Source organism: Euleptes europaea, chromosome 8, assembly GCF_029931775.1.
Source record: "Euleptes europaea isolate rEulEur1 chromosome 8, rEulEur1.hap1, whole genome shotgun sequence".
NCBI classification, from domain to species: Eukaryota; Metazoa; Chordata; class Lepidosauria; order Squamata; family Sphaerodactylidae; genus Euleptes; species Euleptes europaea.
The window spans coordinates 97,291,904-97,526,272 of record NC_079319.1 but is presented as its reverse complement, the minus strand read 5'-3'; the positions used below and the strand labels follow the sequence as shown (position 1 = coordinate 97,526,272).

General features: G+C 44.9%; 1 protein-coding gene across 1 annotated transcript; it reads left to right on the top strand.

Annotated features, from left to right (window-relative positions):
* The first annotated feature begins 23,758 nt into the window (after nt 1-23,758).
* PIGN (phosphatidylinositol glycan anchor biosynthesis class N) lies at nt 23,759-196,349 on the top strand. Its single transcript, XM_056854987.1, has 28 exons — nt 23,759-24,002; nt 42,253-42,374; nt 43,671-43,769; nt 53,436-53,542; nt 54,567-54,691; nt 58,398-58,528; nt 59,943-60,059; nt 62,863-62,903; nt 63,938-63,997; nt 69,424-69,516; nt 72,206-72,261; nt 105,762-105,840; nt 111,245-111,421; nt 133,376-133,509; nt 134,696-134,795; nt 134,902-134,994; nt 136,535-136,626; nt 138,981-139,092; nt 146,409-146,517; nt 147,991-148,093; nt 148,814-148,916; nt 151,155-151,241; nt 156,769-156,824; nt 158,552-158,627; nt 161,759-161,832; nt 171,560-171,602; nt 178,080-178,132; nt 196,232-196,349. Exons 1-28 carry the CDS (start codon nt 23,776-23,778, stop codon nt 196,347-196,349), a joined length of 2,787 nt encoding a protein of 928 aa, XP_056710965.1. The 5' UTR covers nt 23,759-23,775.
* Nucleotides 196,350-234,369: the final 38,020 nt, after the last annotated feature.

Here is a 234,369-nt window from a genome sequence, read left to right as displayed (position 1 = left end):
GAGACATGTGATTGGCGCTGCGGCGCCATAGAAGTGGGACGGATAGAGTCGACCACGCGCTGTTCGTTGCTTCCGGGTTGGTTTGGAGGGCTCATTCTGGGTTGTGCTTGGGGGGTGGGGGTGTTGCTTTCAAAGGGGGGGGCGGCGAGAGGGAAGAGCGCGCGGGGTTCCCCCCTCCCCCCGTATTGCTGTGAATAGACCTCCGCGCACCCGCATAAGAGTGAGTTTCTCGAGGGAAGGCCATGAATCTGGCCGTTTATATATAAATAATTAACCTTTGCTTTGGGTGGGATCTATTCATACTTAATGGCTGCGGCTCCATAACAGCCTTTGACAGAAAGCGACCACGTGGAGGTATAACTACCGTTGCAGCATTTATTTATATTTTTATTAAGTATATTTCTGTCCCATTCCTCCTTCAAGCAGCTTAGGGGGATGTACCGCATATCCCTAACTCCGTTTTATTTTCCCCACAACCCTGTGAGGTAGTTTAGGCTGAGAGTGACTAGCTCACGATCACCCAGCATGTGCCATGGCGGAGTGGGGGTTTGGATTTGGGTATTTCAGGGGACGTACTAAAACTAGGAACAGCGCTTGCCCATAGACCATGCGCGTCTTGCCAGTAGGGGAAGCGGGCGACCATGCTTGCCAGTAGGGGACAGTGAGAGCAAATTTGTGGTTACCTTGTCTTTTACCTCAGGTAAATCATCCAGTTGTGGTAGAGTTTCATCATAGTGAAATTCAAATCTAGAGTCCTCAAAATAAGAAAGCCATTTGAGCCATCGATTAGATAATGCCTTACACTCTGGAGGAGTCGCCTTCTGTAACCTTTGAGGTGAACGCAGAGGAGGGTAGACATGTATTTGTTGTCCTTGTGCCACATCTAAAGCTTGAAGCGCTTTATGCATTGTAGGAAGAAGCTTTTCTGTAGGAGAGAATTTGTTTTCTGTAGGTGAGAAAACCAAGTTTCCAAACATTACTGGGGTAGTTGAACTTGTATTATAAAAGCGCATGTATCCAGCAGTAGGAGTCATCGATTTTTACTATCAGAGCATCAAGTATGTTTTGATGCTCCTGAGTTCATGGAATGAATTTTTCTCAGATGTGGAAATTAGTCCATATAAAGGTGCTATGCATTCAGCAAAATCTGGGACAAAATTGCGTGCAAAATTTAATAGACACAGGATACTCAAAAGTTGCTTTAAAGTCTTTGGAGGACAAAATTTTATCTTTAAACCTTTGAGTTAAAGCTCTGCCAGTATGAGTCAGTTCAAATCCTGGAAAAGTAACAGTTGATTTGGCAATTTCAGATTTTTTCAAAGAAATAACATACCCTTTTTTGTGGATCCTTTTGATCACTTCCTCCAGGATTTCCAGATGTTGTTCTTCCGTAGAGTTTGAAAAAACCACACAAACACACACATTAGGAATTCCACATAAAGTTTCAATCACATCACCAGAAAATAGAGCTGCAGAATTGACAATTGACAAATCCCTTTGGAATTGTTGTAAATTGGTACTGCTTTCCTTCCCAGGTAAAAGCTGTTATCCAATAACTTTCAAGTGAGATGGGACACACCCAGTACCCATTTGAAAGTTCCAGTTTGGTCTTGAACTTGTGCCTCACCAAGTTATGCAATATTCCAGCAGAATGACAGATTTGAGCTGCTACAATTGGAGTCACTTTATTGACTTCTCTATAGTCGACAACCATTCTCCATCTGCCATCTGGTTTAGGAACTGGATATATTGAATTCATTGGACTGCTTCTTGGAATCAACACACCTTGTGTCAATAAGTCATTTATAACTCTTTGATTGTCCATTCGGGCTCTGATTCACATGGTATTGTTTTTGAGCCCTTGGCATTTTTGTGCCAGTAGCAATATGAAATTGCAGCTCTTTTACATTTCCTGTTTGATTCTCCAATTTATGAAATGCATTGTCATTCTTTTGAAAAATTCTCTTTATCTGCAAACATCCTTTTTCAGATAACTGAGAATCTTGAATTACCTTAGCTTGAAATTCTTCTGTTGGCAATTTTATGGTAAGGTTAACATTAGAGTCTTTTCCTCATGGAACATGTTTAATAGAAACTATAGCTTCATAAAAAATCACTTCAGTTTGCACCTTACGTCCATCTAAATATAATGTTGAAAAATATAAATCATATTCCTTACCTTCATTTATGGTGGTGACTTTGGTCTTCTCCACTGGAACTTCCTTCAGAGTCCTCCAGCTGTTGGGTAAGCAAGTGATGCTTGCTTGTGTGTCTGGAATCACTCTCATCTGGTGGTTGCTGTACAGGCCAAGAATCTCCATGTTGAATATGTTGCACTTTATGTCCTTGCTGCGGCGGCCTCACAATCCGCTCCTTAGCAGGTTCTTCAACAGCAGCAGATATGTATCTATAAGGTGTTGTGGTCCCCCTTTCTGGATGTCTGTACCAATCAGGACATTTTACACAGGGTCTTAGGCTGTGACCTTGCCCTCCTTCAGGTGCACTTTTATCACTGCTTGAAGCAGTTTTCCATCCTTTTTTGGAAGAACATTTAGGAGAGGTAGTATGGGGTTGTTGTTTAGTAAGATATTTCTGACCTTGCTGTTCTGATGCAGATGCTCCTCTTTCCTCAATGGGTGGAGTCCTCTGCTGGAACCTCTTCATGGATCTTCTTGCTTGCTTCGCTCCCGATGGGCCAGGATGTTCAGGTTTCCTGGTTGTCTCGCGGTGAGCAGGCCTTCCTGTAGAGTCTAAACCAGTGGTTCCCAAAGTGAGGAGTACCACCCCCCTGGGGGCAATGGGATCACCTAGGGTGGCACTAAGAGGCAAGAGGGCAGCAGGGGGGTGCTAGAGGTGGGCCCCTTCAACTGTGTTGTTAACTAACTTACAATAGATCAAGCTATGGCACCACGCTGGCAAATTTGGTGGAAACTCAGAATTTTTTTCCAGACTTTGAAGAACTGGTACCACTGGATCAAGTTCATCAGCTTTGTCGAATAAATTTCAACTAAAAAGTTTTAATTTGATTTTGAATAGATGTGCAATTAATTGTTACTCTTTTGAAATTTTCTTGTTATTATCTTTAGTGCGTCATGCAAACCCCTATTTTGAATAATGCTTTTTGTAGGATACGGTAGGGGGCACTGGGGTTGAGTTTGTGAAACCAAGGGGATGGTGGCCCCAAAACTTGGGAACCACTGGTCTAAACCCAGACTTTCATAAACAGTGGTTATTATGCGCGGAAATTGTTGCTGTATAGCTCTATCATCTGGAAGAACTGACAAGGCAGTTTCAATTGAAGCAATGACAGCAAGGCCAGTACAAGTTGGTTTTAAAAGTCCCCATACTAATGAGAAATCATCCTTCAGCATCATGCCTACTTCAAAAGCTGTTATCAACCCTTCACTTTGTCAAATCCGTTAGAGTTTTAGACAGTTCAACTGGAACCACTCCATGTGCTTTCTTATATAAGTGTCCAATCACTTGAGGCCATGTATTTGCCTCCTCGGCCCTGATTGACAGAGAAGGGTGTTCTGCTATCAGAGCATTTACTACACAAACTCTAATCTCTGAAGAGTTTATTGGCATTATTCCATCTATGGCTTGAGTTCTCGTAGAAAGCCATACAGAAACCTTTGCATCTGGAGGTGTATCTCCAACCACAGATGGAAGTTGACTTACTGGAATGGTTGCTATGCCTGCAGCCATGAAAACTGGTGACCCGAGCCCTTGAGCACGATGTTGAATCATTCTGTTTATTACCCGACTTTAAAAGTTTAATTCAGCCACTCTGAGCAGCTGTCAATGCATTTATTTCATCTCTAATTATAGGTAAAAATCCAGCTGCATGGGGTGGTCAGCCTGCCAAGCCTCATGAAATGGCAACAAGTCAAATTTGCCATAAATTCTACATGACCTTACCCCACAATACTTTCAGCTTGAAAATAAGTCAAAGAAATTACAGCATCTTCTGGATCCATTAGCCCATTTTTCAAAGTTATGGTTGGCTGAGCCAAAGCCTGTTGCACGTTGTCTTGTAGGGCTAATTCTCCCCTCATATATTGATCTCCCAAGCCATAAGGGCCACTTGTGACTCTAAAAACTAACTGCTGTCCATGGACTAGCTGTACTCCAGCACAATTTGCCAGGTAGTTTAATGCAGCAAATTGCTAATTAAGAGCCATTTTCCTACACAATGCAATACGTTTCCTCGAGGATAATTAATTTGCCATGTATTGAAAACAATGAAAAATCAACTCACATTCGTATCCCAGTGTTGCCTCCAATTGAAGCAGATCAATTGCTGTGATAAGTAGTTAAGTTTCTAGATCTTGTATTTCACTAAAAAATACTTTCTTACTTAGCCACCTCAAGCAATGACACAACTTTGAATTTTCAAAAAAATCCTTTTTATTGTAAAAGGTTCAATACTAATAAAAAAGTAAAAAAAACTCATAGTATATATAAAAAGTAGATTACATGAAAAAACTAACAGATTCTAATAAAATATAGATCTGAAATACAGTAAAAATTACAATGAAAAAAATGCAGTAAAGTTACATATCCTTCAATTTGTCATGCCAGGGATAATTCTCAGACAGACAGCATGCAAGCCTGCCTGGCCAAGAATATCCAACCTCTCACAATCTCAAGCTCCTTTATATACCTTTTCAGATGTCATTTGCTATGAGAACCAGCAAGAAACTGTTATGAAATTCTTGTCAAATTCCCAGACATCAAAATGCATAAAAAGACAAAACATCTCTTTAACGAACATCTTTCCCAAACTTTGATCTTATATCATACAAACAGATGTCATAGGAATAACCCAAACATATTTCCTTTCTCAAAATAAATTTCCATCCTCACACTTTCATCTTCAAGGCTTATTTACTGCAAAAGACAAATAAACTTGTTATTCACACTTGAAAGTATGAGAAACCACAAAAACATAAACTTGTTTTTCACTGTCTGGCATTATCACTAACCTTGACAAGCTATGCAATGTCTGACCTTGTTTTCTGGTTTTTGTGGTTTAACAGCCTGTCTCAAACAACTTGTTTTTCACAAATGTCTGTCTTCATGCAGGCTCATATTTGAAATCTTAACTTGGATTTTAGATCAATGCTGTAGGTTGTCAATCCACACTTTTAACCATAAGTGTATTGAAAACCATAAAACCATGCTTGCCAGTAGGGAACAGGGAGACCACGCTTGCCAGTACAGCAAGCGTGGTCTCCCTGTTTCCTATTGGCTAGCGTGGTTTCCACTATTCCAAATGGGTAAGCATGCATTCTCTATGGGCAGTCATGTATTGTCTATGGGCAAGTGGTGTTCTTAGTTTTAGTACGTCCCTTTTTAAGGCCTAACAGAAGCCTAATCAGTACGAAACTACAGACCTTCAGCTATGGTTTAAATTTGAGGGAAATGTAACCCATCAAGTTCCTAACAGGCTATTAAAGCTAGTAGCGTCTCTAAAATGGCTAAACAACAAACCTTCCAAGAGCGTGTGCTAGACTCAATAAATACACCAAAACCTTATGCAGACTAGAGAACCCAAGAAGGCACTAAACTGCCACAAAAAACCTCTCTCTCTAAAGACAACAATGAGAATGGTGACAACAACAACAAAGCAGGTCCTCCCCGCCAATCAAATCACCTCCCTCCTTTCAGGTGAAAGCCAGCAATGAGGCAGAGAAACCCCCAAAATTTCAACAGTGGAACTGTGAACCAGCTAGCAGTGGAGAAATGGAAGCAGGGCCTCCCCCCCAAAAAATAATAAAATAACCCCCTTCTCTCAGGTGGAAGCCAGCCATGAGAGTGAGAAATCCCCAAAATTTAAACAGTGGAACTGTGAACGAGCCAGCATTGGAGAAATGGAAGCAGGTCCTTCCCCCCCCTACAGTAATAAAATAACCCCCTCCAAACAACAACCCCACCACTAACAGGCCAAGGTCTGTTAGCTTCTAGCAAAATTCAGAAAATAAGCCCCAAATACTACAACTTGTTTAAAAGGAAAAGAATGATATCTCAAACCCTTTGATGCTTTCTTCTCCAGGCAGCAGGCATCCAATTCAAGCAGCAGGTTGTAATTCAGCAGATCAGAATGAGGCACCAGGTCACAGAGAGAATCAGGCAGCTAAGCCAAGTTTGCCACCACTCTCTCAAATCTCTGTAAGAAATGGCCTGGCTTGGGAACCAGTCCTGCTTTTATAGTCTTTGGCCAAGGTAGATTGCGCCAGCTGACCACATGGGAAGCTCCAGTGAGCCAATGGAGAGAGCAGGCATCTTGGGATGGCCAATAGGAAAGCTCACTGGAGCTTCCCATGTGGCCAATGACATTGCTGTAAAGCCAGCTGGTGCAATTTACCTGGATTGCAACAGAGGGCAATTTAGAGAGGAGGAGGAGGGCCTGGAATTCTTAGTGGCCAATAGGAACCCAAGTAAGGAAAAACAGTGTTCTTTCACCAATTACAGAAGGTGTTTATTGGCTGGGATTATTTTCAATCTTTTCTGTGCTTATCCAAAGACTATAAAAGCAGGTCTGGTTTCCAAACCAGGCTGTTCAAGAGAGTTTGGTGGCATAGCTTGGCTTTAGCACCTGCTGCCTGATTCTTTTTCTGCAATCTTAGTGCCTCATGTGCTGGATTATAGCCTGCTGTTTGGTTGGATGCCTGCCTGCTTGCTGCCTGGACGTGAAGACATCGAAGGGTTTGAGATATCATTCTTTTCCTTTTAAACATGTTGTACTGGGGCTTATTTTCTAAATTTTGCTGTAAGCTAGCAGGCCTTGGCCGGTTAGTTGGTAGCGGTGGTGGAAAAAGCTGTTGCTAGTTTGAGGGGGTGATTTGATTATTTTGGGTGGGAGGCCCTGCTTTCATTTCTCCACTTCTTGCTATTTCAAAGTTGCATTGTTTGAATTTTGGGGTTTCCTCTGCTTCAGATCTTGCTGGCTTTCACCTGAAAGGACGGGGTGATTTGTGGGGGGCACTGCTTTGTTGTTGAATTTAGAGAGGGTTTTTTTGGTAGGTTGGTGTGAACTTTGAAATGTTTTCCTATGGGGGTGACCCTCTTCAGACCCCATAAAATTGGACTCCCTGACCCAATCTTCACCAAACTTTGGGATTCATGCAAGGAGAGTTCCTTCAAGCTACTCTGAAAATTTGGGAACTCTACCTCCAAAAGCAGCCCACAGCAGCTTCAAACAAAATCATCATGAAACCTCACTTGCCATTAGGGAACAGTGAGACCGTGCTTGCTGTATTGGTCTCACTGTTCTCCGTTGGCAAGGGTGCTCTCACTGTTCCCCGTTGGCAAGCATGCATTCTCTATGGGCAGTTATGTATTGTCCATGGGCAAGCGCTGTTTCTAGTTTTAGTATGTCTCATGTTTCTGATTCTAGTTTGTCTTGCTGATTTCTGTGCTGACTCTCCATAGCTGGAATTCAGCAAATTAAGGACGTAAGAAGAGTCCTGCTGGATCAGACCAGTGAAGGTCCATCTAGTCCAGCGTCTGGTCTGTCACGGCGGCCAACCAGTTCCTCTGGAGTGCCAACAACAGGGCATAAAGGTCTTCCCCGATGTTGCCTCCTGGCACTGGGATTCAGAGGCTTACTGCCTCTGAATGTGGAGGTTCCCTTTAGTCAATATGGCTAGCAGCCACTGATAGACCTCCATGAATCTGTCTAATCCCCTTATAAAGCTGTCTATTCCTGTGGGCATCACTACTTCCTCTGGCTACGGATACCACATTTTAATCTCTGTGTAAAGAAATAGTTCCTTTCCTGAACATGCTTTCACTGATGATATCCATAGCTTAAAAAAAAATCCAGGCTAGATAGGATTGTGTTGTCAGAAAGTATGTTTTAAAAACACACAAATATTCAGGCAGAGCTTGATGAAGTCAGAACTGATTATGAGCCAGTAGTTACTGTTTGGTCTCTTCTCCGGAAGCTGATTTAAAAGTACTTGTTCTGTGATGACATATTTCAGCAATTAAATGTGAGAACGTTTTTTAAGTTTTTATTAGGTATATCTTGTTAAGTGACCCTCGGTCCCATTTCGGTGGAGATCGTTGTGATACCCAAACACAGTAAAGAGACAATAACCAACTATGTTTCAGGGATATTCTAAACCCCTGCCTCTCCTTCTGAGCCCATAACATGGGTCTAACATGCACAGCTTTCACAAAAATGTTGGGACTGAAACCCCAGAAACCTTCCTGTAGTAACTGAGTGTTCTGGTGGAGGGGTGAAACAGTGTGATGTGGAATCGGTTGGCAACTATTCCTGATGGATTTTTCTCCCAAGGCTGATAATAAAAAGTAGATAGATTTTCCTTGCGCTTCTTCAGAGCATGTTTAAATGAGGGATTACTTCTAATTAAACAGCAAATATTGAGAAATTGGGCGACGGACAGATTGGCCTGTCTTCTTGCCCTCTTTAAGAGTGGGTCAGTTTTTGCACTCTTTTGATGCTTGTTACAGAATAAATGCTTCATTATCTGTTCCCTACGATGATATTTTATGTAACCTGTAAAGTAAGTAAGAGCTATAAACTGGTCCCGCCTAGGATGTTCAGCGGTGGGGTTAAATTAAAAAGACAGCCATTTGCAGCACCCCCTGGTGGCACTCAGTGTGTATTAAAGTATTCAATGTTAAAGTGCTTTGCCTTTATCAAGAAAAGAAGCAAGATTGATTCATTCACCTGGCTCTAGCAGCAATTTTATTGGCTATTAGTCTGGAAGAATCAAAACTAAATTATATAATCTTCCAAAGTTTTATTTTTCCCCCCTCTGTGGCTTTCCCTCGGTTCTGTGGCTGTTTTTACCAGATCTCAACAGTCTTTGTTTTGATTTATTGGCTTTATAGGCCGCCCTTTCCTGGCCAAGCCAGACTCAGAGTGGCTAACAACCTTATTAAGACAATTTAAAACCAATCCATAGATAGCCAGTAATAAATTATATTGCTATAAACAGCATTAAAACCGGGCATTTTTAGCTATAGCAGCAAATAGTAGATCAATAGAACAATAACGTAAGCAGCATTAAAGCTTATACCATTAGGGGGAACAGCAGAGGCGAAGAAAGGAGAAGTGAAGGCCAGCCAGATGGAAAACTGTTGCTGTCCTCAACCATATGCCTGACGGAACAGCTCAGTTTTACAGGTCCTGCGGAATTGCTTTAAGTATCCCTTTTAACTCTCCCGCTTCCTCATAATTTTTCTTTTACCTTAGTTACTGATGGGAGAAATTCTTTTGTCCCCCCCTTGTAGTTCGTTGTGCATGGTTTTCTTTGCCTGCTTCACTAACCAAAAAGCAACCCAGCGAGATCTGGATAGAAAAGACCTTGCATACAGAGAAGCACTCTTACACAGTCACTCTTAAACAGCATCCAAACCATATGAACAGTAAACAAACAATTTTATGGAACTTCCAAAAAGAATATGAAGCAAAGGAGAAAGCAATATTTAACTGAATATATATGACAGCACTTAACAAACATATACACACTGACAGACAAACAGTTAGAGGCCTCTGGGTCACTTCCAAAGAGAGACAGCAACAACTGGGTAGCCTGATCTCTTTCCCTAGAATGACAAAGAACAGGGGCTTGAGGGACCTTTTTTATAGGTTAAAGCGTGAAAGGGTGAAAACGCACGGTCACTTTATCCTTCTTTAATCCCTGTTTTAGCCAGGATCGAACGCGCATTAGGCGAAACGCATGCCTTCGATCCAGGCTGAAACAGGGATTAAAGGAGGATAAAGCGACCGTGCGTTTTCTCCCAAAGAGTTTTACAACAGCCTTCCTCTCAAGCTCTCCCGGAGATAAGTATGCCATATCTTGCTTTGAAGTTTCTGTTCCCAGTATGTTATTTGGTCAACAGAGTCTCTGACAATTTGTTTGTTTGTGACAATTTCCCCCAATTTAGCAGATGGATTGTCGACGGTCCAGATGTCTGTTCCCTTCCTGAAAGTGATTCCAGGCACCCTAGTGTGCTGTAGGGTAACTAGCACCTGGCCTGCTATTTCCTCCAAGATCAGAGGCCTTAATTTGAGGCTGGGGTCAGCTAAAAAGTTAGGTCTTCATATGATTTCTAAACTGCAGATTAGTAATAAATTGGTTTTTCTTAACCCAAATCCATTTAATATAATAATGTTCAATACTAAAAATTCCCGCCACAGTTACATGTTTGACTCTGAATTTGTGCCACCAGGCCTAGGGCTGTTGAATTTAAAAAAATTCGGTATAGTTCGGATTCGGCCGAATTCAGCCCGTTTAGATCCGGAATATGCCGAAGTCCGAACTCCCCCACTTCGGATCCGTTCAATTCGGCGGGAATTCAAAGTTCGGAAAAAAAATTCGGCCGAATAAAGCCATTAAAAACACAACCGCGCCTTTCCGCGGCTCTGGGGGGGGGCATTTTTGGGGTTAGAGGTCCCAAACTTCCAGCAGAGCTTCAAAGGAAGTTTATTGAAAGACTCCCCAAGTTTTGTAAAGATTGGGTCAGGGGGGGGCTGAGATATGGGCCCTGAAAGGGGTCCCCCCCACCCTTAATGTGCATCTCTCAGCAGAGCTTGCTGCCCACGCACAAAGCTCCCAGTCCCGACAACAGTTTGCAAAGCAACACAACCTTGTAAAACAACACCTTTGCAACAGGGAAAACCAGAAGACACAACTGAAACCTCCCCCCTCAAACCAGGGAGCGAGAGACTCGAGGGGGAACACACACCCCAGGCAGAAGCGACGAAAGCCCCCTTTGGCTTCCCCCCCCACCCACAGAAACTGCTCCCTCCCCACACACACACACAGACTCTGCTTTCCCCCCACACACACACACATACACAGGAGAAAAATTATAGATTAAAGCCCCCAAAGGGGTCTTACTGTGGCTGTCTTCTGTTCCATCAGGACGGGCTGGGGAGGACTTGTAATCCAAGATGATTCCAAATAGGAACGGGACGTTTTGCTCTGGAGAAGATGCACACACAGGATCGGCTGATCCATTCATCGGGAAAGGGGAAAGCCCATATCTCGGGACCCCCTGACCCAATGTTCACAAAACTTGGGGGATATCTTAAGAACACTGGTCTGAAACTCCGCTCAAAGTTTGGGATCTGCACCCCCAAAAATGCGCCCCCTGCAGCCACGGAAAGAGAAAAGGGGGGAGGCGATATTTCTGCCCCCACTGAACCCATCTTTACAAAACTTGGGTGGTATCTTAAGAATAATTGTATAAAGCTATTCTGAAAGTTTGGGGGCTATATCCCCAAAAAAGCGCCCCCTGCAGCCACATAAATGGAAAAGGGGGAGGGGAAAGGGGGAGAGCCCATATCTCGAGACCCCCTGACCCAATGTTTACAAAACTTGGGGAGTATCTTAAGAAGTTTAATTTGAAGCTATGCTAAAAGTTTGGGGTCTGTACCCCCAAAAATGCGCCCCCTGCAGCCATGGAAAGAAAAAGGGGGGGAGACCATATCTCGGGACCCCCTGACCCAATGTTTACAAAACTTGGGTGGTCTCTTAAGAAGGCTTGTTTGAATATCCCCTCAAAGTTTTGTCTGTACCCCAAAAAATGCGCCCCCTGCAGCCACAGAAAGGAGCGAATGTGCACAAGCACCCCCGCACACACACACAAGGATTTCGCTCTCTCTCTCTCTCTCCCTGGCCGGGCCGCACATCAGCTGATTCCTCCAGTACTCAATCCTGACTGATTGGCCAGAAGAAGACCCAGCTTTGCCACCGATTGGCCGGGGGAGGAGAATGCTGCTTACTGACGGTTATGCTGCTTACTGACGGCCGAATTTGCCGGATTTATTCGCGAACTCCCGAACTCGCTGAATTCGCCCCCCCCGGTTGCTCGCCAGTTTTGAGTTCGGTTCCTCCCGAACTAAAAACCACCGAATTGGGAAATTCGGCTGATTTTCAGTTCGGGCCGAACCGAATCAACAGCCCTAACCAGGCCATTCTGTTCCACTGGTGGTACACTATCGTAGAATCCTGAGCAGTTACCCCCGAAGACAGTCCGCTGTGAATGCTGCCAAGGTCTGTCATTGGGGCTTACCCCCTGGAAAGTGCTCTTAGGATGGCACTGAACGTCAGTGTAGCGTCTGTGCTGGTTGATCACTGCTAAAGCAAGGACAAAAATGAGCAGAGTTCAGGACAAAGCAAGAGAAGGGCAGGTGTGGTCAGAGTATGCACTCTCTGCGGGGTTGCTTCCAGTGGCCGTGTAATCTCTGTAAAAGAGTGGTGATATGTTCATTGGAGTCATGAAGAACCTCAGATTCCTGCTTCAGCCCTACTGGAAGTTAAGATCATGACTAACACAAGAGCCAGACACGGTGCCGCAGCAGGGAGAGCACAAGCCTTCCCGAGGGAAGACAACTTGTATGTCAAGACACTCAACATGGGCTGATCCACTCTATTTACCCTCTAGAATTAGGAACGCACAAATTGGCCGCTTGGTGAAGTGGGAGTGGCTCTCTACCCGAAGGCAACGTGCGATGCCAAAAACAGAGTCAAGGCTAACAACAAATAGAGGAAGGTCAGATGAACCATGCTGCTGTCCTTAGAACGCCTTACAGGAATTCAGCGCCAGGATTCCAGACACACACGGCTTGACCGCCCTGCTGCCTCTGGGGCTGCAACGAAAGGGGGCCCTGCACAGGTAAGCGAGACTTCCTGGAGAAGGGAGCATCCTAGAACCCCCAACTGGCTGTGTGGCATGACACGGCCTTGAGTCTAATAAGCAAGTTCAGGCCTTGTGTAGTCTTCAGAAATAGTTTCCCTCTCATTTCTGACACAGATTTCAATGGACACAGATACCACTCTACATTTTGTTTATTCATTTCTACTCTGCTTTCCCCCAATAGAGACCCAGAGTGGCTTACATCATTCCCTACTTGTCCATTTTATCCTCACAACAGTCCTGTGAGGTAGGTTAGGCTGGGAGCATGTGACTAGCCCAAGGTCTCTCAGCAGGCTTCCATGGCAAAGTCGGGTTTTGAACTGGGGTCTCTCAGTTCCTAGTCTGACGCTCTAATCACTGCACCACACTGTGGCTCCCCATATCCATAGACAATAATAGCCAATGGCAGTTTTCAGTTGAATAGTGGGAGGCTTAGGATTTGGCTAAAGGTTTCTCCTCTACATGAGGGGAATCTTGTACAGTCATGCTTTGCACTCCTAGAAAGGAAGCCGCAGAAAAGTTCTGCCAGGACTTCAAGCTTCTGTCCCACCATCAACCTGAGCACAGATCAGAGCATGCAACTATCCTTTTTGGCAGGGTTTTATAGTAAGGTAGATGATGATGTAGGTAATCCTGTTAGTAGTTGTCTTTATCGACAAATAAGCAGCCACAGAGCATGATGTCCTAGTAATTCTGCTGGGCCTAGTTTCATCTACACCTTTTGTAAAGAAAGCAAATACTGTGTTTGGCATTACTTGGCCTTATCCTAGTGACTGACTCGCAGGCCTTGCTGTGTGAGAGCCCTGTTTCTTAGGGTTGCTGCAGGGTTTGGACTGAGTAATCTACTGAGTCATTACGTGCTGGAACTTGGGAGCTTCCTCCCCAGGGAGATCCCTCTGTTATCTTCAACCAGTGGGTGGAGACTTTTTGGTTTTGTGTGGTGTACTCCCAGTTACTGTTATAGGGTTGCCAGGTCCCTCTTCGCCACTGGAGGGAGGTTTTTGGGGTGGAGCATGAGGGGGGCGGGGTTTGGGGAGGGACTTCAGTGCCATAGAGTCCAATTGCCAAAGCGGCCATTTTCTCCAGGGGAACTGATCTCTATCGGCTGGAGATCAGTTGTAATAGCAGCACATCTCCAGCTACTACCTGGAGGTTGGCAACCCTAGTTATTCACCCTCTTCCCTGGTTGTGTGTTTTTATTGAACTGTTTAGCTATTTTATATATGCCTTATTTTAAATACTGTTTTAACTTTCTAACTGTTTTAATGTTTTGGCATTGGAAAGGCATCGTAGAAATGTTTAAAATACATAAAATCTTGGAAATTTAACAAAACATTTCAAAAGAATGGTCCCTCAGAAGGCCCAGATTGCTTCACGACATAGAAGCCAGGACAGGTGATACTTTTGTCCCTTGGAATTTTTTTTGTATAGAAATCACTGATTCAAAGAGTTAGCTTGATAAGTGGGGTGATATGAAATGGAATATTTAATTCTCTGGGAGCTTTATGCCTCAGGTTTCCTTCTGCATTGCTGAACCACATTTACAATTTAAAGCAGATGACATTTGTTATAATGCAGAAAACACTAAATGAAAATGTTGCCTGTTCATTAATTTTAAACAAATGATACAAGTTACTGAAGCAAATTTAAATATGGAATCCTATTTTGTAGGTTTTATTGCATTGCAGCGCGTTTTATGCAAATTTATTCATGCTCATTTGCCGTGTCGAGGGGTCTGGGGAAGGGAGCACATTGTTGCATGCAGCATTGGTGTAGTTTTTTTAGTGTAGAGTTTTAATGTAACTGAGATTTGTATACACCGCTTAAGGAAGGCTAAATTGGAATAAAATGGTTATGTTTCAGAGTCACAAATCTAACTTCCATTTGGCATGCCTTATGAATACAACCTCAAAGTTAGCTTCCAAGCTTGTTCTGAAAGCTGGATAATATGGCAGTTTTTGCATATTAATATTTTAACATAGAATTGTCAAGTGCCATTCCTCTCCCATTTCCCTTTTTGAAGGACAAAATGTACCTTATCTCCTTGACAGTTTAAATTAAATCATAATGTAATAAAATGCTTTACCCGTCACTTAGAAATATAGTGGCTAATCCTGCCCCCTTGGGGAATGTGCGTGAGGCGGCCCTGGTGCTTTATTGAAGATGTGCTTTCAGTCAGAGTTCCCTCAGCTGTGCTCGACAGGTGCAGGGGGCCTGGTGGATCCCCGGTCCTTCTGAAAGAGATGACGAATACATTTTTAGTGTCTTGACTCCTTAAATCTGCTCTGGTACCGGCTTAGCATATTTCATCTGAATAATGCCTTGTATATATTTCTCCATATATTGAAAACATAAATAGGAATAGAAAGCAAATGGCTGCATATTTCATAAAGATTTATATTGTGTTCATTTGCTTTTTAGCTTAGGCAAGCTCAGCATCCCCAATATTGGGAGCTTGAAAGAACTGCCGCATTAGGCTAGATGGCTTTGTGGGGGAACTAGGTCTGCATTTGCCTCATGTTGGCATTTCCATTAATCTTGGAGCACCTGATGCAGCAGAACAGAGCAGGTTCTGTAGCATGCAAAAATCTCCATAGGTGATAGATTGGCTAGCAGTGTAAGCAGAAGAAACAGAAGGCAGAGGTATTCTTGTCAGCCTGTAATGGAGCTGCCTGAAGACAGGATGTCCAGGCAAAAAGCCTCCTGGTCTTCCAGCACATTTTATGTATCAATACCATACAAATTGTGAAGAACCCCCTTAACAACATATAGTGGCAACAAAGGAGTCTACAAAACCAACAGTGAAAAGCAGAGATTTTGGAATCACTTGACCAAAGTCAAAATGAATATAAAAATCAGTGAATTAGGGAACATTTGTTCATTCCTAACATGATGGGAGAAGCAAACAGATGCATTGCATACAATGCATTGCAAGAAGAAGAAAATGCTTTTGTGTGTGTGTAAAGAACTGTCAAGTCGCAGCAGACTTAGGGCAACCCAGTAGAGTTTTCAACAAGGCAAGAGACGTTCACAGGTGATTAGCCATTGCCTGCCTCAGCGTAGCAACCCTGGACTTCCTTGGTGGTCTCCCATCCAAGTACTAACCAGGGCTGACCTTGCTTAAGCTTCTGAGATCTGATGAGATCAGGCTAGCCTAGGCCCGTGTTGGCGAACCTATGGCACGCGTGCCCGACCTGGCACGCGTAGCCCTCTCTGCCGGCACGCGGGTAAGTGGCTCGGGACGGGACCGGAAGTCCAGACGGGCGAGGCAGCGACAGATGGAAGAGGTGGAGAGAGAGCCAGCCCGCTTCCCGAGGGGCGGGGCGAGGAACCGGCAAGCCGACAGAAGACGGAGCGCAGAGACGCGGCGGCGCGCTGCCGCACCCCAGCTGTAGCCCCGCCGCCCGGTCGCGCCTGCGCCAGTCAGAGGACTTGGCTGGGGGCGTGGGGAGGAGGGCAGGATGTTTCAGCCCTCCCTCTAGTCTTGCCCCCAAGACCTTATTAGGGCTGAAACATCCTGCCCTCCTCCCCACGCCCCCAGCCAAGTCCTCTGACTGGCGCAGGCGCGACCGGGCGGCGGGGCTACAGCTGGGGTGCGGCAGCGTGCCGCCGCGTCTCTGCGCTCCGTCTTCTGTCGGCTTGCCGGTTCCTCGCCCCGTCCCTCGGGAAGCGGGCTGGCTCTCTCTCCACCTCTTCCATCCGTCGCTGCCTCGCCCGTCTGGACTTTCGGTCCCGTCCCGAGCCACTTACCCGCGTGCCGGCAGAGGAGGCTCCACCCCCACCAAAAGTCGACCACGAAGCCTCTCCTCACCGCCCCATTTCTGGTTTATTCCCCCCACACACACACAAGAGAGGTGGTGTGTAAGGTAAAGTGCCACCCTCCCCCTCCCCCTCCCCCTCCCCTCACAGCGCGGCCGGGTTTTGAATGCGTGCTCGAGGGCCGGCAGCGCCAAGGCGGGCGGCGAGGAGGAGGTCGGGGCTCAGGGGGGTGGGGAAAGCAATGTTTGATTCAAAACTCTGCATGGGGGGTTATTGGCCATTTATGAATGGGAGGTTTTGCATTGGATTTGCCATTCAGATGCACATTTTCCCCATCCAGATCCTCAGAACTCAACAATAAGCCCCCCTGCAGAGTTTTTTTTTCAGACGGAACCCTCTGAATATAGAGCAGGTTTTGCTTCATATATTTGCCTTAGGGTTGCCAGGTGTCTCTCCCCCAATCATTTACCTCTTTTCCTGATGGTTCAGTTACAAATATAAAGTTTCACTTTGAAGAAGAGTTGGTTTTTATATGCTGACTTTCTCTACCACTTAAGGAAGAATCAAACCGGCTTTCAATCACCTTCCCCTCCCCACAACAGATACCCTGGCCATTTATGCATGGTCAGTTTTGATGTTCGCTAAAAGCTCTTTTTTAAAATGCGAATTTAAAACTGCCTATTCACTGTCTCGAAGCAAAAGGAGAAATTCCACCCCTCCCACTCGCCTGCTCCTTTGTTCCTGTTTGCATAGCCATTAGCATGTGCATAGCTAACCCGCCGCTGTTATTTTGCATGGTTCCTTCAGGGGGATTCTTCAGGTTAAATTGCCGTGTTGGCACTATGCGATATATAAGAGGGTTTTGGGTTGCAGTTTGGGCACTCAGTCTCTAAAAGGTTCGCCATCACTGGCCTAGGCCATCCAGGTCAGGAATCGCCCTCTGATTAAACCAGAGATTGTAGCAAGTTGTTATAAGGTTATTGTTTCAGATTAATCAGACAACATTGGAGAAATACTTTTTCATCTTCTGTCTTCGGTGCAGCCCCACATGTGGGACTGCGCCTGCGCGAAGCCTTCCGCCGGAAAAAATTCAATAGCCTTAGTCCTCAACCGGGGGATGCCCCTCCCTCACAGGCGGGGCCGGCCTTCGCGCCGTGCAGCCCGCATGCTTCTGGACGGGGCATCCCCTTCCCTCCTCAGTTCCTTTTTTGCCGCCGCCTGGATTGGAGCTCCTTGCCTTACCTCTCCGAGTTCGTAAGTTCTGTGGGCCGCGTCCCCGGCCCTTCTTCTCTTCCCCTAAAAAAAAAAAAAAGAAAGAAAAGAAAGAAGAAAGAAACTTAAAAATAAAATAAGTAACTAAAGGACGTTAACAAATAAAGCTGAACTACGTGATGGCCTCTAAGGCCCCCTTTAAGATCTGTAAGAAGTGCCCGGCCAAGATACCGCACTCAGATCAACATGAACTCTGCTTAACTTGCTTAGGCGAAGGGCACAACGTGTCTAAATGCTCCATATGCCAAGGCTTCTCTACCCGGTCTCGCAATGCTCGCGCGCACCGGCTGAGTGCCGAATTGTGGAAAAAGGCCCTCTCGGCCCCCTCCCCTTCGACGGGTTCTAGGACCCCGGGAGATACGCAGTCGACCAGATCGGTACCGATCCCTGGTACCAGTTCGACACCGAGACCCTCGGATCCGATCTCCTCGGATCCGTCCCGGGGCCATAAGAAACACAAGCGCAAGACGAAACATCTTGAGAAGCAATCTAGCTCCAGCCATCCAGTGCATAAGAGGCCTGCGGAGACACCAAGACCTCTGGCACCGGACGTCTCCATCTCGGTACCGCCCTCGGTACCACCCTCGGTACCGCCATCGGCACCGCCCTCGGTACCACCCTCGGTACCGAGGACGCCCTCGCCTCACCTGGACTCTCCGTTCCACTCCTACTCTGAAGCAGACCTGGATCCTCTCGAGGACCCTCTTTTGATTACGGATCCGAACCCGCTAGACCCAGCTTCCATGGTACCGACCCCCTCGGTACCACAACAGATTTTCCAACCAGCCCCCTCCACTTCTGGGCCCACAATTTCCCCCGAGTTGGTCAAGGACTGGATTGAATTCTGCCGCTTTAGACAGCTCTCCATCAGGGGCGAACCGGTGGTCCTTCACACACCTCAACTGCCCTCCCCATTTACCCCTCTGACTCAGCGCACTCCTAGACCGGAGTCCGAACTAGAGGAAACAGGGTCAAAGGATGAAAGCTCTGAAGATGTATCAGAACCCTCACCAGATGAACTGGTGGGGGACACAGATGCTATTTCACCATCTGAAGACCTCAAGCTCCGGATGGAGCAAATGATAAGGATGGCTGAAGCATTGGACATTAATATTTCCACAACGGACAATAGGCCCAAGGACAAGATCCTTAGTCGTCTCTACCCCGATACACCGGGCATTGCTGCCTTCCCCATACTGGAGGGCCTCTCAGAGATAGCTACATCTCTCTGGAAGAAACCTGCTTCCTTACCAGCTTCTTCTAAGAAGGTGGAAAACCTGTATAGGACAAAATCTGAGTCGGCTGAATTCCTCACAATTCACCCTCCGCCCTCCTCCATAGTGACCACGGAGATGCAATCTCGACAGCGCCAGGGACCACATTCAACCCCTGCCGACAAAGAGAGTAAACGACTGGATCAGCTGGGCAGACGGACATACACCTCCTCTGCTCTGAGTTTCCGTATATCCAACTATCAAACCATCATGGGGGGGTACCAGCTTTTCTTGTGGGAAAAGGCTGCCCCTCATATCGACCTGCTTCCAGAGGAGTCTAAGAATGCCGTGCGTCTTATCCAAGCAGAGGCCACTCGCTTATCGAGACAGCAGATCAACGCAGGCAAACATGCAGCAGATAGTGCAGCTAGAACGATGGCTTCAGCAATCACTCTACGCCGCCACTCCTGGCTTCGCTCTACTGCCCTTCCGTTGGACACGAGATCGCTCATCGAGGATCTCCCATTTGAAGGCGATACCCTATTTGCTTCGTCAACCACAGATTTCCTCACGAATCTCAAGAAGGACCGCCAGACCGCCCGTTCTCTAGGGGTGGCTCCTCCTTTTCACCAACAACAAAGGGACAAACCTCAATACCGTCAGCAATCTTTCGGCCCCTCCTTCAACAGATACCAGAGATTTCAAAAATTTCACCCGTATCCTCAACAGGATAAATTCCAACATCAGCAACCCAGGCCAAAACACGTTTTCAAGCAACGCTCTAACCCTAACCCCCAAAACAAGGATCAGAGACAATCCTCACAAAAGTTCTGACTATTTCCGCAACCCTCAGAGGAGGGGCTACCGTTCCTGAATAGGTTGGCTAAGTTTTCTGGGGCCTGGCAGGCTATCTGTTCTGATGCCTGGGTTCTCAAGGTTATTTCCCAGGGTTACCACCTGGAGTTTAAATCCATTCCTACTTGTTTCCCTGCCAGTTCTGCAGCAGATAACCCACTCCCAGAATTTGCACCCCAACTAGGTGAACTTCTCCTAAAGGGTGCTGTTGAAAAGGTTAACCTCCCATGTTTGGGATTCTTTTCTCGTATCTTTATGGTTGATAAGAAGGATGGGGGCTCTAGACCCATTATTGATCTCAGATTTTTGAATAAATATTTACGAGTTTCCAAGTTCAGAACGGTTTCCCTACCCTCTGTGATGGAACTTATTTCACCTCATACATGGTTCGCAGTTTTGGACCTGAAGGACGCTTACTTCCATATTTCCATCCACCCTGAACATCGACACTTCTTAATGTTTCGCTATGGGTCTGAATTTTTTCAATATTCTGTCCTCCCTTTCGGCCTTGCCACGGCCCCCAGAGTCTTTACGAAATGCATGGCAGTAGTTATGTCCTTCCTCAGAGACCAGGGATGCACGATTTATCCCTACCTTGACGATTGGCTGCTCACGGCTTCTAGCCCTGAGTCTCTCTCCGTCAATTTGCAGCTGGTTCTCTCTACCTGTTCAAAGTTGGGACTGATGGTCAACTTGAAAAAGTCTAAACTAAGCCCTTCTCCCAGAGCTCAGTTTATTGGTGCTGTGTTAGATTCCACAGCAGGTCGGGCATTCCTCCCCACTGAGAGGGTGTCCTCCATTAAGAGGCTAGTTCATCTTTTTATGAGATATAGACACCAACCAGTAGTCTCTATACAGAGATTATTAGGCCTAATGGCATTGACCACTGCAGTGACCCCTCTAGCCAGGCTTAAAATGAGGGAACTGCAAAATTGGTTCATTAGGTCCTACGACTGCTCTCGCCACTCCAAGTGGTATAGACTGTCTATCCCTAGGCCTATTCTGCGATCACTACAATGGTGGCTCTCTGAGCCTAATCTTCTTAAAGGGATCCCTCTGGGGTTTTGGACTCCAAGTTTTACAGTCACCACAGATGCCTCTATGGAGGGTTGGGGTGGTCATTGCGGGAGTCACTATGTCCAAGATAGATGGTCTCCTAGTGAGTTGTCGATGCACATTAATTTTCTAGAACTGAGAGCCGTGCGTTATGTTCTTACCTCATTCTCAGATATCCTCCAGAAGTCGAACACTTTTACAATCGGACAACTCCTGCACAGTGTTTTATGTAAACAAACAAGGGGGCACAAGTTCCATTCCTCTCTCCAGGGAAGCCCAGAGGATCTGGGCAATAGCTGGGAGACACAACATAGACCTGCGTGCCATGCATATAGCGGGGATCCACAATACCTGGGCAGACTCCCTGAGCAGGGTTTTTACCACAAACCACGAATGGGAACTACAGGATCAGTTTATCCTCCCCATTTTCCAAGAATGGGGCACTCCTCAGATAGACCTGTTTGCGACCAGGGGCAACAAGAAAGCGGTAGAATTCTGCTCTCTGGCGGGGAGCGACCCCTTGTCCCTGGGAGACGCTTTCCAGCTCATTTGGTCGAACCGCCTGTTTTACGCCTTCCCCCCATTCCCCCTGCTTGCTCGGGTTCTGGGGAAAATAGCTGCAGACAACACCGACTGCATTCTCATAGCACCCCGATGGCCGAGACAGATATGGTTCACCCTTCTTACACACCTGGCGGAGGGGAATTACAAACCACTTCCAGACCACCCGAACCTACTTCGCTGGGGGGAACTGGCCCACCACGATGTACAGAGACTACACCTCATGGCGTGGAGAATCCTTCCCTCTCATTAGTGGGTTGTTCACAGTCGGTTCAGGAGGTCCTTTTGCAAGCTAGAAGGCCCTCTACTCGTTATTCGTATGACAGGAAGTGGGATAGATTTCTAGCCTGGGCGAATCTAGAAAGTTTTTCTCCCTTTACCTGTCCTGTTCCTAAGATCTTGGATTATTTGTTGGAATTAACCAAGAGGGGACTGGCAGTCTCATCCATAAGGGTACATTTGGCTGCGATTTCAGCCTTCCACGATAAGGTGGAGGGTTATACAGTTTTCTCCCATCCCCTTGCAAAACGCTTTCTGAAGGGTCTTAATAATTTATTTCCTCCTACTCCTATACTAACGCCCCAATGGTCACTCTCCCTGGTCCTAGCCAAACTGATGCTAGCACCCTTTGAGCCTTTAGCTCAGGTACACCTGTCGTTTTTGTCAGCTAAGATAGCTTTCCTGGTGGCTGTGACATCAACTAGGAGAGTGGGGGAGCTGGCAGCCCTTCGTATTGATAGCCCCTTTCTCAGGGTTTATAATGAAAGGGTGGTCCTCCACCCTAGTTTTAGATTTAAACCCAAGGTGATCTCTTCTTTTCACCTAGCTCAAGAGTTAGTTCTACCAGTGTTTTTCCCCAATCCTTCCTCTCAGGCAGAGAGGACACTACATACCCTTCATGTAAAAAGAGCTCTCCTGTATTACATTGACCGTACCAAACAGTTTAGAAGGTCCCAATCCTGGTTTGTATGCTATCAGGGTCCCAAGAAAGGTAAAGCCGCCTCGGCCCAATCTATAGCGAGGTGGGTGGTCACGGCGGTTAGAATAGCCTATAAACAGGCGAAGGTGACATGCCCCTTGGGCATTAGGGCGCATTCCACCAGGGCGCAGGGCTCTTCTGCTGCTCTCCATAGAAAGGTTCATGTTGGCGACATCTGTAGAGCGGCGACGTGGTCTTCAGAAGACACCTTTGTGAAGCACTACGCTCTGGACCTGCAGGCCAGGAAGGATGCAGCAGTGGGTAGAGCAGTTCTGCAGACCCTTTTCTCCTGAGTCGACCCCACCACCTACTGGGTAAGCTTGCTAATATCCCACATGTGGGGCTGCACCGAAGACAGAAGATGAAAACAGAGTTGCACTTACCTGTAACTGCTGTTCATTGATGTCTTCGGTGCAGACACACATCCCTCCCTTCCGACCCCGCTGTCGACCTAGAAACAAAAGAAACAAATTATTAGTAGAAGGATTAAGTTATAGCTGGTACGTGTATGCCAGTCTTGGTCGGCGGCGGAGAAGGAACTGAGGAGGGAAGGGGATGCCCCGCCCAGAAGCATGCGGGCTGCACGGCGCGAAGGCCGGCCCCGCCTGTGAGGGAGGGGCATCCCCCAGTTGAGGACTAAGGCTATTGAATTTTTTCCGGCGGCAGGCCTGCGCGCAGGCGCAGTCCCACATGTGTGTCTGCACCGAAGACATCAATGAACAGCAGTTACAGGTAAGTGCAACTCTGTTTAATAGAAGTCTGTCTTTCATCTGACTCCAACAGCTCTAAGAAGACAGTAACAAGCACAGAAGTGGAATTTATTGAACAGAAACTTGTGTGCTCCAACACCATTTAAGCGTTTGTTTAATTTTATTTCCATTTCTACTATGCTGTTTCAAAAAGCATGTACATTGGATAACAAATGCAACCCCTTGGGGGGGTCATCAGGGGAACATCTCCTGTTTTAATTTCAAAAAATAAAAGTTTAGTTACATAAATTCTAGAACTTCACAACAGTCTTGAAGCATCTTGAGGACAAAAGCACTTAGAAGGCAATATGTGCAGGTCTACTCAGAAGTAAGTCTCACATTATTCATTGCAGCTTGCTTTCAGGAAAGCCTTAAGATTAATAGCCTTATTGTGGCATATGGTTTTGTGAGCATTATAAAGTTTTATTTGCATTATTACTCAATGGGCAGATATATATCTTTAAAAGGTATACTCTAGTTCATGAGGCATTTTTTCATTGTGTAAGATACACATAATTCTTCTCATATTTTTGTTTCTATGCTATGGATTGTATCCATTTGTAATACTGTTAATGCTTTGACTGACCACCTACAATTGTTTTGATCTCCTTAGTGTCAGATACTTCTCGGATGACAGCCCATCACCATGAATATGCCAATCTTTATAGCTGCTGGCCTCCTGGTACATTGTGTGTTCCTGATCTCTATTTTTGACATTTACTTCACTTCTCCTTTGATTCATGGCATGACTCCTCATCAGACTCCGCTGCCATCACCTGCAAAGCGCTTAGTCCTTTTTGTTGCAGATGGCCTGCGTGCAGATTCCCTCTACGAGCTGGATAACGAAGGCACTTCTATGGCTCCTTACCTAAGGTGTGTTTGTTTTTCTCTCCCCCCCCCCCAAATTTTCCTAATGCCAGAGGTATAAACATGTATCATTGTTTCATGAAGCTGGGGGGATTTGCTCTAGAAAGACCAAATTTTGTAATGAGAGAAAAGCTGAGTTCTGAAGTGAGGGTAAGATGGATCAGATTATGGAGGTTTTTCCAAATGAGCTCATCTGTATATCTCATAGCCTTGTATCTCCCCATCCCCACCACTGCGGATCAAAATATTTGCACAGTAGAGCCACCTAGGACTCTGGCAACACTTTCTTCAACCCCATGGGAAGCCCCATACTTGTTGAAAAATCTGGAAGCTAAAATAAAAGGGGGTAGAGGATATTCCTCCCCCTCTCAAAAATTAATGTCAGGTGCAGATTTTCTTTGATCCCCAAGATCTTGTGAAAAGACTTTTGAGATCTCTGGTGCTATTTTGGGTTGCCAAGGCAACCTTTGATAATGCAATTACTGCTGCCATTTTGTGTACAGTGTGCTGGGGAATCTGGAGGAGGCTTATTTCCCTCTGACCCTAGAAGCTAAAATGACTAAACTGAGGCTATCGTTCTTTGGTTACATTATGGCAGGGGTCGGCAAACCGCGGCTCGCGAGCCGCATGCAGCCCTTTGGACCATTGAGTGCGGCTCTCCGAACTTGGTTCGGAGCCCCTGCTCTCGCGTCCGCTTGCGCCGGCAGCCAGGCTGCGGAGCCGGCGCTCCAGAGAGAGCGAGCGCGAGAGAGCAGGCAAGCGGGCATGCTGTCTCTCCCCCCCCCCCGCCGTGGAGAATGGCCGGGTCCCCCTTTCCCTTGCCCTCAATGGTTGGGAGGCTAAAGCCTCCCCTCCCCTCTAGTCGCTCGATTGCTGGGCAGGCGGCTCGGCGGTTCAGGCCCTCCCCGCCTGCCTATCAGCTGTTGGGCGGGGCGGGCTTCCTTTGGCTGCGCATCTCCGGCAGCGGTGCTGGGCCACGGCGCTCCGTCTTCTGTGGCACCGACTCCGTTTGTAACGGTCTCTGACATAATTATGGTATTCTGTGAACATGTGCAGAATTAATTCCATATAGACGTGGTGAGGGGGTTTGTGAGTGTCAGGGAAGTAATTGGTAATATCGAAAATCAAGATAAAGCTTAAGAAAAACACCAAAACATTCATTACACCAAAATACAATCTAAGCAATATTCCGGAAGAGTTTAAAGACCATGTAAGGAACAGATTTGCATTACTAAGTTCAAGTGAATGTAAACCTGAAGAACTATGGGTGGAAACTATCCTCTTACTTTCCTTTTATCCCTTAGAAGCTCCTTGATCAATTGATCTTGAGCAGCATATATCTAGTGTTGGAGGGATATAAGGACTGAAACAAATCTTGCCACTGACAATGTAGCCTTGGGGTCCCTGTCGCTTAGTAAAAAAGGCATTATGTCAGTCACAGAGGCATTGATTTGTATATTAAAAGAGGGGAAATATAGTGCGATCGAAGTTCCTCGTAAAAGCGGCATTCCAAAAGGGCATGGGCTAATGTGTCAATAGAGCCAGAAGAGCAAGGGCAGATCCTGTCTGAGTATGGTATATTCAGAATTCTGCCCTGCATTACCATAGAAGGGTTAGCATTCAATCTAGCCAAGCAAAAAGCTCTACAGAGACGAGGAGTTGTCAGATAATATGTATAGGCAGGCAGACCATGTGGAGGGGGTATTCCGAAGAACTGGGATGAACAGACGCGACGAGCACGAAAAGTAGTGCTGTTATAATCGAGCTCTTTAATGCGCTTTTTAATTTTGGCAAAAGCTTCAGTTTTCCCAAGATCTGATAACATATCCTGCGAGAAGCCCAGCAACGCCAGTTTCTCATCTAAGATTTTTTGCCATGAGGATTTGAAAGGGTCATGCTTCAGAGAAGCTAGGAACCCCTCAGTGCTAAAGCACAGTTTAAGGTGGAGTTTAAAGGTGGCCAACCACGCCCTAGCTTCAAGTGACGTTTGGCCAAACTCGGAACGAAGAGTAACGCCAGCAACACATCGAGGGGCATTTAGGTGTTTTCGTAGGAACTGAAGCAGTGGACAATCTATAGATTCATTGATGACTGTAATCCAGATGGCAACACCAAAGAGGATAATTGGGGTAATTTTCAGGTTAAAAACCTGAATAGCCCCTGGAATATATTTGCCACCTTTGGTGTGAAAAAAATTGACAATAGCACCAACCCCAGGTTTAATTTTGTTGGACACTGCTTTTTGATGGGCATTCCAATTTAGGTTATGGGAAAACAGAATGCCAAGGTAAACAAACTCCTTGACTTGGTCAACCTCAAAGCCATCTAATACCCAGCGAAAAAGAGGCATTTTTCTCCTCTTAGTGAAGATCATGATCTTAGATTTATGATGGTTTATTTTAAGACCTTCCCTAGAGCAGTACTCAGAAAAAGTTTGCAAAGATCTTTTCAAACCAATTCTTGTGCGGGGCAGGAGAACTGCATCGTCAGCATAGAGCAGAATTGGGGTGGGATGACTTGCAAGCTTTGGGGGGTGGCAAAACTCTGAGAAATTGGTTGCCATATCATTCAGGTATAGATTAAACAAGAGAGGAGCAAGGAGGCAACCTTGTCTAACTCCCTTGGCCAGTTCAAAAGGCTCGGTTAGTTCTCCTTGGTTGCCACAGCGAACCTGAGCTGTGAGGTCAGTATGAAATTGCTGAATAAGCCATAGTAACCTCCTATCCATAGTAGAATGTGATAGTTTCAACCATAGCCTCTCCCTCGGGATGGTATCAAAAGCTCCCTTAAGATCCATAAAACCCGCATAAAGGGTGCCATTTCGGGGGGGGGGAATATTTCTTGGCTAGATGGGAGAGCACTAAACAGTGGTCCTTGACAAACCAACCCCTTCTGAAGCCAGTCTGTTCCCAGCCAAGGATGTCATTACTCTCAACCCAGTCCAACAGCCTCTTTAATAAGTAGGAGGAATACAATTTGCCTAAGCAAGACAAAAGGCATGGGTGGAGACTAGAGACATTATCAAAGAAGAATGTGCAAAGACTATTCCTGTAGCCAAAAGAAAAGAAAAACCTCGATGGATGTCTGAGGAAACTCTTAAAATTGCCAGAGATAGACGAGAAGCAAAAGTAGAAGGTGACAGAAATAGAATCAAAAGTCTAAATGCAACGTTCCAGCGACTTGCACGTAGAGACAGAGACCTATTATAATAACCAGTGTAAAGAAATAGAAGAGAACAACAAAAAAGGAAGAACAAGAGATCTGTTCCACAAGATCCAAGAAATCAAAGGGAAATTTCAAGCACCGTTAGGCATGCTGAAAGATCAGCATGGAAATACATTAACTGAACAGGACAAAATAAAGAAAAGGTGGGAACAATACACTGAAGAACTATACAGAAGAGATGAAAGGATAAAAGATTCTTTCCAAGAAGAATCTTTTGAAGAACCTACAGTTTTAGAAAGTGAAGTGAAAGCTGCATTGAGAGCAATCGGGAGAAACAAATCACCAGGAGCAGATGGGATATCAATAGAGCTATTCCAAGCCACAGAAACGGAGTCCATCAAAATCTTGACAAGAATATGCCAACAGATATGGAAAACAAAACAATGGCCCACAGACTGGAAACGATCCATTTACATTCCAATTCCCAAGAAAGGAGACATCAAAGATTGCAACAACTATCGGACCATTGCATTAATTTCTCATGCAAGTAAAGTGATGCTCAAAATCTTACAGCAAAGGCTGTTACCATATATGGAACGAGAAATGCCTGATGTTCAACTGGTTTCAGAAAAGGAAGAGGCACTAGAGATCATATTGCAAATATACGCTGGTTACTGGCGCGTACGAGAGAATTTCAGAAGAAAATCAGCTTGTGTTTCATAGATTACAGCAAAGCTTTTGACTGTGTGGATCATGAAAAGCTATGGCTGGTTTTAAAGGAAATGAGTGTGCCTCTACGTCTGATCGTTTTGATGCGCAACCTGTACTCTGGACAAGAGGCCACAGTTAGAACAGAATATGGAGAAACGGAATGGTTTCCAATTGGCAAAGGTGTCAGACAAGGATGTATTTTATCTCCCTATCTCTTCAATCTATATGCAGAACATATAATTAGGAAAGATGGATTAGATTTAGATGAAGGTGGAGTGAAAATTGGAGGGAGGAACATTAATAATTTGAGATATGCTGATGAGACTACACTATTGGCAGAAAATAGTGAAGATTTGAAACAACTACTGCTGAAAGTTAAAAGAGAAAGTGCCAAAGCAGGACTACAGCTGAACATCAAGAAAACAAAAGTAATGACTACAGGAGAATTACACAACTTTAAGGTTGACAATGAGGAAATTGAAATTGTTCAAGACTTTCTATTCCTTGGCTCCACCGTCAACCAAAAGGGAGACTGCAGCCGAGAAATTAGAAGGAGATTGAGACTGGGAAGGGCAGCCATGAAGGAGCTAGAAAAGATTTTGAAGTGTAAGGATGTGACTCTGGCCACCAAGACTAGATTAATTCATGCCATCATATTCCCTATTACTATGTATGGGTGTGAAAGCTGGACAATGAAGAAAGCTGATAGGAAGAAAATAGATTCCTTTGAAATGTGGTGTTGGAGGAGAGTGTTACAGATTCCGTGGTCTGCCAAAAAAACAAATCAGTGGGTTATAGATCAAATCAAGCCTGAACTGACCCTAGAAGCTAAAATGACTAAACTGAGGCTGTCGTATTTTGGTCACGTCATGAGACGACAAGAGTCGCTGGAAAAGACCGTCATGATAGGAAAAGTTGAGGGCAGCAGGGAAAGAGGAAGACCCAACAAGAGATGGATTGACTCAATAAAGGAAGCCACAGCCTTCAGTTTGCAAGATCTGAGCAAGGCTGTCAAAGATAGGACATTTTGGAGGACTTTCATTCATAGGGTCGCCATGAGTCGGAAGCGACTTGATGGCACTTAACACACACACAGAGCTAGTACACATCATGCAAACTGAGCCACTGCAGAAGTTTGTGTAATGAAAAGCCTGTGTAATGCAAATGTCCTTGGAACAGGCTGCAGAATTCTCTCAAGGTCAGCTCTTTCAAGAGCTATGTCACTCTGATCTTGTCCTTGAAGGGGGAAGAGCAGAGCACCTTTCATTATCAGTAAGATGTAACTAAAATCACCTTTCTGACTCAGCTTCCAACTGTCAGAATCTCAAAGGCAGAACACTTTTACCCTTCTCAAGGTCTCAAGATATCTTAATGTACTGAGAGTGCATTAATAGTTTAAACTGTGTTTTTTATAACTTAAAGGCATTAAAGGTTCCTGCAGTCCTATCAAGTAATATGCTTTCTTGCCTTCTGTGATCTGCTCAAGGCTGTGTGTTACTAACAGATGGTCACAAAGTGACAATGTAAGCAATAATTGTGTTTTATGAGTTATATAGTTAAATATTGTGCTACAGATTTCTAAGTAGTGTCATTTAATGCGTATTGTCCTAACGAAGAGGATGGTATAAAAATTAAGTATATAATGTGATCATGAAAGTCAGAAATGAGTGTTTATACTTTAAGCAAAATAGACTGAAAGGAAAGGAAGCCCATATATGGTCATGGAGAGCTGAGCAGCTGCTACTAAGACATTGCTGCACTGCTCAGAATATCTGACAGAGGGAATAAAAGGTATTCCTCTTGATAGATACAATGTTGTTTGAAAGTGGGGATAAAAGATCTCTTCACTCTTAATGAGTCTGAAACAGTATAAATACAGCCACAGTACAGCTAGAGAATCAGAACCTTCCAAAAGGCTCTCAGAAACGGCTGAATGGTATGTATGGCTTAAATACTTTACTCTAGACTTTGTGAATTAGATACTTTGAACTGAATCAGAATAATTTGACTGTTATATTTTAGAAGTTGGATTTTGAAACTGTATAGTATGTAAGACTTGCTTGCTTTTACTGCATACATTGTACATACATACATTGTGTTTTTATAGAAGTGTTAAAGACTTGATAATCTGCATTTACACAAATTTTACTAGAAGTATATCAATAAAAAGACTTGCTTTTTAAAAGTAAGTAAAGTTGTTGAGTCCTGCTTAATCAATGAACGGCTGAATAAGATATCTTCACTTCTCAGTAAGTGAAACATTCTAAGAGCCTGTCATCTGAACAGCACGACCCGCTTCAAGTTCCCCCGTCATCTTCTGGGCCTGCAGGTCCCTGTAGGGAAGAGGCACACTTTGGAGCCAGCAGGGGCTTGTCTGGTAAGTGGAGGGTGGTGGGAAAGCCCCGGGGCGCAGGGTGGGGCCCCAGACCCGGGACACACGTAATGCTACAACTCGGGGTCGTCTGCTGAAGCTGGAGGGTGGGAGATTCAAAACTGATAAAAGGAAGTATTTCTTCACACACACAACACGTGGTTAAATGGTGGGACTCCCTGCCCCAGGAGGTGGTGATGGCTGCCAACTTGGAGGGCTTTAAGAGGGGAGTGGACCTGTTCATGGAGGAGAGGGCTATCCATGGCTACTAATCAAAATGAATACTATTCATGATGCATGCCTATTCTCTCCAGGATCAAAGGAGCAGGCCTATTATATCAGGTGCTATGGAACGCAGGCAGGACAATGATGCTGCACTGGTCTTGCTGGTGGGCTTCCTGGAGGCATCTAGTTGGCCACTGTGGGAACAGACTGCTGGATTTGAAGGGCCTTAGTCTGATCCAGCACGGCCTTTCTTATGTTCTCATGTGTTTACTGCGTCTGTGAATCTAGAGAAAAGTTTGCTCACATTGTTCACATTAAGTGTTTGTCAGTGATTGTCATGATTTAGTTTTATGGATACCTTACTTTTTTCCCTCCTCAGAGGCCATGTCTACCCACTGGCTTTCTTGGCGGTAGACCTGGACTCCGAGGAGGGGAAAAAGTCCCCCTTCAGAGGCCAGGTCTACCAATTGGCCTCCATGGGTCTCCGGAGGCCAGGTCTACTGCCAAGAAAGCCAATGGGTAGACCTGGCCTCCCATGGGAGTCAGCCGGAGGCCAGGTCTACCAATAGGCTTTTATGGCGGTAGACCAGGCCTCCAGACGAGGACTCCGGACAGGGAGGGGGAAATGACAGGGACTTACAATTTATTAGTGATCTTATTTATTGATAAAAATTAAGTATATCAAGTTTTATTCAGTGTACCTATAGTTTAATTAATACTTAAAACTTTAATTAAAGTTTTATTAAGTTAATAAACAGTGTACCTACCTATATAGTTTAAGTTGTAAGAAATTTGGCTCTCAAAAGAAATCTCAATCGTTGTACTGTTATTTGGCTCTTTTGACTAATGAGTTTGCCGACCCCTGCATTATGAAAAGAGTCACTGGAAAAAACAATCATGCAAGGAAAAGTGTCAGATAGGGCTTCTGACAGCTCCGGTCCCAAACAATATGGTTTCCCTGCAAACAAGATGGGGTTCTCCATGCACTCCTCCCCCCCGTTTTGCACACGAACTCTGGCCAGGGATTTACACTTGTATTGGGACCCGCCCGTGTAAATCTCCCATCTGATATTGGGTCCCGCGCACAAAGCCGGGAGCTCGGCCGTCTCCTCCACTGATTGCAGGCAGGAAACGACTACATTGTCTCTTTGTTCCTATAACCCTATTGTATCAGTCCTATATATGTATCCTCTCCACCCCAGTCATGTATTCCAGCCTTGTTTGCCTCCTTACTGAAATCATTGACTTTCGGAATAAATCTTTGAATCATTGCTCTGCCTGGATTCAAGTTCTATTGCCTGAAACGCCGTGTATTTGCTGAAGCCTGACATTAGGCTGGAATCCATCTTTTTATTTTCTACTAGTTCTTGAGAAAGATGTTCCCCAGTTCAGCCCGATCCACCGAACTGATCCGGCGGTACGAACGCCTCTGCGTGTCGGAACAGCAGGGAGCAGTCCTGCCACGGGAGGGAGCAGCCCCGAGAGGAGCAGACCCAAGCCAGGAAGAAGTAACCCCGGGAAGGAGCCCCACAGAGGTTGCAGAGGGGGCACCGCGGATCGCCGGACAGTACGTCCACCAATCAACCACGGGGCCAAACTTAGATTACCTATATCGAGGCCCGCTGGAGGACCTATACTCCAGGGAGGAGGAACCGCTCTGAGGCCGAGCTGCAGCCACCTCTACCCCATACCCCCGAGAAGAGGAACACCATCTTCTGCAGGAGCAGAACCACGACCTGACTCGACAGAACCGGGAGCTTCAGGACCAGCTGGAGATCCTAAGAAGGGAGATGACGGCGCTAGCAGGGACGGTGCGAGGACTCCGATCGTCCATCGGCACTGCGACTACCCTCCCCGTTAATTCCCCACGCACAGTCGCCCAGGACCTGCAGATTTCTTTTGATGGGACCTTCGCCCAGTTACCCCACTTTCTACTGCAACTTTCTGGTTTCATGAATGATCAGGGTGAAACTTTTCCTTCCGAAGAAGCCCGGGTGTGGTACGCCATCAGGCTTCTAAAGAAGGAGGCAGTAGAGTGGGCGGTGGCAGCGACAGAGGTTAACCCTGGGCTTTTGTGCTCCCTCGATGATTTCCTGGAAGCCCTGCACCGCTGGTTTGAGGACCCTCACTGGGCAGAGAGGGCCAAGATTGCTATGCGCAGATTAAGGCAGGGGTCCCGGTCTGTGCTAGAATATACCCAGGAGTTCCAGTCCCTGGCGTGCAAGGTGCGAGAGTGGAGCGAAGCCACCAAGGTCCAACACTTCCGCGAGGGACTGCGCTGGGAAGTGTTGGAGGGCTGCCTGACTCTGGGAGACCCTGACACTGTGGAGGGCTGGATCCAGCTGGCAGGGCAAGTAGAACCCCACAAGCTAACCCTGCAGTTCGCCAAGGATCGCCCGGGGAAGGAACCCCCCTCCAGAGGCCCGACCAAGGGGAACACTATGACGGAGGTGCTCCGAGGCGAAGGGAATCGAGGCCGTTTCCTGGACGAGAGAGCGCGCCGCTTCAGAGAAGGTTCCTGTCTACGTTGCGGTAGGATGGGACACTTTGCCGCCAAGTGCACCAGTGGATCGCCGAGGCAGGCGACAGACAAGAAAACTCTGACCAGCTACCAAGTTCCGGATCTGAAGAGGACGGAGGGAACACCCACCCGGCGCGGGACGGCGGCGTTAAGTGCGGACCTGGAACCTGTCCTGTGTGAACATTGCTGTTGTTCCAGAGATGTCTCACCGCCAAAAAACGAAGAAAGCTTCCTGTGAGTGAACCGGCACAGGAGGCTACTTTGCAAGAAAATGAGCCGGTTCCGACCTGGGTGAGTGACCAGGGGGAGACTCTCCTGGTGCCCGTGGTGTTAAGGAATCCCCAGGGAGGGGATCCAGTTGCAGTAGTGGGCATTTTGGACTCTGGTTGCTCCAGAACTTTAATTGACCAAGACGTATTTAACCGATTACAATTGGGGGCAGTGGAGTTGAACCAACCCTTGTGCTTCCGTCAAATGGACGGGAGGGATCTTCAGGAGGGCCCCCTTGGGGTGGAGGAATCTGGGATCCCGGAAGGAAAGACTTATGTTCCCCAGAAGCTGCGCCGGGAAGCGCTAGAATGGAGCCACAGCTCCAAGATGGGGGGTCACTTTGGTTTCGTGAAAACCCTACACCTGGTACGGCGGCGCTTTTGGTGGCCAGGGATGCGCCAGGACATTGATGGTTTCGTAAGGTCCTGCCCAACGTGTGCCACCAATAAACGTCTCATGGGAAAGCCCCCTGGACTACTGAGACCCCGGAGGCTCCCTGGCGGGTGATTGGTATGGACTTTGTAACCAATCTCCCTCCTAGCCAGGGTAAAACAGTACTTTGGGTCATCATGGATCTGTTTTCTAAGCAGATCCACCTTATTCCATGCGAGGGGTTGCCCTCAGCCCACAAGTTGGCCCGCCTATTTGTTCAACAGATCTTCTGCCTGCACGGTTTTCCTCGGAAGATCGTGAGCAACAGAGGCTCGGTGTTCCTGTCTAAATTCTGGCAGGCTTTTTTGGGAATTGTTGGGGTACAACAAGGTTTATCGTCAGCCTATCACCCCCAGACGGATGGGCAGATGGAAAGGGTGAATGCTGTGGTTGAATGCTATTTGCGCTGCTTCACCAATTATCACCAGGATAATTGGGTCGACCTGTTACCCCTGGTGAAGTATGCCTATAACAACTCTGTACACTCTGCTACGGGGCAGAGTCCCTTTAAGACTGTTTATGGGATGGAATTAGACCCTTTGGGGGCGGTCCCCCTCTCTCCGGGAGGCGACCCCCCGGAGGTGGCGGCATGGTCTAACACCGTCAGAAATACTTGGCCGGGACTTGTTAAACAGTTAGACCAGGCTAAGGAACGATACAAGGCGCAGGCTGATAAACACAGGGCGCCTCAGTGGGATCTAGTGGTCGGGGAAAAGATGTACCTTTCCACCAAGAACTTAAAGTCCCTGCGTCAGTGTAGAAAACTATGCCAAAAGTACGTGGGTCCGTTTACCATATCCCGAGTAATCAATGAGGTCACTGCCAAACTGGACCTCCCCAAGACTCTGCAAGGGGTACACCCCGTGTTCCATGTGAGCCTTTTGAAGCCCTTTTCTCCCGCTCCCGGGTGGCACCCCGAACCCCAGGCGGCGACGCCCATCATGGTGTAGGGGGAACAGCATTTTGAAATTTCCAAGGTCCTGGACTCCAGGCTGCCGAGAAATCAGCTGGAGTACCTGGTGCACTGGAAACACTTGAACTCAAGTCACGATGAGTGGGTCGCAGCAGAACACGTGAACGCCCCCTCTGTGATCACCGAGTTCCATCAGTGTTGTCCCGACAAGCCTGGGAACCCAGGGAGGGGTTTTTTGGAGAGGCGGGATGTCAGATAGGGCTTCTGACAGCTCCGGTCCCAAACAAGATGGTTTCCCCGCAAACAAGATGGGGTTCTCCATGCACTCCTCCCCCCCCGTTTTGCACACGAACTCTGGCCAGGGATTTACACTTGTATTGGGACCCGCCCGTGTAAATCTCCCATCTGATATTGGGTCCCGCGCACAAAGCCGGGAGCTCGGCCGTCTCCTCCACTGATTGCTCTGAATGGTTTCTGTTTCAGTTTTACTTAAGTCGTTACCGGCAGGAAACGACTACATTGTCTCTTTGTTCCTATAACCCTATTGTATCAGTCCTATATATGTATCCTCTCCACCCCAGTCATGTATTCCAGCCTTGTTTGCCTCCTTACTGAAATCATTGACTTTCGGAATAAATCTTTGAATCGTTGCTCTGCCTGGATTCGAGTTCTATTGCCTGAAACGCCGTGTGTTTGCTGAAGCCTGACAAAAAGTTGAAGGCAGCAGGAAAAGAGGACCCAACAAGAGATGGATGGACTCTATAATGGGTGTTGCAGCCCTCAATTTCCAAGACCCGAGCAAGGCTGTTGAAGATGGGACATTTTGGAGGACCGTCGATTCATAGGGTTGCCATGAGTTGGAAGTGACTTGACGGCACTTAACACACACACACACACACACACACACACACAGTCATTGGTTATGTAACCTGGCATCTGATGCTTTCCAAAGACACTAAACCTCTCTGGAGATTCCCTGCAATACTGAAGCGAGCTGGAGGATTCACACTATGGTCTAGATTGGGGGTGGTGGGGGTAGAGTAAGTGGGTATGAGTAAGTAGGGAAGAGACAAGCGGACAGGGGGAGGGGCAAGTTGAGTCAAAGGGCTAAAGCAAACCAGAGCCAATTTATATGATGGTGGGTGGAATTTTCTCTTCCTCTGCAAATCCTTATGGGTCCCCCTTCTCCTTTATAGTAGTGAACCTAGCAGATTTTAAAATATATTTTTTGTGACTTAGTTCCAGCATATTTTATGAAGTTAAGGAAGGAAGACAGAGTCCTCTTTCTGAAAAATTGTACTGTTTCTTAAAACTAAAATTCAGTAAGAAGAAGAGTTGGTTTTTATATACCGACTTTCTCTACCACTTAAGGGAGACTCAAACTGGCTTACAATCACCTTCCCTTCCCCACAACAGACACCCTGTGAGGTAGGTGAGGCTGAGAGAGCTCTAAGAGAGCTGTTACTGGCCCAAGGTCACCCAGCTGGCTTCATGTGCAGGAGCAGGGAAACAAATCCAGTTCACCAGATTAGCCTCCTCTGCTCATGTGGAGGAGTGGGGAATCAAACCCTGTTCTCCAGATCAGAGTCCACCGCTCCAAAGCTGGGACTGCAATCCTAAGAAACCTTTCCTGGGAGTAAGCCCCAAAGAATAAAAAGGGGTTCTAAGTACACCTACTTAGGGTTGTCCCCGAATACATTGAATAGAGCTTTACTCTTGCAAAAGCTATAGCTCTTTCCCACTCTAAGCGAAGGGCATCTTGCAGCTTGGGTTTTCCCTCCCTTTGCCCGGGAACGCAGGACCAAATCTTCACTTCCTGTCTCTCTGGCGGGAAAGCCTACCACTTCCAGTTTCCCTCCTGCCTTTGACGGGGAGAGCTGTTTACTAGCAGAGCTCTGCTGTTCTTACCCTATTCCTAAAAACTAAACCGCTCTTTCTCTGTCTTTGTCCTGTCCTTGTATTCTGTTTACTTCTATTACACACAAAAAAATCCCTCCCTCCCTTCCCCTTCGATCTCTGCAAAGAACGACTCCCCCCCCCAAAAAAAGGCGGGCGCCACTCAATAAGTCCCCAGAGAGGACAATCTCTTGTCGGAGAGGGACTACGATCCCTCCCTACGCCCTACAGGAGCCGCACAGCCCTTAGAGACAACAGGTGGCTCGGGCGGAGTAGCGGAGATTGTGGAACCGGCCAAGCCCGTTCCCACCAAAAACGTGGCGGGGAAGAAGACGGGAGGAAAACGAAAGATCAAAACCTCCAGCTCTGGAAAGAGTTCTAAGTGGCACCGGGGTCCAAAGCACAGCTCAGGTACCCTGCCTGCCACCTCCACCGGTCTTCCCTCCACTACACAGCGAGTGGAAGTACCGGCCCCCAACGACTCACTGCAAGTCCGGAAGACGTCGGACGGAAAAGTACCAACGCCCGGGACTTCTACTGTTGGGGGGAATCTTTTCTCCTTCGATGAAATGGAGGCTATGATGCAGTTTGTCCTAAATAGAAGGCAGGCACAGCTTAATACAGCCCATGCCCCTACTGGCCAATATGCAGAGCAGCCTTCTCGCTCTCCCTCTGTCTCTGAGCAGTGAACCTTGCTGCAGCCACCAGGGGGCATCCAAGTCATGGCCCACTAAGGCTGCCTTGAAGGAGAACTCTTGCCCCCAAACAGAGGCTTACCTCTCCTCCTACTCTTCCTCCGACGAGGACGACAGGAAGGAGGGAGAATATAATTCCGACACTGAAGGTCCTGACAGGGAAGGGGAAGATCAACAGAGGCTTTTCTCCCCAGAGGACTACCAATCCCTTTTGTCCAAGGCTCTCATTACCTATCCGAAGAGCCAGGCACCACAGAGGAACCCAAGACCAAACAGTGGCCCACTGGGGCTAAAGGGTGCTTCCCTCGAACTTCTACCCAGGCCAAAAAAGTTCCTATGCCAGAATACTTTATCCCATTCAGTTTTGATAAGTTTGACAAACTTACCCAAAATAGGCAATTCCCATTTGCCATAAAAAAGCGATACGACATGTCCCCAGCAGCCATGAATCTCCTTAGTCTACCTGTAGTGGATGCTCCTATAGCATCCTTATAATCTTCTGACATCCTATCTGAGGATGGGGCGGGCACTATTAAGGATAGGTTTGACCGCAAAATGGAGTTTCTCTCCAGAAAAGTGCATGAGTCCTCAGCCCTGGCCATCCAGGCTACTACCACAGCTTCCATTGTGGCTAGAGCTTCTATTGCCTGGGCAAAAAAGATAGCTCAACTCCAGGGGGCTGATAGGAGAATAGTTGACGGGGTAGACAGACTATTAAGAGCCTCAGCCTTCATGGCGGATGCATCCCTGGATGCCCTGTCTTTTTCTGCTTGCTCCATGTCTTCTAACGTGGCAATTCGTAGGGCTCTTTGGCTGAAAGCCTGGAAGGTAGAAGGAAATTCCAAGTCCATGCTATTATCAATCCCTCTCCAGGCAGGTAAGCTTTTTGGTGACCGCCTGGATAAAATGCTGGCGGAAACAAAGGATAAAAAGCGCACCATGCCCGATCCTCCAAAAAAGGAGTCTAGGCCCTTTTCTAGGCCCTTTCGGTCCTCCCACACCCTTACTCGCTATAGGCAAGAGCAAAGGCGTCCATCCTGGTCTAGCAACCGTCAGCCCTTTCGTCGCCAAGGGCGATACGGTCGCCCTTTTCAGCAACAACAGCAATTTAGAGGCGACAAGGGTGATAGATTCCAGAAGTCCCAAAAACAGTGACTCCAAGCCACTGCCAGTGGGTGGAAGACTGCAGCTTTTCAGCTCACAATGGACTACAGCCGAGCACATTCAGGGAGTCTTAAATATTCAGGCTGACTGGCTCAGTCGTCGCTCCCTAGATGAAGGGGAATGGCCCCTCTGCTCTCAGGCCTTTCAGATAGTCAACACCAAAGCAGGCCCCCTACAGGTCGACCTGTTCGCATCAGGGATGAATCACCACCTTCCCAGATTCTTCTCCAGATTTCACCATCGCTGAGCGGAGAAGATAAACGCTCTTCTGGCCCCTTGGTCTCGGGGAATTCTCTACGCTTTTCCTCCTCCTTCCCATCCTACCAAGGGCGATCAGGAAGATCCGATCCAAAGAGCCAAGGTGATCCTGATTGCTCCAGATTGGCCTCGGCGGCCCTGGTACGCAGCTCTTCAGCAGATGTCGGTCCAGAGACCCTGGCGTCTCCCTCTTCTTCCCAACCTGCTGCAACAGGGTCCCATCATTCACCCCAACCCGGCTTGGTTCCAGCTAGCCGTCTGGACATTGAACGGTTCCGGCTAAGCCACCTGGGTCTCAACAAGGATTTCATTAGCACCATCATCGCATCTAGACGTCCCTCTACAAGAAGGATTTATGAGTACACTTAGAAAACCTTCACCAGGTGGTGCTGTAGGAAGTCAAAAGACCCCCTAAACATTGACATGGAAAGATGTATGACAGATTTCTTGGGGCTAGCCACCCCTCCCCCCCGAGTATTTTCCCTATGCCACACATTTTCTTTCCTACTCCATCTTGGAACAGCACATATCTTGGAGTCCAGTTGTAAAGCTGAAGCTCCAGGTAGAGACCTTGTTTAATATTGACTGGGTCAGGAGAACCCTAGGAAGAAGGGCCTAGAACCGGTGAACTCTTATTCCTTTTCTGGCAAGTGCATAAGGCCTAGTTAAAGACTCACCCTTGGAATCATAAAGGTTTAACGCATGGCCAATTTGTCTCGCCTTTGTGCCTTAAAAGTAGCGAATTCCCATGGTCTAAACGCATGACCGTCCGAGGACAGCGCATCGGACCCACCTTAGGTGCAATTTAAGCAAAAACAAACAATGGGTTAAGCAATCCCTGGTTTCTAGCGATCTTTTCTGTGCTAAACCGCTACTTTTTTTATTTTGCTACATTACCGGAATGCCGGCGTGCGTGTAATCACACGACTAGCCCGCTACTAATCTCCTTTTGTTCAAGCTCCCAGCCCCGACAAACAGCTGAGCTGCGGGTGAGCAAGGGCGGGGCACGTGCAAGCCGCGCTTCTGGCTAGGAAGGGAAGTGACACGACGGGGAAGGAGAGCTCCTTTTATGGACTTCCGGGGGGAGGGCAGAGGGTGGAAGGGGCGGAGCTTCTCTGGCCTAAAGAGTATAAAAGGCCAGAGGAGAGCTGTAGCCAGGGAGGAAGCAGGCTGTGACCCAGGCTGGCTGAGCATAGAGCCACCCGGGTAGCCTCCGAGGGACTGGTCTGAGGCTGAAGAGGCGCCTCAAGCCCCGACCCTCTCCAGGCCAGACAGACGTACCCCCTGACCAGCCCTGTAGGGGGGGGGGTGCTTCACACCGTCACAATGGTATACCGGAACGCTGGTGACCCAAGAAAAAATTGGGGGAGAATCAGCCTTTGATTGGATAACCCCTTAGCCAATCCTTGGGCAATGACCCGGCGGTCACTCCACTACTATCCCACATTATATAGGTGGCTCAAACGCACGGGGAGCCTCCCAGCAGCTACTTGCTTCGGACTTATAGTGGGATGGACTAGCGTCATGCGTTTGACTATCCTGTCTCAGAATAAAATATTGTGAGATAAGGGAGGAACGAACCAAGAACATTCTGCCCATGCGTTAATCCCCATAGAGTTGGAAGGGACCACCAGGGTCATCTAGTCCAACCCCCTGCACAATGCAGGACAGTCACAACTACCTCCCCCCCCCAACCCCAGTGACCAGAAGATGGCCAAGATGCCCTCCCTCTCATCATCTGCATAAGGTCACAGGATCAGCATTGCTGACAAATGGCCATCTAATCTCTTCTTAAAAACCTCCAGGGGAGGAGAGCTTACCACCTCCCAAGGAAGCCTGTTCCACTGAGGAACTGCTGTAACTGTTAGAAAAATTTCCTAATGTCAAGACGGAAACTATTTTGATTTAATTTCAACCCGTTCTGGTCCAACCTCCTTGTGAGATTCTCCAGCTCCTCTCTGTAATCCCAAAAAGTCACATGTTCAGACTGACAGTCCCAAGCAGGTTAACGTTTATTCAGGATCCTCAGGTACAGCATAAGCAATCCACAGGTTCAAAGCTGCTAATGGCATTTCAGTCTACAGGCCTAAACTATAAGCATAAAGCAATCCCAGGTGCAGTACTAGGCAGGCCTGGGAACAGGGAGATAACAGCACCAGCTAGGAGGAAAGGAGCGAGCAAGCCATAACACCGGAGTTGCCAGTATGAGAGTCAAAGAGGCTGCATCGAGGGAAACACTTGCAGTGTGAACAACAGTTCTGACTGATGTCTAGAGCCAGGGATCCAGCAACGGGCCTGACTGATGTCAAGAGCCAAGGCATGAGGACGGTTCCTGACACTCCTGGGGCAACAGAAAACAACTCGGCACCATCCTCTATATGACAGCCCCTCAAGTACGTGAAGATGGTTATCCTATCCCCTCTCAGTCTTCTCCTCTTCAGGCTAAACATAACCAGCTCCTTCAACCTTTCCTCATAGGACTTGGTGTCCAGACCCCTCACCATCTTTGTTGACCGCCTCTGGACACATTCCAGCTTGGCTACATCTTTCTTAAATTGCGGTGCCCAAAACTGAACTCTAGCTGAGGTCTAACCAGAGCAGAGTAAAGCGATACCATCACTTTGCGTGATCTGGACACTATACTTCTGTTGATGCAGCCCAAGACTGCATTTGCCTTTTTAGTTACAGCATCACACTGCTAACTCATGTTCAGTCTACTAAGACCCCAAGATCCTTTTCGCACACACTACTGCTCAGACGTCTCCCCAACCTATAATTATGCATTTGATTTTTCCTACCTAAATGCAGAACTTTACATGTGTCTTTGTTGAAGTGCATTTTATTAGTTTTAGCCCACTTCTCCATCCTGTCAAGATCATCCTGTATCTTGGCTCTGTCTTCTACCGTATTTGCTACCCCTCCCAATCCGGTAGTTGTTTCCTGCCCCCTATTAGATTAAGCTTGCCTATTAATTTAACCACTTTATTTACTTCACTATGGTTTCCAGCAAGAAATTGAAAAGGTTTGAGGAATCTCTTAACCTTGTTAACTGAGGTAAAGTGAAAGGCATGAGAGAGTCTGCTTTTCAAAAATGAATAAAAACAGTTTATTTAGAAAAAAACTCCATAACTGAGGTAAAAGTTAACCACCTCACTAGGAATTGTGGGAGGTGTCAAACAGTGAATGTCCAAGGAAAAGCTACACTCATGCAGGTTTACAGTATATAAACACAACATTCTGCTGCAACTAAATTACACATCAGATCCAGTAAACCCACCGGAATACGTAACACCTTTGTGCACTCATTTTCCTGGCTAATTAAATTAAACCAAAGATCTGATATCTCCTCTGATCTTTAATCCTAATTCCTTTCTGTCTTGGACCCTGGTACCTAACTTCTGACTAACAACCTCCCTCTGTCAGATCTTAACTTTTTCCAGTACAGGGTGATGCAGAGTGTGGCTTTGAATGCCCCCCACCCGGCATCTCTCCTGTACACTTCAACCTTTCACAGGTGGAATACAATTTTTAAAATAAATATAGCAGCGGAGTCCATAGGTAAGAGTCGTCGTAACCTGCCTATGCTTATCACCTTTGTAAACTGTGCACATATTATCCTGGTATTTTATTTTCAGGAACGTCATAACATCCAAAGGCAGCTGGGGAGTATCTCATACTCATGTCCCCACGGAATCTAGACCCGGGCATGTCGCCCTCATAGCTGGATTTTATGAAGATGTCAGTGCTGTTGCTAAAGGTATGCCAATAGTCCAATGATCCCCATGAGCTTTTATTGACTGAGTGTAAAAATGTCTATCTTCTAACTGTTAAACAATATAATCCGCTAGGTGCCCCACTCACACGAAGGCTCGAGGGTTTTATGGAAGACTTGTTCATTGTCGCTGCTGCTTTAAACTATGCTGAGTTTGTTCAAATGTTCTTGCCCCATGCTAGAAAGTGCTAACTCTAAATAGTGTTTGAAAAGTTGTGAATGCTTAGTGGTAGGCAGTCCATAATTAGACTTGCAGAAGTGGGGGACACTGAAGGACTTGCAGGGGGCCTCTCATTTTCCCTTGTACCCCCTTCTGCACACTATTTTCTCTTTCACTCCTCCTGGCAACCCCCACATTCTCACCTTTGCCTGCTTCCATCTCTTCTTCCTGCCCACCCACCAGCCTGCCTTTTATCTGCCCCACCCCCATCTTCAGGTATATTATTTCATATATGCCCCACCTTTTTCCACAATGAGGACCCAAAACAGCTTACATCATTCTCCTCTCGTCTGGAGAAGCTGGGCCTGGGGGAGTCATACAAGTTGCATGGTAGCAAGTTGCCTGGCAGTTGCTGCCAGGCCTGGCCCTGATAAATCCTCCCTGAAAGGCTAAAACAGCCCTGGAAACGGTCCTGCCCCCTCTCCCTTACCTATTACTAACAGAAACCAAAGCTTGAAGGCTGGCAATACTGTTGTGGTGGCCTGTAAACCCCTGTAGTAGCCAGTTGAGAGGGCATTCATTTCTTAAAGCTACAGGTGCTGCTTCTGTAATTTAGAGGAGTTTAACCCCACCCCCCCTTTTTAGATGTCAGATTTTGCTACAAACCTCGGGCTTTTTTCAGGTTTGTGGAACTGACTTGTTCATGGCTCCAGTCTCTGGACTGAATTATACACAGATTTGTCCATGTTGAGAATTAGATATATAGACTGATAGAGGACTCATGGGGTGACAATGCATTACAACATATACTACGCAGACTATGTTACAGGGTGGTTTGCCATTGCCGTCCCCAGTCATTTACACTTTACCCCCAGCGAGCTGGGTACTCATTTTACTGACCTTGAATGGATGGAAGGCTGAGTCAACCTTGAGAGTACCTGAAACTACCTGAGTCTACGTGAAACCGACTTCTGTCGGGATCGAACTCAGATCGTGAGCAGAGCTTAAAATAATGAAGCATAATTACATGCAATTGATAATGGTTATTTGGGAAGTAGTCTTATTCTGAACCTAGGCTGCATTGTGCAAAATACAGTAACAATTTACCTCTTGACTAACAGGATGGAAAGAAAACCCAGTGGAATTTGATTCGCTTTTCAATGAAAGTAAATACACTTGGAGTTGGGGCAGTCCTGATATTCTCCCTATGTTTGCTAAAGGTAAGCCTATCTTATTCATCATGGCTGCAGAATTTCAAGGCATCATCACAAAAATACAGCATACAAAAGAAGCTCTCCTTGTGTTCCTCAAGAACTGTTCTATTCTGGTGTATATAAATATTAATTTAGGCCTGATTGACACAATATGCTAATGATGTTCTTGGCTGGTGACACGGTGTCTGGAGTGAGTACTTGCCGCGAATGTTGATCATTGCTGACACTGAATCTGCACTGTGTGTTGTATAGGATTTTGTTTTTGTTTTTAAAGCTTTCCTGTTGTAATATGTTCCTCTCCCCATTTTCTGGGATCCCTGGAGATTTCTTACCCTATAAAATCTTTGCTAGCTTTCTACAGGAAGTTGTATTGTAGAGGCATACTACTTTCAGGGAGAATGGCAGACACACAGATGGCTAGATAGTCTCTGTGCTTCCGCAGTTTGGAATCAGAACTCAGTAATGGAAGATATCAAAAGTCTGGCTCTCTGAGAGCTTAATGCAAACATTCTAATTGCTTGGACCAAAAAGATGATGTCAAATCATAATGGAATTGTTCCGGTGGATTCATGAGGTGGCAAGATAACAACTCAAATGACAAATGGGCAAATGCACATAGTAATTCTTGTAAACAAACTAATCACCTACATTAGATTGAGAAAACACTTTAGCTGGTTGTAATGCTGTGTTGGATGAGAAATATTTTCCTGCTGCAGAGCTGGTGTTTCTTCAAGCATGGGTTCTTCTTGACCTTCCAATAAATATTGTGAGCATTCATTTGAATGCTTCCCACCCCTGCTGCTGAGGCCATAGTGATAAGCTTTTAAAAAAGAAAAATGCCGAGCCTTGCTCCCCACCCGTCTGATGTTTAAGACCACTAGGGAAAACATATAGACATCGTTATGATTCCCTGCGCAACACACAGCAGCTATGAAGACAGACAATAGAGAGCAAAAATGGGACTGGGAGACGGGATGAACTGTACAACCCCATACTGTGTTTTTACTGTACCAGTAAAATAGTGATGGCGATTCAAGGGTCTTTCAGGGCTGCATCTGGCTTGACCCTAATTGATTTGTGATTTTTTTTTGAGGTGAGTCCAGTATTGTCATGTTTCTGTCCTCTTTCTGTCCTCCTTTTCTGAAACAATCAGGAATGTTCTTTGTTGTACAGAACCACATATTTGAGCTAATTATGAAAACCTCAAAGAAATCCTGCCCTATTGTCGAAGGCTTTCACGGTCAGAGTTCATTGGTTCTTGTAGGTTATCCAGGCTGTGTAAATACCAAGACCACGGTTACACAGCCCGGATAACCTACAAGAACAAATCCTGCCCTTTCTCGCTCTGGGAGAGGAAGCCATCTTAAGAGTGGTTGTTTCCTCTTCCTCTTGTTCCGGGAGGCAGGACCTAAAATTTGAACTGCCTATCTCTGGAGGGAACGCCCCCCGCCCTTTTCAGTCTTGTTCCTGCCTCGCTCCGGGAGAGCAGTGTAATCACAGCTCTCTTCCTCGAGCTATACAAGAACTTATTTTCCTTATTGCTATCTGATTCCTTTCTATCCTATTAAAAAAAAAAGAAGCCTTTTTTCCCCTTTGTCTATTTTCTGTCTTTAATCTGTCTTCTGAGGCAGGGCAGGATAATAGTTTATTCCTTCCCGCCAAAACAAGATGGTGACCGATCGTCCCGATAACTATATTTCTGAGGGGGATTTGGACCCGGGTCTACTCCAGGCTATGCCAGACGCTCGGGATCTGCCTTCAAACAATCACTCCGGTGACTTAAAAGGCAAATCAAAGAAAACAACCAGTAAGCGTAAGAGAGGCCCCTCTCGTCAGGGAAGCGCAAAACGCCTCTTGTCTGCCGCTCGCACCCGCTTATCGGCTGCGGATAAAACCGCTAAAGGCAAACCCACAACCTCCGGAACCGGGAACGGCCGGGGAAATGCAGCGGTTTCGACCGATACCCCCTCTACGAGCGCGCAATCCACTGATCAGGCCGTAGGCGTCTCGCCTCCACAAATTCCCGGTCGGAGCACGTCTGAAACTGGTAACGTACTCCCCCCTCCCCTCCCTTCCCTCCCAATCGCCTGCGAGTGAAATTGCTCTCCTGAGAGCAGAGCTCGCGTCTTTAATCAAGGATGCATTCACAGAGGGCCTAAGAGCCGCACAGCTCTCTTCCCCGACTCCTTCGCTTACCGGCGTGCAAGCGCCCAGTCGAGACCCTCGCAGTCTCCGGGAAAATGATCAAGCAGGCGGCGGGCAGCAGAGTGGCCCACATTCTTCTCAGGGGGGAGGCGGTTGGCCTACTAAAGTAGCCTTAAAGGCTACATCATAATCTCAACCCCAGTTATCGGGGCAGGAGCCATCACCTTTCTCTTCTGATAATGAAGTTTCAGATAGAGAGGAGGGTGAGTTCTCCTCTGAAGGAGAGGACCCTCTGCCCCAACCAACTAAGCAAACTAGGCTTTTTGAGGCTGAAGATTTTCAACCCTTTTTAATAAAAGTCCTGGCTGCATTAGATCTACCCCATCTCAGGAGAAAAAGAAAGGGGCAAGAGTTTTTTCATTCTTATACTATCACCGATAAGGTGGTACCTGTACCTGATTATTTTTTGTCTCTACTTAAAGGGGAATGGGATAAGCCCATGGGGGGAAAACAGTTCCCTCAGACTACCAAAAAACTATATAACATAAACAGTAGTACTGCTGATTTGTTAAAGATCCCCCTAGTGGAAAGTCCCATCACTGCACTACATACCTCTGACACTGTCACAGAGGAAGGTTTAGTGTCTATAAAAGATCCTGCAGACAGAAAAACGGAACTGGCTTGTAAAAAAGCCCACGAAGCCTCAGCATTAGCCATTAATTCCTCCATGACATCCGCCTTAGTGTCCAGGGCAGCTATAGTCTGGACTAGAAAGTTAGCCAAACTGATTCCAGAGGAGGATAGAAGTGCTATGGAAGGAGTATCTAGAATTCTTAAGGCAGTCTCCTTCCTGGCTGATTCTACACTAGATACCATGTGTTTTTCAGCTCGGGCCCTAGCCACTGCAACAGCTGCTAGGCGGGCTGTATGGCTACATCCATGGCAAACTGAACATAGGTCTAAAGCAGTGTTAATGGGTTATCCCTACGAAGGAAAGAAATTGTTCGGGGAAAAGCTGGAAGAAATTTTGGTGGAGTCGAAAGATAAAAAGAAATACTTGCCCAGAAGCCTTCGTAAGGAATCAAAAGGGTTCTCTAACCCTACTTCCTTTCATCCCTACCACCCATACTCACGTTACAGACCGGAGCAGAGGAGAGGTCAATGGAATTACGGAAGGGGATCCTTTCGTAGGGGAGGAATTTTTTCCCTAAAAATTCCTCCAGACCCCAGAATTTTCAAAGTGACAGAGGTGACAAGTCCTTTCGTCAACCAAGACAGTGACGCCACACTACAACCATTGGGGGGCAGACTCAGCCTCTTTCACAACCAATGGTCGACTGCACACACAGACCATTGGGTGTTACAGACTGTCACTCACGGCTATCGAATTCAGTTCTACAAAAGACCACGAGATCGTCTAGTAGTGTCCCCTGTGCCTCGTCAACCAGACAAAAGGCTCAGAACCTTAGCGGCCATCCAACATCTGTTGGAAATCAAGGCCATAGAACATGTGGTCCCCTCGGAACAATCATCGGGCATATATTCAGTATTCTTTACTGTGCCAAAAAGAGATGAAGGATGGCGGGCCATCCTCGATCTGAAATACTTGAACAAGCATGTTACATACCGACGCTTCAGGATGGAGACTCTACACTCCATAGCAGAGGCCTTAAGACCAGGAGACTTCTTAACCTCCGTGGACTTTACCGAGGCCTATCTGCACATAGCCATTCACCCAGAGCACCGACGCTTCCTCAGGTTTCTACAAAACGGACATCACTTTCAGTTCAGGGCCCTCCCCTTCGGCCTAGGTTCAGCCCCACGAGTCTTCACCAAGGTCCTGGCCATCTTGAGGAACACAAGGAGAGCTGCCAAGGTATTACACCAGATACATCCAAGTGGGAGCAGAACAGACAGACGCACTCACGGCGCCCTGGCCATCGGGGCTTCTATATGCCTTCCCTCCCTTCCCTCCCTTCCCACTCCTTCTCAGAGTCCTCAGACAAATCAATCTCCTTCAAGTCATTCTGGTAGCATCTTACTGGCTGCGTCGCCCGTGGTTTCCCACTCTGATAGAGATGTCCATTGCAAAACCATGGACACTTCCACTTCGACCAGATCTCCTGTTCCAGGGTCCGATCCTTCACCCAGATCCAGGCTGGTACAGACTGACCGCCTGGGTATTGAGAGGAGTCGCCTACTGAAGTTGGGTTATGACATAGAGGTAGCAGAAACTATCCTTGTTGCCCGAAGACCCTCTACTAAGCGGATATATAACACCACGTGGAAAGCTTTTGTGAGATGGTGTCGAAGAAAACAGCTTAATCCAATCAAACCCACCATCTCCAACATCCTGACCTTCTTACAGGATGGACGGCGACAGAGTCTATCTCCAGCAACCCTACATCGTCAACTAGCGGCGATTGCTACTATTGTCCCAAAAGTATCAGGTTATCCACTAACTAAACATCTCCATATTAAAGCCTTTCTAAGAGGACTTACCTTAATCTCTCCTCCGGTCAAACACAGGTTTCCCACTTGGAGCCTGCATACAGTTCTAACAGCCCTTACTCAACATCCATTTGAACCCTTAAGGAGCATCTCATTGAATCTGTTGAGAATGAAGACTCTATTTTTAACAGCTGTGACATCAGCTAGGAGGGTTTCTGAGCTAGGAGCCCTATCTGTTAGGCCAGGTCTCTGCACATTTCACAAGGTAGTCCTTGCTCCCGACCCTTCCTTTATACTGAAGGTCAACTCCCGTTTTCATAGGGATCAGGATATCGTACTACCTTCTTTCTGTCCAAAACCTAAAACCCCAAGGGAGAAAACATGGCATACCTTAGATCTTAGAAGGGCCCTTCATACCTACATTGATCGTACAAAACACCTCAGAGTGTCAGACGCTCTCTTTATCAATCTGACAGCCCCAAACAAGGGCAAGCCCATGTCCCGTGCATCCATCAGCCGTACAATTACTAACTGCATCACTCAGGCTTACAAAGCAGCAAAAAGTACAGTTCCTTCATGTTTGACAGCACACTCTGTCAGGAGTGCGACCACATCAGCGGCCTTTGATCGCAGAGCTCCTATCAAGGAGATTTGCAAAGCTGCGACATGGTCCTCAATTTCCACTTTTGTGAGGCATTATAAACTTAATCTTTACGCCTCAGCTGACGCCTCCTTCGGAAGGCGTGTTCTTCAGAGCATTCTCCATGACGTCTGAACCCACCCGGGCAGGGACAGCTCTTTTAAGTCCCACTCTTAAGATGGCCTCCTCTCCCAGAGCGAGAAAGAGCCTTGGCTACTCACCGTGAAGGCTTCTTCTGCTCTGGGATACGGAGGCCATCTTGCCCGCCCAGACGTCTAAGTAATTCAGGAGGATGACACACATTTTGTTTTCCCACAATGACCTTTCACAATACAAAGTTTTTTAGGTTGGGTTACAAACAGTTCTTTATTAATGTTATTACAGTTAAGATTACAAGTTAAAACTTATCTTCAGCATTTATTGTTAGATCTCTTCTTTTTGCTATGCCTTTACCTTCTTTCTCTGTATAATGGTGACACTCCTTGCTCGGAAAGTCTTTGACTGAGAAGGGCGGGGGGCGTTCCCTCCAGAGATAGGCAGTTAAAATTTTAGGTCCTGCCTCCCGGAACAAGAGGAAGAGGAAACACCCACTCTTAAGATGGCCTCCGTATCCCAGAGCAGAAGAAGCCTTCACGGTGAGTAGCCATGGCTCTGTTTCTTCCCAGAATGATAGAAGCTATGCCACAGGGACACTAAGGAGTTGGTAAGAGACGACAGTGACGAATGAGAAAACCTTGGGCTGTGTAAATGATGCAGAAGAACCCCCAGGGAGAAGAAAATAGACTGCTGTCTGAAATCCATGAACCAGAATAATATGATAAACTTCAGGGCCTCCTCCCACCCCCAACCCGTATATCATATTGGAAGTGACAGAAGGACTTTAAAAAATGGCAGTGGCTGTATTGGACTTGAATCTTGCAATTTTTCCTGAATTGGGAACTTCCCTTTATCCTCCATTATATGCTCATCTTGTCTTTTGAAAACACTTACAGTGCAGTATTGAAAAGAATTACAGCCCTCTAAGCCCACTGACTTCGATGTATTTAGAAGGGTTTAAATCTGTTTAGGATTAACAGTTAGGTTCAGAATAGTCTCGTCCAGGTTACACTTTTTCTTGCTTGGAAAGTGGAAAACTCAAGAGAATAAGGAGTTGCCTCCTACCTCTCTGCTCAGCTAACAGATGCATGTTCCTTTGATGTAAGACGCCTTCTTTTGACTTTTGTGTTGGAAGAAGGATCTTTGCACTGAGGAAGGAGTCTCTGATAACTGAGCAGAGCATTTCTTGTCTTGCTTAAGAAACGTTTAGATGTACTCTCAGCACCTTTCTTCTTCAGCTTCTCTCTGTCTCTACCTGTGGCTCTTTAAATTAGCGAAGTGAGAAGCATGTTAGCAAAACTTGGCTTACAGAGAGGTTAGAATACGCCCTTCTAGAATTGGAGCCATTGTTATATGGCATACATCTACACAGTAGGTAAGGTTGGTTTATTCTGCGTTGCAAAACAAAATTGTTTTATAGAACTACATATGGGCTTTGTACCTTATAATATTGTATTTTTAGCTGAAGAGGTGCTGACACACGTAATGATTGGGTCTGGGACGAGTGTCATTGCCTTCTACTGTGGACCACGTCACTGATTAAGAACACATCTGTTAACTATGTTTTGGATTCCCCCTATCTGGTTCTGCAAAATATTTATGCAACTGTGTGGTATTCAGACCTTATCAGACACCTTGGACTATTGCCCTGTTTAAGTTGCTGACAGTATTTGGTATCTTTTAATTAGGGGTTGTATTTATCCATATAATTGGTTGTAATTACACAGTGGTGTGGTTCTTCTATTGATTATATGGTTATTGTGGTACTTTGTGTCACACATATCTGCCTATGATGTGGAATTAGTCACTTTAGGTGATTATAAAAAATTATGATACTATACCTCATTGTTATCTTGGCCTCAGTGCTGGGTTGTATTGTTAGTTGGACTGTGTTAGCACTGGTTGCTTTATTTGCTTTTGTTTTTTCTGTATACGGTTTCCAGGTCCCTCTTCACCATTAGCAGGAGGTTTTTGGGGCGGAGCCTGAGGAGGGCAGGGTTTGAGGAGGGGAGGGACTTCAATGCCATAGAGTCCAATTGCTATTTTCTCCAGGTAAACTGATCTCTATCGGCTGGAGATCAGTTGTATCAGCGGGAGATCTCTAGCTACTACCTGGAGGTTGGCAACCCTAGTTCTGTAGTATATTTAGTTTGGGTACAGTGCCTCCTTGTTCTTGCATTGGGCGGGTGTACTGACTGTAAATATGGCAAAGGAAGGTTTTGTGCTATCGGTCTCATTCTCAAGAGTCACCCCCAAACACCATAGGCTTATTAGGCAAACCACAGCCCAGCTTCTTATACAGAGGCCAGTGTTGTGTCTTTCTATAAAATGTTAAAGGCAGCTTAATTTACCTGTCCGAATTAGGGGATAAAATGGGATTGACGTATGTGAGCATTCTGGGTTGAGCTGTCTGTGGGTGCTTTTCTCTTTGGCTCATACTGAAGTATCTCCCTCTCTGTAAATAAATCTCTGAATTGGTGGTGATGAAACTATTCCCTCAGTGCTATGCAAAATTAGTTCCTCTTTCTGTCTGGAAATTTGGTTAATTGCAGTTGCACTAGCAACTAAAAGCAAGCAGAGTTCTATTTGTGTAAAGTTAAGGGGCATGTGTCCCTTCTAGAAATCCACACCAAGAAGTAATATCCAAAGGTTTAGAGCTGTTACGGATGCCATGTTACATTCAAATGCTCTCTGTGTGGAATTTTATCCCTGTGTCAAGTGAATTGTTTATCAATATTTAGCTATATTTTTAAATACACTGATGTCCTTCTTCATCCAACAGTCTCATTTTATCCTTTCTAACTCCAAGAAGTAAGCTAAGCTGCCCTGAATGTCGAATGGAAAGATGGGACCAAAGTGTTTCAAATGATGGACTGAAAGAGGATAACTGAACCAAGGTCATCTGGTGAACATTAAGGCCAAAATACAGTTTTGAACCCAGCAATCTCTCTGGTCCCAATTTTGCACTATACTGAACCTGGCCCTCAGGACCAAAGATGGACCGTTGTCTGTCCTTTCCCCTCCTTAACAAAGGCGTGTGTCAAACCTGTTTTAGATTATCCATATTTGCACCTTGAAAAATCACTCTTGAATTCTGAAACGAGTGTCTGGTGATGTTTCCACTGAGTGTCCCACTATTGGCCAGTTGAACTCTCATTTTTGTATTGTGGTATGTTAGCTGCCTGAGAAAACTGATGGCCTTAAAAAAACAATTATGTATTGGGTGCTATCAATAAAATAGTAGATTCTGTGCAGTGACAATGTATATATTTTCTCTGGGACGTTATGCAGAACCAGTGGAAATGGGCTCTCCAGGTATCTATGCCATCAGTCAGTCAGGCGTTGAACGCCGTTGTACATGAAGCATTTGTGTTTGGCTGTTCTGAAGATGTCAGAAAGGGAGTCTGCCCATGTGTCTCATGGTTCTAAAGGAAAAACCAGCAGCAGTTCATTTTCAAAGGAAATCTGTAATCCAGTTTTTCTTACGTTCCTTTTTTCAAGAATTTTCCAGATTACTTAGTTCATGTGGGCAGGATATGGCAAGTGTATGCTTTTAAACATTAAAATCCTGCTTATGACCTGTTTGGTGGGAAAGCAGAGGGTGCAGCTGAGTCCCCAGCTGGATTTATTCCCTCTCTCCTACTCTCTCCTGAGCTGTCAAGTTTAGCTTTTTTAAAAGGGGCTTTGCACTCCCTGAACTATCGTGGGAAATGAGAAGGAGGTACTTTGTTTTCATTTATAACACTTCCCTGTTCAGGGTGCAATGAAATGGCTATACCTGAAAATAGTATGGTTGCAATGCAGACTGAAGCACATTTTTCTGGGAGTAAGGCTCATGAGGTTTACTTCCAAGTAGACCTGCTTAAGATTGCTCCCTCAAGTCCTGAAGCAGCCCTCATAGTGCCAGGATGGTGTTGTGTGACTGGGCAGACCTGGGTTCAAACCTCCATTTGCATCAGGTGAACTTTGGCTAGTCACTACCTTTCAGCCTGACCTTTTTACCGGATTGTTGTTCTTGTAAAGGGAGGAGGGGAGAGGAAGATACATGCCTGCTATCATGAGGAAAGACAGGGTGAATATCAAATAAGATAGAAAAGATATTAGGGAAAATACATGCCATAATCCAAATAGTTTAGGTAGTCAATCCTGAAATATTAGTGCACATTTTTATTATTAATGATTACATAAAGGAAAGATTCCACTCTCTTCTATTTTTCTACTGGCTACTTTTTTGGTAATAACTTGTTTGTTTTTTAAATTGTTATACCTCAGTACAGAAGCTAATCCTGCCTTTTAAAAAAACAAGTTTATGGTCCTTCATCTGTAGTACTTTTTTGCAGGTGCCAGCGGGGATCATGTTTATACCCATTGCTATGAAGCTGGCAGTGAAGACTTCGGAGCAGAAGATGCCACCATACTAGACACTTGGGTTTTTGACCATGTTAAGGTGAATAAAGAGCTATGCTGTTCCCCTAGTATTATATAATTAGAACATGGCAAATACTGTAACTTGTTTTTCTTTGGGAGCAATATATCAGATTTTGAAGAAAAGGCACTTTTCGGTGCCACTTGGTAATTGTATTCATGTTCTCCTAGTTCTGTTGGGCTCTAGGTTCAGAGTCTTCTTCCGTATAGTGTGGGAGGTGTACAAATGTGACATTAATGGCAATGGGGCTCTATGCGCCAGGGGCATGAGCAAATTCATTGCCTCTCTCCTGCCTCCTCAGGATTGCCTCAGTGTTCCCAAATGCTATCTCCTTTTGCCAAATGAGTTAATAGGAGAAATTTCCTGGCCTCTAATCAAGAAATACCCTGACCTGGATAGCCTAGGCTAGCCCAATTTTATCAGATCTCGGAAGCTAAGCAGGGTAAACCCTGCTTAGTATTTGGATGGGGGACCCCCAAGGAAGTCCAGGATCATGATGCAAAGGCAGGCAATGGCAAACCACCTCTGTTTGTCTGCCCGGACCTGGATGGCCCAGAGTACCCTGATCTCGTCAGATCTTGGAAGCTAAGCAGGGTCGGCCCTGGCTAGTACTTGGAGGGGAGACCACCGAAGCAAGTTCAGGGTTGCTACACAGAAGCAGGCAATGGCAAGCCACCTCTGAATGTCTCTTGCCTTGAAAACCCTACAGGGTCACCCTAGGTCAGCTGTGACTTGACGGCACTTTACACCCCCAATCAGGAAATGGTTAAGATTGGAGGTATGGTTTGCCCCACTGTGTTAACACTGAGATGGTCCCTGATCCAGACCTTGACAAGGTCTGGTGCCCAGACTTCAGTGACATCTTGATAGTAGCACTTTTAGCTTCTCCTATAAAAGTGAATAGAAGCACTCATTTACAAAGAATTTAAAGTAATTGTCTCTTCTGTGTGCATGCTTGGTGACTTGATACCAAATAAAAGCGTAATTTGACATCTGTGTAGCAAATAGCATTCAGATTAACTTTTAAACATTTTTCCCCACGTAGGATTTTTTCAACTCTGCTAGAAACAATGAAACACTCCTTTCTAAACTGCATGAGCAGAAAATTGTTTTCTTCCTCCATTTATTGGGGATAGACACAAATGGACATGCCCACCGACCTCATTCGTGGTACGTTGTGCTAATTTTTATCATTTGAAATGTAATACAATTTGGGTGCAATCCAGCCCCAGCTAAACAGTTTTAAGTTCCACTCATATCCATCTGAGAGATTTAAGGGTATGCTTAATTCTCCCATTCAGATCGTTGAACTTCAAAATGTGTTATTGTGATTGGATCAACTCCTTTTTGTTTTCAAATTTGATTTAATAGTTTTGTTTCAGCCATATTAACCCCTTTTGACAAATGCGTGCATGTCATGCATCTATGCTGTAATGAGATTTGAAATTCTGACTCTTTCTGGAACATTGGTTAACTTTCTCAACTTGTGTTTAACTATATCATAGTGCTTCAGAATGTAATTTTCAGTGTTGGCTTCAAACCTTTAATGGTATCCAAATAAAAAGCTGGGGGGGATGTATGCTGGGGAAAATCAGTGGGTTCCAAAAGTATCTTGTGATCCAACGTAGTGGGGATGGAAGGTGGAACTGTTGCCAGGGAGTCCTGCTAAGTGAGGGCAGCTCATTCCTTAACTGTCGAGGATCTTATTGGATTGCAGCCACATATGCTGGTTTAGTAGACCCAAGGAGAGGCCAGCGTGGTGTGGTGGTTAAGGTGTTGGACTAGGACCTGGGAAACCCAGGTTCAAATCCCCACTCTGCCAGGGAAACTTGCTGGGTGACCTTGGGCCAGTCGCACTCTCTCACCCTCAACCTTGGCTAGTATTTGGATGGGAGACCTCCAAGGAATACCAGGGTTGTGATGTGGAGGCATGCAAGGGCAAACCACCTCTGAATGTCTCATGCTTTGAAAACCCCACCAGGGGTCGCCACAAGTCAGTTGTGACTTGACGGCAAAAAACAAAAAAGTAGACCTAAGAACTCCAGTGGGTCATGTAGTGTTGGTATTTTAAGATTTTTGTCATGTTAATAAAATACTTAATGCAATGTGCAGAATTTTTAGGATCAGTTAAAAAGGATTCCCAGTACTAGAGTAACAGAGCAAACAAAAACTCCACCCAAGTTACTGTTTCAGGAGACCTGCCAAAGGAACCAACTTTTTTTTTAAATATTTTTTTTATTTTCTATTATAATTTCATACATTTCATTAACCTTGTTTACAGATTTTTCTACCAAAATAAAAAGCAATAAAACTCTACCTCAATTTTCTTCTAATTTCCCCTCTCCCCTCCTCTGTTACTACCAAACCTGTTATCCTCTTTGCAATATTTATCTAATTCATTTATAACGTCTTTATATTCATTCTTATTTCTTATTTTCTTTTCCCCTTTAACAATATAATAGTATTATTCTTAACTGTTGAATTAGATTAATTCATAACCTTTAACAACATTCATATTAAGTTCCCTATCACAATACATCATCCATGCCTCCCACTCCTTCACAAAATCTTCATTTTCATTTTGATTTACCAACGCTGTTAATTTTGCCATTTCTGCTAATTCAAACATTTTATTTATCCAGTCAACTTTGTCCGGTATCTTGGACATTTTCCATTTGGCTGCATAGACCAGTCTTGCAGCAATAGTGGCATATAGTAAAAAAGTTCTTTGTGTTAAAATATGTCCTGGTATGATACTTAGTAACATCATCTCCGATGTTTTAGGGATGTTTTGTTGTAAAATTAACCGTAGTTCATTATAAATTATATCCCAAAAGTTTTTAGCTTTATCATAGAGCCACCAAATATGATGAAAAGAACCAACTTTCTCCTGACATTTCCAACAGTTTGGTGACATTGTACTATACATTTTCGCTAGTTTTTTCGGTGTTAAAAACCATCTGTATATCATCTTGTAAATATTCTCCTTAAGTAGTTGTGAACGAACATTTTTCATGTCCCTTGACCATAATCTTTCCCACCATGATAGGGGAATATTGTATCCAATTGTTTGTGCCCAAGTTATCATTGTTGGTTTAATTCTTTCTTGTTCCGTATATATTAACAGCAAAAGTTTATACATTTTTGAAATTAAATGATCCATATTGTCCAGTAAAGTTTGTTGAAAAGTTTATTTTTCTTTGAGAAATCCCTTTTTAAAATCTTGTATATATACAGATTTTATTTGTTGATATTGAAACCAAGTTAGTTGGTCTTTGATATCTTCAAAATCTTTTAGGGCACATTTTTTATCCTCCCATTTCAGAAGGTCTTGATATGTTAAGAACTGAGATGGTCTTAATGGTCATAATGTTAACATTTCTTGTGAGGAGATCCAGAGCGGTGTCTTAGTTTCTAACAGATGTTTATATCTTAGCCAGATTTTTTTTATCAAAGATGATTTAATAATATGATGTTGAAATGCCATTTGACTTTTTAATTTATCATACCACAAATATCCATGCCACCCAAATCTATTTTCAAAGCCTTCTAAGTCCAATAAACGTCTATTTTTCAATAAAATCCAGTCTTTGAGCCATACCAAAGTAGAAGCTTCCGCATACAGTTTAAAATTTGGAAGGGCGAAACCACCTCTCTCTTTTGTATCAACTAGGTATTTATATGCAATTCTGGGGTTTTTTCCTTGCCAGACAAAATTCAACAAGTCCTTCTTCCATAAATCAAAATATTTCATTTGGGTAATTATAGGTAAATTCTGAAACAAAAACAACATCCTTGGTAATACATTCATTTGAATTACTGAAATACGTCCCAGTAGGGAAATGTTTTTATTAGACCACAATATCATATCTTTTTTAACTACCTCCCAATGTTTAAGATAGTTATTTGTTAATAGGTTTTTGTTTTTATTTGTAATCCAAATTCCCAGATACTTTACTTTATTTGTTTTCTCCCATCTAGAAATAGTCATGAATTCCTCCTGTTCTTCTTTAGGGAGATTCTTAAATAGTATCTGGGTCTTGTCTTGATTAATCTTGAATTCTGAAACTTCGCTATATTGTTTCAATATTTCCATCAAATTATTTATGGAGTGATTTGGGTCATCCAGAATAAGCAATAAATCGTCTGCAAAAGCAACCAATTTATGCTCTTGCTTATTTATTTTTAAACCGCGGATTGCCTCCATTTCACATATTTTACTGCAGAGAGTTTCCAAGGTCAAAATAAATAACAAAGGAGAAAGTGGACAGCCTTGTCTACCAAACGAACCAACTTTTAACAAGCTACTTGAAAGTGGACAGTGAAATGGCCTGATAGATCTTTCTGGGGACACGGCAGCCCATAATTATGGTGCCACAGTGGAGAAGGCGCTAAAAAGGTCTCACTTGCTGAAAAGGACTTAGGACCTGGGAGGTTCAGATGGAGGAAGGACTGTGGTCATCCGTATTACAAACTTAAATATGTCACAGCTGCTTTCAAGGAGCTACAGAGTCAAAGTCTGAAGTTGATGAGTTCCCTAAAATCTGTTTTTCAGAAACATAATTTCTGGTTGTGTGAGTGCGAGCTCATGAAGGCAAAGTGGAAAGGAGAGGTTTGGTGGAAGAAACTTAATAGTCATGTTTTAAAAATGTTATCTGTCCGTATGAGAACTGTCTCTCATTCACATAAGAAATTGTCTTTGAAAATAAATTGAATGATGGCATAAATCCAGGGAGACTGTTGAAATGCAAATGAGAATAAAAAACCAAACTCTCTGTTTGTTTCTGTTAGTCACAGAGAAAATCCATCTCTGGTCCAAATGTGCTTCTGTTATAATTCCATCAGAACATGAAACTTTTATTCCTTTTCTCTATAGGGAGTACAAGAGTAACATCAGGAAGGTTGATGAAGGTGTAAAAGAAATAGTGTCGCTAGTTGAGGATTTTTATGGGAATGATGGCAACACAGTTTTTATCTTGACCTCGGACCACGGAATGACAGATTGGGGTGAGACTTTAAAGAATACTTTTGCTTGAACACCTTGCACGAGCAGCCTTAATAGCGGCAGCAGTGTAAATAGCCCAGACTAGCCCGAGCTTGTCACAGCTCGGAAGCCAAGCGGGGTCGGCCATGGTCAGTACTTGGATGGGAGACCCTCCAGGGAAGGCCAGGGTTGCTACTGCAGAGGAAGGCAATGGCCAGCCACTTTTGTTCATTGCTTGCCTTGAAAACCCTACGGGTGGGTATAAGTTGGTTGTGACTTGATGGCACTTAATTATTATATTAATTATCAGAAGCTAAGCAGGGCTGGCTCTCGTTAGTATTTGGATGGGAGACCACCAAGGGATACTGTGGCACTACTCAGAGGTAGGCAATGGCAAACCACCTCTGAACGTCTCTTGCCTTGAAAGCCCTACGGGGTGGCCATGGGTCGGGTGTGAGTTGATGGCAAAAAATAAAAAAAAAATAAAAAAATGAGGTGTAGGCTGTTTGGAGGCAGCAGGATACCTTGGGCTATCAGGAGGCTGCCAGGTGACTGAGGCTAGTAAAGATGAAGGGGAAGAGGGTGGCATGCAAGGTTATTAATGTGCCAGGGTAGATATTTGGGCAAAGGTGATATGGTTGGGAAGAGTCCATTGAGATTTTGTAAGGAAACCAAGTGCTTCACATTTCCCTTCCAACTGCTTTACACAGGGCTGACTTAACCACTGGGCTTAGCTTTGGGATTCTTCAGCAGGGAGCTATGAGCAAGTATAAATGTGTCAAGTTGTGTGTGTGTTAAGGGCCAATAAGTCGCTTCTGAGCCAGCGTGGTGTAGTGGTTAAGAGTGGTGGTTTGGAGCAGTGACGTTTAATCTGGAGAACCAGGTTTGATTCCCCACTCCTCCACCTGAGCAGCAGACTCTAATCTGGTGAACCAGGTTGATTTCCCCACTCCTCCACATGAAGCCAGCTGGGTGACTTTGGGCTAGTCACAGCTCTCTTAGAGCTCTCTGAGCCCCACCTACCTCACAGGGTGTCTGTTGTGGGAAGGGGAAGGGAAGGTGATTGTAAGCCGGTTTGATTCTTCCTTAAGTGGTTGAGAAAGTCGGCGTATAAAAACTAACTCTTCTTCTACTACTACTACTTATGGCAACCCTATGTGTCAGTGACCTCCAAAACATCATATCATTAACAGCCTTGTTCAGGTCTTGCAAACAGGTCCAAGGCTTCCTTGACTGAATCAGTCCATCTCATGCTGGGTCTTCCTCTTCTCCTGCTCCTTTCAACTTTTCCTAGCATTGTCTTTTCCAGTGACTCTTGTCAAGTTGCCATTTTGTATTTATAATTCCAGAAAGGCAGGACTTGGGGTGTGGTGACAGAAGGCCAGCAGCTTATTCTGAAATAACTCTCGGGTTTTTCCCTCCCACCCGTGGGCTTAGGGTCTCATGGGGCTGGCCACCCCTCAGAGACTTTGACACCGTTAGTTGCATGGGGTGCAGGAATCAAATCATCGCAGCAAGTCTCTTCCCAACAATTTGAAGACGAATATTTAAAAGGTGAGTGCGATCGCGTGTGTGTATTAGGGGTGATCTTCATCAAGTCTTTATTGCATTAGCAAAAAAAAAAGCCATAGCAGTAATACAGAATAAGGTGGAAATTCCGCCAAAATAAAATCAATAACACTAGAAATGGTAACATAATTTAACATGTTAAAGAATTAAACATTTCCCATAAAATATTAAAAGGCAAATACAAATTAATCATTAAAATGTAATAGGAAGGAAAGATCATACAATCCAGAGACAAATAAAATATGACATGTGACCCAGAGTAGAGCAATTATGTCCCATCATCTTTTTATGCTTCATGATGGTGGCAGCAAATCTTGCCATTTGGAAAGTAACGAATTTGTCTCTGACTTTCAATATGACTAATTTCTCCTGATCTGACCTTCCTGGGAAACGAGACACTATGGTCTGCAAAAATCGATTACACTCATCCTCAGATCTTGGACATTGGAATGTGATGTGGGACAGATCCTCAATAGACTTTTGATCACAGGAGCAGACTCTTTTCCCATATGGGATCTCACTGAAATGGCCTTCCAAGACTGCGAGTGGTAAAATGTCTAAGCGTGTCCTGGTGAAGGCCTTCCTGTGATGTTGTTGTGCCTCTTTAATGTTCAAGTAATGTTGCCCCAAGTAACTCAGTATGTCTTGTTAAGTCAAGACTTACCAACAGGCTGGTTAGTCGCTCCTGAGAGATTTGAATGTGAATCCAAGGCCTTACTGTCAGTCAGCAAATTGGCAGGATCAAATGAAGGCCTGGCTGAAACACGATACTGGCTGAGGGAAAGCACCTTCCTTTGCACTCACCTAGGTATTGCATAACTTTTTCTTGTGTGGGCAGAGGTGTGTATTTTAAAGAAGATGCTGTACAACTGCAAGGTCCCACAGTGTCGCCACGTGTGATCAAGGCCATGTGTACCTATTCAGGTGTCAGTGTGAATGCAATCCGCTCTCCAATCAGAGCCCAAATTCACACAAGGGTAACCTGAGTGTGGAGAAGAAAACCGTTCTCCTGTTGCCTCTCACCCCTGTGTTCGAGGAGCACACTACTGGCTTGGCTTCTACTCGCAGGTAAGGGTATGCCTCCAGTCTGGGCAGTGAAACACAGAAACAGCAAGTGATCTGCTGACCCGATGTCACAGCTCCATCGCAAACCTTGGGAGGAATACTGAGAATCCAGGTAGAGAGCAGTAATAAGGGGTATCATACAAGCTGCTGGCTTGGAGAGTATTGTACACATGAGGTTGTTTATTATGTGATATTTTGTTTTTGACAATTGTGTGATGTCTAGGAACTTTTCATGGTTGTTTGCACTTTACTAGCCAGTCAGGTGTTTGATATGTTTAAGCTTTTCTAAAGGATTGATGGATTTATCTTTTTGAATTGGTTTGTTTGCACATTACATTGCCTATTTATTTACATTGGCCATTGTGCAGGTTATTTGTTTTTGGTCTTGGAGAATAAGGCAGATTCAGGCAGTTCTAATCATATCCAAGAATGCCCACAAAAAGAACCAAATATTACACACCCCACCTACACACTGTGCAACATGTTTCACTCAAGAAAAGGAGGCAACAGCCAGCCAATAATCCAAAAGGTAATTCTAGGGGAAGAGCAGGGGGGTGGGGTGGGGGCGAAGCTTCACAATAGTTCCAAAGTGGGCAGAGGTGTAGAAGGTAGAAAGCTGCAGTGGTAATTGCCAGGTAGCTCATTGGGAAGATAGAAGGGAGGTGGAAATGGGAGTCCAAGTCTCACTCCTTCCACAGGGTGAAGGCTGCCTTTTTTTGGGGGGGGGGGAGTATCTCTTTGGCAACCATATCCTCGGTTAGAAAAGGGGTGGGTAGGATTGCCAACCTCCAGGTGGTAGCTGGAGATCTCCAGCTATTACAACTGCTCTCCAGGCGACAGAGATCAGTTCACCTTGAGGAAATGGCTGGCTTGGAAGGTGGACTCTATGGCATTATACCCCCATTGAAGTCCCTCCCCAAACCCCTCCCTCCTCAGGCTCCACTCCCAAAATCTCCAGGTATTTTCCCAACCCGGAGCTGGCAACCTCTAGGGGTGGGGCACCTGGATTAGAAATTTGGATTGGATCCCGTGAGCCCTTCTTCCAAGTTTTTCTTTAACATGGAGAGACATTCTTCATCAGAGGAAGCATTTCCCCATCAGAAAAGGCCATTCTCCTTTGGAGGAAGTCTTTTTCTGCTGAAGGAAGATTTAGCAGAAGGGAGTGTGAGATCCAGCCTTAGGAGTTCCACTCCAGAGAGCTGTAGAAACAGACAGAAAAAAGGTTCATTGTGGGATGTTGGTGGTTGTCCAGGGGCCTAGTCTGCAGCAGGTCCCCTTCTCCCAATTCCATATGGACCAGGGTGGCCTCTGTGTGGAGCCATAGCTCAGTGGGACTGCGCGGGACTCGCATGCGAGGCCCGAGGACGAGATCCTTCTAAATGTTTAATTGTTGGCTTAAGGCTTAATGTATCTGAAGTCGTTTTCCGTAGTTTTACTGGGAAGCTTGTGCCTTCAATGTATAATTTTGCCTTTATCGTTGTGCTTTTTTTTTTTTTTTTTTTAAGCTGAAACTAGTCTGTTTGGGGAATATTTTGGGAGTTTTCCTTAGATTTGTATAGTAAAACTGCATCGTGAATTTCTTTTAGTAGGAAAAAAGATCATTATGTGCTTCATGAGGCACTGGCAAGTCATTAAGTATCATGTGAATTATTTCCCTCAAATTGGCTTATATCAGTTCCTTGTGCCTCAAATTGTCTTTTCTTTTCTCTGATCCTGTTTATAGAGTGGAAGCTGGAGACCTGGAAGCGGCAGGATGTCAACCAGGTACCTAGTTTATGGAGCTCATTGCTTATTAAAATGTCTCTTTAGTTTAAGCCACTCCTTTAATTTAAGACATATACCGTAGGTCTCCAATTATTGCTTGATAAAATTATGGAACTCCCTGTCCAAGATGTGGCGATGGCTGCCAACTTGGAAGGCTTGAAGAGGGGAGTGGACATGTTCATGGAGGAGAGGGCCATCCATGGCTACTAGTCAAAATGGATACCAGTCATGATTCACACCTATTCTCTCCAGGATCCGAGGAGCATGCCTGTTATATTAGGTGCTTTGGAACACAGGCAGGAGAATGCGGCTGCAGTTGTCTTGTTTGGGGGCTTCCTAGAGGCACCTGGCTAGCCACTGTGTGAACAGACTTCTGGATTTGATGGGCCTTGGTCTGATCCAGCATGGCTTTTCTTATGTTCTTATGTAAGCTTGCAAAACACAACAACTAGAATCACCTTTCTGGTTTGCTAGGCCAGGTCAATATAGATCGATATAAAACTCCACATCTCCTAACCATGGTTGATACCATGCAGTAGCACTGCACTCCCTCCCTTCCCATGATTCCCACTCATGACCAGATTCTCCTCCCCCCAATCATTAAGCTCTAACTGAGTTCTGTGTTGAGTCCAGAACTTGTATCCAAGGTTTGAAGTGGGTTAACAAACCCATGTAACGGGTTTTGCATTACCATAGCACCATGGTTAGGAAGATGGCCCATCTGCTTACGGTCAAGGTGACCTTAACTCTGGTGTGCCATCCGCCCACCTGCAGAGTCTCTGTTCTCAAACTTGTCTGTGCATTTCCTACCAACAGTGCTTCTTTCTGCTGCCTTGACCTGCATGTTGAATCCTCTAAAAGTGGTACAATGTATGAAATGCCAGCAGCTCCCCAAGTATGAAAATAACGATTTTATAAATAGCCTCCTAATTTTGTTGGTAAACTGTAAAGTGCCACAGCTGCCTGTATTCTGAAAATATTTGTCAACTTTTTATTTCTGTTTCACGTTTGACCATAAACGTTTTTGTTTGTAGGCTGACATTGCACCGCTGATGGCTTCTCTCATTGGAGTCCCTTTCCCCCTGAACTCAGTGGTAAGGCATGCAGTGAGGTTTTTTCTGTCTTGGCTATAAATGAGTAAAAGAGTTCATTATAACACTGGAATTGATCTGGGGGAGGGGGTCATATAACTTACAAAAGTATATATTTTGTACTAACTTAACTGCCCTGCCAAATTTTTTTTTGGGGGGGGGCAGAAAGTTGTTATTCCATCCTTCCTCCAAGGAGTACATGATTCTCTTACCATCGAAATCACCCAGTGAGGCATGTTAGCCTGAGAGGGAGTGATTAGGGCCGGCTCACACTGTGGGCTTCTTGACTGAGCAGACTCTGAGCCACAACACTCTCTTGTGCCCTGCCCCACTTCACTGTGTTGACATTTCTTTTGTGCTGCTGAAAGAAAGAAGCTAGAAAGGTGGCTGAGCTAGGACTGTTAAGCACACCCAAACTGTCATGGTGCAGGCAAGGAGCGAGGGCTGGGAGCATAGTCTGGGGAACAGTCCAAGGTCATTCACAGTTCAGGCAAAGTCCAAGATCTCAATACCGGCAAGAGAAGTCCGAGGCTTTAGTCAAAGCCAGTCCAAGAAGTCAGGATACCAGGAATCCAGAGGATAGCAGGGAAACAAGGCCGGTACACAAGGAGGTTGGTGACAAGTTGCTTGCACAACAGCCAAGCCTAACTGATGGCTTAAATCCCTTCCCCTGCTGCTGTAGCAGAGCCAGCTGAGGCTAATTGGGCTGAGTTCCCAGGTGGTGCTTCAGCCCTGCTCTTCCTCATCACTGCTACTGAGGAGGTTCCTCTGTAAAGCCTTCAGTCTAGCACTTTGCCATCTCTGCTGCATTGCCAGATGGACCTGTTTTCTTCTCTGCTCCAGTGGCCTTGGCGAGGCCTCTGGAGACACTGCATGTTGCAAGGGGTCAGGTCCAACTGGAGTTCTTGAGCTGGCAGGCTGCAGGCATGGTGAGTCATCTCCTGACTTTGGCTGCTCCTCTATTCTGGCAGGCTGTAGGCCCTGTGGTTGTTCCTGTGGGACTTCTGCCTGAGGATGTCCCCCTGTTCTGGCTTCTATGTCCCCTTCGTCAGAGGAGGTCTCTGCAGGCTGACTCATGACACAAACACACACACACAGCCCACCAACAAAATGCCCATTGGACAGCTGGTGGTGGGGAAGAAGAAGAGTTGGGTTTTTATATGCCGACTTTCTCTGCCACTTAAGGAAGAATCAAACTGGTTTACAATCCCCTTCCCCTCCCCACAACAGAACCTCTGAGGTAGGTGGGGCTGAGAGAGCTCTAAGAGAAGCTGTGAGTATACCCAAGGCCACCCGGCTGGCTTCATGTGTAGGAGGGGGGAAACAAAACCAGTTCACCAGATTAGCCTCCGCCACTCGTGTGGAGGAGCAGGGAATCAAACCCGGTTCTCCAGATCAGAGTCCACCGCTCCAAACCACCACTCTTAACCACTACACCACACTGGGAATTGATGCTGGAGAGAGAGGCTCCAGGGATCCCTGGAGGGGCAGCGTGGGCCTGCATTTTCTGAGCCTCCCTCAGTTTGCTTTAAACAGGATCCAAACTGCCTCAGTCCAATGTCGGCTAGTATTGCCAACCTCCAATTACCGTTCATCTCCAGACCATAGAGATCTGTTTCCCTGAAGAAAATGGCTGCTTTAAATGATGGACTCTGTGGCATTATGCCATGGGTGTCAAATAAAAGGCCTGGGGGATGGATCCAGCCCCTTGAGGGCTCTTATCTGGCCCACGAGACAGCCACCCCCCACCCACTCCTGATCCTGGCTGGAAAGCCCGCTTTGGGCTTGGCAACTGTGGCAGCTTCTCCCCCCCCCTCCCCCGATCTGGGTCGACGAGTCCCCTGTGGGCTTGCCAGCCGCCTCCTCCAGTCCCAAGGTGTCAATTATCAAAAATTGTTAAATAAAAGAAAATACTGTAAGAGTGTTATTGTTTTAAGCATGTTTGTATTTTAAGTAAAAAAAAAATTTTTTTAAAAATAATTAATTGGCTTTGCCTATGTCTTCTATAAAGTTTGTATCTCCGGTACATGGCATTAAATTTTATGGTACACGTGGCCCGACCAAGTGATGTTTATGTCATATCCGACCCTCGTAACAAATGAGGTCGACACCCTGCATTGGGCCCCGCTGAGGTCCCTCCCCTCCCCAAACTCTACTCTCACCAGGCTCTGCCCCCAAATCTCCAGCAGTATCCCAACCCAGAGCCGGCAACCCTCATTTCACCTCCATTGCCTGGCACCATGGGGAAAAAGTCAGTTACTTTCTTTAATGATACTGCCAGTTTAGCCTGCAGGCCTTGAGCAATGTCACACTAGATGCCAAAAAAATAAATAATTTAAATAACTAACCAGTTACTGCACTTGAGGCCCTTTGAATTTAATTACATGTGCAAAATAATTTGGCTACAGCCAATGTAACTCCTAAATGCACAACTGCCAAGAATTTCTTAACCTTATCTGGTATTGATCAATCAATCAATAAACCTTTAATGGCATTTCCTATATTACAAAGAGGAAAAAAAGTATAAATACAACTATCAGCTAAAAAAAGCTAAAACAAACATAAAATCATAACACAGAGTTTCCCAAATTTTTCATTGTTAACACATCAACTAAGAAATTGGCCACAGCCACAGTGATCTCTACTGTTGTATCGTTCAATAAAATTTGACATTTTATTTTATTAGGAAGATAATATTTAGAATGTATCCAAGTATTTAACCATTTCTTCCTAGTGGACGCATATACTGAGCAATCTAGCAATATGTGCTCGATTGAGTCCAAAGAGTTAGAGCCACATTCACATTTCCGTTCATGTTTAGAAATATTTTGAAACCTTCCATATAACAACTTCGATGGGAAGGCATTTACTCGCGCAAGAGAAAAAACTCTGCGATGGCTAGGACTATCAAGATTGTATAGATAATGGGGGATACATCCTGCAACATTCTTAAGTTTTAGTATAGCTGATGAACAGACAGGGGGTTGAGACGGCTGTATTTTTTGAAGTTCAATATCTAAAAGCCTCTGTTTAATCATCTTAAAAATATAAACTTCCGAGGAGAAAGTTAACTCCTCCAGGGAAATGCCAATGGATCTTATTTTAGATTGAACTTTATGATCCCAAGAGGTATTATAAATTTCCTTTAATTAAAAAAACAGAAGCGAACAATCATCAGTATTAAAATACAGTTTAAGCCAGTAACGAATAATTAACACCCATGCCTTAGTTTCAATTAAATTTAATCCTAATTCAGAACACAATGCATAATAAGAAACACAGTTTGGGAAGCCCATAATTTGTCTAAAGGATGCTTGAATTGCCTCTACTTCACGATTAAAAGCGTTAAACCATATAGGAACCCCATAAAGAACCTGAGGTAAAATTTTAGAGTTAAAAACTTTAACAGTGGTAGGAACAAATTGATTTCCTTTGGGGAAAAAAGAAGGCTTTTAATTGATTGGAAGACAATTTTCCCAAATTAATAGACCCTCTCCTATGAGTTGCCCATTGAAGGTTAAAATTAAATGTAACACCCAAATATTTATAACACTTGTTGGATCTTATTCTTACCAATATGCCATCTATAGGAGACCCACTTTCTATTAAAAACCATAACATTGGACTTGGAATAATTAATTTTGACCTCATTAAGGTTGCAGTATTTCTCAAAGGCCATCAAATAACGCTGAAGACCAACTTTGGTAAAAGACAGAATTGCCGTATCATCTGCGTATAGAAGGCAAGGCACTGCTCTGCCACTTAATCTGGGAGGGTGGCCGTCCACAGACTCCAACGCTCCAGGCAGATCAGAAAGAAATAAATTAAAAAGAAGGGGGGCAAGAACACACCCTTGTTTTACACCCTTGTTGGATGGGATTTTGTCAGTGAGAGAACCATATGAAGAAAATTTGACCCAGCACGACGTACCAATGTGAAGTTTCCTCAAAAGGATTAAAAGGCGCTGATCTATTCTTAGATTGCTCAATTTAGCCCAAAGTTTGTCCCTTATAACTGAATCAAATGCACTTTTTAAATCAATAAAGGCAACGTAAAGTTTCTTCGTGCCACTTTTCATATACTTCTCAGCCAGGGTTAGTAAAGTTAAACAATGGTCCAAGGGTGATTTATTTTTAGAGAATCCAATCTGTTCAGGTCCAATAACATTGTTGTCCTTTACCCAGCTGCGCAAGCGCTGTTCTAGATGTTTCGCTTATAGTTTGCCAGTTACAGATAAGAGACTAATAGGGCGATAGTATCTGGTATTGACAGCGGCTCATTATCCCAGAAAAGAGGAGTAACCCACAAATTCCTGATACTGCAAAAGGTACTGCGTTCCAGTAAACAATGCCTCAAAGTTTCTGTTTCTCCAGAAGCACAAAGTCTGAGTATGCAGTCCTTTCCATTCGACCTTGCATTACTTGAGAAGGGATAGAGCTTAACCTTGCAAATGCTCTCCTGTATTGAGAAACAGTTTAAAAAAATCAAATTATTATATGGGCACCTTTTGGGTAAGACAATCCTAAGTATAAAGGGAGGCATACCCTATGGCTTTACTTCATTCAGTTACATAGAGAGAGGGAAAGAGAACTTGCAGGGATGTAACCTGCTTCCTAATCCTGGCTCCTGAAATACAATTTATTTATCCTTGATCAGGGTTCTCAGTTTTTGCACCTAATAAAAAGGGGGTGCATATATGTGAAAGGACCTCTAATAGTCTGTTCCCATTATGGCTGCTAGCTCACTTCTGCAAATCCCTTGCATGAATGGCACAGGCTGTGAAATGGTGGGAATGCAAACTGGCTCAATTGCAGTGAGCCATTTCTCCACTTCAGGCACTTAGAACTACAACCTTATTCACACTTATGACTCTGATCTTATTTTTCCTAAGGTGATAGTCTTTCTTGTCCTGTTCTGGAAAATGCTTCAGGCAAAACTCTCAGAGTGTGGTTGGAAGTCAGTACCTCCAATGTTGGAAGTCAGTGCCAATGTTGGAAGTCAGTACCTCCAGCTATCTTCACTTGCCTGAGCAGTGATTAGTGGAAATGAGACAGAAGCCAAAATGAGAACCATTGCTAAGAAGAAATGGGAACATGGGCTTAGAACCAGACTAGATGTTTTCATGGGCGCAAGGATCCTGCCCACGAAGCATGATTGCCCTACCTCTCCCTCCCCCTTGGCAGCCCAGAAGGCACTCTGAAATCCTGTTCTTTGCGGAGAAGGGAGGCGGGAAAATTGTGCTCCATGGGTGGATCCAATCCAGAGGTTATTGCAAAGAAAAAATGCATTTACACACTCCCCCTAAATAACTATACAGAACAACAGATTTTGCTGTCTAATAGAAACTACTACTGTGTGGTTGTTCTCCCCCCCCCCCCCCCCCCAGGCTTGGATTGCTTGCATAAACATGACTATTGTTATATTTTCAGGGAATTCTGCCTCTGGGATACCTGAACAATACGGCTCGCTTTAAGGCAGAAAGCATATTTACGAATGCTGCTCAGATCCTTGAACAGTTTAAGGTAAACTATCACACATTCTCATAAATACTTCCAGGGAGGAATAGTGGGGAGCACAAAAATTTACAAATTTAAGTAATTTATGGGACAATTTTAAGAATACTTTCCTGGGAGTAAGCCCCATTGAGTAGACCTAAGCAGGATTCTGAGTAGTCCTGCTTGGGATTGATTTTTTTTTCAGAGAGCAAGACTAGGCTGGTCTACTTTGAAGTAAATCCTGTTTCTTTCCATGGGGCTTACTTACAGTTCTTGGAATTGAAGCCTTTGAACGGTAAAACTGTTGTGTACTTTCTGTGATGCTGAATTTATAAATAAATGTCTCTGTATAGTATTAACAAAAACTGGCTTGAATTCTTGTATCTGTCTGATATTTTTGTTGACTTTGAGAATGCATGTAAATTCTTCATAGCAATTGTGGTATTTGTTCTGGGGTAGGGAAATTTAAATTTGAAGGGTCAAACTTTGGCTAGCCAATGTGAATCAATGCCAGTGAAAGCAGTACTTTCTTTAATAGAAGGGTAGAATTAGTCCTGGAATTTAATTCTGTTCTCTTAACTGTGCTGTAAAAGCCTGTTGCTGGCTGCCTTCAGAGTGCTTTGCTGGCATGCACTCTTGTTGACGAGAGTGGGGCTTGAGTCATACCCAGCTGCTGAACTGGGGCTTTCATTTCCTCACAGCTTAGACTGGAAAATTCCTGTTACGATCAGTACCTGCCAAATAAAATCATTCTTGGAAGTTGAACCTCAGATCATTCCATGGCTTGGGAACAGATTCAGAAGTCCTGTGGCCTACATAATAGGCAGGGGACCTATTCTGACAGCCTGTCTTGGAGAGGCATCGATTCAAATAATTTCCAGTATTCTCTGGCAATTCTGTGCTGCTGTTCTGTCTCTTTTATTGATAGACAGGTAGGAAAGGACGTCTGCTCCTGGCTATTGATGCATTTGGTCCTGGACATCCTCTCCTGAGACTGCAAATCCTGGTCTCCCTAGGGTATAATTGGGCATTACGGGTGGTGAAAGTGACCAGGAGAATACGAGAATGTAGGTGGGAGAAAATCTGGGCTGATTTGGACTGAATGCACTGGGAGAGCCACTTGAAGGTCTGTGCTGTTGTTGGGACTCACAAAACATTCTTTCCTTTCAAGATGTCCTCTAGCACAACTTTAGCCAACGAGTTAATGAACTGATTTAACCCCATAGTGGCTAGGATCAATCTTATTGACTTAGGCACTGCTGTTTCTACCATTCACAAGGAGAGAGATCCAGTAACACTGCTTGTCCAGTTTTGGTGCATGGCTTCCAGTCACCTGAAGATATGAATAGAATCCCTCATCCTAGCCAAGAAAAACTGATGCTGCTGGTGTAAAAAATTGCAAATATTTGCACGTTTCACAGGAACGATGCCTGGCAACCGAAAGAAAGTTTGTATTTGCCCTATGCAGAAAAAAAAATAGTGTAGGGCAAAGCAGACTTGAGCGATTACTGGTTAGCTCTTCACCTTGTATTCTTGGGCCAGGTAACTGAATGAATTATACCAGAGAACAGTCGATTCAGGATGGAGGAAAGGAGTATTCCTTTACTCAACGGGCGATTAAAATGTGGAGTTCACTGCCAGAGGTTGTAGTGATGGCCCAAAGCACAGATGGATTCAAAGGGGGGGTTAGATAAATTCGTGGAGGATAAGGTCCATCAGTGGCTACCAGCTGTGGTGACAACAGGGACTCTCCACATTCAGAAGCAGAAAAACTCTGAATATCAGTGCCAGGAGGCCACATTGAGGGACGGCCTTGTTCTCTGCGCTTTGTTGGCCCTCTAGAATAATTGGCTGGCTGCTCTGTGAGACAGGATGTTGGCCTAGATCAGTGTTGTTCTGGCTAATGCCATAAAATTAAATTCATTCAGGATCTAGATCAGTGGTTCCCAAACTTTTTGGGCCACTGCCCCTTTGGTTCCACAAACTCAACCCCAAAGTATTTCTCGTCTCTCTTTGAACAGCCAGTCCAGGAAATGTTTTAACTCGATGCAGGAGTCGGCCAGGCTTAGCATGTTATGGGGCCAGCTCTGGGATCAGCATGGGTAATTTTCTTCCTCTCTCTGGTTCTATGGTGTTCTGCTTCAGAGTCCAAAGACGCTCTATGAGGATATTCCTTAAAAATACGTTGGTGGGTTTCCCCCACCACTGGAAGTTTCTGGGAGGCAGGAAACCCCAGCTTTCGTAAAAGAGCATTGTATGGTTCCAGTTTTAGTATATGTAATGCCAAAGCAAGCACAGCACTGTTGGGATGTCCAATATAAGACATATACGGGGGGAGGGGGGTACAGAGGTAGACATCTTTCTAGTTAGGGTTAGGGTTGATCTTTTTAAAGTCAGGAAGTAAGTTGAAGGAGCAAATTGTAGGCATGCTGACTTCTCTCAGCCCCCTAACTCTATCTCCTCTTTTGGAAGTAAATTCCTTTCCCAACCCTCAGTAACCACAGTTGTGACTGAAAGAGACTTGAAGAAGGGTATTGAAGTGGCAGTTGTAGGATGCTGGCATTTGCTTCTAATTTTTTTTGTCTTGAGTTTTAATTTATTTTGTTTGCTACAAATATTGCTGTCCCACCATTTCAGTAGGCATACATGTACAGTCTGATTAATACATATAAAACATTTTAAATAGTTTTTGTTGTTCTTCTCTGGTTATGTCCAGGTTAAGATGGCTCAGAAAAAGAAAACCACATTACCATTTCTGTTCTCACCATTCAAGTAAGTGCATTTACCATATCTGCATTTTATTCTGTAGGTTTAGAAAACATCTGTCTTTCTTGTCTTCTTTCATATGCTGTTGACAAATAATCAATAAATAAAGTGATGGTTGTGACAGACAGCTGCATTATAAGGAGTTGTCCCAGTCATAAAACCCTTTGATTGACAGGGAGTGCGAATGGAATTCTGAGAATGGCAGTTGGAGAGTTCTGACAGTTGGGAACTGACAGTTGACTGGGAAAGAAATTAACAGACAGAGTTTGGAGACAGCAGTGTGAGCTGCAAGCTGTCTGGTGAAGGATTCTCCTCTGGAGTGAAAAGGAACAAATTTGGGTTTTGGATCAGGAAGGAAAATCAGTTCTCTAGGAAAATATTTCTAAGGTTGATAGAGTGATCCCTAAGAGTTTAATGGGAAGTAGCTCTGGTGAAAGGAGTTATCCCAGACCAGTTTAAAGGAGAAACTGGGGAAGTGTATTAATGTTCCTAAATTCTTCAGCTAAAGAACCACTGTGTAAAAGAAGCTTAAGTTTAAGAAACAAACCAGTGATTGCTAAGAGAAATCACTCTCAGTAGAAAATAAGTTTAAACACTTGTATGTGAACCATCTTGATTCATTTGGAATTCTGTTGCAAACCACATTCCTGTTATGAAGCTTTGCTAACCTGACTTTTAAATCCTCCAAAAAGAGACAAAACCTTTTTTTAAGTTCTTCAAAACCCTCTTTAATGCCATGTATTTCTGACCTTTTATAGAAAAGAAGGGATCCGTCATAAGTGGCAACAGTGTCCGAATAAATTATAAGTCTCAGGAGAGATAGTGCCGGTTGGTGTGTGTGTGAGTTAATAAAATTTTAAACGAGGAGTGAAGGCTGGTGTGTGTGAGTTAATAAAATTTAAAAAAAATTTAAATGAGGAGTTCTGTCATAACTGTTCTTATTAAACCGTAAAATGAGACCAGAGCAAGCAAATAAATGAAGGTTGGAAGGCTGGTTGGATCCAGCAGTGATGTCCACTGTTGGAAGGAATTTTCATCAGTGGAACAGGACTTTCTCACCTCCCCAGGCCCTCTGCAACCCAAAATGCTGCCCTGGGGGAGACCAGGGAAGGCCATGGACCATATGAAAGGAGAGATGGAGGTTGGCAGTGGAAGGGGGGGGGGTGGTCTGTCAAAATTGCTCCTCCTTTCCGATAGTGGAAATCTACTGCTGGATCCAATCCAGCACGTGGCGGATTGAGAGACCCTATTCCAAGCACTTAATGATCGAGGCCAGATGCAAGTATGTCAGAATTCCCTTGTCCCACATGAAGGCTTTGGGTGAAGGTCAAGAGCAAAGCCGCACAAAACTGGGGAGTGAATCCTCACTGCCCAGGGGAACAAGCCACCACCAGCCCCTCTAAGCTAACCCTCAGCTGAAAGTCTGAGGGACAAAGTCTCCAGCCCTACCAGGTGTTTGGGGGAAAAATTCAAAAAGAAAAAAAAAGGGAGGGGAAAATTTAGGAAAAAATAAAAAAGAATGATGTACAATACATTAATTTTTGAATGTGTTGTACATCATTCTTTTTTATCTTTTCCTAAATTTTCCTCTCCCCTTTTCTTTTTCTTTTTGAATTATTTTTTTCAAAAAAAAAATGAAACAAAGAAATCAGTCATGCAAGGTAGGACACTTGCAAGTTGACTTCCACAAACAATTATTTTGGTAGCTGTAGCCAAAGTAGGCCAAGGTACTGGGTTTAGAGTGATGCCCCAAAACCCAAATAACCCCACAGGAGTGTAATAGGATATATTAAAAGAAATGTGCAAAAGTATACAAATCTAGAAGCAGTGCAAAGCAGGAAAGAAAATAATAAAGCTAAATAGCTATCCTAGAATACTTATTCAGGCTTTAGTCCTCTGACCCAGATGTTACCTGGTCAGACTGAAGGTACACAGTCCAGATAGGACTCCAGGCTGTTCCTAAATTTGCACTCTGGGAAACAGCAGTTTGTTCATAAGATGCTGATCTCTGTTTTCCCAGTGTTGGTCAAGAAGGTTGCGGACTATTATCACAATAGAAATAGTAACAGAGGTATTTAGGCTTAGCAGAATATTCATAATGCACTCCTTAGAAGAGTTACACATTTGTCAGTCTGTGAGCTTAGCAGGGTGTAACTGTGCTTCAGACCGCACTATCAGTGTTCAAAATTAGTCACAGAGTTCATCTCTGAAGTTGCCAGCAGCTTCGTTGGTCCAAAGCAAAATCCCCCCCACCAAAGAAGCCATCTAAAGTTTTATTAAGACCAACCAAAATAACACAAAACAGGGTGCAACCTTTCTAACTCCCTAGAATTCTAAATCAGGACAGAAATTTGTTGGGGGGGGGGGTCTGCCATAATCCTAAAGCCATCTCATGAATTGCCAAGAGGTGAAAAATTGAACGGGTGACTTCTGGTTCACCAATGTAGTCATTGGGCTTTTCCTCATTGTCATTTTCTTTGCATGTTAAGTTCCTGTTTCTTCATTGGGTTGTTATAGTTTCTCATACATTTTGCTTCCTCTGGTGGTTGATTTGATATCACACAGGTTTATGTCCGGCTTATCTCACAGCTGATTTAAACTGCAGGTTTTTGTGCCAGACATAACCATGTGTGATATTGAATTGACCACTAGAGGGAGCAAATAATGTGCAGAACTCTATGGAGGAGTTTCACAGGGCTTGGGGCAATTTATTTTTATTTCCCTCTGTCCCGCTGCAAACCACTTAGGAGGTGGTGCAGCTACACTGTCCCCAGACACACCTTAACTACCCCCCCCTTTTGTGGATTGCTCTAAAAGTTGATTTTGGCACTGTACTTTTGTGAGTCAGAACTTGTTCAGATGCAAGTTTGGTTTTAGAAGCATTTGGGAAGATCTCTTCCTGCTTCCCTTTTAAGCTCCTTCCCATCCCGGGTGTCTCCCATCGCATTTCCAAACCTAAGGCAGCTATTTCTGGTTCCTGCTGGAGTCTTCCAGTTCCATTGCAATGTTGGCTTAGAGGAGATGCTGCAGATTCTGCTGTTTCTTTCATTTCTTCCCCCTGGCCTTTAATTGACCCTGACTCTAATTAAAGCATATTTACATGCAAAGTAGGTAAAGGTGCAGGCATTTCTCTTTCCAGCCTCTGAAATGCCAGCCATTTTTTACTGCTGTGTTATCCCAAGGGTCTTATGTGGTGCATATAGGATGCTGATTTATGGAAACTTTGGAACAACATTTCAGTGCGCATGCCTCTTTATGTTTAAAGCAGGCCCAGCCTTTTGTTGCTATGTCAAGGTTTTCAGTTTTATTCCCTCTCTTCTGCTTGTCCATTCTAAATGTTAATATTAGGGTTGCCATGTCCCTCTTTGCCCCCGGTGGGAGGTTTTTGGGGCAGAGCCTGAGGAGGGCGGGGGTTGGGGAGGGACTTCAATGCCATAGAGTCCAATTGCCAAAGCGGCCATTTTCTCCAGGGGAACTGATCTCTATCGGCTGGAGATCAGTTGTAATAGCAGATCTCCAGCCACCACCTGGAGGTTGGCAACCCTACATAATATGCATATGCTTTCATATATAACAGGTGTTTGGCTCTCTAAAGACTGACCAATAAGCCCAAGTCCCACCTTGGAGACCCTATTTGGGTAGAAAGGCAACATAACAGTGTTTTAAATAGCTACATAAAAAATAAATATGCTTGGGCTGACTGACATCCACTATGTCAGATATCTAGGGTTGCCAGCTCCGGGTTAGGAAATATCTGGAAATTTTGGGGGTGGGGCTTAGAGAGAGGAGGTGTGATGCCATAGAGTCCATCCTTCAAAGCAACCACTTCATCAAGGCAGCTGATCCAGGGTGGGGAGTCCGGCCCATCCTGTGTACTCCATAAAGTATAAATCTGCCATTACACTCAGGATATGAATCAATCAGAGAGCCAGAGTGGTATAGTGAATTAAGAGTGGCAGATTGGGTTCGATTCCCCACTCCTCCACATGAAGCCTGCTGGGTGATCTTGGGCCAGTCACAGTTCTCGGCTCAGAGGGACAAACGGCATCTTTATGATAGGTGTTTCCTTTTCCTCTTAGCTCAGGAGGCAGGAATTAATATTTAAATTTTTTCATGGCTTCCTAGGGTAAACGCCCCCTATAGCCAGTTCTATTTCCTGCCTTGATCAGGAGAGCAGCCTTTCGCAGCTCTCAGCTACTAAGGGTAGAATACCGAGCCTTACTTCTAATCTTTACTAACTTATATCTAACTTCTTATTCCTACTATTCTCTCTACTATTTTTTCTAATAGCCTTTCCTGGGGTAGTAGGAGATAAATTTATTTAAAAAGGGATCCCTTCCCGCCAAACAAAATGGCGGATCGGCAGAACGACAATTACATTGCCTCGGCCAATTTGGACCCTAGCCTGTTATCGGCTATGCCTCGTGCATCCGAGGCCATCCAACCTTCTACAAGTCAGCAAATTGACTTGAAGGTAAAAAACAAGAGAAAAAATGTTACAAGCAGCAGCGGCAAGTGCAAACAGGCCGTCTCGGCCAGCAACAAGCGCTCGAAGCACCTCATTGAAACAGCCCGCTCTGTAGCTGCGCCGCAACGAAGCGGAAATTAGATAACAGCGGCAAGTGTGCGAGGAACTCATCAGAGGCTTCCGCTCCTTCCTCAAACTTATTTAGAGTGCCAAGCCAGGAGTATGGCGGCTCGCCTTCGCCTAACGGCACTCCGGCTCCAGGCACGGAGCGCGCGCCGGCACCCCACGCCCACTCGCTGCAGATTCACAGGGAACGGGCCCAGCAGGCTGGTGGCTCGCCTTTGCCTTGTGCCTCTTCGTCCCTAGGCGGCTCGCCTACGAATCAGGGACGACAAGCGGCGACGGAGACCTCATCCGACGGTAGGATCTCCCTTCCCCTTCTGCAGGACGGAGGCTTAGCCTTCTTAAAAGCGGAGCTATCTTCCCTTATTAAAGACGCCTTTACTGAAGGCTTGAGAGTGGCACAGCCCACCCTGCACAGAATTTCCCTATACAGGGTCCCCCAAGCCAGGGTTATTACAACCTCCACCCCCATCCTAACCAACCCGTTGCAGGCAGTGCTTCTGGGACCACATATGGGGAGGGTAAATGGCCCACTAAAGCGGCTCTTAAGGACAATTCTGTGGTACAGACCATGCAGGGGGAAGATGGGGACGATTCTGTATACTCAGGCGATGATGACAATGACAGGGAAGATGAATTCAGTTCTGATGGGGAAGATATTATTGAACAGACTAAACAATCCAGGGTATTCTCCACAGAGGAATTTCCTCTATTATTGTCAAAAACACTAGCAGCACTCGAGCTTTCAGATGACTCTGAATCCCTGAACTCTCAGAGTAAAAAGGGTAGCAAAGAGTTTTTTCACATGCACGACACTCCTGACAGTGGTACCAGTACCAGAATATTTTTTTGTCCCTCATGAAGTCAGAGTGGGAAAAACCCATGGCTTCAAAAAAGTGGCCTATAACATCTAGAAAGTTCTACAACTTAGACCAAAACACTTCAGACCTACTCAAGGTACCCCCAGTGGAAACACCGGTTACTGCACTCCACACATCAGACTTAGTTACTGAGGAAGATCAGACCTTAATCAGGGATCCAGCTGACAGAAAGGCAGAGCTAGCCTGCAAAAAATCACATGAAGCCTCAGCAATGGCAGTTAAAGCATCAGTAACGTTAGCATTAGTGTCTAGAGCGGCAATAATTTGGGCCAGAAAGTTAACACAACTCATCCCACAGGAAGAAAAACAGGCCTGCGAAGGAGTGTCTAGACTCTTAAGAGCAGTTTCATTCCTGGCTGACTCAACTTTAGATACAATGACATACGCAGCTAAAGCCATGGCTACCTCTGCGGCAGCAAGGAGAGGTATCTGGCTCAGACCATGGCAAGCCACGCACAGATCAAAATCGGTTCTAATGGGGTTTCCCTATCAAAAGACTATTCGGGGATAAATTAGACCCCATTTTAGTGGAAACTAAAGACAAAAAGAAAGCATTGCCTAAGGCTCTTCAGAAGGAATACAAAAGTCAGACCTTTACTCCTTTTCGTTCGTACCATACACTACAAAAATTTAGACCAGACCAACGTAGAGGCCAATGGAACCAGAACTGTGGCTCCTTTCGGAGAGGAGGAAGGTTTAATAGAGGTCCAAAGTTCACCACATTCCATGGTGACAAGGGAAATAAACCCAGTCGCCAAACAAAACAGTGATGCCACATCACAGCCTGTGGGAGGAAGGCCCAGTCTTTTCCAACCACAATGGTCAACCTCCCGCCCGGACTAGTGGGTAATGAGCATTATATCACAGGGTTACCAAATAGAATTTGCCCGCATTCCACCAGACAGACTGGTGACCTCACTAGTATCCAAAAACAAGGACAAGCTTCTCAGAACATCAGAAGCCATACAGCACTTATTGGATATCAAAGCTATAGAGATAGTGCCTCTATCGGAACGCTCATTGGGAATCTATTCAGTATTCTTCACAGTTCCCAAGAAAGACGGCAGATGGAGAGCCATCCTAGATTTGAAGTTTCTGAACAGATTTATCCCACTGAGACGTTTCCGAATGGAGACACTGAAAACTATATCGGAGGCGTTGCGACCTATGGACTTCCTAATGTCCATAGACCTCACAGAGGCTTATTTACATATACCCATCTACATGCAACACCGTCGCTTCCTGAGGTTTCTTTATCAGGGAGTTCGCTACCAGTTCAGGGCCCTCCCCTTCGGCTTAACCTCAGCCCCAAGGGTGTTCAGCAAAGTGCTAGTGGCACTGGTGTCCGATCTACGCAAAGAAGGTGTGAGGATACATCCTTACCTCGACATTCTGATTTGCGCAGACTCAAAACAACAAAGCATCCAGCACACAGAACTAGTAATAGAAAAGCTGTCATCACACGGATTCCTAATCAATTACAACAAGAGCAAACTGACTCCATCCCAACGACTGACGCATTTAGGTGTAGACATAGACACACAACAAAACAAATTATTTCTCACAGGAAAACAAATCGATCTCATCTCATCTCTAGCCAAAAAGACATACATTGCCCGGTCATCCAAACTCATGGCCCCTGCAAAATTACAGGGTCACATGGTATCTTGCATACCCACCATTCAATGGGCACGTCTCCATGCCAGACCCCTACAAGGGCTTCTCAGGCCATATCAAAGAGATATACAAAAGAAAAGGGATTTCCATATCCTACTCACCAAGGATGCCAAAAACAGCTTACTGTGGTGGTCGGACCGAAACAACCTGTCAAAGGGTCTACGGTTCATCTCCCCTGTCCCAGAACAGATGTACACGGATGCTTGCATGATGGGGTGGGGGGCAACATTCCACGAGCGTATAGCTCAAGGCACCTGGACTCCCCAGGAACAGAAACTCCACATAAACATCCTGGAGATCAGAGCGATTTACAGGGCCTTGCTCAGCTTCAGACAACAAGCCCAAGGGAAAGACATACTGATCAGGACAGACAATGTAGCCGCAAAGGCACACTTAAACAAACGGGGGGTCCAGATCTTCAGCACTTCACAAGGAATACCCATACTCCGGTGGGCAGAGACCAATCTAACGTCACTCTCTGCGGAACACATACAGGGAACCATCAATACACAGGCGGACTGGCTCAGCAGGGAGATGATCAGCGAAGCGGAATGGTCTCTCCACCCAGATGTCTTTCATTGCATCACACAGAAATTCGGATCACCAATAGTGGATCTATTCGCAAACACGACGAACCACCAAGTTCCACGCTATTACTCAAGATACACACAGGTGGGAGCAGAACAGACGGACGCACTGACGGCACCCTGGCCCAAGGGGATGCTTTACACATTTCCTCCCCTACCAATCATACCAAGAGTACTAAGGAGAATAAGAATGCTAAAGGCACACGTCTTATTCATAGCTCCGTACTGGCCCAGGCGCCCATGGTTTCCCACCTTAATTCAGATGTCGAACAACATCACCTGGAGACTTCCGGACAGACCGGATCTCCTAATACAGGGTCCAGTGTGTCATCCAGATCCAGGATGGTACAAAATGACCGTATGGCTATTGAAAGGAGCAGATTGCTCAGATTAGGATACTCTGAGGACATAATTAGCAGTATTCAGGCAGCACATAGACCTTCAACACAGAGAATCTATAACTCAACATGGAAGACATTCACCAGATGGTGCAGACGCAAAAACTTTAATCCACTCAAACCACAAACATTGGGTATTTTATCATTTCTACAGGAGGGCCACAGAATCGGATTAGCCGTCTCCACGCTGAGGAGACAACTAGCATCAATAGCTACCACCGTCCCACGTGTGGCAGGTTATAAGGTGACTAAGCACCCTCACATAAAATCATTCCTTAGAGGTATTACTCTCACTGCTCCTCCTATAAGACACAGGTTCCCCACTTGGAGCCTGCATACAGTCCTGACAGCACTTACAAAACCTCCCTTCGAGCCTCTTACTCAGGTAGGGATGAAATGGTTAAGGATGAAAGTCCTATTCCTCACGGCGGTAACTTCAGCACGCAGGGTATCTGAGCTAGGAGCTCTTTCTGTCCGCCCAGGGCTTATCATTTTTCACAAGGACAAGGTGGTACTTAGACATGACCACTCCTTCATTCCAAAGTGCAACACAAAGTTTCATAGGGAACAGGACATAATCCTTCCATCATTCTGTCCTAACACCTTGAGAAAGGACTTGGCACCTATTGGATGTCCGTAGAGCTCTTCACGTGTACATATCTAGAACAGAGAGTATTAGATCTTCTGAGGCTCTATTTATCAACATTTCCCAACCAAAAAAGGGTAAACCCATGTCAAGAGCATCAATTAGCCGCACCATTTCCTTATGCATAAAGACAGCTTACATGGAAAGCAAACTTCCCATACCTGGAGGCATAACCGCTCATTCGGTCCGAAGTGTGGCCACATCTACAGCCTTTGATAGACAGGCTACCATAGAAGAAATTTGCAAAGCGGCCACATGGTCTTCTGTGTCTACCTTTGTTAGGCACTACAATTTGAATCTCTACTCGTCATCCGATGTCGCCTTTGGCAGACGGGTATTACAGAGTATTTTACAGGACGTCTAACCCTCCCAGGGCAGGGACTGCTCTTGTATGTCTCATCATAAAGATGCCCTTTGTCCCTCTGAGCCGAGAAAGAGCCTTGGCTACTTACCATGAAGGCTTCTTCTGCTCAGAGGGACGAAGGGCATCTTGCCCTCCCAGACGTCCATCAGTTGTTACATTTCAGATACAGTTCAAGGTTGTTGTTCAAAATTTGCAGTTCATAAAATTCTATTAGCTATTTAATGATAAGTGACACATTTTCTTAGATTTTTCCTACTAATCTTCTAAGGCTTGAAAAGTTTTGTAACTGGCTATAGGGGGCGTTTACCCTAGGAAGCCAGGAAAAAATTTAAATATTAATTCCTGCCTCCCGAGCTAAGAGGAAAAGGAAAGATTGTAAAGATCGTAAAGATGCCCTTCATCCCTCTGAGCAGAAGAAGCCTTCACGGTAAGTAGCCAAGGCTCTTTCTCTCAGAACTGTGTGATGCGGCAGCTAAAAAGGCAAATGCGATCTGGAGCTGCATTAACAGATGAAGTGATGGTATCACTTTACTCTGCTCTGGTTAGACCCCACCTAGAGTACTGTGTTCAGTTTTGGGCACTGCAATTTGAGAAAGATGTAGACAAGCTGGGACGTGTCCAGTCCAGAGGAGGGCAACAAAGATGGTGAGGAGTCTGGAGACCAAGTCCTATGAGGAAAGGTTGAAGGAGCTGGTTATGTTTAGCCTGAAGAGGAGATGACTGAGAGGGGATATGATAACCATCTTCAAGTACTTGAAGGGCTGTCATATAGAGGATGGTGCCAAATTGTTTCCCATTGCCCCAGAAGGTTGGACCAGAACCAACGGGTTGAAATTAAATCAAAAGAGTTTCCAACAGTTAGAGCAGTTCCTCAGTGGAACAGGCTTCCTTGGGAGTTGGTAAGCGCCCCTTCCCTGGAGGTTTTTAAGCAGAGGCTAGATTGACCTTAGGCAGTTCATGAGAGGGAGGGCATCTTGGTCATCTTCTGGGCATGAAGTAGGAGTCACTGGGGGTGTGGGGGGAGGTAGTTTGGAATTTCCTGCATTGTGCAGGGGCTTGGACTAGATGACCCTGGTGGTCCCTTCCAACTCTATGATTCTATGATTCTAGCAGCGTTGTTGAGAGTCTCTCCCACAGCTTCTCCCACTTTATTTTTTCTCCATATCAAGCTACCGGAGCCTAATTGTGACTAAGTTACTTACTTATTTACCAGTCAAGTTTGAGATTTTCGGCGCCTGGTAGGAGACTGTGTTTTCATAGAATCATAGAGTTGGAAGATCCACCAGGGTCATCTAGCACAATGCAGGAAATTTACAACTACCCTCCCCCCACACCTCCAGTGACCCCCACTACATGACCAAGAAGCCCTCCCTCTCATCATCTGCTTAAGGTTATAGAATCAGCATGCTGACAGATGGCCATCTAACCTCTTCTTAAAAACCTCCAGGGAAGGAGAGCTTACCACCTTCCAAGGAAGCCTGTTCCACTGAGGAACCGCTCTAACTGTTAGAAAATTCTTCCTAATGTATAGATGGAAACTCTTTTGATTTAATTTCAACCCATTGGGTCCGACCTTCTGGGACAACAGAAAACACCCCGGCACCTTCCTCTATGTGACAGCCCTTCAAATACTTGAAGATGGTTATCATATCCCCTCTCAGTCTTCTCCTCTTCAGGCTAAACATAACCAGCTCCTTCAACCTTTCCTCATAGGATTTCGTCTCCAGACCCCTCACCATCTTTGTTGCCCTCCTCTGGACACGTTCCAGCTTGTCTATGTCTTTCTTAAATTGTGGTGCCCAAAACTGAACACAGTACTCTAGGTGAGGTCTAACCAGAGCAGAGTAAAGTGATATCAGCACTTCACGTGATCTGGACATTATACTTCTGTTGATAAAGCCAAAGACCGCATTTGCCTCTTTAGCTACCACATCACATTGCTGACTCATGTTCAGTGTTTGGTCTACTAAGACCCCAAGATGCTTTTCGCACACACTACTGCTCAGACAAGTCTCCCCATCCTATAATTATGCTTTTGATTTTTCCTACCTAAATGCAGAACTTTGCATTTATCTGTGTTGAAGTGCATTTTATTAGTTTTAGCCCACTTCTCCAGCCTGTCAAGATCATCTTGTTTCCTGGCTCTGTCTTTTATTGTATTTGCTACCCCTCCCAATTTAGTATCATCTGCAAATTTAATAAGCTGTGAGCACTTGTCCCGTGGAAATCCCACAAACACATCCAGAGACAGAGTCCAAAAGAGCTGATTTATTGGAAAACATACAGGTATGCAGAGCTTACAGGTATATTGGCACGAATGGCAATTGGGAGCACGGGGCAGGCCTATAAGAGAAAGTATTAGTCACAACTGGTCAGGGCGCCCCCCACTTCTACTGAGGAGCCGTTCCCACAGGAGATAGCACTGGAACAGGAATTCAGCAGTTAGCAAACTCGGCCTTGAGAGGCACCTGGTGGAATCGAAACTAAAACAGTCAGAGTCCGACAGGCTGCTTAGAGCTGTGGAAAGCAGGCCTGACATTCTGCCCTCCTTTAGCCCCCCCCCCCTGTCCTCCACCGGTCCAGGCCTGTCAGGGTAGGCAGTATGGAATTGGCGGACCAAACAGGGTGCAGCCACGTCACGTGCGCGTACCCACTCATCGTGGGCGGGACCGAAATGTTTCCAACGGACCAGGTAGTGGAGAGACCCATGACAGACGCGAGAGTCCAAGATTTTTGCAACCTCAAAATGTTCCTCCCCCCCAACCATCACTGGTACATCAGGAGGTGGTTCAGGATGCCACTCGGGGGAAGGCACGTGTGGCTTTAGCAAACTGACATGAAAGACAGGATGGATTCTTCTGAGTGATTTTGGGAGTGAAAGTTCCACAGTGACTGGGTTGATGATACGAGCAATGGGGAAGGGACCCACGTACTTGGCACTGAGTTTGTTACACAGGCGGTTGGACCGTAGATTCTTGGTGGACAAATAAACCATGTCTCCCACTGAGTAGTCCTTGCCCGGTGAGCGATGCTTATCGGCTTGACCTTTGTATTTACGTTTAGCTCGCTCTAGATTATGTACCAGCCAAGGCCAGGTTGTCTGAATCGTGTGCACCCAGTCAGCTACACTTTCTCCTCCCTCCACCCTGGAGACATCGTTATGGCTTATGGGACCAAAGTCTTGCCCATAAACAGCCCAAAAGGGACTAAATCCAGTTGACTGATGCACAGCATTGTACTCATATTCAGCAAAGGGTAACAATTCAACCCAATCATCCTGATGATAGTTAACATAACAGCGCAAGTAGCATTCCAATACAGCATTCACTCGTTCAGTTTGGCCATCGGTCTGGGGGTGGAAAGCACTTGAGAAACCTTGTTCCACCCCCACTAACTTCAAGAAAGCTTTCCAGAATTTTGCCACATAGTTACTTCCGCTGTCGCTGATCACCTTGCGCGGAAAGGAATGTAGACGGAAGACATGTGACACAAAGAGGCGGGCCAGTTTTGGGGTGGATGGGATACCTGCACAAGGGACGAGATGCACCTGTTTAGAGAACAGGTCCGTGATTACCCAAAGTACAGTTTTTCCCTCGCTGAGGGGGAGGTCAGTCATAAAATCCATAGCAATAACCTCCCAAGGTCTACTAGGGGTCTCTAACGGCTGCAACAATGTGGGAGGTTTCCCTTGGGCCCTTTTGACTGTAGCGCAGACTGGGCAACTGCGAATGAAGGAATCCACGTCAGTCCGCATGCCCGCCCACCAAAACTGCCTCCGTAATAAGTGCAATGTTTTTAGAAATCAAAAGTGTCCTGCTGTCTTGGCTCCATGGACCAGCTGTAGGACTTCTTTTCGGAGCTCTTTAGGCACATACAGCTGTAGTCGAGGTCAGTCCCGCGAACAGTAAGGCTGTTCGGGCCGCTACCTCCCATGCTCCTTTCAAGCACAAGTTGGGATCAGGAGCGGTTGGGGCCGGAGTCTCCTCTGCCCGTGATCCTGCCATGGATCGGGGTGGAACGGGGTGGATTGGGGCTGCTACTGGTTCTTGTTGTCCTGCACATAAAGTTAACCCCGCTAGCAAACAGGTCAAAGTCACTAAATCCTCCTGCGCCAGTCGAACTTCCTCAACCAAGCAGTCCAGTACGCGGAGTTCGTGCTGGGCACTTTGATCTGCGTCAGGGTCTGAACAGGGGGTCGTGTCAGCTAGATGACGCCACTGAGCTCGGAGGAGTACAATCGGGCGATTGATCTCTGCATCCGTCCGCAGCGCCTCAGCAAGAGTGTCATCTAGCAAAGAAGGATCGTCGTGGTACTCATCCAACGGTTCCAACGAAGGGTACCAAGGTTCAGGACCCTCTAGGGTTTCAGCCAGAAACCCTCTATCCAGGGAGTGTCGCTTCTGCTCCCACCCGGGGCCTAGGCAAACCCTCCGGGACTCCGGCCGCAGGCAATTCACTCGGAGAGCACGTCCCCTGCTCCAATCCGAGGACCCGGTGAACCCTCCAGGGCTCCAGCCAGGCAGGGAAAAATAGAGAAGGGATTCATGCCAAAATGTGAGCACTTGTCCCATGGTAATCCCACAAACAGCATCCAGAGACAGAGTCTAAAAGAGAGCTGATTTAATGGAAAACATACAGGTATGGCAGAGCTTACAGGTACATTGGCACGAATGGCAATTGGGAGCACGGGGCAGGCCTATAAGGGAAAGTATCAGTCACAACAGGTCAGGGCGGCCCCCCCTTCTACTGAGGAGCCGTTCCCACGGGAGATAGCACTGGAACAGGAATTCAACAGTTAGCAAACTCAGCCTTGAGAGGCACCTGGTGGAATCGAAACTAAAACAGTCAGAGTCCGACAGGCTGCTTAGAGCTGTGGAAAGCAGGCCTGACATAAGCATCCCCTCTATTCCTTCATCCAAATCATTTATAAAGATGCTGAACAACACAGGGCCCAGGACAGATCCCTGAGGAACTCCACTAGTCACTTCTCTCCAAGTGGATGAGGAACCATTAATAAGCACTCTTTGGGTACGATCTGCCAACCAGTTACAGATCCACCTAACAGTAATAGAATCTAAACCACATTTTCCCAATTTGTCAACTAGAATACTATGTGGAATCTTATCAAAAGCCTTACTGAAATCTAGATAAACCATGTCTACAGCATTCCCCTGATCCAGCAAGGTAGTAACTTTCTCAAAAAAGGAGATAAGATTAGTCTGGCATGAATTGTTCTTGAGAAACCCATGCTGGCTCTTAGTGATCAGATCCATCCTTTCTAAATGCTCAAGGACTGACTGTTGGATGATTTGTTCGAAAACTTTTCACTGTATAGATGTCAAGCTGATGGGTCGGTAGTTACCCGGATCCTAATTTTTCCCCTTCTTGCCCGCCTCCAATCTTCTGGCACCTCACCTGTTCTCCAAGACAGGGCAGAGCAGCAGCTTCGGCTGGATGGAGTACCCAGGAGGCTTGAGTGTTTGTGTTTGGAGCCTGGGTTGTTGTTGATAACATCCCTTGCTTTTTTGGTTTTGGAATTGCTCTTGGGTAAACAGGTGTTTAGCCTTTGGCTTCTTGTTTTCCCTGACGCGAAGAGAGATTAAGTTCTAAAAATTGGGAGGAGCTGCTGTTGCAAATTTAAGGGACTGTCAGGCCTGCTCTCTGCGTTTAGGGATAGTTTTGGTTTCTCACAGATGCTCTGCTTTGCTCAAGGACTGTTTTCCTAATGATCACATTCCTTTTAGGCTTTGAAGCTCGTGGGAACCTGGCCCGTTGGATTGAGGGGTTACCATGCCAACCTGTGCTATCATGATATGACCTATTCCCCCATATATTCCGTTGTATGTCCCTTTTGCTCCATTCCTGCCTTTTTTACTTTTGCAAGCCCAAATACCTGTATGATCTCCATTAAAGTAAACTATTCTTTGGACTACCTGTCTGCGAGTGTTGCTTGTGGGAGTGCATCGGGAACAAGTGCTTACAGGGACGTGATAGTAAAATCACACACACACACACACATGAAGCAATCAAGCCGAAGTAGCACTCTGTCATGGTCTCACTGCTTGGCCTTGGTGTCTTACTATCTCAGCCTTGCTTACCAAGGTTTTAAGTGAAAATGGAACCTACCAGTTTCCCTTAGGCTGGTACAGATGTGGAATAATCTCCCTCCTCTTCATCTCCTAAATTCTTTCCCCCAAAGGGGGAAGGATTGGTTTTCCAATGAACTGGATAAAGTATGAAAGATTTTCTGCTATGCCAGATTTTCAGATGTTCTGTCTGACACTTCAAAACACAGCATTGTTTTGCAGCCACAGAATCACTGAACAGGTCAAGAAAATCCATACACATCTACCTGCAGTCCACAGATTAATGATAATTACAATTTCATCTGCGTGGCTTCTATTCAGTCCCACATTGGGACTGCGCAGGCGCAGGCCAGCCACGGATAAGATTTGTCAGCTTGCAAAGTCCCCACGGCCTGATGATAAAGGGCCTCGGGCAGAACCTACAGAGCTCCAGGTCGGTGCCGATCAACCACCCCATCCTGTGAGTGTTCAACAGGACTCCCAGCATTCGGTTGAAAAAAAACTAAGCGGAGTCTCGGAAGGGTTCATCCCATCTCAAACCTGGCCAACGGCCTCGGCGTCGATCGGCTTCTCGATGCCATTCCTGATCCCCGGCTTCGTCCGGATCCAGTCAGCGTTGGTCGAGTTCTCGCCATCGTCGATCTACTCATCGGAGCCGATCTTCTCGACGTCGAGCCGATCGTCAGACTCGATCCGCTTCCTCCAAACACCAGCCATCTTCTCGTCGGAGCCATTCCTCCCGTCGGAGTTGTTCCTCCCATTGGAGCCGATCCTATCATTGGGGCCGTCGGAGCCGATACAGTCGTCAGCGCCGATCCATTTCTCGCTGCTCCCGATCTCACTGGTCTTCATCCAGACAGTCTTCTTCAGGTCACAGCCGTTCATCCCGCTCATGTACTCTGGCCGTTCAACAACACCAGCCGTCATCTAAACAGTCATCTTCGGGACATTGCCGTTCACTTCACCCACTTGGTCCAGTCATTCAACCTCGCCGTTCTTCATCCAAACAGCCAAACACAGGACATAGCCGTTCACTTCGTTCACGCAGTCCAATTAGCCAGAGGCGCTACTACTCCTCTAGGAGCCGGTCTCCCTCTCGTCGGCATTGAGAGGTTTCTCGATGCCGATATACTACTCCTTCCGTCTACTTGGGCTCTTCGGTCGACCGGCGTTGTCCTCACCGACGCTCTCGGTCACGTTCGCCTTCTGGAAGCTCTCGTCGGCGTTGACACACTCCGTTGTAAGCACTTGTGTTCACTGAGGTCCAACAGCCACATCAAGAGACAAAAGTCTAAAAGAGTTGGTTTATTGGCAACAGGTATGCAGAGCTTAGAGACCAAAAGGCAGGAACGAAGGGGGATGGGAGTACACTTGGTTATATGGAGAATTACAGACACAGAACTACAGTCACATCATGATTACAGAGGCAGTCTGGAAATGCCAAGCTTCCACGGACCTCAGACCCTGGGAAGCTAAGCTAAGCAAAGCAATTGGCAGCTGCTCCAGAAAACAGCCTTGAAGTCAAGGCGAAGCGAGGTGTTTACAGACAGCCTGACATTCTGCTCCCCTCAAGGTCCCCTCCCACGTCGAGGGGCTGGTTTGTCAGGGTAGGCATGATGGAATGTGCGCACCAAACGGGGGGCAGACACATCGCGGGAGTATACCCACTCATCATAGGCAGGAGGGAAGTGCTTCCAGCGAACACGGTATTGAAGAGAACCATGATATAAGTGGGAATCCAGGATCTTGGCAACTTCAAAATGCTCCTCCCCCCACCATCACCGGCTGCTCAGGAGGCAGTTTGGGATGCCAGTTCGGGGTGGTGACATGAGGTTTCAGGAGGCTGACATGGAATACAGGGTGTATGCGCCTCAACGTCTTAGGGAGGGTCAGTTCCATGGTTACTGGGTTGATTATTCGAGCAATAGGATACAGACCCACAAACTTGGCACTGATTCTCGGACTTGACGAGCTGCAAAAGTGGCCTCATTGATGAAAGAGCGCCCGCAGCCGGAATCTATGAGTGCTTTGACATGTAACTGGGGGCCCCTTTTATAGTGTTGTAACACTACGTCCACATACACTGTATTTTCGACTTCACTCACCATAACAGGAGCCTTGGGTTTTGCAGAAGGAGCTGCAGGGGTCTGCGGGGACGCTCCACTCACCACAGACCGTGTCCGTTTTTTGACAGGTCAAGAGGAGATTCCAGGTTCAGAGCTGGGGAATCCCAGTGACGGTCCTCATTGAAGAAGGAGAGCTGTCCCCCAATGGGGCACTTGTAATCCCGAACCGGTGAGGAGCCTTGCCTGAGTTGCAAAAGTTCCGCTTTGGCGCTCTCTCCCATGAAGGGATCCTCAAAGCGCCTCCTCAAGGCAAAATTAAAATTGTTGAGGGAGCGAATGGAGCGGGACCGCATATCAAACTGGAGAATCATCCAGTCGGCCGCTTTCTCTGTTAGCAGGGAGGCAACGAAACAGACGCAGCTATCCTCGGTAGGGAAGAATAGTCTTTGCTCCCTCATGTAACTATCTACATGATGCAGGAATCGGGGCAGTCTCAACTGAACCGTCATGAGAAATCTTCAACTTGGGTTGCTTCCTTGGGATTGAGGGTGCAGGTGGGTGTCCAGGAATTGGTGCCCTGGTACTCCTGGTGCACCCGGTAGCAACAGTAGGGCAGGGACTCCTGGCACAACGGGACCTCCGCCAGGCTCAACGGGTCCTCCGCCAGGAGCAACGGGCCCTCTGCCAGGAGCAATGGGCCCTCCGCCGGGAGGAACCACCGGCGCAGCTGGCTGCTGGGGCGGCTGTTGTGGCGGTTGCTGTGGTGGCTGCTGATGCGTAGCTAGAGCCGCGGCAACGGGCACGGTTTGGGCCCATTGTAACTGGTCGTTGTCATGGAGTACTAGGGCCAGTTGGTGTTGTAAGCACGCCACCTGTTCCATAAGGTCCCGATTCTGGCTCCGCAACAGAAACACATGGTCGCCGGCACCGCCAGTGCGGTGGGATTGGCTGGCCCATAGGTTAGTAGCCCAGAGTGATTCCCCACCGTATAGGTCCTCCTTGTCGGAATCATCCGGTACATCGGATAAAGTTCCCGCGAACCTACGGGCACGTTGGACGCTGCGAGACGGGACGAAAGTCAGGGAGAACGAGGGAAATTCATAGCCCCCGGTGTTTCGAGGGTGTGTGCCGAATCGCGCCCGTTCAGCGGCCAAACGTTCCTTCTCCTCCTGTTCAGCCCGAGCCTTGGCTGCGGCATCCTGTTGCCCGCGCCTGATCTTCAGCCCGCTTGCGTTCAGCCAAGGCCTGGTCGGCCTGAAGCTTGGCGGCGAGGGCTGTGGTAACCAGTGGGAGAGCCTCCAGTTCCAATGTCAAGAGGAGTTCAGAGGGGTCGGTAAGATCCAGCATCGGCTGGATCTGCACCGCCAAGGCCGCCGCACCAGCACTGAAGTCAGGGGTCAGATGCCTTGTGATTTCAGCCACAGAAATCATGGCCGAGGTCTTGCCCTGGAAGAGCGCAGCCACCCATGTTGCCACCGCTTTTGCCTCCCCTTGGCAAAGCTGGGGATCCGGTGCGGCTGGAGTTGCCATGTCTGGCATTGCAGGAGGACGGGTCGGGACCCCTGCCTGATCCAACTGCGTGTCACTGGAGATTAGTCCCGCCAACAAGCTAGTTAGCAGCTGTAAATCCTCCGCCACCAATCGAGCATCCTCCACCAACCAGTCTAAGGTGTGGAGGTCTTGGCGGGCACTGGTATCCGCAACTTCAGACGTCCAGGGCACTGTCGCGGATACAGAACGCCACTGAGCCCAAACAAGTCCAGTCAGGCGATTGACTTCCACATCAGTACGATGTATCTCGGCTAAAACGTCCCATGCTAGGTCAGGGTCGTCGTCCGCTGTCCCCAACGGAAGGAACCAAGGATGGGAGCCTTCCAGGGCTCTGGGCAGGAACCCACCACTCGGGGAGCAATCCTGCTCCCACCCGGGTCCCGGGCGAACAGCACGGGGCTCCAGCCACGGGTAGGTAATTCGGAGAGCACCGTCCTAGCTCCTATCCGAGCGCCAGGCGAACCCTCCGGGGCTCTAGCCTGGCAGGTGAAAAGAGAGAAAGGTTGCTGCCTTAATGTAAGCACTTGTGTTCACTGAAGTCCAACAGCCACATCAAGAGACAAAAGTCCAAAAGAGTTTGTTTATTGGCAACAGGTATGCAGAGCTTAGAGACCAAAAGGCAGGAACAAAGGGGGATGTGTGTACACTTGGTTATATGGAGAATTACAGACACAGACCTACAGTCACATCATGATTACAGAGGCAGTCTGGAAATGCCAAGCTCCCACGGACCTCAGACCCTGGGAAGCTAAGCTAAGCAAAGCAATTGGCAGCTGCGCCTGAAAACAGCCTTGAAGTCAAGGCGAAGCGAGGTGTTTACAGACAGCCTGACAGCCGTCACGCCGTCCTCATGACCGTTCCAAGGACTCCGTTCGTCCAAGGCAAGAGTCGCTTCGCAAGCCTCCCCTTTCTAGGTCTCCTTCAATGTCAAGGGACACTGATCCACCCGAATATGACACCTCCTTCTCTCCTGATGAGGATGAGGAATCCCGCACTTCAGCTCCCTCACCTGAGGACACTGTTGGGGACTCTAAGCCACTCTCTCCTACGAGAGATGTTCGTTTATATGCGGAGCAGCTCATTTGCATGGCGAAAGCTCTTAAAATTGAGTTTAAGCCGGAGGACTCCGGCCCTATAGATGATATTATGGATATCCTCCATAACCCTGACGTAGGCCCCGTGGCCCTTCCTATGATAAAGAGCATTCCGGAAGTGATCTGTAACAACTGGGCTAAGCCTGCTTCGGTCCCCTCTTCCACCAAACGAGTAGAGAATCTTTACAAGATTCGCAGGGAAGGTGGAGAATTTCTTTACCAGCATCCCCCTCCTACTTCCGTAATAGTGGAGGCTTTGCCTGGTAAATATAGGTCTGGAGCACACTCCTCCCCGCAGGATAAGGAAGGCCGTAAATTAGATACCCTTGCCAGAAAAATTTACACTTCCACTGCGGTGGGTCTCCGTATTTCCAATTTTCTTGCCATCATGGCCAGGTATCAATACTCCCTTTGGGATCGTATATCCCCTCAAATCTCCATCCTTCCCGACGATCAACGTCCCTCGGCAGAAGGCATCCCTCGCAAGGCAACAGCTTACAGCTGCACGCCATCTGGCTGATTCCTCTAGTAAAGCCATTGCCTCTGCCATTGTCATTCACTGGCATGGCTGGCTGCGCCAGTCTGCTCTCCCCTATGACACTCGAGCCCATATTGAGGACCTTCCTTTTGAAGGGACATCCTTGTTCAGCGACCAAACTGATACTTTCCTGGATTGCCTGAAAAAGAACAAAACAAATGCCAAATCCTTAGGGATTGCCCCCCAAGCTCCCTACTTTAAACGGCGTTACTTTGGTCGTCAAGCCAACCAACCTTCCCGCCCCTATCGTTTCCAGGGTTCCTTCCAACAGCCCTCCTTCCGTCCGTCCTTTCCCCGCCCGCAGCAGGACAGGAAGTTCCCACCCAAACCAAGGGTCCGTAAAAGCCCCAGGGGGTCTCCCGGCCGCTTCAACAAACTGAAGCAGGCATGACTAGACGTGTCTGCTTGTTTTTCTGATCGCCTGTCAGCTTTCTGCTATTACCACTGATGTTTGGGTTCTCAAAATAATAAATGTTGGTTACTTCATAGAATTTGATATGTTATCTCCATACAGGTTCACGGGCCGCTCTCTTTCGCCAGCCCCAGACCTACTCGTACCAGAGGTCGCCACTCTTCTAAGGGAGCCATTTCAGAGGTTGCGCCTTCGGACCGAAATCGCGGGTTTTACTCCCGCTTTTTTCTCGTAGATAAAAAGGGGGGGAAGCGCCCTATCCTGGATCTCCAGGACCTTAACGCCTTTATTAGGACCAGGAAGTTCTGTATGCTTACGCTCCCAGAAGTGCTTCCCCTCCTGGATAAGCATATGTGGTTCGTGGTGTTAGATCTCCGCGACGCTTATTTCCATATCGCAATTCATACTGAGTGTCGCCAATACCTAAGGTTTGAATGCAATGGAAAATGTTACCAGTACAATGTGTTGCCCTTCGGGTTGTCCACAGCCCCCAGGACCTTTACGAAGTGCCTTGCAGTAGTGGTAGCTCACCTTGCCCTGAAGGGTTGCGTGATATTTCCCTACCTGGACGACTGGTTGGTGGTGGGTCCGTCACAATCAGAATTAGCCACACAGGTGGACTTTATCCTCTCAGTCCTCAACAACCTGGGTCTTTTGGTTAACTTTTCTAAGTCAGCTTGTACCTTCGCAACTATGAACCTTCATTGGAGCGCAATTAGATGCTGTCCAGGCCAGAGCCTTCATCCCTGTACAGAGAGCTCGCGCCATTCAAAAAATGGTGGCTAGCTTCACAAAAAAATGGTTTCAAATGGCCCATCATATTCAGAAATTGTTAGGCCTCATGGCCTCTACCATGGCTGTAGTAGAGTTTGCGAGGCTCTGTATGCGCCCACTCCAAACCTGGTTCCTCCAGGTGTTCAGGCTCAATGTTGATCCCCAATACAAACGCCTTTCTGTCCCCAGATACGTTATTTCCTCCTTACAATGGTGGGCACACAATGCCAACATCCTCTCAGGTGTCCCCTTTCAGCGCCCTTCTCCTCAAAAGTACCTGTTCACAGACGCTTCCCTGTCAGGATGGGGGGCTCATTGTGGTGACCTTACGGCCCAGGGTACTTGGTCGTCCCTAGAATCCCGGTTGCACATCAATTTGTTGGAGCTGCGTGCCATCCATCTTGCTCTGTCTTCATTCACAGGGCACCTGGATGGACAGCACATTCAGATTGCCACAGACAGCTCCACCGCCCAGTTCTATATAAACAAGCAGGGCAGCACAGGGTCCGTTTCGCTATCCAAGGAAGCCAGCGACATCTGGGAATGGGCCATAGATCACCGCGCTACTCTCGTAGCGATTCACATTGCGGGGAAGAGCAATACACTAGCAGACGCTCTGAGTTGCCTTCCCAAGCAAACCCACAAGCTCACCCTGAGCAGCGATTGTCTCCACCAGATATTCCGCCTATGGGGTTATGCGCATGTAGACCTTTTTGCCACACACCTCAACTCAGTGTGTCCCAAATTCTATTCGAGGGCGGGAGCCAGCCCGGGCTCAATGGGAGATGCCTTTCAGGCAGTTTAGAACGGGGCCCTGTTTTATGTCTTTTCCCCATTCCCTCTACTTCACAAGGCCCTAGCCAAGGTGAACCACGACAAGACAGATGCCATCATTGTCACTCCGTTTTGGCCCAGGAGGTCATGGTTCGCAGTGCTCATGTCACTTGCACAAGGGAATTACATTCTTCTTCCAAAGAATCCCTCACACTCCCCCCCCCCCCGGATCTGCAACTTGCGGCCTGGAGGGTGCTATCCCAGGGCAGTGGTCTGACAGGGTAGCTAAGGTTGTGTTGCATTCGTTAAAGTCCTCCACACGGCTGTCCTATGACGCTAAATGGTGACATTTTTCTGCTTGGGCTAAGGTTATAAATATTTCACCAATCAATTGCCCACTGTCTGTTGTGTTTGATTACCTTCTATCTCTCAAAGATGATGGTTTATCTAATTCTTCCATTAAAGTTTATTTAGCCGCAATATCGGCTTTTCACCCAGATATTGACTCCTTCTCAGTTTTTTCTCACCCCCTTTCCAAAAAGTTTTTGAAGGGTCTCAATAACTTGTACCCTCTTGTCACTCCACCAGTTCCCCAGTGGAGCCTCTCCTTAGTCCTTTCACAGCTCATGAGACCTCCGTTTGAGCCGTTAGCTACTTTTGAATTGGCCCTACTGTCCTTCAAGGCGGCCTTTTTAGTCGCCATCACTTTGGCAAGGAGGGTGAGCGACATCTCAGCACTGTCACATTCCCTGCCGTATACTAAGTTCCACTCAGATAGAGTAGTATTGGAGCCTAAGATTTCCTTTTTACCTAAGGTCGTTTCAGCCTTCTACCTTACACAGGACATTGTCCTCCCTGTTTTTCCCCCTCACCCATCCTCCAATGCTGATAGGGCATTACATTCCCTAGATGTCCACAGAGCCCTTCTTTTTTACATTAAAAGATCTCAAAACTTCCATAAAGATGATAACCTTTTTGTTTGCTTCGGCGGGCATCGCAAAGGTCGTCGTGCTTCTCCTCAGACCCTCTTGAGGTGGATCACGTCAACCATCAAGATGGCATGTGAGTTTGCTCACCAGGAGTGCCCTCCTATGATCAAAGCGCACTCTACCAGAGCGTATGCGGCTTCCATCGCTTTCTCCAAGATAGATCTCCAGGACATCTGTAAGGCTGCTACTTGGGCCACACCCTCTACGTTTATGAAACACTATGCTATGGATGTGGACTCGGCAAGAGATGCAGCCATGGGACGTGCCGTACTGCAGTCTTTATTTCGGTGACTGTCCCACACCCGCCGTCCTGGTAAGCGAGCTCGCTACTCTCCCAATGTGGGACTGCATAGAAGCCACACAGATGAAAAACAGAGTTTCACTTACCTGTAAGTGTTCATCTGGTGGATCTTCTGTGCAGGCACACATCCCTCCCTCCTTCCCCGCTGTGGGACCTCTCCGCTAGACCAGTGGTTGGCTCCGTGGCGGCAGGTTGGAGAACTGGAGGGAAGAGTGCTCCCTCCCCCTTGGGTCATGTGACCGTGGGCGGGGAGATTGCATGCCCCAAGGGGAGGGGGAGCACTCTCTTTTAGATTTTGCTAGAAGCTGACAAATCTTATCCGTGGCTGGCCTGCACCTGCGCAGTCCCAATGTGTGCCTGCACAATAGATCCACCAGATGAAGTAAGTGAAACTCTGTTTTTGCATTTGTATTCTTCTTTAATGGGTTAAAAATAGGGTTGCCAGCTCTGGGTTGGGAAATACTTGGAGATTTTGGGGGTGGAGTCTGAGGAGGGCAGGGTATGGGGAGGGGAGGGACTTCAATGGGGTAAAATGCCATGGAGACCACCTTCCATAATAGCTGTTTTCTGCAGGTGAACTGATCTTTGTCGCCTTGAGATCCATTGTAATCCCAGGAGGTCCCCAATCACCACCTGGAGGTTGATAACTTAAGTTAAAAACCACAGTTGCATACAGTGTTTACAGTGCAGTCCTATGCAGAGTTACTCTAGTCTAAATCCATTGGTTTCGGTGGGGCTTACTCTGGCATAATTTTGCACAGAGTTATGCTGCTGAATGTCCTTTTAGCAACACATACGACAGAGGTCAGTATTATCTGTATATGGTAGCCGAGGCTTAGTAGCTTGCCACAGGCCACCTACTGAATTCATGGCAGAGCCGGGGATTTTCTGTTCATGAAGCATGTGCTCTGCCGCCGAGCTCTGGCTCTTCCAATGGTGCAGGTGACACAGCCACACAGACCGTCGTCACATGGAGGAAATGACATCACCCCTGTGCGAGTGAAGCTGGGCTGTGAATCGAGTGCTCGTCCTGGCCCAGAGGCCCTGTTATGTCCGGACTGGGCCTTGGTTGCAGTGAGGGACCTTGGCAGAATGATATTGTTCATGTCCTGTTAGTTCATACTATGCCTTCATTAGTCTCCGTGTGCACACAAGTTTTTTAAAGAATTTGTTTCTGTGTATGCACTGCTGTTACCCCGTTGGGTACCCAAACCTGCTTGCAACATCTTTCTCCTCCTCCATTTTTCCATTACAACAGTAGCTCTATGAAGCAGGGTTTTTTTAAAAAAATTAACATTATTTATAGTTCTCCTTTGTTTAAAATATATTTATCCCCACCTTCCCACCCAGTTAGGGCCTCATATCAAATGAAACAAGAGAAAAATAGGCTAGCCTGAGAGAGAGAAAGTGACTGGCCCAAAGAACACTTAGTGAGATTCCATGGCAGAGTGGGATTTGAACCTGGGCCTCCTAGATCCTAGTGACGTGCTAACCACTGCCCCACTCTAGCCCTGCTGCTGAGTATGTGAGCGGGGCAAAATCCTGCTATGAACTCCCAAGGTTCTTACCCTGTCCTTAAAAAGAGAGAAGCAGAGAAATGAGCGTGCATAGTAGTGTGTGTGTTGTTCCATCAGAGTTTTTAGAATTTTATTTTCTTCTGCTGATTTAAAGGGGGGGTTAATGACACCCCTCCACAAGAAGAAAAACAGAATGGGCAGAGATGAGGTCTTCTGCGCAGAAGGGACAGGCAGGGAATTGCTGGCCAGACAGAAACTCCCTTGAGATTCCTCCTCTGGGTTCATTTTGATCACAGACTTGCTGTCTCGGCTGTCAAATGCTATTCATTAATTTTGTTTAGTTACATAATTAATTGTTCTTGCTCATGAATAATGTTATTTGAGAACTTCCGGGCGGAGACCAAGCCTGCCAGACGCGATCTCTTTCGCGGGTTCCCAACTGCCTCCGTGGAGACCCCCCCCCAGGCCTGGGGGGGAGTGGGCAAATAGGAAATCCCCTCCATAAAGCCCCCCCGTTCCAAATGCGGGGGTCCAACAGCCAGCAAAACGCTGAGTAAGCGTCTGGTGACGAAGGAAGCAACTGGGGGTGAGTTCACCGAGACCATGGCGGCTCTCCGTCCCTACTTTCCCTCCCCCCCACTTCCGTTTTCTAAGAAATATTTTAAATACCACATAAAAACAATCTGAAAGCCATCATAAGCCTTGGATTTAATAAGCCAGCTTTTAAATAAGTGGAGAGGGGCTGCGTAAGAGCGAAGACGACTGACAGATCGGAGCGAAAAGAAAGGGGGGGGAATTACTTTTTGAATTCAGCTGCTGCTGAACAGAGCTGGTGGTCCACTCGGGCGGCGCGGCGTGGTGCGGTCTCTGTGCGGCTGCCCTGGGCTGCCGGCTCGCCCGGGAGCGGGGGGGCCGACAGACCCAGAGCGGGCCGTAGGAGCCAGGATACCGGAGGTTGCGGTGGCGGCGACGCGGCGGCGGCAGACCCAGACGGTTGTCAGCAGTGCGGATTCCGACTCTCGTCTTCTTCCCTCACAATCTCCCCCCCGCCTTGCATTGGATTAGCTTTTGTTGTTGTTGTTGTTGAACAAGTTTTATAACTCGCCCCCAAAATGGAGTCGGTCTTTCAGAGAGCTACTTTCGTTTCTTCATCTTGAGAAAATCTAAACAGACGCTCTGCTGCCCTCTAGTGGTTTTTGGACGAATTACACCTATATTTTCCTCTCTACTGTTTTTTGAATTGGCAATCCTGTGGGCAAAAGGACCATAGACAACAACAGAAGATCAATCAATTTTTTCCCCTATTTTCCCTCTTTCTACGTGATTCTCACCTATGGAAAACAATTTTTAACATTTGCAACTACTGAACTCTGGAATAAATTGTCAAGTGAGCTAATTTCATTATACTATATTTTTTTTAATATTTTTTTTTGCTTTGCTTTTCTACAATCACTGATCACTGACAATTAACTTAGTTGATTTTCTTTTTGAAGTATAATTGAAGACTGTGTTGACTGAATTTAATGAATTTAATGATCTCTATTAGTAAATGAGCTGACCATTCTGGGAATTATTTGTTACACTTAGATCTAATATTTTTTCTTTAATACTATGCAGTCGGGAGAATGTAGATGATAATAACTTTACATGTATAAAATTGAAGTTGATATATTTTCAGGTTTTTAATTATTATGAGGAAAAGATTTACCAGCTTTGCGCATCGACAATCCCAAAAACTCAAAGGTAAACAACAAAAGAAATTTTTAGAAGAATTTGAGGAGTCAGAAGAAGAAGAACAAGAGGTTGACGTGGCGAAGTTTAAATCTACAGCAGAGAAGCCACAGGCGAAAAGTTCGGTGATGGCCAAAGAAAGTCAGGATTTTTTTCTGCGTACTCAAGAAATGATACTGGATATGAAAACTTCCCTACAGAAGTCAATTCAAGATTCTGAACAGAAGGTGCTTCAAAGTATTGCAAAGGTTGAGGAAAAGCTCGAACTTAATTCTCAAGAAATTGTAAAAATTAAACAGAAGCAAGAAGACATAGAGACTTCAGTAACGCAACACACTACAGAGCTTCTGGAACAATCAAAAATAATTCAAGATCTTTCAACCAAAGCTGATGCCCACGAAGTGAAGCTTAGAGATAAAAATATTAAATTTCGTGGGATTCCGGAACTTTTCGGGAAAGATACTTTGGAAGCAGATGTCAGGGCCCTACTTCATGACAATTATGATTTTGACGAAGATGACACTCTCTTGGAATTTTGCTACAGAATAAACTCATCTTTTGCTACTAAATACAATAAACCAAGAGATATATTGGTGAGATTTGTTCACAAGAGAACCAGAGATCTGCTGCTGAAGACACAAAGAGACGATCCACTGATTTAAGAAGGAAGCTCAATACAGATCTTATCTGATCTCCCACGAAACGTTTTATCCAAAAGGAAAGAGTACAACGAGTTAAAGCAAGAACTGGCCAAGCAAAAATTAGGTTTCGTTGGCTCATTCCATACTCCCTAGAGATCTCATTACCACAAGGGAAGAGAATAATCACAATCAACTTCAAGCAAAAGACCTACTTGAAGAATTAAAAACTTCAGAAGACTCTCTTTCAAAAGACTCTGAAGATACTCCAGAAGCAGGTCCCAGTACGTCACAACCAACTCAGAAAGACAAAAAACAACCACTTGAAAAACGAGAACTTAGAAAACAAAAGAAGACTACCGAAGGTGATAAACTAGATCAAGCAGCAGCATTGTAGATTAGAATTTTAATCGAATCATGAACCACCTACAGATTGTATCACTGAATATTAACGGGCTTAACTCCCCTAATAAAAGAAAGAGAGTTTTTCACAGTCTAAAAAAACAAAAGAATGATATTGTTTGTTTCCAAGAAACTCATATCAAAAAAGAACATGAAAAAATCTTACAGAAAAATCATCTTGGAACTCCCTATCTTGCATCGGCTCAAGAGAAGAAGAGGGGCCTAGCTATTTATATCAACGAGAAAATTTTGACTTTTAAGACCCATACAGCAGACCCAGAAGGACGTTATCAAATTTTGACCCTCTATGGGCCAGATGGAATTTGCTTTACAATAGCTCATATTTATGCTCCGAATGCTGCCAAGGAAGCCTTCTACGAAACATTGTTTAAGAATCTTGCAGAATGTCAACAAGGAGAAATTATAATTCTAGGAGATTTTAATGCAGTTGTGAATCCAATGTTAGATAAGACTCACAATAGTACATCCGGAAAATTGCCGAAGAATGCTCTCAAAATAATGAAAGAATTCCACCTAATCGATGTATGGAGAATGAAGAATCCTAGAACAAAAGACTTCACATTTTATTCTAATCGCCATGGATCACATTCCAGAATTGACATGTGTTGGATTTCAAGATCAATGATAACAAGCGTGGATAAGATACAGATTGCACCTAGAATATTGTCAGATCATAACCCAATCGAATTGACCTTGTTAAAAGGCAGAACAGGGATCAGAAGATGGCGTCTGAATGACCAAATATTACGGAGGAAACAAACACTTGAACAATGTAAACGTGATGTGGAGGAGTTCTTTACAATAAATAAAACTGTAGGTATGTCTGATTTTGTTATATGGGATGCAAGCAAAGCTTTTATTAGAGGGGAAATGATTGCCCTGAATTCCAAAATTAAAAAAGATAAACAGAAGAAACGTAAAGATCTGCAAGATCAATTAAGAAGATTGGAGAAAAAAGTTCAAACTAAGTTAGACAAAAGTACATTACATACTATCAAGATGATCAAACACCAAATTGAGCTGATAGAAACAGAAGAAATTCAAACAAAAATCAGATACGCCAAGCAAAGAATTTTTGAAAGAGCAAATAAACCTGGTCGTTTTCTGGCTAATCAACTTCGACAACAAGAGAAGACAAGGAAGATAATCGGGGCTAAGACTAACGGGATAATTTATAACAAGCAAGAAGAAATCGAAAGAATATTTGTTGATTATTATAAGCAACTATACGCGAAAGATGACCTGCAAGAAGAAGGATCAACAAAGTACTTATTAGATGCACAATTACCTAAGCTACTAAAAGAAGACCAAGAGAGTCTCAATCAAAAGATAACAACTCAGGAAATTGTAGATGCTACAAACAATTTGAAATCAGATAAGGCACCCGGCCCGGATGGTATAACACCTCAATTCTACAAGTTGTTCGAACAACAACTGACTCCGGTCTTACTTTCTCTCTATAATGAAGTAATTGAACATGGTAAGATTCCTCCGTCCTGGCAGGAAGCACATATCTCTCTGATCCCAAAAGAAGGCACAGATCAATATCTTCCTCAAGCATACAGACCAATTTCATTGCTGAATATCGACTATAAAATTTTTGTTTCTATAATCACTAAAAGATTTCAAAAATATGTTGGCAAATTGGTACATCCAGACCAAACCGGTTTTATTCCAAAGAGACTTATGAGAGACAATGTACGATTGATCCTCAGTGCAATCAAACATATAAAATCTAAATCATTAAAAACTGCAATGATCTTTCTAGACGCAGAGAAAGCTTTTGACAACGTTTCTTGGCATTTTATCTCCAAGACTTTACAACAAATGGACTGCGGAGATACCCTTTTAACGATTTTTAATGCAATATATTCCGTTCAGAAAGCACGTCTTTTGATTAATGGTTCATTGTCAACAGAATTTGCTATTACAAAAGGTACAAGACAAGGCTGTCCACTTTCTCCTCTTCTTTTTGAGTTATCCATGGAAGCTCTCTCGAATTACCTAAGAAATGACCCAAAGATTAAGGGTCTTACAATAGGAAACGAAGAACACAAAATTAAAAGTTATGCAGATGAATCTGTCAGAACCCCGGACAAACACTCCCACAGGTTTATAACCATATTATGGAATATGCAAAGCATTCTGGCTACAAATTGAATAAAACAAAGACGAAAATTATGACCTTTAATACCACAACAGACGAAGACAAGTACATTAAAGAAGTTACTGGTTGTCACATTGCCAAGGAACCAGTTAAATATCTGGGAGTTAATATATCCTCACAAAACAAAACACTTTTAAGGTCAAATTATTTGAAAATTTGGGGAAAAATAGAAAGGGACTTGAGTTTATGGTCAAAAATGAACATTTCATGGTTGGGAAGGATATCGGCGATAAAGATGAATGTACTTCCTAGATTGAATTTTTTATTCCAGTTTCTGCCGATTGATATTCTAGACAGAACAATAGAAAGTTGGCAAAAACAAATCAACCGATTCGTCTGGAACGGGAAAAAATCGAGAATCAGATTCAAAGTGTTACAAGACGAAAAGAAATGATGAGGATTAGCATTACCTAATCTCAAATTATATTATCATGCTGCCTGTCTAACTTGGATTACAGAATGGATAAAATATCCCAAAACCAGACATGTTATTCTAGAACGAGCGGACCTTGGACAAGGTTTTCACAAAGTTCTGTGGGACTCCACAACAAAAATTCAAAAAGACAAAGCACCAGAAGATTGCGATGTTAAAATAGCGCTATTGAAAGTATGGAAAAAGAGAATAAGTCCTTCTCCACCATCCATAATGTCGCCAGTTGAAGCTTATCATGATAACGTTAAATTAAAACCGGGCGTCCATCTTACTTACAACCAAATGATAGAGCCCACAGGAGAAATTAAGACTTTGATTAATCTTCAAGAAAAATTTCAAAAACTGAACTGGCTGACTTACCTACAACTGAGGTCCAACTTACAAAAAGACTGTTCCTATCCTCAGCCATTTCGTGAATTAACAGAATTTGAGCAGATAATATCTAAAAATGATTCACATTTATTAGGAAAAATTTACAAGCTTCTTTTAAAATACGAAACAAAAGAAGAACAAGTGAAAACCAATATGATAAAATGGATGCAAAACTTTGGACAAATGATTAATATGGATTTATGGGGAAAACTTTGTACTTCCGAATTGAAATACACCGTTTCTCAAGAAGTTAAAGAAAATTGGTATAAAACATTTTATAGATGGTATTTGACTCCTAATATGCTCTCCCAGATGACTACTCCCGGAAAAAGAGGCGCCTGTTGGAAATGTCAAGACACGAACGGTTCCTATTTTCATGTCTGGTGGACATGTCCAAAGTTACAAATATATTGGAAAAAAATTCATCAAGAACTTGTTAAATACCAAGTTTACACTTGATCCTAAATTTTATCTACTCAGTATAGTGCCACCAAACTTCCCCTCGAAATCTCACGATGTTTTTAAATATGCTACTACTGCAGCCAGGACGGTTCTTGCTAGAACTTGGAAACAAACTCACATACCTGAAATAGAAGACTGGAAAGAAAAGCTATTGGAATACGCCAGTATGGCTAAGATGACTTTCGAGTTAAACCTAAAATCTAGTGAATCTACAGAGCAATTTGTCGCTAAGTGGATGTCATTTTATACTTATATGAATTCTAGTTAATTGAATGTAATACGATGGTTATGTATTAATTAATTAGCTTTAAACAATTGCTGAGTAAATTTTAGACTTTCACACAATAGAACATCAACATAAGCAGAATAATTGATTGAATGACACCTTGTATTAACTCTTTTTTCTTTTATTGCTGTATAGATATTGTCTCTTAATATACAATTGAGCTTATTTCATAATACTGTATTGTTTTTATATCTACAACGTTTTATCCCTCCCCTTTTTTTCCCTGTACCCTCTCATTTATACAAATAAAATCTTATTAAAAAAATGAATAATGTTATTTATATTATTGGAACTAAAGAGCTTTGATTGTACAGTTGTAGGATTTGTTTGGTGAGCTGTTGTGATTTTAGAGGCTGTAACTGGAGACTCCTCGGTCTTAGTATCACACAAATGCAGTGATCTGTAAGATCTTGTTAGCACTTGTTCAGTCTTCCTAGTTGCATTCACAATAGTGACAGGTAATTCAGGTTTATATGCTGAACTTACCTTGTGACAGAGGGCTAGCCTCTGGGAGCGTGCAAAGATCTCGGCATTCCCAAGCAAGCATTCCCTCCTATCCCCAGCCAAGAGCCCTAAACCCTTTCCTTAAAACCATAGACTGCTATCATCTAAGTATCATCTGTCACACAGAAAACCTCTCTTGCTCTTAGGGCATCCAGAATTCTTTCTGTATTATTCCCTCTGTCTCCCTCTATGAAACCTGATATTATAGGGTTGCCCACCTCCAGATAGTAGCTGGAGATCTCCCGCTATTACAACTGGTCTCCAGCCAATGGAGATCAGTTCATCTGGAGAAAATGGCCACTTTGGCAATTTGACTCTATGGCATTGAAGTCCCTCCCCTCCCCAAACCCTGCCCTCCTCAGGCTCCGCCCCAAAAACCTCCTGCCAGTGGTGAAGAGGGACCTGGCAACCCTACATATAGACAGTATAGAAATATTTCCAAGCAGTTTTCAATGGTTACACATAGTTCTTTGTTTCAAGTTCATGGCATAAACTTTATGGCTTCTCCAACTTGTGGAATGAGTTGCAGATCATTCATATTGGCTGTCCCCCCACCCCCGAGTTTCAACCTATCACCAGTATAAATAATAGATCTCACATCATTTCTACTAAGCAGTCTCAACTTTCCAGCCCTTAACTGGTAAGAGAACCAAATCTGCGTGCTTCAGGCACATTCAAATCATACCCTTTTTGGTAGGTCAGTAATCACATCTTCTGACTAGTGAGAGATGAAGCTAAGCAGCCAGTCACAGGGAATAATCCAACCAAATTTAACCCATTCAGTGGGATTGGCAATTAAATAAAATATGTTTCTCCCCATGGCTTAGTTCATTGTTTTGTGACCCCTCTCCTTCAAAATGATATTGTTGTCTAAAGTCCTATCTTTATGTGGCCTGCTTCCCTATAACTCTCTTTTCCCACAGTTCTCCTCAGACTCCAAGGCTTTCTCCTGTGGCTTTAATTTTGGCAGTAAATCTCTTTGCTTTCTCTGTTGCTGTGCATATTAAAAGCACCCAAGGGGCCATCTTGCCAATGAAAAATATCCTGCATTGTTGTGCTTTGTTTTTTGTAAATGTGCTTGTTGTGAGACAATGATCAGTGGAAAGCAGAGCTTTAAAAATTAAGCTTGGCCTGATACTAAATAGCTCTGAGATTTTTTTAAAAGACTGTCCACTTCTCATTCCTTGAAATTTGAAATAAATCTGGTATTTCAAGCTGTTTTTTGCTGTGTCTTTTTTGTACAGGTCTCTTTCTGATTCAGAGCAAATAGACTTTCTCAGAAAAGCAAGGACTTCTATTCAGCATGAAAAATATGAGGAAGCGGTAAGTGAATGGTCAGAGTGACACTTAATATTCCATCCCAAATAGAGTTGCCAAGCTCCAGGTAGTGGTTGGAGATCTCCCGCTATTTCAACTGATCCCCAGCCGACAGAGATCAGGCCACCTGGAGAAAATGGCCATTTTGGAAGATAGACTCTATGACATTATATGCCATTGAAGTCCCGAACCCCACCCTTTTCAGGCTCCACCCTCAAAATCTCCAGGTATTTCCGGACCCTGTGGGACTTGGCTCAGTTCTGTAGGGCCTGTCAGGCCCCTTTCAAACTGCCCTTATAATCAGGTTGACCAGCGGGTTGTTAACAGATGTTTTTTGTGTGGCAATTCAGATACAACTGGTTTGGCTCCCGGCTGCTAACAATTTTTTTCAACCTGTTCAGACAAAACCACTTGTATCCTGTCAGCATCACAGCTTTTTATTAAAACTGCTTTTTCCTGTTTTCAGTTCTTCCATTCACTTCTGAATTGCTCTAGTGTGCTCTTTGAACAGTCTGGAGCGCTTCCGAAAGGACCACTACTTCCCCCCCTGCTTTTTTGGTGGTGCATACTTTTTTGGTTTTCTTAATGTTCTGAGATGAGCGTTATAGTGCTATGGATCTATAGCACTATAACGCTCATCGTAGAACATTAAAAAACCCAAAAAAGAACCCGTCACCCCAAAAAAGTGGAAAAACAATAGTGGAGCTGTTTGAACCGGCCAGAGCGCTTTAGAGACTGCTCATAGATTGAAATGAGCTGTGTGACTGCCCATCTCTGTATCGCTTTACTTGGAAACGGGCCAAACAACGATGACATCCAGCTTAGAATGGTAATCTTGTGGGGCCTAAGACAGATGTTTCACTGGGCCTGTGTTTGAGGACAGCAGTGGTTCCGTTCTAGCTGGCCTCCTTCCTCCTGTCCCCCCACCTTCTTTTCCCTTCCTTTTCTCTCTTTTTGCTTGTCCCTGATTGTTCTCTCCATTATTGATATTTGTCTTGTGAGGGCACTGTCTTTTTAATATTTGGTAGGATTTTAAATGTTAACCTGTATATTTAGATACAGTATTCATATTAATTGTATATTTTAACTGCTGTTAGCCGCCTTGAGCTGGACTCCAGTTAGGAAAGGGCAGGATACAAATAAATAAATAAATAAACCTCTACAGTGGTTCCCAAAGTGGGCAATACCACCCCCTGGCGGGTGGTGGGATTACCTAGGGGGGCACTAGAGGTGGGCCCCTTCAACTGTGTTGTTCACTAATTTAAAATTTATAACCGTGCTGGCAAATTCGGTGGAAAGTTTCAGAATTTTTTTTCCAGACTTTGAAGAGCTGGTACCACTGGATCAAGTTCATCAGTTTTGTTGAATAAATTTCAACTAAAAAGTTTTGATTTGATTTTGAATAATGTGCAATTAATTGTTACTGTTTTGAAATTTTATTGTTATCTTTAGTGAGTTGTGCAAACCCCTATTTTGAATAATTCTTTTTATAGGCTAGGGTAGGGGGCGCTGAGGTTGAGTTTGTGGAACCAAGGGGGCGGAGGCCCAAAAGGTTTGGGAACCTCTGCTCTAGAAGTTTCCTTATACAGAGTAAGACCATAGTGTCAAGGTCAGTATTGTCTACTCTGCCTCGCTTAAAGCTCTCCAGGGTCTCAGGTGGTTTTTTTCACATTTCCCAATACACACTCCTTTTTAACTGGAGATGCCAGGGATTTGACCTGGGACCTTTTGCATGAACAAGAAGAAGAAGAATTGGTTTTTGTACCCTACTTTTCTCTACCTTAAGGTGTCTCAAGGCGGATTTTAATTGCATTCCCTTCTCTCCCCACAACAGGCACCTTGTGAGGTAGCTGGGGCTGAAAGTGTTCTAAGAGAACTGTGACTTGCCCAAGGTCACCCAGCAGGCTTCATTTGGAAGAGCGGGGAATCAAACCCGGTTTTCCAGATTAGAGTCCACTACTCTTAACCACCACACCACGCTGGCTCATGCAAAGCAGATGCTCTACCACTGAACCACTGCACCCTGCCCATGAGTTTTCAGAATGACATTTTAATTAGCTGTGTGACATTTTATAGCTTACCTGATTCCACTCTCTCCTGTCACATTTACTGCTGTGTACAGCTCAGATGTGATCCCAAGAAATGCAGTTCCTCTATCAGTTGATCCAAAATTACTATTCGGTTTGCAGTTAAAAACTAATGTGTTTTGAGTTGATGTGCCATTTCTGTCCCTGTGCGGTTAGCATTCATTTGACTAGAAGGCTGTGGCTGGTAGCTGCTGTAGGCAGCTTGGAAGCTGATTACTTTTTATTCCCCTCTTGATTTTGATAACACTGGCCTGGTTGTTGAAATTAACTTGAGCTTTTTTGTAAATGAGAGTGTGATTTCAGAACAGTACAGTAGCTGGAATCATAAGGAGCAGGAGAAAGCAACCAATTAACAGGCAACGTATGATGCACTCAGAAGCGAAGATGTGTTTGTGTGTGTATTAAGTGCTATCAAATAACGTCTGACTCATGGCGACCCTATGAATTAATGTCCTCCAAAATGTCCTATCATTAACAGCCTTGTTCAGGTCTTGCAAACTGAGGGCCTTGACTTCCTTTATTGAATCAATCCATCTAATGTTGGGTCTTCCTCTATTCCTGCTGCCTTCAACTTCTCCTAGCATTATTGTCTTTTCTAGTGACTCTTATCTTCTCATTATGTGACCGATAGACTCAGGGCAATAGACTCAGTTTAGTCGTTTTAGCTTCTATGGAATGTTCAGGCTTGATTTGATCTTCTAGAACCTACTTTATTTGTCTTCTTGGAAGTCCACGTTATCTGTAAAACTCTCCTCCAACACCACATTTCAAATTAGTCAAGTTTCTTCATGTCAGCATTCTTCACTGTCCAACTTTCACGTTCACAGTAATAGGGATTACTATGGCATGAATTGTATTAATCTTGGTCACCAGTGACACATCCTTACACTTCAGAATCTTTTCTAGCTCCTTCATGACTGCCCTTCCCAGTCTTAATCTCCTAATTTCTTGGTTGCAGTCTCCGTTTTGGTTGATAATGGAGCCAACAAATCTTTAACAGATGCAATTTCTTCATCTTCAACCTTAAAGCTGTGTAGTTCCCCTGTAGTCATTACTTTTGTCTTCTTGATGTTCAGCTATAATCCTGCTTTGGCACTTCTTATTGTTTTAACCTTCATCAGTTGTCGGTTAATTTTTTTACCGTTTTCTACCAGTAATGTTGTGTCATCTAAATATCTCAAATCGTTAATATTCTTTCCACCAATTTTCACTCTACCATCATCTAAATCAAATCCAGCTTTCTTTACGATATGTTCTGCATATATTTTGAATAGCTGGGGAGATAAAATTCATCCTTGTCCGATGCTAAAGCAAAGGTAGTGCTGCACAGTGCCTTCACTCATCCTACTGTTCCCAAAGAGGTGTGTGGGGGAGAGCACATGTGCAAAAACAAGACAAGCCTATTAGGAACTTCCTTTTTAAAATTATTTTATTTTTCTTATAAGGGTACAGAAAGAAAATTGGGGGAAAGGAGAGGAACCGCTTAGGAACTTCCTAAAAAGTATTCTTTCCCCCCAAGTATTCATATAGAATCAAAGAATAGAATTGTGACAGCCAGATAGATTTTCCCTGAAGATGGAGGATCCACTTAAGAAGTCTGATTTAATAGTGTGTAATAACCTCTTTTCCTTTCTGTAGATGTATTGAAATGTATTAGGACAGCAAGGGATTAGCTTGTTGCTGGGCAGGATAACTATGTGTGTGCTAGAGGTAGTGGGGGAAAAGTCATGGAAAGTCATGGTGAACTATAAACAAGAACTGGAACTGGAAAGAACCGCTGGAGCTCTTAAGGCTCCAGACAATGTAAAACAACCAGATAAGCACTGAATGTTGATGTGCTTCGTCAGAGTGTGGATTTTGGATAAATGTCTGACCCCCAGTAGAATCGGGGCTCAGTGTTTGACTTGCTAGCGTAACTGAGCCGCAGCTGTGAATAAAACTGTTTTTCTTGATAACGGTTTTGGGTCTCTTTCTCCCCCCCCCCCACGAGCCCTGGTTTCCGCTACAGAATCATATAATTGGAAGGGATCACCAGGGTCATCTAGTCCACCCCCCTGCACAATGCAGGAAATTAACAACTACATATACTGCTCTTAATGGACTCTATTCCAGTGTGAACTGTGTGACTAGTTCACCCATTGCCAAAAATTGATCCCCAGTCATGGTCTGTAGACACACCCTTTCTCAAGCGAGGCAGGTCTAGTCCAGACAAGTCTCTGGATGGGAGACCTCCTTGCCTCATTGAGTTCTAAGATGGCAGAAAATACACACAGTGCTTCAGCTGAGATTCTTCCCGCAATGAAGAAATATATTTTCAATGTATCTTTTTTTCCTACTGTATGGAGCAAAGCAGTTTGAAGAATGACATGCCGTCGAGTCACAACTGACTCATGGCGACCGTGTTCACAGGGCGTTCCAGGCGAGAGGCGAGCAGAAGTGGTTTGCCATGGCCTTCCTCTGCACAGCGACCCCGGTCTTCCTTGGTGGTCTCCCGCCCAAGTACTGAGTGTGGCTGACCCTGCTTAGCTCCCAAGCTCTGACGAGCCTGGGCAAAGCTGGCCTGTTTGGGCTGCTCACAAAGTAGCTGTGTGTGTTAAGTGCTGTCAAGTCGCCTCTGACTCATGGCGACCCTATGAATGAAAGTCCTCCAGAATGTCCTATTTTTGACAACCTTGCTCAGATCTTGCAAATTGAGGGCTGTGGCTTCCTTTATAGAGTCAATCTATCTCTTGTTGGGTCTTCCTCTTTTCCTGCTGCCCTCAACTTTTCCTAGCATGATTTTCCAGTGACTCTTGTCTTCTCATAATGTGACCAAAGTACAATAGCCTCAGTTTATTCATTTTAGCTTCTAGGGTCAGTTCAGGCTTGATTTGATCTACAACCCACTGGTTTGGGTTTTTTGGCAGTCCACAGTATCTGTAAAACTCTCCTCCAACACCACATTTCAAAGGAATCTACTTTTTCCTATCAGCTTTCTTCATTGTCCAGCTTTCACACCCATACATAGTAACAGGGAATACTATGGTTGCTGATGGAGCCAAGGAATAGAAAGTCTTCAACAATTTCCTCATTGTCAACCTTAAAGTAATTTTCCTGTTTATGGAGAGCAATTTTGGATTTGCAGGAAAAAAAGAGGCTCCAATTTTGAGCTCAGTTTTCCCATTTAATATTTTTCATTAAAGTAACAAAGCACAAGGGGAAGAATCAGTCAGCTGAACCATGACCGTTTAGCCCTTCCTTGGCAAGTGTTGGGGTGCGATAGACAAAGAGTCTAACTCCTGATTTATAAAGTGACTTTCATGTTCTTACATTTCTTTCCATAGGTATCTCTTTGCAGTGAGCTGATCAGCCTTGCTTTAGAAGGACTATCATATTACCATACCTACGACAGGTTTTTCCTAGGCATAAGCATTGCCCTAAGTTTTGTGGGCTGGACATCTTATGTGATTCTGGTAATTATAAAGGCACAGGCAAATCTGACCCAGAGGACCCCAAATAAGGTAAGTTAAAACGTGTTTCCCTCCGTGGTCTTTGCTTGCTCAGGCTGAGCCGTTTTGTGTAGTAAAAGCTGTCACTGTGTCTGATATACAAAACTATCTTGGTAGGGCTTGTACAAGAGAAGTGCAACCTGCAGGGCTAGTGCACCTTCAGGGCAGGATTTCAGTTGGTAGAGTTCTGAGACCGACCTTTGGGTTGGGGAGGGCGGGGTAGAAATGCAATAATTTTTAAAAAATCTGCTGTACTTGCTGCAAAAGGTAAAGATGAAAAGGCCTTCTTCCTTAAACTTCTTATATGGTCAGGCATTAGAATAACGAATACAAGTTAGTATACTGTGGACGGGGGGCGGAGAGGGTTTGCATGTCAGCTCCTGTAGCCAGAAGTGTCAGAGCACTCCAGTGGGTGGGGCGGTTCCCCCGCCCTGCTCATCTCAGAGGCTCATAAAAGGCCTGTGCTAATGTCAAACATGGTGCCAGCCAAGCTGATGGTTCCAGTCCTGCTCCAAGAAGGCTTGGATGTAGTATAAGAGTGGCCCCAGATTGCAGGAGAAGCATCAACTTTGACTATAGAACAATCTTAGTGTCTCCTGGACTGAAGAGCAGGAATATCAGTCACTCAAACAGGTGATAGAATCATAGGCCATTTATGCTTGGTAATTAGCAAGCGCGTTCCAGGCTGAAGTGCCCCGTATATTATTATTTTTTAGTTTTTCACTCTAAACCGTCATTCAGGATGTGACTGCAAAGCCGCTACATACCTTCTTAAGAGCCCCTTTAACGTGACTTTTTGTGTTTGCTCTACCCCCACCTCGAAGAATCCCCTCAAGGAAGCATGCACAATGGACTTCAGGTAGAGACGCTGATTTGAGTGCCACGTTCCTCGAGAGCTCCCGAGGGACCCAAGAAACGTTCGGATTTGGGGTGCAATCCGCACCCCTCCCCGGCTCCTAAACAGTGGACCGGGAAGCAGGAAAACCCCTGCAGCCTTGAAGAGCGGTCTGACCCCCATTTTTTCTGAGAGGAAAACTCTCGGGGAATTGGGTGCGGTCCCACCGGCATCAAGGGGAAATACAACGCCGCTAACATTTTCTTGGCATCAGGCTCAGATCTCCTCTATCTACTACCACCTAAGCAACTACAAGAAATAAAGAATACCTACTCTTCTAAAATCTGAATAAGTTACAAGAACCCTTTAGTTTTGCCTGGATTTGGAAGTTTTGAAGGATTGCTATACTTCTGTTAAATCCGTGCCTCCCCACCTGAGGTATAAATGACTCTTTGACAACAAGAAAATATCAGCTAAACCAGCACAAACCTTATCAATTTGATCAGTGGGTAGACACAACAAACAGGAACTTTTGAAAGACGCTACAGCTACCAATCAGATACTTCAACGTGGAAAGGGGAGGGAGGAAGAGACACCCCCCCCCTCAGTGGTGACATCTTTCCGATTTAAGTGTTACACCATCGTGAGAGTATCATTGATCGTGGGACCGGAAGTGTGGCTTCCTTGTGCAACTGGAGGAAGCAGGTGGAGGAGATCATGGGAGCTGGGAAATGCCCACATGAAGTGGAGTAAGTATTGCCGCCGCCTGTAAGTAAGCAGTCTAAAATAATTGACTACTTTGCTTCTGGCAGTCCCACAATATTTAACATTCCAGTTAGCAACCATTTTACTATCCTGGATGACAACAACCTTGCTAGAGAGTTGGGAGATAAGGAAGAAACGCTAATCAATTTTGATCAAGACGCTAGTGAGGATGATACTGGTACTGTTCTGAATAAGCTCGCTGAGCTGACAGCGCAAACAGTGCAGCATATTTTTGAGTCTCCAAAAGGAATAAACTCTCACCTCGAAAAATTAACCCAAGCAGTCTTAACCCTAATGAATAAGGAGCAGGTGAACTTGACTCCACTGAGAGTTTCTCCACATTCCTCACATTCCTTGTACGGTGGGCTTTCTCTGTTGGACCTCCCGGACTCGAACGACAAGAGTATGAGATGTGCAAGATACTCAAACAAAAGCATGGCTCAGAATCTGTGTTTACAGCCTAACAAAGTTTGCTTGACGGTGTGCCACTATAGAGGATGTATGCCAGCATGGAATTATAAACACTTGGCAATTAATCATCTGAGGAATTTACTTCCGAGAAATATTTGCCCAATTGACCTTATCTCAACGGAATCCCTTAACAGTGCACATCAGACACAGAGAATTATACTAACCTTTAGTATCCAAAGAATCCCCTCACTGGTTCTTGTAGGTGAGTTAGACAAGGTTGCCTCCTTGCTCCTCTCTTGTTTAATCTATACCTGAATGATATGGCAACCAATTTCTCAGAGTTTTGCCACCCCCCAAAGCTTGCAAGTCATCCCACCTCAATTCTACTCTATGCTGATGATGCAGTTCTCCTGTCCCGCACAAGAATTGGTTTGAAAAGATCTTTGCAAACTTTTTCTGAGTACTGTTCAAGTTTATTTAAAACAGTCATAGACCAGAATATAAATAAGAACACAATCCATAAGTAAAAAGCTTACATACTACCAATATACATCTTATTAAAATACGAATTTACATAAGGCATCTTTATATGCCACTCCGCCTTTTCTTGATTTTAAGAACCAGCCAACCAAATTTGGCAATTTTACAGGTAATCTCCTGCTGCTTATCCGATAGCAGGATTGAAAGAAGAGACCTTCTATTTTCATGAGGGTAACATGCAATTATAGGCACAATCAGGGATTCTCTAATCTGACTATATAGTCTACACTCAAAAAGAATATGTTCTAAAGTCTCTACAGAGCCATCGCCGCACTCACATAGACAACTTCCATATGGCACGCCTCTATATCTTCCCTCTAGAACAGCTGTGGGTAGCATGTTATATCTTAACAAGGTAAAAATCCTCCTATATTCCTGGTTATCCAATAACTTAATATATGGCATCATGACCACCCTATTCAACCCACTTATATCATAAAGAGGGCTCCTTAGCCTATTCATATCGTGCTGTCTTTCGACATCCAATATACGGAGTTTAACAATTTCTCTTGCCTGAGCATAGTCATTTGTTTTGTAAAGTTGTTTCGACAGGCCATAGTAGCTCAGTTTTTGCTCGATCATCTTACTCCAAGGGGAGACAAAGGTATCTGCCAGGGTGAGTGAAACAAGTCGCCCAGGGAAGTAAATCAGCTTAAGCCAGTAAAAAATGGCAGCGATCCAAACTCTAGCCTCAACCATAACCATTCCAACCTCCAGTCGAATGGCAGCATTTGACACTCCAGTAGATACTTGGAGGATATTTCTTAAAAATTTAGATTGAGTTTTTTCAAGTAACATCTTATTTGCCATTATACAGAGTGGGGCTCCATATAATAATTGAGCCAAGGATTTCATATTAAAAAGCTTAACAGCGGCCGCCACATTCCTACCCCCCTTAGACCAATAAAATCTTTGAATAGCCCCCGCACTCATCTGAGCATTCAGTGAGACATGGGCTAAGTGGGCATTCTTCGAACCAGACTCTTGTAAAGTTACACCTAGATATTTATAGGTATGTACCTGTTCTATCGGGGTAGTGTCTATACGCCATGAGTGGTTTTTTGGCCTCTTAGCAAAGGCCATTATTTTTGTTTTTGAATAATTGATCTCCAAGCAGTTCTCCTTACAGTACTGGTTAAATGCATGGAGGGCCCTTCTGAGACCAATGGGAGTTCTAGATAGTATTACTGTATCATCAGCATAAAGAAGAAGATGTAGGTGTTTGTCAGCTAACTTAGGAGGATGAAACGCTGGACTTCTCAAATAATCCACAAGATCATTAATGTAGAAGTTAAACAGTAAGGGAGCCAATATACAGCCTTGTTTCACTCCCTTTAGTGTTCTTATTTCCTTGGTCAGCTGACCCTGGGGATTACATCTTATTTTAATAGAGGTGTTTTCATGTAAGGCTCTAATCAGAAATAACAGTCGCCTATCTATATTGGTTGCTTCCAGTTTTTCCCATAGGATGATTCTAGACACAGAATCGAAAGCTGACTTAAGATCAATAAATGCTGTGTATAGGGAGACCGTTGATTTAGAGGAGTATTTAGCTATTAAATGCTCCATAATCATACAATGGTCCAAGCATGAGCGACCCTCTCTAAATCCGGCTTGTTCTTCTGAAAGGCAATTTTCCTGTTCTAACCAATCTCTAAATTTCCATTGCAGATGTCTTGCGTACAACTTACTAATTATGTTTAATAGACTGATAGGTCTATAATTGGCTGGGTTTTCTTTGCAACCTTTCTTATAAATAGGGACAATTATTGCTAGGCCCCAATCAGGAGGGATCCTACCTGTTCTATCAACTGCAGTGAATAGTGCTGCCAGGAGGGGTGTCCACCATTCCACATTCCTTTTAATTAGGTCTGCAGAGATTAAGTCACTTCCCGGAGCTTTACCGTTCTTTAGTGTACCTATAAGATTCCTCACCTCTGCATATTGCACAGGGGGCCAGCATGGGACACTATTCAAGTTCTCAGTGGAGGGGGCTGGGCTCTCCAAGCTAGAGTAGAGGGATCTAAAATGTTTTTCCCATGCTTCAGGTAGAATAGTATTATTGAACGCCATAGTGGAATTGGTAAAACGGCTCGAGGTCAAGGACCAAAATAACGATGAGTTTTTATCCCTTATTGCTTGTGTTAGCTGTTGCCAAGCTAACTCCATTGACTCCTTTTTTTTCTTACAGATGAGGGCTTTATAATGAGACTTTAAGCTCTTCATTACCCCCATCAAGGCCTCATTCTCACTACATCGATATTTAATATAGGTGGCACTAAGGGCCCTCTTGGCTTCCCTGCATTCACTGTCAAACCAGGTTTTGGAGTGTACATTTATCCTCTTTTTAAGTATATAGTTAGGCTTAGTAATCACTTTGTATATTTCATCCGTTATCTGTTCATAGCATTCTAGCTGTGTGTCAATGTTTTCATCAACTAGTAACCTCTGAGCTAAGGCATTTAGAGGACCCGATTGAAGGAGTTCTTTAATACTTTTATCAGTTCTATCATTCCACCTGACTCTACAGTGTTTTCTCTCGTAAGTAAGGGTCTCTTTGTGTGTTTCTATAATGCGCAGGTTAATATCTGGGGAATCAAACATCATGATAAGTGGTAAGTGATCACTATCATAAAAAGAGGACACCTCAAAGGATTCAACAGCTTGGACAAAGTTGTCAGATACCATAATATAATCTATAACACTCTTCCTAGTTCCTGAACAATAAGTAAATTCCGCCGGATGGTCGTTAGGATATGAGCCATTTAAAATTAAAAATTTGCAGCTGTTTGCCATCTGTGTCATCCTGTATCCGGCATAATTTGATTTTAAATCTTTGGAGGATCTAGGAAATGGAAGAACTGGATTCCTAATTTCGGGAAAGCAAACCTTGTATTTCATGTGTAAGCTATTGTCATCCCTTCCCACCCTGGCATTAAAGTCCCCGCCAATGATCACATAAGTTGTTGAATTGACCTTTATAAGATGTCCTATGTAAGCCTCAAGCCCCGCCCATACAGTCTCAATTTGAGATTTAGTTTTAAAAGGGGGACAGTATATATTAATTATTAAATAAGATATCTGCTTATAAAATATGACCACAGCCATAGCAAGTTTCAAGTAAGGAGCTAAAACTTCAACTCTAATATTCAGGGCTGTGGAAACTAAAATCCCCAGACCCCCTTTTGCTCTACCATGAGGGGAGGGATCAGCCGCTAAATCGTATGCTTTAAAACCATTAAGTATTGGAGTATGTAAACACCAGGTCTCTTGTACAAGTATAAAATCAAGTTTAGTTAAAAAATTATATGTATCCTGATCCCTAATCCTTGCCTCCCAGCCCATAACATTCCAGGAGACCAATGAAAGAGTCTGTGGTGCAGTTCCAGAGTTCAGTAGTAATGCCCCATCCAGTCAGTCCGCAGATATCATATCCAGTTGTCCAGATGAGTCTATGTATATTGAACCGTTTTTACCAACACACCAGTTCATAACAGCATTTATGGGATGTATCGAAGGTAATTCAAATTCATCCCTCTGCTGAGGCTCAATACATGCCTTTCCCTTATTAAAATGCGGGGAGATGATTGGGAGCACTGGTTGGTAGGAGCACTGCAGGATGTCCTCAGTTGATTGGAGATCAGTCTGGTTCACAGGCACATCCCCCATTTTCAATAAATTACTCCTGAACTCATCCAGCCCGTTAATGATATCCTCTTGATCAACTCTTGAGAGAGAGGGAAAGATATTGAGTATTTCCTCTTCCATCATGTTGTTAAGCTCCTTACAATCCAGACTGGTATGAGTTACTGGTGATTTCTCTTCAATAGGATTTTTATCCATCTCTGCCTGGGTAGTGTGGTTTCTCTCAGCTGGAATAGTCACCAAGGCCAAATCCTGCTGAAGCATTCCCGTCTCAAAATCCCATTTCTTTCTCCCACAAACAGTCTGCTGGTTTGGGAGGAGGGGAGTAATCAGTAAGTTAGAAAAGGCTCTTACTGGATAAATTCCTTTACTATTCAGCATATCCTTTTGTCTCAGCAATGTTGAGGGAATTCTTGAACTCTTGAAGGTCAGCATAATTCTCTGGGCCTGATTCCAGTTGCTTACAGTTTCAGCCCGAGTAATGTCTATATTGGGGCCACTCATACTGAGCAACTCACTCAGATGTTTGGTGGCCAGATATTTAGAATTCCATGGTGGCAAGTACCCTCTGTATTTGTAAACTGTTAAGCAAATCTTATGAGGTTGAAGAATCAGTAGTTGTTGGCAATTTTTGCATTGCTGTTTCCTCTCAATTTCCCTCTTTGCTGACTCTTCAGGAGCCCTACTTACAGTTGCTGAGGTAAGGGGTGAAAGCCAAGGATAATTAGAGTGTTCCTTATGTTTCGATAGAGTCTGCATCTTATCAGTTAGAGATTGTACCATTTGCATAAGCTTTTTTAAATCAGCTGTGATGTTACCAAGATGGACAAAAATAATATCAACTGTTTTAGCCGTTAATTCAGAAAGTTTCAGAATAACTTCGGCCTGTTCCATCTGCTCTTCGTTCTTATCTGAATCCTTAAAGGGAACAGCTGAGTTATTTACATCTTCATCTACACCAACACTGTCCTCCTCATTTATGTTGACTTCCAGAGGAGTAAACCGATTTGCAGTAGGCACATTAAAAACTGTAACGTTCCTTGAGGGAAAGTAGTCAGCTATTGTTGTCTTTTTTCTGGCAGGAGGAGAGGATATTTCCTCCTGTTCCCTTGGGCGTTTCCCACCTCCCATATTAAACTCGATAAGAGTTTAAGTCCGTCCAACCAAAACACAAATGCAGAAGCTGTCTAACTCTCTCAGCAGTGTTATGCAGAAATAGTCCAGGTGGCATGAATAAGGGATAAGGAGAAAGAAAATATCGTTGTACTTGCGGAGCATAAGACTGCAGCTACTATCCGGTCGCCATCTTGATTGAAAATCGAGTACTGCTCTAGGGAAGGTCTTAAAATAAACCATCATAAATCTAAGATTATGATCTTCACTAAGAGGAGAAAAATACCTCTTTTTCACTGGGTATTAGATGGCTTTGAGGTTGACCAAGTCAAGGAGTTTGTTTACCTTGACATTCTGTTTTCCCATAACCTAAATTGGAATGCCCATCAAAAAGCAGTGTCCAACAAAATTAAACCTGGGGTTGGTGCTATTGTCAATTTTTTTCACACCAAAGGTGGCAAATATATTCCAGGGGCTATTCAGAAAATTACCCCAATTATCCTCTTTGGTGTTGCCATCTGGATTACAGTCATCAATGAATCTATAGATCGTCCACTGCTTCAGTTCCTACGAAAACACCTAAATGCCCCTCGATGTGTTGCTGGCGTTACTCTTCGTTCCGAGTTTGGCCAAACGTCACTTGAAGCTAGGGCGTGGTTGGCCACCTTTAAACTCCACCTTAAACTGTGCTTTAGCACTGAGGGGTTCCTAGCTTCTCTGAAGCATGACCCTTTCAAATCCTCATGGCAAAAAATCTTAGATGAGAAACTGGCGTTGCTGGGCTTCTCGCAGGATATGTTATCAGATCTTGGGAAAACTGAAGCTTTTGCCAAAATTAAAAAGCGCATTAAAGAGCTTGATTATAACAGCACTACTTTTCGTGCTCGTCGCGTCTGTTCATCCCAGTTCTTCGGAATACCCCCTCCACGTGGTCTGCCTGCCTATACATATTATCTGACAACTCCTCGTCTCTGTAGAGCTTTTTGCTTGGCTAGATTGAATGCTAACCCTTCTATGGTAATGCAGGGCAGAATTCTGAATATACCATACTCAGACAGGATCTGCCCCTGCTCTTCTGGCTCTATTGACTCATTAGCCCATGCCCTTTTGGAATGCCGCTTTTACGAGGAACTTCGATCGCACTATATTTCCCCCCTTTTAATATACAAATCCAATGCCTCTGTGACTGACATAATGCCTTTTTTACTAAGCGACAGGGACCCCAAGGCTACATTGTCAGTGGCAAGATTTGTTTCAGTCCTTATATCCCTCCAACACTAGATATATGCTGCTCAAGATCAATTGATCAAGGAGCTTCTAAGGGATAAAAGGAAAGGTTCTTGTAGGTTATCCGGGCTGTGTGACCGTGGTCTTGGTATTTTCTTTCCTGACATTTCGCCAGCAGCTGTGGCAGGCATCTTCAGAGGAGTAACACTGAAGGACAGTGTCTCTCAGTGTTACTCCTCTGAAGATGCCTGCCACAGCTGCTGGCGAAATGTCAGGAAAGAAAATACCAAGACCACGGTCACACAGCCCGGATAACCTACAAGAACCAATGAACTCTGACCGTGAAAGCCTTCGACAATAATCCCCTCACTGTTGCTTACACAGAGACGCAGATTGGAACGCAAAGGAGTTTTCCCAGTACGAGTTTTTAACAACACTGTAATATCCTCCCTGTTTCCAACTGATTTTACAAAGAACTGTACTGATAAAAAGCCTACCGGGGAATTCTCAGAGGTCACAATTCGCAATGATCTCATTGATCTGACTGACGAACCTAGCACCTCTGAGCCGCAGCATAGCACCTCAGGCTGCCATTTGTTTGAAAACTCATTGAAGGAGGATCTCTTTAAAGTTTTCCCAACTCTCATTACTGAGGAACAACTAGCAATTACGAACAGGTTGGAGGATCTTCAGAACAAACTGCTGGCTGTTAGTCATTGAAAACGGGCACTATCGCACTCCTTGGTCTCTTGCCAAATGCCCATACTTACTCCACCTACAAATGAAATCACAGCTTCAAATCCTCTTTCTGCTGAGACTCACCCCCTGGACTCCTGCCAAGTGTCTACACCTACTTCTGCTATAAATGTAACCACTGCATTAAAGACTCTCCCTGCTGAGATTCACTCCAATCAAGAAGGCATTCTTACTTCCCAGCATCCAAAGCGCATACAAGATGCTCCATGCGTTATGCCTGGAGAACCAGAGGTGAAGAACAAACGATCCACACTCATTAATGGCTGTGTCCATCTGGATACCTTGGGACAATTGGAAATGATAACCCCAGACTGACAAGAAAAGACACTTTTCCACTGCTCTAATTCTAAAAGCCAAGTATATTCACTGTTACCTTGAAATGTCATGGGATGGCTTAGTAAGACAAGGGATGGTAATACACTGAATTACATATCCAAATTTGATATAATACTTATGCAAGAGACATGGTGCCAGGAGGCCCCTTGGTTGAATGGATATAAAGTCTTTGCTCTAGCAGCTGATGACGCCACTCGTGGCAGAGCAAGGGGAGGGCTTGGAATTATGATTGCTACAGCATTAAAGGTTAAGGTCATAGAGCTTCCCACCTTTGCTCACTTGGCTATGGCTGTGGTCATGGAATATGGGCAAATGCGCAGGACCGGAAGAAATCCCCTGATGTAACATCTAAATGGTCCGTTGGTGAGAGAACTACAAAACGGGGACATCTGAAGGTCCGTGCCTGCATACCTTCCGGCTAACTTCCTGCCTGTGCTGACCTAGAGCGTCCTGAAAAACTTGTTGGTTTTTGAAAACTTAAAGTTTAAATATTATCCATATGAAAGGTTTTTGAGTGAAAATTTTTTGGCGTTTCAGCTAGTAAACGAATACTAATCTGCCCATAAGCTTCAAATTTGTTTTTGTTGGACTTGCCAAAATTGCCAAAAATAACAGGTCTAATGGTAAATGTCTTGACCAAGATCTGGATCATTAGTTTTACCTGCGGTGTCCAAATCTAAGGTCTCCTCTCAAAAGGGTAATATGGAGAAGAAAATCCAAGAATTATTTGTAAAACAAAATGAGGCTACAGCCAAGCAGCATGAGCAGCTGTCAAAACAAATAGACCATCTTACTACTATGATGAATTCTATGATACATACCTTGACACAAAAGATAGATGGTGTAGCTGAAGAATTGAAAGGAGTGAAAACTCAGGTTACCACAATTACTACAGAGGTGAAGACACTAGATGGAACATTAAAGAAAGTTATGGAAGATCAGAAAGAAGTTAAGAAGAAGGTGGAAACTCATGAGAGACAAATTGTTGCAGTTTTGGTTCAGGAGGATATAGTAAAAGACCAATTAGCTATGATGGATATGAAGGCTAGAGAATCGAATCTACGACTATGCAATTTCCATGAAGACCTTGGTGATTCCAGACAGGAATTAATAAGAAATCTTGCAGAATTAACTCAAATTAATGAACAAGAATTAGACCGGGCAGTCAATAGAATCTACAGGATTCCTCTTCCAGCTAGATTCAGGAAAACCAGGCCAAAAGACGTTATGATTTCATTTTATGACATTAGGATGAAGGATGCTATAATGAAACTTCACTATGACAACCCCATGAAAGTAGGAGACACCACCTTGATAGTGCTGAAGGATATTCCCAGGCATTTAATGGCAAAAAGGAGCATCTTTAAAGATTTTACTGCAATGTTAAGGAAGTATGGAATAAATTATAGATGGGTGTTACCACAAGGATTAACCTTCATGCACAAGGGAGTCAGGACAACAGTTACTACTTTGCAAGACGTTGCGAAATTTATGAGGAAGTATAAAAAAGACTTTCCGGAGGATCTTTCTGCAGAAATGGAAGTAGAAGGAGAAGAGGAACAAGATGATCTTTCATTGAAAGGAGCTTCAGGAGGAACCAGACAATACCATATTAAAGAATTACTATGGCTAAAGTTATCTCTTGGAATGTCAATGGACTCAATGAAAAAGTAAAGAGCAAGAATTTTTAAATTGTTACAAAAGCAAAAATATACATTAATTTGTTTACAGGAAACTCATATCTCAAAAAAAGATAGAAAAGATTTGGATAGAAAAATGTTGGGTCAAGCATTTATTACGTCAGCTAAAACAAAGACAAAAGGAGTAGTTATTTATGCACGTCCCAGCTTGACTCCGGAAATGGTATATAAAGATGAAGAAGGCCGTATTATTATTATTCGGACTAAAATACTGGGCCAAAAAACATTGGTGGTTGGCATCTATGCACCCAATGAAGGGAACGCTAAATTTTATGAACACTTACATGAGGTTTTGTCTCAACATGCCCAGGAACAGATTTTAATGATTTCAGTGGCATTGTTTCACCTCCCTTGGATAAGAAAACCCAAGCCAAGATGGAAAAGGAAGGAATTTTACCAAAGACCTTCCAAATGATGACTGAGTTAGATTTACAAGATACTTGGAGAACAAAGAATACGACAGCTAAAGAACTTACTTTTTATTCAGCAAGACATGATTCATATTCAAGGATTGACATGATTTGGGCTAGCAAATCTATTTTTACACAACTGTGCAAAATACATATTATACCAAAGACTTTTTCTGATCACAATCCGGTTGCTTTTGAATGGAACAATCGCCAAGCATTTAGATGGAAGTTAAATGATAAACTATTGAAAGATCAAAAGCTGTTAGAGGAACTATCTACTTTAATTAAAGCAGTAGTAAGAGGATTTATGATTCAGAAGAATGTGGCTTGGAGAAAACAATAGATGCAGACGACTAACTCAATACTCTGGGATTTACAAAAACTTGAACAAAAGTTGATTTTAGAATTACAAAAAGAGTCAAGAGATAATATATTGGAGAAGATAAAGGCCCTCAAACACCAATTGAATATGGTGGTTTCAGAAGAAATGAATAAAAATTTGAAATATGCAAAACAAAGATTTTTTGAACATGCAAATAAACCAGGTAAATTTCTGGCAACTCAACTACGAGACTCATTTCAGAAATGGATTATTGCTAAGTTACAAACGGAAAGAGGCCCTGTTTATACCACGACAGACATTCAAAAGGAGTTTGTATCTTTCTTTGCGAAGTTGTATCAGAAAGATGAAATATCATTTAAAAAGATGGAAAAGTTTTTAAACTCTACAAATATTAAAAAATTATCAATAGCCCAACAGAAACTACTTAATGAGCCAATCTCTTTAGAAGAACTGGATGAAGCTTTTAAAAAACAAAAACCAGATAAAACTCCAGGTCCTGATGGAATAACTGCCATGTTTTATGGTACTTTTAAATCTTTATTAATGAAACCTTTTTTGGAACTTTGTAATTCAATAATGGAAACAGGATCATTACCAGAAACATGGACTCATACTTTTAGTTCTTTAATACATAAACATGGGAGAGATCCTGAACGAGTAACTAACTATAGACCTATTTCTCTGCTTAATGTGGATTATAAAATTTATGCTTCAATTTTATCATCTAGAATTAAAAAAATTATTATGGACATACATGAAGATCAAGCAGGTTTTGTCCCAGGAAGACAAATTAAGGATAATGTGAGGAGTACTCTTGGATGCCATGGAGTATTATGAATATAATATTCAACATAAAGTAGCTTTTGTTTTCCTGGATGCAGAAAAAGCTTTTGATATGGTCTCTTGGGGTTATATGAATTTTTTTTTTGAAAGCAATGAACTTTGGGGAAGTTCATATACCTCTCTTAGGAGAGGTATAGATGCTATATATACTACGCAACAAGCAAAAATATTGGTAAATGAATCTATGTCGGGAGAATGCATCATACAAAAGGGGAATAGACAGGGTTGTCCTCTTTCCCCATTGCTTTTTATTTTGGTTTTAGAATCCCTATGCTGTAAGATTCGAGACTCAGAGGATGTATGTGGTTTGAAAATAAGAAAACAGGAATTTAAATTGAGAGCATTTGCTGATGATTTGTTATTAATTTTGGATAATCTAGCCCAATCAGCAACCAAGCTGAGAGAGATATTGGACTTGTATAGTAAAGTTTCAGGATTTAAAATTAATCAAGAGAAAACAGATGATATTTAAAAATGTTACTGATTTGGAACAACAATCTGTTATGAATGTGACAGGCTGGCAGAAAACCAAGAAAGTGAAATACTTGGGAATTTGGATTTCTTCCAAAAATGCGGAATTAGTTGTAAATAATTATGGCAAATTATGGGAAGAAATAAAAAAAGACATGATGGTTTGGAATACCAAGAATCTATCTTTACTAGGCCGCATTTCAACGATACAAATGATTACTATTTTTGTTTCAAAATTTACCTATTATTTCCCAAGTAAAGTATTTTGATACCTGGAGGAAAGATATATTGAACTTTGTTTGGCAAGGTAAAAAACCGAGAATTGCATATAAATATTTGATGGACCTGAAGGAGAGGGGTGGACTTGCACTTCCTAATTTTAAACTTTATGCTGAAGCAGCGGCTTTGGTATGTCAGAGAGATTGGATGGATTTAAAAAATACAAGATTGTTGGCTCTTGAGGGTTATAATAATATAAGTGGATGGCACGGTTATTTGTGGTATGACAAAATCAAAATACATACATCATTTCAGCAACACATGGTTAAATCTTCCCCTTTTAAGATATGGATTAGATACAAACACCTGCTGGAAATAAAAACTCCATTGTGGATTTTATCTCAAGAAATGTTAACTTTGCGCCCACTGAGACCAGATCAATTCATAACTTATCAACATCTTTTGAAATGGGATGGTATGAAATGTTCACTTAAAGAATATAAAGAAGTTAAAGATGTACTATCTTGGTTTCAATATCATCAAATTAATTCGGTTTATCTACAAGACTTAAAAACAGGTTTTTTAAAGACTAAATCAACTTTGCAAAAACTCTTGTTGGATACAAATGACCACTTAATATCTAAAATGTATAAACTATTGCTTGAACTGGATTGTGAACAAGACCGAATTAAACCTACTATGATCAGTTGGGCACAAATGTTGGGACATGATATAAAGTTGCACAATTGGGAGAGATTGTGGACAAAAGACTTGAAACTGCTATCTTCGCAACTATTAAGAGAAAATATATATAAAATGATGTACAAATGGTATCTAACTCCCAAGAAATTAGCAATGTCATCTCCCACAATGTCACCAAACTATTGGAAATGCAAAAAGGAAATTGGTTCTTTTTATCATACTTGGTGGACTTGTGAAAAAGCTAAAAGATTTTGGGAAATGATATATAATGAAATAAGGGTGATTTTACAACAGAATATACCAGAAACACCTGAAATGATGCTTCTTAGCATGGTGCCAGACTCTATCTTTACTTATAGAACATTTTTGATATATGCTACAACAGCAGCTAGACTGATATACACAGCTAAATGGAAGACTGACGAGATACCAGAGGGAAAAAAATGGATAAGCAAAATGTTGGAAATGGTGGAGATGGCTAAATTTACAGCTTTTATAAATGAATGTGATAATGAAAAATTTTGGGGGGAGTGGGAGGCGTGGAGAATTTACTGTGAAGATTATTTTTAATAGGTCAATTTAAAGGATATTCCTTGATATAATCCCAGATTTGAATTTCTTATTATAGATATTTTAGAATATTATATGAACTGTATTTGATAAAATAAGATAAATATAATGTAAATTTACAAATGAGGATTACAAGTTGGCAAAAGTATATACAAATTAAATGCTAGACAGAATAGAGTGAAGGGGAAGTCTTTTTCTTTGTAATAGATAATTGTTTTTGTTTTTACTTTGTTTATACTTATAAGATTTATATGATGGAAAATGATTTAGTTGTAATACATGAGAAAATAATAAAAAAATTATTAAAAAAAAGAATATGGGCAAATTACCTGCTTAATTATTAATGTGTATCTGCCCCCACCAAAGACCAAAATGCAAACAGAAAAGAATTTACTAGGATTAGAGTCATATATCTGCCAGCTAATGTCAGCTTACCCCTCAGCCTTTGTTATTGTAGGTGGTGACTTTAACTCTAGGCTAGGTTTGGATGATATTAGTTTGTTCACTAGTTACAAATCTTATCCTGCAGATGATGGTAATTCAGTTTTACCATACCCCAGACAGTCAAAGGATTGTAGAGCCAATTATGCTGGGCTTCTTATGGCCCAGATCGCACGGCGCACTAATGGGCCAAGGGTCCGATTCAGTAGAAGGCAGTTTCATGTGTTCATGTTTGTAAATATGACCCACATTTAGGGAGGGAAACACTATGCAGGATTCACCAACTAGGTCCATGTTCAAAGCCCCCCCCCCTTCCCTGGACTCCCCGCAGGCGGCAGGGGATTTGAACTGCTCGGAGCAGTTGGGCAGCGGGGGCTTGGAGCAGTTCAAAGCCCCCCCTTCCCTTTGAGCAGTTCAAAGCCCCCCCTTCAAAGCCCCCCCTTCCCTCAGTATTCAGAATAAATTGCCGTGTTGGCACTTTGGGATAAATAAGTGGGTTTTGGGTTGCAGTTTGGGCACTCAGTCTCTAAAAGGTTCGCCATCACTGTACTAGAAACACAGGCAACAACTGCTCGGGTTAGGTGGAGCCCACGTCTAGATAAGATCATGTCTGAATTTTTTGGTTCTGCTGCCCTAGATGAAATTTTACAGGGGTTTTTAGCAGCAGAAAATATGGATAGTTGTCTGGGGCAATATGAACAAATGCTTAGAACCATTCAATTAACCATGTGTGGCACTAACACCAATCTTAAGAGAGTTTCATCTGAATACTCCAAATCATGGTTTGATAGCGAATGTAGGAGTCTTAAAAGAGCTCTCAGTGCATCCTATGTTAGTTATAGGTGTAACCCAGATGCAGTCTCGTCGGAAGAGCTGAAAAACTTAAAATCACAGTATAAACTACTCATTAAACATAAGAAGAGGGCGGCTACAGTTTTGGCCTGGGAGCAGATTAGACAGGCGGCTAACCTTAAAAATTCTACCTTATTTTGGCGATTGGTCTCAGGTTGTCCAAGAAGGGCCCCTTTGTCATATGATTGCTTTATTTTGCCAAATAGGTGGGAAAACTATTTTAAGGCCCTTTATGCTAATAATGAGCGGAATGATCATCATACTGAGGGTATTCGAAACCTTCCAAGCTGGCCAGTGTTGGAGTCCTCAGAGGTGAGGAAGCTTATTGAATCCCTAAAGCCGGGGAAGGCACCGGGCATTGATCTGATCCCCCCAGACCTATTGAAAAGGAACATGGAATGGTGGGTCCCGGTATTGACATCTCTATTTACTGCAATTGACTGAACTGGCAGAATACCAAGCGACTGGGGGGTAGCAATTATTGCCCCCATTTATAAAAAGGGTAATAGGGATGATCCCTCCAACTATAGACCAATTAGCTTGCTCAGTACTATAAGCAAACTCTACACTAGGCACCTTCAATGGAAATTCAGGGATTGTTTGGAACAAGAGAATTACTTGGTACAAGAACAGGTGGGCTTCAGAGAAGGCTGCTCTACTGTAGATCACTGTATATTGTTGGACCATCTTATTGCCAAATATTCTGCTAAGTCTGTCACCTCCTTGTATGCAGCTTTCATCGATTTAAAATCAGCGTTTGACTCAATCCCTAGAGCTATTCTTTGGGGAAAACTAGAGGCTTCAACAATAGACAGGCATCTTCTGTTTTTAATTCGAGTTTTATATGAAAAGACCACAATACGGGTAAGATGTAACCCCCAAGGACATCTCACTGATCCTATTGAAACAGGGAAGGGGGTCAAACAGGGCTGCATATTGGCACCACTTCTGTTTAACTTTTACATCAATGATCTGGTATCGTGCCTAAATAAGTCAGAGTTACATCCCCCAAAACTGGTGGGAAGACACATCCCACTGTTATTGTATGCGGATGACGCCATTCTTCTTTCCAGAACACCTATTGGGCTTAGAAGGGCCTTGCGCTCACTTGCATTCTATTGTGCTGACAACCAACTTGAGGTTAACTACTCCAAGACGAAGGTGATGGTTTTGGCAAAAAAGCCAAAACTCCACTCTTGGTGGTTGAATGGGGTCAAAATAGAGCAAGTTCACTGCTATAAATACCTGGGGGTGGTCTTTCAGGCATCAGGTTCAAAAACGTCTCACATAACTTATGCTGCCTCAAATGCCCAAAACAGTGCTTCAGCTATACAAAAAATTTTCTAGACGAAAGGGGGACGCTCAGTTATGACAGCTGTAAAGCTATTTAAGGCTAAACCTCTTTCTCCAATGCTATATGGGGCTCCACGTATGACCATGGCAAATTACTCCAAGATGGAGAAGATTCAATCTAAATTTTTGAGAGCTTTTTTACAAGTCCCCTCCAGTGTCTCTAATGCTGCAGTCCAAATAGAGACTGGGGAGGTTACTATTGAAGCGAGGATATGGATAGCTGCAATTTCTTATTGGCTTAAAATAGCACTCTGTCCTAAAGGACTCATTAATCTGATCCTGTACAACACTTTCACCTCTCCCTGGTTGAGGAGCTTGAAGAAAAAATTAGGCTTCTATGGTCTCTCTCAAGAACTACTTTTATCTATGGACTATTTGCAGGCCAGAGTCTTGATAAGGCAAAGAATACGAGACGTAGAAAGACAGCACTATCTGAATAGACTTAAAAATGTCACAATCGAAATACCCTTACTAATGTGACCCCAATGCCAAATGTTGTTCATCTGGAAAATCCTGATTATAGGAGGGCCTTTACCTTGTTATGCTGCAATGCTCTCCCTTCAGCTATAATGGAAGGTAGATACAAGAAGACCCCCTATGGTGAACGTGTATGCCCTTCTGATGGGAGCATAGAGACCCTTGAACATGTCATTTATGACTGCAAAATTTATAATAAAATAAGAGAAGACTTTTCCCTTGTAATAGCTGACCACTCAGGGAGCACTAGAGCGACTTGCCTTTCTAACTTGCTCTCAGTTAAAGACACCGAGCTAACTTTTTAAATGGCTAAATTTGGATGGCGAATTATGAAGGCTAGACGAGCATGGGTCGAACCCAACGAATGAGTTTTTTAACTGTGTTCTAGTTACACTTATGTTTTTAATAGTTCCCCTATAAAAGTTTGATTATATATTTATTGATGTATATTGCTACTATTTTTATTATGTAAAAGTTTTTTTATTGTTGGTCTGGGACCGTATTAAACATTTGATTTCCTTGTGCAACTGGCAAATATTTCCCAAGTTCCTGAACAAGAGGAAGTAGCGGAAGGCCCACAATCCTGTAACTTTCTGTGTATATCCTGTGTCCTGCAGTATTTCCGTGCTAGAGTGTCTTCAACTCGGTATTCTAATACTAAAGTACTACCCACAATAACTTTTGAAAGCAGCAAACGTGGAACGTATGATTAAACAGATGGATCAACTACTTGCTATGATAAACACCCAATATCAACCCATTAACCAAAGATTGGACACCGTCCTGTGTGTGTGTGTGTAAAGTGCCGTCAAGTCGCAGCCGACTTATGGCGATCCCTTTTTGGGGTTTTCATGGCAAGAGACTAACAGAGGTGGTTTGCCAGGGCCTTCTTCACAGCAACCCTGGCATTCCCTGGTGGTCTCCCATCCAAATACTAACCAGGGCTGACCCTGCTTAGCTTCTGAGATCTGACGGGATCAGGCTAGCCTGGGCCACCCAGGTCAGGGCGGACACCATCCTAGATGACATTAAAGATATAAAGGACCAAGTTACTATAATGAAGCCGGATGTGGAACTAGTGGATTTTTCAATTGAGGAGATGGCTGAAGAACAGAAAAATACTATAAATGAAGTGGAGTGCTAGGATAAACAACTAGAGGCTGCACACCCTCAAGAAGAAACTGCAACAGATCAGCTGACTATAATGGATCCGAATGTGAGCGACTTTGATTTTTGTCTTTACAATCTGCCTGAAGAAGTCTTTGATATTAGCCTGGAGAATTTGAAGGGTGGAAAGGCTGGAGTTACTGGGATCTCTCTCTATGACTTTGGATTTGAAGAAACTACAGTGCAGATCTACTTTGTGAATCCTATGTTTGCAGAGGGAATTTTACCAACACTTTCCAAGGATACTCTTCGATGTTTAGCATTAAAGAGGAAAAGTGGAAGACGCTGGAAATTCCAGATAAAAGGACTGGTTAAAAGAGTCTAGATTTGCTGGAAGAAAAACGGAACTGGTTAAAAGGCTTGGCTTCAGTGAAAACGATATTATTTACTATACTACAGTAGAAAGATATTTTATAATGAATAGGTGATTGGGAGACATGGAGGGTTTACAGAGAAATTGACCTATAAAGAAAGTAATAAATGTTACCTATTGTTCTAATCTATTTACTATTAATGAGATCTATTAATTTTTTTTGTTGTGTGTGTGTGTGTTAGTATTTTTTATTGAATATATTTAATATTATATATTTAAAATTTTATATGATTTAGGTTAATGAATGAAATTAATAATATTAGGATTGGAAATGTTAATACTAAAGAGTGCACAGGTTCATTATAGATGGAGGAAGATGTAGGGGAAGTCCTGTTTTTCTTTTTGTTTTCTTTTCTTTTTTCTTTTATGTTAGATATATTTTCAATAACAATATAACTTCTTTGATGATTTTCAACAAATGTACAAATGTATGTGTTTATTTGTCTCAGAAAAATAATAAAAATTATTATTAAAAAAAAGGAAGCATGCAAAATGACGGCCGCGTGTTAGCTATGCAAACGGCGGTTGACTAATGGAAGGAACGAGCAGGTGAGCTGGGGGTGGGATTTCTCTTTTTGCGTCAGGAACGTGAATAGGCATTGTAAAGGTTGCAATTTTTAAAAAGAGCTTTGAGCGAGCATCAAAATTGACCCTGCATAAATGGCTATAGGGTTGGAAGGGGCCATACAGGCCATCTAATCCAACCTCCTGCAGGATCACCTGACCAAGTGCTTGTCCAGCCTCTGCTTAAAGACTGCCAGTGAGGGGGAACTTGCCACTTCCCTAGTTGATTCCTCTGTCAAACAACTCCTACTGTAAAAAATATTTTCCCTAATATCCAGCCGGTACCTTTCCGCCCACAATTTAAACCCATTATTGCAAGTCCTGTGCTCTGCTGCCAACAGGAACAGCTCCCTGCCTTCCTCTAAGTGACAGCCTTTCAGATACTTAAAGAGAGCAATCATGTCCCCCCTCAACCTCCTCTTCTCTAGACTAAACATTCCCAACTCCCTTGACCTTTCCTCGTAGGCAGGGCTTGGTCTCCAGGCTCCTGATCATCCTGATGATGAAGTAGCTAGACTGATCTTGGGTTTTTGCACTTCAGGGAATGAGCCTTGTCTCATTCCAGGCATGGAAGTTCCTGGTAGGCTTTCCTAGTGGGTGGTCAATTCCCTCAAATACCTACTTAAAACCCATCTTTTCCACCAATGGTTTGGCTTATCCTGCCATCAAAATTCAGCTTTTAAAAGCCTCTTGGGCCATTGGCTTGTCTTTTTTTGCTTTGTTGCTTTGAGCATTGATGTCCCTTGATACATACTTTAGTAGGGAACATCTGTGGATGAGCAATACAGCTTTAATGCCCTTTGGCATTTGCTAGTTTCCAGAGGGGCTCTACAGTACATCGAAGGTGCAGATTCCTTGTGTGAAATAGACACATACCTAAGACTTTAATAGTCTCAAATTTCAGACCCTAAAGCAAGTCATTTTCCTTTAATTAGGAAATGAAAAGGCATTTTGCCTGAAAAGATGAATCGAGAGTTAAAATGTTTTAGTGGAGGAAAATTAGTGCTCTCATAACAAAAGGATTTGTTTCCTTTGCTGGTACAAATTCATGTCCTTTCAGCATTCAGACTACTTCCTAATTATTCTGGGCACGTTTCTGACCTTTTGCAGTGTTTAGTGTAAAACGATATAAACTGGTTTTACAAAGGCTTCCTAATAAATACCAAAAAAATGTAAAGCGGTAACATTTCAGGCTTGGTATTTGCTCTGAAATATCTTTAAAAATTAAAAACTGAAATGTTACATCTGTAAATATTCTCTTTTTCAAAGGTTTTTGAAAGTAAATTAATTAAAGTATGAGGTTTTAGTAACTGAAGTAAACATATCAATATTCAAAATATTTTATCACTTAAATGTTGTTGACTTTTTCAATAATAAGTGCTCTTGTGTGTGTGTAAAGTGCTGTCAAGTTGCAGCTGACTTATGGTAGTCCTGTGTTGAGCTGTGGCTTCTCTGTAATGTATAGCAGAACTTACACAATGCAAAGATGTTGGGAGTTTCCACAGTGCTGCTCTGCAGCACTGATTTGGGTTTATGGTGGGGAGGAGCAGGAAAACAAACCGTTGAATGACATTGAGATGCAGGTGTGCCTTGTGATATATTACAGATTGGAGAGATTTGACACGGGTGCCTTTTTTTTTCAATGTAGCATCCCTGTGTCATAATATCTAGTGCCATGCAAACAAGCTGCTATATTAGGATCTATCTGTTTTTGAACAGAGCTTGTCCCCCCTGTACCGCAAGAATTGCTAAAATATGTAGAGATAGGTAAACATTGTAAATCTGGTGTATTGAAGAGATATATTTTAAAATGTCAGTGTAATGTTTAAAAGTATCTATTTGATTTTTAGGAGATCAGTCTTTTCCGATATGTGTTTCCTGCTGCTGGAGTACTGATAGTAATTTTTCTGCTCGTTCAGAGCTTGCCGTGGACTTATTACATATATTGTCTGTTACCGGTACCAATATGGTATGCAGTTTTTAAAAAGTAAGTTTTAAAATAAAAAAGTGCACATTTTCTTGAGCTATTGTAGTTGAAATGCTTGAAAGTTGCTTTTCCTCCTTGAATGATCTTTCTCAAAACCTTTCAGATATAGCTGGCTTCTCAAAAAGGCAGCATATGTTAGAAATCAAAGGTAACATTGTAAGTTGGAAAACTTTTGTAGTAAAAGTAAGAATGATCTTGTAATACATACATACACCTTTTCCACCAAACAATCTATGATTTTGATGGTGAGGGCCTGCAAAGACGGCTCCTTACATCTAGACATTAAGTACTTAATATTATTAATTTAATAAGAATGGGGAATTTTTATTAACATTTTCCTATACTGCTTTCATGAGCAAGATTTGTTAGTTTTGACTCTGGATGTGTCCCTCAGAGATAAGCCAAAGGTTGTTGAAAACCATGACAGCAAATCCTGAGCTCTGTAGGTCGGTGAAATAAATATGAGCCTGTTAAAGGGTTCTTCTGCCAACATAACACTGCAATCCTAGGGAGAGTTACTCCAGTCTAAGCGCATTGGCTTCAATAGGCTTAGACTGGAGTCACTTACCATAGGATTGCACTGTTACTTCAGCAGTGGAGAGAATTTGGCTATCCCCCCACCCCCACCCCCCACACACACATGCCAAGTACAAACCCCCACACTATTTGTGAGATTCCTCTGCTCCCAGGAGCAGAATCTTGAGCGTTTGGTGGGATGGAGGAGCCGTTCATGTTCTGTCCTTATTACAAAGTCATGGAATCATAGGGAGGAGACATTGGACCTTTATGAACTGTGTGCAGTACGAAATGAGGAAGAAAGGAAAGACTGGATTCTATAAGTGATTGATAGGAAACACTGCCCTTGAGATTCATTTGAGAACTCTCCCCCCACCTTCGCTTTTGAGGTTGTTTTATTCATTTTTACTGGGAAGCTTGTTTACAAATACATGTCTCCATATAATAGTGTTTAGTACTGCGAATGGTAAAGTATATACAGCCGCTTTTCCTGTGACGTGTTTGAGTTGGTATGGAAGTAAGTTACTTTCAATTAAGTTATTTTAGTTAAAAATTGTTTTTTCAAATAAAAGCTAAATAATAAGCTAGAGGGAGTAGTGATGATTCTGGTTCTTATGCTTTAAAGGCAATTATGCATCTCTAAGTTTGCCCAATGTAATCTTTCCAACAGTTATCCTGTCATTCAAGCGCTGGCCACAGCTCTCCTGAGCATTCCACGGGCTCATTCTGTTGGATTTCTGCTAGCATCTACTGTGGGAATTGAAATATTAGTAAGTAATGTGCCAAATTATTCACTTTTTTTGATGCAAATGTCATAGTTGCTAATAAGGCTATCTTTTCCCCCCTCCTCATTTTGTAAACATTTGTTTGAATTAGGTCTTCTCCTTTTTCTACCGTTCCACACTCAGTTTTGGCCTGATCTCCTTTGCGATGTGGCCCTTGGTCAGTCGGCGGTGGACCCGAGCAAAGGTGTGTTCTGCCAGGGAGGTTCTTTATAGAAGGGGTTGTCCTACCATCCCATACTTATGTGGGAACTTTCCCTGCAGTTAGTTATTTCATGGACCTGTGGGTTGTCTGGAAGAAAAAAAAGTCTTACGCCATTCTTGGAGATTGGTGGGCTCCAACCAATGCCAGACTTTAAAAATGAGACACATCTTCCTAAGATGGGGCCTCCAACCTTTTTGAGCCTGCGGGCACCTTTGGAATCCTGACACATTGTGGGTGGCACAGCCACAAATTGGCTGCCACAAAATGGCTGCCACGGGAGGTTTAAGCAAGCCATAAAATGGCTGCTGCACCTTACCTTTAGCCACACAGTGAAGATCCTTGTGTGGCAGCAGTTAGCACAGCAATGCTTTTCAAAATCTGCACAGCCAATCAGAAGCCTTGCTGGGCAAGAGCCCCACCCACTTTCTAAAACACTTGGTGGGCACCAAAAAAGGTGTTAGCGGGTGCCACGGCAACCAGAGGCACCATGTTGGGGACCTTGTCCTAAGATGTTACGTGCCTGACCATGGGAATTCTTGCCTCTTATCTCAAGCGAAGGCTGGCTGGTTGTGATTTCTCATTGGTGCCTGTAAAGTACTCTGTATGCCTATTCAGAACGTTTCCCCCCCTCTCAAATGGGGGGAAAGACAGCTTTTAGGGATATTTGCCAGACCCACATGAGCACTGGCACCCATCCTGTGCCTGGTTCAGAACGAGTCTCTTTGAGATGGATTCGTTGAGGAGGTCCTCTAAATCAATCTGTTTTTGACAGATCCTTTCTGAATTGGCCAGGCCTCTGAGTCTCAATGATGCGCTCCCAGTTATGTCCTCCAGAGGGGTGATAGGAGCACAGAGGCCCTGCCCATTCAATGACTCCATGAGTGGGGTGGGAACTGTAGACAGGACATTTCCATGTATCGACTACATTACCCATGGATGAGTTGTAGTTTTCACTATGCTGTCATAGTGTGACCTCCGTCTGTACTATGCTGTGTTCTCTTGCAAGCCCTTAGATAGATAGCTGTGGCTGTGTGTGTGCCGTCAAGTCACAGCTGATTGATGGCGACCCCGTAGGCAAGAGATGTTTGGAGGTGGTTTGCCATTGCCTGTCTCTGCATGGGCTAAGAGAGGTCTGAGGAAACTGTGACTGGCTCAAGGTCACCCAGTTAGGCTTCATCTGGAAGAGTGGGGAATAAAACCTGATTCTCCAGATGTAGAGTCCACGGCTCTTAACCACTACACCACGCTGGCTCTCTATGGTTATCTAGCTACAGCTAGATAATTTATCATGCGTAGTGAAAAACTGTTTTCTCCCTACAGCGTTGGGGCCATCTCAGAAATGAATTATGAGATGCTAGGGCTGCATCTTGACCTTGCCTAGGTTTTTTTCAAGGTTCAAAACTTTCATGTAGCAAATTGGCATGACTTTACCTTAACCCATTTTATTTTAAACTCTTACATTTCAGTTTCCACAATTATTTCCATTTGTGTGTGTGACTCTCCATGAATGTTTTTATTTCAGGTAACGGTGCTAAGCTGGATTCTTTCCTGTTTGCTTCTGTCAGTCTTCCCCTTGATGCCAGTTGTAGGAAGAGATCAAAATATTCCTCTGGTGTAAGAGCACAAACTCACTCTTTTCAAGTTTTTCCATTTGTGTTTTTATTCAACATACACAGATTAAAATAGAATTTTAGGGTTGGGTGGGAATTGCACTTGGCAGCCTTCTGTTGTTGCTGTTCAGAATTTAAATAAGGTAATTATGGGGAAATGCATTATTTGCTGATGGTGATTAAATTACCTCTAAATTTTTCAGCAGTTTTTTCATGGAAGCATCATTGTCAGAGAGTTAAATTCACCTTTTGTGGAAAAGGACATCTTAAGAGCAGTTGTTCTGCATGCTTATCCCTTGCAGAAGGAAATCCTGCTCGGTTTTCAGTCCAGTTTCTCTCTGGAGACGGGAAGGTCTCATGGATACTGGTATTTAATGGGGCTGTGAGTTAAACAGCCTGGGGTTGTTTCCCCCCTTCTGATTCCCTTCACTAAGCTATGAAGAGAGAGAGCCACTAGTACAGTTATTGGCAGGTAGAGCTTAGTGTTCTGGTAGTATCAAGGGGTTTCTTCTTGTGCTTTCCAAGCAGGAAGAGAAGGGGGCCCCTGCAGTGGTAACATGATACAGGCGGGAAGAGACTGAGGAAAGCCGCCTCTGACAGTGCAGTCCTAAGCAGAGTTACAATAGTCTAACTCCACTGAAGTCAGTGGACTTATAACGGTGTGACTCTGCATAGGATTGTTCTGCAGATCTTGGTCTCGAAAGAGAGCTTCAGTGGTGTGTGGCATCTCCAGAGGCAGTGAGCTTGGTGCACTGGACCTTAAGCCCCCAAGAGGTGATGCGTTCTGTGATGGACAGCTAACTGCAGATGCCTGAGAATCCTGATTGATTGACCGGGGGTTACTGTTGATCTGCGACAGTGGCAGTTGAGAGGTTGGCAGCTCGAGTGGGAGAAGGAGAGTAGTGTAGGATCGAGGGGAATCCTGAGAAAGTGAAGGGAAACCGGTAGTCCTTCTCTGAGGGAAATAGCTCCAAGGAAAAGGGGGCGATCCCTATCAAGTGTTAAAGAAGGAAAATTGGAGCCTGTGAGTATGTTCCTGCCTCCACAGACTTTTGACATATTGTGTCAAATAAGCTTATTCCTGTTTATCTGAGGAGTGACAGCCAAGTGATCTCTCTCAACAGTTACAAACCCCTATGGAAGAACAGAACAGCTACATTCTTGTGACAAACTATATTGTATATAGTTATACAATGTTTTCCTCATTCTTGTTGCCTTTTCACCTGCCAATTTTAAACCTGAAACCTCCCTGACTGTCTGACTTGACCATTTCCCCATAAAATAAAACAGCTTATGTGTGGTGAATTCATATCAGCCTCTCACATGCCATCTTCAGACATATGACCTAACTAAGGTTCCCCCCGCCCCAGTTCCTCAGCTTCCTAGGCTGGATCAGAATGCATCTACATACATTTAATACTTCCAGTGGGGGGGGGGGGTTGGGCACAATAGGTCATCTCTGGCAGAGGATGGTAGCCCTAGGTACATCTCCAACTATGGCAAGGCTATGCTAGAAGGAATCCCTGCATTCAAAATTCACACCATGGATCAGGAAAGTGGTGGTGGGGACTTACGTGTATGAAAGCAAATGCATTCCCCGGTGGATCGCAGCAATATTTCTACACTGAGGTCCAGTTATGGTGGGCAAAGGCCAGTCTCTTCTCTTACATCCACACTGTTGCACTGAACTTCGTGGAGCTTTTCTGGTACTAACTTTGGGATTAAGCTGTTGGGCCCAAGTTTGTGAGATCACTTATATTTTACAAGCCTGGAACAAATAGCTTAATCCCAGAGTTAGTACCAGAAATGCCCTGTGAAGTTCACTGGAATGGTGTGGATATAAGAGAAGGGACTGATCTCAAGATTTGAGCCCCCCCCCCCTTGGACAGTGTCCATGGATGGTGTTGGGGGGAAGAATAGGAAGAAATACCCTGGGCATCCCCTCTCTTCTGTCCCACCCCTCTCTTCTACCCCACGTGATCCCTCTGTTCATCCATTCATCCCAGTACCATGCAGAAACAGTGGTGGCCTGTGATGCGGCATGCGGCATGTAATTTGTGAACTGAATGGTAAAAAGAATGAGCTGTTATAATAGTTCCTTGCTTGGGCAGCTCTTTGCTGCATAGGTGAACAGGCAAGTGACCATGAGGTTAGTGCTTGGGAGGAAACTGTTGATTTAGAAAGATGTTGAACCAGGTTGAAAAGGAAATTGTTGACTCTGAACCTTCCCCTTTCCCCAAAGCTCAGTGGAATGTTTTATGCATCTTCTTTAGCTGTGAGTTAGAAATTTGACTGCTTTGTCTTCATGACAATTAATCCACAAGCCGTACGGTCTCACCGAGATCCTGTCTTCTACAGAACAGCAGCAGGCTTGCTGATCCTCCTGTCTTCATCCTGCTTGGTGGCATCACTTTGGAAAAGCAAGGAAAAATACACATGTACTAAAGATCTTCAACTATATCTCTTTCAGGTCAGTAACTTCTGTAATAGAGTTAGGGATTATTATAGTGTTCATTTTTGCAGGAGCTGTCTAAAATCAGTCCTGCATATTCTGCCGGGCCATGCTACTTCTAACAAAAGAGTTTTCCCACTGCTTGGTGTTTGTGGTCCAAGCACCTCCAGATAGCAAGCAGAGCTCCCTTGGGCAGAGGCTTCTAGTTTATGAACACAGGAATATGCTCCACATGCACCATTATGAATGCCTGGCTATTTGACTGTGTCATCTTGAGCTGTGTTTTTTCCTCCTGCATAAATCTTTTTCAATGCACCTGCTTTATAGGGGGAGGAAGCTCACTTGTATAAACCAGCCTGTGGTGGGAGGTAGTCAGACATACATATACAATAAGATATAATATTAATAGGGTTGCCAGGTCCCTCTTTGCCACCGGCGGGAGGTTTTAGGGGCAGAGCCTGAGGAGGCAGGGTTGGGGGAGGGGAGGGACTTCATTGCCATAGAGTCCAATCGCCAAAGTGGCCATTTTCTCCAGGTGAACTGATCTCTATTGGCTGGAGATCAGTTGTAATAGTGGGAGATCTCCAGCTACTATCTGGAGGTTGGCAACCCTAAACATTAAAAGTGTATAACTCTACTCTTTTTTTAACCATAGTATTTGTGTATATAGGGTTGACTTTCCTCACCACTGTTGAACGTGAGCCAGTCTGGAGTGGAGGGAAGGGCTGGCTAGTCAGACGAAACAGAGTGAGAGTTTTCATGTTCTCCAGAGCTCTTTATTAGGCTGGTTGTTTTTTAAAAAAGGCTTTCCTGTGCTAAAAGCACCCTTGAAATGTTGTGAGAGATGAGGGTGGTTAGAACCTCTCTCTGAGCAATGTGGGAACCGTTTACCAACTACAACCCCCACCCAGACGTGGAAGGATTTGGCCTATCTGTGTGTTCAGGCAGCTCATTAATGGTTACTTTCCCATAAAAGAAGTGTATCTAGAACGGATGGGCTGGGTGTTGATACATGTTGTTGTTCTTTTAAACAAAGCAAATGTTCTCAGCAAAAGGAACTCCTCTTGAAACATGTTTCCTGCTGCCACTAGATGTCAGTGTAAAGATGGGCTGGATGGAAAAAGTAAGGAATTGATTAAGTTTAAAAAAATTGTAACCTTGTAATTTGCCACAGCCTTGAAATTAGCATCTTACTTGCTTTGAAATGCTTCAGATTATCCTTTCCTGTCCCGTTCCCCCCCCCCCCCCCCCGCATGAGTTGGCTTTGACCGATTTGGCATGTTGGCTTTGCCATTAGGATTCTTACTAGGAATGAGAGCAATTCAGATGAGGATCACAAAGAATGTAATTGATTTTGTTGTTGATCTGTGTATTTCCAGTAGAGTCACCTTCAGTTCAAGTCAAAAAGGGTATTTAGGGGCTTACAAAAGAGTTCGCCAACTGTAAATTGAGAGCTGTGAACTTCTAGAATTGTGATTAAGTGCTAACCTTTTCAGGAAATTTATTTTACTCTGAGGATTATTGTTTGCAATTAACCTCCGGTTTTAGCTAGTATAATAAGCTGTATTTTGCCCAGCTCTGCTGTACACGTGCCCCTGCGTTAACAACTGCACTGAGTACTCGGTGGTGCCCTAGTTAAGCTGTGGGACCAGCTGTGGTGAAGTTATCTGGAAACTCTCAGGTGTGTAGGTGTGCTTATCCTGTTCCTTGCTCCCAGAATCCTTGGAAGCTTGTTGGCTGATCAACATGGTACATGTGTCCATTTTCCAATGGGATGAAATAACAGGAGAAGGAGAATGCTCATGATTGCAGACCGATGGCAGATTTTAAATGTGAACAAGAGGGAAATTTGCCTCTCTTTATTTCTCCCTGCCAAACCATTTTATACAACAGGAAACCTCAGATAAATGGTCTGTCTGGCCCAGCATCCATTTTCACTCAGTGCTCAACCGGATGCCACCAGGAGGCCTTCGGGCAGGACATATAGGCCAAAGCTTTGCCTTGTGATTGACCTTCAGCCACACTGCCTCTGAACATGGAGGTTCCATTTAATTGTCATAGATAATAGCTGTTGGTCAACCTCTCCTCCATAAATTTGTCTAATCCCCCTTTAAAGCCATTTAAGTTAGTAGCCATCATGGTATTCTGGGACTGTGAATTCCAGAAGCTAAAACTACTTGCTGAATGAAGAAATGCTTCCTTTTGCCTGTACTGAATTCATGGTTATCAGCTTTTTTTGAGAGCACCCAAGTGGTGAGTTGAAAGAGGGAGAAAAAGTTCTATATGCTTTCTGCACCCCATACGTGATTGTATTTCATCATCTTCGGTCATATCTCCAACCCCAAATTCCTTAGCATTTCCTCATCTAACCCCATGATTATTTTGCTCTCCCTTTCCTGTACTTTTTCTAGCTCTGTTCCCTTGGTAGAAAGTTCCTGGTGCCAGTGGAAGAGGAGCGACCTTCACTCTCTTCCCCCTGTTCTAGTGCAGCTGTTTGTGTTGTGTGTCTTTTTGCCCACATGGTTGTCACAGCTGGCTCCTGGATGAGGGGGATGGGAGGGAAGATCTGCTTGCAAAATAATCTTCGGCTTCCACAACTCTCTATGGTTAGCAACAGTTTCCACCATTTTACTCAGATCATAGGTTAACTGGCCTGTAACTTCTTGGGTCTGTTGAGAATCCCTTTTAAAAACTGGTGTTATATTTACTACCTTCAAGCCCTTCAAATGGAAAGCTGATTTTACACTGTTTTGTATTTTTCTCAGGAGATCAACCGTTTCATGCCTGACTTTTTGCAGAACTGTGGGTGTATGTCACCGCTGCCTACTGCTTTGTTTTTAATGTGTGTCCCCTCGCTCGAGACTAATGTCATTTCTGTTGGACTTGCCTCTTCTTAGATCAGGGGTCCCCAGCGTGGTGCCCACCAAGTACTTTTAAAAAGTGGGAGGGGCTAGGCAAAGCTTTTGCCCAGCAGGGCTTCTGATTGGCTGTGCTGATTAAAAGGCATCCTGTTAAACAAGAGCTTCTGCCTGAAATGTTGAAGATGAGTGTCGCCTATCCCCTTGCTCCCTGGCACTTTGTGGTTGGCTGCACTACCTGTGGCGGCCATTTTGTGATTTGCTCCACCTCCTGCGGCAGTAGGGTTGCCTCTTCGCCACCAGCGAGAGGTTTTTGGGGCAGAGCCTGAGGAGGGTGGGGTTTGGGGAGGGGAGGGACTTCAGTGCCATAGAGTCCAATGGCCAAAGCGGCCATTTCCTCCAGGTGAACTGATCTCTATCGGCTGGAGGTCAGTTGTAACAGTGGGAAATCTCCAGCTAGTACCTGGAGGTTGGCAACCCTATGTGGCGGCCATTTTGTGACTGTGCCTACCACCCTGTGTCAGTATTCCAGAGGTGCCTGCAGGCCCAAAAAAGGTGGGGGGGGCGGTCTTAGATGGTTAGATTTCACTGCAGTCCCCCTGTCTGCCTTTGGCAAAAATGTCACCCCTTTAGTGTCCAAGGCCCAGCCTCCTCCCTGGCCAATATCCTGCTTCTGGTGTATTTAAAGAACATTTGTATTGTTTGTGTTGCTGTTTTTATCAGGGCGCTCCACAAATCCTCTTTCTGCCAACCTGGATTTCAGCTTACATTTGTTCTGCCAGAACATTTATGCTGTTCCTTGTTCACCTTAGTCTGTCAAGACTTCTACTTTTTAAAGGAAATGTCCCTGCCTCTTATAGCTTTTTCAGGCTGGTTCATTTACCCCATTGGCATCCTCTTAGTTTTCGTTTGTCGCTATGTGTCTAATGCACCCCATCAGCACACCCTGGAGAGGCCACCTGCCTCATATATACGCTCTGAAATGGTTGCCAAGTGAATGCTTAAAAATTTAATTTTCACACTTAAAATTTCTTTGGTGTTTGGTCTTGCTGGGGGGTTTTGTGTGAAGTTCCTATGAGGGAACAATTCAGATTTTATCCCAGTTCTGTTGCTTTGTGTTCCAAAGGGCTTGGCTATAGGATTGGCAATCTCCAGGTGGGGTTTGGAGATCTCCTGGAATTACAACTGATCTCCAGGTTACAGCGATCAGTTCCACTGGAGAAAGAGCTGCTTTCGCTGCATTATACCCCACTGAGGTCCCTCCCTTACCCAAACCCCACCCTGCCCAGGCTTCACCCCCAAATCTTGAGGAATTTCCCAACCCCTTGAAACCTGGCCCCAAACACTTTTTTGTGCAAGGCTAAACACACTGTAATCCAATTAGTCTGGCCAGAATTTGCCTATTCCAGATTCCATTGTGTTTAACTCATTTCCACCCACACCCCCAGCCGCCTCCACTCACAATGCCTGGATCTCAACATAGACTGTGTGGAGTTCTGAAGCATTTCAGGGTACCGGTTGACTATCCCCTATCTGGACATCCAAAATCCAGACTGACCCAAAAATCCGGACCTTTGGAGCTGACATGCAGGCAGATCCCCGCCGCCGGGCCTCTCTAAAGTCCGGAGAAGCCGGCCAGTGGGGATGTCACCTTAGCTTCCCCGCCGCATCCGGAGTTCGGAGGGAAGCTAAACTGAAGTCTGGGCATGCTGCGATTTCCGTAAAGTGACATGTTTAGTTTTGTGGGACCGGTTCTCTGGGGTTGCCCAGGTTCTCACTGGCCCGGGTGTTGTGATAATTTCATTGTAATGAAAATGGCCCTGAAAAACCCTAAAACAAAAGGTCCACGGCCTGTCTGTTGTTGTTTTTAAAATGGTGTGTCTGGTCAGTTTTTGGTGATCAGTTGGGCGGGTAGGTTGCTGGGCACTCTTGACAGTTGTGGAGCAAACAGAACCACCCCGGCACCATCTTGCTGTGGGGTTTACTGAATAAACACGTTGGGGAACTGGTGACTTTGGGATGGAACCATCTGGGCCTGTTTTTGCAACATGTGCAAATGCGCTTAGCCTTTTCTCGCCTTCTCTCCGTGCCTAATTCTTTTCTCTCTTCATCTGCTGTGCTGTAGGTGGGGGGGGGGGCTGCCTTTCTTGTAAAGAAAGGACCGTGACTCCTCGGCTGATGGCTTGATTCCTCCAGCCCTTTTGTTTTTCTGAATGTTTGAATATAAAATGGAATAACAATCGATTGTTGGCAAGAACCCAGGATCGCCTTTGTAGAATTAGAATATGGGAAGGTTAGCATTATTTTCATTAAGTCCGAAGTCTGAGATGTTTGGGGCGGGGTAGCGGGGGGCGGGGAGGGAGGGAAAGCCCAGAATGGAGCGTGCGTGTGTCTTACGGTTTTCTCTGTGGAGAGTCATACGATGGCCCATCAGGCGAAGTTCATTAAACCCACATAAAAACCAGTGCCAAATAGCTGCAGCTTGATGATCTACTCTAATTACCTTTCTAATCTGTAATGCTGAAAGCTTGAAACGGACTCCTATTGACAAATCTCTCTCGCTCTCTTAAAAAAACAAACTTCCTCCTGAGCCCTCCTTTGGGCTGAACTCAAGCATGAAACACAGTTATGCAAGTATGAATCAACAGTTTGCTCTAGGAGTGGCTGAACTCTTAAGGGGGCATCCAGGACATTATGGGAGTTATACAATGCTCGCCATCAAAACAAATGTGTTTGAGCTCTGCAGAAAATTTAAGGAGGGATGGAGGTCAAAGAGTCTTAGGGCTGGAAGAGGAGTTGCAGGCCATCTAGTCAACCTCCCTGCTCAGTGCAGGAAATTCAAAGCCGAAAGATGGTTATCCAGCCTCTGCCCCGATGATCTCCCAGTGGGCGAGCTCCCTGGAGCAGCAGAGAACAAGCTTTTGCTCTCTTCCATAGGGAGGTCTCTCTTCCAGCCCTCATTTGAAAAGTGTGATCTCCCCTCAGCCTTTTCTTCTCCAGGCTAAACATACCCAGTTCCTTCAAACGTTCTATATTTTAATTAATTATTAAAATATCTATATTCCACCTTTCCTCGTGGTTCAAATTAGCTTACGATAATAGTTTAAACACATTTTCAGTTTAAAAGCAAAACTAACAAACCCCAAAGCTCTCCCCCTTGTTTAGGACTTATTTTGCAGATCCTCCCCCCCACCCCCCGATCTTCTTCGTTGCCTTCCTTTAAACTCATTCCAATTTGTCTTAGGGGCTTCATAGAGTGCAGCACCCAGAACTGGGTGCAGCGCTCCAGATGAGGTCTGACTAGAAGAAGTCAAGGAGCTTCTCTGTTTTGATGTTGCGTCTCAGAATACTGCATCCTGTGTTTGCACAATTTACAAGCTCTGTAATTTTAAACAGTTGTTGAGAGTTCCTATAGAAGAGGCTTTTATTTGGCTTTGGAGGTTCTTTGGAGCTTCTCAAAGGAAAAGCTGGTGTTTTGTTTTGTTTTGCAAAGAAAACCAGCTTGAAATGATAGAAAGGTAGGTAGAGAATTTATCAGGAACATGTCGTTTGTATGAGAAAGAAGAGACATTCCAAAAATGTATTTTACAGACACGACAACGAGATTCTAGGCCCACACAGGAGACTGCGGTTATCTGCACCACCACCATTCCTCAATGATATTGTATGTATAAGGAACATGTGTGGAGGTAGGGAGAAGAAGACATACATGCCAGTGTGGCATCGTAGTAGCCAAAATGCTCCAAGGCTGGGAGACTTTTCACGTAGCAGTGATCAGAGTTTTGCTGGTAGGAGCCCTAGCCAGGTCCCCCCGGCCACTGGTGGGGGATTGGGGGGGAGCAGGTTTCCAGATCCAAGTTGTGAAACTCCTGGAGATTTGGGGGTAAAGCCTGGGAAAGACAGGAACCTCAGTGGGGTACAGTGGCATAGAGTCCACCCTCCAAAGCAGCCATTTTCTCCAGGGGAACTGATCTCTGAAGTCTGGAGATTAGCTGTAATTATGGGGGATCCCCAAGTCCCACCTGGAGGCTGCTGGCATCCCTAACCTCTCCTTACGATGTTCTTATGCTAAGATCTTAAAAATTACCTGGCTGGATGATCCCCTTTTTTTCAATGGCAAAATGCCTAGATGGTGGTATCAGTTGTGAATGGCATGTTTGTTTAAATAGAATTACGGAAGCAAAAATTGGACAGAAATCCAAACATTTAAACAAATGGGTACTGTTTGCAATCGATAGCACCCTGTGTCTAGCCTCCCATTTATAATGGGGAACCTCGGTCCTAGTAAGCAGACCTACTTATTTCTCCTGTCTTCTGTTGGTTTGGATTTTAAAGGGGGAAAATCTGTACAGTAACATTAACTTTTCTCCTCTCTAATGCTCTTTAATCACCGAATTGTAGTGGAACCATCTGGGTGATTGGCCCTTAGCTTTAAAAGCATCTTGTTCTTTTTTTTTTTCTTTTTTTCTTTTGTAGTTGCTGAGCCTGGCACTTTCATCTTACGTTGTAAAAAATACTCACAGCAGTCTTGCAAGTAAACAAGGATTGCCTTTAATAAATCAAATTATGAGCTGGACGACATTAGGTAAGCCTCCCTATCTTGATCTCGATTCATCTTGAATATAGGTGATGGTGGGCTTGTAAAGAAAAATGTTGGTTTACCATTATTTTTGTTACTTGGGGGGGGGGGGTTGGATTTCACACATCCGTACCACTGGCAGATCTGCCTTCTTTGATGAAGGAGCCTTTCTTGGATGCAAGGTGAGCATCTTATGTCAAGGGAGGGCTCCTCCCACTGGAAGAAAATACCCCCACTAGTGGAACGGACCAGCGGGGTCCAGCCCCTGGGTATGTGGATGCTATTCAGGAATGGAAGGACAGCCTTCTCCCATATAAACCTAACCATCCCCTGCATTCATCTTGGGAAGCTCAGCTTCGGGGGGTCCTGTGAGCTGATGCTAAATGGGTGGCAACCCGAGAAAGGGCCTTCTTGGTTGTAGCACTAAATCTTTGGAACTCCCTCCCGATCCAGCTCTTGAGGACTTTTTTGTTTTGTTTGCTGTGCCCCTAGTAATGCTTATTGGCCCCTCCTAGGGTTGCCAACCTCCAGGTGGTGGCTGGGGAGCTCTTGGGATTGCAACTGATCTTTAGGTGACAAACATCAGTTCCCTGGGAGAAAAATGGATGCTCTGGAGGGTGGGCTCTATGGCCTTGTACCCCACTGAGGTCTCTGTCCTCCTCCGGCTCCATCCCCCAAATATACAGGTGTTTCCCAACCTGGATCTGGCAACCTCACCCCCATACCCCGCTGGTGGCCAGCGGGGGACCTGGCAACCCTAGCATCACCCTTGTTTTGGTCATATTTGTATTTGTGTGTTTATACATTTTCATTGAACTATTTTATATATACATTATTTTAAATGTTTTAATGTTGAGATTTTTTAATACTATGATGTTTGCTGCCCTTGGGACCCTATTTAAGTGGAAAGATGGCATAGAAATGCTTAAAATAAATAACCAGAAGGTTCTTGCCCTTATGTGCCTTGTTTCCTCACGCTTTCCCCCTTGAATTGTGAGAAGGGGCTGCTGATCTCAGTTGATGGTGCCAGTTGTCGCAACAGTCTTCTCTCTGCTCTCTGCCTGCTTCCCCCCTTTCTCTCTTGATGCTCTTCCAGGGCATTGCCATTACCGTACAAAAAGTACTTTCCTGACAGAGGCAGCCATCAGATGTTTTCCTGGATAGGCCAAAGCAGTTGAGTTTTATGGAGTAAACCTTTCTACAAGAAGGTAGAAAACCCTATGGAAAAAGTTTTCCCCCTATTTTGTGAGGTCAATTCAAAATAATGACAGCAAAGGAAATATTTCTTGTTTTTCTGTCTGAACTGTACTTACTGGAATTCTCATTACAGAAGAGTAAAGAATGAGCCCCCCGCTATTTCCGCTGAGCGAGACCTTTTGACTTCCAGGAATGGGAATGCTAACTAGCTTTTGAGAGCAATCAAGGGAGGGATTATTCAAATATCCTTGTGCTGACCAAATTATTTTCTGTTTGTTGCAGCTTCATCCTTGATAGTGCCCCTATTAAGCTCCACAATGCTCTTTTTGAGGCTGCTGAGTATATTCCTTTCGCTGATGTCCACTTACCTTCTACTTAGCACAGGGTAACTTTCTTTGTTTAGTTTTCTTTTGTTCAATATGTTCTGGAGTTTTATGTATAGATTAAGAACGTCAAGACTGTCTTGGGGGCAGGTCTGGAAAAAAACCCCAATTTATTGCAGGCTGCCACACGTTGGGGAAGGAGCTTTCCTTTGAAGAGTCGTTGCCTCAGACTAATTTAAGACAACTTCTGCATGAATCCAACATGCCTCCTGTGCATTTTTTTAGTATCTGATGGGTCTTAAACTAGAAGAAGAAGAGTTGATTTTTATATGCCTACTTTCTCTACCACTTAAAGAAGAATCAAACCAGCTGACAATCACAGTCCCTTCCCCTCCCCACAACAAACACCCTCTGAGGTAGGTGGGGCTGAGAGAGCTGTAAGAACTGTGTCTAGCCCAAGGTCACCCAGCTGGCTTCATGTGGAGGAGAGGGGAAACCAACCCGATTCACCAGATTAGTGTCCGGTGCTCCAAACCACCGCTCTTAACCGCTACACCACACTGGCTCCCACACTGGATAAGCAAATGAAGCCCATTCATTTAATGTAGAAACTGAACCCCTGTGGTTTTGTAAGTTGCTGGACCAGTTATCTACCCCCTCCTCCCTAGTGTTAATGTTTCTTGTGGGTTTGTTGGGGGGAACAAAAATCTGTATTTTGGTCCCTTTGTTTTCCTTGCTTCATTGCCCAACTCACACCCTTGTCATCATTTGTGTTGATGTAGCTATGAAGCCCTTTTCCTGCCAGCCTTGGCTTTGTTGATGTTTGTGTGGATCAAAGTGGAACAAGAAGCACAGCAAGGGAATGGAGTTTCACTGAAGTCAAAGGTAATGCTTGATTTGTGGCCCCATTTACCCTGGAAGCCTTGTTCACAAGTTACAGGGAATGCATGTACAATCTGTGTACAACAGGGGTCCCCAGCGTGGTACCCATGGGCACCATGGCACCCACCAGCACCTTTTCTGGTGCCCGCCAAGTATTTTTAGGAAGTGGGTGGGGCCGGGTGGGGCTTCTGCCCAGCAAGGCTTCTGATTGACTGCTGGAGATTTGTTTGACTGTGCAGATTTTTTTAATGTTACTTTGGCAGCAGCTGCCACCACAACACAAAGGGTCTCCACTGTGTGACTGAAGTGAAGCTCTGGAAATCGTTTTGTGCCTGGCTCCACCTCCTGAGGTCGCCATTTTGTGGCAGCCATTTTGTTGCTGCACCCGGCATGCCATGCCAGAATTCCAGAGGTGTCCACATTCTCAAAACGTTTCGGGACCCCCGGTGTACAGTATACACTTGATTTTTCTTGATATGCGCATGGAGTAATTTTCATGTTACATTTAACACACGTACAGCTGAACATTGGTTAAAACCACACATTAATCCAGGTACTGATCCCCAGTTTCATCTATACATTGTTGGCTCCTCCTGACAAATGAATATACATGCATTCACTGTAACATGTTACTGTGCACTTCCTGCCCAGTGGCTCTTCAAATTTTATCTTCAGAGTTTGTTTGTGCTGAGCGTTCTTTGGCTAGTGCTTGTTCTCACCCCCTCCCACAAGCACCAAAAAATCCCTCTGTCCTTCACCATGAGGAGGCCAATTGGGCTCTCTACCAGGTGGCCATAGAGACAGACTCTCCAGTGCTGAGCATCCACTTCCACCAGGCCTGTGTAGCTGATGCTCAAGGATTCCCAGCATGGTGCCATGGTTAAGAGTGGCGGACTCTAATCTGGAGAACTGGGTTCGATTCCCCGCTCCTCCATATGAAGCCTGCTGGGTGATCTTGGGCCAGTCACAGTTCTCTCCGAACTCTCAGCCTCACCTACCTTACAAGTTGCCTGTTGTAGGAGGGAGGAGGGAAGGCAATTATAAGCTGCTTTGAGACTCCTTATGGTAGAGTAAAGTGGGGTATAAAAAGCCTCCTTCTCCTTCTCATTATGTAGGATGGAAGTAGAGGTCCAGCGTTTGTAAACAGCCTTTTTCCTGTGGCCTTAACTAAGTACACAGGCTGCAGGTGTTTAGTGTAGTAAGATCTCATACAAGGCAGTTTATAAAATCTCTAATGACTGGTTCTTGAGAAGCGGTGGCTTAGGGGAACAACAGAAACCACGCTATGTTCTCCCATCTCAAAGGCTAGCTGAATTTATTCTAGGGTATCCTGATGTCTTCACATCGAAAGTATGTTTCTCATAAAGGAGTGCAGGAAGGAGTTACAAGAGGGTAGATTGCAGCTGATCGTTCAGGTTAGCACCAGCTGCATCAAATGTGGGTGTGCGCTCCCTCTCTGGAAGTCTTCGAGCAGGGGCTCTCAGGGGATCCTCTGGCCTTGGATTTCCTGCATGGAGCAGGGGGTCATGCTTGATGGCCTGCGCTCTGAGGACTAGAGATCACGGCTTGTTGTCGGCCCCATACCACCATTCACTGGGTGGCCGCTGCTTGTTGAATATACTCCCTAAGGTGGAACGAGATAATTAGGTGCCATCTGTATATAATGTTTTTAGCTTTCATAGTTTTAAATTGTGTTTTAAAATGTATTTATATGTATATGTGCGTGTGTGTTTGTGTGTTGTTAGCGCCCTGAGCCCAGTTCCTGGGGGAGAGTGGGGTATAAATAAATAAATAAAATAAAGCAGCGCAGCAGTGGAGCAGAAACAAGCAGAGCCTGCTGGGGAGATTGAGCTCCACAGTTCTTTTCATCTATAGCTCACCAGAGGATATAGCTGCCAGACCTCTCACGACTTTTGTGAATAATGGAAATATGTCTCTTTCCGGTAGGTTTGGGGGAAAGGAAGGAGAAATAAGAGAGCAAACGGAAAGGCCAGGGAGTTATTTCCTTACCTGTGATGGTGGAGGTATTTCTACTGGATCATTCTAGTTCAGCAATAACTTTCTTGAGAGAGTCATTAAAATATAATAAAGCTGTCGGAGAAGCGGCTTTCATGGCAGCCCAAGCTTCTCTGAAGCAGTAGCTCCTTAATTTCTCATTTGTTCTCTTGAAAATATACCTTTAATATCAACATGAACTAACTGACACCACTGTATTGATTTCTCTTCAACTATCTTTTATAGCTTGCTGCCCTCAGCTTTTCGCACACGGCTGATATAACTGAGTTTCGACAACTCCGTGTGGATGACATCAGGCGATCTTTTTTCTTTGTATCCTTTTGCTCTTGAGTAAAGTTCTGGTTGAGGAAACTTCAGCTACAGCACAGAAATCTCCAGGTGGGACGAGAGGTTCCACTTCCGCATCAAACGAGAGAATCTGGACTGAGCAATTTCAAAAGGCTTTTCCTATGCAAACTGTTCAGCAGCAGAGTTCTCCTGGATTTGCCTATTAAAGGATGGTTATCAACCTTTAAATTTGATGATACAAATATGTAAGAGGTGTTTGATTCTTTGAACTATAACCAGCAAAATAGATGGAGAACCTGTAGAGACGTTTATCTTTTATCGAGAAGACAAATCGTTTTCTTTATTATACAAGACAGTAGGAAATATATGCATGTAAAAATTAACCCTACAATTACTTTAAAATTAGGTGCTAAAATTATCAAAGTTCCTAGCATTGCTTGATCATATTATAGTGAATAATACTTTAAAAACCCAATCAGGTTTCAGCTTTTGTCTCTCTGCTTTTAGGGATTATCAAAAAGGCCAAGTTATACACCCAGAAATCTTTTACCTAATCTTCTTCTGAGACTTTCATCCAGAGAATCTGATTCTCTTATCACAGTAGTGCACATTTATTGAACAATATCAGTCTTGTCTTTGTCTAAATCTGGTGTATCATGATCATGTTCTTATTATTTAGATGAGTGATTGGTTCTTAACAAAATGTGAGATATTCAACACAAGTGCAAATGATCCAGTCAGCAATTGCGTATGAATTACATCTGATATAACAAGATAAGAAGGCCCAATCTCAACTCTTAACCTCTATTAAAAAGCGATTAATCCAATTTTTCTGTAACTGTTTCAATTAACTGTACAAGATTAAAGTAACTTTGAGAAGAGTTCACTGACGGTTGAAGAGTTGCTTGAACTCTCAGTGAGCTTGCAAAATCAACAGGAAAAAGTTAGTGATGTATTTTATTTATTTATTTTATTCAATTTATAAATTTCCCAACTCAGGCTGGGCTCAGGGCAGCTTCCAAAAGTAGTTCTCATACAATATAAATAAGACATAAGTTAAGAAAATCATATATAAACACACACAAATGAAAAAATTAAAGGATAAACAGAAGGCTGTCCAATTTAGGGCTGTTGAAAAAAAAATTCGGTATAGTTCGGATTCTACCCGAATTCGGCCCGTCTGGATCCGGGATATGCTGAAGTCCGAACTTCCCCGCTTCGGGTCCGTGCAATTCGGCACAAATTCAAAGTTCGGGGAAAAAATTCGGCCAAATAAAGCCATTAAAAACACAACCGCGCCTTTCCGCGGCTCCGGGGGGGCATTTTTGGGGGTAGAGGTCCCAAACCTTCAGCGGAGCTTCAAAGGACCCTTCTTGCAAGACCCCCCAAGTTTTGTAAAGATTGGGTCAGGGGGGGTTGAGATATGGGCCCCGAAAGGGGTCCCCCCACCCTTAATGTGCATCTCTGAGCAGAGCTTGCCACCCATGCACAAACTCCCAGCCCCGACAAACAGCTGAGCTGCGGGGAGCAAGGGCGGGGCAGGTGCGAAGAAGTTTGCAAAGCAACACAACCATGCAAAGCAACACAACCATGCAAAGCAACACCTTTGCAACCATGCAAAGCAACACCTGACACCTGGGAGTTTGCAAACCATGGAAAGGGACAGAGGCAGCTAGCTATGCATAATGAGCAGGAGGGGGTGGAATTTCCCCTTTTGCATCGGACTCGGGACTAGGCAAATGCATTCTTTAAGTCACCATTTGAAAACCAGTTTTGAGCAAGCATCAAAATAGACCTAACTGAACTTATGAATGAGGGAAAACCTGAAGGCACACAACTGAAGCCCCCCCTCAAACCAGGGAGAGAGAGACTCGAGGGGGCACACACACCCCAGGCAGAATGGGCGAAAGCCCCCTTTGGCTTCCCCCACCCACCCACAGAAACTGCTCCCTCCCCACACACACACAGAATCTGCTTCCCCCCCCCCCACACACACACAGGAGAAAAATTATAGATTAAAGCCCCCAAAGGGGTCTTACTGTGGCTGTCTTCTGTTCCATCAGGAGGGGCTGGGAGGAGGACTGGGTAATCCAATACGATTCTATTTAAGTACGGGAGGTTTTGCCTTGGATTTGCTGCTCTGGAGATGCATACACGATCGGGTGATCCATTCATCCCAATAGGGAAAAGGGGAAAGCCCATATCTTGGGACCCCCTGACCCAATGTTTACAAAACTTGGGGGGTCTCTTAAGAAGGCTCGTCTGAAGCTATGCTGAAGGTTTGGGGTCTGCACCCCAAAAAATGCACCCCCTGCAGCCACGGAAAGAGAAAAGGGGGGAGCCCATATTTCTGCCCCCACTGAACCCATCTTTACAAAACTTGGGGGGTCTCTTAAGAAGGCTCGTCTGAAGCTATGCTAAAAGATTGGGGGCTGCACCCCCCCAAAAAGCGCCCCATGCAGCCACGGAAATGGAAAAGGGGGGAGGGAAAAGGGGTGGAGCCCATATCTCGGAACCCCCTGACCCAATGTTTACAAAACTTGGGGGGTCTCTTAAAAAGGCTCATCTGAAGCTCCGCTGAAAGTTTGGGTCTCTATCCCCAAAAATGCGCCCCCTGCAGTCACGGAAAAAAGCGAATGTGCACACACACACCCCCACGAGGATTTCTCTCTCTTTCTCTCCCCGGCCGGGCCGCGCAGCAGTTGATTCCTCCTGTACTCAATCCTGACTGGCCAGAAGAAGACCCAACTTGGCCACCGATTGGCCGGGGGAGAATGCTGCTTACTGACGGTTATGCTGCTGCGCCCCGAATTTGCCGAATTTATTCATGAACTCCCGAACTCGCTGAATTCAGCTCCCCGTTTTCCCGCCATTTTTGAGTTCGGTTCGTCCCGAACTAAAAACCGCCGAATCAGGGGAAATTCAGCTGTTTTTTGGTTCGGGCCAAATCGAATCGACAGCCCTAGTCCAATTAACCTACTATAATATATTTCTCTAAAGGTGGGGAAGTCCCAGGGTGGTTGTAAGCAGAGGGCCAAAGATCTAATCTGAGGGGAAAAACCCCAGGGGTGGAGACGAGGAAAGGAAAAGGAAGGGAGGCCAGCTGGTCTCTTTACCGTTGCTGCCTCAACCAAGAGCCTGGCGGAACATCTCCGTCTTACAGGCCCCGCGGAACTGAGCTAAGTCCCGCAGGGCTCATTGGACAGAGAGTTCCCCCAGTCTGGGGCCAGAGCTGAAAAAGCCCTGGATAGTCTGTGGGCCAGGGACCACCAATAAGTTATTTCCTGACTAGCGTAAAGCTCCCTCTGGGGTGTATTGGGAGAGGTAGCCTCGCAGATACAAAGATTCCAGACCATTTAGGGCTTTGAAGGTAAGAACCGAAACCTTTAACTTGACCCGGTATTCGATCTAGAGCCAGTACCAGCTGCACCCCATCAGGAGTGAGGAACTGGATCCCCTGATCTGACCCGCCCTGGCCCAGACACCGGACCTCCGTCTTCGATGGGTTCCGTTTCAGGCGGCTTTGCTTCAGCCATCCCACCAAGGCCTCCAGACACCTGGCCAGTTCTCCTGGGACAGCATCCAGCCGGCTGTCCATCAACAGATACAGCTGGGTGCCACCTGCATATTGATGGCAACCCAGCCCGAAACTCCTGACTATCTGGGTGAGGGGGTGCATGTAGATTTCAAAGAGCATCGGGGAGAGGAATTGCCCCTTGTGGGACCCCACACGCCAAAGGGTGTCGAGGTGAGATCCTCTCCCCCAGCGCAACCCTCATTCCCTGACCCTGGAGAAACGAGGTCAGCCATTTCATGACTGTCCTGCATACTCAAGTGTTGGTGAGGCAGTGGGTCAACAGATCGTGGTTGACCGTGATGAACGCTGCCGAAAGCAACAGCAGCGGCACCCGGCCCCTATCCAGCTGTCGGCAGAGATGGTCAGTGAGGGCGACCAGCACGGGTATCCGTCCCATGGCCAGGTTGAAAGCCAGACTGGAACGGGTCTAGGGACGATGCTTCATCCAGGAAGGCCTGAAGCTGCTCTGCTACCATCCGCTCAACTATCTTACCCCAGGAACAATAAATTCAAAACTGAGTGGTAGTTGGCCAGATCTGAAGGGCCTAGTGCTGATTACTTCAGCAGCAGTCTCACCATTTTGGAGAGCTGACAATTGAGGCTCGAGATCCGGAGGGAAGGCCAGGAGAGAGGCCATTTGGACACCTCCTTCACTTAATCTGTCCCATTACAGAAAGCCCACAGGCCAAAGTTTGTCATTAGCATCTCCTCTTGACAGCTGAAGGGTGGGGCGTGGCTGACAAGGCAGGGGGGACCTGTTCTCACCCTGGTGAAGGTCGTAGGAGTAGATTCCCCCCTCCTATCTTTTCCTGTTAGGCACTAGAAACTGAACCATGGAAACAGTTGTGCTTTATAAGACTCCTTCAAGATGCCCATCAGGTTAGTTCAGGTGGTGAGTTAAGACCCATGGGGATCTAGCACAGAGTAAGGAAGCTGGAGGAAATGAGCAGGCGTTGATGCCTCAGGTCAGCTGAGGGTTGCTCAGAGAGGTGGGCTGCCAAGAATATTTTTAAGCCCACCTGTAAATTAATTCAGAGAAATACTTCATCAGTACATCTGTTAGGCCTTCTCACAATGTCAGAATGTCAGGCCTTCTCACAATGTCAGGCCTTTGCTCCTATGCTGTGTACTCTGGCTCTGGTTTCACTTGCAGGCCTTTTGCTACGTTTGACATGAAGTCCGGCCAGGTGCAAGCCTGGCAACAGTTCAAGGTTGCTTTCCCAAGCCTGTGTAAGCTGTCTGAAGTCTCTGAAGTATTTTGTCTGAAGTCTCTGAGAAACTTCTTATCTGAACGTTACCATGGCTTCACTGTATCTTGCTTATTAAATAGAATCACACTCCACCTAGCTTCATTAGAGTCCTTCTGTGCCTACTGGTAGTCACCTTCTGGTTAAACTGTCTTTTTGCTTTTATTAAACGTTCATGCTTAAGAATCAGCTGCTTGAGCATGTTTGATTTTTTAGAATGCTAGGGACAGTCCTCTGAGCTGACACCATCTCTCCCCCCCCCCCTTGCCTCCATAGTGGTCAATTCTTAGAGAAGCTGTCGGGTTTGTGTGCTTCCTTGCTACACGTAAGAAAGTTCTGCCAAAAAAGGGTCCAAAATGTATTGAGGGCGAGGAATCCAAAGAGGCCCCAGTTCACAAGCTGAGCACAGCCAAAGAGATTAGCTCTGATTCTAAAAGTGTGTCCAAGTAGTGGAGTTCCCAGGGGGCCCTCTCTGATGTGCTTCTCTCACTTCAGTCCTTTTCAGAGCTAAATATATAAATACGAAAATTCTCACCTTTCTTAAAATGGATGCAAAATTTTACTTGGCAATTCTTTCCTTCTTCCTCCCCCCCCCCTTTCATTCAGGCTGTGTATACCCTGCCTTTCTTTATGGTTCAAAGTGGCTGGAATATGGCTGGAATGTGAAAAGAATTGGGATGTCTTGCTTAAAAAGGAATGTTGCGTATTTTTCCTTAGACCTGTACAGGTTTTTTTCATAGTGACTGCCTTTTTTGGGACTGGAAACATAGCTTCTATCAACAGGTAACTATTGGTAGTTATATTCAGAGTCTGTGTGATGTTGTGGTTAGTGAATTGGTTGAGGAGACCTGGATTCAAATTCACATTCTCCCATGAAGCTTGCTGGGCAACCTTGGGCCTCTCTCCCTCACAGGTTGTTGTAAGGATAAAAAGAGGAAGGGGGAACTGCATACTCCATTCTGATCTCCTTGAAGTGTACTAGACAGATAGCAACAAGATGCAGGCAATGCAAAATGAGCAGATTTGCATAGTTTCTCTTATTTTGCAGTCTGCCATTTTTTTTATTATTTTTGGATAATCTTGTTTTTGGTATTTACAGGGACAGGCACAGAGTTTCTGCAATTCCATTTTTTTTCCATCCCACCCCTCCTCAATAGATTTCAGGCGGCATAAGTGGTATAATCACCCCACGCCCCATATTATCCTCACCCCTTTGGGGTAGCTGGTCTAAGCTCAGCCAATTAGCTTCATGACGTGTGTGTGTGTGTGTGTGTGAGGGGGGAGTGTCTGTGCCTGGGTTTCCCCGCTCCTAATCTGATGCTGTAACCCTTGCACAACACTTCAGCTGAGGAAAGTAAAATATTGCAAGGGTGGGAGTGAGACTGTAGCTGGAAGGCCTGCGGCTGAGACCAGGTCAGTCGCCTGCACAAGCTTTGGGGGAAGCTGGGACATCAGCTGTGGCAGATCTGTGACAGTAGATTGCAGCAGCTCTTCTTGTTTTCACAACAACGTGCTTGCTGTTTGATCTGACTCTATCCAAACAGAGCCCTTGACACTAGTTATGAATACAGACTAGGCAGTCCTTTTGTAAAACAAAACAAATCCTGTAGGAAAGAGTATTTCCTACAGCGGGCAAAGGACTGTTTGCAGTTTTAAAACTAAAAGCAGAAGTGACAAATGAAATAATAATAATAATGGTGCCATACCAAGAACCAATTAGTAGAGTATAATTCTGCTTGAGGGGCAGAGGTGTAGAAGTTAAAAGCGGATCTAATCTGGAGAACCAGGTTCGATTCCCCATTCCTCCACATGAAGCCTGCTGGGTGATCTTGGGCCAATCACAGCTCTCTCCAAACTCTCTCAGCCCACACAGAGGCAGGCAATGGCAAACCACCTCCAAATGTCTCTTGCCTTGAAAACCCTATGGGGTCACCATAAATCAGCTGTGAACATAAGAAAAGCCATACTGGATCAGACCGAGCCCCATCAAGTCTAGCAGTCTTCCAGGGGTCCCCTTGGAAGCCCACAAGCAAGACGAATGCCGCAGTATTGTCCTGTTTGCGTTCCACAGCACCTAATATTATAGGTGCTGTGGAACCTAATATAATAGGCATGTTCCTCTGATACTGGCGAGAATAGGTAAGCATCATGACTGGTATCCATTTTGACTAGTAGCCATGGATAGCCCCTGTCCTCCATGAGCATGTCCACTCCCCTCTTAAAGCCTTCCAAGTTGGCAGCCATCACCAAATCCCGGGGCAGGGAGTTCCACAATTTAACTATGCATTGTGTGAAGAAATACTTCCTTAATGGTGCGCACGCACACACACACACACTTAATGGCACACACACAACTCTGCTTAGGATTGCAGTGTGAGTCTTACAACCTGTATGGCATCGCTTTTTTATAATGAAGCAAACAAATGAAACATGTTACTTTCTAATAGGAGATAATTCTGTGCAGAGTGCATCTGAATAATGTGAGTTTTGCTTTCATCCTGGGCGTGTAGCTTTGATCCAGCCTCCGTCTACTGCTTCTTGACTGTGTTCAGCCCTTTCATGATGGGAGGCTTGCTCCTGTGGAAGGTCAGTAATCGCTTCTTGAGGAAGTTCTGTCTTCACGTTGACTGAATTCAACGTGCTGCAGGCCCTTTGTGTAGAATCAGCTGTACACCCCTCTAATGCCCCCCCCCCCGGCAAGGTACAGGCAGGGAAAAAACACCTTCAGTATATAATGATAATTTGTTTTTAATGCCTGCTATGTAACATTATGGTTTTAATTTGGTTAGGCTTTAACATACATTTAACCTGATTTTCCATTTTTTTAAAATGTTGTAGCCTGTGGAGACCTCTAGGTAAAATAAATAACATGAATGCTTTTGCAATGAGCCGAATTGCATATTAAATTACATTAGTAGCTGCTTTTCATGGCAATAAATCATAATGAAACCTAAAAAGCAAAAGCCCCCAAGGTCTTTCATGTATCTTTGCTACACAAATAGCTAAGCACGTAGCTTTTTTGAAACGCTGGATCACCAAGTCAGGTAGCTCCCACCCTGACACGAATTGCATGACCTGCAGGCATCACCAGCTCTTATTTTCTCTGGGGCCGTTGCGGTAATGACCGAAGCTGCCCAATCGAGCCATGAAACTGAAGTAGTATTCAGAGCAGCTTCATGTGAACTTCCATAAAGAATCAAAGTGTACTTCCCTGGGGACAGTGTCAGACATTACTTTTGAGAACAGACGTACCTAACAAGTGAGGCAGTGGAAGGGGAGGAGATTCCGATGACAACATTATTATGCATGTCCGTTTGTTTTGGGTTTATAAATTGCTGGGTAAGGCTAAGGGAAAGAAGTTGAGGGGTGGTTCGGTGGAGAGGCTGGCAAATCACTGGATGGGAATCCATCTGTGGGAGGTGCTCACAGGTGCCAATCGTCTACACTTTTTTCTTCCTCTCCAGCCATCCCTTCCTATCTGGGGAAAGTTGATTCCTGGGTCACAGGACCCCAGCCTTTTTGAGCCTGCGGGCACATTTGGAATTCTGACACAACATGGTGGGTGCAGCAACAAAATGGCTGCTGCAGGAGGCGGAGCCAGCCACAAAACAATTGCCACAGCTTAACTTCAGTAACAAAGCGTAGATCTTTGTGCTGTGGTGGCAGCTGCAGCCAAAGCAACGGTTTAAAAAATCTACTCGGCCAATCAGAAGCCTCGCTTGGCAAAAGCCCTACCTGGCCACACTTCCTAAAAACACTTGGAGGACTCCAGAAAAGGTATTGGTTGGCACCATGGTGCCTATGGGCACCATGTTGGAGACCCATAGACTGGATTATCTGTATGCTGTTTGTCTCAGAAACCAGTGAGTTTACACAAAGGAAGCCACGTTATAGTAAAACATCACCACAGGTATCATGTTTAGTAATAGTTATTAATGGTGCCTTTTAGTTAAAATACATTTCGCCATTTAAATTCCTGCTCCGTTGCATTATTTAATCAATGAACACATGCCTAGCTTTGAACCCACACCTCTTGTCTGGTTTGCAGACATGTATCTTCCTTGCTCCTTCAAGCTTCACAGCCTCCCATCCTTCCCATGTAGCTCCTTTAAAAGGCACAGGTTAATTAACCAATCCATCAACAGCTCAGGAGGAAGAAAAAATTAGTCAACTCACTACAAAAATACCAAAGTGAACGCAAAGCAAAATGTTGTCAAGATTTTAAACTTCAAACAGCTTGGTGAACCTGAAAATAAACCCCAAGGTGAATTTGCTTCAGATGTGATCTGTTGATCACAAACATGAAAATCCGTTTTATTTCAACTCTTCTCTTAGTACTGCTTAAATGTTTTGTCTCCAGCCCACATTAGACCAACAGTCTCAAACAGAACTGTACAGATAATGAAGAACAGGCGAGGACATGACAAATTTAGGTGTTGATTTTTTAAATGTCTATTTGTCATTAAAACAGATGGCTTTCAGACGAGATTTACTATGGTCTGATTTAACAGCATGCTGGTGTTGGCAACACTTGACTAAGTTGTAATGCTAATTGTTTTAAGAAATGGGTCTAAGTTCTGAATGATGAAACTGGATTAGGATGCTGTACTTTAAGCAGCAGGATGCGTATTACTTTTGAGAGAATCTGGTCTTATTCTAGAGTGTGGTGGTGGCCATAATAGTGTTTTCCTTATTCAAGGGCACGCAGTTTTAGATTGCAGAGACTTTTATTATCTGAAAGCTGTTTTCAAATGCATAAAACACTATACAGAAAATCTGCATAGGGCAATAATATGTTCATTTGTGTGTGAAGTAAATCTGAGTGGTCTTCAAAGGCTGGTCTAAGAAACATATTGCTTTTCAAGAGAGTTAACACAGAGGAATCTCTTAGGCTCATGTTCCCCCTGCCATTCGTCATCCTCTTTCCCGAAGTGGACGGTAAAGCCTAAGCTACGCTATACCATCTGCACACAGGATATAGGAGCATAGGAATTTACGTTACATAGCATCAGACCACTAGGCCTTATTGTCTCACATGGGAACCTTCCTCTGCCCATCTGAGCAAAGTGTTGCCATTGGTAGAATGGATTTATGGTGTGGGGTCTAACCCAGCACCTGTATTTTGAGGAACAGGTGAGTGAGAAAAGGGTGTTAATGCGAGAGGGGATAGCTAGTGATGGAGCACAAAGTGGGTTTTCAGACTGTCTCCCAAGGAGCTGACTGTGGTTGGGCTCCTTGGAAAGTATCAGGGTTTCCTCACTGAGCATGTTGCGGCAGGCAAGCTGATAGAAAGCCGGTATGCCTACCACTCGCTGTCTTTTGCGCCAGTGCTCCAGAATCCTCAAAGCATCGGCGTGCCCATATCCAAGAAGTACAAGTTTCACAGCAGACTACTCAGTGTAGCTACTCGGTGCAGAAAATGGTCTTTGAAGGTAGAAAATCAGAAAACTGTTAGTATAACACTTTTTTCTGTATCTTAATGGTGTTTCCCAAATATTTACCATACTGGATAGAATGAAACAAGGCCTATTAATATATCTTAGTCAGTGTATTCCATGGAACTGATGCTACCTTGGCTGAATGTTATGTGTCTATTAAGTGGATGAAATGTTTGGACTTTGGGATATGCTCAGCTGCCTCTGTGGATATTAGCAACGTTAATTTGGTTTGGGGCGGCTGACACCATTAGCTTAATGCAGTTTCTGTGTCCTCAACAGATTGTAATCCCTTTTGTTCTCGTGTCATGTGCTTTCGAAGCTGTTCAAGTCACAACACAGCTGTCGTCTAAAAGGTACGGTAAACATTTCAGGTTGGGGTTAATTACTGAGGGTACCAGTCAAACAGTCTCCAGCTCCTGTTTTCTAAATCCCTGAACTGAACACAGCCTGTCCCCTTCTCTGTTCACTCTTCAGGGAATTCAGGATCATCAAAACTCTGGGTGGTTCCCCCCTCCCAAATTTTTTTTGAAAACATCTAGTAACAGTAGCCGTATTCCTACAATACAGCTTGTACATATTTGGTTGGATCATAAGTACCGCCAGCAGAATGAAACCCATGGAGTAGCACTTCCTCTACTGGGCACCCTGAAATTCTGCTTATGGGGTGTCGAGAGACCCCAGGAAACAGTGGCAGAGGGGTGGAAGTGGTGGTCTGCGGGGGTGGGGAAGAATTGCCAGATATCCCCTTGCCATAGGAATAGGATCAAACTCTTTAAATAGTAATAGAAATCTCCATCTGATCCTCAGTATTATGTTATTTGGAAGTTCTGAGCAAATACAAATAAAGCATGTAGAAAACTTACATGCCTGGGAAATGCATTTTGTCTGATGTTTCCATTTTCTGTGTACTGAGGCGCCTTTTTATGGGCAAGCATTCAGATGTTATTTATATAAATATGTGCATCCTGCTTTTCTGCCACACTGGGACCTCTAAGAGCCTAAAAAGTAAAATGTACAAAAGTGAAATTAAAATGGACAGCTCAGTAGGCTCCCAGTCAAGCTTCAGATAGGTAATGAGCCGCAAAGGTGTTGCAGGCTGGTGCTGGTTCCCTTGGCACAGGGTGCAGGCTCAGTGGTAGAGCATCTGCCTGGCATGCAGAAGGTCCCAGGTTCAATCCCCGGCATCTCCAGTAAAAGAGGCCAGGCATGTAGGTGATGGGAAGGACCTCTCTGCCTGAGACCTTGGAGAGCCGCTGCCAGTACTGACTTTGATGGACCGAGGGTCTCCGAGTATAAGGAAATTTCATGTGTTCAACTCATGAGCTGAGAACTCATTGGGTCTTGCCAAAAAACCCTGTGGCCAAGCCCAGATTATTTACCTGCAAAGAAGGAAGGGCGGAAGCTCAGCCTCAGTCTTATCCCGCTTGCTCAGAAGTTTCCAGTCACCTTCCCCTGCCCCACTGCGCACGATTTTACCCCTCGGTGTGAATACAACCCAGCAGTAGATCAGTCAAGCAAATCTACAGGTAGCGTCTCTCAAACTTTGATACGGATCCAATTCAGACACTTACTAGTCGGTGACAGGCACACAGTGTGGCAGAGAAGCAGAATTTGCTCTCCTTTCCACCATGTACCATAAGTCAGATGTGAGGCATGACAACTCCAAGCAGAAGGCTATTCATGCGGCTAACCGTTTAACAAGGAAAACGGGAGGAGGGAGAGACAATGTAAGTCAGAATTTTGCTTATCTGTGGCTCTCAGTGTGGAAGAAGGTTGGTTTTTATGCCCCATTTTTCTTTACCTTTTAAGGAGAATCAAACCGGCTTACAATCCCCTTCCCTTCCTCTCCCCACAACAGACACCTTGTGAGGTAGGTGGGGCTGAGTTTGGAGAGAACTGTGACTAGTCCATGGCCTCCAGATGGCTTCATGAGGAGGAGTGGGGAATCAAACCTGTTTCTCCAGATTAGAGTCCACTGCTCTAAACCACTACACCAGGGATCATTTTATCCGGCCCCCGGCCCACCTGCGGAGGGCCACCTGCCAAGCCCCTCCCCGCTTGAACCCCTGGCTGGCGCGCGCTTCCTGAGTGACTGCCGGAGGGCCCCCTGGCCACCCCCTCCCCGCTGGATCTCCCGGATGGCGAGGCGCACTTCCCGCACGGCAGCCAGAGGGCCCCCTGCCAAGCCCCTCCCGCTAGAACCCCCGTTTGAACCTTCAGCTGGCGCATGGTTCCCAAGCACCTGCCAAAGGGCCCCCGCCTGGCCACCCCCTGCCCGCTGGATCTCCTGGATGGCGCACTTCAGTAGAGCGTCTTAGCAGGGGCTGTGGATCAGTGGTAGAGCATCTGCTTGGGAGGTGCTGTGGATCAGGGGGAGAGCATCTCGTTGTCAGGGGCTGTGGCTCAGGGGGAGAGCATCTGCTTGGGAGGGGCTGTGGATCAGAGGGAGATCATCTGTGGATCAGGGGGAGAGCATCTCCTTGGCAGGGGCTGTGGATCAGGGGGAAAGCATCTCCTTGGCAGGGGCTATGGATCAGAGGGAAAGCATCTGCTTGGGAGGGGCTGTGGATCAGGGGGAGAGCATCTGCTTGGGAGGGGCTGTGGATCAGGGGGAGAGCATCTCCTTGGCAGGGGCTGTGGATCAGGGGGAGAGCATCTCCTTGGCAGGGGCTGTGGATCAGGGGCAGAGCATCTTCTTGGCAGGGGCTGTGGATCAGTGGTACAGCATCTCCTTGGCAGGGGCTGTGGATTGGGGGAGAGCATCTGCTTGGGAGGGGCTGTGGATCAGGAGTAGAGCATCTTCTTGGCAGGGGCTGTGGATCAGGGGTAGAGCCTCTGCTTGGCAGGGGTTGTGGCTCAGAGGTAGAGCATCTGCTTGGCATGCAGAAGGTCCCAGGTGCAGGATGGACTACCAAACGTGCAACATCTCTCTCTTTGTACTGTGTGCCCCTCCCCAATCTGTACCCTTCTAAATTCAATCCACGGCATTGCTGGCTCGGGCAAGAAATGAACAGAGGTGGGTTGCCATTGCCTTTCTCTGCATAACGACTCTGGTATTCCTTGGTGGTCTCATATCCAAGTACTAACCAGGGCCGACCTTGCTTAGCTTTTGAGATCTGATGAGATCAGGCTGGGCTGGGACATCCAAGTCAAGTTCCAGGCAGCATGTAAAATTTCCCAATAAACAAAATGTACTTCATAGTTTCTCTGGGCATAATGGGTAGGTTGCCAATAGGTTTAAGATCCTAGACATCTGCAGGACAAACCTACTGACACTTTCCAATGAGTAAGCCCCGCTGACTGGACTTGAGTAGGATTTAGAGTAAACCTGCATAAGATTGCACTGCTGATCACTTTTTGTTTTTTATATAGAAATTTTATATATATAAATTTTGTATGGCCCCTGGCAAAAAAAAGGTTCCCCACCCCTGCACTACACCATGCCAGCTCTGCGTAGTCATTTGACGAGTGCCTGAACCAGGCCATAGTTTTGCTATTTCCTTCCATCCAACAAAAACATCATTAGGGTTGTCGGTATAGCCTGATGTGCTCATTTTTCTGTATGCTGTAATGGAGCGTACATTTAAACTGTGAACAGAGAAGGCCGAGGGTAGTCAGGCGTTGGTTCAACAAATGTTTTTTGCAGCTGACAATCCTAAATGTGACAAATATAACAAATGTTCTTGTGGGTGATCTATGTCAGTTAGTAGCTATATCTGTTTGTTCCTCTGTGACACTGCAGCGAAATGTTTTAACAGTAATTTCAAGGATTTTATGGTACCCAGTTGTGCATCTGATTTTCGAAGCCTTAGAAGCTTGTAAATTAATCTGCAAGAACGTGGCTTTGTCATTTTGTTAATGAGCTTGTAAAGGTATTGTTGATTTAGCTGATGCTAAGGTAATAGGATCAGATTCTGCTGGCTTTTCCCCCCTCAGCGAGAGAATTATTTGTTATAAGCCATTGTGATAATTTTGCTTAGTGCTATGGTGTGGCACGTTTTAATGAAATTTCACACTGCAACTGATAGCATTTTTATAATAATAATTCTTACAGATAGCATTATTATGATAGTTAGTGACCCATTTCAATTTCCTGCTACTAGGTCAGCTGTTTGCAGCATTCTTTCAGCACAGTTCCCGGGCAAAATCAGTCTTTAGTGATTTATAATAGTGTCCACGTCGCCTAATATTTCAATTACTTAATGAAAAGATAAAGATAATAAAGAGGTCTTTTGCTGAATTTCACTTCATTTGCTCAGAGTCCATCTGTTTGTTGAAATCTGCTTTTCGGAGCAATGTTCTTGTGTACCAAAGACTTGCCTAACTGGTTTCTTGTGCCTCGAGGCGAAGCGGAAACCAACACTCTACCATTCACAAAACTGGAGTCGTGTCATTTAACCAGCTTCGCTAAAGGGAGACAGCTTTATCATCCTGGAACAAACAACAAATAATGTTCTGTTGGGGCCGTCCTGCTGCCGCCACTGCTCTGGGGTGCTGGGCATTAGTGCTGTGATTAGAAACTTGACTGGATGGAAAAGGGAGTGGAGGAAAAGGGCTCCAACCAAGGTCATTTATGCACGGGAGTTTTACCGGAGGTTCGTTGCTCGCTGGACCCACACTTTCCAGTTGGGAATCTCTGCACCATCAATCTCCAAGCTCAAATCAAATCCCGCCCCTTTAAATGCTGCTTTGGTAGTGCTTACTGTGAGAGAAAATCCCCCCCCAAAAAACCAATTGCTGCATAAAAAAGCATTTTAAGAACAAAAAACGGAGCAATCTGAAAGAAATGGGGGGGAGGGGAAATCCAATCCTCAGTTTAAAACACCTCTCTTCAGCTCAGAAAGAACTCCCAGGAAGCAGGAAGTATTTTTACTCTTTACATGCTGCTTTGTAATTAGTTGTGAGAAAAGCCCAGATTCTGTGTCCAGTGCTTTGCCTTCTGCATGGAGATCTCAGCCGGGCTGAGCTCAGGGGAGAGGGGTTAACAGAGAAATGGGAAGACCTGGACATTGTGAGGTCTGGCAGCAAGGTCATCTCTAATAGATGGAAACCCCGTGTAGAACTCCAAGGAACAACCGAGTCAGACAGGGAGAATGTGAGTCCAAGTACCCATGCATAAATGACCCAGGAGCTCTTTCTAAGTAGGTCTCAGCCCCAGAATTGGTAGATTGAATGTGCAGTTCTGGTTTTTGGCTACAGAATGCAGGCGTGAAAAATGTGCAGAAGGATGACAAGAGTGTTTGAGCAATTCAGTGGTGTTTGCTTTCCCTTTTAGTCTTCATTTGAATTTCCTCCAAGGAACGGTGGGCAGCGTGCCCAGGATGCTCCCTGAACGTGGGCTCGTTGGGTCCTGGGCCTCCTGCAGCTGGAGTAAGGTTGCCAGGTCCCTCTTTGCCACTGGCAGGCAGTTTTGGGGGCGGAGCCTGAGGAGGGCAGGGTTTGGGGAGGGGAGGGACTTCAACTCCATAGAGTCCAGTTGCCAAAGGGGCCATTTTCTCTAGGGGAATTGATATTTATCACCTGGAAATCAGTTATCAATAGTGGGAGATCTCTAGCTAGTACCTGGAGGTTGGCAAGGGAAAAAAGAGTGCAGGCAATCGTATCAAAAACATATATTAAATAGTGCAAAATTACAAAAAACAGTGATGGTGCATATCACAATGACAATTATATACAAAGCTATTCACAATGTGACAGCAATATTAAACAATATTAAACAAAGCACAATGGCTCTCTTCCAACGAAATCCAATATCAAACTGCAGAAACAACGTCTACTGGAACACCTCTTGCAGTTCCAAGATGGGTGATAAAGTATCAAGCTTCAAAATCGGAACACCTCTTGATACTTTATCACCCATCTTGGAACTGCAAGAGGTGTTCCAATAGACGTTGTTTCTGCAGTTTGAGATTGGATTTCGTTGGAAGAGAGCCATTGTGCTTTGTTTAATATTGCTGTCACATTGTGAATAGCTTTGTATATAATTGTCATTGTGATATGTACCAGCACTGTTTTTTGTAATTTTGCACTATTTAATTTTATTTTGCACTATTTTGATACGATTGCCTGCACTGTTTTTTTCCTTGCCAGTACTAATTAACAGTGATATTGAGTTTTTGATTAGTACCTGGAGGTTGGCAACCGTAAGCTGGAGGGTGCATATAGCAAACTCAGTGTGGGGGTGGTGGTCCATTTTTTTAAAAGTTACATTTACTTATTTTACATATTAATACAGAAAAAAGAAAAGTTTCAATGAAACAGAGAACAAAGGATGATATGGATAGGACTGGGATTACAACTACTCATGAGAATTCTGAATAAATTCAGTCCAAAGCCATAATTAGAACTTAATGCTTTAAGTTTATTTAGCACAATATTAACATAGCATAAAAGAAGAGATATCACACTTTAAAAGTCATACCACATTTGAAAGCATCTTAACTGATTATCTGATAAATCATATAAGAAATAATTAAACCATTGAATGCGATACATGGCCTAATTCAGTTATTTCTATGAAGCCCATAATTATTTCTATTAATCCCAGCAAAACAGTGCCTTCTATATTCTCTATATCTACTTAAAATATGTTAATAAAAATAAATCATACTACATTATATTGAAAAGTTTGCTTCTCTAAAAAAAATATAAGCCACATTTGAAATAATAGCCTAACTTTAGCTCGGTTCTTAGGAACAATATGAGCAATATAATTTTCATTTATCTTCAAATTCTTTTCTTGGCCTTTTGTTAACGTGGTTTGTCAGCTTTGCCATCGTCACATATTCAGTGATTTTGCTATTCCAATCCTCCAAACTTGGACAGTCTTCTGATTCCCATTTCATTGCTAGAACTCTTGCGGCTGTAGTCATATACTTAAATAGTTCTACTGAGATTTTAGGTATAGTTGTTGGTATACTCCTCAGCAGCAGCATGTGCTTTGAGTTCATGGGAAATTTCACTTTGAAGATTTTGTGTATATCTCCATGTACTCCTTTCCAGTACTTCTTAAGTCTGTTACAAGTGGGTGGTGGTCCATTTTTTACGCTCTTACAGACTCACCAGGATGCCCAAGTGTACAGTTTAGACATTTTATTTAGAGCGTGTAGACTACATACAAAGAGCCAGCGTGGTGTAGTGGTTAAGAGTGATCGTTTGGAGCGGTGGACTCTGATCTGGAGAACCGGGTTTGATTCCCCACTCCTCCACATGAGCGGCGGAGGTTAATCTGGTGAACTGGGTTTGTTTCCCCACTCTTACACACGAAGTCAGCTGGGTGACTATGGGCAAGTTACAGCTCTGTTAGAGCTCTCTCAGCCCCACCTACCTCACAGGGTGTCTGTTGTGGGGAGGGGAAGGGAAGGTGATTGTAAGCTGGTTTGAGTCTCCCTTAAGTGGTAGAGAAAGTTGGCATATAAAGACCAACTCTTCTTCTCCCAGCCTCTCGAGGCAGGAAGCTCCCTTCGCTCCTTTTTCTCTCTTCCCCTCTTCAGGCCGACAGGGAGTTCCTTCACTGCCAACCCTCACCTTCCATCATCCACCTCAGGCTTTACCTTTGCTGCCCTCTTTAAGGCTCTCCCTAAAATCTGGACTCACCCCTTGGGTTGGAGGGTATCTCCTTTCCTATGATCCCAAGTTCAATGCAGCCCTAAAGGGCAGCTATGGACAGCCAACCCCACCCTACAGGTTTCTGGCCACACTCTCCCCACAGGTCTCCTCGGGGTGGTAGCTCAACCCCTGGGAGACCCAGGGCTACACTTCCCCCCACCATGTTATCCTCACAGATGCAGTACACTAGGCTGCGGGTTAATAGGTCAAAGCGGTGCTATTCCTAGATAAGTGGTGCTTTGATAGGGTTGCCAACCTCCAGGTACTAGCTGGAGATCTCCTGCTATTACAACTAATCTCCAGCCGATAGAGATCAGTTCGCCTGGAGAAAAAGGCTGCTTTGGCAATTAGTCTCTATGGCACTGGTCCCTCCCCTCCCCAAACCCTGTCCTCCTCAGGCTCTGCCACAAAAACCTCCTGTTGATGGCAAAGAGGGACCTGGCAACCCTACGATTTGAACCCAGGACTGATTGATTATTCTGTGCTTTATACAGGGTTGCCAGCTCCAGACTGGGAAATACCTGAAGATTTTGGGGGTGGAGGAGGGCGGGCTTTGGGGAGGGGGGGACTTCAATGGGGTATAATGCCTTTGAGCGCACCTTCCAAAGCGGCCATTCTCTCCAGGCGAACTGGTCTCTGTCACTTGGAGATCAGTTGTCAACCCAGGAGATCTCCAGCCACCACCTGGAGCATGGCAACACTAGCTTTACACCACACTGGCTGGCTGCGTTCGTTTGCTGAGTTTCCTGCCGAGCACACCTGCAGCAGGAAGTGTGGCATCCAATCTGGCTCAAGAAATACAAAATATGCTCAAACTAAAAATAAATCTAGACCCAAGATACTTTTTACTAAGCATAACACCATTGGACCTACCTATGAGATTTAAAGATCTGTTCAAATATGCTACAACGGCTGCCAGAGTTGTTTTGGCAAGAACCTGGAACAAACGTCTATACCTGGCATTGAAGAATGGAAAGACAAGATGCTTGAATATGCAAATATGGCCAGAATGACTTTTATGATGAATCTAACAGACGATGAGTCTGTGGAACAGTTTAATGTGAAATGGTTCCCATTCCATACTTATATATCAGCCAACTTATAGATAAATATAGCATAAGATATTAGACAACAAAATCAATTATACGAAAATGTAAAATGTTTTTTGAATACACTCGACCAATAAGAATGTTTGTTTATTGCAGTATGAAAATGTAAAATGTTTCTGAATATAATAGACCAATAAGAATGCTCGTCTATTGCAGACGGATTGTTTTTGCCCCTCCCTCCTTTTCCTTTCCTGTACCCCATATTTACAATAAAAAATATTATTTTTTTAAAAAAAGACCTGGCACCATTTCCCCCTAGAAATATGTCTCTGGCTCCAGCATAGAGTGCCCGGCCATTTAGCACCACCCTCTCAGTGACTTGACATAACGTAATGCAAAGCAGATGGAGCTCATTGCCTGAAGCCGCTGAGGCTTTGCTTACCAGACTCACCCTCACAGTTTATAACACAAGCACATGCTGCATCCGGAGATGTTGGACTCCCCTTTCCCATGGTCCTCACCACAACTTTGCCAAGCACCTTCTGTGATGTGTGAGAAACAAAAGTTTGATTGGTTATCCAAGCAGAGACCAGTGTGGCGATTTGCGCTCTGAAACATCCCTACTTACCAAAATGGTTTTAGCACAAGAGAGGCATATTCTGAGTTTCTGCAGTAGTGTCAAGTGAGCACAGAATTTGATCCCTCCTGTCCACCGAGTTCAACATCTTGAAGGTGTTTGCTTGCTTCTTGTAAAGCAAGTTTCCAGGCCTTAAGGCTGTGGAAGTGGCCTTGAAGTGCATATATACACGGCCTGGCGGAATCTTAGGTATCAGAGGGGAAACCAGGTCACCTGTCAAGTAACAGGAGGGGATTTCAAGTTATTTGTTAAGCACTTCTCGGGGGGCCCTCTGGTAGAACATGCGTGTAAAGTGCTGTCAAGTCATTTATGGCAACCAGAAGGATTTCCAAGGCAGGAGACTAACAGAGGTGGTTTGCCATTGCCTACGTTCGCGTCATGACCCTGGTATTCCTTGGAGGTCTCCCATCCAAGTCCTAGCCAGGACTGTGCTCCTGATATCTGACGAGATTAGGCTAGCCTGGTCATCCAGGTCAGGGCCTCTGGTAGAATACACTACTGTATGTAAAAATGAGGAACAGTAGGGAAACTGGCTTTCATGTAAACCGATCACAAAACGTCATTTCTCCTGTTTGTTTTGCAATGGGATGGTGCATGCACAGCCCAGGTAACCTTAATGTGTAATACTGATAATAAAACAGATGAAAGGAGAACTGCGGTGTACCCTGGGTACCAGCTTTGTCATATTCTTGGACTTCTGTGAAGCTTTGTTATTGCATTGTTGAACTATGAATTATGGTCTTCCTCTGACATGCTGTCTCTCTCTTTTTTTCTCCCCCTCCTCAGGCTTTTTCTCATCGTTCTTGTGATTTCAGACATCATGGCTTTGGTAAGCTGCTGTTGGACATTCTGTACAAATAAGATCAAAACCCAGAGAGCTCTGCTAATTCAATCAAGAGATATCTGAATTAGTTTCAGACTTCAAAGTTTCTAGAACTGGGGCAGGGAGATAAGTTGAAATCCTGCATAAATTGCAGATAAAAATCCACCCCCACCATCACAACCCCTTACACATCATCTAATGAATGCATCAGAAGAGACATTATCTTTATTACTCCTGTATGTGTGCTATTTTTAAATTAGCATTCCTGGATTTTCATGAATTTCATAGCGGACGTTCAAATCTGTGAGTGAAAGAGAATGGCAGATGCACCTGGGTGCCTAGTTTAATTTTTCATCTTTTCCAGAACAAAAGAAAAATATGTCATGGGCTGCTTTTTTTGTTTTGGAAGCGGAGATGAAAATGCTCATATGAAGAGGGGAGAAGTTGAGGAGGGGTAAAATTATAAGAGGATGCTGAGGGGAGAGGAAGCCCTTCCTTAACCACTTACCTTGTAAATTCGAGATTAAAAAATGATTAAAACCATAACGGCCTCTTTAAAAATGCAAGCTGTCATGTTAATGTCCCCCAAAAGCACACTCATTCCGTCATTGTGTATTTACATGTTGTGAAATGGCTTCAGGGAAAGGGCCTTCAAAGCAGCAAGAGGAAAAAAGGGGGTTATATCCTTTTGCATTCTCACTTCCCACACCCAGTTGTTACCCCCTGAGGACTTACATGAAGTGACAGTACCTTCTGTTGTGTTATTTCACCTCACAAGAGGCTGCTGTAGAAGAAAGGTACCTAATGCTAGATATGGGATACTGTCGTAATTTTAATTACGAAGTTGTAAACAAACAAGAGCGTGTAATGCTCTGCAGTTCTTCTGGGCTTCGATGCAGAGTGTCTGCTCATCCAGCCTCGATTGTTCCAAAAACAAATCAGTTTATAAAATACATGGCTATTGTCGAAGGCTTTCACGGTCAGAGAGACACTGTCCTTCAGTGTTACTACTCTGAAGATGCCTGCCACAGTTGCTGGCGAAACGTCAGGAAAGAAAATTCCAAGACCACGGTTACACAGCCCGGATAACCTACAAGAACCAATACATGGCTATTATTTGATTTAAATCAGTTCAGCTAATCCTGTGTATACCAAGGAAACATTTACAAGCTCAAAATTGCTTGCTGTTAAATTTTAAGGTAATTATTCTGGCATATATTGCCAATTCAAGAGGGGTAGTATTCATTATAATAGTTTTATGAGTTTAGATGATAGAGGCCCGGTTTTGTATTGAGAATCGCTTTACGGTATTCTCTCTCACGAGTTTGCTGTGTCAAATTTGTAATTGTAACCGGTATAAATAGTTTAAGGCTTTACAGCCTAGGGAGGAGCCATGGCTCGGTGGCAGAGCTGTGCTTTGAATACAGAAGGTCCCAGGTTCAATTCCTGATATCTCCATTTAAAAGGATAAGGCAGGAGATGATGTGAATGAGTCCCTGGAGAGCCGCTTTCAGTGGACAATACCTACCTAGATAGTTTAATACAGGGGTGGGGAACCTTTTTTCCACCAAGGGCCATTTGGATATTTATAACATCATTCGCTGGCCATACAAAATTATCAACTTAAAAATTAGCCAACCAAGCCCCAAGCAGGCAGCTGACCCAGATGACACCCCCTCTGCTTGCACGGGCAAGCAGGCAGGCATCCAACCGGTGGCACACTCGCCCACCTGGTGGCACAGGATGGTCTGTTGCAGCAACCAGGCGCCCCCCCCTGCACATTCTCCCCCACACACACATTCTGGCCCTGCCCCCTTTAACCTTTCCGTTGTCACCACTTCCCCCCCCCCCAGCCCTCTTGTAGTACAGAGGGAATACATTTCTCCACAGCCCGGGTAGGAAAGGGTTAACACCGTTTCTTGGGCGGTCCTAGCAGCTCCATAGCTAATGACTCTTCTGCAAGGGGGGGGAAAGGATCCTTTTCTCGGCAAAACAAACTCACATCCGCCTTGAATAGAGGTTATTCCTGTCCGCAGGAGGGGGCGAATCGCCAGTCTTAGTTCTTTCTGAGCTAGAGATCTGCCAGGACCCACGAAGGTCCAGACCAAATGATTTCACGGGCCTTAAACGGCCCCCGGGCCTGACGTTCCCCACCCCTGGTTTAATAGTTTGATTTGGTATAAGGCAGCTTTAGTGGTTCAAAGTGTTGGGAGTGTCTTTAATGTGTCCTGTGTTTGTCTAAAGTTTGTCAAGTCACTTCTGACTTATGGCAATCCTGGGAATTAAAACTCAGAACGTCCTATCGTTAACAGCTTTGGTTAGGTCTTGCAAACTGAGGGCTGTGGCTTCCTTCCACCTCATGTTGGATCTTCCTCTTTTCCTGCTGCCTTCAACTTTTCCTAGCATTATTGTCTTTTCCAGGGACTCTTGTCTTCTCATAATGCGACCAAAGTATGTTAACCTTGGTCTAGTCATTTTAGCTTCTAGGGAGAGTTTAGGCTTGATTTGACCTAGATTTGTCTTTTTGGCAGTCCACGGTATCCGTAAAAGTCTGCTCCAACACCACTTTCAAATGAATCAACTTTCTTCCTGTCAGCTTTCTTCATTGTCCAACTTTCACACCCATACATAGTAATGGGGAATACTATGGCATGAATTAACTTGGTTGCCAGTGACACATCCTTACACTTATACCCCAAAAATCTTGTCAGTCTCTGAGGTGCTACTGGACTAGAATCTAACCTTACACTTAAGGATTTCCCTCCCCCCACCCTTCATGACCACCCTTCCCAATCTCAATCTCCTTCTGATTTCTTGGCTGCAATCTCCCTTTTGGTTGACGATTGAACCAAGGAATAGAAAATCTTTACTAATTTCAATTATTTCATCATTAATCTTAAATTTGTATAATTCCCCAGTAGCCTTGTTGATGTTCAAAAATTTTTTGTCTTGTTGTTCAAATGTAATCCTTCTTTGGCACTTTCTGCTTTAACCATCAGTAGTCATTTGAAGTCTTCATTATTTTCTGATTGTGATGGGGTGTCATCTGCCTATCTCAAATGGTTAATGTTCCTTCCACCAATTTCACTCCACCGTCATCTAAATCTAATCCAGTTTCCTTATGATCTGTGTATAGATTGAAGAGAAAGGGAGATAAAATGCCTCCTTGCCTGACTCCTTTGCCAATTTGAAACTATTCTGTTTCTCTATGTTCTGTCCTAACAGTAGCCTCTTATCCAGAGTAGAGGTTACACATCAAAGCATTCAGATGTCGTGGCACACCCGTTCCTTTTAAAACCAATCATAGTTTTTCATGATCCACACTGTCGAACATTTTGCTTTTGCAGGACAATGACTCAGCTCAAACCCAACCCCTTTCTGACTATATATTACTCTTCCTACACACTTGACACTGAGAGACACTGTCCTTCAGTGTTACTACTCTGAAGATGCCTGCCACAGTTGCTGGCGAAACGTCAGGAAAGAAAATTCCAAGACCACGGTTACACAGCCCGGATAACCTACAAGAACCAATGAACTCTGACCGTGAAAGCCTTCGACAATATTTAGAAGCTGATTTTCTTTTGAAATTCTCTTGTATACTCCAGTAACCACCGCAAATTTGAAATATGATCTCTAGTGCCTCTTCATTTTCTGAATCCAGCTTGAACATATGGCATTTCTCGTTCCGTATATGGTACCAGTCTTTGTTATAAGAATTTGAGCATGCAAACTTTACTCACATGAGAAATTAATGCAATGGTCCAATAGTTGCTGCAGGCTTTGACTAATCCTTTTTCAGAACTGGAATGTAGACTGAGTGTTTCTAGTCTATTCACAGTGGGTAGCCGTGTTAGTCTGTTTGCAGTAGTCAAAAAGGGCAAGAGTCCAGTAGCACCTTAAAGACTAACAAAAATATTTTCTGGTAGGGTATGAGCTTTCGTGAGCCACAGCTCACTTCTTCAGATACAGCTAGAATGTGAATCCATCTGTCTTTAATTCACAGTGGGTAGCCGTGTTAGTCTGTTTGCAGTAGTCAAAAAGGGCAAGAGTCCAGTAGCACCTTAAAGACTAACAAAAATATTTTCTGGTAGGGTATGAGCTTTCGTGAGCCACAGCTCACTTCTTCAGATACAGCTAGAATTCTAGCTGTATCTGAAGAAGTGAGCTGTGGCTCACGAAAGCTCATACCCTACCAGAAAATATTTTTGTTAGTCTTTAAGGTGCTACTGGACTCTTGCCCTTTTTGTTTCTAGTCTGTGGGCCATTGTTTTGTTTCCCATATTTGTTGGCATATTCTCATTAAGCTTCTGATGGACTCCCTTTCTGTGGCTTGAAATAGCTCTATTGATATCCCTTCTACACCTGGTGATCTGTTTCTCCCAATTGCTTTGAGTGCAGCTTTCACTTCACTTTCTAAAATTACACGTTCATCTTCAAAAGATTCGTCTTAGAAGGAATCTGTCATCCCTTCATCTCTTCTGTATAGCTCTTCAGTGTATTGTTCTCATATTTCCTTTATTTGGTCCTGTTCAGTTAATGTATTTTTGTGTTGATCTTTCAGCATGCCTATCCATGCTTTAAATTTCCTTTTGATTTCTTGGATCTTGTGAAACAGGTCTCTCGTCTTTCCTTTTTTGTTGTTCTCTTCTGTTTCTTTACACTGGTTATTATAACAGTGCTCTTTGTCTCTATGTGCCAGTCCCTGGAACGCTGCATTTAGATTCTACTTCTGTCACTTTTTACTTTTGATTCTCGTTTATCTTTAGCAAAGGTAAGAGTTTCATCAGTCATCCATCAAGGCTATTCCTTTGGCGACAGGAATAGTCTTTGCACACTCTTCCTTGATAATATTTCTGGTTTCAACCCATAATTATTCTGGTTCACATTGACTTGAACTTAGTAATGCAAATCTGTCCTTAGTGTGTCCTATTGTATGTTAATTGCCTTGGGCAGTCCATGTGGAAAAGAGTTGTCAAAACTTTTTTATTTTTGTATTATTATTATTTTATTTGTATGCCGCCCTCCCCCAGTGAACTGGACTCACGGTGGCTAACATCATATAAAATACATCATAATCACAGTTCTCTAAAATATAAATACAATACAGTATAGCCAATTTAAAATTCAGTAACTACCATCCCACCCCAATGGCACCAAGAATCTCCACATTTAGGGAGGATGTTATCTAGGGTGTTTGTGCTTCCATGCCCCTTTACCGATGTCTCACAATCCTGGGGGGAGGGGGCAGTTGAGAGAATGGAGGCAGAAAAAACATAACAAAACATCACACTGGGGAGGGAAGGAAGGAATAAGGGGGGGAGGGCTTCGTTTTACATGTGAACTTAGCTCCAGTGACTTGGACCAGACTGAGGCTGCTGTCCACACCCCTTTGAAACCTGTGGGAAAAATTCCCACCCCATGCATCCCAATCCTATGCCCATTTTCTTAGAAATACGTTCCATTTCATCTTTGAGGGAGAGCCCTCCTTATCAACCAGCAGCTTGGCATTTTAGGTTCTTCCATGTATGGTACTTCTGTTTAGAGCTCAGAGAGGCCAAAACGACATAGGGGTTGGTTAGCAATCACAGAATTCACAGCCTCTATACCCCTTTTGATGTACAGAGCACTTTATGATAACAGTTCTACTAATATACAAAACTAATGCTGAGGAAGAATGATATGCTGAAGACCAGAGGGCCAGGCTAGATAAAGGGGTGTAGAGTGATCACTGACAGCTGCCACTCAATGGACTTTTCTGCACATCTTATTTTCTTTGCTTGTGTGCCCATACTGCATCAGATATTTTCCTTTTCTGCATATGTTCTGCTCCCTCCGATATTTCGTCACTGTATCTCCAGTTTATTTACGAGCTTTTTAATTGTTTTTGTCAATAAGCTGGAGATATAGTGATGAAATATTGAAGCAACCACTAGAGGGAGCAAAACATGTGCTGGAAAGGGGAAGGGGGAAGATGCAATACGGGCACACCAGTGAGGAAATAACACGTGCGGAAAAGCCCATCATCTCCCCTGTAACGTCCATTAAAATAAGACACAAACATGAAATCACCTACAAAAAGCAGCTGACAGAGTGGAGCAGGGACAAGGGAACCAACCACAGTAATATAGCGCATTGTCTTTTACAGAAGATGTAGTGGAGGGAGAAGATGTCAGGCGGCTGCTTTCACCAGTTGCCCAGTGCACACAACCCTTGTAAAACTGGTTTGGGCCAGAGGATTCGGCAGGGAATTTGAACCTCCATCTCCCCTGCTCAAGTCTACCTCCCTAATGACTTGTTTCCTGACCCGTTTGTGATTCAGTTAAACATTCTCCATTGGATTCTGCCCTGGTGTTACTTCAGATTTTAAAAGCCCTGACTAAGCAGCTTGGAACACAGGTTTCTGCTTTGTCATGATCTTGTCATTGTGCAACATTTATTGACTGACCAAAGTTGTTCTTTTTTTTTTCCCTTTCCCTCCAGCACTTCTTTTTTCTGGTTAAAGATTATGGAAGCTGGCTGGATATTGGAACAAGGTACAAGGCTCTGTTTTTCTTTTTTTCTCTTCCTCGTTTTATCTGCCTTGCTTGAGCACACTTTGCTTTTCAATAAAACGTTACCTGCAAATGCTTAAGGACTGTTCCCACTATCTGGCTTCCTGATATGTAAATTGTAGTAATGACCTACTTACATATTTAGATTTCTACCCTGCCTCATTTGAGCTCCTTCACTGAATGAGTGATGCTGTTTGTCAACCGGGGCCTCCGTTGACATTTTTATTTCCCATGAGTCCCTTTCAGTTGTCTGTTACATGTTCAGTCTACTTTTCACAGTAGCAAACTGATGGATTCCCCCTCCCGCCAAGAAAAGATGCAAATTGCTTTCTGTATACTTCAAAAAGAATTTTCTGGCCTGTTTGGAAGTTTCCAGCTTTTAACTAGTTCAATAGCATTACCAAAGGACAGCTAGGTATGTCAAGAAATTGGTTTAGCTTTGGTTGAAAACACGGTTTCGTGAAGCTGCTTTTCCTGATGCGCAAAACTGGCATGATGGTTGTGTACAGAAATAAGGTGAAAATGATGTCTTGCCATCTTGAAATTGTTCTCTGTCAATTAGGTGAATGTGTGAGTGAGTACCATAATCACCTTGAATCTGCTCTGGATGATTTCTTTTCCCGGGAAGTGCCTTACCCTGAGGGAAAGATCCACAGTCCTGACATCTTCAGTAGTCATTTAGCTGCACCTAGGGAGAGAGTATTTATTTGTTGACACTTACTTGGTAAAATGTCTGTCCCACCCATTCTCCAAGGCCATGGCTCCTCAGAATATCCTGGTGAGGTAGTTTAGGATGAGGGAAGAGTGACTGGTCCTCAGTCACCCATTGAGCTTGGTGGCAGATTGGGGGTTTGAATCCCAGTCTTCCCTCTTGTAATTTGGCACTCTGACTGCTACACCATGCTGGCTGTCATGTTTACCGCCAGTATGTTAGGGTTGTTGCTAGTTAAGCACACACAGCATCTGCTCCCAACTTCCTTGGTGTAGTTTGTTAGTAATTATTTCAGAGCACAACCCCTGATTATCTAGCAACTACAAAACTCCCCCCCCCCCCAACCTCTTGGGCCATTTTTTTCAAAGACTTTAAGGAAAAGTCACTTTGAGGTGTTGTAGTCCATGAAGCCATTAAAAAAACAAAACTGTTCTAAGTCCAGAAAACAATATTTTGTGATACTGTTTGGGAAAGCTTCTTTCCAGTAGCCAGTTTACCTGGTGGATCAGGCAAAGGTCAGTGTTTCTCAATGGGAATAATTCCTGTGATTACGCATGTTGGATTATCCAGGACTGCTAATCACTGTGCTACTTCCTTGCTATATTTTATACAGTGTCTTGTTTTGGCATTTATATCCCTGCGCTGTTTATGCACCTAATTGGCCTGCCATTTCCCCCCTGGCTTCTCACAGATCATTGTTGAGGCTATTAAGTAATACCAGACTTTGTTACCAATCCTAGCGGCACAACATTCGGTTAATGGCCAAGCCAACTCTGATTATTTTCCCCTCCGTTAGCAATAAATTTTCTCCTTCCTCTTCAGATAGTTATGGCAGAACTACACATTACAGTAAACACGGGGCTGCCAATGGAAAATGCCAACTGCATGATGTTCAGTCAAACTTACCTGTCTTTTGACATCACCACATTATTCATTTCCTCATCTTACCAAAGGTATGGGATGATACCAAGGTAACACAGAGTATGACAACATACAAATAAGTTTTGCTGCACATTTTAGAGGAGACACAGAAGAACTCCAATGCTGGTAGCAGCATGCCTGTGTTGCTGCTAACTTGTAGCTCTGCCCTGAATCACTTATTAGATGCTCTCGTCTGAGGTGTGTGATCACAATGTTAAAAAACTTACCAGGAATGAACGGGCTTGGCTTAATGAAAACAGCACATTTTCTAGATGCCCAGTCAAATAAATGCCAGGTCAAAGCTTGTGCCCAGCAGCCCACAGAAAGCAAATTTTCCCTAAAGGGCAATAAAATCCACAACTTTGCTTACACCAATCGTTAAATTTATTGATTGACTTCCAGAAGCTAAAAACAGTGTGAAAAAGAGAGTGGTATGAATCTTCCAAAATAGGACTAACTTGGATGATTCTCCCTGGATCATTCTCCTGCATGTGGTGGGAGCAGGAGTGACCCCCAAACCTCCTTTCCCACCCTCACCTGTTATGTCTTTACCTCCAGAAATCCACAGAGGGGTGTGTAGTGGTTAAGAGCGGTCATTTGGAGTGGCGGACTCTGATCTGGAGAACTGGGTTTGATTCCCCACTCCTCCACATGAGCGGCGGACACTAATCTGGTGAACTGAATTTGTTTCCCCACTCCTGCACATGAAGCCAGCCGGGTGACCTTGGGCTAGTCATAGCTCTCTTAGAGCTCTCTCAGCCCCACCTACCTCACAGGGTGTCTGTTGTGGGGAGGAGAAGGTTTGAGTCTTCCTTAAGTGGTAGAGAAAATCAGCATATAAAAACCAACTCTCCTCCTCCTTCACTTCCTCCTCCTTCTCACCACCAGCACCAGCACCACCACCACCTCATAGGGCACATGTGCATCTACAGTTGTGAATGTGCATAGGCCTAGATTTGCATGGCTGTGTCCTGAATATTATCTGGGTGATCAACCACACAGTCTAAGAGCCTACAGTCTCTGGAGTGTGTGTGTTTGTTTGTGAACCCTTTTTTGAATGCTGCATCTTTAAGTGCATATCCTGGTATGTTGGAGGTGGGACAGGCAGTGAGAGGAGGGAAGGCCCGTCTCTCTTCTACCCGCATATACATGCATGTAGGGAGGGAATATGAGGACATGTTGTCCATTACAGACTGTAATTTATTTTCGGTTGTCCCTTGTGTGGCAGGGCTGGATCAGGAAGGGGAAAAAGTGGAGTTAGAAGCAAAAGAGTCTCTGATGTAATCACTGGGAACGGCAGGGACCGACGCCTGTCTAGCAATGAAAAACACAGGGGTCTGAAAAGGTGTGGGCGATACAGTCCCCATTATTTTAAAAGGGACATGTTGCATCCCATGATTCAGAAGATTTTTGAGTGGGACAAAGAAGAGGACCCGTATTCACTGGTCATCTTTATTAGAGAGCCACTAGGGTGTAGGAGAGAAAGTATGCTGTGGTTAAGAGTATCAGACCAAGGTTTGAATCCCAACTCTGCCGTGGAAGCTTGCTGGGTAACCTTGGGCTAGTCGTACACTCTCAGCCTTAGCCTTTGTCATAAGGTTCACATGAAGTTAAAATAGAGGCGAAGATAATAAAGTGAGCCATATTGGTCCCCATTGGGGAGAAAGGTCAGGTGGCGCAGTGGGGTTAACTGCAGTCAAAGCTCTGGTCACGACCTGAGTTCGATCCTGACAGAAGTCGGTTTCAGGTAGCTGGCTCAAAGTTGACTCAGCCTTCCAACCTTCTGAAGTCGGTAAAATGAGTACCTGGCTTGCTGGGGGGGAAAGTGTAGTCGACAGGGGAAGACATTGGCAAACCACCCCATAAACATGGCCTGCGTAGTAAACGTTGTGATGTGGCATCAGCCCATGGGTCCGTAACGACCCGGTGCCTGCACCTTTACCTATTAAATGAAGTAAATAAATAAATACAAATTTAATTCCCATGAATAATGCATCCCCCTCTCCAAGTTACTGGAAGCCTGCAGACCAGTTGTCTGTGGTGTGCCACCAACATGTTCTAAGGCCAGTTGTAGGTTTTACTTAAACACTTGTAGATAGTGTGAGACAAACTTTACAGTAGACAACGGTGGAGTTGTTCTGACATCTGTACAGGATAACTGGAATTGAAGTCACACAAATGCTTTTTCAGATAGTTCTGCGTTGTAGTTTTGGGAGATCTATACCAGTGTCTGCTTGCAAAGATGCTCCCGGATTCTGTGTGTGTGTTTTTAAGTGTCTTAATGATAATGGAAAGTTTTTACAGGATTTTAGAGATGAAAGGTCTGCATGAGCTCTCCAGTGACTTTAAAATCATAGCGTGAGAACTTACTCTTAAACCCTACCCACTAAGAGATCTGGACATAACCATAATTTATGTAATGGCACTTTTAGAACTTTATCACCTTTTGAGTCTCCCCCCGCCCCTGCACATTTGCAGACCCAAGTGAACTCTATTCAGATTGTCTCTTAAACCTTTAACAGCACCTTTTTATAGAGTGTACCTTTGTGTTGTCGTTGGAAGGGCATGTATAGAAAGGCTTCGACTGCACCATTGTTGTATAGTCTAAGTAAGTCACTCTGCTTTTGGACAAAAATTGGAGAAACAACTAAATTATTTTAATAGTAACAATAATGATAGTTTCATATAGACTTTCCCCCTGAATGCTAAATGCCATATTGCATAAATATGTGTGAAAAAGTGTCGTCATTGCCTTCCTCTGCATAAAGAGGTGGGGTTGCATGGTGAATGCTTTATCCATGTAAACAAAGTAAGTTCTTTCCTATAAATAGAATCATAGAATGACAGAGTTAGAAGGGACCACCAGGGTCGTCTAATCCAACCCCCTGCATAGTGCAGCAAAATCATATCTACCCCACCCCCAGCCACACACCCAGTGACCTCTACTCCATGCCCAGAAGATGGCAAAAAAAACAAATCCTCCAGAATCCATGGCCAATCTGGCCTGGAGGAAAATTGTTTCCTGACCCCAAAGTGGCGATTGGCCACGAGAGCCAAGCACTGACGCAACCCTTCCCGCCCTAGCTTTCATGCCAGGGAGAACAGCCTTGGCATATTTTCTGTCTGCATGAGAGTGTGTGTTTATGAGAAATGTTCAGGCATACAGTCTCACACCAGCATTGGGAAGGAGCACAGTCCAAGGACAACTTTGCCAAATGGTATTTTTGAACTTTTAGACTAGTTCTTAAGCACACATGTCCATTCCGTGTTTCGCCCTGCTGTATTAGTATCGTAGCAGCAGTTTCAGTCCTCACTGATTTATATACGTTCTTATTTAGTCTATGCTATGCTAAGATGAAGAAGCTGTGCGGTAGATATTACAGTAACTGTGGACTGAGGCAGAGGTAGAGCAATAATGATGTAAGAATATCCACCCTTGGCAAGCTGTCATAACCGAATACTGCCTTTTTGTTCAGGAAATGTGGTTTTTTGTTTCCTTTTAAAATTACAACGCTGCTCCTGCATGAAAACTAATTTTCCAGGCCAGTCTGCCCGTGGGCACGGCGGGCCTCGTTCCTGATAGCCTCAGCTCTACTGGCAGGGCTGCCTTAATGTGATAACAAACGGAGTAGGAATTGCTTTTAATTGCATTCTGTTGGAAGTGTGATTTCTTTTCCTCCACGGCCTTTTTGCTGAGAGTTCTCCCACACAACTAAATCCAGCACGGCCTTGTAAGGAAGGAATTAATCCCATTTCTCTCCCTGTTTTGTCCCCCCCCCCTCTAAAAGCCTTAGGAGGCATGTTCACGGCTTGACGACTTGCACAGACCATCACAGAGGGAACACTCCTGTTACGTATATCATGTTAGTTCATGCCTTCATCTGTGAGCCACCAGGTGATGTGCACATATGTGTCAATTGGCATTTTAACCAAGGCTGCTTCCACACAGGGATTTTTCCTTTGGTGGAGCACCGCATGGCCCCCACTCTTCTGGGGAGATTCCATCCAATATCAGACACTTTCTGAGCACAACTTGTGGTGCTCCCAGAACACCAGAGCAAAAAAATTCTGACCCTGCAGCGACTGCAGGCAGAGACTCCATGTGCCAGTTCTGTGCTGGCCCAGGGTTGTGCCAAAATATATATATCTTATTTCCGGGTTTACTGGAAAAATTCAGGCCCATTATAGTCTGTGGAAAAATATTTTCGAAGCTCCTGTGGGAGCATTTTTGGAGGTAGAGTTCCCAAATTTTCAGGGTAGCTTCAAGGGACTCTCATTACATGAACCCCAGAATTGGGTGAAGATTGGGTCGGGGTCCAATTTTTTGGGGTCCCAAAGGGGTTGCCCCCCTCCTCCATAGAAATGCATGGTAAAGTCTACAATTCTTCTCTATGGAGGTGGGGGCAACCCCTTAAGGACCCCATAAAATTGGACCCCCCCCATCCTAAACTTTACCAAACTTTGGGGTTCATGCAAGGAGAGTCCCTTGCAGAACTTCCAGGTCAGAGACGAATGGCGGCGGTAAGCGCGATCAGCGCTCCGGTGGAGGGCCAAGGGGGGGGAATCCAACTCTCCCCCCCGTTTCGGGCAGCACCCCTCAGTGGAAGAGGGGGTGCGGATAAGGCGGCTGCAGGTGCGCCGTCCTAGTAGCTGTCCTTACCAAGAAATCAGCGGGGACAGCTCGGACGTGCTGCAGCTGAGCAGCGGATGCCATACTTTCCCTTTCGGATAGCCGGGATGAGCCGCGGGGACTCTCTGATTGCAACACATGTGCAAGTACTTCTACTCTTCTTTTTTTAATGGATAATCACAACTGAGGTGTCTAACAGGATTGGCTTTGAATAAACTTTCAATAACTTCTGACTACAACTTTATTAACGCCTTCTGAATTTAACTTGGCTTTTTGCCAGTTGGATTGCGCAGCTTAAATTCCATCTACAGGAATTTAACAGCATAAGGAGGAGGAAACAGAAGTGGAAGAGAATGAAGGTTTAACAAATGCAACAATCCTGAAACTAGTCTCTAAAGTCTGGACACTACAAGTGGATATTCCATCTCGCTGCATATATGCCCAGTTCAAAATCTAGGGATGTAAGGCTTCCCGAAAATAATGCACTCGGGTGGCTTCCGCCCAATTGACAATTTTACTTGCAAGTCTCTGGAACTCATCAGCGAATTCCCTGACCGAGGAGGATCCTTGACGGAGTTGTAGGAGGGCAGTTTTTGCCTTCTCCCCCGGGAACGGGTCCTCAAAACGTCGTCTTAACGCTCGCATAAACTCGTTGAGTGAGTGAATGGATCGGGCCCAAGTATCAAATTGTAGGATCATCCACTCTACAGCCCTCCTGGTCAAAAGGGACAAAACGAACCTCACCCAACTATCTTCCATGGGGAAGGTATGCCCCTGTTCTCTCATATAACTGTCCACTTGGTGAAGAAAACAGGGCAGTGCTCGCAGGCGAGGCTGTTGCCACGGCACGATCGGCACCGCAGGCTGGCCTGGCACCCCAGGTTGGAGCAGGACCGCTGGTTGGCCTGGCACCCCCAGCGGAGGTGCCGCGTGCTGGCCTGGCACCCCGGGTTGGAGCGGGACCCCTGGCGGAGGTGCCGCTTGACCCGTCGGAAGCTGTCCTGGGGCCAGCGCGGTGGCTGCTGCCTGGTGCAGGTGTTGGTACTCCCGCCCCAGTACATCCATTTGGTCTTGCATCTGGGCCATCCGCTCCAACAGTTCTCTGTTTTGGTATTTTAAAGCATGAATTTCCTCCTCAGTCCCCCCAGTGCGTCGAGGGTGACCAATGCGGAGGTTGGTATTCCATTCATCTGAATCCTCCTCCTCCGTATCACCCTCTTCCATGTACCCTCGTCCCTCGGGTACAAAGGTGTAGTGGGAGGCTGCTCCGGCAAGCCGTTGCTGGCGGGCCACTGTCCGTGGCGGGTAGGTGTCCGGAGAGAATGAAGGAAATGACGGGAGAGAGGTCCAGTCCACCCCGCTGCCCTTCAGTCGTGCTCCAGCCGCCATGGCTGCCTGTTCCTTGGCCCGAGTCTCAGCTGCCGCCTCCGTCAGTAGTTGCTACGCCGCCTGTTGCTGGGCAGCCTAAACCCTGGCCGCCATCTCCACCAAAGTTTTTTCCGCCGCCCGTTGCTGGGTGGCCTGCGCTTAAGCCGCCTCCAATTTGGTGGCCCGGGCCACCGCAGTGCCGCTACAATCGGCTCGGCCGCTTGTTGCAGCAACAACTTCAGTTCCAGGTAGTTGGTGAGCATCGGTCTGACCCGCTGGGTGAGTTCCGTGGAGGAAGGGCCGTACTCCGGCTCGAGTAATTTGCGGATGTCTTCCTCCGTCACCGGCGGTAGATCCACAAGGCATAGGCGTGTCCGAGCGGCTGCATCCTGGGCTTCCGGGGTGAACTGGTCCCGATCCGGGGGCCCTCCTCTGGCTGCCATGGAGGAAAGGGAAGCGGGAATCTGGAACGCTCCGAAGTCAGCCCCCAGTCGCTGCAGGAGGGCAAGATCCTCTTGCGCCAGCTGCGTCTCCTCCAACAAAGCCTCCAGCCACCAAAGTTCGTCTTGGGCACGGAGGTCAGCTTCCCTCGTTTCCCATGGGGCCACTACTACCAGTCGTTACCACTGGTCCACCACCAACCCGACCAGCCGATTAGATTCAGCGCAAGTCTGACGCGCCTCCTCACAGATAGCACGCAGAAGGTCAGAATCCTCTGGGAGCTCGTCCAAAACTAACCCGAGTTCCAGGCAATCCCTCCAGGGCTCCAGCCAAGGAAAAAGTCCTCGGGGAGCACTTCCTTAGCTCCGACCCGAAATCCCGGCGATCCCTCCAAGGCTCCAGCCAGGGAAAAGTATAGGATAAGACTAGTGTCCTAATGTAAGCTCTAGTCCCGTGATTATCCCATAAACAGACTTCAGCAGTCAGGCAGTCCAAAGAAAGCTGATTTATTAGAAAATCTACAGGTAGCAGAAGCCAGGAGCAAAAGGACACTAGTAAAGATCATAAGTTCAATACATGGCATAAATAGATGGGCAACAGGGAGATAAGTCTGGGTACCATAGCAACCCCCCTCCCTAGGGTTGTCAGAAGCTCTGGAAGTTCCCACTGGAGAAAGTCAAAACAATCTGGGAGCCGGCCTTGGTCAGCACCTGGTGTAACCACAGCATACAATTCTCAGGCCTATGCCTGACACTGAGCACATTTGGTAATTCATCAATTTGAAGATATATAGATGTATACACATAATAAAAAAGAAAGGAGGATCATGTGTGGAGAAGTGAGTCTCTGAGGCTTCCAGCGGTATGAAGGTAAATGAGATCCTATTAAGCCTCTATTAATGGAACAAGATAATTTTCTCCAGGCAGTTGGCAACCCATCTAGGGCATGTGGGTGCCATCCCTGGATGCTACCGTCCTGCTCACTGTGGCTTCCACAGCAGGAGAGGCTTTTCCTGTCCCTGTGTGGAACTGACCTGAGGTGTTTTCATAGCACATTTCTGAGGGGAAGCTGCTCGGCCCCACGGTTCTCTCGTCATTCTGTTTTTTTCTGGTCGTTGATCGGCTCCAAACATCAACTAGTTTCAGCATAGGATGTCTGTCTAGGGCTTTTTTTATCCTGCCCTTCCTCCAAGGAGCTCCGTTTGGGGTATTCAGTTCTCCCATGCCCATCCCCACAGCCCCATGGCTCAGAGTGGCAAGCTGCAGTACTGCAGCCAGAAGCTCTGCTCACGACCTCAGTTCGATCCCGAGGGAAGTTGGTTTCAGGTAGCCAACATAAAATCAGTACCCAGCTTACTGGGGGGAAAGTGTAGACGATGGGGGAAGGCAATGGCAAACCACCCTGTAAACAAAGTCTGCCTACTAAACACTGTAATGTGACGTCACCCCCATGGGTCAGTAATGGTGCGGTGCTTACACGGGACTACCTTTACTTTTTTATGCCCATCTCATCCTAGGTTAGCTACAATGATGGCAGATGGTTCAGTTCTCCTAGGCCCTTGTCTGACACTATGTAACCCTCGCTGTCATATCTGGTGTGGTGCTTTTGTGATGTCATTAATTTTTGGTATTCACTCTGGTGGCTTCTTCATATCTTCCAGATAACCTTTTTGCTTCTCACTTTCAAAGGCTCTGAATGGTCTTCTTTGGAACTTCTCTTTTTCAAGCTCTGCTTACCAACAGGTTGTACAGCTTGTGCTCCCCCCCCCCACCCACCCAATTTTCTTCTTACTGAGCTCTGGATTTATTTCATTCTGATTTTTACCCATTTCTGTGTTAGTTTTCTCACATGTGGCATACTCTTAAGTTAACTTTGGGTTTTTAAAACGTTGGCACTGTACTTCTTCCTGGGAAGGCAATTAGTGTCCATGAGATTTGTATCTTAGTATATTACCTTTCCTTCAAGGACTTTAGGGTAGCTTTTAGGAGATTGACACCTGGTTTCTTCCTAACAACGCTGTGAGGTTGGTTTTATATAGATATCTGATGGAAAGGTATATCTCTGCAATAAAAAGGTGCAGGAGACTGATTTTAAAAAATGAAAGTTAGGTGTTCAGATAACCTGATACACAAATTATTATGATATACAATTAATGATACAAAATGAAAAGCGCCCCCAGTGGGAGGGAACGGCCACCCCAGGGGCAGGGTAAATGGCCGTTATGTGGGCAGGACTGGGAAGATCCAAAATTTCCCACCCACGAGGGAACCCTCCAGGCTTTGCTGAGATCTTTCCCAAAACTTCACCACAAAGCCCATTTGGGGAAGGTTGGGGAGAAGCTGGAGAAAACCTGGTGAGTACACAAATGCACCTCAGTGCTATGGGGAAGAGGGAAAAAATACTTCCCCGACACACGGAACTTGGGGCTGTTTTGGCTTCAGCCTATGTAGCAACTTAGGGAGTCCTGAACCCACACAAATACCAAGACTGCATAGTGGAAGGAAGAAGAGTTGGTTTTTATATGCTGACTTTCTCTTACCACTTAAGGAAGAATCAAACCGGCTTACAATCACCTTCCCTTCCCCTCCCCTCCCCACAACAGACACCCTGTGAAGTAGGTGGGGCAGAGAGAGCTCTAAGAAAGCTGTGACTAGCCCAAGGTCACCCAGCAGGCTTCATGTGTGGGAGTGGGGAAACCAACCTGGTCCACCAGATTAGCCTCCGCCGCTCATGTGGAGGAGGAGTGGTGAATCAAACCCAGTTCTCCAGATTAGAGTCCGCTCCAAACCACCACTCTTAACCACTACACCTTGCTGGCTCTCCATGCTAACTCTGTAAAAGTTAGCATGGAGACTGTGCATCTCTCATGTACACTGTGCATCCCTCATGTACATGGCAACATTGCACACACTTGCATTTCTGTGCACTGCTTGCACTGGCAAATTACTGAAGACGGGAGGACCAGCTCTGTGGCCTGGGTCTTCATAGCCTCTTAGTTCTGCCCAGTGTGCCTTACTGAGCTTCACTTCCTCAAAGCTTGGCATGTTCTCTGAGCATGTGTACTTTTCATTTTTATTTATTTATTTGCAGAGGAACATTGTTCTTTTTCTTCCCTTGTGCTCTTTTCAGCTGTGAGCTGGCTGGGTAGAGATTGTATTCGTTTTGTTTTGGTAAAACATCGAGTACATTTGAGGCAGATTATAAATAATACATAGTATTGTTGTTATAAATATAAAAACACCTTGTGGGTGCCGCGTGAACCATAGCTATGAAATCTAGCAGTCCCAAAGCGTCCTTCCTGGGCATTCTGGAAATAACCAGGTTTACAACTTAATGAGAAAGTAACTAAAAAAGTCGAAGGCTCATATTTTATTTATTATGGTTTTCTGTGCTGATATTCTCCCTGATGGGACCCCTAGCGGCTTACAGAAAATGCCAAAATAAAGGAACAACTACCAAGTTAAACAGTTAAAGGGGGAAATAAAAGAATAAAAATGCGAACTGATCCCTGGGCTTGTTTTGGATGCAGGCCCCGTCCTGTGGGCCAATAGCTCCACCATACAGAAAGCCAGCGTGGTGTAGTGGTTAAGAACAGTGGTTTGGAGCGGCGGACTCTGATCTGGAGAACCGGGTTTGATTCCTCACTCCTCCACATGAGCGGAGGACGCTAATCTGGTGAACCGGGTTGGTTTCCCCACTCCTACACATAAGGCCAGCTGGGTGACCTTGGGCTAGTCACAGTTCTACTAGCTCTCTCAGCCCCACCTATTTCACAGGGTGTCTGTTATGGGGAGGGGAAGGGAAGGTGATTGTAAGCTGGTTTGATTCTCCCTTAAGTGGTAGAGAAAGTCGGCATATAAAAACCAGCTCTCCTCTGCCTCCTCTTGCCAATTGGCTGGTACCTCTGGCCGCACCCAGCCTAAGTACCTACAAGCAGCTGAGACACAAATTCAGCCCTGATGGTATTCAGCTGTTGTGAGTACGCTAGCATGATCTTCCCCATTCCCTCCCCTGCCCAGTGTTTTCTGGCCGTAGACCTGAGGGTGTTGTTGTTCACGCAGTACTCAAAGGATACACTAGTACTACAGGAGACACTTTTCCATAGGCTCATTCCACAGCACGGCTGTGATTTTCGAAGGCCTCCAGTCATATGGGTGAGGCTCCAGTGTGTTGATCTTTCCCATGGAATTGGCACTCTGGGCTATTGATTCTGCCCCCCAACTACCACCATACGCCTTTAAACGTTGTGTTAGCCCCGTGTGATGAACCTGAGCGGGAAAGGTCTTCTGTGGTTCTAGTAGAATGTTTAAAGAGCTCTGCCATATTCAGCAGCCTATGACATTCCCAACCCAGTGAGTCCAATCCCTCTCCCCGTTTGGTTGGTGTTAAGTGAGACTCGCACTCCCAGGAATGGAGTCAGCATCCTGGCTGATCACAGGGGATGGCATTTCAAATTTCTGTCTGTATGTGAATTAACAAAGTGTTATACTGCTATCTGGAAGATCCAGATTCCAATCCCCTCTCTGTTGTGAAACTTGCTGGGTGATCTTGGGCCAGTAATTCTCTTTCAGCCTCACTTACCCCAAAGGGTTGTTTGGGGAAGGATTCCTTGAAGGCGGAATAGTGTACTAGTGAAAACAGTTTCGGCATAGACCATGTCAGTAGCAAGACCCCTAAGAAACCAGCCTTCTCTGTATCTTTGGATAACCAGCTCAGGAGGAAAGAGAGTGGACATGCTCCACATCAGGAACTGGAGGGCATCCAGAGTTCTGAGAAGTGCTTTTGTGATGCAGCCTCAAATCCCAGCCTGTTCCCACTGATAATCCTGAATTCATAAGCAGCTTCAAAACTCACACTGCCTCCTTTCTCCTGGTTAGCAGTTCCATTTGTAAGCTTTAATTAGCCCGACAACAATCGACAATCCGTTGTCCAGTCTCTGCTGAGCAGCTGTCGCAAAACAAGAGAACATCTGCTTTGCACGTATACAGCTCAGAGTTAGTCCCCATTTTGGAGTGGGATGATATGGAATTCCAAGTGGTTCTCTTCCGCATTTTGTTCAAAAGGGCTAGTCCAGGTAACGGAGACCAGAAATAGATTTTAGCCACTTAGAAATTACATCTAACTCTTCACTGCATCTTGCCAGACTGAAGTGAAAATAGAATTTTTTTTTAACCCAACTAAGGGGGATGCAATTAAAGGGAAGAATTATTTGCAACAAAGTCATCTCAACTTCTGCTTCTGGTGCTCCTTAGAGCCCAATTGGTATAATTAATTCCACAGGAACTGTTGCAGATTACAATGTTTATCCCCTTCGGTGGGAGGAGAGCAGGATGCATTTTTAAAAATAAATAAATGTGTTGTTTTTTTAAAAGAACAAAAACAGCATATATAGAGTTCTAACCAAAACTAACCTGGGTAACATTCCTGAATTAAGCTGATTTCCCCCTCTGCTTTGACCTTTTCACACTTCTTATCTGACTAGAACTTCTTAGTTTTCCAACTGTGATCAGCTGCATGCCGACCAAGGTCTTACAAGCAAAGTAGAGAAGTGAGGGGTTAGCAGCCCAGTTTTTTACTGCAAGATGTTCTAAATGGTGGGAGAAGTAAGGAGGCCAGATGGGCCCTCTGGACCGCCCATTTGGCCACCCAAGCTTTTATCTTTTGCCAAGCTGGACGCTACCAACTCCTGCTAGCCCTCACAAAAGGATCTTGCGTAGCAGAGTTGTGAAGATCCCTGCCTGAGAGCCAGGAGTGTTGCTGCCGGTGAGGGCTGACTTTCTGCATGCGGGGTGGTGGTGGTGGTATAGGACTCATATTGAACAAGAGGTCTGAGAACTTATTTTGCTACCGAAAGGCTTTTTGGGCACCTGCCAGGCACAACAGCTACCCAGGCCATAGACTTCCTGCAGAGTAGAGCCTCCTTTCATGCAACCACATTGAGCTTCTACTTGAAGATATCATCATCATCATCATTCCTTTATTGGCATAAAAGCATAATACAGAAGGGTACAAAAGGAATGGAGATATTAAAAAGTGCCCTTTACAGAACAGTTAAAAGACAGTTACATCGAAAGCGCTGTTTGTTGATCCTGCCATCTAATTAACTGTTTGACGGGCTTTTAAAACAAACTAAAAACGGTGCCATCGTCTCCAATATATGGGGCAAACGATTGTTCAATAAATAGGAAACGTTAAAAGAATCTGAGACTTTCTGTCTATTAACCAACAGGGGGCTTAAAAGTTCGTTACAAGATTCTGTGTAGAAACTCCAGTAAAATAAGACATGAGCTACCGTTTCAATACAATTGTTGCCACAAGGGCAAAGCCTATCAGACAGAGGGATTTTCCGAAATCTGCCTTCTAGTAGCGCAGATGGCTAAACATTAAATCTGGCCAGAGAAATGGCTCTACGTTGAGAAGGTTCACACAGGTGATATAAGTATGGGGAGGGCTGATAAAAGTCAAAAGATACCTCTAAATTTGATGGGGAGCATGTTTTATTAGCAGCGCTGTTTAGGTCTTGAAGTCCTATATCTAAGTGTGCATTTTATCCTTTGAAAAGCTTCTGCCTCAGTAAGCATAAGCAAGGAGTCGAAGTTAAAGCCAATAGATTTAATTTTGCTCTCAATATGTTGAAGCCACTTAGAAGCATGTGACTCCATGAACATATAATAAATAAGGGAAGAGGAATCTGCCTTGAGGTGGAGGCGTAACCAGAATTTTACAGTCATGAACCACGCTCTTGTGTCAAGTAGCATTTGGCCAGTTTCCAAGCACAATGCGACATATGGGACACAACATGGCATACCCATTATTTTTCTGAGGAATTTGGCTTGGGTGTGTTCCAGTGGATAACCTAGTGCACTAATCCAGATAGGAATACCATACAGCAATTGCGCGTTGACTTTGGCGTTAAAGACCTTAAGGGCAGCAGGAATATATTGATTTCCTCTATTGAAAAACCCCCGAATGATTGCTAATGAGCTGAGTTCTGCTGATTTAGTTGCAAATTGATAATGGGTTTTCCAAGATGCATTATGATGGAAATAAATGCCTAAATAAAATATTTGACCTGCTCAAGTGAGTTGCCACCAATTATCCATTTAAGTGGTTTCCAGGACTTTGAGAATACCAGGACCTTATATTTTGCATAGTTCCACACCAGACCATTTGTAGTACAATACTCATGGCACAACTTGAAGATAATAATGTATGAAAATTCTATATATGAAGGAGCCCTGAGGATTAGAACGCTTGGGCTGTGGCCTGCCTAAGAGTCAAACTACAGCAGAGCCAGGATAGTGTACAGGTTAGTGTGTCAGGCTAGGATCTGGGAAACCCAGGTTGAAATCTCCACTCTCCCCTGGCATAGGGTTGCCAGCCTCCACGAGAACATTCATGTTCCACTCAGCATGTGAACTCGCCATTTCGCAGTCCATGTTGAACCCTGATGAAGAACCTATCGAAACAGGAAGAATACCGGATCCCTGTCCCAGTGAAGGGTTCACAGGAACCAGTTTTGTCTACCTTTGAGAGTCCAGCAGCTAGTGATACAGCTCTGGGGAGATCGGGAGTCATGACACTGGCTATCCTCAAGGAGCTTTGTGCAACGGCTGCACTTTGCATATTCACAAAGCAGACGTTTAGAGCATTGTGATATTTGAATGTACTGCGGATTATTGTACATAATTTTGTAACACTTATATTGCTTTGCATCCTTAGAGTTATTCTATAGAAGGCTTTTAACCCAAATCCAGCTGCAAATCTCATTTTTGAGCAATCCTGAAGTGTCCCCCACCATCCCAAAAAAAAAAACATTCAGCCATGGCAGCTGGGTTGGGAGATTAGGCTTGATTCTTAAGAGAGGTTCCTGTTATCAGTTCCCTGTTAAGTGTTCCCGTGAACTGCGAAGTCCAAAGGCTGCTGACCTGGCTGTTCAGGCAACTCCTGCCTGCACTTTGACAAACTGGACTGAATATTATCAGCTTCTGAACTTGCACCTTCTTTGTAGAAGGGCGGCGGCAGCAGCAAAAGGGCTCAGATGTGTTTTTTCCCAATTAGCAGCTATGGGGGGGGGGGTCCATCTTTTTTTTTTTTTTTTAAAGAAGAGCAGTATGGTTTTCTTAATATAATTTAAAACATTGCTATTCCCTTCACCAGCTCCTTGAGGCAATCGAATGCACTTTGATTGATGGCTGTTTGACCTGTTTATTAATAAAATCTTGAGGATAGTTTTCTTCCTTCATGCTGCTCATGCTCCACACATCTTCATAGTGATTCAGAAGTCGAAAGAACTGCATTTGTCATAAGCGGAGTGTCGGCTTTGACCTGTGGTTCAGTCTGTCCGATCTTAGAGATGCCTTGCATCAGGAGAAAAGACTTACTAAAATTTCAGATCATGTTAATTTAACACCCTACTGTGAAACAAATTCAGATTTGCTGTATAGAAAGAACTATCTGTGCTCCTAAAGAGGGATTCTCTCAGTTAACTACCCTGTTCCAAGAAGCTTGAGTGAGTTTTGCACATTAAAAAATCAAGAGCTTGTGTATGTTTAAAAGCAAATATCCTGATCAGTTTGGAATTGGTACAATAGTCTGTTTCCTAGAGAGGGGTTGTGGCTCAGTGGTAGAGCATCTGCTTGGCATACTAGAAGGTCCCAGGCTCAATCCCTGGCATCAGGCATTAGGTGACATGAAAGATCTCTGCCTGAGACCCTGGAGAGCTGCTGCCGGTCTGAGTAGACAATACTGACTGGTGGACGAGGGGTCTGATTCAGTATAAGGCAGCTTCATGTGTTCCTATGAGGGAAGTTTTAATCTATCTTCCCCCAGATGTGTGTGTCTCTCTCCCACTCTCACTCACTGACTGATTCTCATCCAGAGGAAGTTAGTCATTATCATCTTCTATTGGGCAGGTCAGTTGCGACTAACTTGTCTTTTATTTCAGTGGTACTTAAGCACGAATAACTTGTTCTAGATTGAGACCTCGGTGTCTCAAGCTCCAGTTAGCACGAGAATCTGGTTTATTTTATAATCTCTGTAATGCATTGTCGAGGTGATCCAAAACCTGGATCTTAAGCTCTATACTTGTTTGATCCTCCAAAACCTGATATCAACACTCCCTCTCCCTAATAATCCAGTGCTCACTCTCTTGCTAGGTTATATGAAGTGAAATATATACATGAGCAACACCATCAGCTTGGTAGCTTCCATTACCCTATTTAGAAGTAAATCCAGTCTGTGTTACTCTGACTCAAAGCTGTGAATGTGTTAAAGGGGCCTTTCTTAGGTAGATTTTTTAGTGAACTGTAGGGGTTCTAGGCTGAGAAATCTGTTCTGGTGATCTGTTTCAAAATGTGGTAGCCATGAAAAAGCCCCAGAGTATGCTGCCTAACCGCACTTGGACTTAAGGGGCATTTGTGGTGGCTCAGAGGTCTGAATCCTACATGTAGCAATCAGTGTGCATAGCGGTTTGGGTAGTAGTGGTATTCCAAGCAGTTCTAAGTAGTTTGCATTTCTTTCTGGCTTGTTACACCCTGCATGTTGAGAGGTTAAATCTGCCTATGATTTTTGTGTTGTCTCTGCAATCTGCATTGCTATGGCTAACTCTGTTAATGAACTGATATTGAGTAATAGACCTGTCTGGCGGTGTCAAGATTATCTTGTTCTAATTTACTGGTAAACTTGGTTTCCGGTAAGCATCTTGACTTAAGAGACAGCGTGGTGTAGTGGTTAAGAGCGGCGGACTCTAATCTGGAGAACCGGGTTCGATTCCCCACTCCTCCACATGAAGCCTGCTGGGTGACCCTGGGCCAGTCACAGTTCTCTGCGAACTCTCTCGGCCCACGCAGAGGCAGGCCATGGCAGACCTCTGCCAAATGCCTCTTGCCTCGAAAACCCTACAGGTGGCCGCCATACGGCAGCTGTGACTTGACAGCAAAAAACACCCACAACCATCTTGACTTATGGTCTTTTTCTTTCTAACCAATATTTTTCTGTCTGTCTGCAGCATTAGCCACTATGTCCTTGTCATGTCCTTCGCCATCTTCTTGATGCTTTTAAGTGGACTGGCCCAGCTGCTGACCACAAGAAGACTGTGGGAAGGAACCAAGCACCATTCATCGTGACCAAATGATGGAGATGTGTCATTTTTTCTCGAAACCTTCAGTCAACCTGAGGGACGAATAAAGTTGACTGTCAGGAATCCCTGGGAAACTTGATGCTACAGATGGCACCTTGACACACACACACTCTTCCTTTAGGATCTGAATCTTATCTCCACACACACATGAAATGTGGTGCATTGTATGTCCTGCTTAATAGCCCAGTTGTGAAGCAGATAGTCGCCAGGACATCTAAGAAGTCACCCTGGAAAGCAGTACACGCTCATTACCAAAGCATGTTGCCGGTAGGCTAAGCCAGCATTATTTTGCCCCCCAGGTCTCTCAATCAGTGTCCCCTTCTGGAATTAGTAACGGACTGGAGTGCGGGAAGGTCAATATTGCTCTGTTGTGATTCATTGTAGGTCTTTGCTTATTCCCAAGGAAAAGACCACAATTGGAGACTTTCATATGTGAGATAAGCCTGAACAAACTTTAATTGTGCTTTTATGTTTTAAAGGATGCATGTATCCTTTTACATTTTTAAGACAATTTGTTTTTTTTTAATAAGAAAATGCGGTGGGTTAATTTTACTTTTTGTTGCTGTTGTTTATTGAGTGTCCCCCCCTCAAATGCACCTGAAACACCCAGATCTCACCGTGAATGCAGCCAAAGATGAGATTTTGTTGCATTGGGATCTCACCCTTCTGAAGAGCTCAGGAGTTACATTTTATCCTTATCCTCTGAGTTACACTAGAAGGATAGGCAGTGGTTTGCCCCAAGGCTATCAAGAAGATGCATAGTGGAGCAAGGACTGAAATTCCTCCCTGCTCTGACTAAAACACTTACCGTATATACCCGTGTATAAGCCGACCCGCGTATAAGCCGAGGTGCCTAATTTCTCCCCAAAAATGGGGAAAAATTAGGCACCCGCGTATAAGCCGAGGGTCGGCTTATAACCCCTCCCCCCCCAGCAGGCTTACCTTATCCAGAGGCAGGAGGTGGCGGCAGGGGGCCCCCAGTGGCCCGAGAGGCCCCGCAGGCCGCTCCTAGGCCGCTCCAGGCCTGGCGAAGGCTGTGGCGCCCCCCCCCCCCCCACGGCCCAGGAGGCCTTCCCAGGCCGGTCCTGGCCAGGGGAAGCCGCGCATGCCTGGCGGGAGCGGCGGCGCGCCCCTGCAGCAGCTGCAGGAGGCCCTCCGAGGCCGGTGCCGGCCAGGAGGAGCCGGGCGCGCCCGGCAGCGATCGCGCCCGGCCCTGCAAAGGCCCTCCCAGGGCGCTCCTGGCCGGGGGAAGCCTCGCTGGCCTGGCAGCGATGGCGGCGGAGGTAAGTTCCCCCCTCCCTCCTCCTCCTCCTCCCCCTCCTCCCCTTCCCTCCTCCCCTACCCTACCGTATTGACCCGCATATAAGCCAAGGCCAACTTTTTCAGCCCTTTTTTGGGGCTGAAAAACTCGGCTTATACGCGAGTATATACGGTATTCACTAAAATGAATGAAAAATTAGTCAAGGTGCTGGCAATCCTTGATAGGATCTCCAGTCTCTTTACCTTTTCATAAAAAGTAGGGAAGGCTAGTGGAGGTGGGGAGGTTGATTGGGGACCACGTTGATGGGGAAAGGGGGTTCAGTTCATGCCCGCTATGCCATTTCCGCATGTGTTATTTGCCCCATGTTCATTGCTGTTAGCAAGTAGATTAGTTTCCTCCTTCCCCACAGCATCATGGTACACCAGCATGCATTCCCGAGGTTCCCACATCTTTTCGCTGATCTTTCTCAGTGCTGGTTTGCTGCAAAGCTTGGGGAAGATTGCAGCAAAGCTGTATGGCCACTGTGTGTGTATGGGGGGGGGGCGAAGTGTGGATTTTCCCACATGGCAGCCATTTTCCCTGTCCTGGCAGTGGCCATTTCCTCCCTCCACCACCCTGGGGCTTTAAAAAAAAAATCTGGTAATTGAATATTTGTTACAAAATTAACAATGAGTTTATCAGGTTCTCTGAATTTCCAGCTTTCATTTAAAATAAGCCTCTAGACCAGAGGTTCCCAAACTGTGCTCCAAGGAGCTCTTGGTGCTCCACAAAACATCTAGTGCTCCATGAAGAGTTTGGAAAGAAAAATACTACTGTCGTTCAGTTTAATATATAGGTGCTAGGTGAAAATTACTGCTCCGTGTCAAATTTCTCTCTTGATGTAAGCACTTGTCCTGTGATAATCCCATAAACAAACATCCATAGACGCGTAGTCCAAAAGAGAGTTGATTTATTGGAAGATCTACAGGTTTACAGCAGCTAAGAGTCAAGTTGGCACTAATGAGAGCTATAAGCACGGTGCAGGGCATATAAAAAAGAGCATAGGCTAAATCAGGGTAGATCTGGATCCCATGGCAACCCCCCCTCCCATTGAGGTAAGATTCCCACAGAGAACAGAGTCAAAACACATAGTGGGCAGGGTTGGAGCTGGCCTTGGCCAGCACCTGGAGAAACCACAACAACCTTGTCAGACCATGTCTGGCATTTCCTGCAAAGGCTATGCCTGACATTCTGCCCCCCCCTTCAGTTCTCGGGTGCTGGTTTGTGAGGGTAGGCAGTATGGAAATCACGGACTAGGCGAGGGGCGGAAACATTGTGCGAGCGCACCCACTCATCTTGAGCGGGACCGAAATGTTTCCAACGGTATTGGAGAGAACCATGACGGATATGTTACTTTCCCCCACACCATTACTGGTGCCTCGGGTGACGGTTCAGGATGCCATTCCGGGGAGGGAACATGCGGTTTCAAGAGACTGACATGAAACACACTCCCAAAATCGCTAAGGCGAATCCATCTCGTGAGTTCTACAGTCACTGGGTTAATGATTCGGGAAATGGGGAATGGACCCACATATTTAGCACTGAGTTTGCTGCAAGGGCAGGTAGACCATAGATTCTTGGTGGAAAGATAAACCAAATCACCCACCCCGTACTCATTCCCTGGTGCACGGTGCTTGTCAGCTTGAGCTTTATATTTACGTTTGGCTCAATCCAGATTTTTCATCAGCCACGGCCAGGTCGTTTGAATTGTGTGCACCCAGTCAGCCACACCTTCACCCCCCTCCTCCCCAGACACATCAATGTGGCCGATGGGATCGAAGTCTTGGCCATACACAGCTTGAAAAGGGCTAAACCCAGTGGACTGGTGCACAGCATTATTGTAAGCATATTCAGCAAAGGGCAACAGTCCTACCCAATCGTCTTTGTGGTAATTAACATAACAGCGTAAGTAGCATTCTAACACAGCATTTACTCGCTCAGTTTGACCGCCTGTTTGGGGATGGAAGGCGCTTAACAGTCCTTTTGCCACCCCAACCAATTTCAGGAACGCTTTCCAGAACTTAGCCACAAAAATATTCCCGCGTTCGCTGACCACCTTGCTCGGAAAACTGCAATCGGAAGATGTGTGACACAAAGAGGCGGGCCAATTTTGGGGCGGAAGGGATACCTGCGCAAGGCACAAGATATAACTGTTTGGAGAACAGGTCTGTAATTACCCAAAGTATAGTTTTTCCTTCACTGAGGGGCAGGTAAGTCATAAAATCCATAGCGATCACTTCCCAGGGTCTAGTGGGGACTTCCAAAGGTTGTAACAGTCCGGGCGGCTTGCCCTAGAGTCTCTTGGCAGCAGCGCATACTGGGCAGCTGCGGATGAACAAATCCACGTCTGATCGTATGCCCGCCCACCAAAATTGCCTTCTCAGTCGATGCAATGTCTTGAGAAATCCAAAATGTCCTGCGGTCTTAGCCCCATGAACCAAATGTAGAACCTCCCTCTGCAGTATCTTAGGCACATACAACTTTGAGTCTCTATACCAATCATCCCCGTGTTCAATCAGAGAAGCCGGGAGGGTTTGTGCGGAGAGTTCGGCTTGGTAACTGGAATGGAGAGATTCCCTGAAAGAGTCTGTTAACTCTTCTACATCTGGCGTTGTGGGCATTGTGCCGGCAGGCTTCTCTGCAGGAGAAGGGGCCGGCGCGGTTGAGGGGGGCAAAGTGGTCGGTTCTCTTGGGCTGACGGGCTGCTGCGTCCAGGGACTCACACTGGACAACTTCATGGGTGGTGGAGTCAGAGCCGGTGAAGGAGGCGAGGGGAGCGAAGTGGACGGAACGACCCTCCTTTGTAAGGTTGCAAAATCACGTCAAAGAAAACAGTATCCTCAACATCACTCACCATCTGCGGAGCAGCGGGCCGGCTGGGAGCCGAGGTCTGCTGTGTCGCTCCGTCACCCGCAGACCCGTCTCGTTTTTTGGCTACTCCTGGTTCCTTGGCGCATCGAGGTTTAATGCTACGGAAGTCCACTTCTCCTCATCCTCGGACGACAATGCAGCATCTTCGCCTTTGACAGCTGCGTTTGTAATCCGGGACCCCGTTGGGTCAGCATTTGTAATCCGGGATCCCAACGGATCGGTGATTGGTGTGATCTCCGGGGGCTGTTCCACACAGAGAATGAGTGCTAGTGGAACCGCACAGCCTGAGTCGGTGGGTCAGCTCCCCGGAGTGCTTTTGTGTCGGTTGCCGCATCCCCGCAGTGCGCTCTCCAGGCGAGGGTGTTGGACAGTCCATTCTTGGCGTGACGGGCAGGCTGCAGCAAAGTGTCCCATGGCACCACAAACGAGACAAGCTCCTCTGAAAACGTTCTGCCCTCTCCGGGAGGGGCACGGTCGGTCTCCGTGGTGGCTGAGTGGGCACCCTGGTTACAGTGCGGCTTAGTTTCTGTCCCCCTTCCTTCGCCCTATGCCGCATCAGGGAAAGGGACTGTCAGCGGCTTTCCACCTCCTCTACAAACATAATCCACTCTTCGAGATTTGGGGAGTCCCCCTGCATGTATGCCCAATACAGGATGTCAGGGTGCAGTCCCTCCCGAAAACATTGTAGTTGGGTAGCTTCACTCCAATCCGCAATCTTGCTTGCCAGCCGTTGGAATTCGCTAGCATATTCTCGAACTGAAGATGCCCCTGGGCGTAGTTGCAAAATAGCAGCTTTAGCCTTCTTCCCCCTGAAAGGGTGATCAAAGAGCCTCCGCAGAGCCTGCAAAAAGTCATTCAAACTCCGTACGGATCGAGTCCAGAGATCAAACTGTTGAATCATCCACTCTGCTGCCGGGCCTTCCAGGAGGGACGAGACAAACCGAATCCGACTGTCCTCAGTTGAAAAATGTATGTCCCTGCTCTCTCCTGAAGCTATCCACTTGATGCAAGAAATAGGGCAGATTCTCAGCAGTGCCATTAAAAGTCACTCTCAAGTCTCTGTGCAGGGCAAAATGCCGGAGCACGGGTTGTGGCCACGGCTGCATGGGCACCCCTGGTAGCGCAGGCAATGCCCCCCTGCCTCCAGGTGGCGGTACTACTGGTTGCCCCGGCACCGCGGGCGGAGGTACCACTGGCTGCGGGGGCACCGCCGGTGGTGGTCAACAATACTTAAATAGGTCCAAGAATAATAAAAATAGTACTTTTTCTTTGTTTGTAATGGTTCCTTCCAGTATTATGTCAATTATCAATTGTCCCAGATTCTGAGTGTTTACATCCAAGGGCACGACACCCAAGTCCAGTATTTCCAGTTCTTGCAGATTACATAGGATACTTCTTGTTCCAAAAATCAATGAACAGCATTCATTGCTGAACAAAGAGTTTCTGTGTACGTTTCCTGCTGGTAACTTGCTTTAAAGTTGCAATTTTATCCATAATTATTACAACCAGGTTGGTTTTTAATCTTTTAAGATCTAGTTTGTGGGATTTATTTACTTTAGTGGGGAGAAAGACAGGGCATAAATAGGGACCCAAATGGGCTTACACTGTTTTCCTCTCCCCCATTTTATCCTCACAGTAACCCTATGAGGTAGGTTAGTCTGAGAGTGTGTGACTGTCTCAAGGTCACCCAGCGATCTTCCATGGCAGACCAGGGATTTGAACCTGGTCTTGTTGCATTGCAGTGGTAGTCTCCATTAGTTCGCGGGGAATAATCCTGTGCTACAGTCTGACACTCTAACCGCTCCACCATGTTGACTCTCAAGCTGCTGCAAAGAACCATTGCTGGCTCATTAGTGGCACACCCGTGGCAGAATAAATAAAACACATCTATTACTGGTGTATTCGGTCTGTGCATATGAACAGACGTTCACTTGATATTTGATTGCCTATACTGAGCCTATACTGCCCTGACCTGGATGGCCCAGGCTAGCCTGATCTCGTCAGATCTCAGAAGCTAAGCAGGATCAGCCCTGGTTAGTATTTGGATGGGAGACCACCAAGGAATACCAGGGTTGCTGTGCAGAGGAAGGCACTGGCAAACCACCTCTGATAGTCTCTTGCCATGAAAACCCCAAAAGGGGTCGCCATAAGTTGGCTGCGACTTGAAGGCACTTTACACACACACACATACTGAGATGGGCTTTTTGGTGGCCTTGGTAACTATTCAGTTGACTGCTGCAAAAGGGAAAAGCACAATATATGCAAAGATCCACTGATGACCATCTGTGGGCCAAAAATTCATTACGATTGCCTTCTTGCCATCTGGAAGCAGCACAATCAGACTACCGCATACCATCCCATGGCCTGCTCCTGACACCCATAGACATATGCACTGAAATGTCTCAAAATCAAACCTTGCAAGAAACAGAAAAAGGCTCTAATTAATTCCGTAACTTAGTAGACAATTTTTTTGCATAATTAATTTATCATTAGCTTAAGAAACAGAACCCTTGACATCTAGTAGCATTTGAAGGTTGCAATGAATGAAATTTCTGCTGAGCATTTCAAGCAGTTCTGTAGGTCATGTTGACCTTCAGCAAGCCCTGTGTACCTTTGGTTATCACGTCAACCAAAGAACCTCATGGGGTTTAGAAGATTCTAGGACATCGAGTTCACACCAGGCCTATCTGGTCATCTTAACCCAGCTTGCCAACCTCCAGGGGAGAGCTGTAGCTCACCCAGAATTACCGCTGATCTCCAGAATACTGAGATCAGTTCCCCTGGAAAAAAAGACAGCTTCTGTGAGCGGACTCTATGACAGCTTATCCCTACTGATCTCCACCGCTCCCCAGGCTCCGCCCCCAAATCCATCCAGAATTGGCTACCCTACGTGCAAACCATAGCGCGCACACAACACCCTCCTATAGCAGCCCTTGGTCAGTAAGTGTTTCTCCACCTTTGATGACTCACTAGCCTAGAACAGACCAACGTGGGCTCAGAGCAACAGAAGTCATGTTGACAGCTAGTGGCTGCTTCTCCTGACCTCACCAGTCCAGTCTTAATGTTCTTTATCCAGCAGTGACATGTCCCCCCTCCCAGAAGCTCCAAATGTGCAGCTCCAGTTTCAGCACTTTAAAAATAGGGTACAGGGAGGTGAAGCCTGAGCAAATTGGCTTGGAAATTCTGACTAATAAATAGAATGCCTCCCAATAACTTCACAAATGTTGTTCCAGTTGCAATTAACAGAGTGTTTATCAATTGGCCATGCTCGTTGAACATATGAACTGGTGTGAGGGCTGGTGATTTATGAATTGCAGGCTACCCAAGGCAGCTAGCTGGTACTCACCAGACCAACAGGGCTGGAGGTGTGGTCGGGCAGACCGGCGCTCAGCCATTCCTAGCAAAGCTTTTGTGGAGAGTGCCGTTGTTCTTGCATCATCCTGAAGGTTTCTTGTCATTCCCTGTAGCTGATGCTGTAGTGGTTGGGAAGCTGCCCATTTTCACCTGGTGCAAACTTAGGTTCCCATTGCCTAGATCAGTTGCCCATGTCACGGTTCGGGCTGTTAAGTGCCTACACTCTTAGAAAGGACCCCTTCCTGAGAAGGAATATGTTATGTTATTCAGTGAGACACCACTAGAATCAACGGTTCCTAGAAACTTGTTATGGTTCCTAGAACATCTGTTGAACACGCCAATAAATTTATAATACTGGACAAGAGTAGAAGTATAATAAAAACACATTTATTTACATTATATAATATATCCTTTTTGGTATCAAAGCCTTAAAATATCATATAAGGCTAGACATCATTAGTCTTAAACATGTTTATGTAATAAAATGTAGCAAGTAATCATTCACACTCTCTATGCCTCCATAAAGGAGTATCTTAGTCAGAATATACTCATATAGTATCCTTAGTGCAATGCACTTTCATTCAGAATATAAAGTTACAGAAATCCTGTCAAAATATGGTAAATTCTTTGGAAAAAGATTTGGTTAGAAGCATCCTAACTTAAATCATTCAAAACATCATAATATTTCAGTACAGAAGACACACTATACCTTGCTGTGTCATCTGTAGTCCTCTAAGAATCTAAGCTCTATGAGAACATATGAAGTTATCCCTGAGTATCTGTATTTTCTAAGTCTTGAATCCTTTAAAGACTTCTATTAATATTCTTAATTTATGAAGAAGACCTCTGATCATCATTAAGATCAGGCATTGTCTATGTACATGCTATGCATATTCTTTTTAGTTTTAGACAGCAATGGTGAATATATAAATACTATGTGTTAGCTTAAAGCTGTTTAAAGTTTCTTTGGCTGTGCCAATCTGTGTATGCGCTGTACAATGTATCAGCATTGTGCATATCTCACAGAGTACAGAGAGTCTCTTTTCCCTTCAGGAACATCTCTGGTCTCTTGCTCTGAGGAGATTCAGAAGTCCCTCTGTTAAGTAGAGGACGTTCTGACACAATCTCAGAGGTCTAGCTATTAGCCCTGTGTTCAGGATGCTCTTTAGCATTGGTAAGCCAAATAGGTTTAGTTTGTACGAATTCATAAATCCAATGGACTCTCAGTTTTCCAATATATGGAAAGATCACTGCACTTAGGTTCCCATTCAAAGAACAGGAATTCTAAGAGTCTCTATCCTCTTCTAGGAATAGAGCACAAGAAGACTGTAAGTAAAATATGTTGAAATATCCAGATCTTGATACTTCAAGATACCCCAGAGAACTGCTGTCCACGCAAGGATCAGAGTCTCAATGCTTTACATCTCAGGCCTCTGAGATGGAGAAATGTTACTTCAGACAGCTGCAGTCTGCCAGCAATAACACTCTGAAGTACTGGCTGTACTGTGGCTGTATTTATACTGTTTCTAAACTCATTAAGAGTAAAGAGAAATCTTTTATCCCTCTTTCTTATCCATCAAGAGGGTTACCTTTTATTCCCTCTATCAGATATCAGGAGCAGTGCAGTAATGGCTTAGTGGCAGCTGTTCAGTTCCCCATAACCATATATGGGCGTCCTTTCCTTTCAGTCCACTTTGCTTAAAGTATAAACACTCATTTCTGAGTTTCATGATCACTTTATATACTTAATTGTTATACCATCCTCTTCGTTAGGACAATACACATTAAATGAGACTACTTAGAAATCTGTAGCACAACATTTAACTATATAACTCATAAAACACAATTATTGTTTACATTTGTCACTTGCAAAGTGACATTGTTTACATTGGTCAGTTGCATAGCCTTGAGCGAGATTACAGAAGAGCAAGAAAGCATATTACTCATATCTTTGAGAGAACTTTAATGCCTTTAAGCTATAAAAAGCAAAGTTTAAGCTATTAATGCACTCTCAGTACATTAAGATATCAAGTAGACCTTGAGGAGGGCAAAACTGTTCTGTTTTTGATATACAGCTGACAGCTGAGTCAGAAAGGTGATTTTAGTCACATCTTACTGATAGATAAGGAAAGGTGCTCTGCTCTGCCCCTTCAAGGACAAGACCAGGGTAACTTGTTTAGTTAGCTCTTGATAGAGCTGACCTTGAGAGAATTCTGCCAGTCTGTTCTAAGGACATTTGCATTACACAAGCTTTACACAGACATTACAAAAACCTCTGCAGTTTGTGGCTCAGCTTACATGTTATATTCAAGCTCTATATGGAATTACATGGAATTAATTCTGCACATGTTCACAAAATACCATATTTATGTCAGAGACCATGACACCCACAGCTGCCTTGTGATATTCTGAGTGGTTTTAAACTAATTCAGGAATCCTGTGGCAGGGAGGGGCTGGAGGGCCACCTACATGGAGAACCCACTGCTCTCTGGCCTGTGGAAGGTGCCACGCTCAAGTGGAAAAGCTCTTGGCTAGCAGGGCTTCAAAAACACAGCTAGCTGGGCAGGTGGCCTGTCTCTGTGTCATGTCCCAGGGCCAGAGGCGGATGAGTGCGATCAGGAGAGGTCCAAAGTCAAAGCCAGGTGATCTATAGAGTCCAGATCAAAGTAAAAAAATGCCATCCAAGAGAAGAGTCAGGGTTCAGTCCAGAGTCAGAGGCACGTAGGGTTCAAAACTGGGCACAGAGTGGTAACCCACTTTCCCACACCTGCCTGGATGCAAGCACCTGCTTAAATAAGTCTAGGAGGAACCAGCTGCTGACAGCAATGGGGATAATGAGCTTCCTCTGGCAAGCAGTTCTGAGTCAGAGGAACCAGCATGTAAGCAAACAGGTCGCCTATCTCCCGGACTGGTCATGGCACCCGCAAACAGTCTACGTGTGCGCCCTGTTCCAGCCGTGCGCCTGCCCTAAACGCTACAGGGAAGGCATGCGCACACGCCAGCAAAACTGACACGACCACTCCTGTGCGTTCCGAGCCGCCGGCAGCTGAGAGACTGAGGCCAGGGCAACCTCCAGAGAGCCTGAGAGATGCCATGTTCCTGGTCACCTCCGTTCCAGCAGAATGTCAGAGAAAGTGCACAGGCACGTAGCCGTCATCTGCATTTCCCCTCCCTTGCAACATCGAACTGCTTAAGCTAAGCCATTCAGAGACATTAAGATAACGATGACTCGTTCTTCCAGCTATGTGAAATAGTGATCTCTGGACATTATTTTTGTTTGGGATCGTTAAGATCATCAGCAAGAATCTCCCAGTTCCTCCCAGGTTGCACAAGCCACTGGAATTAGAATAGATTTCCAAATTCTAATCTCCACACCCCGGTAGCCGGACATTAAGTCTTTTGTCACCTTTTGTCACCTGGGAACCTTGGAGGGGTAATCCTATCACCCCGCCCCCAGAGAAACAGTATATCTGGGGTTGCCCACTGCCATAATGTTACCTTAGGTCTTTCCTGGCATCTTTGCCGTTACTCTGTTGGTTTAGGTTTTGCGCAGCCTGACCACGCTCCCTCCCGCCTCGCTGGCCGAGTCTACGGGAACCCCTTGCCCTCGCCCTCTCTTTATTTTCTACTGACTTAGTCTAGTGGAACTTGGGACAACTGCTCTACTGCAAAGGTGAAGTATTTCCCCACCAACGATCTCCTGCCACATTGGCATCTGTCCTTGCTCTACTACCTTTTGTTTTCTTAGATTCTCTGTATGTTTGTGTTGCACCATTGGATGCTTGACTACATAAACACTATTAATTTGGAATCCCTTTGCCTCTGTCATTATTCAAAGGTGACTCTGGTATACAAAGGTTGCACCCCGCTTTATAAATATTATAGTTTCCGATTGCTCAGCTAATTTCCCCGTTTATAGAGCAATTCGGCTAACAAGCAACAGCTGGAGGAGGCTCATTATCCCCATTGCTGTCAGTCAGCAGTGCTCTTCATTGTGCTTGCAACCTAGCACTCCTCCTATGCTCTAGTCTAGTAGGAATGATCTGCACTTTTGGTGTCGCTGCATCAGAGGCTGTGGAGGGCTGCTGTCAGACGCAGGTGAGTCCCGTGCTCTGGATGGATGTAGGCACGGGGAACATCCATCCATCTCTGCCTGCTGTGGCTCTTCCCTTCCACAACCTGCAGCTTCCAGGTCCTCTTCCTCCAAGGAAGCCTCAGCAGGCTGACTCATAACACTCTGTACCCAGGCAACCTGATCCAGGTGCTTCTGAGGTCGGGCTGGCTGGCCTGCCTGCCAAAGACAGGCCACAAAGATACTGGTGAGACCAAACTTAGAACAAACAGCCCCAGTAACTCCCCTCTGCCCCTGAAGCTGTGATCCTGCGTACCTCATGCTCTTCTCCTTTGACCCTCCTCCAGATCAGCTGAGAGCCAGCGTGGTGTAGTGGTTAAGAATGGTGGATTCTAATCTGGAGAACCGGTTCAATTCCTCACTCCTCTGTATGAAGCCAGCTGGGTGACCTTGGGCCAGGCACAGTTCTCCCAGAACTCTCTCAGCTCCATCTACCTCACAGGCTGTCTGTTGTGAGGAAGGGAAGGTGATTGTAAGCCGGTTTGATTCTTCCTTAAGTGGTAGAGAAAGTCAGCATATAAAAACCAACTCTTCTTCTTTGGAGACAGATTTTGATAAACATCTTGAAGTGGGCATTTTAAAGGGTCTCAATTGACCACAATCCTCAAAAGACTTGATCTGTTCTAGAGCATTCACACTGAAGTCCCATACGGTGTGCAATTTATAGCCATTCGGTAACTAATTCTGAAGTATCCATTCTGCTCTTTAACTTTGACCCTTTTGGTCTGCATCAGTTGTTACTATTTCAGATGCACACTCAACAAAATATAGCTGAACTGATACTGGAGGGGGAGAAAATACCTGTGTGTGTCGCCACATGTGACATGTTTCTTGTTTTGTAATGTCAATGCTCCAAGTTAATGTAAATTAACTGTGACCTTATGGCGATATTTTCACACCTTCATTCACCCAATTGGGAAGGTGCTATACACATTTGCATTCCAAATCTGTAGCCCTGGAGTAGAAAATAGCCATCAGTCAAATGTTACAAAATATATGGGAGATTTGGCTGCATATCTGAAAGAGGGCCATAATATAGCCCCAGTGCCTATTTAATTTTTCAGGGATCCCTGTCTAGCTAAAGCTGGCAGTTAACCAAGTCCCACAGGAAGTAATTGGTCTTCCTCAGGTTTCAAAGAGAATTTGTTACCAGCAGCCTTAGCCAAATTGGAGCCTTTTAAAAAAGCTAAGCCAAATCAGGTTTTGTCATAGCAAAGCCAAACTTGGCAGGGTCAGTTTTGAGTAAATATAGTCTGAGGAGTATTTGTAGTTATTAAGCAGGTCTTTTGTGTTTTTGTTAGAGGAAGCTATGTTTACACAGAGAGTAAGCACACAGGAAAAATAAGCCAGTGTTACATAAACAACATTCCTCCCATGGAGACCAGAAAAATAAAATATGGAAAGCATTGTCTCATCTAGAAAATAGGACCTCATTTACAACATTTTAATTAAGGTGGTTAATAACTCTGAAATATTCTGCATCATCACCAGATGGTTACAATAGGGTAATGGTACCCTATTGGTATAGTTAAGTTAATCATAGCTATTACCGATTGGTATACCAACAATCATTCCTCTGGTTGTGTGTTTATGTGACTCGGTTGCCCTGGAGTTGCTGTGTTACGCTAGAATTATTTATATGGTGCTTAAAGCTCAAGCCAAACCATGTTTACACACAAGTAAGTCCAACTGATTTCCGTGGAATGCTTAGATTTCTGGAACCAAAAGCAAATGTTTATGCTTTGTTGGTGATGATGTGTTCTGAATCCCAGGGAGCTTAGCCAGGTTTTCCTTTTTCTCAGTACTGTTGTGAAATTTTCGTGCCAGTTTCTCTTTTCCAACTGTTATTGAGCCAGTTTGGTCTAATAAACCAGTTCAGCAGATGTGTTTGCAAGCCAGCTCATTTGTATGGTGAGGTTCAGCACAAGGAACATGGCAACGAATGTGTTGTTACCACGGGTGCAGTAGCAAATTTCCATTTGGTACAGGAGCAAGACTGCACAGTCTTGAATTCCACTGAGTGGTTGGGAATCATGTCAAGGAGGGACGAGGATGGGCTTTGTCTGTTGTACCTCCCCAGTTTATTTTGTTTCATCTCCTTTAGTTTCCGTTTCCCCTTCACATTCAAATAAAACTTATTGTTTGCTCTTACTCACTCCCATTCTCTTACTCCATCACCTTCCTCTTCACTTGTTTTGTACCCATTTTCATCCCCTCCATTCAGTTGCTGCCCTTCAGCTCACTAAATCCTAAAATCCTTTATCTCCCTGTTTCAAGCTTTTCTCTCTTTCTATTCCATTCCTACGGTGCATCCTAGCAGATGCTCAACACAGATCAAATGGTGTCCCAGACAAAGACCACATTGCCAAAAGACCTGGAGAAAAAAAAATCCCCATCCCTTCAGCAGAGGCTTAAACTGTGCCTCTTTTAAAGGAACACGAATCTTTTTTCCTCCAGGCGGTTGGCAACCCAACGAGTCATGCTAGTGGAAAACCGGCCAGTTGGCTTCCCCTACTACAAGGGACGGCATTAGCAGCTTGTTTCAATGTGTAGCAAAGGGAATTAGGAAAAGTAATAAGTTTCCACACCATTGCATGAAATGTTCCCCATAAAAGTTAGTATATATTAACAAGCAACGTTTAAACTGGCCCTTCCACTAAATAGCTTTACTAAGGCTTTTTAATGGAGGCTCGGGGAGTCGGGGACAATGTGGCAAACAGTTTTGATAAGAGGCAGCAGGAACAGAGTATCAGTAGCCAAGGCAATCATGGCCTCACCCCCAGAAGTAATTGCATTCAATTAAGAGCCACACTGACATCATAGCTGGGGTAATTAACAACTTGGTGCTTGATTGGAAAAATATGGTCCGGTAGATGTTCAGGCCTGCTGAAAATGTAATTGCTTGTTTAGCACCACAGATATTTAAAACTAGAGCAGCCATTTTTATGGGCAAGGGCAGAATAAATCTCACATTTGTTTAATGACTTGAACACACAAAGCTGCCTTATATCGAGTCATTTGGTCTTTCAGTAGTCTGACTGTTCTTGGTCTCGTCTGTTCTGACTGGCTTCAGCTATCTCAGGCAGAGGTATTTTGCATCACCAACGACCTGATATAAAGCTGATACTCTGCCACTGAGCTACAGCTTGCATTGCCAATCCTGGGTTGGGAAATTCCTGGACATTTTAGGGGTGGAGCCTGGGGAGGGTGGGGTTTGGAGAGGGATCTCATCAGGGTACAATGCCATAGAGTCCACCCTCCAAAGCAGCCATTCCCCCCCCCAGGGGGGTGAACTGATCTCTGGAGTCTGGATTTCAGCAGATCTCTAGGTTCCGCCTGGAAGGTGGCAATCCATAGCCACAGCTCTTCTCTGAGATCAGGGTGCCCCCCCAAGCCCTTCTGGCAGGTTTCTAAGTAAAGTTCCCCCCCCCCCCATATAATGGAGAGAATAGGAGACAGGCTGGTTCTTAACTGTTTAGTGCTGTTTAAGGCAAAAGGATTTGCAGTGCAATGATTTAAAGGCATTTACAGCACTAGGCTTGCAGCCAGTGTTAACTTTTATTGTCAATCCAGGCTTCTTCTGCGTTTCAAAAGCAGCCTGTCTAAACATTGTAGTAGCCTTCAGTGCTTCCCTTTAACCCCTGATATATTTTCAGACAGTGTGTGTGTGAGTGTGTGTGTGTCTGTGTGTGTGTGTGTGTGTGTGCTGGGACCTTAGAAGCATTTAGTATATTGTCTTTGCTCCACTTTTTGACTCCTGGGTTGTATTCCTGGCCCTGGGGCCTCAACAGGCTTCACCCCTCAACCTACTCCACTCGTTCCATCCTTCGACGGGATCTGTACCTTGTCAGTATTTATGACTTTCCAGAGTTGACAACTGTAATTGTAATATGCTAATAACAGTGAAGCCAGTAAATATGTTTTGAGTTAAACATTTTCCTAGGGAAAATGTTCTGCAGCTATTTTGAGAATTTCATGAAATCCATCGTTTGCAATCATGACCGAATCACGTGGATGTTCAGTTGACTTATTTTACATGAGTGACTGATAAACATAGTTGAAATGAATGTTTGTTTGTTGACAAATGTAGCATTATAAAATGCTTCCCATCCCAATGTAGCATATTTTATAAATCAGACAAAAAAGTTACAGTAAAATCAAACTCTGTGAATGCTGGTATTTATCAGGAATTATTAATGTCCCTCTGGTTTCCTTATATAATTTTTCTATTTACCATGCTCCCCGTTTCCCCCCACCCCCACACTTGGCCACGCTCCCCCCCTTTCCCAGACTTTGACAGATGGTCATCGTTGTGCTTCCCTCCCCCCCCAGTAGAGCTCCGGCCGTCCAGTGCAGGAACTTCCATCCAAGAGGGCTGGCAGCCTTGGGGGCGAGCCTTGGTGGTGAGCACTCAGGAGACCAAACCGCTCGACTCCACTTTCATGCAACCGAATGTATGGGGAGTTTTGCCTTGGATTTGCCACTCTCTGGATGCACATTTTCCCCATCCGAATTCTCAAAAGGCAACAATAAGCCCCCAAAGCAGAGTTTTGAGCATTTGGATGGGGAAATGTGCATCTAAAGAGTGGCAAACCCAAGGCAAAACCTCCCATGCATAAATGGCCAAACACTCTCCTTTCCCTTCGCAGCATGCCGATCCATCCAGCCTTAGAGGGAGGCTGTCCCCCGGGTGCAATCCCCTAAACCAGGGGTTGGCAAACTCATTAGTCAAAAGAGCCAAATATCAACAGTACAACGATTGAGATTTCTTTTGAGAGCCAAATTTCTTAAACTTAAATGATATAGGTAGGTACACTGTTTATTAACTTAATAAACTTTAAAGTTTTAAGTCTTAATTAAACTATAGGTACACTAAATAAAACTTGATATCATACTTAATAGTGATCTTATTTATTGATAAAAATTAAATTGTAAGTCCCTGCCATTTCCCCCTCCCCGTCTGGTCCTCGTCTGGAGGCCTGGTCTACCGCCATAAAAGCCTATTGGTAGACCTGGCCTCCAGCTGAGTACCATTTGGAGGCCAGGTCTACCCATTGGCTTTCTTGGCAGTAGACCTGGCCTCCGGAGGCCCATAGAAGCCAATTGGTAGACCTGGCCTCTGAAGGGGGACTTTTTCTTCTCCTCGGAGTCCAGGTCTACCACCAAGAAAGCCAGTGGGTAGACATGGCCTCCCAATGGGACTCAGGCAGAGGCCAGGTCTACCAAAGGAAGCCTGCCCCGTCCAACAGCTGATAGGTGGGCGGGGCGGGCCAGGAACCGCCAAGCCGCCCGCCCAGCAATCACGCAGCTAGAAAGGAGAGGAGGCTTTAGCCTCCCAACCATTGAGGGCAAGGGAAAGGGGGACCCGGCCATTCTCCATGGCGGGGAGGAGGGGAGAGACAGCGCGCCCACTTGCCTGCTCTCTCTCGCTCTCGCTCTCAGGCGTGCCGGCTCCGCAGCCCGGCTGCCGGCACAAGCAGGCGCAAGAGCAGGGGCTCCGAACCAAGTTTGGAGAGCCGCACTCAATGGGCCAAAGAGCCGCATGTGGCTCGGGAGCTGCTGTTTTCCGACCCCTGCCCTAAACAGCCCCCCCCCACAAGAATGAATGACTGGGCTCGCTTAGGTTAGCAAAGCTGCAGCACTTGCTCTCTGAAGAACAAAGAGCGCGATCTGCAGCAGCTATGCGCCGCCCAGCACTCCTATGAAAAGGAAACGCACACATCTCCGGCCGGAAGACTTCTGCGGAGGTGGAATGGCTGCCTGCGATACTTGTCGGAGCACAAAACTCCCCTTGTCCAATCACCGTTCGCATGCGTGGTGAGTCACGGGGAGGGAGGAGAACTTTGCCTGCATGGGCGGGGAGAATAGATCCAACTCCAGGGAGTTTTTCATGGAACTTTGCAACAGAAAGGGGTGAGCAAACGCAAAGATCGCACCAACACATGTTTGAGATGCTGCGGGGATGAAGTGAATTTTGTGGTCAAATCCGGAACAGCCATGAAAAATCAAAAATTAGCAGCGCTGCAAAACAACAATGAAAACATGGAGAAACTTCGTGAAAAAATGACCCCAGTTTAACCACCTAGTAATATGACTGCAGTGATAAACTGCTACTTGGTTAATGGTCAATTGTACCCACCTTTGATGGCAGACCTTGGAAATGGGTAGTGCTTTCTATAGCATTATTATTATTTTGTGATTCAGAACAAGCTGAAATTATAATTGGCACACTGGAGTGTTGGTCACTAAAATGGACTCTAGGAGAAGGAGTAGGAGAAGAAGAGGAGGAGGAGAAGAGTTGGTTTTCATATGCTGACTTTCTCTACCTTCTAAGAAGAATCAAACTGGCTTAAAATCACCATCCCTTCCCCTCCCCACAACAGACACCCTGTGAGGTAGGTCAGGCTGAGAGAGCTCTAAGAGAGCTGTGACTTGTGTAGGAGTGGGGAATCAAACCTGGTTCTCCAGATTAGAGTCCGCTGCTCATGTGGAGGAGTGCGGAATCAAACTCGGTTCTCCAGATTACAGTCCACTGCTCTTAACCATTTCACCACACTGGTTCTCTAATGAGAGGCAAAAGTCCTTGAACATTCATATAGTCTAACAGGAAAAAGTGAGGATTCACAAGCATGCAGCAGTGAAATGAAGGGTGAGGGAGGGAAACTCTTCTTCAGCCTTCTCTCTCACTTTGAGAAGCTGAAATTGAAGATAAAGGGGAAGGACTGTGGAAGTTATCTTGTTCAGTGACTCAGTTATTGTTAAGCATCCCTTCCTGGCATATAGACTTGCTTCCCCAAAAGAAGACCTTCACCCTGCAGTCCTAGGGTTGCCGGCCAATAGCTGGCTTAGAAGAGCTGTGTTAAAACCATAGATGTTTTGAGGAATCCCAGATCATCTCCCCCACACAGTGACATCACTTCCAATGTTGTGCTAGAAGTGATGTCACAAGTTGGTGTTATGTAGGGTTGCCAGCTCTGGGTTGGGAAATACCTGGAGATTTTTGGGGGTGGAGCCTGAGGAGGGCAGGGTTTGAAGAGAGGAGGGACTTCAATGCCATAGAGTCCAATTGCCAAAGCAGCCATTTTCTCCAGGGTAACTGATCTCTGTTGCCTGGAGATCAGTTGTAATATCAGGAGATCTCTAGCCACCACGAGGAGGTTGGCAACCCTTGTGTTTTGCCAAAGAGCCCTCTCCATCATCAGCACATCATCTTATGCTCTGGAAACTCTATGGTATATTTTCACCTGGCCATGATGTCAATACGCTGTGCAACATCCTTTTTCCCTCCAACCTCAACGCAAGAGTGTGTGAGAGGTCCAGTTCGCTGAGAGATTGCCCATCCAAAGAGAACTAACAGCATGCCTGGCTCTCAATAACTTTATTAGTAGAACTATGGGAAAATTTTTACCCCCTGAAAGTCTCTTTTCTAAAACCACCTGTGACCCTTAACCTTGTTTGGGCATTAGGGCTGCCAGCCTCCAGGTGCAACCTGGGAATCCCCTGGCATAACAGCTCATCTCTGGACTACAGAGATCAGTTCCCCTGGAGAAAATGGCTGCTTTGGAGGGTGGACTCTGTGGCATGGCACCCTATTGAGGTCCCCTGTACTCCCCAGGCTCCATCCCCAAATCTTTAGGAGTTTCCCAAACGATCTGGCAACCCTACCCCCCCACACCCCACTGGTGGCCAGAGGGGACCTGGCAACCTGATTTGGGCTGCTTGTATGTAGTCAGTTACCCAGTGATGAGGGGATGCCTTTGACTTCTGCGTGTGGCCAAATGCCGTCTTGCTTTGTGTGACTTTACAAGATGGAAAATGAGTTCTTGAGCTGGAGTTTTGTGAATTCTGGAACAGAGACCTGCGGTGCTTATATCTTTCCTTGTCTCATAAACTGTACTCTTTGGGTTAGTGAGCTGAGAAGTGGATTTCAGGAAGGGGGGGCATGTGGCAGGATTTCTTCCCTGCATTGGGTCTGCCTACTGTTGCTGCAAACACAGCCACAAAAACAGAATCAGGAGAGGGACAAAACCAGAGTCCAGAATTTGTTTACTGTGCTTACTCCTACCTTTGACCTCTCTGCCCCACTAGCTTCGAAGGGTACCAGCTGCCCCTGAATTAAGCCAGGGTTTCACAGTGCTTGCAAGCTCTCTTCAGACAGCTCCAGCTCAGTTTTGCGTCTGTTGTGAAAACATGGATTTGTTTTTGGGAGGCATCAAAGGACTGATTCAGGCATTCATAAGAAGTGTGGGTTTCAGAAGCTGTTGGTTGTTTTCTGCTTCTGAGCTCTTGATTTTAAATATGACAGCTGGATTTTTAACATGTTGGGTGAGGTGAATAGTGATAAAATATTACATTATTTGGAAATTCTTCCTGTGCCTAACATATGACTAATACATGTGCATAATATAGCTGCCTAATATATAATATATATATGTCAAGCTTTGAAGCTGAAGGAATAGCTTCCTGCAACCTGTCGGACAAAGACTGTGGAGTACAAATTGTAGGAATAAGACCTCAGAGACCCAGGTTTGTATCTCTGGTATGCCAAGGAAACTCACTGGGTGATTTTGGGCCAGTCACACACTCTCAGCGTAACCTACCTCACAGGATTGTTGTGAGAATAAAATGGAAGACAGAAGAGAAAGCTGGGGTATAAATGAAGTAAATAAAATAAATATAAATAAAATTCTCTGAACGTCAGGAGTCCAGAGCTATAGCCAGACTTGCGCTAATGATGTACCTCACTTTAGCACAATGGTGATCAGCATCAGAAATCCTCATACATATAACCTCACTGCCGGGAAAGTCATTGGACGACTCACCAAAGGAACTGAAAACAGTCCCACACATGGTTAAAAACTTGAAGATGACTGAGGGTAACAGATCGCGGGGGGGGGGGTTTAAATCAGGACAATGTGTGGGCTAGGAGAGTGGGCGGAGATGACAGCAGAGATGGGAGCCAAGGAGAACGGTGCTATAGAGCCTTGGAAGTAAAGGGCATATTTGCACTGGACGGGAAAGCAACCGAGGGCAGAACTATTCCTCGGCGGAAGCTGAAGCAGTGTGGTCAGACAGTAGCAACAGAGACAAATCAGCCTAATGGCTGAGGTTTTGGTTTGGCTAGAATGATCTGCAACAGGGCCTGTGTGTGTGTGTGTGTGTGTGTGTGTGTGTAACGAGCAACTTCTGTAAGTGGGAGATGTTCCAGGGGCCTTTGGGTATCTTTTGGAGGACAGAGCTGGAGGCTTGTGGGACTGGAGGGGAGAACCCAGCAGAGGCCTGGATTGTCCCTGCAGACTTACAAATCAATTACATGGAATTAAAAATAGCTGTATGCATATTGACCGTCTTTGTTAGCTGCTGTAAAATTCGATGAATCACATTTCTCATCTTCACAGTTTTCAGAGCAAGATTAGCATATAATTTCCCCAACCTCCATTGGGAGGGTCATTCTAGATGTAATAGGTGATAATATTTTGACACGATTAGCTAACCTATTTTTCGCAACCTATTTGACATGTTTAGTAAATCTTGTTGTTGTCAGGGAACAAACATTTTCCAGCTGTTCTTAGAATCATAACTTTACCAAATATTTATCTCTCTCTTAGAACTCCACTGAAAAATATTGTGGCTGGTAGAAATACTGGTGATGCAGCAGAAGGAAGACCGGACGTGTTATTAGATCCTTGGTTTTCCTTGAGCAGTGCTAAAAACAGAGAGGAAGGGTGAAAATAAATGACTACCAAAAATGAATGCACAGTTTCACACTGCACCGCAGAACCCTCGGCTCGTTTTTGTTCATTCCAAACACCGGCATTTGTGCTATCTGACTAGTGCAAATGATTTCAATGTGATTTATCTTCATCGAATAAGAATTCAAGTTTTCATCCAAGTTACAGTGATACAACAGCCAGTCATGTGTGAAAATGTAACACTATAAATATTTTGTTAAAAACCAACCATTTGAGAAGGAGATCAAAATCAGGTTTATTAGTGCCAGACTCTGTCATAGGTGACCCTTTAGTCAAAAGAGAAGTTAAAGCATTTGTGTGTCTTGGTAAAGTAAAAGGTACATTCAAGCAAACTGCTGACCTGTAGCCAAGTTTCATGCCCTGTGCAGAGAATGTCTCTTCTTCAGTATCCCGATTCTCATGGTACCACATGGCTTTGTTTAATCATACCTGTACACTTACAACAGAGAGGCTACATTTCAGGATCATACATCTGTTGTTTAGTGTTAATGTAGCACAAGTTTGGCCAACTTCTGGATTTTTGGAGCAGTTGTATGTTGCCTCGTGTTTCCCACTTCCCTGAATGGTGGGAGTCTCCAAGGGCAGTTGCTGTTCTGTTGTTAGGTTCCTTTGGAAGAGAACACACTAGAGATTTATGACATTTTTGTAATACTTGCTTTATATACAAATATGTGATTAGAACACAGATGGACATAAAGAGGAGTTCCTGCATGGTGGAAGATTGGCTTCCCCACATCACATCTGCATAAAAGGATCCTAGACCCCATCGTTCTTCACCTTTAGCCAATCACAGATAGGCACCTTTGGATTAAAAATAATAATAAGAGTTCATGCCTTGAAAGTGTATCCAGGACACTCCAGGACCAGCCGGAACTAGGTAGGAGTCCAAGACCGTTGGCATAAAACAAACATCCTGGAGCATCTTGGAAAACATGGCTTTGGGAGTTGAGAAAAGTCCTGAGTGTAGGAACAGTATCCCATGATGGGAAGAGGGAGGAAACAGGAGGGAAAAAAGCTAGATGTAGGAAAGCAGGGTAGGGTGGGATTGGGGGATGTGATGGGGTGTTGGTCAGCGGGTAGGGCTGTCAACCTCCAGGCGGAGCCGGCAGATCTCCCTCTATTACAGTTGATCTTCAGAAGACCAAGATCAGTTCCCCTGGAGAAAATGGCTGCTTTGGAGGGTGTGCTCTATGGCATTATACCCTGCCAAGGCCACTTCCCTCCTCAAACACCCCCTCCCCAGGCTTCCCTCCCAAAACTTCCAGGTATTTCCCCACCGAGAGCTGGCAACCCTAGTCATTAGGTGAAAGGAACCAGAGGCATGGGTGTGTGGGCTCAGCAGTTCTCGTAGTAAACCTATCCAGCACCAGGCAGGAAAATGAGATCTTCTCCCTAAAAGGCTCATTTGATATGTGGTTGGTTCTTGTAGTGAGAAAAGTGAGCCGTCTTCAGCAGCAGGCCCTTTGACACTTGAAGGTTCTCTTTTTTCCTCCCAAATGTCAACTGTAGCAGAAGACTTCCCTGTCAGACAAAAAAAAGGAGGAAGCATCTATTTGTGCAAATCAGTAATAATTTTCCATATATGATTTAGTAATTTATGTGAAGAAAAATAGTTTTGGTGGTTTAGTTTGTACAACAAGCAAAGAGGTGATTTTCCTTCAGGTCAGAGAAGGAACGAAAGACATCTTGTGCACTGATAGCACCAAAGCTGTGATTTCAAAGTACTTTGCTGAGGGTCATGAGAATGTTTGAAGCTTGCAGACTAAGAGCCTGTTTATACAGCTGATGAACTGTGGTAAATGTTTTCCTGAACTCTATCCCTTCTGGCTGCTGCAGATTGGGCGGGGGGGGGGGGGAACTGCATGTTTGATTTTTCCTGCGTCAAGATTCTTGTACTCTGAAAACATATCAGGAAGAATCCTTTCCTGATAAGCTATACTTTCTGTATTTTCATATATCTCTGTTTCTAATATTTGGCTGTATCCCTTCACATGCCAAAAAAGGTGAAGGTGTGAACTTTCTCCAGATCTGATGGTTTTCTTTGTTCATGGAAAACTTAAAAAAGGGGTGGTGGTGGAATACAAACATTAGATCCTGGACTCCAGGTGAGACCTGGGGATCCCCTGGAATTAGGGTTGCCAGGTCCCTCTTTGCCATTGGCAGGAAGAATTTGGGGCAGAGCCTGAGGAGGGCAGGGTTTGGGGAGGGGAGGGACTTCAATGCCATAGAGTCCAATGGTCAAAGAGGCTATTTTCTGCAGGTGAACTGATCTCTATTGGCTGGAGATCAGTTGTAATAGCAGGAGATCTCCAGCTGGTACCTGGAGGTTGGCAACTCTACCTGGAATTACAGCTCCTCTCCAGACCACAGAGATCAGTTCCCCAGGAGAAAACGGATGCTTTGGAGGGTGGGCTGTATGGCACAGTACCCCACTGAGGTCCCCGTTTGTCAGGCTTCAGGGTGTTCAGCTGCGCCTGCAGGTCCACTTTGGCATCCTAGGGAAGTCAGTAAGCCCAGGCAGACGCTGCTCTGGGGTCGCTTCCTCCAGACCAAAATTAATAAAAAGGGTTGCCCCTCGTTCGTCGCTCTGGCGGAAGTCTTCCCCCGTAAGGAGCGAGTGTGTGGATTGCATAGACATACTAACACTAACTAATTACTAAACACAAAAATAAAACAGAAGGCTAAGAAATTTGAAGATTCTGACCTACTGTCAGGCTTCAGTACCTCGCTGCATTTCAGCAATAGCAAACTTCACTCCAGACGTTACAGAGAGTTTAAAGTTTTATTAAGAAAGCAAATGGGTTCAGTAGGTCTATACACACTTAAGGTCAGAATACAGATGGGGGAAATACAGGCCATCTTTATAGGGGACACACACTAGAATTGATTACACGTAATCTTTGAAATGCAAAACATCAGGGTTCTTTCAAGCTTCCAGAGGTGCCAGGTTTCTGGCAGAATTGACACCTTGAGATTAGAGTTGATTTACAATAGGAAGGCGTGCTTTGAAGTGGGAGTATTACCTCCCAAACTGAAGAGACTTTCCCACGAGACCGGGAGGGGGGGGGAGAACATGGAGCTTGCTATCCGGGGCCTGACTGGGTGCCCTCGCTGACACCATTCTCCCCAGGCTCCATCCCCAAATCTCCAGGAATTTCCACACCTGGATCTGGCAACCCTAGCCGCCATCCCTCACCGGTGGCCCAGGGGGAACTGGCAACCCTACTTAATGTCAGGAACTGTCCTGATGCTTTGGCTCTTGACATCAGTCAGGCCCGTTGCTGGATCCCTTGCTCTTGACATCAGTCAGACCTGTTGTTCACACTGCAAGTGTTTCCCTTGCTGCGGCCCCCTGATCTGTCCTTGACTCTCATACTGACAACTCCGGTGTTATGGCTTGCTCGCTCCCTTCCTCCTAACTGGTGCTGTTATCTCCCTGTTCCCAGGCCTAGTACTGCCTAGTACTGCACCTGGGATTGCGTTATGCTTATAGTTTAGGCCTGTAGACTGAAGTGTCATTAGCAGCTTTGAACCTGTAGATTGCTTATGCTGTACCTGCGGATCTTGAATAAACGTTAACCTGTCAGTCTGAACGTGTGACTTTTTGGGATAACCTAGGAGAGCTGGAGAATCTCACATTAAGCTGCTAATCCTCTTTTGCTCTGTTGTCTGCTCCCATCCCAGTGTGTGAGTGGCATGGCAGGGGACGGAGATGATCAGAAGGCGGAGGACAAGCCAGTGACTCCAGGTGAGCCCGATACTGGCTCGAAGGAGGAGAAACCTCCTGAGGAGAAACCAAGTGGTGGTGCTGTACCAAAGGTTTCTCGTTTACGGTCCTGGCTGGACTCCCCCCGGCCCTGGATGGAGTCGGGAGTGGCTAGTCGGCGCCGGAGGCCGGCCGTCACCGGCATACCCGAAGGGGTGTGGGACGAACCGGCCCACAAGGAAGCGGTGTTGCAGCGCGAATGGGAGGAAGAACGTCAGCATCTCTGCCACGAGAAGCAGGAGATGGCTGAATGGATGGATGCGATGCAAACCTTGATGCAGGATAAGTGGCACGAGTTGAACAAGTTGCGGCAGAAGCAGCAGCAGCAACCCCATCCTCCCAGCAACCAACCGGTGGTTCCTGTCAACTAGCCAGCTCAGCTGCCACCACCTCCTCTACCGGGACAACCGGGTCTGGCACCAACCTGGCGGGACCTAAAGGTGGTGTTTGATGGGTCTAGTGACCAGTTGTCTTATTTCCTGATCAAAGTGGACGTTTTTATGCGGGACCAGGGAGCCACTTTTGCCACGGACGAAAGTCGGGTGCAGTACGTTGCGTCCTTGCTGCAGGGAGAAGCAGCTGCGTGGATGGTGCAACCGTATGAACTACGCTCCCGAGTTTTGCGAAGTTTAGATGATTTCATGACCAGTTCAAAGATCCGCACATGCAGCTGCGCCAAGGGACTAAATCAGTAGCGCAGTATGCCAGCAAATTTCAGTTACTCGCAAGTAAAATAATGGACTGGAGACAGGCCACCCGGGTGCAATATTTCCGGGAGGGTCTCAACCCCGACTTGCAGCACTGGGCGTTTATGCAAGGGAATCCTCCGGACGTGGAGGGATGGGTGCACCATGCAGCGGACATCGAAAACCGCTGGCAACTCTTGCAACTCTCGAAGCAGCGCAACCTACGAGACACCAAGCTCCGCGGAGAGCGGCCTGGCACTGCCAAGGGATTCTGGCCCCTCCAAGGAGGGGGACTGCCAGCTGCAGAATGAGCGAAAAGGCTTCAGTCAGGGGCCTGTGTGGTGTGCGGGGGCTTGGGGCACTTTGCTGCTAACTGTCCGTCTCAACCCAAGAGGGCTTCATCCACCCAACCCGCAGCGGCGGAACCGGAGAGGGCGCGCACCGAGGGGCAGACACGTCGGAAAAGCGCTCCGCCGGGACGATGGGAGAAACCCATGGCTCTTCAGTTGAATCCACTCTCTATGCAAGAATTGCCGAAAGCCACCGGCTCATCGGAGCTGAGGATTACAAAAGAAGAATCCTTTTCCTCCAGTGAGGAGGAAGAGTGGAGTCAGCCGGCAAAAAACGTCCCCGGTCTGCTGTAGAAGGAGCTCCACAGCAGACCACTTCGGATCTTGAGCAGGGAGCTCCAGTGATGGTAAGCGATCATGCAGAGAATGTTTTTATAAAGGTCGGCATCGCTTTACCCCGAGGGGGACCTGTGCTTCGAGTTACAGCCTTGGTTGATTCAGGTTGTGCTCAGACTTTGATTAATGAAGAGACTGCACAGGAGTTGCGAGTAAAAATAGTAGCGCTCCCCGAACCCATCCAGCTCGCTCAAATGGATGGTAGTGACTTTCAGGGGGGGCCGGTCACACACAGAACGACCAGGGTCGCCCTGGGAGTAGGGGACCATTGGGAACAGCTTCATCTCACCATTGCCCCGAGTGTCCAGTATCCTATAGTGCTGGGAGTGAACTGGTTGCAGGGCCACAGTCCAACCATAGACTGGAAGGAACGGACTATTACATTCACGCAGCCTCAATGTGCCCAACACAAGAGGGAGGTGGCGTTTAAAGACAACGCAGCTGCGTTAAAAGAATCTCCGGTGGCAGAGATTTCATCACCTCGGCTTCCCGAGGAGTATGCACAGTTTGCGGACTTTTTTGATGTGTGTGAGTGTGATGAATTGCCCCCCCCCCCACCGAGCAACGGACTGTGCAATTGAAGTAGTGGGGGATGGCAAATGATCTAAAGGGAAAATCTACCCCATGAGCCCCAAAGAAAATGCTGTGTTACGAGATTACTTGGACACTAATTTAGCACGGGGATAGGTTTGCTTACTCTGGGTTGGGAAATTCCTGGAGATTTGGGGGTGGAGCTTTGGGAGGGTGAGGTTTGGGGAGCGGAGCAACCTCAGCAGGGAATAACGCCATACAGTCCGTCTTCCAATGCATCCATTTTCTCCAGGGGAACGGATCTCTGTCGCCTGGAGATCTGTTGTAATTCCAGGTGGTATCCAGGCCCCGCCTAGAGGTTGGCAACTCTAGGTAGACCCTTCTGAAAGTCTGGTCCAACCATAGGTGAAGCCTGTGAGCTGCCCTGTTCCCGAGCAGATGGTCCGAAGAGGGGACCACATAGAGAATTCTCAGTGAATAATGTAGCTAGAACATGGAAGTATACCACTCAGAACTGAGGCCAATGGGTTTCCTGTATGTTGTTATAAAATATTTGCCCTGAGCATTTTTAAGACTTTAAACATCCAACGGTCATCAGTGGAATAGCATCAGGTCCATTCAGAGCATACTTTAAATACCCATTTGTAGTTGTTAAAGCCCATCCTGAAGTACATTATTAACATTTAATTGCTGTACTCCATCCTCTTGACATGTCTTAACGTCACAAGCGATGGGGGGGGGGGAACACTCAGGTATGGTTGGAACCATGATGGTCTCCGAAAATAAATCATTCAAAGGCAAAGGAAATCTTATACTGAAAACAGCAAAAACTGAGACTCAGTTATTACATTCCACTTACCTGCCACGCTATTTGCAAAATGTACAAATTTGAAAAGAAGGGAGCAAGAGTTAAAAACATCATAAATCTTATCCTGCCCATAAGATAAAAATTTTCTTTCTTTCTTTCTTTCTTTCTTTCTTTCTTTCTTTCTTTCTTTCTTTCTTTCTTTCTTTCTTTCTTTCTTTCTTTCTTTCTTTCTTTCTCTCCTTCCTTCCTTCCTTCCTTCCTTCCCTTGCTTGCTTGCTTGCTTGCTTGCTTGCTTTCATCAGAAGTGTCACTTTTGATGCTCTAGGATTTTCCCCATAGAGACTGGGGAAATTCCTAGAGCATTATGCAAATGTGGCAAAGTCACTTCAAAGTTCTCAGCTGGAAGTGGTGTTTCATGAAGCCGTTTCCTCCCCATTTGTCCTCCACTGAACGGGGGACAGTGGGGGACCCCAACTCCTAGCAGTATCTGGCAACCCTACCTGTAAGGTAGGTTAGGCTGAAAGAGAATGATTGGCCCAAGGCCATCCAGCAAGTTTCATGACATTTAAGGATTTGATTCTGCCCAAGCCCTAGCATAATATTTTCGCCATTACACCACAATGTTGAACTTCCTCTTTGCATGGAGAGTCTCTATAGCACCATTTAGGCAAAGGCAGTACTGATTTCATAACTTTTTATATGCACTGTCTGAGGACAAGCACAGAGAGGACAGTTAATTTGTCTCTTTCTTTGTATAAAATGCACCCTGCCCCTGCATGTCCCTGCCTTCCATTTGCATTTTAGGGACAGATAGAAACGTTCAATCTTTTATATCTATGTTTGCCCTGATTGCAGAAATAAGCCCGGAGTTTATCCAACTGGCATTAGCCAATAATAACGCCATTGCATCCTCTTTGTTTGCCCTGACCTGGATGGCCCAGACTAGCCTGATCTCATCAGATCTTGGAAGCTAAGCTGGGTCGGCCCTGGTCAGTATTTGGATAGGAGACTATCAAGAAAGTCCAGGGTCACTACGTAGAGACAGGCAATGGCAAACCACCTCTGAATGTCTCTTGCTTTGAAAACCCTATGGGGTTGCCATATTTTCCTCTGTTTAATGGCAGTACTAGGCTGGAACTATGTGATACAGAGAGAAATCGATTCAGCTTTCTGGAAACAGGAACAAGTGTGGAGTGGATTTATATGGGAATAAAGGCATTGGCCAGTCTGAAGTAATGAGGAAACTTAAACACAATTGCAGAATGGCTTTCCTTGCTCAGATGGCACGGGGGTGAAAAGAGAGATCACAAAAAAATCACAAAATCACACAAGGTGTGACCTCAGTGCCTCCCCTCCTTTTTGTAGGCCCATTCGGCCATGTCCAACTAGCCAAATGCAAAGGGCACAATGCCCCCTCCCCCAGCATGGTGGCCCAACATGTTGTTATGTGGTGCTAATATGTTGGCTGTTTCCACATTCAGAAAGTGCATGATTTAAAAAAACCAGTTCCCAATAGGATTGCTACTGCAAAACGTTGATTTACGGCCCTTTCGCAACCAGCAACAATAGGGCAACATCCAACATCCAAGATCTCCTGCTATTACAACTGATCTCCAGCTGAGACAGATCAGTTCACCTGGAGAAAATGGCTGCTTTGGCCATTGGACTATATGGCATTGAAGTCCCTCCCCTCCACAAACCCCGCCCTCCTCAGGCTCTGCCCCACAACCCTCCCGCCCAGAGGCGGATCTACCGTGAAACTAATGAAGCTTAAGCTTTAGGGGCCCCAATCCTGGAGGGGCCCCCCAAAGCAACTTTTTTTTAATGAGTGAATTTCTCTACAAAATCGAAGGAGTTTTTTAGTGATAGAATCATAAGCCAATGGGTTGAAGTACTTAATATTGACGTTAGAACATGCTCACATGGCCTCAAAATGTCCCTGTAATTGGTCAAATTTCAAAATTTTCTCGGGGGCTTGCAGTGCTCGAACCCCCAGCTGCAAGGGCTCACTGAGCTCACCAGAATCTATTCATAGCCTACATTTTGGCAGCTGGATCCTCAAATCCTTCGTTGGTGCACGGCTTAATAATTCTATAGCTCAGCCCTCAGGCTAGAGCCAATCAGAACCATAAAAAGACATCTGAATTCTCAATTCAGGCTGCATTCGTCTCGCTTGTGCATTTTAACACCAAAAGACCAGATTTTCACCTCTTTATCCCTCTGATGACCCCCTCCCTATTATTATCATTTATTAGTTAAATTTGTAGCCCACCCTCATTCCCGGTCAAAGCCAGGCTCAGGGTGGGTGTCATGATCCTAGGCCTCAAGTGCGGCCTACAGGACCTAGGGAGGCCTATATTAAAGTAGTTACCAGGCCTACATCTCCCAGGTACCCTCTGGGCCTTGTGATTGGTGGAAGAGGATTTGGAGGGAAGGCTAGAACCAATCAGGGGTAAGGGAGTGGTGCCTGGGGAGAAGGAATAAAAGGCCTTGCCTGAAAAGGGAGGGGGTTCACTCCTAGGGAGCAGGGCTGGGGAGGGGCTGCTGCAGATGGAGGAATCCCTCCTCCAGGAAGGGGTGAGTTAGCCTGAGGCCCAGTGCCAGGAGATGGCTAGGGACAGTAAAGATCGATGTGTTCGGGTTTTTGTTTGTTTGATTGCCTGCCTTTACTGGTTTTGTCGTCCTATTGTGGCTTGAGTTATCATTATTATTAGACCTTTTTAATAAACTGTTTGTTACTCTGCCCTGGGTCCTCATGCCTCATTTGGTCACCCTGTTGGGAGAAGCAGCAGCCAGGGGCAGGCAGGGTGCTCTGGGCCTTCTTGAGTTAGGCTCACACTAGAGTGGTGACAGCTACTGAAGATCCCCATTCCTCTCTCTTACCTGACAGCAGGTAACAACAATCATGATAAAATTATATATATATATAAAATTCATAAGTAATCAATAAAATTCATAGAACCATTTAATACAGTTAACAACATGGTACTCATATAATTATAGGGCTATTGGAGGCCTGGTCAAGCAGCCAAATCCTCATATCAGAAGCCCTGAGGGAGAGGAGAGGGAGGCCAGTAATGATGACAACCTGTGGTTGCCCTCAATTGTAGGCCTGGTGGAATAGCTCTGTTTTACAGGCCCTGCAGAACTTATGAAGGTCCCATAGGGCTAGGGTTGCCAGGTCCCTCTTTGCTATCAGCGGGAGGTTTTTGGGGTGGAGCCTGAGGAGGGCGGGGATTGGGGAGGGGATGGACTTCTGTGCCATAGAGTCCAATTGCCAAAGTGGCCATTTTCTCCAGGTGAACTGATCTGTCTCAGCTGGAGATCAGTTGTAATAGCAATCGTGCGTATATCCAATCGTGCGTATATCCAAACTGTATTCTATGCACAAGCATAAGCACAAATAGTAAAGTAAACAAGCATTAAGTCAATTATACAGTCACAAATATCAAAAATGAACCTCGTATGGTCCTATAATAGTTTGCAACGATAGTCCTTGAGACTCAAGATCCTTGAAGCAAAATGAAGAAAGCCAAAAGACTGAACAGGTCCTTGCAGCTGGATGGTGAAAGCCAAAATAGGTCTCCGGTAAGCCCCTATTTCGCATTCGCTTTGTCATCGTTGGCATTCCACTTTATAATCCTTCAGAACATATGTTCTGTAAAAACGTAAGTGCTCATGAGTGTCTAGAGAAAATTCCACTGAGTTACAAAGCACAAAATAAACAGTATCATAAAGCAATATCATAAGGCAAAGTTACATACCCAAAACGTAGGCATATAGCCTTCCTTAGCAGGCGGATGGCGAGATTGCGTCATCTAAACATACTAACCACCATCCCTATTTTAAAGGGAACCTGCAGAATTATTCACAGCTGAATCCGTCTGCTAATTAACAATGGGTGCAGAGGAGAATTATTTTTAAAGTGTACATACACAAGACAAAAAGAGTTGTTCTACATTCAAGGAGAATAATTACAACTCCATGAAAAATTACATTACAGCTCCATGATATTATAAGGAAAAGTCTATACTAATAAAATTACAGAGAATTACAGAAAATTGGATAAATCAAAGCTTGTATTTAATCCATTTGGGGTTAATGTGTTAAATAAATAAATAAATCTACTTTCTTGCTGAGATAACAATTTATCAATATTTTGCTGGTGATAAGGTTTGCCCTGGTATTGCCAGACCACGAAAAACTGCATTTCGTGATCTGAGTGTTTGGCTTGGATGTAATGTGATGTTAACGGGGCTTCTAAATTCCTGTTCCGTACACGTGACCGGTGCTCACCGATCCTGAGCTTAATTTGGCGTTTTACCCGTGTACAATAATCCACACGGGCACCTAATAAGATAAATAACATTCTTACTGTTGCAGTTCGAAAAGTGTTTCAAAGAAAATTTAAATCCTGGGCGTGTGTCCACAAACTCTTTTACGGGTAACGCCTACGTGCAAGCAATACAATCCACACACCAGAAGTGTCCGGCTGGTTGTGCAGCCCGAGTTGGTTTGTAAGCGTCAGAATGGATAAGCTGATCCTTAAAGGAACAAGTTCTTTTAAGTCCTAACAAAGGAGATTGCTCGCAACCTGGGATTCCACTGACTAGATGCCAGTGTTTTTTGATTGCTTTTTGTATATGTCCTGTAAGAGGGGAAAATTGTAATGCTGCTGTGAGCCTTTGTTTAGCTGTATTTTGATTTTTATCTTGTAATAGATTTTCTCTCTGTATTCCATCCGCTCTATTCCGAGCCTGTAAAATTATATTAGAAGGGAAACCACGTGTCATCAAAGTTTGACACAAAATATCAGCTTCAATGTTATAATCCTGTGCATTAGTGGCGTTTCTTTTTAATCGGATGAATTGCCCATATGGGAGATTTTTAATTAAATGCGTTGGATGATGTGATTGAAAGTGCAATAAAGCACCCTTATCCGTGCTTTTTCTATAAGGTTTTACTGCAAGACAATGTCTTGATGTTCTATACACGGAAACATCTAAGATATTAACCTTATGATGATCAGCAGTACTAGTAAACTGTATGTTGTCGTGACGTGCATTCAACCATGTTACAAAGGCTTCTAATTGACCAGCTGGAGAAAAAATCATAAATACATCATCAATAAAACGTTTCCAAGATATAATATTATGGGCAAAAGGATTATTGTGAAAAATGTGATTATTTTCGAAATTGGACATAAATATATTCGCCAGTGAGGGGGCACAGGCGCAGCCCATGGCGACCCCATGTTGTTGTAGGTATAATTGGTCCATAAATCTAAAAAGATTGTTATCTAATACCAAATCTAACAAATCTAACAGGTAATGGGACGGAGGTATTGAGAAGTGCGACACGCAAGCAATTGATCTACAATAGATCTTATTTCGTCTAAGGGCACATTCGTATAAAGTGCCGAGACATCCAAGGACATCAATATCGCTTGTTCTGGAATCGCTACCCCTTCTATGATATTAATGAAATCCTTAGTATCTTTAATAAAGGATGGTGTTTGTGTGGAAAAACATGAAGATGATATTCCAGGAATTGTGAGATATGGTCAGTAAGAGAATCATTGCCCGCTATTATGGGGCGGCCAGGGGGAGGTGTTATTCCCTTGTGTATCTTAGGTAGAGTGTAAAACACTGGTACCTTAGGAAAGGAATTTATAAGAAAATCCGCTTCTAATTTAGTAATATAATCCAGGGACAAACCCTCTTGTACTATCGTTCTAATTTTTAACTGTATATGACTGGTAGGATCAATGGATTTTTTTAATATGTTTTTTGATCATAGAGTAATTTAAGATTCTCAGCAATATAAGTGTCACGGTCCATCAGCACAATAGCACCTCCCTTATCCGCCTCTTTGATTATCAAATCTGGATCGGAAGAGAGATTGGTGATTATAGCTTGTTCCCTAGGGGTTAAGTTATCAGATGTTAATGATCTTTTATGCTGCTCTATTTTCTGTATATCTTTCAACACTAAGTGTTGAAAAGTAGAGATCAAATGGCTGCATGTGGGGGGTATGAAAGTAGATTTAGGCTTAAATTTAGGTGCAACAAACGTGGAATCCCCCAAAAAATCTCTTAATTTCAGTTGTCTGGTTATTTTGAAAATGTCAATGCGTGTTTGAAAAGCATTGTATCTTGGTTTTGGGACAAATCCAATGCCATAATTAAGGACCTTCAGTTCCTCATTATTAAGTACTCTTTTAGAAAGATTGACTACTAAGTTGGGCATTTCTTGTACCCCCTCCTGGGAAAAAAATCTCTGTAATTTTGGGTATTATTCCTAGGTCTCAAGGAATAATCCCGATTAGAAGACCTACTCGACAAGCTAGAGGAATCCGTATCAGGAGAAAAATATTGTCCTTTACGCCTTCCTCCTTTGGCAGGAGGGCGTGACTCAGCCATAGCGTTATCTGCATCATTAAACCATGGATATACTATGTTCTTATTATAGTCTGAGACATCTCTGTCAAAATTTTTCTTTTTGAGACTTTTAATGTTGTCATGATAGGTTTGTAAGTCAGCATCTAACTTTTTAAGGAGTTTGTTCAAGTCTGAGTTGTCCAATTCTTTTTCTAGACCGTCCTTACATTTAGTAATTTCAAGATTTATGTTCGAAGCCTCTTTGTTGGCTTGTTCCACAATCAGGAGCATAAGGTCTGTCGAACATTTGTTTAAGATGGCAATCCATCTCTTTTTAAAATTCTCATCTGCTCTAAAGAGAGTGGGGGCTTTATTAATTCTTAAGCTCCTAGGAATCATTTTCTGTTTGATATAATCGGCCAAAGAAGCCGAGTGCATCTCACTCCTTATTTTCTTTTTAGACAAATTCATTAATAGCTCATAGCTATCTGTTTTCGGAGTAGTAGTATCCTGCAACAAAGATTGATTGCTAATGATACGCTCAAGGTCCTCCGCCGTATAGGCGAACGTTTCTGACCAATTAGCCATGAAGGTTTCGGCAATCAAAACAGCAACGAGTGCCCAAAATGTAGCTACTCGTTGCTGTTTTGATTGCCATTACCTGGAGGTTGGCATCCCTACATAGGGCCCTGATGTTACTTGGAAGAACATTCCATCAGGCTGGGGCCAGGGCCTTGTTGGATGTTGCCCTATTGTTGCTGGTTGCGAAAGGGCCCCCATAACAGTTCAAGCTTCAGGGCCCCAAAAATGTAGATCTGCCACTGCTCCCGCTAGTGGCAAAGAGGGACCTGGCAACCCTACCCATCACTTTGGTCATTTATCCATTGGTACTTTCACTCATATTCACCCACACACACACCCCGTCTGTCTCGGTTGTTCCTTGGAGTTATGCATAAGTTTTCTGTCCATTAGTGATGACCTCGCTGCTAACCCTCACAAATCCCAGGACTTCCCATACCTCTATTAACCCGATTCTTCCATCTCCCCTGAGCTCAGCTCACTTGAAATCCCCATGCATAAGGCAAAGGGCGAGACACGGAAGGAACTACAGCCAATTAAAAGAGGCGGGGATTCAAATGCTTCCTGGGACTTCTTTCTGGGCCAAAGAGAGGCATTTAGAAATGAGCCTTGGGTTTCTCTCCCCCCCCCCCATTTCTTTTAGGGAGCTCCATTCTGTTTCCATTTTTAAAATGCTTTTTGACCCGGCACTTGGGTTTCGGGGGGGACAGGACTTCTACAGCCGATTACAAAGTGGCATTTAAAGGAGCGGAGACTCACAAGCATCTTGTTTTGAGCTTGTTTTGAGACTGCTGGTGCAGAGAAAGTGTGGGTCCCACGAGCAACGAACCTCAGGTAAAAGTACCCGTGCATAAGCGACCTTTGTATGTTATTATGGGAGATTGAGGTTTAAACATGTTGATCTGCTGCTGCTACGTCTGTGCTGTTTCCACACGGATGTTTTGCTCTGTCTTTGTTGCCTTTCCTCAGCACTGTTTTCAGGCGCTTGCACACGATATCGTCTTCTATTCATCCTGCCACTGTGTTTTTCTCTGCTTTTCTACAGTCTTTCCCAGACCTGGTTTGGTGTGATCGTTTTGGAATGATTGCAGCCAAAGCACCTTTAAACACCATGTGGATAAGAAGATGCGCATTTTTCTATGTTGTTCCCTCATTGGTGCTATTTTCCTTACCTCAGGCCCTCTGGCCATCATTCCCCCCCTGATTTTTGGGGGTTTAAAACCACCCAGAAATAGTTAGATTGCTGTAGCTTGATTTATTGCAATACTGTATGAGTCTCCCACTTACATAATAAAAGTAGGTCTCTAGCTCTTTTTGTTGCATAGATATAAGAAGAAATGTGCTCCACATTTCTTCTTATATCTATGCAACCAAAGAGATTTCTTTGCCCTCTCCTTCATCTTACATCAAGAGCAGAAATTCAGGTGTGCTACTTAGGGTGTGTGTGCAGAGGACAAGATTAGGGGAAATGGGTGGGAGAGCTGCTATTCCTTTATCTTCCACTTCAACAATAAAGAAGACTTGCTTCACAGTAACATTGAAGGGGGAATCTTTCTGCTGAATATTTTGCTAACTTTAAAATATGTAGGCTGTAACTGTATGGTAAAGGCTTATACTTTCTTTTATACCTCAAAGGGTTTATAGCTGCTATGGTATTTGCTGTAGCATATATGCCTTCTAGTGTAGGAGAATGAAGAAAATCCTCCCAGCGAGCTCCATTTAATTAATCTCTGTCACAAAATTTTAGCTAGGACTCTCTCAGGGAACTAACGCCTCACAAGTGATTAATTTCCTGAACCTGTGAACCAAACTGTAAGGGCATGAACTGAACAAGACGGGTAAAAGGAAACCCACTGCAAAGAGTAGCGATAGTAATGCTGTAGTAATTTATATGATATTGAGGCTGCAACATTTTTCAGTGCCCAATGCTGGTTTTATATGGTATAGCTTGGGGAACACATAACAGGGCATAACACCATATTTTATATCCTCAGTTTGTAAAAGTTATGATGGTCAGGGAGAGAGGGAAATTACTCTTAATTATTTGAATGATATGGGGAGGGGGGAATCTTTTTTTCTGGCAGGGCTTCTGTGCCTTTGAACAGCTGCCTGTAAGCACCAGAGATTTTTCACACCCTTTTATCTCCCTGCCAGGAGAATATTCTTAAACAAGTGAAGGAATAGGCAATCCCTGGCACATGTGCTGATCTGTGTCCCCACAGGCCCAGTTCTCTCAGCCCGCAAGGCCGGTCCTCTGCCCAGGGAACCGAGGTGAGGCACTGGCTCCACAGTTAGGGCTCTGCACCATGTCCATCTGTCCAAATTTGTCAGGTGTGCTCTAGGCTGATCCTGCATTGATCAGGGATTTGGACTAGAGAGCCTGTCTGGCCCCTTCCAACTCTATGATTTATAACCAGTCATGTCCCCCACTGCCCCTCTTTGGTTTGCTGGCACACCCAACATCTTTGCAGATAGAAGCTGTGCACAGGCCAACCCCTGACGTATTACATTTCTGCATGCTGGGTTGCTGCTAAACACATGTCCAATAAAGACGCTGGAAAAATGGTCACGTGGGAATACACAATTCCTTTCCACTGTGGTCCTGGAGGTGATGTTGCTTGATAATTAAACCCTTTTCACCTCTTCATACAGAGGATGCTACTTCAGGGATATGGATCTGTTATAATGGTAGAAAGTGGCAACAGCGGTGCATTTAGCAAGTGATTGACAAGCAGAAGCCCTTCTAGTACTCCTGGGTAAGCTGCATCTTTTAGATTTGCTACCGCTTTTTACTGGTCCGCTTTTTTGTGTCTCACACAGCAGTCTGGAGCTTAGAAATTAATCTTTGTCTGGTACAGAGCAAAGTACTGAGGAATGGTTTACCCGCTAAAGGTGTCTGCGTCAGGCTGTTAAAGGTGCAGGATCAAGGTTTTTGTGTATGCACAGATTTTTTATATATGTACAAATCAGTGGTCAACAACCTTTAGCTCCAGAGCCAAATGCGTCTCTTTAAAAAAAGAAAATGAAATATTTTAACTTAAAGTATGTTGGAGGGGAAGGTACGGTGTGAAATAACCAGCATGTGAAGGGAATTGCAGGCAAAAAATTTTATGGAACCAAAGGGTTTCCCTTTCTTTACAGAAAGGGACATGGTAGTGGTGA

Excerpts from the sequence above, each read along its gene's own strand:
- PIGN (XM_056854987.1), top strand. The coding sequence starts at position 23,776 with ATGAATATGCCAATCTTTATAGCTGCTGGCCTCCTGGTACATTGTGTG. Across the intron at positions 72,262-105,761 it reads TTTCTGTTCTCACCATTCAA|GTCTCTTTCTGATTCAGAGC; the intron begins GTAAGTGCATTT and ends TTTTTTGTACAG. Across the intron at positions 133,510-134,695 it reads TGGTATGCAGTTTTTAAAAA|TTATCCTGTCATTCAAGCGC; the intron begins GTAAGTTTTAAA and ends TCTTTCCAACAG.